The 251,039-nt window shown below is 38.4% G+C and overlaps 4 protein-coding genes and 1 long non-coding RNA gene across 50 annotated transcripts; 3 read left to right on the top strand and 2 right to left on the bottom strand.

Moving 5' to 3' along the window:
• Positions 1–14,522: 14,522 nt before the first annotated feature.
• ZNF565 (zinc finger protein 565) lies at positions 14,523–49,367 on the bottom strand. 11 transcript variants are annotated; one of them, XM_049110316.1, is made up of 10 exons: positions 48,962–49,100; positions 41,888–42,011; positions 36,916–37,104; positions 36,424–36,560; positions 34,409–34,495; positions 32,158–32,207; positions 31,666–31,739; positions 26,089–26,215; positions 25,327–25,422; positions 14,523–18,252 (listed from the first exon to the last, which is right to left on the bottom strand). In XM_049110316.1, the coding sequence occupies exons 7-10, from the start codon at positions 31,672–31,674 to the stop codon at positions 16,985–16,987; spliced, it is 1,500 nt and encodes a 499-aa protein (XP_048966273.1). In that variant the 5' UTR covers positions 31,675–31,739; positions 32,158–32,207; positions 34,409–34,495; positions 36,424–36,560; positions 36,916–37,104; positions 41,888–42,011; positions 48,962–49,100; the 3' UTR covers positions 14,523–16,984. The 11 variants fall into 11 exon arrangements, with proteins under 11 accessions (XP_048966273.1, XP_048966251.1, XP_025277461.1 ...); XM_049110294.1 differs by lacking the exon at positions 32,158–32,207; XM_025421676.3 differs by lacking the exon at positions 36,424–36,560.
• Positions 49,209–71,706, top strand: ZNF146 (zinc finger protein 146). Of its 6 annotated transcripts, none has more exons than XM_035704054.2 (3): positions 49,209–49,348; positions 58,237–58,473; positions 68,625–71,706. In XM_035704054.2, the coding sequence occupies exon 3, from the start codon at positions 69,424–69,426 to the stop codon at positions 70,300–70,302; it is 879 nt and encodes a 292-aa protein (XP_035559947.1). In that variant the 5' UTR covers positions 49,209–49,348; positions 58,237–58,473; positions 68,625–69,423; the 3' UTR covers positions 70,303–71,706. The 6 variants fall into 6 exon arrangements, with proteins under 6 accessions (XP_035559947.1, XP_048966379.1, XP_025277549.1 ...); XM_049110422.1 differs by having other exon boundaries at positions 49,211–49,348; positions 58,382–58,473; XM_025421764.3 differs by lacking the exon at positions 49,209–49,348 and adding an exon at positions 49,389–49,523.
• A 16,731-nt stretch (positions 71,707–88,437) lies between these two features.
• On the top strand, positions 88,438–142,473 carry LOC118351829 (uncharacterized). Of its 2 annotated transcripts, XR_004807970.2 has the most exons (5): positions 88,438–88,919; positions 106,493–106,567; positions 106,950–107,073; positions 127,978–128,204; positions 142,363–142,473. It is a non-coding gene; the product is annotated as an uncharacterized LOC118351829 (long non-coding RNA). The 2 variants fall into 2 exon arrangements; XR_004807969.2 differs by lacking the exon at positions 142,363–142,473 and having other exon boundaries at positions 127,978–137,836.
• Positions 142,474–146,061: 3,588 nt separating this feature from the next.
• On the bottom strand, positions 146,062–174,306 carry ZNF567 (zinc finger protein 567). 16 transcript variants are annotated; one of them, XM_035703649.2, is made up of 7 exons: positions 174,176–174,306; positions 173,536–173,627; positions 172,703–172,800; positions 170,834–170,907; positions 152,923–153,049; positions 152,578–152,664; positions 146,062–148,412 (listed from the first exon to the last, which is right to left on the bottom strand). In XM_035703649.2, the coding sequence occupies exons 4-7, from the start codon at positions 170,840–170,842 to the stop codon at positions 146,692–146,694; spliced, it is 1,944 nt and encodes a 647-aa protein (XP_035559542.1). In that variant the 5' UTR covers positions 170,843–170,907; positions 172,703–172,800; positions 173,536–173,627; positions 174,176–174,306; the 3' UTR covers positions 146,062–146,691. The 16 variants fall into 16 exon arrangements, with proteins under 16 accessions (XP_035559542.1, XP_025277367.1, XP_035559554.1 ...); XM_025421582.3 differs by having other exon boundaries at positions 173,566–173,627; XM_035703661.2 differs by having other exon boundaries at positions 173,570–173,627.
• ZNF461 (zinc finger protein 461) lies at positions 174,289–226,475 on the top strand. Of its 15 annotated transcripts, XM_035703831.2 has the most exons (8): positions 174,289–174,446; positions 176,809–176,900; positions 180,792–180,845; positions 188,366–188,458; positions 191,167–191,683; positions 207,722–207,848; positions 209,037–209,132; positions 224,455–226,475. In XM_035703831.2, exons 5-8 carry the CDS (start codon positions 191,639–191,641, stop codon positions 225,843–225,845), a joined length of 1,659 nt encoding a protein of 552 aa, XP_035559724.1. In that variant the 5' UTR covers positions 174,289–174,446; positions 176,809–176,900; positions 180,792–180,845; positions 188,366–188,458; positions 191,167–191,638; the 3' UTR covers positions 225,846–226,475. The 15 variants fall into 15 exon arrangements, with proteins under 15 accessions (XP_035559724.1, XP_035559731.1, XP_025277441.1 ...); XM_035703838.2 differs by lacking the exons at positions 176,809–176,900; positions 188,366–188,458 and adding an exon at positions 194,599–194,691; XM_025421656.3 differs by lacking the exons at positions 176,809–176,900; positions 188,366–188,458 and adding an exon at positions 194,599–194,691 and having other exon boundaries at positions 207,701–207,848.
• The last annotated feature ends 24,564 nt before the right edge of the window (positions 226,476–251,039 follow it).

Genomic DNA, 251,039 nt, shown 5'->3' with positions numbered 1-251,039 from the left:
GCAGAGACATAGGCAGGAGGAGGAGAAGCAGGCTCCATGCAGGGAGCCTGATGTGGGACTTAATCCTGGGACTCCGGGATCACACCCTGAGCTGAAGGCAGATGGTCAACCACTGAGACACCCAGGTATCCCCTTTTCAATATATTTCAAAGTAAATAGAAGATATCAGTATTCTTCTCCCAAATGTCAGCATGTGTCACTAACTAGACTGCCTGGATATTTCATTATATAAATAATTTGAAATTTTTATATGTGATATGGTTTTGGTGGTTGTATTTTAGAAGTCTATGTTTTAGAAAGACATACTTAGGGGAGCCTGGCTGGCTTGGTTGGTGGAGCATGTGACTCTTGGTCTCAGGGTTATGAATTTGAGCCCCATGCTGTGGTATAGAGAATACTTTAAAAAATATTTTATTTATTTATTTGAGAGAGAGACAAGGATAGCATGAGCAGAGGGAGGGGCAGAGGGGGACAGAGGGAGAAGCAGACTTCCCACTGAGTAGGGAGCCGACCATGGGGCTTGACCCTAGGACCCTGAGATCATGTTCTGAGCTGAAGTCAGACACTTAACTGACTGATCCACCCAAGCGCCCCCCTAAAAAAAAAAAAAATCTTAAAAAAAAAACAGCCCCAACCCCCCCATACTTGATAATTTTTTGGTACGACATCCAGTGTATTAATCACTGCCAATAAACAAATTATCCCAGGGGATCCCTGGGTGGCTCAGCGGTTTGGTGCCTGCCTTTGGCCCAGGGCACGATCCTGGAGTCCCGGGATCAAGTCCCACGTCTGGCTCCCGGCATGGAGCCTGCTTCTCCCTCCTCCTGTGTCTCTGCCTCTCTCTCTCTCTCTCTCTCTCTCTGGCTATCATAAATAAATCAGTCTTTGAAAAAAAACAAAACAAAACAAAAAACAAATTATCCCAAAATGTAGCAGCTTCAAACAACATTTATTATCTTGCACAGATTTTGTGGATCAGGAATCTGGGGATGGTTTAGCCCAGCGACAGTCAACAACTCAGGGTAAAAGTGGGCAGGAAACCACCAGGATTTGCCCGTTGTGTGTGGGGCAGATACACTGATCCAGACAAACCTTCCAGGGTCGGGAACCAAGCTTTGATGTCATTCTGCTGCCATCTTGTGGCAGGCCTGGAACAATCAGTCACCCCTCCCACTGGTACCTTCCCATACTAATCCTGTTTGATAATGTTTTAGGGCTTACTTTTTATTTATTTATTTTAAAGATTGTTTATTTTAGACAGAAAGATAATGAGCAGGAGGGGTCAGAGGGAGAGGAAGAGAACCCTTAAGCCAACTCCTCACTGAGTGTGGAGCTGAACGGTGGGCTCCATCTCAGGACCCCAAGATCATGACCCCAGATGAAATCAAGAGGCCTATGCTCAACTGACTGAACCAACCAGGTGTCCTTAGGGCTTGATTTTTTTTTAAAGATTGTATTTATTTATTTTGAGAGAGAGCAAGCAGAGGAAGGGGCAGAAGGAGAGGGAGAGAATCTCAAGTAGACTGCACGCTAACCTTGCAGCCCGATGCCATGCTCAGTCTCACCACCCTGAGGTCATCACCTGAGCTGAAATCAAGAGTGGGAGGCTCGGGACATCTGCGTGGCTCAATGGTTGAGCATCTGCCTTTGGCTTGGGTTGTGATCCTGAAGTTTTGGGATCAAGTTCCACACCGGGCTCCCTACATGGAGCCTGCTTCTTCCTCTGCCTCTGTCTCTACCTCTCTCTCTCTGTGTCTCTCATGAATAAATAAATAAATCTTTAAAAAAAAAAAAAAGAGTGGGAGGCTCAACCAACTGAGGCAGCCAGGCCCCCCACCCAGGACTTTATTTTTAAAACTTTTAACTTGGGATGCTTGGGTGGCTCTGTGGTTGAGCATCTGCCTTCAGCTGGGGACGTGATCCTGGAGTTTCAAGATCGAGTCCCACATCGGGCCCCTGCAGGGAGCCTGCTTCTCTCTCTGCCTGTGTCTCTGCCTCTCTCTCTAGGTCTCTCATGAATAAATAAATCTTAAAAAAAAATAAAACTTTTAACTTGTGGTTTAGAATTCATAAGAGCGAATAGAGAGAGAAGTCTTATTCCTCTGAAGACTCTGAGTTCCTCTCCAGGGGAGCAATTCCATGTTATTTGTATTTTGTGTATCTTTCCAGGGAAATTTTATGTGTATATAAAACACAAAAACAAAATCCAACACCCCCAAAAAACACAACAATAACACCACCACCAAAGTGTACTCAGCCTTCCAGGTCATAAAAGAATAATTCATTCCTGAAATCAGCAGATTCATTCAACAGTATTGGTCTTGATTTGAACAAACAATATGCATATGTTTTGATCATATAAATATATTCATACATACTTATATATAAATATATTTTTACATAAAATATACAAATATAAAAATGTTTATAGAAATATACATGACTCAATGAGGAAATGTGAACAATGACTGGATATTTTATTGTTTTAACAAATTACTGTTAATTGTTTAGGTGTAATAGGGAGTTATCACTTAAAGATGCAATTTTAAGTATTTATGGCTGAAATGATATGATGCCTTGGTTTGATTTGAAACCCATCATGGGGCAAAAGTGAGTGGGAGTGTAGGTGAAGCAAGTTTGTTGAGGATGGGTCATAGAAATGGGGAAGGGGGGCAGCCTGGGTGGCTCAGCGGTTTCGTGCCTCCTTCAGCCCAGGGCGTGATCCTGGAGACCTGGGACTGAGTCCTGTCGGGTTCCCAGCATGGAGCCTCCTTCTCCCTCTGCCTGTGTCTCTGCCTCTCTCTCTCTCTGTCTCTCACGAATAAATAAATAAATAAAATGTTTTTTAAAAAAGGAGGTGGGGGGGCAGCCCGGGTGGCTCAGTGGTCTAGCGCCGCCTTCAGCCTAGGGCGCGATCCTAGAGACCCAGGATTGAGTCCCATGTCGGGCTCCCTGCATGGAGCTTGCTTCTCTGTCTGCCTGTGTCTCTGCCTCTCTCTCTGTGTGTGTCTTATGAATAAATAAATAAAATCTTAAAAAAAAAAAAAAGAAATGGGGAAGGGGTGTTCATTATTCTGTTTTCCCTACTTTTGTATATATTTGAAATTTTCCATGATTAAAAATTGAAATGTATTTCCTGAGCACCTACTGTGTGTTGGGCACTGTTCTAGGCACTGGCAAACAGCAGTCAAGAAAACAAAAATGAATTCCACATGTTCATGTAGCTTACATTCTGGTGGGATGATAATAGCTAACATTTATTGAGGACTTAACAAACACTAGACCCTGTAAACTTTTTGGAGTACATATCAGCACAGAAATACCCTACTCCTTATATTTCTTTATAAGGCGTATCGTATTCCAGTGCATGGATTTTCCACAGTTCATTTAACCAGTTTGCTAAAGTGAAATGGACAGACAGGACTTTAAACAATATTTGCTATTATATTTCATCCAAATCACCTTACAATTGTTTTTTCAGTATATTGCAATAATGCTCGTGATTACTTTTGTTTTGTCATAATTTCCTTTGGAGTCCTTGAATATATTTCACATGTTGAAACTTATAATTTTCCCCTGTACTTCCAATGCAATCCATTAAGAAAGCCAAGAGTAATGCCAATTTTGTTAAATAGCAGCTTTAAAAATATTGGCCAAATGAAATTACTTTTCAAGTAGGATATATGTGTCTCATTACTGAATTCAGTTTACCTACTTAGTATTGCTCCTCGTGACAATTAAACACATTCAGGATGGTAGCTCCAATATTTGAACAAAATACATTCTTTCAAAATTCAGCTCTTTGGGGTGCCTGGGTTGGTTGGTTGGCCCAGTCTTGATTTCAGCTCAGGTCATGATCTTGGGCTCCTGTGAACAAGCCCTGTGTTGGGTTCTGTGCTCCATGCTTGAGATTCTGTCCCTCTGCCCCTCCCCCTACTCATACTCTCTTTCAATAAAATCTTAAAAAAAAAATCAGTTCTGTGATGAGCTTTAACAATTCCTCTGCATTTTCAAAGCCATTTAATGAGATTCAGAAGAATCTCTTTGAGTGCGCAAACTTTGTTATATGAAGAATTGTTCCTACAATTCTTCCAACAATTTAATAGCTCCGCTGCATCTTCTGGTTATACTCATAGGTCCATCACATGTAATTCCTTTTACAAATTTGCCAGTTTAATGTATACTGATTAACAATGTCTTTTTCTAATCCTATTAGAATATTCGGTCTTGTGAATGTGAAGTTAAATTTAAATACAGTTAAACCTCCATGTAGTTATCTTGCCTGATATGTAACATTAGTGGAAAGTACTGTGCAGCGTGGAGTATTAGTGCTCTAAGGAAATAGATTATCAATTCCATGCCAGACTTAGTTGCCTAAAAAGAATTGTTTATATTCACAGGAATAGGGATGCTGGGTTGTTATCAAATAATAGCCTAGGTTTGATAAAATACAGTCTTATCACTGAGAGATAGGGTTTCTAACTTATCACAGTTGACTTATCCCTGAAAAATTACACACATCATTAACTATATTAGAATAGAATAAAAATATTGACTGATACCTTGCCATGCCAAATGCAAGTAAATACAATAAAAATAAGACTTCTTCATTAACACTCATATAGCACAATTATAATATTGAGTTGAGAACTTTGATCTTTTTCTTTCTCTGGAAAGATTAGAAAGCAGACTCTAAGAGGTCTGCATTCAGGGTGTTTGACAAGTAGTGCTACAGAATCAGCAGAATCTGTCAGGAGAATGTAGGCAGCTACATTCTGGTTGGGGGCAGAAGTCGGGCTGCAAAACAACAGCCACACGCTTTCGTCAACCCCACCAGGAGCACTGGAACTGGGATAGGATGGCCCTACTGAGCTGCCCATGGACAATAGGCTGAGCCTTTGTATCTTTACCCTTGGTAGAGGGTCATTGTTATAGGAAGGGCTAAATGGAAATTCCTGGAACTTCTATTCCATTCGAAGACAATAAATGGCAAATATTACTGCATCCTTGAAGGAATTGCAGAAAGTAATGATGCAGTTAATGACTTGAAAGAAAGAAAAAATAATAAAAAATAAAAATAAAGACTTGAAAGAGGCAGGGGTGATACCTATCACATCTTCATTTAATTCACCAGTTTGGCTGCACTGTTGTGTGTTCTTTTTAAATTCAATTTGCCAACATATAGTATAACACCCGGTGTTGCTCCCATCGAGTGCCCTCCTTAGTGCCCATCACCTAGTCACCCCTTCCCTTTTCCCCACCCACCTCCCCTTCCGTAACCCTTTGTTTCCCAGAGTTAGGAGTCTCTCGTGGTTTGTCTTCCTCTTTAGTTTTTCCCCACTCAGTTTCCCTCCTTTCCCTTATAGTCTCTTTCACTATTTCTTATATTCCTGGTATGAGTGAAACCATATGATGATTGTCCTTCTTCAGTTGACTTATTTCACTCAGCAATATACCCTCCAGTTCCATCCATGTCGAAGCAAATGGTAGGTATGCACTAAACCTAACCTGATGGTGGCTCCAATTGCAGCTCCTGTCCTACATGTAGTATTTCTACTAGAAAAACAAAACAAAACAAAAACAAAACTCAACATATCCCCAGGTACTTGGACTGCAGCCACTGACCTGGCTAATGACTATTCTCTATACCAATTTGGAAGAACTACTAGAAGCGATTTTCTTTTACCTGTATACCTTTACAGTGTTGCCTCAGGGTTATGTCAGCTCTCCTGTTCTTTGACACAAAACAATTTGCAGAAATCTTGATCATCTTGACATTCCACAAAAGATCATCCTGGTGCATTACATTGGTGACATTCTGCTGACTGGATCTGAGAAGCAGGAAGTGGGAAGGGCTTTACATACCTCAGTAAAACATATGCATAAGAGGATAAGAGACAAAGTCCCTGAAATTCAGGGGCCGGAACTTCAGTGAAATGTCTTCAGTTTAGTGGTCTGGAGGATGTTGATATATCTCCTTCAAAGTACACTGCCTACTATGAACAAAGAGACACAAAGTTTGGTAGCCCTCTTTGGATTGTGAGGCAACATAGATGACATTTGAATGTGCTACTACAGCCCATCCTACAGAGTCACACTTAAGACTGCAAGTTTCTAGTGGGGATCAGAACAAGAGAAGGCTCTGTAGAACATTTAGGCTGCAGAACAAGTCATTCAACCACTTGGCCTTATGATCCAGCAGATCGAAAAGTACTTGAGTGGTTATATCCCCAAAATGGGGATGCTGTATGGAGGCTCTAGTAAGCACCAACAGGAGAATCACAAATCAGACCTCTAGAATTTTGGAGCAAATATATGTCATCTTCTGCAGCTAACCGTTCTCCTTTTGAGAAACTGCTTTTGTCTTGTTACTGGGCTTTTGTAGAGACTGAAACTCTAACTATGGGACATGAAGTGACCATTCAGCCTGAGCTTTCCATCATAAGCTGTATGTTGTCTGACCCATTTGGCCATAAGGTTGGGTGTAAGCAGCAGCAATCTATCATCAGATAAGAATGGTACATAAGAGACCAAACTTGGGCACGTCCAAAAAGTACCAATGAGTTGCACAAACAGGTGGCTCAGATCCATATGGCACCAACTCCTATGGCATTGACTCCTCCATGCCTATGGTCACATGGAATGTTCCTTACAATGGGTTGACTGAGAAAGTAAAAGTTCGAACCTGGAAAACAGACCAGTCTGCATGATATACTGGTCCTGCCTGAAAAGTTGATAGCTATGGCATTATAAGCCTACTCAAAGGGACAGTGGTGAAGAATGATTCCTTTCAGTGGGTAGGACTTTGAACATAGTTGTGGTTTTTCTTATTTGTCTGGCTTAGAGAGATAGGCAGAAGAATGAATCTGCATAGTTTTGTGGGCAGTTGCTAGTGTTGGTCAGGGACTTGGAAGTAATAATATTGGAAAATTGGTGACAAGGAATTCTGGAGAAGAGGCATATGGCTTGAGCTCTCTGATGAGCACAGGCTGTCAAGGAGGACTTCCATATGAATGCCCACTAAAGAACATCCACTGCAGAGGAGATTCTTAATAATCAGGTAGACAAAAATGACACATTCTGTGGATGTTTTTCAGCTTTCTTCCCCAGCCATCCAGTGCTTTCTTAATAGGCCCATTAACAAAGTGGTTGATCATGGTGGCATGGATGGAAGTAATACATGGGTTCAATAATGTGGACTTGCCCTCACCAAGGCTGACCTGGTTAATACTAACTACTTAACTGCTAAATGCTTAGTCTGCCAACAGAGGACACCAACATAGTGTCCCTGATAAGGAGTCTTCCCTGTAGGGACCACCAAGTTGGTGGCAAATTGGATGAGCAGAGGTTTATCCTGAGGGGAATAGACACATTCTGGAAAAGGACTTGCCTTTTAAAAGCCCATAATGCTTGTGCTGGTGCCATTATAGGTGGACTCGCAGAATGCCTTAATCAGTGGCACCTGGGTAGTTCAGTTGGTTAAGCGTCTGCCTTTGGCTCAGGGCATGATCCCAGGGTCCTGAGATCTAGCTCCACGTCGGGTTTTCTGCTCAGTTGGGAGTCTGCTTCTCCCACTCACTCTGCCCCTCCCCCCTGCTTGTGCTGTCCCTCACATACATAAATAAAATCTTAAAAAAAAAAAAAAGCCTTATTTACCATCATGGCATTCTTTACAGCATTGAATGTGATTAAGGAAGTAATTTCACAGCAAAGGAAGTGTAGTAATAGTCTCATGCCCATGGAATTACTTGTCTAAATACACACTATCATCTGGCATCAGCTAGCCTAATTGAAAGTTGGAATAACTTACTGAAGACTCAGTTACGGTGCCAGCTGGGAGTCAACAACCTGGAGAGGTTGAGTTCTGTTTTTATAAGATTCAGTGTATGTTTTGACTCAGAGACCAACATATGGTGCTGTCTTCCCCATGGCCAAATACAGGAACCTGGGAATGAAGGAGTGAAAGTGGGAGTGGCCCCTCTCATTGTTATACCCAATAACTGGCAGAATTTTTCCTTACTTTCCTGGAAACTTTGAACTCTGCTGATTTGAAGATCTTTGTCCCCAGAGAGAACGCTTCCACCGGGGACATATGAGGACAGAAAGGAGGAAGTTGACCAAGTAAACAGATGACCTTGACATTCTATCTTAGGAAGCTGAAGATCTTTCCTGTCAGGCAAACAATTACAAAGTCATGATTAATTTTTACACTGAACATTATCTACATAAATGGACTCTAAAATGTTCCTTTATTTTCTAAACATGATCTATTATGTTCATCAACAGTAAAGCAGTTCCTGTCTTTACTTTGGGTACCCAAAGCTAGATCATTATTCTGTACCTCAATGTTTAGTTATTTTTGTGGCTGCAGAGCATCCTTCTCTCTCATTTCAGATGAGATCACAGTGACCTCGTACTCCCACTCTATCGCATCACAGGAAATAGCGTGCTGTGAGGATGAGGTGCAGCGACTTGGATACTTCCAGTGGAAGGGCTAAGAGACAGAGCTAGTGAGCCCAGGTCCAAGATTAAGGGGTCAAGGGGGACTTTGTGCTAAATTAGGGAGCTTGGCCTCTCTTCCTTAAGTGAGGAAAGACTATGGATGTCATGTGCTATTATAGTTATTTATTTATTCATTTATTTTTAATTTTTAAAAAAGATTTATTTATTTGAGAGAGGGGGATGCCTGCGTGTCTCAGTGATTAAGCATCTGCCTTTGGCTCAGGGAGTGATTACAGGGTTCTGGAACTGAGTCCCACATCGGGCTCCCCATGGGGAGCCTGTTTCTCCCTCTGCTTATATCTCTGTCTCTCTCTCTGTGTCTCTCATGAATAAATAAAATCTTTATTTGAGAGAGAGAGACAGAGACAGGGAGAGAGAGCACAAGGCCAGAGGAGAGGGAGAAGCAGGCTCCCCACTGAGCAGGGAGCCCAACATGGGGCTCATAACCTGAGCCAAGGCAGAAGCCCAACTAACTGAGCCACCCAGGTGCCCAGACATGCTTTTATTTAATTTTAGACCCAGCTCTTTGGTGGCAGATAAGAGAGGATGAGGGCTGAATTAAGGCAATTATAAAAAATTGTAATAATAATCAAATATAAATATTGATTATACTGCATATTCAGCATAGTAATTATAAATAGTAACGATGTTATTAATAAGAAACATGCATAATTAATTAAAATAATTATTACATAACGTGGTAATGATAATAAATAGTGATAACTGTCCTTGCACCTCCCTCACATTCTCAATCTCCTTTACCTTGCCCTTTTTTTTTTTACCTTAGGACACACCTTCCAACACACTGCAAAATCTACTATGTGTCTCTCTTTCCCTGTTGGAATACAACCTCCATGAAGGTGGGGCTTTCTGTCTGTTCTATTTACCACTGTATCCTCAGCGCCTAGAATAGTGCCTGGTGCATAGCAGTAGTTGCTCAATAAATAGTGAATTGAGTTGAACCAAAAGGGAATGTACTCAACTTTTACTATGTTTCAGGCATGTCCTAGGCATGTATTATTTACATCATTACAACAAAACACTGCCTAGTTACAAACTATGAAACTAGTTCAAAGTCACAGAGTAAGTAGCAGCCCTTGGATATGAACCCAAGAATTCTGGCTGTAGGGTCTATTATTCTAGAGCACCTCTTAATAAAATCTTTAAAAAAAAATAAAATAAAGTACCTCTTTAAGGTACTCAGGAAAGGAATGTGTGTGTTCCAGATATGTCCTAGTGGAAAAGCAAACTAGATTTCAGAATTACCAGGCAGAGGGAGGCCAAGAATGGTCCCTGGGTACCTGGGGAACCGAGTGGGCAGTGGAGGTTGTTCACTGAGAGGGAGGACAGTTAGAGGAAATTAATTATGGGACTATGAATGGCTCAGTTCAGGTATGCCTGCAATTACTTAAGTAACTTTGAGTGGTTACATAATTTCAAACTTTCCCTTCTGATTTTAGGTTTTCCATGTCCTGGAAACACTGCTAGGTACACCTTCACATTTAAGTGTTTGTAATAACTCCACGAGCTCCAAGCTGAAGCTTAGTGGGGCTAGGCTATCCTCATCTCACTAGTGATAGAATCCAGACCTGATTCTAAAGCTCCTATTTTATTTTTTTTTTTTTTTTTTTTTTTTTTTTTTTTTTTAAACTTTTATTTATTTATGATAGGCACACAGTGAGAGAGAGAGAGGCAGAGACACAGGCAGAGGGAGAAGCAGGCTCCATGCACCGGGAGCCCGACGTGGGATTCGATCCCAGGTCTCCAGGACCGCGCCCTGGGCCAAAGGCAGGCGCCAAACCGCTGCGCCACCCAAGGATCCCTAAAGCTCCTATTTTAAATGTGGAAGATAAGGTACAAGAAGTCTTAGCTGACAGTCTGTTTCTGGCTTGAGAGACCAAGCACACTATTTTTAAACTTTAAATACATCGTTACACAAGATGTATTAGAAATATGGAAGGAAAAGAGGATTTTGGAGCTATATTGTAAAGTGGCGTTATAAATCTGGTTTTAAACATTACACTTGAGCAAGCTGTTGCATCATTAATGTTTCTCATGAATCTAACAAGGGTGAACTATCAAACTTTATTTCCAAAATTAAAATATGTGAGTTCTTTGGAATGACTTATGAAATTCTCTTTCAGCTAGAATTTAAGGTGTAGTGACTTCTAAGTGTGGAATTTCATGTCTCTATCTATCTAAAAAGATTTCTTTCTTGGTAAAGGGAAAGTTTCCCACCTCCATCTTCTCCCCACAAAGATGTTCTATCATTTTCCTAACTTATTAACTCAAATTTACTACCTGTTATTTTCTATTATTTATTCAACAAATACCTAACTGCCTCCTAGGAGCAAAATAGCAGATACAATTCTTAACACATCAAGGATTTAGAATTATGCTAAGATGTGTACCAATTCAGTCAATTTTTTAAAATACAAAATAACAAAGCAACCTTCACATTTCACAATTGTGCCTGAAATTTTCCTTTTTTGAAAAGAAGAGAGAAAACTTTTGGGTAAGAATGTTGTTCATAGGAAAACCTTTCCCTAAATTCCTGATTCTCCTAATACACATAAAACAACTGTCTCTGCAATCACATTGAGAATTGTGTCAACTTAAACTAAATTTAGTAGAAAATTTTATAGTCCTCCCTATTAATTAATAGATTATATATTTCTACTGACATATATGATTTTTAAATTCACTTTTAGAAATAACTACTGAAATATTCAGAGATACAATCATATGACCTAAGTTCTGCTTTCAAAAGAATCTGGAAAGAAAAAAAAAGAATCCAATGAAAGAGGAAGCAGGTGTGGATATAGATAAGTAACACTTGCCATTGCTTGACAGTTTTTATAGCAGGGTGATGAGAATTATGAGAGTTCACTGTACTTTCTACTTTTGTGCCTGTTTGAAGTTTTCCATAATAAAGTATTAAATTTTTAAAAAGATGTACTTATTTTAGAGAGAGAGACAGAGTGTGTGCAAGTAGGGGGAGAGGCAGAGGGAGGGGGAGAGAGAATACTCAAGTAGACACACTGATGAGCACAGAGGCTGCCATGGGGCTCAATCCCAGGACCCTGAGATCATGACCTGAGCTAAAATCAAGAGCCAGATACTTAATTGACTGAGCCATCCAGGCACCCCATAAAGTATGTTTTTTTTTTTTTTTTATTCATGAGAGACACAGAGAGGCAGAGATATAGGTGGAGGGAGAAGCAGGCTCCCTGTAGGGAGCCCAATTTGGGATTCGATCTGAGGACCCCAGGGTCAGGCCCTGAGCCGAAGGCAGAGGCTCAACCGCTGAGTCACCCAGGCATCCCTAAAGTATGAATTCTTCAAAGCCTAGGGACACCCGGGTGGCTCACTGGCTGAGCCTCTGCTTTTGGCTCAGGGCGTGATCCTGGAGTCCCAGGATCGAGTCCCGCATTGGGCTCCCTGCTTGGAGTCTGCCTTTCTCTGTTTGTCTCTCATGAATAAATAAATTAAATCTTTAAAAACAAAACCAAAAGTTAGACACTAGGAGGAAATACGCAAGAATGATAATATGCATGTTTGAGTGAAGATACTAAAAATGTTTTCTCCTTATAGTTTTCTGTACTCTGTATTCTAGTTGAGCATTTTCACTTTTTGTATGTAAAAACAAAAAAAAATTTTTTTAAAAGAGATTCTTACTAAGTTCTTTCATGCCTTTGTTCCTAGCCTTGCCGCTTTCTGTATTAGGACCATGTATTTCATGGATTACCTGAACAAACACGGATTTTTCCTTTTCATGGTCTCACATCTGTAAAGCTGTATATATACATGAAACTGCCATATCTTGATCTTGCCTTTGTAATTTAGGGTTCTCCACTTATGAGGCCTTCGACAAGCTACTTAATCTCTTTGACTCTCTATTCATCTTTTTTTTTTTTTTAAAGATTTTATTTATTCATGAGAGACATACAGAGAGAGGCAGAGATATAAGCAGAGGGAGAAGCAAACTCCTCTCAGGGAGTCCGATGTGGGACTTGATCCTTGGACTCTGGGGATCACACCATGAGCCGAAGGCAGACGCTCAACCTCTGAGCCACCCAGGTGTCCCTCAATTTATCTTTTAAAGTAGAAAAAAATAAGCCAAACCAGAGACATACATGATAATGTATGCAAATAACAAGACAGGGAACACTTGAATTCCAAATACTGTGCTAGGAACTTTATACACATTTATTCCTCTAAAAAATAGCTCTTTTAAGTAAGAAAAATATGACTAGCACAATATTAGTTAGCAAAGGATACGAACATACAATTAATTTATTCAAGTAACAAATAAATATTCATTCAGCAGCTACTATGTTTTAGGCACCAAACTAAAAGCAATACTAATGGTCAATAAGCATGTGGACAAATGGTCATCTATCTTAATCATAGTCAAAGGAATGCAAGTGAAAACAAAAGTAACTTTTCCATTTTTCACTCATCAAATAGTCTACATTTAAAATAAATTTTTTTCTCCAGGATTACATGAATGTAGTGTTTTGGGATCTCTTCTACCATGTGGGCTGATGGATTTATGATCTTCGTAAAGGGACTTAAGCAATGCGTATAAAAAACCTATCTAAAAAATGTCCAACCAGAGAATGAAGCACTCCTAATCATTTGTGGTTTCTATATACTATTTGAGAATGTACCAAAATATCATAAAAAAGATGACTCCTTGGAAAATGGCTACTTCAAGATGGGAGGTAGGAAATGAGCAAGGCGAGCCCTGAACATCTTGTAGCAGACAGCAAGCAAGTGATCAAAGACTAATGGTGTCATATCAAAAGGACAGGGGAGACAGTTGGAAGAGGCTCCGTGTCTGAAACATGGAACAATTTTGGTATCAAGGAGAGTACAACCAGATTGTATTTAAATATATTAAGTATGCTACATACCCCCAATATACTCCTAAACTCATAAGTTATTATGGCAGAATGCAAGGCAACCAACTCATTATTTTGAAAACTAATATAGAGAAAGAAAGAAGCATTTATCCTGCCTTTCCTTACTGTAACATGGATAACCAAATGGTAGTTAAAGGGAAGTTTTTCTTCATAAAAATATTCTGGCTAATAAAGGAAGGTATAATTTGTAATCCTTAATGGATTAATAGATCAACCAAACAATAGTTGCTTACATCATAAAAAGACACCTAAATGTTGTGTCTCAATATTTCAGCAAAAAAACCAAAACCAAAAACAAAAACTCTCAATCTGATAAAGCCTCTAGATACCAAACTATCAATTTATAGGCAATACGAAGGATAGAGAAGTATGTTAAATGATGTCATGGGATGCAGTCAGCAAAAACCAGGCTCTGACAAACTCTACAAGGCAAACAATCTAGTTTCTTCAGAAAATAAATTACTAGGGTAAAAAAAGGATGAGGAAGAATGACTGCATAGATTGAGACTTCAGAGATGTAATAACTGCAATTTGTGGACATAATTTGGATCTCAATGAACTTTTTAAAAAAATCAACATTTATCAAACAATTAGAAATTGAAAGACTGATTATCGGATTTGTAATGACAGTATTGTCTCTTTTTTTGTTTTGTTTTTTAAGAAGACTCCACATCAGCATAGAACCCAACACAGGGCCTAAACCTACGACCTTGAGATCAAGACCAGAGCTGCCATCAAGAGTTGGACACCTAACCAACTGAGCCACTCAGGTGCCCTGCCATTTTCTTTTTTAAAGGATTGAAAATATTTTCTCAAATTGTGATATATTTTAGAGATACAAAATATTTATGGATGAAATTATGTAGCTGGGATTTACTTCAAAGCTGATATGAGCGTGGGGGAATGGCTGGGAATACAGATAAAACAAGAATGGCCATGAGCTGATAATTACTCTAGCTGGTGATGGGGGTACTAGGGGTATATTATAAGATTTTATGTGAACAGAAAGTTTCAGAACCGTATATTCATTTTGACTTAGCACTTCCTTTTCAGGAATTTACCTTAAAGAGATATCACACATATACAAAATAATTTATATGCAAGGATATTTATTATAGGATAATGAAAGCAAAGAATAATGAAAAAAACTAAATAGACAGGATAAATTATGAAACACATACTATGCAGCTGTTAAGGAAGCATAAGGCAACTATTTATGTATTGATATCCAATTTCAAGGTATAAGGATAAGCAAAAATAGCAAGTATAGAAATTTGCTACCATTTATGTAAAAAACTTTTATAAACAGTGTTATGTGCATATCTACACTTAGGCAACCATAAAAATCAGGAAGTATATACAAGAACTTGATATACTGATAGGGACATAGAGTACAGGGTGGGAAGGGGCAGAGATAGTGTGGAGATTGACTTGTGTCTGTCTATCAAATCATAGCTTTAAAATATTTGTCCTGTGCATGTGTTTTAATTATTCAGAGTGAGTTTTTATTTATTTTTAAATATTTTATTTATTCATGAGAGACACAAAGAGAGACAGAGGCAGAGACATAGGCAGAGGGAGAAGCAGGCTCCCTGCAAGGAGCCTGATGCGGGACTCAATCCCAGATCATGGGATCAGGACCTGAGCCAAAGGCAGACGCCCAATCACTGAGCCATTGAGGCGTCCCTCAGAGTGAGTTTTTAGCGTCATAGCTTCAGTGTCATCCTAATCATTAAACCACTTAAGAATGACACACAGAATACTACTTTCTAATCCGGTGTAGGCAGTGACACATGCAGAAAATACAGGTGTCCTAGCGAACACTCAGGATTACTGAGAAGATGGATGGCCTGGGGACACAACAGGCCCTCTACCTCAGACACTTGCCTGGACTGAGGGGATGCTTCTTGACACTCACAAGCTCTGATCGAGGTATCAATGGGGTTGGATCAGGGCTCTTTTTCCCATCATTGTCATCTGGAGTTATATCAAAATTCTGAAAATGCAATTAATCCACAACAGGTGAAATTCTAGATATTACATTTAAAATGAGCTTCGAACTTTAAAGAGACAGGATTCAATTAGCGGGGATTTTATTCATATTTAGTTTCACAAATGGTAATCATCTATAATTTGTTTCTTGGAGCCATTCTTATTGAATTTTTTTAAATCATAATTTTATTTAGCCTTGAAAATAAACTGGCAAGCTTCTCTCAGGGATTATCTATCTGTTCCTTAAAGTATCAGTAGATTAAACAGTTTTCTTTAAAGAGGCAGACTGACTTTTTATAGCCTTCTCCAATCATTGATTTATTCAGGTATTCCATATCTTCTTGAACTTTGATATTTTTATAAAAATCCTCCTTAAATTTCCAAATATATTAAAGTCATGCATAGTAGCTATTTAAAAGAAATATCTACCCCTTCCTTATTCGTAATGCTAAATGTTTTTTTTTCCTAGATCAAGGTTGCCAATTGTCCATCTTATATTGCTAAATAAACAACCTTCATATTAAGCCTACTGTTGTTTTCTATTTTATTATTTTTTGTTTTTAATTATTGTTCTTCCTGTTGATTTGGGTTTATGTGGTAATTGTCCTCTAATTTTTAGAGTTGACCATTCATTCAATGTGCTTAGTATGTAACCGGCAATGCGTAGGAGCTGGAGATCCACATTTGGAGAACAAAAGCCCCCATCTTCAATCCTTAGCTTGACAGGAACATGGCTTTGGCTATACTGAACTGGTTTTGATGTGTAGAATTTTTTTTTATTGCTTTTTAAGTTATATTTGAAGGTCGCTTTAGATTTCTAAATGGGTAGATTTCTTTTGGCTACTCTTCTGTTAATTTCTAATCTTGTGACTTTCTAGCTTTAAATATCATGAAGACCTCATGATAATTATATGTGACTATGGTTTCTAGAATGAAGTTTTATAATAAGTGGTTATGAAGGCTTTTTTGATATTTGATGCATTCATAAGGCCCTCTTCTCACAGGAACTCAACATAAATACTGTTATTAAGAATGGTAACTAAAATTTATTGAACACAGGCTTTATATAAAATATCTGATAGTCATCAGGAAAACTCTATTAGGTAAGTAAAATGGTCACTGCTTAAAAATAAATTGAGGAACAGGAAGACTGTATTATTTGTCTAATGCTCTACAGTCAGTAACTGGTAGAATTGAGATAATGTTAAGTAAGATGTAGGTCATGGTAAAAGGCACATTCACAAAATATCTTAATAAGGTCATTTTCTATTAGGAATTCTCAGAAGTTTAACACATTTTGAGTGGTAATAAAAAGGTTTTCCATATTCATATTAATATTTTTTTTCGGCATAAGTTTTCTGATGCTTAGTAAGTAGTGAGTGTGAGGCAAAAAGAATTCCCACATTTATTGAATTTTCTTCTGGTATGAGTTATCTGATATTCCATAATGGAAGTGACAAGTGAAGGTTTTCACATTAATTACATTACATATACATTATCTAATACTGAGTCAGGTGTGAACTCCATGTAAAGGCTCCTATACCCCTAACATTCAAGGCTTTTTAACCGGTGTGAATTCTGTAGTGTTCGATGAGCTGTGAGCCAAGAATAAAGGCCTGCCCACATTCTCTACATTCGTATGGTTTGATCCCAGGATGAATTCTCTGATGTTCAGTAAGTTGTGAACTACGAATAAAGGCCATTCCACATTCCCTACATTGATAGGGTTTCTCACAAGTATGAATTCGCTGATGATGAGTCAGTTGTGAAACACGAATAAAGGCTTTCCCACATTCCTTACATTCATAGGGTTTGTCACCTGTATGAATCCTTTGATGTTGAATAAGGTATGAACTACGACTAAATGCCTTCCCACAGTCCTTACATTCATAAGGTCTGTCACCTGTATGAACTCTCTGATGTCGTGTAAGCTGTGCGTGTTGTCTAAAGGCCTTCCCACATTCCTTACATTCATAGGGTTTCTCCCCAGAATGAATTCTTTGATGTCGAGTAACTTCTGAACTATGAATGAAGCCCTTCCCACATTCCTTACACTCATAGGGTTTCTCACCAGTATGAATCCTCTGGTGGACAGTAAGCTGTGAATGCTGTCTAAAGGCTTTCCCACAGTCTTTACACTGATAGGGTCTAGCACCTGTATGAATTCTCCGATGAACAGTAAGTTGTGAGCCACGAATAAAAGCCTTCCCACAGTCTTTACATACATAGGGTTTCTCACCTGTGTGAGTTCTTTGATGCAGAATAAGTTGTGAATGCTGTCTAAAGGTCTTCCCACATTCTTTACACTCATAGGGTTTGACACCAGTATGAAGTCTTTGATGCAGAATAAGTTCTGAAGTACGGCCAAAGGCCTTCCCACATTCCTTACAGTCATAAGGCTTCTCACCTGTATGAATTCTCTGATGCTGAACAAGGTGTGAGGCACGACTAAAGGCCTTCCCACATTCCTTACATTCAAAGGGTTTTTCACCAGTATGAGTTTTCTGATGCTGAATCAGGTGTGAGCCACGGCTAAATGCTTTCCCACATTCATTACATTCAATCAGTTTCTCACCAATCTCATTGTTCTGATGTAAAGTGAGAGATGTATGCTCAAAAGTGGGAATGTTTTCATACGTGACTTTTACTTGCTTGAAACAGCATTCCTGAGTTACTCGTTGTCTTTCAAATTGGCCTTTGTATTCCCAGTCATCTCTTAAACCGGAGCCATCAAAATCACAGCGTTTAAGGCTTTCTACTATCTCCCAATTGAATGACTCTACTTCAGAAATATCTTTTTGTGGAAATTTCTCACATCTGGACTCCAGCTCTGAAAAAGAAAAAAGAAATACAAGCAGTTTTATTCTTTTAAGAGAAATAAAAAATTCTATAGCAGACTAGAGAGACAAAATGAAAATCACCTTAAAAATTGAATGGCTTAAAAAAAAAGTGAATGGCTTATTTAAGTCTCAAATGTTGCTGTGCAATTTCTTTTTATTTATTTATTTATTTTTTTTATTTATGATAGTCACAGAGAGAGAGAGAGGGGCACAGACACAGGCAGAGGGAGAAGCAGGCTCCATGCACCGGGAGCCCGATGTGGGATTCGATCCCGGGTCTCTGGGATTGCGCCCTGGGCCAAAGGCAGGCGCCAAACCGCTGTGCCACCCAGGGATCCCTCTTTTTTTTTTTTTTTTTTAAAGATTTATTCATTTATGATAGACAGAGAGAGAGAGGCAGAGACACAGGAGGAGGGAGAAGCAGGCTCCATGCTGGGAGCCCGACGCGGGACTCGATCCCGGGACTCCAGGATCACGCCCTGGGCCAAAGGCAGACGCCAAACCGCTGAGCCACCCAGGGATCCCTGCTGTGCAATTTCTAAAGAGTACATGAAAGCACAAATATGATGAGAGCTCATATGGTGCCAGAAAGGAGCAAGAAAAGAAAAGAAACTAAGCTGGGGTTTCTCAATTTTTATAAAGATTAGAATCATCCGAGAAGACTGTTAATAATATAAATGTCTAGGGATCCCTGGGTGGTGCAGCGGTTTGGTGCCTGCCTTTGGCTCAGGGCGCGATCCTGGAGATCCAGGATCGAATCCCACGTCGGGCTTCCAGTGCATGGAGCCTGCTTCTCCCTCTGCCTGTGTCTCTGCCTCTCTCTCTCTCTGTGACTATCATTAAATAAATAAATAAATAAATAAATAAATAAATAAATAAATAAATAAATGTCTAAGACCACCCTAGACTGAATCAAAATCTAAGGAGTAGGGACAAGGTTGCTTGTCCAAGGTATGCTTGTTCTGCATATGCTTGCCTGTATATACATATCTATATACACTTAGATATATATATTAAATACATATATATTTCTTTCTTTTTTTTTAAAAATTTTTTTTCATTTATTTATGATAGTCACACAGAGAGAGAGAGAGAGGCAGAGACATAGGCAGAGGGAGAAGCAGGCTCCATGCACCGGGAGCCCGACGTGGGATTCGATCCCAGGTCTCCAGGATTGCGCCCTGGGCCGAAGGCAGGCGCTAAACCGCTGCGCCACCCAGGGATCCCCATATATATTTCAATTGAGATAAAATTCATAAAATACAAATCCCCTCCATTTTAAAGACTACAATTTAATAGTTTGTGATACTTCCTAATGTCATGCAACTATTACCACTATCTAGTTCTAGAACATTCTTATCACTCCAAATAGAAACCTTGTGCCCATTAATGAGTCATTCATCACTCTCCATTCCCTCTATCCCCCACCAATCACTAATGGCGGAGAACCATTAACTCTGTCTCTATAAATTTGCCAGTTTCTGGGCACTTCATATAAACAAAGCATCTATTTTTTTTTAAAGATTTATTAATGTTAGAGAGAAAGAGACAGAGAGACAAAATGGAAGGGGCAGAAGGAGAGAATCTCAAAATAGCTGCTCCACTGAGTGCAGAGCCCAATATGGGGCTGGATCCCATGACCCTGATATCATGACCTGAGCCAAAACCAAGAGTTGGACTGAGCCACCCAGGCGCCCCAGCATTTATGTTCTTAAACACTTTCCAGCACATGATGCTAATGCCAATAAAAATGAAAATCCCTGCTTAAAATTTTTCCTAGCCTCATTGCACTTCCAAATTCACTGGAAAAATTCCAATAAATTCCAAAGTCATTGCCATGGTTCATAGGCTCTTGGCAAAGCGAGTCCCTGCCTATCTTTGTTGTTATTCTCTTTTAACCAAGGACAATGCATATTCATATTGAACACTCTCTCCTTTGCTCCTTGTGTATTAAGCCACAAGCTTTCTAAAATAAATGCAGGTCTTTTCCATCCTAGATCTCTCATCAAGGTCTTCCATCTGTCCTGGGCTCTTTGTATGACTGCTTGCTTTTTTTTTTTTTTTTTTTTTTATGACTGCTTTTCTCATCCTTCAAGTCTCAGATTAAAACTCACATTTTTGGAAAAGATTTCAGCCTGATTCTTTTTTTTTTTTTAATTTTTATTTATTTATGATAGTCACACAGAGAGAGAGAGGCAGAGACATAGGCAGAGGGAGAAGCAGGCTCCATGCAGGGAGCCCGACGTGGGACTCGATCCCGGGTCTCTAGGATTGTGCCCTGGGCCAAAGGCAGGCACTAAACCGCTGCGCCATCCAGGGATCCCAGCCTGATCCATCTCTTGCACCTGGTCTTCATAACACTTTTTATCAGTTGTAATTAGATTTTCATCTAGTTATTCATCTGTTGACCTTTTGTCAACAAAAGACTTCTCCTAAGTCTCCCGAAAGGTAGAAATACAGCCTTTCTTTCTTTCCTTTTTTTTTTTTTAAAAGGCTCCATGCCCAGCGTGAAGCCCAATGCAGGGCTCGAACTCACAACCATGAGATCAAGACCTCAGCTGAAATCAAGAGTTGACACTCAAAAAAAAAAAAAAAAAGAGTTGACACTTAACTGACAGCCATCCAGGCATCCCAAAAATATGCCCTTTCTTCCTAGCTATTATAACCAAACCCTAGAATATAAAAAAAAATTTAATAATGGGTTGTTTGATGAATAAATATTGGATCCTAGAAACAGACCAATAGAGCACAAAAGGCCAGGATAGGACTGAAGTTTATATGGAAATTGAATTTATTATAAAGGTGGTATTTCAAAGGAAAAAAGAATAATTTTTGTAAGAAATAATGTTGGGGCAACTGGATACTCATTTGGAAAACGATAAAAATGTAACCATATATTACGGCACTACATACCAGAATAAACTCCAAATAGTTTTAACATTAAGAGAAAATAGAAACCATACAAATACTAGGAGAAAGCCACCCACGGATCCCTGGAGACATTTCTCCAAAGAAGAGATACAGATGGCCAACAAATACATGAAAAGATGCTCAAAATCACTTATCGTTAGGGAAATGCAAATCAAAACTACAATGAGATATCACCTCACACCTGTCAGAATGGCTAAAATAAGAAACACAAGAAACAACAAATATTAGCAAGGATGAGAAGGAAAGGGAACCTTGTGCACTGTTGGTGAGAATACACATTGGTGTAGCCCTTGTGGGGTTGGAGTATGGAAGTTCCTCAAAAAATTAAAAGTGGGGCAGCCCAGGTGGCTCAGCAGCTTAGCGCCGCCTTCAGCCCAGGGTGTGATCCCGGAGACCAGGGATAGAGTCCCACATTGGGCTCCCTGCATGGAGCCTGCTTCTCCCTGTGCCTGTGTCTCTGCCTCTCTCTCTCTCTCATGAATAAATAAATAAAATCTTTAAAAAGAACTCTTTAAAAAAATAAAAAATGTGATTACTCTATGATCCAGGAATCACACTACTGGGTACTTACCCCCAAAACACAAAAATACTAATTCAAAGGGATACATGCACCCTTACATTATTGTAGCATTATTTAGCCAAACTATGGAAGCAACCTAAGTTTCCATTGATAGGTGAATGGATAAATAAGGTATGGTACATATGCACATGGAATATTCAGCCATAAACAAGAATAAAATCTTGGTGTCTGCAACAACATGGATGGAGCTGGAGAATATAATGCTAAGTGAAATAAGTAAGTCAGAGACAAATACTGTATGATCTTGATCTCACTCATGTGTAATTTAAGAAAACAAATGAGCAAAAGAAAAAAAGGGAGAGACAAACTAAGAAACCGACTCTTAATTACAGAGAACAAACTAATGGTTACCAGATGGTGAGGTAGGTGGAGGGATGGGAGAAATAGGGAATGGGGATTAAAGAGTACACTTACCGTGATGGGAAAAAGAAATAAAATGATTTTTTTAAAAGTGGAAAAAAAACCCCACCATCAAACCAAATTGACATACAGAGTGGTAGCTGCTGCCCACCCCTCTCCCCGGCCAAGATGTCCACATCCCAATTGTGGAAACCTGTGAATAGTACACAGCAAAGGGGAATTAAGATTGCTACTCAGCTGACCATGAGATAGGGATTACCTGGGTAGGCTCATTGTAATCACAAGGGTCTTCTAAGTGAAAGAGGGAAGTAGGAGAGTCAGAATCAGAGAGGGAAATTTGAAGATGTTATCCTGCTGACTTTGAAGATGGAAGGGGGGTATGATCCAAGGAATGCAAGCTGGAAAAGGCAAAAAAAAAAAAAAAAAAAGGTTCTCCTTCTAAAGAAAGGAATATAGCCCTGCAGACATCTTGGTTTTAGTTCACTGAGATGTATTTTGAACTTCCAATCTCCAGAACTGCAAAATAATAAATTTATATTGTTGTAAGCCACCAAGTTTGTGGTAATTTGTTACAGAAGCCATAGGAAAGTAATAAACACAGAAAGAAAACTTGAGTACTTTATTGGTGTATCTACCACACCTGATCAATCTTAACCTTGGAGTCCACTCTCCCATGGAAATGTGGGTTAGAGTCAAAGTACAAAGAAAAGTCAGAAGGCTGGTTCTCAGTTTTTGAACTCTGAAGTGCAGATGTCTTGGTGATTTAAAGCTAGTTCAGCTATACCTGAACTAGGAGGTTAGTGTTCTCCAGCATCAAAATTGATGCTGAGTGTTCATCTGTTGGTGCTGATCTGTAATGAGATTTTATGTTTATTTAATCTTTGGAAATGTTTCCTATAGCTATTACTGCCAAATACTAACATCAATCCACACACATAACATTTTAATTGTGTATATGCACCCCTTCGAAGACATTTACAGAATTCGATAGGCTCACAGGCCATATAAAAACAGGCAGCAGGCTGGATGGCCCACCAACCATAGCATGCAGATGACTGGCTTACATCTTTATTGCTAGTGAGGAATAATGCATACTATAAATTTATGAAATATTATAAGAACAATGATGGTATGAAAGTAGAATTCATTAAAACAAAATCAGAGTGGGTTGGGGTGAGGGTGAATCTAGGCAACAGTCAATAAATTTTTTTGTAGAGGACCACATAGTAAATTTTTTGTTCTTTTTTTTTTTTATTTTTTTATTTTTATTTTATTTATGATAGAGAGAGAGAGAGAGAGGCAGAGACATAGGCAGAGGGAGAAGCAGGCTCCATGCACCGGGAGCCCGACGTGGGATTTGATCCCGGGTCTCCAGGATCGCACCCTGGGCCAAAGGCAGGCGCCAAACCGCTGCGCCACCCAGGGATCCCTTGTTCTTTTTTTTTTTAAGATTTTATTCATTTATTCATGAGAGACAGAGAGAGAGAGAGAAAGAGAGAGAGAGAGAGAGAGGCAGAGACACAGGCAGAGGGAGAAGCAGGCTGCATGCAGGGAGCCTGATGTGGGACTCGATCCCAGGTCTCCAGGATCACGCCCCGGGCTGAAGGTGGCGCTAAACCAGTGAGCCACCTGGGTTGCCTGGCAATAATTTTTTAAAAAAGGATAAGCAAAGATGTCATAATTTTTAAGCCAACAAAAAGAGGGCATTTGATGGAATATCAGAAAAAAACAGAATTCAAGGTTAAAAGCACCAAGTGACATAATAAAGAAAGGAGTATACTGATGAAAGTACAGCTTGCAACAAGGATCTAAAATTCATCTTTATAGAAGTGTAAAATGCAGTAACATTACTTATAGTACAAGAAACAGCTCTCAGAATTTCATAGCACCAGCACAGACAAAATTAAAAGGACACAAAGTTCTGAATAATATAATCAAAAGGGTTAGAGGTAAACAGAAAGGCAAGTATATTGCCCAAGGGATACTAGTTTAAAATATATGTGGAGAACATTTAGCGAAATTGGAACAACTTGACTTAGTGACGACATTGGAAGAGAAAAGGCAGTGGTATGATTTGTTCTTGGGGCTCAGAAAATTTACTGCTAATACAGAATTCCATTCTCATTTAAATATCCTACAAGAAAGATAGAAAAAAGACATTTTCATGCAATCAAAACCACAGAATTTGTTGAGCAGACCTACACAAAAGGAAATTTTAAGGGTTTTCTTTAGATAGAGAAAAAATAATCCCAGATGAAAATAAACAACAATAACAGAGAAGTTGCAGAGGGTATTCAAAGTATTCAAAGATTAAGTATTCAAAGATTCCAATATTGTGCAGCACGTGCTAATTAATAACACTTGATAATCTTTACTTAGTGGTCACTACTGCCTGCCATTGTTTTGGGCATTTTCACATTATTAATTCCTATAACAATCACAACAATAACTATATGAGGAAGGCTCCGTTTTTATCTCATTTGCAGAGGAGAAAACTGAAGCACAGAGATTTTAAGCAATTTATCTAAACTCACAAATCTAGTAATTGGCAGACACAAGATTTGAACTCAGTCTGATTCCCAAGTCAGTGCCCTTAGCCACTACACAATCTTCTCTCCCAAACATTTGGGAATTAATGAATTGCTTAATTGGGTAAAGTGAGCTGTTTGATAAAAACAAAACAAGGTTTTTTTTTTTTTAGATTTTATTTATTCACGAGAGTCACAGAGAGAGAGAGAGGCAGAGGGAGAAGCAGGCTCCATTCAGGGAGCCCCACACGGGACTCGAGCCCAGGCCTCCATGATCACGCCCCTGGCTGAAGGCAGCACTAAACCGCTGAGCCACCAGGGCTGCCAGAAAAGTTTCTAAGGGATGAAGTTACTTGCAGGAAAAAGGATCCAAAGTACAAGTAAAAAGGCAGCCGCTGGGGAAGAAGGGAACATGTCCCTTTTTGAAATGGGAGGAAAATATGCAAGAAGAAAGAAGAGGGAGGGACTAATAGGGGGTAAGGGCAAGGGATGCTGATAAGATCTTTACTCTTTTGTGTCTGCATGTCTCAGGCTGTTTGTTCCACAGTTTTCTATATGGCTTGGAGGGAAGCTTCTCAACAATAACTTAAGTTATTGCTATTGGTTTACACACCCACTGGCTATTATTCCCAATGTCCTCCCCCACTGGATCACCCCTCGCTCACCTGGACACCACAGTCCTGTCATATCATTTGTAATCATCCAGGGTTCTCTCCCTTGCTCCAATAAGGAAATGACATCAGGCTTAGAAATGGAAAGTCCTGTTTACAGGAAAAGAAATGGAGCATGATTGTCCTGTTCCAAAATTCAAACCCAGTCCCTTAGTCACCAAGAAAGAGAGACATTATGAAGGAAGGAATGAAGGAGGAGTAAAGTTTGTTCAAAGGACAGGAAGACAGAGGTGACCATGGAACTACCCACTTCTACTTCCATAAAGCACAAACGAGTCTCTTGGGAACAGAGAACAGAAATTCAGCCAGAAACTTCTAAGTGTCCTTAAATATTCATCATGAAGATACCAGAAATTCCAGAAGGCTAGTCTAGAATTATTTAGAGTAGATAACTATGGTGATCATTCTTCATTTGCCCTCTCCTCCCCACTGCCATTCCTCTCTGTTCTTGGTCCTGCTCTGTGCCCTGACAGCTCACCTGACAGGACTGTATTATTCTGGCTCCATGGTTTCTCATTGGGTTTAGCATATGGAAAGAATCAGCAGGAAGCCAGTGGGTAGAATGAGAGAGTTCATGGTATTTATCCCTCTCCCTCCCTCCTCTGACCAAGGAGTTCTGGAAGTTGCTACTATTGCTGCGAGCTGGGCCCTTCTCCATGACTCCAGCTCTCACCATTGTCCAGTGAAGTTTTCTCCCTTTACCAGAGGTGGTAACAACTTCCTTATGTTGTATGCCCTGGGAACCTGCATCCTTACCTAGTGAGACCAAGTTACTGAAGTTCTCCAGAGTCACATCCTTGTACAAGTCTCTCTGTGCAGGTTCCAGGCACTTCCATTCTTCCTGAGAGAACTCTATGGCCACATCCCTGAATGTTACCAATCCCTGAAATAATAAACCCATGCATTACTAGTAAATGAAAGGACTTTAATTTTTTCATTTATTACAAAAAATTTCAAAATACAACAAAGTATTCAGAGTAGGATAATGATCTCCATGAATCCATCACTCTGCTTTGACAATTAACATGATTTTGCAAATCTTGTTTTATTTCTTCTTCTTCTTCTTTTTTTTTTTTTTTTTTTTTTACTACTGGTATATTTTGAGGCAGATCCCACAGACCAAATACCAAACATCATAGTATTTTACCCATAAATATTTTAGTATTTGACAGATCAGCTTTTTTTTTTTTTTTTTTTTTTTTTTAAAGCATAACAGCCAGGGACGCCTGGGTGGCTCAGGGGTTGAGCATCTGTCTTCAGCCCAGGGAGTGATCCTGGAGACCCGGGATCAAGTCCCACGTCAGGCTCCCTGCATGGAGCCTGCTTCTCTCTGTGCCTGTGTCTCTGCCTCTCTCTCTCTGTTTCTCATGAATAAATAAATAAAATATTTTAAAAAAATAAATGAGGTTAAAATTGATGAGCATGTTCAGATGTTAACAACCCGACTCATCCAGGAAAATGTCTGAAAGATCGAAAGAGAGGAGATGGAGAGTGGCGCTGTAGGAAGGAGGTGATCAAGCAAGCTAGGGTGAGGGATCCCTGGGTGGTGCAGTGGTTTAGTGCCTGCCTTTGGCCCGGGGCGTGATCCTGGAGACCCGGGATCGAATCCCACGTCGGGCTCCCGGTGCATGGAGCCTGCTTCTCCCTCTGCCTCTCTCTCTCTCTCTCTCTCTCTCTGTGTGACTATCATAAATAAATAAAAATAATTTAAAAAAAGCAAGCTAGGATGGAATGCCTATGCCATGAAGGTAGTATAATAAGCACTTTTATTTGACTAGAGGCCTACATGCTTTTGAATATTCCTGAAGCTAGAGCTAAAACCTCTTTCATATAGTAGGACTCTTCTTCTATTTTCTACATGGGTCTGGGAATGAGCAAAATCTAGGTAAGTGGGATCGTACAAATAAAATACCATAGACAAAATACAAGAAACAAGAGCCTTTAAAGTAAAGTCTTTAAAAATGAGTCCTTTACCATTTCTCCATGGAGATAATGAAAAAGATAGAATCCAAAATGTCTTATTAAACTCTCTTAAAATATAGGATTTATAGAAGTTTTAAAACTATCCTGAAGACTCAGGTTTATAATTAATTTGAGGATCTCAATCCAGGTTATATCTTCCACTTCAGGCATTTGGGATCATGCAGGATATGGTCTAGTTGTCACAATGTTGAGGGAGGTTGGCTGGGGTTGGGGGCAGTGTGCTGCTGGCATTTAGTGTCTTGCATCAGGAATGTTAAGTGTCCTGATTTATCTGGGCCACATACCCAGGACAGTTCCATACAATAAAGAACTGCTGAGAATGCCGACAGGGTCTCCAATGAAAAGCAGTTGGTTAGATATCATAAGCATATATTCTGTTATGGCAAATTTTATAGGAAACACAGAGATTTTTATCTGTTGTATAACAATGCATCTTATATCCTATTAGATATAATCATTCTCTTATTTAGGAGCATCTACCTTAAACAAGATTTGCAAAATCTTTAATGCTTATTTTATCATTCTTCACTGTCTAATTCTCCTTGTTCCTGAAATAAGAAAGCTGATAGAAGGTGTACCTTAGTCACATAAATTTGACCCACAATCAACACATATTGTTCAACCTCAAAAATGACCATTTTATGGTTGTTTCTCATATATTCCCTTGCAAGACCAAAGAACTTTCTGTAATTTAAGTTCCCAATCACAGTCCCTATCCTGAAGGCCTTATAAAGAAGGAGATGTCACCACACACTGAAACCAAGACCAACCATTCCAGCTCTGACCATGTTTATACTGCAAGGGTGAGGGAGGCTTCTACTGCAAACACCTAGGCATTGGAAAAAAAAAATTTTTTTTAAAAGATTTACTTATTCATTCATTCAGAGAGAGCGAAGAGAGAGGCAGAGACACAGGCAGAGGGAGAAGCAGGCTCCATGCAGGAAGCCCGATGTGGGACTCGATCCCGGGTCTCCAGGATCACACCCCAGGCTGCAGGCGGCGCTAAACCACTGCGCCACCAGGGCTGCCCCATTGGAAAAATTATAACACCTATTTAATGCTTCTCTAAGCTCTCAGGAAGGTAAGGAAAATTAAATCTCAGAGCTAACAACATGAGAAAAATACACATCACACACACATGAAATTGAACACAGAGAGATAAGCAAATATGTTAGCAGGAGCCACTCTAAAGTAAAACATTTTGGAGATTAACCTCAGTATGTGGCCTAAGAAACATACGAAATGGGGTAAGAATCCATGACTCTCACTTTAAAGCTGGGATCCTAGAAGAGGATCCTCTCAGTAAAATGTTGGGCTTGAATGAAAACCTTGTTGGAAAAAAGTAACAAGGAACCTTCTGCCTTCCAGGTGGGAAAAAAGGATTATCATTAATGATATCACTATTACTACTAACAATAATTTCCCTTGCCAATCTACAAACCCTACTCTCAAGGTTTGAGAGTATTCCAAGCCTGGAATTTAAAGTAATATTATTCATGCACTTGGGGGAAATCCCATGTGAAAAATTAGTGTGCCAAGTTTGAGAACACTCATTGGTGCAAAACTGTTCTGAAGAAAGATGCTGCTCAGTTCCCCAAGGACTACCACATATTAAGTTAAGTAAACTAAGACAATTCAATAGGGAAAAATCAGTTTTTAAAACAAAATGGATATTCATATGCAAAGAATGAAGTTGGACTCCACCTCATACATATATAAAAATTAATTCAAAATAGGTGGTAGAACTACATGTAAAGTTATAGAGCTAAAACTACAACTCTTAGAAGAAAATATAGTAGTATAACTTTATGACCTTGGTCAGGCAGTGGTTTCTTATATATGGCATTATATAGGACAAAAAGCTAAAATAAACTTAATCAAAACTAAAAATGTTTGTGCTACAAATAATTCCATTAAGAAAGTAAAAATGCTGGGTGCTTGAGTGGCTCAATTGGTTAAGCATCTGCCTCTTGATTTTAGCTCAGGTCATGATCTCAGGGTTGTGAGATCAAGCTCCATTTTGGGCTTTGTGCTGGGTGGTTTGCTTAAGATTTTTTCCCTCTCCTTCTGTCCTCCCCCACCCCTCTCCCTTAATTAAAAAGAAAGAAAAAAGAATCAAATCACAAAACTGGGAGAAAATATTTGCAAATTTTATATTTGACAAGGAACTTGTGTCCAGAATACATAAAGAACTCTTACAATTCAATAATAAAAAAGACAAAACAATTAAAAACTAAGCAAAGATTTTGAGTAGTGATTTCTCTAAAGATCTACAAATGTACAACAAACATATGAAAAGATGCTCAATACCACTAATAGGGAAATGCAAATCAAACCCATAATAAGAGGCCACTTCACATCCTTTAGGATGACTATTACCAGAAAAACAAAATAACACATGTTTATGAGGATGTAGAGAAATCAGAACCCTCTTACAATGCTCCAGGAATGTAAAATGGGGCAGCCATGTTGGAAAACAGTATTGACAGTTTCTCAAAATGTTAAAAATAGGGGAAGCCTGGGTGGCTCGGCAGTTTAGCGCTGCCTTTGGCCCAGGGCCTGATCCTGGAGACCCAGGATCAAGTCCCACATCAGGCTCCCTGCATGGAGCCTGCTTCTCCCTCTGCCTGTGTCTCTGCCTCTCTCTGTGTGTCTCTCATGAATAAATAAATTAAAAAAAAAAAATTATGTAGGTACAGAGAACTGGAAACTTATGAACCTTGGCATACACTAATGTTCACAGTAGTGTTATTTGTGATATCCTAAAAGCAAAAATAACCCAAATGTCTACAAGTTGATTAATTAAATAATAAAATGTAGAATATACATATCTATGGAATATCATTTGATATAAAAATGAATGAACTACTGATAAATGCTCCAACATGGATTAAGCTTGAAAACATACTATATGAAAAAAGCCAGACACAAAAAATCAAGTATGCTAAGATTCTATTCATATGACACGTCCAGAATAGGCAAATCTGTGAGACAGAAAGTAAATTAGTGGTTGCCAGTGGATGAGGGGAAGAGACTGAGAGACTGCTAATGCAAATGGCACTTCTTTTGGGGGTAATGAAAATGTTCCAAAATAGATTGTGCTGATGGTTGTATAACTCTATAAATATACTAAAAAACACTGAACTTTATACTTACATGTGTGAATTGTATCATATGTAAATTATATATACAATAAATAAAGTTGTTAAAAAATTTTATTGAGGACCTCAAAGAACTTCTGTTAATGCTGGGTATGTTTATTAATAGTTACCACATTAGAAATTACGAGAGAAATATAAAAATATTAATTTACTTAAATAATCAATAATAAACCTGTTATATATTAACATAAATAATATACATCTTAAAAATATTGTCAAAAAATTTAATAGCTTTGTTTTAATATTTTTGCAATCTCTTTAATGACTGGCTGAATAAAAGGTTTTTACATCTACTTCTGCATTCAATCTGTCAGGATAACACATATCATATAGCTTCTAGGAAACTCCACTATACACTCATTGGAGAATGTGATTGAAAAAGGCAAATAACATGTTACTATTATCTCCTGAAAGGATGTCACATGCTTTGAGAATTGCTAATCTAGTGCTACACAATTTAACATGAATGATTTGAAAACACACTGTGTTGAATGAAAAAATATAGTAAAAAACATAGAGTATGATAACTGTACAAAAATTTTAAAACAGAAAACTCAACAGTATAATGCTTAGTATGCATTCGTATATGGTAAAAGTATTATAAAAATCAAAGGACTGATTGACACAAAATTGAAAGCAGCCATTACCATTGGTAGGAACAGTAATGCAATGTGGGAAGTGATATGATTGGGAAGTGAATGCAGGTTGCTTAGATGGTATATTAATCTGGGTAATGAGAACACATTACTCATTTTTTACAGCACATACCTGTTATGGATATGTTTTTGTATATATTCTTTGGTAGTATGAAATGTTTTATGATTTTTAAAGAGGGGGTAACATTTAAAAATAGAAGGAAACCACCTAGATTAATGGAAAAGATCAAACAAAGTTATCTCATCTCTAGCCCTATTTAACTATGGTTTTGATAGAGGGGGGCTCTCATATTTCTCTTAAGAGAATATATTTCTGCTCCCTTGGTAAAAGCACTGTGTCCCTCTGTCTACACTGTTGGAGAAGAGTGAGCCACTAAGGAAAGTGGAGCACCCATCACTCATCTCTGGAATGGAGGAACTAGGAGCAAGAATGGGGCTCAGTGAGACAGGGAAGTTTCAGGATAAAGAACCCAAATGTTTGTATGATTTGAAAGGAAGAGAGATTATTTCAAGGAGAGGGAATTTCAACTTACCTGTGCCATGGCCTTTAGAACTACCTGAGCTGCTCTGATTTCTTTAGATTCTTCTCTTAGACAAGTGCAGAGTCCTGAAAAAGCAGAGTAGGGGGAAAAAGGGAAAATCTCTCATAAACTGAGCTTGCCTAAGCACTCCTAAGTAGAGGACCTTAAAACAACTGTACTTTCAATGTCTCTGCTCTGTTTCCCTTGCCCTCCTCCTTGTTCCACCACCCAACACTAATATCAAGAACTATAGAGGCAACAAAACCCAACCTCTCCCGAAACTCTAGGGAAACTAAAAGATGGAGTCAACAAAGATATGCTCCAGCATTCACAAAGAATCCAACCACCTCAGCAGGAGGGATCCTGGCCTGAACAGTTCCCTATCTTGCTGATGCTAATCTATATTTTATATGGGGCCTAGATGGCTCCCACCTATTCCAAGCTGATCTTCCTCTACAGCTGCTACAAGGAGGATCAAAACTCAGACTTGCTCACTTTACTCACAGAGGATGAGGACAGTATCCACAGGTTAGGAGCATTGCAGCACAGTATACCTGTGGAGGACAAACCTTGAGAAAAAGATATCCCTAAACAAAGTCTTCCAGTTTCTCTGGGCTCAACAGGCAAAAACCTCCTGGGTACTTCTTTGAATCTACTTCCTCCTTCCTTTTTTTTTTTTTTTTTTTTTAAAGATTTTACTTATTTATTTGACAGAGAGAGAAACAGAGAAAGAGAGCACAAGCAGGGGGAGCAGCAGAGGGAGAGGGAGAAGTAGAATCCCCGCTGAGCAGGAAGTCTGATATGAGGTTCGATCCCAGGACCCTGGAATTATGACCTGAGCTGAAGGTAGATGCTTAACCAACTAAGCCACCCAGGTACTACTTCCTCCTTCTAAGTCCAGAAAGGAGCATCACCTACACCAGAGGCTTCATCAAAGACTCAAACCCTGCCTGAACTCACCAGACAGGAGCAAGAAAATCATAGTAAATAGGTATCTTATAAGCATACTTGCATATCCAGAGTATTGAACTGAATGGGAGCTCAATTTCTAGAAGTTTCTTGGGCCAGCACTCCTTATTTTCCATCTAAGCCTTCCCTCCTGTTTTCCTGCAGAACATCACTTCCTTACTGGCTGGTGTTTGTTAAGGCTAGAGTTCTGTGGAAAAGGGCCTATACCTCAAAGTAATGAGAACTCAGGAGTTTTAAGGAGGGTAGCAAGGCTGGTTTTAATCAGAGATGCAAGAAGCTTCCTATGGTTTGTGGGTGGGTGGGTCAGAAGGAAGACTAACTTACTCAATGGCAGTGGTGTCAAGGAAAATGTCCTTTAAGTTATAAAATATGAATTGGGACTTAAAAATCAGAGAATTTTATTAGGCAGGGAAACTACAGGGAAGGATTCTGATCTGTGAAGAACAGTGATAAAAAACAGTAGACCAAAAGTATTTGGTGTATTTGTGGAGCAGAGAGTAAATTGCAATGACTTGAATAGTTTGTGGAAGGGTTTAGACCAATGCTGTCCAATAAATATTTCTGCAACAATGGAAATCTTTGTATCCATACTGTCAATAATGTAGCTATCAGCCACATGCACTAAGCATTTAAAAAGTGCCTAATATGACTGAGGGACTGAATTTTTTTCCTGAATTTTTAATTAAATTAAATTTAATTGGTTCTAGAATCTAGAGGAAGATAATGCTGGAGATGACATTAAGGATTGGAAAATGAAGGTGAATGAATGAAAATAACAATGAGGACAAAGACCAGGTCTCGTCATTGCTGTGACTGGCACTTGCCATCTGGATGAGAAGGGTCCAATGAATACTAACTTCATGTATAAACGTTTGTTTTTCACCCAGTAATGAATGCAAAGCCACTGAAGAATTTACAGAGGGAAGTAATAGGGACAATATGGCCAGATTCTTTTATTGGAGAGGAGTAAAACTGGAGTCAGAGAGATCAATTGACAGGTACTTATACTTCTGTAAGCAAAGAACCTGACCCAGGATAATGAGAGTGGAAATAAAGAGGAAGGGTATAATTTCAAGAGGTAGAGAAGTACAATTAATAGGCTGTGGCATCTGATTAGATATGGAAGCAAAGAAAGAGAAAGGAGTCAAAAATTCTTTGAGATTTATTGAGCTCCTACCTTAACTGGAGCTCAAACAAACAAACAAATAAATAAATAAATAAATGCAGGTTTGGTTAAATAAATTACAGTATATGCACACAATGGAAATACTGTTGCCACAAAATGAACAACGCACATATTTGTTGATGCTAAAATATTAAATAAGATAGCTGATGAAACTGTATGTATAGTGCAATCCTATTTTTATACGAAAAACATACATATGTTCTATACATATAGTGTGTGTATGCACATAAGACAAACCGAAAGGATTTTCAATTACATTTTCAACATTTGTCTCTAGGTGTATATCTATGGAAAGAATCTTTGTTTTTTCTCTATTTTCAAGTTTCCCCCTAAGCATATGGTTTATAATCATAAATAATAGAATTTATATCTTCTTCATTAGGGGGTGAATTATAAAAGGAAATATGAATGGAGTGATTCATGAGTGATAGTGAGTTCCTTTTGGGAACTTATACACTGAAGGAGTTTGATTTCCTCCATTAGTTCTAGAGCCTTTGAGAGGCTTGTTCTCAAACAATAACTTAAAGCTCCTGACTTCCCACAGAAAAAAAGTGAGCTTTCTCATGAAAATGTTCCATTTTCCTTGGTTTCCTCACTCACCTGTGCACAGACCTCTTGTCAACCCTCAATCCAGGATATCCTCCTTGCTCCAAAATGAAATCACACTTAATTTACAGATACAACTTCCTAAACATAGAAAAAGAAATGGGTCTTAGCCAATATGGTAGACATTCATTGAATTACTACTGTTTCACCATTATCCAGTTTTCCTGGATAATAAAAAAATAAGATAAAGGAACTGTACAAAGATTTAATGTGGGACTCTATCTCAGGACTCCAGGATCACGCCCTGGGCTGAAGGCAGCGCTAAACTGCTGAGCCACTCGGACTGCCCAGAAAGAACAAGTTTTTATTTTTTTTATTTTTTAAAAGATTTATTTATTTATTCAGAGAGAGAGAGAGAGAGAGGCAGAGACACAGGCAGAGACAGAAGCAGGCTCCATGCAGGGAGCCGACGTGGGACTCGATCCCGGGTCTCCAGGATCCCACCCCCGGCTGCAGGCAGCGCTAAACCGCTGTGCCACCGGGGCTGCCCAAGAACAAGTTTTTAAAAAGTCAGAGGAAGCTTCAGAAATAACAGAGTCAGAACTGGTTCAATTCCAACTCTATAGACCTAAAAAGGATTTTTCACAAACACGTGATGTGAAACAAAAGGCCCCCCAAAACGCAGATTATAAATTATGGGACATGTTGATCTTGACCTAGCAAAATCACGCTTCTCTAGATTTCTAACATCAAATCTTTGTACAGTTCCTATTTTATTTTTTTAAATTATTTACTTATTTATTCATGAGAGATACAGAGAGAGAGGCAGAGACACAGGCAGAGGGAGAAGCAGGCTCCATGTAGGGAGGTAGAGGCCAGGGGTCCCACATCACACAGGGACTGGGAGAAGTTGCCAGGTCATGAGAACTAGACATACACAGATACTTCCACCTTAATATTAGTAATCTATTCCCAAAAAAAGCCATCATTCTGTGTAAAAACTCTAGCCAGAGCCTTTTTCCCCATTATTTAAAATGTGAAAAATATAACGCATCACATTTTAATACAAAGCCCACAAATAATTTCCTAAAACATAATTAAATACAACAAAATACCTACATATAATAAACTATTGTATTAGGTTGAAAATTTCTTAAAACATCATTTTATCACCAGTTATTAACAACTACTTGTCTTGAGTACCGTGAACACCTGCGTATCCCTTTTGTTAACACACCAATCTATGTACCTGTCAAAATATTTACATGATTGATGTTTTATTAATTGTATTTCTTTTTTTTTTAAGATTTTATTTATTTATTCACGAGAGACATAGAGAGAGGCAGGGACACAGGCAGAGGGAGGAGCAGGCTCCATGCAGGGAGCCCGACCTGGAACTTGATCCCAGGTCTCCAGGGTCACCCCCTGGGCTGAAGACGGCGCTAAACCACTGGGGCTGCCCTATTAATTGTATTTCTGATGTAACTTGAAACTTATCCTATATGTTATATTTTAAATGTTGTGTTGAATTTTATGGATATAAACATACATTTTTCCAGTATAAACATTAACCAAAAATCATTACAATGAGAGAGATATACATTCTTTTTTTTTTTTTTTTTTTTTTTTTTTTTGAGATATACATTCTTAAGCGATATTTAGTATTCTAAGTAAGACAAGAGCAGATAAGGTTAAATAAAAGAAAAATTTCTATAAAACAGTAATTCTAATTACTCACAAATTTAGTAGTAATAGTTAATAACACAAAAATGTTTAAGATATGATTAAACTTAAAAAAGCAGGTTACAAAACAGTTGGGCATCATGTGGTACTATTTGTAAAACATAGTTATATTAATATAGACATTATAGACAAACTAGATGAAAAGTGTTTCGCAAGTTTTATCCTTAAAGATTACTTTGGTTATCTCTGGGTTGTGATCTTCGATGTTCTTAGTTTTACTTAAGTGCATGTTTTTTTCAATAACTGTGTATTAATTTTTAAATTATTATTATTTAAATTTTGTTTAAGTGATCTCTATGCCCAAAATGAGGTTTGAACTTACAAACCTGAAATCAGGGGATCCCTGGGTGGCTCAGTGGTTTAGCGCCTGCCTTTGGCCCAGGGCGCGATCCTGGAGTCCTGGGATCGAGTCCCACGTCGGGCTCCCAGCATGGAGCCTGCCTCTCTCTCTCTCTCTCTATCTCTATCATGAATAAATAAATAAATCTTTAAAAAAAAAAAAACCTGAAATCAAGAGTCATATATTCTCCAAACTGAGCCAGCCAGGCACCCCCAATTTTTTGTTTTAAGATTTTTTTTTTTAATTCATAAGAGACACAGAAAGAGGCAGAGACATAGACAGAGGAAGAAGCAGGCTCCCTGCAAGGAGCCTGATGCAGGACTCAATCCCTGGACCCGGGATCACGCCCTGAGCCAAAGCCAGATGCTCAACCGCTGAGCCACCCAGGCGTCCCCAGGCACCTCAATTTTTAAATTATTTTTAGGTTCTGTTAAATGTTAGCTATTCTCAAATAGTAGATGAAAAATAAAATACTTACTTTAAAAAAATATCTTAAAAAAATTAAAAATATAAAAACACAATCTTCCCCCGAACATGAAATAATAGCTTATGATACTCTAAAAATAGTTGTATTTTCACAGAATGGCTTTTGGTTTTGCTTTGTCAGCTTCCAATAGTTGCAAACTTCTTGATTTGGTAACTATATTCATGTGTGCTGTAGTCCTGCCTGAAAAAGAATGAAAAATCATTAGGGCCATGTTCTATGTATAAGTGGTGCTTCCTTTCAGCTATTCTTGTTAGACGGTCTATTATGTTTCTGCGCTGTTCTCCAAATAGCTACAAGCTCATTTTGCCCTGTTGATCATATTCTGGATTTCTGATGATTAGAATGAAAGCTAATTTACCTCCACAGAGCTCTTATGAGATCAGTTTCACTTAGATATGACATGACAAAAAAAAAAAAAGATATGACATGACATGACAATGACTGCACTGGTCATACAAGTTATCTCCTCCTTATGAATCTTCACAGTATACTATCAGGGTAAATAGTGCTCTTTATCATCTTTTACTTTGAACATTTGTATACTGGTTTTGTTTCACCTATTACATTATTTACACTTTAAAAGTAAATAGGGGGGCACCTGGCTGGCTCAATCGGTTAAGTGTCTGACTCTTGATTTCAGCTCAGGTCATGATGGCAGAGTTGTGACCCTGCTTAAGTCTCTCTTTCTCTTTCTCTCTCTGTCTCTCAAAAAAAAAGGTTGGGCGGCCCGGGGGGGCTCAGTGATTTAGCGCTGCCTTCACAGGGCATGATCCTGGAGACCCGAGATAGTGTCCTGCATCAGGCTCCCTGCATGGAGCCTGCTTCTCCCTCTGCCTGTGTCTCTGCGCCTCTCTCTCTCTCTCTCTCTGTGTGTGTGTGTCTCTCATTAATAAATAAATTAATAAATAAAATAATAAAAATAAATAAAATCTAAAAAAAGGGAAATAGAGACTACAATTTTTATTAAATTTTTTTTCTCCCATATGTAATCTCCACCCCCAACATGGGGCTCGAATTCACAATCCTGAGGTCAAGAATCATATGCTTCACTGACTGGGCCAGCCAAGTGCCCTGAGACTATAAATTTTATTTACTTAATTTTAATTTTAATTTTAATTTTTTTTTAAAGATTTGTTTATTTATTTATGATAGACATAGAGAGAGAGGCAGAGACACAGGAGGAGGGAGAAGCAGACTCCATGCCGGGAGCCCGACGTAGGACTCGATCCCGGGACTCCAGGACAGCGCCCTGGGCCAAAGGCAGGTGCTAAACCGCTGAGCCACACAGGGATCCCCTTATTTTTATTTTTTAAAAAGGATTTTATTTATTCATTTGAGAGAGACAGACAGAGAGCATGAGTGGGGGAGGAGCAGAAGGAGGGAAAGGGATAAGTGGACTCTCAGCTGAGCTCTGAGCCCAATGCGGGGCTTGATCCCAGGACCCTGAGATCATGACCTGAGCTGAAGTTAGATGCTTAACTGACTGAGCCACTCAGGCACCCCTCAAGACTGTAACTTTTAGGGATGCCTGAGTGGCTCAGCGGTTAAACGTCTGCCTTCAGCCCAGGGTGTGATCCTGGAGTTCCAGGATCAAGTCCCACATTAGGCTCCTGCATGGAGCCTGCTTCTCCCTCTGCCTCTCTCTCTCGGTGTCTCTCATGAATAAATAAATAAAATCTTTTTTTTTTTAAAGACTGTAACTTTTATTTTATTTTAAAGATTTTATTTTTTTATTCATAGACACAGAGAGAGGGGCAGAGACACAGACAGAGGGAGAAGCAGGCTCCACGCAGGGAGCCCGATGTGGGACTGTAACTTTTAAAAAGCATTTTGTTTCCCTGAGCTCTAAATTAGGATTTTGCATCTTTGCAAATTCTTAATAAATGTCTAATGTGCCAATGGAATTCATTATAAAAATATATGAAGTGGTATGCACAAAAATACTTTTGGGAATACCTCATAAATAAATTATAGAAATATAAATATTCTTTTTTTTTAAGATGTTATTTACTTATTCATGAGAGACAGAGAGAGAGACAGAAGCAGAAACACAGGCAGAGGGAGAAGCAGGCTCCATGCAAGGAGCCCAATGTGGGACTCAAACCCGGGAACCCAGGATCACGCCCTGAACCAAAGGCAGGCGCTCAACCGCTGAGCCACTCAGGCATCCCATAAATATTCTTTAGTAGACAATAAGATGAATAAATTAAAATTACATCTTAATAAGATACTATATGGTTACTTTAAAATATAGTAGTACCAGGGTGCCTGGGTGGCTCAGTTGATTAAGTGTCTGACTTTGGCTCAGGTCATGATCTCAGTGTCCTAGGATCTAGCCCCGTGACTGGCTCTGCACTCAGCAGGAAGTCTGCTTGCATCTTCCCACTCCCTTTGGCCCTCCCCACTACCTGTGCTCTCTCCTGGTCTCTCTCTCTCTCTCTCAAATGAATAAATAAAATCTTAAATAAAATACAACAGTACTATTGTCAATGCATTATTAAATGAGGCAGGCAGGTTACAGAATTTATATATAAGTGATACCCCTGTATAAAACCCCAAAGGAAAAAAATATTTGAATATATCCATCAAGATACTAAGACTATCTCTGGATGAAGGAACTTTTAGCAAGTTTCTATTTTTTCATTCAGTTTATATTCTTCATAATAAAAATAATAAAATATTGTTTCCATTTAAGAATAATAATCGTAGGGCAGCCCCGGTGGCACAGTGGTTTAGCGCCGCCTGCAGCCCAGGGTGTGATCCTGGAGACCCGGTCGGGCTCCCTGCATGAAGCCTGCTTCTCCCTCTGCCTGTGTCTCTGTCTCTCTGTGTTTCTCATGAATAAATAAATAAAATCTTTAAGAAAAAAAAAAAAAAAAAGGGATCCCTGGGTGGCGCAGCGGTTTGGCGCCTGCCTTTGGCCCAGGGCACGATCCTGGAGACCCAGGATCGAATCCCACGTCGGGCTCCCGGTGCATGGAGCCTGCTTCTCCCTCTGCCTGTGTCTCTGCCTCTCTCTCCCTCTCTCTGTGTGACTATCATAAATAAATAAAAATTAAAAAAAAAAGAAAAAAAAAAGAATTATAATCATAGTTGTAGTTGGTATTTTATTTTCCTGACAGTAGGAAAATTATAAGCAATTGAGACAATGTCTATGACACGAATGGGGGCAAAAAAGGAAATGAGTGTGACTGAAACCAGTAATACTAAAAGTTCTTTAACAGCCCTTTAAAATGTTGACTCATATTCCCTGGTGCATTGATATGGCCTCATTATCAAAAACATTCTGTGAATGACCAATTTTCAAGAGAATTCAAATTACTAAGACAACATATGCAAAGCTGAAAGCATGGTGTCATATACACAGTGAATTTCTTCTCTGTACAATCACTAAACAGAAGATTTTTGGGTGGGGTCTTTGCAAATTTGAGCACTTTTTATCATTTTGTTTATGACATTCTTTTCATTGTTCTGATTGATACTTTGTAAGCATATTTTTTATTAGTTGGATAACATTTCATCATATGAATGTAATAGGTGATGGAACATTCCTCTTCTGTTTCCTTACTGGTAGATGCAAATTTTGGACATCTCAAAGGGCTATTACCAGGTATCACTGTCTTAGATTTTAGACCTGTGGTTCTAAATTTTCAGAAGTCATGAATCTCTTTGAAAATCTTATGTTATCTTAAACCTTCTTCCTAGAAAAAAATCAAATGAATAAATATCTGTAAAAATTGTGCATAAAATTCCATGGAATCCGCAGAGTCCTGATGTCTAAGGGTGGGGACCAAGACCGTATTTAAAATCCTGCTATAATGACTTACTCACAAACATCAAGTACTACTGACGGTATTTTTAAATTTCTCATAATTTATCAAAAGCACAATAAGGATTCGGCTTGAAGCAAATTTAAGACTACCCAAAACCCAAAATGTCCCAAAATCAAATTAGATCTGGTCACTGCAACAAACTTCTATTTTTTTAAGAGAGAGAGAGAGAGGGAGGGAGCACAAACGTAGGGGTGGGGCAGAGGGAGAGGGAGAGAGAGAATCTTAAACAGGCTGCATGTCCAGCACAGAGCCTAATGTTGAGCTTGATCTCACAACCCTGATGCTTAACTGACTGAGCCACTTAGGCACTTCCACTGCAGCAAACTTCCATCCTAGACTTGTAAATTCAGACTTCTGTGAGGTGGCTGTACCAGATATTAAAATATAATACAAAGTCTCTATATTTGAAACAGTGTGGTAGTGGTGCATAAATAGATGAACAGACCAGTGAAGCAGAAGAGAAGGCCTTAAAATAGCATCAAATATATTTGGAAGTTTAGTATATGATGGAGATGGATGGCATCACAAGTGTTTTTATTTTTATTTTTTTTATTTTTTATTTATTTTTATTTTTTACAAGTGTTTTTAAATAAATGGTGTCGGGAAAACTGGGTACCACTTGCAAAATATAAAATTAAATCCAGGGATCCCTGGGTGGCGCAGCGGTTTGGCACCTGCCTTTGGCCCAGGGCGCGATCCTGGAGACCCGGGATCGAATCCCACATCAGGCTCCCGGTGCAAGGAGCCTGCTTCTCCCTCTGCCTATGTCTCTGCCTCTCTCTCTCTCTCTCTCTCTGTGACTATCATAAATAAATAAAAAATTAAAAAAAAAACAAACAAAAAGAGATTTAAAAAAATAAATAAAATTAAATTAAATCCATACCTCATACCACATACAAAATTAAATTCTAAATGTATCAGAAATCTTAATGGAAAAGATGAGACCATACAGGTATTAGAAAACAACATAGGTAAATTCCTCTTTAATCCTAGGGTTGAGAAAGTCTTTCAAAGTCCAGAACTAATAAAAGAAAATATTGGTAAATTTGACTACATAACATTAAAAAGAACTGGACGGGAAAGAAAAACCCACCATAAATAAAGTCAAAAGACAACTGACATGATCTTACTTGTAGAAAATCCTGGAGATCTCCTCCCCCACACAAATCCGAGTAAACAAATTCAGCAAAGTTGCAGGTTACAAAATCAACTCACAAAAATCAGTTGCATTTCCACACAGTAATAATGAACATTCTGAAATGGAAATTAAGAAAACAATTCCATTTATGGTAGTATCAAAAAGAACAAAATACTAGGACTAAGCCAGGAAAGCAAAAGACTTACACAATGTAAGCTACAAAACAGTGCTGAAACAAAAGACCTAAATAAATAATATGATATCTTGTGCCCAACCCAAGGATTAGAAGACAAATTCCTGTATTGAAGGCCTAATATCTAATGTCACTGTATTGAAGACAGGACCATTGTATGAGTAATTACGGTTAAATGCGGTTGTAAGGGTGGGGCCCTAATAACAGTACTATTAGTATCCCCAAAAAATGAGACTGATGTTTGCCTTCTCTCTCTCTCTCTCTTTTCCTGTGAAGATACAGTAAGAATGCAGGCATCTGCAAGCCAGGAAGAGAGATCTAATTAGAAACTGATCATGCTGACACCCTGATCTCAGACTTCCAGTCTGCATAAATGATATACAGACTGAATGCAATCCTTATCGAAACCCAATGTTTTTGTAGAAACAGAAATATTCATCCTAAAATACACACAGAATAGAAGGAACAATCTTGGAAAAGAACAGAGCTGGAACATTGAACACTATTAGAACAAAGAAGACTGATTTCAAAACTTATTATAAAGCTACAGTAATCAAAATTTTGTGGTACTGCCATGAAGTCAGATATCTAGACCTATTGGTCTAGATAATATAGGATGGAAACCCTCACATATGTGGTCAAATAATTTTCAACAGGAATAGAAAAGACCACTCAAAGAGGAAAAGGGCACTCTTTTTAACAAATAACACTGGGAAAACTGGATATCCATATGCAAAAGAATGAAGATGAACCTCTACCTAATACCATATACAAAAATTAACTCAAAACATATCACAAATCCAAATATAAAAACTAAAAGTATAAAACTCTTAGAAGAGGGCAGCCCTGGTGGCGCAGTGGTTTGGTGCCGCCTGCAGCCTGGGGTGGATCCTGGAGACCCGGGATCGAGTCCCACATCGGGTTCCCTGTATGGAGCCTGCTTCTCCCTCTGCCTGTGTCTCCGCCTCCTCGCTCTGTGTGTCAATAAATAAATAAAATCAAAAAAAAAAAAAAAAAAAAACCTCTTAGAAGAAACCATAGGGGAAATTTTTCACAATATTAGATTTAATTAATTGATCTAATAATTTCTTGAATATGACAAAAAGAGAAAGGCAACAAAAAAAATAGATATGTTGTGGACTTTATCAAAATTAAAAAACTTGTGCATCACTACCAACAGAGTAAAGAGACAATCCATGGACCAGGAACAAATATTTGTAAATCATGTATCTAAATAAGAGATTGATACAATATATAGAAAACTTTTACAACTCAGCAACAAAAAAACAACCCAATTAAAAAATGGGCAAAGGACATTTCTCCAAAGATATTCAGATGGCCAACAAGTACCTAAAAAGATCCCCAACATCACTAATCATTAGGGAAATACACATCAAAACCACAATGAGGGGCGCCTAGCTGGCTCAGTTGGCAGAGCATGTAACTCTTGATCTTAGGGTTGTGAGTTTGAGAGCCCCATGTGGGGTGCAGAGATTACTAAAAAAATAAACTTAAAAAAATTCACAATGAGATACCACTTTACACTCATTAGGATAGCTATAATAAACATCTTAAAATATAAATATATATGCATGCATATATATGTATAACATGTATAGGCAAGGATGTAGAGAAATTGGAAACTTCGTGCTTTGCTTTTGGGAATGTAAAATGGTTTAGCATCTGTGGAAAATGGTATAGTGATTCCTCAAAAAATTAAACACAGAATTACTATGTGACCCAGCAATTCCACTTCTGGGTATATACCCCCAAGAAGAGAAAGCAGAACTTGAACAGTTATTTGTTAAATAATGTTCCTACCACTATTATTCACAATAGCCAAAAGGTGGAAGCAACCCAGACATCCAGTGATAGACTGACTAATGATAAATAAAATGTGGTATATATGTACAATGGAATATTTGTTATTCAGTCTTAAAAAGGAAAAGGAAATTCTGACACGTGCTGCAACATGGATGAATCATGAACACATTATGCTAAGGGAAATAAGCCAGTCACAAAAGGACAAATACTGTATGATTCCACTTATATGAGGTATTTAGAATACTCTAATTCATAGAGACAGAAAGCAGAATGGTTTCCAGGGGCTAGAGGGACAGGGAATGGGGAGTTATTGTTTAATGGAAGCAGAGTTTTAGTTTTGGAAGATGAAAAAAGTTTTGGAGATGGATGGTGGTGATGGTCAGTTAAGCATCTGACTCTTGGTTTTGGCTCAGCTGATAATCTCAGGGTCATGATATCAAGCCCTGTCCTGAGTAGGGTTCTGGCTCAGCATGGAGCCGGCTTGGTTTTCTTTCTCCCTCTCCTTCTGCCCCTCCCACCCCACTGCCTGTGTGCTCTCTCTCTTTCTCAAATAAATAAATAAATCTTAAAAAAAAAAAAATAAGGCTTTTAGAACAATGGTAACGTTTCCTGTATTCGAAAATAATTAAAATCAAACAGGATATATTTGTGTGTGTAAATCCAAAATAAAATACAAACAGACACAAATGAACCTACCTACATTACAAATGAGTAACATTATCATATAGGAGGATATAGGGAAAATTTTCACTATATGCAGTAGGACAAAAAATAAAAATAACTGTATAAGGTATGGAAGTATAGGTTGGCAATTGTTAAAAATTTATTATTTTTTAATTTTTTAAAATTTAAAATCAATCAATTAAATAGTCTATTATTAGTTTCAGAGGTAGAGTTTAGTGATTCAGCAGTTGCATTTAACACCCAGTGCTCATTACATCAAGTGCCCCCCTTAATGCCTATCACCCAGTTACCTCATTCTCCACCCAGAGGGGAGCCCAATGTGGGACTCCATCTTGGGACCCTGGGATCATGACCTGAGCCAAAGGCAAACACTCAACCACTGAGCCACCCAAGTTCCCTAGGTTAGCAATTCTTAAACTACTTTCTACTTAAGACTGAACAAATAGATAAATAAATACATTGTGGTTAATAAAAGTCAAAAAAAATTTTTAAGGATTTTATTTATTTATTTGAGGGAGAGCATGAGGAGCAGGGAAGGGCAGATGGAGAGGGAGAAGCAGGCTCTCCACTGAGCAGGGAGCCCATTGCAGCCAGATCCCAGGACACTGGGACCATGACCCAAGCCAAGGCAGACGCTTACCCACACATGTACCCCAAGAGTCAACTTTTTCATTTTCAGAAAAAAGAGTTACGAAAAAAGGAAGCAGAAAAGGCTGGAATAAACCCCCTAGTGTTAAATTGTAATTAGAGATATCTTATGAAACGGTGTATGTATGTATAGATACATATATATTTCATAGCTGAGAGTACCTAGAAGCAATTCAGTATATCTAATTATGGTTTCTAAATATAATTTTCTTTTGTTTTTTTAAGATTTTATTTATTTATTTGACAGAGAGAGAGCACAAGCACAAGCAAAGGGAGAGGCAGAGGAAGAGGGAAAGGGAGAGGGAGAAGCAGACTCCCTCCCAAGCAGGGAGCCTGACGTGGGATTCCATCCCAGGACCCTGGGATCTGACCAGAGTTGAAGGCATACACTTAACCAACTGAGCCACCCAGGTGCCCCAAAATACCATTTTCTACTAAAAGGAGCCAGTGTTCCCTGGGAAATGTACATGTTCCAGAACTGGGGCTGGGAAAGTGTAAGTAGAAAGAGTTAGGGGTCTTTGGGGAAAACAAAACAAAACAAAACAAAACAGACATAGCTTTCTTGATATAAGAAAAGTCATTTTAGGCCTCTGGCCATCTTATGAAAGAATGTAAGAACAAACGGCCGCTATCACGCCAGGAGAGAACCTAACATACTATGGACGACAAATCAGCAGTAAAACCCACAGTGCTGATTCAAAAGTGAAGACTGATGTACATTCTTTTTTTTTTTTTCTGATGTACATTCTTGAATTATATTTGCAGGCTCTAAACCCCTTTGAGCACTCAGATACTAGACCAGTTGGAGCCAGACAACTGATGATGCTGTCCTTTGCCAGCCCTCATGACTTTGACCCGGACTCAGTCATTTTAAGATGACTTCTGCCCCAGTTCCATGCTGTATTCCCCATTGTACAAGCCCCTTTGTTTATATATATGCACCCTGTGCCTAAAACTTCCCCAATTCTGTTGTTCAGGGAGACACTGTTTTAGGGAAGATCCCTGGTGCTCTCCTTTATTTAGTACAAGAAACATTCTTCCTTTTTCTATTCTTTGGCTGGTTTTGTCTTTTGCCTCAACACCAAGTGGTAAATTCAGTTCTGGGTAGTAAAAGTATAATATCAGCTTGGAACATCTCCTTGTGCCAGAAAATATGGCAGTACTAGAAAAAATAATAATAAAGGGGACACACTGAAAGCATACAGGAGTCGACTTAAAGGAGCTCCCAATGGCCAAATCCGGGGTAATCTGAGCAATAAAATAGTGACAGTAATGAATTGTAACCTACAAAACTAAAAAGAAAATCCAATTTATACATACATAAGTAACTTAGTAAATAAATAAGTGGGGGAGAAGGAAAATCTTCTAACAGTAGATCCTATTTAATAAACATAGAAGGATGGAAATTTCAAAATGACCATTTGGCAAATAGCTGGTAATAACATTTTCAGGCAAAAATTATCAATGAATTTGATACCAGATTTGCAGGTGGAAGTTAACATGAGAGGCTTACAGTTATTTCTCCACAAGACACATATTAATGACAATGGGAAAAATGGTGACTTTGCAGTGGAGAAATGGGACAGAGACTGCTAATAATGAGGCAAATTGACCTCTTGGATCTCCTGATATGATGCACTAAGAACACATTACTATTGGGGTATTCTTGTCCCAAAAGCATACTCTTAATTTAGTCACAAGGAAGCATCAGACAACTTCAAATTGGGGAACATTCTACACTGCACAATTTACAAAACAAATGGCCAGTACCCTTTAAAAGTGTGAAGGTCAAGTAAGACAAAGACCCAGGAACTGTGCCAGATCAAAGAAGACTAAGAAGACCTACTAACTAACCATAACACATGATCCTGGATTGGATCCTTGTGCAGAAAAAGGACACTAAGGGACATTGATGAAATTTGAATAAAGTGTGAGACTGTTAGTAGTAGTGTATCAATATTAATCTCCTGGTTTTGATCATGTACTGTGATTATGTGAAATGGTAACATATGGGGAGGCAGGTTGAGTATATGGGAATTCTGGGGCATCTGGCTGGCTCAGTTGGTGGAGTGTGCAACTCTTGATTCTAGGTTTGTGGTTTTGCTGGGTGTGGAGATTACTTAAAAATAAAATCTTAAAAAAAAGTATATGAGAATTCTGTTTTTGCAAGAATTTTAAATCTAAAAGTAATTCAAAATGAAAAGTTAAAAAAATGTTTTAAAAGGTTTTATTTATTTATTTGTGAGAGACAGAGAGAGAGGGGCAGAGACACAGACAGAGGAAGAAGCAGGCTCCATGCAGGGAGCCTGTTGTGGGACTCGATCCGGAACTCCAGGATCATGCCCTGGGCTGAAGGCAGGCGCTAAACCATTGAGCCACTCAGAGATCCTCCCCAAAAATTTTTTGATGAACACTAGGTGTGCAGGAAGCTGGGGCATATGGACTTTTAGTTTACCTCCAGGGCTCTCAATAATTTACTCCAATGGCAAATACTGGAGACCAGGTCACTTTGGGTGAGGAGAAGTTAGGCAAGAAGTTTCAGGAAAAGAAAAGCACATCGTGAAAAACAAGAATGGTCTCAAGGAAAGAAGAAAAACTAAGGCATCCTGAACTTAGCTTCTAGATGTTCAATAACGATTCTTTCCTCTTCTTTTCAACATTTCTCTTGGAGAAGACTTTTTTAAAAAGGAACATTTTGACTTCGACACAGGAGACAGAAGTCAGTGAAGACTGGACATCAAGTCCAATGCCGGTGTCACTGGTAAAGGTTGAGGCTATCACTGTCCAGGGCCCCAATCTATTCTAACTTCACAGGTTCTGCAAGGGTCAGTATACTGGAGTCACAGGTACCTCACACCAGCACACAAGGGTCTGTCACACAAACACAACCACACATCCACTCTTGATACGCACAAGGACACAATCAGACAATCACAGACACCTCCAGGTCCTTATATAGTCACAATCTCATACCCATTAAAAGACATACAGTCACACTACTCACCATCATGACACACGAAGTCACTCTCATATAGTCATAGCCTTTCCAAACCAATACCCACAAATGTCTCACACAATCACAATCACATACCCACTTGGGGGACACACACAATCACTGGCACTCTGGCCCACCCAATATCAACCAGTCATAACTGAACATTCACTCTAGAGACACAGTCACACTCACACAGGGAAAGAAAGACACGTTAAACACACAGCACCACCCACATCAACCGTTTCACAGACACACTCCAAGGGACACAAGAGGGATACACACCCACTGTCACTACACAGTCACAGACACACAATACCACCCACGCCACAACATCGTGCAACCAAAACCATACGCTCACCTTGGAGACGTGTAATCATAACCGCACAGACACCCACACCCGTCTCACAGTCACAACCACACTCATACTCTCAAGAACAAGGCGTACAGTCACCCATACAGAACAGGGACACAAAGCGTTACCACCCCACAATAGTACGGACCCCACATCCCAACACACAGTATCACACATGGTTACACAAACAACCAGACTTGCACCCTGGAGACCGGCGGCCACAACCGTACACTCACAGTCACCCACACCTAGTCATGCAACCACAAAGACTCATTCACAGTCCGGAATCCTCAGCCCGCTCCCGCCAGCGCTCACAGACCAGAGGCTCTGGACACGCCCCGTCCCCGCCCCGGACTCCCAGACCCCTCACCTTCTGCCTCCCCTTGGTCGCGTCCGGGTCCCTGTGGAGCTAACGATCTCGCCACGACGTCAAGAAAGACGTAACGTCGGGCCACTGTGGACTCTGGGAAACGTAGTCCAGAGCCAGAGCAGACATAGATAAGATGGCGTCCTCGTACCTGAAAGCCTGAGTTTGGCCGTTTGACACTGCGCCTGGGGGAGCTTCAAAGACGGAGTCCCTGCTCCAAACCTCCCACCAGGCTTGAGCTGATTTTCTTCTAGAGCAGAACAACTCACCCTGAGAGCCCCATAATCACAGGAGGAGGCAGCCAAATTCGTGTGGGACAGAGTGCTGACCAGCAAAGCCTTAAGGGAAATGTAGTTCAAGGCCGGAAAAACGGCGTAGCTGTGACAGAAGGTAATCAAATACTAGCCTGGGCCTGGCCACGGTGACCGTGCGGGCCGCGTCGCGGAGACTTCTGGGAGTGCTTACTCGCCCTCGGAGTGCGCAGGCGCAGCGCGCCGAGTGGACATTTTGGTCTTTGTCCGCGGGTCAGTCCGGCCCCTGGGTCCACGTGGCGCGAAAGTAGGAGGTGGGATGTGGGCGTCTTGGGCCGTTCGGGTCGGGGAGGTTGAAGGGGAGGAATCTGGATTTGTTGGGGCGCGGCGCGGGGGATGAGGAGTGGGTTTAAGAGCTTCTGGCCTACATGTGGGGTGGGGGTGGGGGTTTCTGAGGCGGGTTCGAGCGTGTGTGACCCTGAGTTTGTCCGTAAGTTTGACTGGATGTTGGGATTATTGAGTGAGAAACTGTGGGTGCAGGATTGTAAATGGCTGCATCTGAGAGGGAGATGTAGGAGACCAGCATTGAGGCGGTAATGTCTGTGCCGCACTTCCCTTGTCGAAAGTGCTGATAATAACGGTGCCATCTTCGTGGAGTGTTTTTTATTTGAATACTCGGAGGAGGGGGGGAAAGGCTAAGAAATAATTTAAAAGTGAATTTTTATATAAAAACGCGTTTACTTTTAATTGGAGTAGAATGCAGATTACCGTGGTTTCTTCTTTTTTTAAGCAAGCAAAGAATATTTCAAAGGCACTTTTTGTTGGCGGGGAAGCTTCACACGATCTCAAATCTCCTGCTCTTCAGGGTATTTTAATAGGGCTGCTGTTAAGTCCTAGATTAAATATCGACGTTGTACTTCGAGTAGCAGCGTCATATAGCACAGAAAGTCCAGGATTAGTCAAGGGTTTGAAGTTCTAGGTTAGGCACGGTTTTCCTCATTCTTTGAAGAAAAATTTAGTTGTTGCAATGTTTATCTATTAGTCTGACCTAGATTCTAGGTGTCCAGACGCCTAAATGAATTGAGGTGTTCCCAGACGAAGGGATTTTGTGAAGTAATAGACCATTAACTGCTGTCTGCAAAGATGCTTTTTCTAAGAAATCCTTAACAGTTATCCTTAACAGAGCTTTAAATAATAAGAGTTAAAGTAACTGGGTACTAATTTAATATCTACAAATCAACAGTCTTCAAATAGCCAGTTGGAAAACCTAATAGAAGAAAACTATTTACAATAGCAATAAAAAATTGAGAAGTAATATGCAAAACTATTAGAAAAGAACTTTAAAAAGTGCTGAGAGGCATAACAAGATATTATTCAAATAGATACACTACGTTTTTCAATAGGAAGACGGCATAAAGAAGCATGTGCTGATTTAAGTAAAGTTATTAATTCAATATGATACTAATAAAAGGATCTACAGTTTTTTTGGGGAGCGGGGGAACTAGATAAGCTGATTCTGCAATTCATATGGAAAAATAAACTAGAATAGCCAGTAAAACTCTGAAGAAGAAAAAAAGCAGTTGGGGTGTGGAGAGGTGGGAGCCCAGCGCTAATATATGTGTATATATATATATATTTTTTAATTTCAATTCCAGCGTAGTTAACATACAATGTTACATGTTTCAGGTGTACCATATAGTGATTTAGCAGTTTATGTATTATTCAGTGCTCATCAAGATAAGTGCTCTTAATCCCTTTCAGTTGTTTCACCCATCCCCCCACCCACCCACCTCCCCTCTGGTAACCATCTGTTTATTCGCTATAGTTAAGCATCTGTTTTTTGATTTGTCTCTTTTTCCTTTGTTCGTTTGTTATTTTTTCCTAAATTCCACACGCGTGAAATCATATGGTATTTGTCTTTCTCTGACTGACTTATTTCGCTTAGCATTATACTCTCTCTCTCCATCCATCTACTGGTAATGTATTTTAAAATATAAATTCTCAGAAATTGAAATCATATTGATGTTAGCACCAAGCAGGCTGGTGGAAGGAAATTTGGCAACATCTATAATTACAAATCTATTTTCTGTTTGGCATGGCTGTTTCCCATCTGGAAATTAATCCTACAAATGTACCTGCATTTGCATGAAATGATACAGATAAGAGGTTGCTCATTGCATCAGTGTTTGGCATAGGAAAAGATTAGCCATCACTAGGAGATTGGTTTGATAAAATTAGGTCCATCTATACAACAGAATAAGGAGGTGTACAAAAGAATGAGGAGGAAGCTTTTTGTATACTGACACTGAAATAACTCTAGAATGTATTGTTCTATGACAAAAGCAAGATGCCAGAAATATATGTTATGCTTCATTTGAAGAAGAGGCAGAAATAAAAATGTATGTTTGTATTTGTTTTGCTTAGAAAACTCAAAAGATAGTCAAGAAACTATTAAAAGTGGCTATCTCTTTTGGTGTAATGGTACTGTATAGGTAGAGCAAAGGCAAATACATTTTTTTCCCTTTTTTTTGGTAAAGATTTTTATAATTTGAGAGGGGTGGGTTCGAGGGGGGGGGTTCAGGGAGAAGCAGGCTACCAACTAAGCACAGTGTGCACATGGGGCTTGATCCCAGGACCCTGGGATCAGGACCTGAGCCAGAGGCAGGCAGACGCTTAATGGCCTGAGCCACCCAGGTGCCCTGGCAAATACTTTTTATATTGTTTTTCTAAGTATATGAATTTAGTATTTCAAAGTTAAGGTTTTTTTCTCATCTACAGAAAATAATAGTATCTGATTCATGAGGTGGTTGGGTTGTGCAGATGGAGTTCTGAGTACTAAAGGATAGTGCCTGCTATGTAATAAGAACTTGATATGTTTTGAATAGCAGTATTATTACTATCTGCAAAATAATAGTTCCTTAGAAACAGTACAGCCATTTGTACTCTTTCTTTCTTTCTTTCTTTCTTTCTTCTTTCTTTCTTTCTTTCTTTCTTTCTTTCTTTCAAGATTTATTTATTCATGAGAGAGAGAGGCGCAGAGGGAGAAGCAGGCTCCCCACAAGGAGCCCAATGGGGGATTTGATCCCCGATCCGAGATCACGCCCTGAGCCAAAGGCGAACGAATGCTCAACTGCTGAGCCACCCAGGCGTCCCATCTGGTAGAAATTTCGAAAGATTCAGATATATATAGATGTTCTTTTTTTTTTTTTTTACCATATTTAAACTTTTTTTTGTTTCCTTTTATAACTGGAATGAGGAAGTTCGATTTCTGTGTTCAAGTTACATTCATCTTTAGAAACCATCATTATCTTTTTTTTTTTTAAAGATTTTCAAAATTGGGCTGCCCCTGTGGCGCAGCGGTTTAGCGCCGCCTGCAGCCTGGAGTGTGATCTTGGGAGGCCTGGAATCGAGTCCCAGGTTAGGCTCCTGCATGGAGCCTGCTTCTTCCCTCTGCCTGTGTCTCTGCCTCTCTCTCTCTCTCTGTGTGTCTCTATGAATAAATAAATAAAAATCTTAAAAAAAGATTTAAAGATGTTCAAAATTTATTCATGAGAGACACACACACAGAGAGGCAGAGACATAGGCAGATGGAGAAGCAGGTTCCATGCTGGGAGCCTGGCGCAGGACTTGATCCCGGGACTCCAGTATCATGCCCTGGGCCAAAGGCAGGCACTAAACCGCTGAGCCACCCCCTTTTTTTTTTTAGATTTTATTTATTTATTCATGAGAGGCACAGAGACTGAAGGAGAAGCAGGCCCCCTGTGGAGAGCCTGATGCAGGACTGTCCCAGGACCCCAGGATCACAACCTGAGCCAAAGGCAGACCTTCAACCACTGAGCCACCCTGGAGTCCCTGGAAACCCATTATTATCTTTTTCATGAGAATGTTCTTTGATTTCTGTGGTGGTTACTTTCTCATGGTTCTAATTCCTAGAACCTCTGATGATTTTTAAGAATCCCAATTGTGACTTACTTTTGGCCAGAGTAAAGCAGAGATGATCTTGAAATGTGTAACATCAGAAGAGGTATATGATATGACTGATCCATCATTAGTGATTATATTTTTCCCTTTTTGACCAAAATGTAATCTGTATGGATTTACTTTGTATCATATGAATGAATATTCACTCCCCATTGATTTAATGGATGGATTTTTTTTTTTTTAAGATTTTATTTATTCATTAGAGAGAGAGAGAGAGAGAGAGGGGCAGAGACACAGGCAGAGGGAGAAGCAGGCTCCATGCAGGGAGCCTGATGGGGACTCCATCCCCGGTCTCCAGGATCAGGCCCTGGGCTGAAGGCGGTGCTAAACTGCTGAGCCCCCCTCCCTCCCCCCGCGGTTGTTCTGTTTCATATTTTTCTGACTTGTAAGCATCATTATAAAGTTGAGTTCTAGCAACTATAACTAGTTTCCTTTCTGATACTCTATTACCACAATTTTAGCTGTGGACATTCCTCCAAACTGACTCCTGGTTCATTTTGACTTGCTGCCATTTAGTTTGAAAACTTTCTTGCACTCCAGGCCCACCTTGTACCTTCCCTCTTGGAATTGGCCATTTCTCCCAAGGAGCTCTCATTCCTTTTATTGGAGAATGGTAATAGAGCCCAAGATCTGGGTGCTGATGTTCTCATTGCTGCACGGGTAATATTGTTTCATGGCATCTTAGTGATAGAGCAAGAAAATTATTTTTAAAAATCACTAGTTCATGTATTTTTATTTATTTATTTAATTTTAGTTCATGTATTTTTAAATCCAAATTTTATGATATTTTTACCTAATAATTAGCTCCTAATTATATCTTATAGTAAAATTTTTGAAACATTAACATGTGCTTATTTTCTTTGTTTTATCTTTCAATATAAGGAAGATGGTTTCAAAATAACATTACTGGTATTAGTAGTAACCATGTACATACTTTGTCACATGAAAAATTTCTTTGTGGCTATTTTGTCCCTAGGATGCATCCCACTAAAGATGTATAGTCAATTCACTGTCTTTGTCAGACTCTTTTGAAATAAATCCATTCTTCTTTTTTTTTTTTTTAAAGATTTATTTATTTATTTATTTATTTATGAGAGAGAGAGAGAGAGAGAGAGAGGCAGAGACACAGGCAGAGGGAGAAGCAGGCTCCATACAGGGAGCCCAATGTGGGACTCGATCCCGGGACTCCGGAATCATGCTCTGGGCCAAAGGCAGATGCTCAACCGCTGAGCCACCCAGGTGCCGCATAATATTGCAGTCTTAAAAAAAAAATTTTTTTTCAGCACAAAATAAGATGTCCAGTAAGATGTCCATTCTTTTTTTTTCTTAAAAAAATATTTTTTTTTGTAATTTCAAATTTTTACTTAAATTCCAGTTACTATATAGTGGAATACTAATTTCAGAAGTAGAATTTAGTGATTCATCGCTTATATATATAGCACTCCATGCTCATTACAATGCATGCCTTCCTTAATACCCATCAGTCATTTAACCCATCCCCCCCACCTGGCTTCCCTCCAGCAACCCTCAGTTTGTTCTCTGTAGTTGAGTCTGTTTTGATCCTTGTGTTCTTTTATGGCTTTGCTTGCTTCTTAAAGTTGTAAAAATTATAAAAATTCATTTTGTTTTTGTTTAATTGCTTTGTGGCAGTATTTTTCATATGCGTTTACTCAGCTGTTGAAAAATCATGCTGTTCACTTTCACTTTTTTTTTTTTTTAAGATTTTATTTATTTATTGGAGACAGAGAGAGGCAGAGACACAGGCAGGGGAGAAGCAGGCTCCATGTAGGGAGCCCGTCGCGGGACTCGAACCTGGGTCTCCATGATCACACCCTGGGCTGAAGGCGGCACTAAACCTCTAAGCCACCGGGGCTGCCCTACTGTTTTTTTTTGTTGTTGTTGTTGTTGTTTTTGTTTTTTTTTTTTTAGTATTTTTGTATGGACACAGACAAATTATTTTGTTTATTCATGTTTGTATGAGAGATTTTCTGAGACCATTACCAGGAAAAAGGAAGCATCATAGTATCCTGTGCTTCAGAGCTCATGTGCCTCTTCTAGCGTTTAAAGCAATGGAGTTCCTCACCTCCTCTGGCTTACTGACCCTAGCCTGTTTGAAGCCAACTTCTATCTCTATCTCCCTGTTTCCCATAATTCTTCATAGTACTTGCCTTCCAGGATGATACATTTACTTTCAGAAGTTGCTAAATCTGGGGACCCCCTATTCCTAAGTACTTTTTTTTTTTAATTTTTTTTTTAAGATTTATTTATTTATGATAGAGAGAGAGAGAGAGAGGCAGAGACACAGGAGGAGGGAGAAGCAGGCTCCACGCCGGGAGCCCGATGCGGGACTCGATCCCCCGACTCCAGGATCGCGCCCTGGGCCAAAGGCAGGCGCTAAACCGCTGAGCCACCCAGGGATTCCCCCTAAGTACTTTTAAAGCCTACTCCTGCTTTCCCTGCAGTCCTTTTCTGTTTAATCTAGGTCTTGCTTTTATTAGTTCCCTCAGGGTGAGGCTTGCTCATTTAGTAAAGAAATATTAGCTGCAGATTTCTGAGCTTTTTAAGTTCTTGGAATCCCTCAAAGCATTCCCAGTTTTTCCTAGGCTTTTTACAACTCACTGTTTAGGCTTCTTCTTTGGGTCTGCTTTTGGTACATGGAATTTGGGAGGAGTTTTTTGGGGTGGGGTGGGGGAGAGTTTTTCTGTTTTTTTGTGGGATTCAATCCCAGGGCCCCAGGATCACGCCCTGAGCCACTCAGCCACTGAGCCACCCAGGCATCCCTGGAGGAGTTTTTTGGTTCCTAGTTTTGTTGTTCATTATTAGACTCAGTTGCAACAGTTCTCAAGTTCTTCCTTGAAGAAGTTCTTACTTGAACTTGTAACTCAAGTTCTTACTGTCATTCTGAGAATAAACATTTGCCAATAATTTCTGAGATCTGTTATTTCAAAGATTCCTTAGCATTTTGTAGTCTTCCTTGCTGTACCTACCATACTGTTTTGGTTCCTGTACCATATCTGCTATTTTGGGTATTTGGGGCTACACTTAATATAATTTAGATTGAACATATTCTCTACTGGTTTTGCAAAAGATAACAGAATGTGGATTGGCTGCCCACCACCCCCATTTTTCTTGATATTTTCTGTAGTTTGCATAAGTACTTGAAAGATTCAAAACTAAGCAGCCACCATGCTTCTTTGAAACCTTTCCTTGCCTCTTTGACTGTTGGGTGTTCCTAGAATTCTGCCCTTGACCCTCTTTTTCATGACCTGTGTATATTCTCTAAGCAGTCATAGCCACATTCCACCTATGTCTTCAGCAGCACTGATATTCTCACAGCTGATAAATTCCCATTTCCTTCCTTGGCCTATTCTGAGCTCCTTATATGTATGTACAGTTGCCTAATGGGTATACTTGTCTGCATGTTGCTTGCAAACCTGACACTCTGGGGCGCCTGGGTGGCTCAGTCTATTAAGCATCTGCCTTCCGCTCAGGTCATGATTGGGGTCCTGGGATTGAGTCCTGCATTGGGCTGCCTGCTCAGTGGGGAGTCTGCTTCTCCCTCTGCCTCTACCCCTGCTTATGCTTTCTTTCTCTTTCTTTTTTTTAAAATTTTTAAATTTCTTTTTTCATGAGAGACACAGACTGAGAGACAGCGCAGAGAAACAGGCAGAGGGAGAAGCAGGCTTCTCTCGGGGAGCCCAACACAAGACTCAATCCCGGATCCCGGGATGACGACCTGAGCCAAAGGCAGGCGCCCAACTACTGAGCCACCCAGGCAGGCGTCCCTCTCTTTCTCAAATTAATAAAATCTTTTTTAAAAAATCATTTCGAAACCTGATACTCCAGAATATCAAACTTGATATCCTTTTCCCTGCAGATTTTCTTCAGCCAACTCACCCTCTCCTATTTCTTCTCTGTGTACATTACTGTCTAAATTATGTTCTAAGCCTTCCATTTCTGCCACACCCCAGTGCAAAAATTGGTGACCAAGCTTTTTAAACATGCATTGTAGATAGTGTATATGTGTATAAGTAGTAACTCAAGTTTTTAGTATTTTACTTTTTTTTAATAGGATTTCAACTTTATAAAAAAGTTGGATTAGTTCAGAAAGTCCTATATGTCTTTTACCCAAATTTACCATTTACATTTTGTCTTTTTGCTTTATTTTTCCTTCTCTGTCCAAATATTGGTGTGTATAATTTTTTTGAACCATTTGAGACTAAGTTGCATGCATGCTTCCTTTATAAGTATTTCAGCGTGAATTTTCTAAGAACAAGGACATTTTTTTTCATAACCATAGTACAGTAACCAAAATTAGAAAGTTTTTAACATCAACACATTGCTATTATATAATACAAAGCCCATATTCAGGGGTACCCAGGTGGCTCAGGTTGTGCTTAGAGTCCTGGGACTGAGTCCTGCGTCAGGCTCCTCACAAAAGCCTGCTCCTCCCTCTGCCTCTGTCTCTGCCTCTCTGTGTCTTTTACCAATAAATAAATAAAATCTTAAAAGTCCATATTCAAGTTTTGTCAGTTGTCCCAATAATGTCCTTGCAAATGTTTTTCAATAAATGAATAAACATATATGGGACATTTAATACAGTTTTAATCAGATTATAATACAAAGTAAATACTAGGATTCCAGGAAAAGCTTTTGTAGCTTAATTCCTGAATACTGTAAGAACAATTTCCTACACATTGTATCCTGGCAACCTAGTTCTGATTGGCATCTACTGCTGTTGTCATAGTTGAATTAAATTCATCTAGGAATAAGGGCCATGGTTAAATCCACTTAGGAACCTATATAGGAATGTGTGGTGCAGAACAGAGGCATCTAGTTATGTAAAGTATGAACAGCTTTCCTATGTAAGTAAAATTCTGAGAAACATTTTTTTTTACCCCATTTCTGAATGTGTGGAAATTTAAATGGTTTGATGAGTATGGCTTTGAAATTCAGGATTCAGATAGTCTTAGTCCTTTTGCTTATTATAATTGTGTGTGCTTTAATCTCTAAGGCAAAAGGTCATTACTTCGTTCTTTTTCACAGGGCCACTTCCTTGCGCATCTCTGGAAACTGCACCTTCCTCATCATTCAGAAGGCCTGGAGGCCCCAGGGCTCAGCCTGAGGTCTAGGATGGTACTTTGGCCTCCAGCATTAATATTCTAGTGCTGTGTCATTTCCCCTAAAACAGGTTGTAAACTGACCAAACTCTATCTGATCCTCTGTTGGAATAAGAAGACACTCTGGATGGTAGAGAACAAAGTGGAAAGGAAATTTGTTCAGGTAAGTGAATGCCAAGCCAGGTTAACAGTTATTCAAACAGCACTGACACCTATGAAATACTCAAAGATGAGGATCTGGTCTGAGTTACTTGGTATGAATTCTTTAGATACCAAAGTTATATTGACAGTTATTTCTTTTCTGCTTCATTACTCTATTATTTAATCAAATTCTAGAGGGCCAGATGCCCCTCTTACCTCTGTTCTGGATGTCATCCAGATCAGTGTATGTCACATCACACTTTATTTATACTGCCTCTGTGTGATTATTTTCTCTTTCATTGATACCCTCAATCTTATACCTCCCAGTGTGTATAGACTTCTTCCCTTATGCATTTTCTTTTATAGGTATATAAATCTTTATATATTGTCTCATGTTTAGGTTGCTTTTTATTACTTGCCACCTTCTTTCAGTCTTTCAGTGGTTAATGCCTCTGAGTTAGGTTTTATGTCTGTAATCATGCTTCCTGTTGCCTTCTTATCCACCTTCACCCCCATTACACATCAGCAAAATCCTGCCTCCCTTTCTTCTATCCCCATATACCTCTTTCAGAATTTGTCGCCTCAGAAATCAGTTCTTTCCCTTTCTGCTGTATGTGTGTGTGCATATAAATGTTATGAGTCTGTATTTGGTTTTTACGTAATAACATGTAAAATTTTTAAAAATAACGTAAAATTTTTTAACTTGAAGGTGTATAGTGAAAAAGTATTACCTCTGACTTTACGTCCTATAGATTTTTTTCAAAGATGCAGTCACTTTTGAGTTTCACATGTATCCTTCTTGAGGTAATCTTTGAATAAACTAGCATATATTATATATCTGTGCTATAAATATGAATATGTATGTAAGCCTTCAGTTTTCATATAAAGGGCTATATGTATTCTGTGTCTATTAGTTGTTTTTGTTTCCTTTTCTAGGAGAGACTATCAACACATAATTTATTTAGTCTGTCTCCTATTTATGAACATTTAGGTTGTTTCTAGACATACACTTTTATTTTATTTATATGTGGGATTCAGTCACAGGCAGAGTGAGAAGCAGGCTCCATGCCGGGAGTGGGACTTGATCCTGGGACTCCAGGATCGCGCCCTGGGCCAAAGGCAGGCGCCAAACTGCTGAGCCACCCAGGGATCCCTAGACATATACTTTTAAGCACACAAGTGTTTACAAGTGTATATATACTTATGTTGTTCGCAGAGTCATGTAGATATAACTAATGATTTATTCCAAACGGAAATGCTAACTCAAAGTTACATTTATTTATAGACTTGACAGAAATAAGCCTGTTCTCAAAAGTAGTAAACCAATTTACATTTCTATCAATATGGTATATTCATACTGTTGAATGATATTATTAGGCACCATTTCAGTTACTAAGGAAATGTCAGTAATCAGACCTTTCAAAAATTCCTCCCTCCTGAGGTAAGACACACTGTGGTAGTTCTCTGGAGAAAAATTAAAGTAAGGAAAACCAGCATAGAGATGGCCAGTTGGCAGTTACAATTTTAAATCAGTTGGTCAGGGAAAGGTCTCACTAAGAGGATGACTTTTGAAAAAAAGATCTGAAGAATGCAAGTGAAGCATGTAGTATTTGATGGAAGAGCGTTCAGCCAGAAGGAACAAAAAGTGTTAAAAGCCCTGAAGCTGGAGCTTGCTGTTTTAGAAATATTGATCAGGGCAGAGTAGGCTGGCTCAGAATGAGCAAAACGGAGTTAAGAATAGGTTTGGTTAGTTAACAGGCCAAATCATAGACTTTGGCCTTTATTCTGAGTGATTTGGGAGACCATTAAGGGTTTTGAGCAGAGAGAGGAGTGATAAGATCAGAATTAGATTTTGGCTGCTGTATAGAATATAAGGTATAGGGGAGGTAAGGCCAGGAGATTAATCAGAGGCAATTGCAGTAATCTAGGTAAGAAAATGATAGTAGTTGAGCTAGTGACAAGTCAGATTCTTCAAGATATTTTAAAGAAATAGCTGACAGGATTAGCTGATAGATTGTGTTGTTTATTTTTATTAATTTTGTTTATTTTAGGTTGTGTTGTTTTTTAAGAGGAAGAGGAATAACACCGATAACTCCAAAGTTTTAACTAGAAGAGAATGAGTTAACATTTCCTGAGATAGGAAGACTTCAGGAATTTTGGGAGATAGATCCAAGAGGTTTATTTTGTTTTGGACTTGTTGATTGTGACATGTCTGTTGATCATCTAAGTGCATATTCATATAGGCAATTAGGTATACCAGTAAGGAATTTAGGGAGTTAGAAAGTTGTGACCTTCTGTTCTGTACTACTAATAAGCTGCTTTATTCACTGATGGGATCTCTGTATTTCCTTGCTCGGTCCCACTTTTCCTACCATTTAGGGATGCTGGTGTGTCCACCAAGTCTTCTTTATCCATCCTACATTCCTGGATTCTGTTGTTAAAAACTAGGAGGTAATGATTTGACGCCTGAGGGCAGTGCCTTATGTTTTCAGAGAGCATTGTGCCTGAGAACTCTTCCTAAAACAGCAGTGGCAACTGCCTGCTAACATCCTTTTCTCCTGAAACATTAGAATTACAGCTACTTCTTACTCTTCTCAACAATGCAGTTTTCCCTTTTTTTCCCGTTTTATCCTTCACAGATGTGAAAAGCGGGCAGAGATGTTCTTATTTTACTATTTTAGCAGAAAGGATCTATTTATGTTATGTGAGTCATCCGGTAGGAATTCTCTTCCATTTCTGCTTGGTTGGTGCCTTGACCTGAGGCATTGCTTTATCTTTCTAAGTGTTTTCTTATTTTTTGCTTTCATTTTTTCCTCTTACTGGATGGAGGTGGCTCCTAGAACGCTGCATTCCACCTTTCCTCCTTTTCTTTATAAATTAAATCCCAGAGAAGACTTTTTCTTTTTGAAGATTGTATTTATATTTATTTATTTGAGAGAGAAAGTGCCCACTTGTGTGCTAATGGGGAGGAGCAGAGGGAGAGGGAGAGCAAAAAAGAATCTGAAGTAGACTCCACGCTCAGTGCCACAGCTGGGGCTCGCTCAATCCTACAACCCATGAGATCACAACTGGAACTGAAACCCAGAGCCAGATGCTTAACTGACCCACCCAGGCATCCCAACACTTAATTATTCTGAAGTTAGAAGTAACTCTGTAGTATCAATTCTTATTTTTCCAGCCTTTCTATCTTGCCCACCATAATTTTACCTATTTACAGGATATAACTGTTAGACTTGTTTCATCTTCTTTTGTCAGATAGTTAAGTTAATACTATAATACCCAAATTGGGGATTTCAGATCATTATTTTTAGGTCTAGAGAGATTACCTAAAATCAATTTCATACTATGTCTAGACCATTTCTCATGATCCTTGAGATATGGTAGCCAAGCCTTTAAAAAGATATACTTTTAATCTTTTTTTTTTTTTTTCCAAAAATTATATTTATTTATTCATGAGAGACAGAGAGAGAGAGAGAGGCAGAAACACAGGCAGAGAGAGAAGCAGGCTCCGTGCAGGAAGCCCGAAGTGGGACTTGATCCCTGGTCTCCAGGATCATGCCCTGGGCTGAAGGTGGAGCTAAACTACCCCGATATACTTTAATCTTATCAAGATAGGACATATTAATTAATCATTAATGTAAATATGAACATACTTTCTTCTCTCTGTAAAATTCTTTGAATCTTGGCTTTTGATTATGAAATGTTCTATCTATTCAGGTCTTATTTATCATTTAAATATGTTCTTTTATTGATCTCCCCTTTGACCATCCTATTTTATATTTTCATGGATATTCAAAAGTCCTGCGTAAATCCTGTCTTATATGTATTTACATTTTGGTATCTGGAGTCTATATTACAATCTGTTGAAAGGAAGGCCCATGTTCTTTCTGTCTCTAGTTTTGAGATACTTGTTAAATAATCTATGAATTACTGTCGGAGGATTCTTACTGATCAGTTCTTCAGTTTTTTATCCATGAACATTTTCAAATATTAAAAACTGAGAGACGAATACAGTATTCTCCCATATACCCACTGTATAGATTTTTTTTTTTTAAGATTTTATTTATTTATTTGTGAGAGAGACACAGAGAGGCAGAGGGAGAAGCAGGCTTGCTACAGGGAGCCTGATGTGTGGGACTTGATCCCAGAACTCCGGGATCACACCCTAAGCCAAAGGTAGATACTCAACTGCTGAGCCACCCCAAGTGTCCCATCCACTGTATAAATTCAGTAATTATTTTGCCATGTCTGTTTTATATGTATGTGCCTCTGTCCCTGTGTATGTTGCTAAAACATCATGACACTTAACCTCTAAAAAATTAAGTATGCATTTTCTGAAAATAATGGCATGACTCTACATAATCACAGTATCATTACTCTTAGATGGATTAGCCATAATATTCTAATATGTAATAATTAGTCCATATTTAATTTCCTCTATCTCCAAAATACTTTTTATATTAAAAAAGTTTTTTCCCTTTTTCTTTTCTTTTTTAAATAGGCTCCATACCTAATGTGGAGTATAGCTTCATCTTTAAAATCTCATTCTTTTTTTCCTCCGATGATATTGCCCCTAGCATTTAAAAATTTTCTACTGTCAGCCCCTCAAAGAATAGAGCAATTAATGGAATCTAGCATCTCAGGTTATACTTAGGATGTTAAGACTTAGCTATATACAAATTTGGTTTAAAAGATACTTAGTATGAATCACTTACTTTAGGAAAAGTGAATCTAATTGTAATTAGAAGTTCAGTGAAAGATGTTCATAAGTAAGAGATAAGACTGGAAAAATCTTTTTAGGAGCATGTTTTTGGACCTGCTCTCAGGAGTTTCTGTAGATTTTAAGATGGTTACAAAATAGGAGGGATCAAGCTAAGCCAAAGAAGAGCATGAGGAACATAATATGCATGATTGTTATTCATTGATTGCATAATTAATATGCTTGGCAGGCTCTTCCTCCAGATATCTGTAAGGATCACTTTCTTTAATATCTTGAATCTTGCTCAGAGGCCACTCTATCTAAAATTAAAGCTCTCCCCTTCTTTGATTTTTTTTTTTCTTTTCTGTAGCAGTTTCAGCTTTTTAACAAACCATCTCTTTATCTGTCCACTAGAATCTTGATGAGGGAGGACAGTGAATTTTATCAGTTTTGGTCAATACTGTTAATCCCTAGAGCTTAGAAGTGTGCCAGATACATAGTAAGGAAAGAAAAAGATATTTGTTAAATAAGTAATGAGAAATGTTTTGAGTAGCAGTTCTCAAACTTACACTTTTGCTTTTTTCTTTTTTTTTGATGACAGCTTTATTGAGATAGAATTCACATAACATAAAATCCATCCTTTTAGAGTGTACAATTCAGCGGTTTTTAGTATATTCACAAGTTGCACGACTATTACCACTAACTCCAGAACACTTTCATCCCCATAAAAGGAAACCTGGTACCCATTAGCAGTCACCTTTACATTCTTTTTTTTTTTTTTTTTTTTTTTAATTTTTAATTTATTTATGATAGGCACACAGTGAGAGAGAGAGAGGCAGAGACACAGGCAGAGGGAGAAGCAGGCTCCATGCACCGGGAGCCTGACGTGGGATTCGATCCCGGGTCTCCAGGATCGCGCCCTGGGCCAAAGGCAGGCGCCAAACCGCTGCGCCACCCAGGGATCCCCTCTTTTTTTTTTTTTTTAAACTATTTATTTATTTTTTTAATTTTTATTTATTTATGATAGTCACACAGAGAGAGAGAGAGAGAGAGGCAGAGACATAGGCAGAGGGAGAAGCAGGCTCCATGCACTGGGAGCCCGACGTGGGATTCGATCCCGGGTCTCCAGGATTGCGCCCTGGGCCAAAGGCAGGCACTAAACCGCTGCGCCACCCAGGGATCCCTCACCTTTACATTCTTAAAAGTTGAGGACCATCTGGATTTTAAAAGTTCTCATAACAAGAAAAAGATCTGCATGTGGTGACGAATGTTAACTAGACTTACTGTAATCATTTTGCAGTATGTACAAATATCGAATCATTATGTTGTATATCTGAACTTAATATACTGTATAATGTTATGTCAATTATACTTCAATTTTAAAAGTTTAAAAAGGGATGCCCAGGTGGCTCAGCGGTTGAGCACCTGCCTACAGCCTAGGGTGTGATCCTGGAGTCCTGGAATCAAGTCCCGCATCAGGCTCCCTGTGTGGAGCCTGCTTCTGTCTCTGCCTGTGTCTCTGCCTCTCTCTCTCTGTCTCTCATGAATAAATAAATAAAATCTTTAAAAGAAAAAAAACAAGTTTAAAAAAATTAGCTAATGGTCACGGTGCCTGGATGGCTGTTGGTTGAGCATCTGCCTTTGGCTCAGGTCATGGTCCCAGGGTCCTAGGTTTGAGTTCAGCAGGGGAGTCTGTCCCTGCTCATGTGTTCTCTCATTCACTCTCCCTTAAATATATAAATAAAATCTTTAAAAAAATAGTTAATTTTTTTAAACACAAAAAAAATTTGTTATGTGGGCCTTCTTTACCACAATAGAATGTATAAACAAACTTGAGGACCTTTTGGTTTATGTGGACTTTAGTGATATTTAGAAGTAAAATTGAGAAGCTTTTTTAAGTGTATTTATTTAAAAAATAATCTCATTTTTTTTATAATCTCATTATTTGTAAATCTGAATTATATTTCTTGGGATGCTTGGGTGGGTTAGTGGTTGAGTGCCTGCCTTTGGCTCAGGTTGTGATCCCGGGGTCCTGGGATCGAGTCCTGCATTAGGCTCCCCACAGGGAGCCTGTTTCTCCTCTGCCCATGTCTCTGCCTCTCTCTGTGTCTCCCATGAATGAGTAAATAAATAAAATCTTTATATGTGTACATATATATATCAGGGTATTTTATGGCCTATTTTTTCTTTTGAAATGTTATGGTGATACGTCTAAGGATGCATCTTTTATTCATTGTGCAAAGCACTGAATGTGCCCTTTAAGTCTAGAGATGCATGGCTTATAAGAGAAGAAGCCTTTTTTTGTTTTTCTTTGAATTATTCCTCTAATCAGTTTTCTCGTTTTGTTTTTCTGGAACTTACTTCACTCAGCTAATACAGTTATCTTGGTTTATGCTCTGAATTTGTTCTTTAAAAAAATGTATTGAGGTATAATTGACCTACAACATTATATTAGTTTTAAATGTATATTTTTTTCCTTTTTTTAAATTTAAGTTTAAGTTAGTTAACATATAGTATATTATCAGTTTCAGGGATAGAATTTAGTGATTCATCAGTTGCAAATAACACCCAGTGCTGATTACATCAAATGCCCTCCTTAATGCCCATCACCTAAATTACCCCATCCCTCCACCAACTACAACATAATTGAAGTTTGTATATATTATGAAATGATCGCAGTAACTCTAGTTAGCATCTGTCAAGACACATAGTTCCAGAACTTTTTTTTCCTTAGGATGAGAACATTTAAGAACTACTTTCTTAGCAACTTTTGAATACACAATACAGTATTATTAACTGGAAATTGTACCTTTGACCCCTTTAACCCATTTTGCCCACACCTCCCTGCCACTTACGGCAGCTCATCAGTTTGTTCGCTATGAGCTTGGTTTGTTGTTTAAGATTCCACATATAAGTGAGAGCATACATTATTTGTCTTTCTCTGACCTTTCACTTAACTGTAATGCCCTCAGATTCCATCCATGTTGTCACAAATGATAAGATTTCATTCTTTTTTTTATGGGTGAATAATAATCCCATTGTATGTATGTACCATATCTACTCATTCATCCAGTGATGGATATTTAGAGTGTTTACATATCTTAGCTGTTGTAAATAATCCTGCAGTGAACATGTTGGCACATAGATCTTTTTGACTTAGTATTTTCATTTTCTTTGGATATATACCCAGAAGTGAAATTGATGTATCATGTGGTTCTATTTTTAATTTTTTGAGTAACTGGCCTTGAATTTGTCATTTTATTTCTTAAGATTGGATTTGTTTGAGAGAGAACAAGCAAGAGAGCAGGGGCAGAGGGAGAGGGAAAGGGAGAAGCAGACTCCTTGGCTGAGCAGGGAGCTTAATGCAGGGCTCATAGGATGCTGACCTGAACCAAAGGTGAATGCTTAATGGACTGAGCCACATTGGCATTTCTAAGACTTTATTTTTAAGTAATGTCTACACCCAGCATGGGGCTTGAACTCACAACCTCAAGATTAAAAGTCTACTTAGCCAGCTAAGTACCTTTGAATATGTTTTCTTAAAGCTTCTTTCAGGAAATACTTGTCATTTGTGCTAATATTTCACTGGCCAAACAGGGTAGCTGGTCATCCCTGAGTTTGCTTGGACCAAGTACTATAATCCTTCTGCAGTAAGATGATTCTGTTACTATTGAATGACAATACAGTCTACCTTCCCAGTCCCCATCTTAATAATTTCAAGGGGACTTTTTGTTTCTTGCTTATAGAGAACCCTGCTACTGTTGCACTGATAAAATATCTTCTCTTTGGTTTTAGGTTTTGTTGCTGTGTACTGTTCCTTACCTTTATTCCTCAGACTTTTTTTTTTTCTCCTTTTGATGTTGATCTCCTTTTGATGTCTTATTAGAAGTCCCTCAAATGTGTGTGAAATATTGGCTGCAGTCATACTTAAAACTGATCCACTAAAAGGTGATCATAAGCTCTTTCATGCCTTGGATGCTTTTAGTCCTCTGGTAGATTTCAGTGACCCAAAAGTAAAATGCCATGGGGTAGGGCACCTGGGTGGTGCCATTGGTTAAGTGTGTGACTCTTGGTTTTGGCTAGGTCATAATTTTAGAGTAGTTAGATCGAGCCCCATGTCAGGCAGCGTGCTCAGCAGAGTCTGCTTGAGATTCCCTGTCCCATCTCCGTTGGCCCCTCCCACTCATTCTCTCTCAAATATTTTTTTAAAAAATGCCATGAGATGCCTGACTGGCTCAGGCAGTGGACTTTTGACCTTGGGAATGTGAGTTCCAGCCCCACGTTGGGTGTAGAGATTATTTAAAAATAAAATCTTAGGGAAAAAAAGAAAAAATGCCTTATGGACCCAGAGTCTCCCTGCAGAATGATTACACTGCTTTACTCACAAACTCTGGTGTGGCCAGGTCCTTGTTTTGGCCAAAAAAAAAAAAAAAGACTATAGGTGACAGATACCATCTTGGAGGAGTATCCTGAGGGTTTTCATGGGCCTTTCAGGTTCTCCAGAGAAGGAGCCATTCATATCCTGCTCACAGGTATATATACCTAATTGCCAACAGTTTTTGGTATGAGCTACAGAATATCTTGGAGGTTTCAGCATAGTATGTATAGATTTAATTCCATTGGTTTCAGTGTAGCACCTTGTCATCTGAGCCCGGTGCTTCTCTGAATAAATTTCTGCAAAGAATAATTTCCATTTCGTACAAAGGGGTGGTCTTACTGGGAGAGATAGTGCTCCAACTGCATTTTATATAATTTTTTTTTCAGCTACCATCCTTTATTCCTTTTCGAGAGGTACCTGATTCCTCCATTTCCTTAGTCTTTCTGATATTTTGTGGCATAAATTGGCTTATTTGACATTGGCATCTTCTGTAGTATCTTTACATAAACTTTATCAGCTCTGCTGTGTTGAAAATCTTTTGTGTGCTCATGTTATTGAAAAATTTTTAATGTTTGTGTGTATTCATGTCTCTAGTCATGTCCTGTTTTCTTGTGAGCTTGTACCATTTTCCTTTTGTTTGTCTTTTTAATGGGATTTTGGGAGGAAGCAGTCGTTAATTCCTTTCCTTTTCTTAGGCATCCAGGGAGACTTTAACAATTTTATGTCTTTTTATCCTACTTGTTAATTCCTCATTGTTACATTCAATTTCCTGAACTAAGAAATGGGAAAGGTTATTTTTCAAGAGTAATCCTTAAGTTTGTGTGCCCATGAACTTTACTTTTCTGTGCATGTATCCCCCACAAGAGTTTCCTTTTCAAAAGTTGTTTGGTGACATTGCTGATGAGGATTTTTTCATACTGTGAGACGGGCTTCCAAAGTACATCCCAAAAGCACAATCCAAAATTTTATAGGAAAATTAATAAATAATGATAACATAAAGCTAACATTATTGAGTGCTTACCATTTGTCAGCCACAGTACTAAACACTTTATATATTAACTCCTTTAAATGATGATTCTTTGTACTCCCATTTTAGAAGAAGCCTGAGAAGATGATGAGCAGATAGAGAGGCAACAAGACTTGGGAATCAAGTTGCATCCATCTCCAGTAAAGAACAGACTGAGAAAAAAACAAACAGTGAATATAAGAAAATTGGAAAAACACTTCCTCTGATCTCAGACATTATATATTTAAGGGGAACACCTCTTTCAGCTTACCTAGAGTTTGAAACACAATTTAGCTTATAGCCATGAAGGAAGTCGTGTAGGAAAGAATCATCAATTTAATTTGGTTCAGAAACCCTGCCACAGTTTATTCTTTATGGTAATAACCCCTTTAATTGTAAATTAGCGTGGAAATGCCTTCAGTTAAAACAGTTTGAACCCCATCTGAAAACAGAGCATTCATACTGGAGAGAAACCCTATGAATTTACTGAATGTGGGAAATTTTTCACTCATATGTCACATACCTCATTAAATGTAGAAGTCAAGCTGGAGAGAAACCCTGTTCTTCTGAGGAATACTGAGGAGCCTTTAGCTAGATGACAAATCTCATTAAGCAGAAGAAAATTTTTACTGGAGAGAAACCAGTGAATATAACAAAACCTCATTGAGCATTAGAAAATTTATACTTGAGGAGAAAGCTTGTAATGTACTGCATATGATAAAAGTTTCCTCTTGAATTTTATCCCTTATTTTACACCTGGAAGGTCATACACAGAGAGCCCTTCAAATGTAAGAAATGTGGAAATACTTTCAGCCAAAAGTAAATTCTCATTCATCAAAAAATTCATAGTGGAGAGAAACCTTGTGAATGTGGGAAAGCTTCCATTCAGATGTCACACCTCAGTCAGCAGAGAATTTGTAGTGGGGAAAACCCCTTTGCTTGTAAGGTATGTGGGAAAGTCTTCAGCCACAAATCAAATCTCACCGAGCATGAGCATTTCCATAATAGAGAGAAACCTTTCGAATGTAATGAATGTGGAAAAGCCTTCAGTCAAAAGCAGTATGTCATTAAACATCAGAACACCCATACTGGAGAGAAGCTTTTTGAATGTAATGAATGTGGAAAATCCTTCAGTCAGAAGGAAAACCTCCTTACCCATCAGAAAATTCACACTGGAGAGAAACCTTTTGAGTGTAAGGATTGTGGGAAAGCTTTCATTCAGAAGTCAAATCTCATCAGACACCAGAGAACTCACACGGGAGAGAAGCCTTTTGTGTGTAAGGAGTGTGGAAAAACCTTCAGTGGCAAATCTAACCTTACTGAGCATGAGAAAATTCATATTGGAGAGAAACCCTTTAAATGTAATGAATGTGGAACAGCTTTTGGCCAGAAGAAGTACCTCATAAAACATCAAAACATTCACACTGGAGAGAAACCCTATGAATGTAATGAATGTGGAAAAGCCTTCTCTCAACGAACATCACTTATTGTACATGTGAGAATTCATTCAGGTGATAAACCCTATGAATGCAATGTATGTGGAAAAGCCTTCTCTCAAAGTTCATCTCTTACTGTACACGTGAGAAGCCATACAGGTGAGAAACCCTATGGTTGTAATGAATGTGGGAAAGCTTTCTCTCAATTCTCAACCCTTGCTCTGCATTTGAGAATACATACAGGTAAGAAGCCTTATCAATGTAGTGAATGTGGGAAAGCTTTTAGCCAGAAGTCACACCACATTAGACATCAGAAAATTCATACTCATTAAAAACCCTGTAAATATCTTAAAAATTGGAAAGCGTTCATCAGGAATTTAAGCCTCATAGTGCATCAGAAATAATCATACTGAAGGAAAATATCACAAATGAGGAAAACAAAAGCAAAAAACTTAACTGGACACCAGGGAATTTATACTGAAGAGAAAAGACATTTGTATGATAATCTACACCTAACAAAAAAGCTGATGGTGCAGGTAATGCTGAAACTTTAGATGCATTTCCACTAAAACTGGGAATGTGAAACATGTTTCTTGTTGCTGTCTGCATAGACCTGGAGATTTTCACCAATGTAATAAGTTGTAAGTATTGGAAAGGAAGAGACTTACATTGATTTAGCAGAACAAGAGATTCTGGAAACACCTATGCATTTATTAGAATTTAGAATATGATAGAAATGGCAATAGGAAGCGAGAAGATAATGGGACTGTGTAAACAATGATTTGGAGGTAATTTGTTCTCCAAGGAAAAAACAGACCATGAACTATATACACCGAGGGAAGATCCAGGAGAATAAAAATAGGAATTATGAAAAAGCTATATACTGAAATGGTTATGACGTTGGAAGTAGGGAAACATTCCTGATAACAAGTTCAAGAATACCTAGCAATTCTGAGTTTGTATGCTTAGGAAATATATACCAGTCTATTTACTGTGGCATGATTTGTAGTAGCCATAAGTTGGAAACAACTTAAATGCCCATTGGGAACAAAATGGAGAATACTTAGGATGAAATACTGTATATCTGTAAAATTTAACAAATGATATCTACATGTATTACAGAGAATGATCTCAAAAATCATGTTGAAGGAAAAATGAAATGCAGAATAACACATATATTAAAATGACACTTTTGTAAATTTTAATTAAAACTTTTCTCACAAAATTCAGTACTATGTATTGGTAATGGATACATATATGTATGTATGTTTTTAAAATGTTTTTGAAATGGATTGGAAGGATACAGACCAAACTCTTGATAGTGGTTGCTTGTGAAGAGTGGAGAAGGGAAGGGGATGAGTGTGGGAGGGACGGGATGGTTTCTGTTTAAAGGGGACTTCAATTTTATATATAAACATCCATTTCTCTTAAAAACTAAAAAGACTGCAAGTAAATATATCAAAATACTGGATAATTCTGGATTGTGGTATATGGATATCTTGTCTTATTTTTTGTACTTTTCTGTATTTTTAAATTTTCTCAAAATTAATAAGAATGGGGGTGAGGATGGGAACACTGTACCTATAGAAATCATGTTCTAATGGATTCATTCCCAATCAAGTACTAAACTTTTTATAGAAAATATTTCTAAAATTTTATCAATGATGAGTGGATGGACTTGCTCTCTATGTAATATGAAATTATCTATTTTATTAAAATTAAAAATGACAGCATAATCCAAATCTCTTATTTTTACATGTTATGAGTGTGCACTGTATATGGTTTTTCTTTACATTTCTAATATTATTTTGCAACGTATCGTTTTAGCTTAGAAATTTTTAAGAACTTTTAGTTAAATAAAGGTACATACACTTCATATAACTTTTCTTTTTCAGATAAACTGATTTTGGAGTATCAGTTTTCTTGTCCTATGCATTTTCATGAGAACAGCTTAAGTTTTGGGGGCACCTGGATGGCTCAGTTTGTTAAGCTTCCAACAATGCTCTCAGTTTATGTCTCTCCCACCCCCTAAAAAATTTATTTATTTTTGCAGGGGGAAGGGCAGAGTAAGAGGGAGTGAATCTTCAAGCAGATTGCGCGTTGAGTGTAGAGTAGAGCCTAATGCAGGGCTCAACCCCAGGGCCCTGAGATCATAACCTGAGCTGAAATTAGGAGCCAGACACTTAACTGGCTAAGCCACCCAAGCACCCCAAATCTTAGACCTTTCTAATATGAAGTCCCCCATCCTTTTTAAAAAAGGATGTTATATACTAAATCTATTCAGGAATTGCACCACCTGGTTTTTTGTTTTTGTTTTTAAGATTTTATTTATTCCTGGGAGACACAAAGAGAAGCAGGTTCCTCACAGGGAGCCCAATGTGGGACTCAATCCCTGGACCAGGATCATGCTCTGAGCCAAAGGTAGAGGCTCAGCCGATGAGCCACCCAGGCGTCCCTGCACCACATGTTTGTATGCCATTAAAAAATGGCCTCCATTTATCACCTGCAGTTAAGAAAAATATTCTATATAAAGATTAGTTCTAAAATATTTTCCTAAAGTATTTTTTTTATCCTTAATCTGTTGTGCTTCACTTAGCTCTTAACTGCCCCTGTGTTTGTGCAGCTTTGGAGTTAAACAGAATAATTCAATCCTGACCCTAAGACAAAACCAGGGGAATGCCTATGTGCCCAACTGGCCATGGCCTAAGATTCCTTCTCCCCACAAAGCAAGACTTGCAACAGAGCAAGACTGGTTGTACTGGCTCATAGAAGAGAATTGAATGAAGTTGAGAATTGTCATATTACTTAGCATGTCACGAGGTGGGTGATCTGAACCCCCTAAGTACTTCATTCTAATTGATAAAATATAGATCTAAGTGACTTGACTGTCCCACACTTGAATCATGAGTTAAGATTTATAAATCTTTGTTAATCCCACATTGCCTGGATACATACTGCTACTTTATATAACACCCAAACCATGTAAGGGCCACAAAACAGTCTCCTTTATTTGCCCCAAGCACAACAAAATTTCTAATATGTCCTAATTTTCAGGCAACCTTGCATCTACATTTTCAGGTATTCCTTAGTTGTGTCTGTTATGTACAAAACACTTTTTTTGCTTTTCTTGATTGCATGTGTATTTCAAATTTAAGGTGTTTGTATAAACCAACACCAGCTTGTGATTGGTTTATAGTATTGTGAAAAAATCGGACTTTGTAAGGTTACTATTTACCACCAATGAATAACAAAGTTAAATGTGACCTTGTCATACAAAGTAATGATCACATAAGCTGGAATTAATTTAGCCTTACCTTTTTTCCCCCAGTGTTTTTATCAAAATCAGTGATTTTTTTTTTAAGAGTTTTTTATTCATGAGAGAGAGAGGCAGAGAGGCAGGCTCCCCATGGGGAGCCGGATATGGGTCTCAATCCCAGGACCCCGGGATCACACCCCAAGCCAAAGGCAGACACTCAACCACGAGCCACCCAGGTGCCCCAGAATCAGTGATTCTTAAACTTCATTATACATTAGAGTCTCCTAAAGGGCTTGTTGCTTCTGATTTACCTCCAGAGCTGCTGATTCAGTAAATCTGGAGTGGGAGCTGAGAATTTGTATTTCTAACAACTTCCAGGTAATGACAATACTGCTGTGCCAGGGACTACACTTTGAGAACTCATGATCATTGAGTAGTATGCATATTTCTCCATATATTAAAAAAAAAGTAAATGACAAGCTTAGTGTTTACATCTACTAAGACTATAAATTAGCAAGTTAAGGTGTATGTTGCAAACTCTTGACAAGTACTTGCCTACCACCTATTATTACATGCTAGACAGATACACAGTATCAAGACAACCTGCTGCTGCCCTTTTGAGATTTTACTAGTACTCTGATGGTTAAAGAGTTGGGGTTGAGGGGGTTACATTTTCAATTTTGTGATAATGCACTAGTAGGAAAGGGGAAAGTGTGGGATGTGGTTGAAGATGTATCAAAGGACATTGTGTGAAGGCTTGGGTTTTATTAAATGCAATGAGAATCAAAGTATTATGATTAACATTTTGACACTTGATGTTTTTGAAGACTCGATTGAAATGGGAACGAGTAGAGCCCGGGTGACCACTTTGGAGTTGAATAATCACTGACACGAGGTGATAGAAGTTAGGACAGATGCTGCAGTGGAGATGGGTAGAAAGGGATAATTCTGGGAATGTTTTTTGGGAGGTGAGCTGACAGGACAATGAGGTGCATGATAACAGGAAGACCTTAAGTACAACACCAGCTTTTTAAAAGGAGACTACTCACTTTGGGATCAAGCTTTATTCATTTATTTAAAAAAAAATTTTTTTAAAGATTTTATTTACTCATGGGGGAGACAGGCAGAGGTTGGCAAAAAGAGAAGCATGCATGCCTCTGAGGAACTTGATATGGGACTGGATCCCAGGACCCTGGGATCACGACCTGAGCCAAAGGCAGATGTTCAACCGCTGAGCCACCCCAGGTGCCCCAAATCATAAGCTTTTAGATAGTGTTAGATGATAGGGTAAGATCACTCAGTGTGTTTGAGTAAACAAAGCTTAGTTTGGAGCCTTGGCACTCTGATGTTTAGGAGCCACATAGAAGAAGAAAAAGTGGCCAGTCTTCTATGCAAGGAAAAAGGAGGATATTTAGATTTGGAGTCTCAGAAGCCAAGAGATCTATGTATGGGAAGATAATCATTCTGTTGATTGCTTCTACAAAATTGAGTAAGATGAGCACAAAATCCTTTATGTTTGGCAATATGTAGGGCATTGTAGACCTTTTGAAAAGCTTGTTTGGTGGGCTGCTGGGATCCTACACCAGATTAGAGCAGTATAGGATGAACTGGTAAGAGTATGGCTCTGCTATCAGCCTGCCTGGTTTTGAAATCTGGTCCTGCCACTGTTTTTGAGGCTTTCTGCAAGTTTTGTAACATTTTTGCCTCAGTTGCCTTACCCTCTAGTGCATCATCATCTCATTCAGTTGTGATTAAGTAATAATTCACATTAAAGGAAATCTCAGTACTCCATACATAATAAATGCTCAATAAATCTTTATCACTATATTTTTTAAAGAGTTCATTTATTTATTCATGAGAAAGAGAGAGAGAGGCAGACACAGAGGGAGAAGCAGGCTCCATGCAGGGAGCCCGATATGGGACTCACTCCTGGGTCTCCAGGATCACACCCTGGGCCAAAGGCGGTGCTAAACTGCTGAGCCACCCAGGCTGCCACTGTTTATCACTATTAGACTGAGTTACATGGTGAACAAAGATAGGAAGAGGTGACAGCAAGTATAGGCTATTCGAAATGTCTTGCTGGAAGTCCAGAATGAGCTTGAGGTAGATAGATTAAGGAAGGGATTTTGGTTCTTTATTTTTGGTTATTAAAGATAGAATATATAGAGTATATTTGTAAACTAATGGCAATGACCCAGTAAGGCAACTTGAGGACAAAATATTTGAGAGGCTAAGAGAAGATGAGCTGTTATATAGAAGACTCAGTTAATGGTTGATAGGAATGTGGCTTATTTTATCTGAACAGGAAGAGAGAACATAAGCATGTGTGCAAGCACATCTGAAAATGTGGAGAGAATAAAAGGAGTTCTTCTCTGATTAATTATATATATATATTCAATGAAATACCAGATAAAGTTTGGTTAAGAATGCTAGAATGTGTACAATTCGAGGAGATAAAAGGAGGTATATTATACTTAAAAAGTTGAAGCATGCTCATAGGTCCCCAATAAAATGAAGGCTCTTAAATTTTTCATTAAAAATCCCCTTTCAAAAAAAAAAATCCCCTTTTCCTTATGAGGCAGTCCTCGTTTCAGACATCCCTAAGATGTGTCCAGTTTGAGCTGCATTGCCCTAGTGGTTTATGGAGTTGACCAAGAACATCCTACTGGTGACTTTTCTCTGTAGTTACAGATGTTATCACATTTGAGAAATTCTGATATCCTGCTAAATGAAAAGGGATTAGAGTTATTGAATTAAAGTTCTATATAGTGAGATTATCCTCCTACAGAACTAAAAAAAAATGCAGATGGTTGGAGGAGTGAACTTTAGGGCAAACCTGCATTAGTTGGTTAGAATTAACATGGAGCCAGGGAGTTTCTGGCAATGTTACATCAGGAATCTTGTAGAAAATAGGTTGTTATGTGAAAACAAGAAAATAGTGGAGACCAGACAAGCTCAGAGTTGGGCTCCCTGCTCAGTAGGGAGTCTGCTTCTCCGTCTCCCTCTGCCTGCTGCCTCCTGCCTTTCCAACCTCTCAAATAAATATTTTAAAAAATTAAGGGGATCCCTGGGTGGCTCAGCGGTTTAGCGCCTGCCTTTGGCCCAGGAGGCGATCCTGGAGTCCTGGAATCGAGTCCCACGTCAGGCTCCCAGCATGGAGCCTGCTTCTCACTCCTCCTGTGTCTCTGCCTCTCTCTCTCTCTGTCTATCATAAATAAATAAATAAATAAATAAATAAATAAATAAATAAATAAATAAATAAATCTTTTTTAAAAAAGATTAAAAGGGGGCACCTGGGGGCTAGACAGTTTAAATGGCTTTTCATTTTGCCTCAGGTCATGATCTTCAGTTGTGAAATTGAGCCCTGTATCAGGCTCTGCTCAGTGTGGAGCCTGCTTGAGATTCTCTCTGTCTCTCCTCCTGCCCCTCATGCTCTCTAAAAGAAACACAATCTTAAAAATAAAATTAAAAGGGCACCAGGATGTCTCAGTTGTTTAAGCATCCAACTCTTGATTTCAGCTCGCATCTTAATTTCAGAGTTGCAAGTTCAAGCCCTGTGTTGGGCTCCATGCTGCGTGTGGTGTCTACTTAAATTTTTTTTTTAAATTTAAAAATAATAAAGTTTTGAGAAGCAAACTTCTGTGAGCAAGTTATTAGGTTAAATCATTCTAAGGTCCTTTCATTTCAAGAGGATGGCATGCATGTTGTCTCTTAAGTGTTCATGTTAAAATAGCCAGGGTTGGGATGCCTGGGTGACTCAGTTGGTTAAGCCTCTGCCTTCAGCTCAGGTATGATCCCTAGGGTTCTGGGATTGAGCCCAGTGTCAGCTTCTCTGCTCAGCAGGAGCTTGCTTCTCCCTCTCCCTCTGCCTTTCCTCCCTGCTCATTCTCTTTCTCTCAAAATAAATGAATAAGATCTTTAAAATAAACAACTGGGGTAACCACAGAGAGACAAAGGCATCAGGGAAAGACCACGAAACTAGAAGAAAATGGAGAAAAGAATCAAAGGCAGGAAACTGAAAAGGAAATCTGAACAAAAAGATACGTAGAAACCACAACAAATACTTGAAACAAATCTAAATGCATCATTAATCTCAGTAAGTGTAAATGGGCTTAACTTTTCAATTAGGATCAAAGATTGTGAAATGATGGGTATTGGGTTTTTTGCTTTTTTGTTTTAAAGCAGCTATAGGCTGGGCAGCCCCAGTGGCGCAGCGGTTTAGCGCCGCCTGCAGCCCGGGGTGTGATCCTGGAGACCTGGGATCGAGTCCCACTTTGGGCTTCCTGCATGGAGCCTGCTTCTCCCTCTGCCTGTGTCTCTGCCTCTCTCTCGCTCTCTCTGAATAAAAAAATCTTTTTAAAAAATAAAAATAAAATAAAGCAGCTATAGGCTATTTACCAGGGTCACATCTAAAAAGATAAGGACACAGGGACACCTGGGTGGCTCAGTGGTCCAGCATCTGCCTTTGGCTCAGGGCGTGATCCTGGAGTCCTAGGATTGCGTCCCACATCGGGTTCCTTGCATGGAGACTGCTTCTCCTGTCTCTGCCTCTCTCTCTGTGTCTCTCATGAATAAGTAAATAAAATCTTTTAAAAATAAAAATATAAGGACACAAAGGTGAAAAATACAGAGAAAGATACACTAGGCACATAGCATACAAGAACAGAATAATCTTTAAGGCAAACACATCGTTAGATATAAAGTCACTAGAGAATGTTGAAAATTTGGATTCAGGAAGGTAAAATGGCTCTAATTTCGTATGGTTTTTTTTTTTCTTTTTAGAGATGGATAGAGTGCAAGCTGGTGGTGTGGAGTGGCAGGGAGGAGAGGCAGAAGGAGAATCCCAAACAGGCTGCATGTCCAGTGCAGAGTCCGATATGGGGGTTGATCTCAAGACCGTGTGATTATGACCTGAGCTGAAATCAAGAATCAGTCCTTTAACTGACTGAGCCATCCAGGTGCTCCTAACATTATATGTTCTTCAAGTAAAAGGAACCAGACAAAGAAACTGATAAATTCACCAGATTTAAATTTTTTTTAATTAAAAAAAATTTTTTTTCACCAGATAATTTTAAAACTCTGGAGCAAAGCCAATTCAGGGTAAACTCATGATTGCTTTTATCATTTTAAAATTCTTCGTTCTTGGGGATCCCTGGGTGGCTCAGTGGTTAGGCGCCTGCCTTTGGCCCAGGGCATGATCCTGGAGTCCCAGGATGGAGTCCCACGTCAGGCTTCCTGCATGGAGCCTGCTTCTCCCTCTGCCTGTGTCTCTGACTCTCTCTCTCTCTCTCTCCCTTTGTGTCTCTCATGAATAAATAAATAAAATATCTTTAAAAAATAATAAAATTATTCGTTCTTGAGTGTCTAAAAAGAGAGGAGATGGAGCTCTTTGGAAGAAATCGTTGACTGACCCAGCTTTTTCTACTGTATTTCTTTCTTTTTTTTTTTCTACTGTATTTCTTCATCAATTATGTATAACCATTCAGGCCTGGCGTTAGAATTGGGTTATGTGTAAGTTGAAAGATTCACTCTGTTTGAGAACCCTTTCACCTAATGTACCTTCAAGCAGGAATATCTCTGTTTCTTTCTCTTAACTCTGGGGAGTGCCAAGACGCATGAATAGAGTGGGGTGGGAAAACCACTTGCACATATTTTTTATTACCTTCAGGTCACTTATTGCACTGCTCTTACAATGTTTTTACAGTGCAATAAAAATGGGCAATTTCCTAGGGTATGGTAGGGAAGCCAATAACACAATATGTAAAATAACGATTTCTATTCAAGGTACACTTTCTGAGCATATTCAGAATAAAATAAGGAAGGATCGTTAGCAAATGTTAAGAGTGATAATCCTGGGGCGCCTGGGTGGCTCAGGTGGTTAAGCATCTGCCTTTGGCTCAGGTCATGATCCCAGGATCCTGGGATCAAGCCCCGCATCAGCTCCCTGCTCAGAGGGGAGTCTGCTTCTCCCTCTCCCTCTGCCCATCCCCCCCCCACCTTGTTCATGCTTGCTCTGTCACTCTCTCAAATAAATAAATAAAATCTTTTAAAAAAGGGCAGCCCTGGTGGCTCAGTGGTTTAGCGCCTACCTGCAGCCCAGGGCCTGATCCTGGAGTCCTGGGATCGAGTCCCACGTTGGGCTCCCTGAGGGGAGCCTGCTTCTTCCTCTGCCTGTGTCTCTGCCTCTCTCTCTCTGTGCCTCTCATGAGTAGATAAAACCTTTAAAAAAAAATCTTTTTTTTTTTTTTTAAAAGAGTGATAATCCTGAGTAGCTGGGATTATAGATGAGTTTGGGTTTTTAAAAACTTTTCCCGCCTTATCTTTTTAAAAATGTACATGTAGGGATCCCTGGGTGGCGCAGTGGTTTAGCGCCTGCCTTTGGCCCAGGGCGCGATCCTGGAGACCCAGGATCGAATCCCACGTCGGGCTCCCGGTGCATGGAGCCTGCTTCTCCCTCTGCCTATGTCTCTGCCTCTCTCTCTCTCTCTCTGTGTGTGCGTGACTATCATAAATAAATAAAAATTTTTAAAAAATGTACATGTATTGTGTAATAAAAGCAAACCACCAAAATCCATTTCTTGAGTTCCTTCAAGAATTCCTGCTTGGCCAACTTGGAGTCCTACTAGAATAAATTTGATAGTTTTTAAGCTTTCAAATCTGATTGCATAATTGAAACTGATTATATAATTTCCCTTTATAACTTAAGTTTGTAATCCACTTGATATGTTCTCATTCATCACTGTTCTTTACTGCTATGAAAATATATGTGAGAAGAAGACTGGCCAGTCAAGTAAGTTTTCCATGCAGATGATGATGATCTAAAGATAGAGAAAATTTAAAAATGAATGTAAAGTTTTTTGGTGAATGAAGAGTGTTTGTATTCTAGAGCTGCTATCGCAAATTACCACAAAACTTAAAATAAGCCATCAAGTATAATATAAGTATTATAAAATAAGCCACCAAGTTTGTGGTACTTTGCTATTCTCTCTCCATTCTGGAGGCTAGAAGTCCAAAACCAGTAGATATGATTTGGGCCATGCTCCCTCTAGAGGCTGTGGGGAAGATGCTTCCTTGCTTCTTGTCCCAGGCATTCCTGGTTTCGTAGCTGCATGGTCCCCTTCCCCTTGTCTCCTTTGTGTCTGTCTGCAAACCTTTTTCTCTCTGTCTTTTTTAAAGATTTAATTTATTCATGAGGGACACAGAGAGAGGCAGAGACATAGGCAGAGGGAGAAGCAGGCTCCCTGCAGCGAGACCGATGTGGGACTCGATTCCAAGGACCCCGTGATCACAACCTGAGCTGAAGGCAGACACTCAACCACTGAGCCACCCAGGGGTCCCACAAACCTCTCTTTTTATGAGAGCATGAATTATTGGTTTTAGGGCTTACCCTGATACAGTATGATCTCGACTTTATTATATCTGTAAAAACCCTGTTTTCAAACAAAGTCACATTCATGGATGTTAGGGTTAGGACTTAAACATATCTTTTTGGAGACATAATCCAACCGTAACCTGGAAATCAGTAAACCTGAGTGAAAGAGCAGTTTCTGTGAAAATAAGCTTAGGTACATAAGTCCTTAAAATTGCCAGCATGAGTGAGCAAATCTAGCTGGAATGCATCAGTTTCTTTTCTAAAAAAATATTTATATCTATGAGTTTTTCTCAAATCTAAATTCCCAGAATGAGGTTTTTTTAAAAAATATTTTATTTATTTATTCATGATAGAGAGAGAGAGAGAGAGAGGCAGAGACACAGGCAGAGGGAGAAGAAGGCTCCATGCTGGGAACCCGACACAGGACTTGATCCCCGGACTCCAGGATGGCGCCCTGGGCCAAAGGCAGGCGCTAAACCACTGAGCCACCCAGGGATCCCCTAGAATGAGTTTTGAACATGTTATAATATATTTTTTAAAGATTTTATTTATTTATTCATGAGAATACACAGGGAGGAGAGAGAGAGAGAGGCAGAGACACAGGCAGAGGGAGAAGCAGACTCCCTATTGGGAGCCTGGCATGGAGTTGATCCCAAGACTCCAAGATCACGCCCTGAGCCAAAGGCAGTCGCTCGACCACTGAGCCCAAGGCATCCCTAACTGAGTCTTCAATATTTGTCAAACATTGCTCTAAAAACTTATAATGTATCAAGTCTATGAAGTGTGGTCACTCATTTCCATTTTACAAATGAGGAAATAGAAATTTACATAGCTAGTAATTAACCATTAGTTTTTAAGCCATTATGCAATAGAGCATCTTTAGAGATGAAAGAGAAGCTCAAGACTATTCCAACCCCTTTATTTTATTTTTTCCAACCCCTTTATTTTACAGTGAACAGAGACCAATAAAATTAAGCAATTTGACTGAAGAGCTGTAATTAGCATAATTTATAGGCAGAGTACCAAATCAATCTTAACAGCTTGATAAGTTATCACAAGACCAAGAAAAGTGACAGATTGAAATTATGAAAGTGAAAAATATAAAGATAGATCTAGAATATCCTCTAAATGTACAATAGACATTTAAAAGGACAAGAAAAGGGATGCCTGGGTGGCTCAGCAGTTGAGTGTCTGCCTTCAGCTCAGGTCATGATCCTGGGGTCCTAGGATCAAGTCCCACATCAGACTCCCTGAATAGAGTCTGCTTTTCCCTCTGCCTATGTCTCTGCCTCTCTCTCTCTCTCTCTGAGAGATGAATATTCATTATTCTCATGAATAAATAAATCTTTGAAAAAAGGGGGCAAGAAAAGGACAGATGTACAAGATGGAAGGAATAATTTAAGCAAAAATGGAAGATTCCCTGCCTCAGGGAGGATTGGGTAGAAGTACTTTTCCCTATTTTTTCTAGGTACAAATAAAAACCCTGGGTGATTATAGAAAAGAAACATAAGATTTTGAAAGTGGAAAGAAGAAGACAGATAGCACTGGGAACATGGCACCTAAGGAATAACATGGTGGTAAGATCCTTGGGAATTCTTTGCCTCATACGTCTCACACTTGGAGCGAAGAAGCTGGCAACCCTGAAATGCTTGTTGGTGTAAGACAGGAGGAGAAAAGCACCAACAAAAGCCTGCTCTCTAACAGAAGAGCGAGCAAAGGGGCAGCTTAGTAAGAAAGGAAACTTTTACCCAGTAATTGCTCTAGTCCAAGAAAACACCATAGAAAAAGATGGGCTCTGTCCATGCCAGCAAGGACTTCATGGGGAATGTAGATACACACTTGCCAGGCTATAAAAAAAGGTGCTCCAAACCTATTTTCCCTTCACAGAGGTGGTGTCAGTAAAGGACAACCACCCACACTGGGTGTGAGACAGTATCCCTCCCTTCTGTGGTATTGGTGTAAATCATTTGGAGAGGTGAGACTTCTACCTTCTACTCAGCAGTAGTGAGGTACCCAAAATCAGCCTCCCTACTGGGTCGTGTCAGAGAGACCTACAGGGAAGTCAGAGTTTCACCGTTGCCCAGTGTTAGTGAGGCCACACACACCCCTACAGTGTCAGTAGAGACCACCTGGGAACTAATAATAATACAGCCCAATTCATCCCAGCCAGGGAGGTTACAGTGGAGGCCTAATGGAGAGCTGTAACTTTTAACCCTGTCCAGCAATAACTAGGAGGCCTTCCCCATCTCAGGTGTCAAAGAAGCTGAGTAGAAAACCAAATCAATATTTTTTTTTTCAAATCAATCTTACGGGAATCCCTGGGTGGCTCAGTGGTTTAGCACCTGCCTTTGGCCCAGGGCGTGATCCTGGAGTCCTGGGATCAAGTCCCACATCGGGCTCCCTGCATGGAGCCTGTTTCTCCCTCTGCCTGTGTCTCTGCCTCTCTCTCTCTGTGTGTCTTTCATGAATAAATAAATAAAATCTTTAAAAAAAATTCAATCTTACTTAGACTTCTACCCACATTTGGAAGAGACAAGGTGGTATCTCTGCTCTCTCAGCCATAATGTCAGAAGAAGCCAGCTAAAACTGAAGGTTTAGATAAGATATAGTTTCATAACATAATGCCCCAAATGCCTACGTTTCAGTAAAAAAATCATACCCAAACCAGGAGAATCTCAACTTGAATTAAAAAAAAAAATAGTTCTGTCATAAGTCTAAAACTCCTCTAAAAAATAGTCTACTAACAGAGGAGCACCTGGGTAGCTCAGTTGGTTGGGCCTCTGACTCTTGATTTCAGCTCAGATCATGATCTCAGGGATTGTGAGATTGAGCCCCCTCCAGGCTCCAAGATGGTCTTACAGCCTGCTTAAGATTCTCTCTCTCCCTCTCTCACTGCCCCTCCACCACTACACACTCGCTTGCTCTCTAAAAATAAACCTTAAAAATTTAACAAAAAAATATTAATGTGTGTCAACACAAATGACAGTGGTCTTACAAAGATCTGACAAAGCTTTTAAAGCAGCCATTACTGGGGCACTTGAGTGGCTCAGTTGGTTAAGCAGCTGACTTTGGCTCAGGTCATGATCCTGAAGTCCTGTGATTGAGCCCTGAGTCAGACTCCCTCAGCAGGGCGTCTGCTTCTTCCTCTCCCTCTGCCCCTCTCCCCATTCATGTGCTCTCTCTTTCTCTCTCTCAAATAAATCAATAAAATATTAAAAAAAAAAACAGACATTAACATGCATTGATTAGCAATTGAAAAAAAAACACTTGAAACAAATGAAAAATAGAAAGTAAATTTCAGCAAGAAATAGAAGACAAAGAGAACCAAATGGAAATTTTAGAATTGAAGTATACAATAACTGGTATTTAAAAAAGGGAAAACTTGGGCAGCCCCGGTGGCTCAGCGGTTTAGCGCCGCCTACAGCTCAGGGCGTGATCCTGGAGTCCTGGGATCAAGTCCCACATCAGGCTCCCTGCATGGAGCCTGCTTCTCCCTCTGCCTGTGTCTCTGCCTCTCTCTCTCTCTCTCTCCTCTCTGTGTATTCTTATGAATAAATAAATAAAATCTTAAAAAAAAAAAGAAAACTTAATGGATGGGCTCAACAGCAGAATGGAAGGTACAGAGGAAAGATTCATTAAATTTTCTTTAAGATTCATTAAACTCGGAGATCCCTGAGTGACTCAGTGGTTTAGCGCCTGCCTTTGGTCGGGGGCATGATCCTGGGGTCCCCAGGGTTGAGTCCCGCACCGGGCTCCCTGCATGGAGCCTGCTTCTCGCTGTGCCTGTGTCTCTGCCTCTCTCTCTCTCTGTGTCTCTCATGAATAAATAAATAAAACCTTTAAAAAAAAAGATTCATTAAACTTGAAGAGAGACAATAGAGATTATTCAGTCTGACAGCAGAGAGAAACTAGATTGAAAACACACACACACACACACACACACACACACACACACAAAGAAAACAAAAACAGAAAAAAAGGGATCCCTGGGTGGCGCAGCGGTTTGGCGCCTGCCTTTGGCCCAGGGCGCGATCCTGGAGATCCGGGATCGAATCCCACGTCAGGCTCCCGGTGCATGGAGCCTGCTTCTCCCTCTGCCTGTGTCTCTGCCTCTCTCTCTCACTGTGTGCCTATCATGAATAAATAAAAATTAAAAAAAAAAAAAAAAACCCAAAACAGAGACTCAGATAAAACAAAGAAGTAAATGAAATAGAGCCTTAGAGGGCTGTGAGAGTATAAGAAAAATATAATATTCCTGTCACAGGAGCCCCCAGAGGAAGAGAAAAGGAGGGCAGGGCTAAATAAATAGTTGAAGAAATAATGATTGAAAAATGTCCCAAATATGGCAAAAAATATACATCTATAGCCTACAGATTCAAGAAGCTGAGCAAAGCCCAAATGGGGAAAAAAAAAAAAACCCAAAGAAATCCAAGTCAAGATACATTATAATCAAATTTCTGGAAACTAAATATAAAGGAAAAAGTCTTAAGAGCAGTGAGGGAAATGATACCTTACTTACAGAAGGAAAACAATTTGAATAACAGCAGATATCTCACCAGAAATCCTGGAGAAAGTGGCACATTTTTCAAATTCATCATTTGAAAAAACTGTTCAACTCAGAGTTTCTTGGACTGTGTATGTTAGATTTTAGCAGCAGCAACGAGCCACAGATCCCAGGTGGCCACACAATCATGAGGGTAAAGAACCATTTTCACTTAGAACCATTCTATTTCTATGCAAACATTGTTTTTCACTCTCACTACAGTATTCAATAAATTATGAGATATTCAATGCTTTGTTATAAAATAGGCTTGTGTTCGTTGATTTTACCCAACTGTAAGTGTTCTGAACATCTTTAAGGTAGGCTAGTCAAAGCTATGATGTTTAATAGTTTTAGTGTATTAAAAGCATTTTTGCCTTCTGATGTTTTCAATTTATGATGAGACTATCTGGATGTAAACCCATCACAAGGAAGATCTATATACATAATCTAAGTTCTCCTAGTCCATATAGAGTTGATATTTTATACTTTAAGCAAAATGTAAGCCTCAAAACCATAAAGTCCTTTTTAAATCTTCTCTATGTTTATTGTTATATCTATATACACTGACAACCCTTCAAGGGATGAATAACGTTTTTATATTTATCCAGATATGTGCCACTCTTGTTGGTCATCCTTTATTTCTTAAGTCCCAAGTTTCCCATTTATTTTTCTTCACCCTACTTTCTTCCTTCAAAGTAGGAATATTGACAATGAATTCTCTCCCTTTTCCTTCCAAGAAGAAAATTCATCAAGGTATTCACCAAAGGTATTCTCCAAGAACACCTTTATTTCACCTTAATTTCTAAAGGATATTCTCAATTATTGAGAATTGTTGATTGGCAGGTTTTTTGTTTTTTTTAAAGATTTATTTATTTTAGAGAAAAAGTGAGAGAGAGCGGGTAGGGAGTGGCAAAGGGAGTGGGAGAGAGAGAATCTCAAGTAGATTCCCTGCTGAGTGCAGAGCTTGAAGCAGGGCTTGATCCCAGGACCCATGAGGTCATGACCCATGAGATCATGACCTGAGCTGAAATCACCAGTTGGTTATTTAAGTGACTGAGCCACCAAGGTGCCCCAATTAGTAGTAGATTCTCTGTGGCTCAAGGAGCCTGACCCAGGGCTTGATCCTGGGACCCTGAGATCCTGACCTGAGCCGAAGGCAGATTCTTGACTGATTGAGCCTTCCAAGCACACCCCCCCCACACACTTTTTTTTTTTAAGTTTTTGTTTATTCGAGAGAGAAAACCAGCAGTTGGGAGGGGCAGAGGGAGAGAGAGAGAAGCAGACACTCTGCTGAGGGGGAAGCCCAAAGGCGAGGCTTGTCCTGGGACCTGGAGATCATTACCTGAGCTGAAGGCAGACTTTTAACTAACTGAACCATCCAGGCACCCCGTGGTGGTTCTTTTTTAATATTCTTTCAGAATATTGTTTCTTTGCCTTCAGGGCTCTATTTTTTTTTTTTTCTTATGAGAAGGCCACAACCATTTGATTCATTGCTCCCCTACATGTATTGTGCTATTTTTGTCCGACTGCTTTCAGTTTTTTCAAAACCTTTATTTTTTTTAGCAGTCTGATTATGATGTGGCTGGGTTTAATTTTCTTTTAGTTTAGTCGTTTGTCAAGAAAATTGATCATGTAATTTATGTCTTTCACCAAATTTGGGAAATATTTAGGCTATTATTTCTTCAAAAAATTTTTTTCGGTACACGTATTCTGCTCCTTTCCTTCCGGAATCCCAGTGACATGAATATTGGACTTTTTGATATCCCATAAGTCCTTGAGGTATCTATAAATTATTTTCAAAAATTTTCACTATTACATATACCCAGTAATTTTCCTTGTTCTGAAATCAATGAAGCCTGATATTAATGTGCATATTACAGGTTAAATTTTAGTAGTGTTGATACAGCATATCTTTTCCCATCCCTTTACCCTTAACCTAGCTATTTCATTGTATTTCTGATGGGTTTATTTAGACACTAAATAGTTGGGCAATTTTTTTTCCAATATAATTAGAGAAATAATCTGTCTTTTATTTGGTGTGTTAGGACCCTTTACATTCAATGTAATTATTTTTTTAAAGATTTTATTCATTCATTCATGAGAGACACACACAGAAAGAGGCAGAGGGAGAAGCAGGCTCCTTGCCTGATGTGGGACTTGATCCCAGGACCCCAGGATCACGACCTGAGCCAAAGGCAGACGCTCAACCACTGAGCCACCCAGGCATCCCATTCAATGTAATTATTGATAAGGTTAGATTTAGGTCTATCTTTTTTTTAAGATTTAATTTATTTATTCATGAGAGACACACAGAGAGAGGCAGAGAGAAGCAGACTTCCTGTGGGGAGCCCAATGTGGGGTTCGATCCCAGGACCCTGGGGACCTGAGCCAAAGGTAGATGCTCAACCGCTGAGCCTCCTAGGCGCCCCTAGGTCTATCATTTTGTTTTATGTTGGCCCCTCTGTGGTTTTTCTATTCCTTCTATCCTGTTTTCTTTGGATTATGTGAATTGTGAGATAGTAAGAAATATCTATTTGGTCTCTGTCTCTAGTTCCTAACAGTGAGCTCCTAAAACCCCTGTAATTTCTTGAGTGACCGGGGTGCTAGAAGCATATTTTCTCCTGATGAGGTGACTCTTGGTGGGCTTCTAGATAGCTTCGGAATAGGGGCTGGTTACCAGGAAGATCAAACCATGATTAGAATCTTGGAACTTCCGGGTGGCCCTGGTGGCGCAGTGGCTTAGCGCCGCCTGCAGCCCAGGGTCTGCTCCTGGAGTCCTGAGTCTTGGGATCCAGTCCTGCATCCAACTCCCTGCATGGAGCCTGCTTCTCCCTCTGCCTGTGTCTCTGCCTCTCTCTCTTTCTCTGTGTCTCTCATGAATAAATAAAGTCTTAAGAAAAACAAAAACCAATGCTCCCTAAAGCTCTCTCACCGTTTTACGGATGCCTGACGTAAGGCTTAGAGGTTAACTGGAGATACACAGGTACAAGCCTGGCCTCCCGAACAGGTGACCCGTAATCACATATACACAACATCCAGCCACACCTGCCACCGCAACGCGGCGTCTCCGCGCAGGTCTCCGCCGGCCGTCTTCTTCACCTGAGGGCATCCCTCGGGCGCGTCCCCCTCTCCCCTCCAGGACCGTGATTCTTTCCCTGTCGCCGCCGCCACTCGGTCCCGAAAGAGACGACCAGGTGCCCCCTTCACCCTCACCCTCAGCGCTGAGCCGACCGACAGACATGAAGTGTCATCCGCTTGCCCGCAGAGGGCGAACTAGAACCTCCAGAAGTGTCTCTGGCGCCGCCGGGCGGATCCCGACGCTCGCATTCCGCCTGACTGGCGGCTTTTCTGGCTGGGGCTACGTTTCTCACAGACGCCGCGGCTCGAGGCCGCGTTCGCCGCGGAGCGGGCGTCTGGTGCGCGGCCTGTGGCGACCCTCGAGCTGCCCGGGCTGAGGCAGCTGGAGTCCTGGCGGTTGCCTCCCGCCCGCGGCTCCGCGTACCAGCCGCTCGGCGTCGGGCCTCGCGGTTCTGTTTGGCGCCGGGAAGCGGTAGAGCAGCACGAGCCCGGCTTCCGCGCTGAGGGGACGCGGGAGGCCGGCGGTCCGCTCCCGGGCCGCATTTCCCGGAGGGCTCTGCGGGCGGACGCTGCGCTCCTCGGGTTCGGCCGCTTTGCGGGAAGGCGGCACCTTAGCTGCTGCGGGGCCTTTGGAGTCTGGTGCAACTTGGCCCGTTTGGACCAGACCGGAACCTGGGAAGGACTGGGGTGAGGGGTTCAGGTAGGAGCATTTCGTGTCCGGAGCCGCTGAAGAGATCGTGTGTGTGTGTGTGTGTGTGTGTGTGTGTGTGTGTGTGTGAGAGAGAGAGAGATGAGAAAGAGAGGGAGAGAGATTGTGATATTAACCGTGTGTATTCGTGGTGTGTGATTGTGACTTTATGTGGTGATAACTCTGCGTGATGGAGTAGAGTGCTTGGGACGGTGCCAGTTCCCAGGATGGAGTATGTGACTGTGACTGCATGACTGCGCCATTGTGCACAGGGATGTAGAGGGCCCACGTGATTGTGCAGTTGGGACTGTCCCGCCGTGAGGGGGCTGTGTGATTTTGGGAAACGTGTGCAGCACTGCTGCGTGTGTGTGTGTGTGTGTGTGAGTTCGTCTGTGACTGTGTGGTGTTAGGTGCCTGTGGCTGTGCAGGTGTGACTAGTGTAACCCCCTTGGGGTGTTTGTGTGAGATTGTTTATTTATGATAGTCACACACACACACAGAGAGGCAGAGACACAGGCAGAGGGAGAAGCAGGCTCCATGCACCGGGAGCCCGACGTGGGATTCGATCCCGGGTCTCCAGGATCGCGCCCTGGGCCAAAGGCAGGCGCCAAACCGCTGCGCCACCCAGGGATCCCGTGTGTGAGATTGTGATTGCCTGGCTGTGGGGCTGTAGGTACGTGGGTGTGGGGAGGCTGTGTGATTGGGTCTTTGTCCCCTCGGTGTGTATGTGGGATTATATGTGAATGACCTGGTACAGCACCATGTTTGCACAAGGAGTGGAGGGTTTTGTAATTGTGCAGGTGTGACTCTATCCAGGAGACATCTGTGAGCTCAGGACAGATTCCAGCCTTTCCCTGTAACTGCATTAGGCTGGACTCTCTCTCCCTCTCATTCTCTCCCTCTCTCTCTCTAGATATAGATATAAGTATAGATATATAGATAATAGTCTTTCCTGATTTTCCTTTTACGTGTGTGAGGACAGTGAGGGACTGGAGAAAGTTTGTGTTTTAACCTGGTCAATTGGAATTCCAGGAAAAGCTGGTGTCTCATCAATTTCTTCTTTCTACAGTTACTATTGCTAAGAGAAAGAGTAAAGAATGATTATTGAGTATCTGGAGGCCAAGATCAAAATACTTTGGCATTTTTTTCTTTCTCCCCTTAAATAGTTTTTACTATTAACAGGGCCTTGTTTTTCAGAGCCTAATTTTTTCACCTCTTCTGACAGTTTCTGATTACCAAAAGCCCATTCAACAAACCTTGTCCATAGTATTTCCCATTTGGATATGGGGTCTTGGAGTTAGATCCAAAACTGAGTTTTTTCATCTTTCCCCTCCCTCTTAGTATTTTTTTTAAAATTTTATTTATTTATGATAGTCACAGAGAGAGAGAGAGAGAGAGAGAGAGGCAGAGACACAGGCAGAGGGAGAAGCAGGCTCCATGCACCGGGAGCCCGATGTGGGATTCGATCCTGGGTCTCCAGGATCACGCCCTAGGCCAAAGGCAGGCGCCAAACTGCTGCGCCACCTAGGGATCCCCTTCCCTCTTAGTATTAATATGGCAGTTTCTTCTCTGTGTCCAACCTTTGCTAAGATCTCTTCTGGTCTAGAGAGGCAAATACAAGAGCCTTTATCATAAGTGAATTGTTGGAAATAAGATTAGCAGCATGTATGTAACATCGCACACTACAGTCCTGGTATTGAAAGCCATGGAATTTATGGGATGGTGTTGGTTAGTCTCATTCCAAGTAAGTGACAAGATCTTTCACTTTGGCAATATATTTGGAGTAGAAATGAGATTGGGGGCTTGATCAAAGAATTCTATACCAATAGGGCCAGGATTTAACAGGTAATCTGTGAGTAAACACTTGGACCAGTTTCCAAATCTGTTTTGACTTAAATGCTCAAATGGTCCCCATTGGAGTACTCAACCTGGAATCCATAATGATACTTACTAAGGATTACAAAAAAGATGGATAGATCTACAAACAACACCTTGAGACAACATTTGAGATAATAATAGCCAAAATGAGTTTCATAAATAAGGAAATTTTAAGTGATTTCTGCTCTAAGGTGTCATTTTATGAAGTTAATTAAAACTGTGTTTGAAATAGAGCATATGCATTTTCAACATTATGACTAACACCAATGCCCAGGTGAGAGGGGAATTCAGAAGTTGGAAGAGTTTGCAGTTAAAGTTCAGCTGATCCACATCTAGGCCACAGTGTTCACTCATTTGATCTGTGGAATAGCCTATTAACTGGTCTCTACTTCCTCCATTGCCTGCCTTAAATTACTTCTTAACACAATAGCCAGGGTGATTCTTCTGAAATGTAGGTCAGATTACTTCACTTCTTGACTTAAAGCTTTCTGTTGATTTCCTATCTCAGAATAAAAACCAAAGTCTCTGGGGGCGGCTGGGTGGCTCAGTTGGTTAAGTGGCTGCCCTCAGCTCAGGTCATGATCCGGGGTCTTGGAATCGAGTCCTGTTTCAGGCTCCCTGCTCAGCGGGGAGTCTGCTTCTCCCTCTGCCCCTCTACCTGCTCATGTTCTCTCTCACTCATGCTCTCTCTCAAATACATAAAATCTTAAAAAAATTAAAACCAAAGTCTCTACAGTTGTTTATGTAGCCCTGTGTGATCTGGCTCTCTGTTCCTGATTTTAACTCTGTAATTTTTTTTGTAACTTAATTCTTCCCCCTCTGCATATGTTTGCTGATTCCCCTGCCTGGAATTTTCTTACTCCTGATATTGGCAATCACTCCTTCATTTTCTTCAAGATTTAACTCACATGTCACCAAATTGGAAAAATCATCCTTGACCACCCTGTATCAACCAATGCACTTCCTATCACCTTGTCCTATATAATTTTTCCCTGTAGCTCTTTTTCTTTTTATTGAGACATAATTGATATATAACATTAATTTCAGGTGTGTAATATGATTCAATATATATTTTTTTGTGAAATGATCTCAAAAGTCTAGTTAACATCCATCATCATACACAATTACAATTTTTTTCTTGTGATGAGCACTTTTAAGATCTATTCTCTTAGCAACTTTCAAATACTGTGTACAATAAGACTTTATTAACTATAGTCAATATGCTGTACATTCATCCATAGGAATTACTCATTTTATAATTGGAAGTTTGTACCTTTTGGCCACTCTCACCTATTTTGCCTTCCCAGCTTCCCACTTCTGGAAACACCAGTCTATTCTCTGTATCTCGAGTTCAGTTTTTTTATTTTTTTAAGATTTCCTCATATAGTGAGACTATACAGTCTCTTTCTCTGACTTATTCCATTTAGCCTAATACCCTCAATGTTCATCCATTCTGTTTCAAATGGCAGTATTTCCTTCTTTTTTTTTTTAATCCATCTTGCCATTTGCAATGATGTGGATGGAACTAGAGGATATTCAGCAAAATAAGTCAATCAGAAAGACAATTATCATATGATCTCACTTATATGTGTAATTTAAGAAACAAAACCAGAAGATCATAAAGGAAGAAAGGAAAAAAATAAAACAAGACAAAATCAGAGAGGGAGACAAATTATAAGAAACTTTTTTTTTTTTTAAGATTTATTTATTTGTTTATTCAGAGAGAGTGAGAGAGAGGCAGAGACACAGGCAGAGGGAGAAGCAGGCTCCATGCAGGAAGCCTGAGGTAGGACTCGATCCTGGATCTACCAGGATCACACCCCGGGCTGCAGGCGGCGCTAAACCGCTGCGCCACAGGGGCTGTCCAAGAAGCTCTTAATTACAGGAAGCAAACAGGGCCTTTGGAGGAAAGAAGTGTGGGGGGATGGGTAACTGGGTGATGGACATTAAGGAGGGCATGTGATGTCATGAGCACTAGGTATCATATAAGACTGATGAATCACTGACCTCTACCTTTAAAAGCAGTAACACGTTATATAGTAATTAATTGAATTTAAATAAAAAAATACAAGATGTATATGACAAAGGAAAACAGATTCCAGTATAATTAACATTTAATGTTAACTACTTTCAGGTATACAATATAGTGATTCATCAATTCTTTACATTATTTGGTGCTCATCAAAATAAGTGCTCTTAATCCTTTCAACTATTTCACCCAACCCTTCATCCACCTCCTGTCTGGTAACTATCTGTTTGTTCTTGTAGTTAAGAATCTGTTTTTTGGTTTGTTTCTGTTTTCCTTTGCTCATTTGTTTTGTTTCTTAAATTTCACAAATAAGTGAAATCCTAGAGTATTTGTCTTTCTCTGACTGACTTATTTCACTTAACTTTATACCCTCTAGATCTGTCCATATTGTTGCAAATGGAAAGATTTCATTCTTTTTATGGCTGAGTAATATGCCATTTTGTGTGTGTGTGTGTGTGTGTGTGTATACATGTATCATATTTTCTTTATCAATGGACACTTCCATAATTTGGCCATTGTAAATAGTGCTGCAGTAAACATGGGGGTGCATATATGTTTTTAAATTAGTGTTTTTGTATTCTTTGGGTAAATACCCACAGTAGAATTATGGAATCATATGGTAAATCTAATTTTTAAAAAAAATTTTATTTATTTACATGAGAGAGAGTGACCAAGAGAAGGAGCAGGGGAGGGGTGGAGGGAGAGGGAGAAGCAGACTCTCTGCTTAGCAGGAAGCCTGACACGGGTTTCCATCCCAGGACTCTGGGATCATACCTGAGCTGAAGGCAGAAACTTAACCTACTGAGCTCACCTGGCATCCCCTATTTCTAATTTTTATTTTTATTTATTTTTTTAAAGGATTTTTTTTTAAAGATTTCATTTATTTATTCATGAGAAAAAGAGAGAGAGGCACAGACACAGGTAGAGGGAGAAGCATGCTCCATGCAGGGAGCCTGATGTGGGACTCGATCCCGGGTCTCCAGGATCATGCACTGAGCCGAAGGCAGATGCTCAACCTCTGAGCCACCCAGGCATCCCTATTTCTAATTTTTAAAAAAGGACTTATTTATTTATGAGAGAGAATGAGCATACAAGCAGGGGGAAGAGCAGAGGGAGAGAATCCCCAGCAGACTCCCTGCTGAGGGTGGAGTCCAATGCAGGGGTCAACCTTCCGACCCTGAGGTCATGACCCAGACCAAAATCAAGAGTCACATTCCCACCCAACTGAACCCAGGTGCCTCTCTATTTCAAATTTTTTTCAATTTAAGATTTTATTTGTTTATTTGACAGAGAAAGCACAAGCAAGGGGAGCAGCAGGCAGTGGGAAAGGGAGAGGGAGAAGCAGGGAGCCCAATGCAGGGCTTGATACCAGCACTCTAGGATCATGACCCAAGCCAAAGGCAGATGCTTAACTGAGCCACCCAGGTGCCCCTCTTTCTAATTTTTTGAAGAAACCTCATGCTGTTAACCACAGTGGCTGCACCAACATACATTCTAGCCAACACCCACAAGAGTTCCTTGGTCTCCACATCCTCATCAACACTTGTTTCTTGTGTTTTTCATTTTAGCCATTCTGACAGGTGTGAGGTGATATCTCATTGTCTTTTTGGTTTGCATTTCTCTGATGATCAGTGATGTTGAGCATCTTTTCATGTATTTGTTGGCCATCTGTATGTCTTTGGAGAAATGTCTCTTCATGTCTTCTGCCCTTTTTAAAATTGGATTATTTGTTTTTGGGGTATTAGTTATATCAGTTCTTTATATATTTTGGGTACTAACCCTTTATCGGATATGTCATTGCAAATATAACATGTATTGTGTTTTAATTTTGTTGTTTCCTGTGCTGTGTATAAGTTTTTACTTTGGTATAGTCACAATAAATTGTTATATTTTTTAAAGATTTTATTTTTAATCGATCTCCATACCCAATGTGGAGCTCAAATTCACAACCCTGAGATCAAGAGTCACATGGTCCATTGACTGAGACAGCCAGCCACCCCAGTCACAATACATTATTCTTGTTTCTGTTTCATTTGCCTCAGGAGCCTTATCTAGGAAAATGTTGCTATGGCCAATGTCAGAGAAATTACTGTTCTTCTCTTTTAGGAGTTTTGTGGTTTCAGGTGTCATATTTAGGTCTTTCATCCATTTTGAATTTATTTTTGTATATGGTGTAAGAAAGTGGGTCAGCTTCATTTTGTTGCATGTAGCTGTGCAGTTTTCCCAATACCATTTGTTGAAGAGACCCTTTTTCCCATTGTATATTCTTGCCTCATTTGTTGAATATTAACTGACCATATAATGATGGGTTTATTTCTGGGTTTGCTATTCTGTTCTATTGATCTATCTGTGTTTCTGTTTTTGTGCCAGTACCATACCGTTTGGATTACCACAATGTTGTAGTATATCCTCAAATCTGAGATTGTGATTCTTGCAGCTTTGTCCTTTTTCAAGATTGGTTTCGCTATTTGGGTTCTTTTGTGGTTCCGTATGTATTTTAGGATTATTTGTTCTAGTTCTATGAAGAATGCTCTTGGTATTTTGATCACGATTGCATTAAATTTGTAGATTGCTTTGGGTAGCGTAGACATTTTAATAGTATTTGTTCTTTCAATTCACGAGCATGGAATATCTTTCCATTTGTTTGTGTCATCTTCAGTTTCTTTCATCAGTGTTTTAAAGTTTTCGGAGTATACATCTTTTACCTCCTTGGTTAAGTTTATTCCTAGGTATTTTATTATTTTTGGTGTAATTATAAATGGGACCATTTAAAAAATTTCTCTTTCTGCTGTTTCATTATTAGTGTATGGAAATACAGATTTTTGTGTATTGATTTTGTATCCTGTCACCTTACTGAATTCATTTAGTTCTAATAGTTTTTTGGTGCCGTCTTTCAGGTTTTCTATATAGAAATAGTGAAAAATTTACTTCTTACTTACTGACTTGGATGCCTTTTATTATTATTTTTTGTTGTTGTCTGATTGCTGTGGCTAGGACTTCCAGTACTAAGTTGAATAAAAATGTTGAGAGTGGACATCCTTGTCTTGTTCCTGATCTTAGATGAAAAACTCAAGTTTTTCCCCCATTGAGGATGATGTTAGCTGGGTTTCTCATATATGACCCTTATTATGTTGAAGTATTTTCTCTCTAAACCTACTTTTTTTGAGGGTTTTTATCATGAATGGATGTTGTACTTTGTCAAATGCTTTTTCTGTATCTATTGAAATGATCATAGAGTTTTTATCCTTTCTCTTGCTGATGTGATTTATCATGTTGATTGATTTACAAATATTAAATACTTGCATCCCAGGATTAGATCTCACTTGATAGTGGTATATGATTTTTTTAATGTATTGTTGGATTGTTTGCTAATATTTTATTAAGCATTTTTGCATCAGAAATATTGGCCTGTAGTTCTCTTTTTTTGTAGTTCTTTATCTGGTTTTGGTATCAAGATAATGCTGGCTTCATAGAATGAATTTGGAAGCTTTCCTTCCTGTTCAATTTCTTGGAATAGTTTGAGAAGAATAGATATTAATTCTTCTTTAAATGTTTGGTAGAATTTACCAGTGAAACTGTCTGGTCCTGGACTTTGTTGGGAGTTTTTTGATTACTGATTCAATTTCATTGCTAATAATTAGTTGATTCAAATTTTCTGTTTCTTCCTGATTCAGTTTTGGGAGATTATGTTTCTAGGAATTTATCCATTTCTTTTAGGTTTTCCAATTTGTTGGCATATAATTTTTCACAATATTTTCTTACAATCTTTTTTTTTTCTTCTTACAATCTTTTGTTATTTTTGTGGTATCATTGTTACTTCTCCTCTTTCATTTCTAATTTTATTTGAATCCTCTATCTTTTTAAAAAATTTTTATTTATTTATGATAGTCACACACACAGAGAGAGAGAGAGAGAGAGAGAGAGAGAGAGAGAGAGAGAGAGAAAGGCAGAGACATAGGCAGAGGGAGAAGCAGGCTTCATGGACTGGGAGCCCGACGTGGGATTCGATCTCGGGTCTCCAGGATCGCGCCCTGGGCCAAAGGCAGGCGCCAAACCGCTGCGCCACCCAGGGATCCCTGAATCCTCTATCTTTTTTAAAAAAATTCATGAGTCTGGCTAAAGGCTTATCAATTTTGATAATATTTTCAGTGAACCAGCTCCTGGTTTCAAAGATCTGTTCTATTGTTTCTTTTAGTTTTTATTTTATTTCTGATCTAATCTTCATTATATTTCTTTCCTTCTACTGGCTTTGGGTTTTGTTTATTCTTTTTCCGGGGGATCCCTGGGTGGCGCAGCGGTTTGGCGCCTGTCTGGCCCAGGGCGCGATCCTGGAGACCGGGGATCGAATCCCACGTCGGGCTCCTGGTGCATGGAGCCTGCTTCTCCCTCTGCCTGTGTCTCTGCCTCTCTCTCTCTCTCTCTCTCTCTCTGTGTGTGACTGTCATAAATAAATAAAAATTAAAAAAAATATATTCTTTTTCCAGCTCCCAAAGGTGTATGGTGTCATTGTTTATTTTTTGTTTCTTGAGAGGCTTCTATTGCTGTAAACTTCCATCTTATTTTAAAATTTATTTTTATTTTTTAAAAGACTTTATTTATTTGACAGAGAGCATAAGTAGGGGGAGCAGGAGGAGAAGCAGGTTCCCCACTGAGCAGGGAGCCAGGTGTGGGGCTCAATCCCAGGAACCTGGGATCATGACCTGAGCCAAAGGCAGACACTTAACTGCCTGAGCCACCTAGGTGCCACTCTTTTTTTTTTTTAAGATTTTATTTATTTATTTATTCATGAGAGACACAGAGGGGTGGGAGACATAGGCAGAGGGAGAAGCAGGCTCCCTGTGAGGAGTCAAACATGAGACTCAATCCCCAGACATGCCCTGTGCTGAAGGCAGATGCTCAACTGCCGAGCTACCCAGGTACCCCTCTTTTTTTTAATTAAAAAAAATTTTTTAAAAGTAGGCTCCACAACAATCATGGAGCCCAATGTGGGGCTTGAACTCAAGACTCTGAGATCAAGACCTGAGCTGACATCAAGAGTTGGACCATTAACTGACTGAGCCACCTGGATGACACTAAACCTCCCTCTTAGAACAGCTTTTGCTGCACCCCAAAGATTTTTAAACCATTGTGTTTTCATTTTCATTTTTGTCTATATATTTTTTTAATTTCCTATTTGATTTCTTGGTTGACCCATTCATTGTTTAGAGCATTTACAAAAAAGATTTATTATGTATTTACTTTAGAGAGAGAGAGTGAGCACAAGCACTGGTGAAAAGACTGTGGGAGAGGGAGAGAGAAAGGGAAGCAGACTCCCTACTGAGTGTAGAGCCCCATGCAGGGCTGGATCTCATAGCCCTGAAATCATGAGCTGAGCCGAAATCATGAGCTGAGCCGAAATCAAGAGTCAGTTCAACCAACTGAGCCATCCGGGTGCCCCCAGTAGCATGTTTTTATTTTTATTTTTATTATTTTTATTTTAAAAAATTTTTTAACCTCAGTGTATTTGTGTTCTTTCCAGGTTTTTTCTTGTGGTTGATTTCCTTTTTTTTTTTTTTTTTTTTAATTTAAGTAGGCTCCATGCTCAGTATGGGGCTTCAACTCTTGATCCTGAGATCAAGACCTGAGCTGAGATCAAGAGTTGAATGCTCAACCAGCTGAGCCACCCAGTTGGTTGATTTCTAGTTTCATAACATTGTAGTCAGAAAAGATGTATGGTATGACTTTGATCTTTTTGAATTTGTTAAGACTTGTTTTGTGGCCTAATATGTGATCTATTGTGGAGAATGTTCCACATGCACTTGAAAAGAATGTATATTCTGCTGTTTTAGGTGAAATGTTCTGAATATATATCTGTTAGATCCATTTGGTCCAATGTGTCATTGAAAACCTACTTCCTTGTTGATTTTCTGTTTAGATTATCTGCCATTGATGTAAGTGGGGTGTTAAAATTCCATACTATTAATGTATCACTATCACTAACCTACTTTATGTTTGTTATTAGCTGCTTTATATATTTGGGTGCTCCCATGTTGGGTGCATGAATATTTACAATTGCTGTATCTTCTTGTTGGATTTCCCTTTAAGATTATATAATATCCTACTTTGTCTCTTGTTACAGTCTTTGGTGTTTTTTTTTTTTTTTTTTTTTTTTCAGTCTTTAAGTCTGTTCTGTCTAGTATAAGTATTGTTACTCCAGCTTTTTTTTCCACTTGCATTTGCATGATAGATGCTTTTGTATCCCCTTTATCTCTCTTTCTTTCTTTCTTTTTTTCTTTCTTTCTTTCTTTCTTTCTTTCTTTCTTTCTCTTTCTTTCTTCTTTTTCTTTCTTTCTTTCTTTCTTTTTTTTTTCTTTTCTTTTCTTTTCTTTTCTTTTCTTTTCTTTTCTTTTCTTTTCTTTTCTTTTCTTTTCTTTTCTTTCTTTCTTCTTAGATTTATTTATTTGAGAGAGAGAGAGAGAGAAGCAGGCTCTACACAGGGAGCCTGATGTGAGACTTGATCCCAGGACCCCAGATCATGCCCTGAGCCAAAGGCAAATGCTCAACTGCTGAGCCACCCAGGCGTCTTAACAGATATGTATTTATTGCCATTTTGTTACTTATTTTATCACTTTTTTGTAGTTCTTCTCTGTCCCTTTCTTTTATTGCCCTCTACTCTCATGGTTTGTTGTCTTTCTTTAGTGACATGCTTAGATTTCTGTTTCTTTGTATATTTTGCATATCTATTACCAGTTTTTAATTTGTGATTGCCATTGGGTTTATATGTAGCATCTTATGCATATAGCAGTCTGTATTGAGTTGATCACTTAAGTTTGAATCCATTCTAAAAAACTAAGTTTTTACTCCTTTCTCCTCGTTTTATTTTATTTTTTAACTTTAAAAGAGATTTCATTTATTTATTTGAGAGAGAGAGCACAAGTGGGGGTGCAGAGGGAGAGGGAGAGACAGGCTCCTTGCTGAGCAGGGAGCCCAAAATGGGGCTCAATTTCAGAGCCCTGAGATCATGACCTAAGCCAAAAGGAGACACTTAACTGACTGAGCCACCCAGGTGCCCCACCTCCCTTCACATTTTAAATATATGGTGTCATACTTTACATCCTTTTATTTTGTGAATTCCTTGATGATTTTTATAGATATACTTAATTTTACTGTTTCTGTGCTTTCTACTTTTCTTTTTTTTTTAAGCTTTTATTTATTTATTCATGATAGACGTAGAGGGAGAGAGAGGCAGAGACACAGGCAGAGGGAGAAGCAGGCTCCATGCCAGGAGCCCGACGCGGGACTCGATCCCGGGACTCCAGGATCACACCCTGGGCCAAAGGCAGGCGCTAAACCTCTGCCTTCTACTTTTCTTATTCCTGCTTATGATATTCCCTTTCCACTCAAGGAATCCCTTTAAACATGTAGGGGCTAGTTTAGTGGTGATGAATTCCTTTAACTTTTGTTTCTTTGGGGAACTTTTACCTCTCTTTTCTGAGTGATAGCCTTGCTGGATAGAGTATCCTTGGTTGCAGATATTTTTTCTTTCAGCACTGTGAATATTATGACACTCCTTTCTGGTCTGCAAAGTTTTTGCTGAAAATCAGCAGAAAGACTTATGGGGCTTCCCTTATATGTAACTCTATTCTTTTCTCTAGCTTCTTTTAAAATTCTTTCTTTGCCACTACCTTTTGCCATTTTAATTACTATGTATCTTGGTGTGGACCCCCTTGGGTTTTTTGTTAGGGGCTCTCTGTGCCTCCTGGATCTGGATTTCTGTTTCCTTCCCTAGATTCAGGAAGTTTTTATTTTATTTTATTTTTTAAAAAAAGATTTTATTTATTTATTCATGAAAGACAGAGAGAGAGAGAGAGAGAGAGAGAGAGGCAGAGGGAGAAGCAGGCTCCATGCAAGGAGCCTAATGTGGGACTCGATCCCCGGTCTCCAGGATCACGGCCTGAGCCAAAGACAGGCACCAAACTGCTGAGCCACCCAGGGATCCCCTAGATTCAGGAAGTTTAGAGCAATTATTTCTTCAGATAAATTAACCCCCTTTTCTCTCTATTCTCCTTCTGGGATTCCTATAATGTGAATGTTACTATGCTTGAAGGTGTTGCTGAGTTCTTCTATTTTCATTTTTTATTATTCTTTTTTCTTTCTCTGTTCAGCTTAATTGCTTTTATGTTTTCTATGTCTTTATAAGGGTCTCGTTGAGGTGTTCCACTCTTCTCAAGTCCAGTGATTATCTCTATGACCATTACTTAAAATTCTCTATCAGGCATATTACCTCTGTTTTGCTTAGGTTTCTTGCTGTGACTTTGTCCTGTTCTTTCTTTTGGGACCTATTCCTCTCATTTTGTCTAACTTTCTGTGTTCATTTCTATGTGTTAGGAAAATCAGCTACATTTCCTGCTCTTGAATGTAGTGACCTTATTTTATTTTTATTCCAATATAGTTAACATATAGTGTTAAATTAGTTTCAGGTGTACAATATAGTGTATCAGTTATTCTGTATATTACTCAGTGTAGTGGCCTTATGAAGATGAGGTATTGTAGTGCCCTGAAGTATAGTATACTTGTTTACCAGATCCTGGCAGTTCAGGAGTGTCTTTATGTGTGTTTTAAAACTGCTGCTTCTGTGGTATATCTCACTGGGGCTGTTGTGCTAGCTCTTTAAGCGGGGGTGGGGACTCAATTTCCTATCACCCTCCAGGTTTCTCAGAGCTAAGCATGCTAATTTTTTTTAAAAGTTCTGGGTGTTGGGACCCCTGGGTAGTTCAGTGGTTAAGCATCTGCCTTTGGGTCAGGGCATGATCCTGGAGTCTCAGGATGGAGTCCCACATCGGGCTCCCTGCATGGAGCCTCCTTCTCCCTCTGCCTGTGTCTCTGCCTCTTCTCTCTCTGTGTCTCTCATGAATACATAAATAAGATCTTTTGAAAAAAAGTTTTGGGTGTTAAGCCCCGCTGGTTGTAAGAACTTGTGAAGTTGGGCTCCTCTCATTTTCAAAGCCTGTTATGGAGATTGGACTTCCCTGTGCAGATTCCCTGTGTATGGGGTATCTGGTGCTGGGTCCACTCCTCTCCCTTCTACTTCTGCACCCTCTCTCCCTCCCAAGGACAGCCCTGTGAGTCTCCTTGGCTTCCCACCATGTTTCTACCCTTTCTACCCTCTTTAAAGTGGCCCCTTTTCTACATTTAACTGTGGAGAATCTGTTTGGCTCGTTTTGGGGTCATTTTCTGGATTATTTACACTGATGTGTGTTATTCAGCTCTATCTGTTGGACAAGGTGAGCCTAGGATACTCCTCCACCATCTTCTCCAGAAGTTGGATTTCCTTCCTTTTCATAACTGAATAGCATTCAATTATTTGCATTTATCTGTCTGTCTCACAGTTTCTTTATCTGTTTATCCGCCAGTGGACATTTAGGTTGCTTCCATGTCTTGGGTATTGTAAATAATACTTCCACAAACGTGGAGGTACAGATATTTTTTTGATTTATTGTTCTCATTTTCTTTGGATAAATACCCCAAAATAGAACTGCTGGATTATATGGTGGTTGTTTTTAACTTTGAGGAACCTCCATACTGTTTTCCATAGTGGCTGCACCAATTTACATTCCCACTAGCACTGCAGAGGGTTTAGATTTTTCCACTCCTTGCCAATATTTGTTATTTTTTTGTCTTATTATTAGTAGCCATTCTAATTGGTGTGAGGTAATATCTCATTGTGATTTTAATTTGCATACCATTTTATATGTTTGTCACCTCCATCTACAATAAAATCTAAAGTATATCTCCGTGCTGTTCCAAGCACTGTGAGGGCGTGGATAGGGAATTTAGTATTGTGTATTACTGCAGCAGTGGTAGACTAGTCTGGACCATCCTGCATTAATGCCCAAATATCAGTGTTTTAACATGACGGGTTTATTTGTCATTCAAACTGTATATTTACCATGATACGTGTCTATATTCTTGTTTTGCTTCTTATCTAGTTTGTGTGGCCAGATACTCAAAGCTTTGTGGTCTCTGGCATGGGTTGGGCAGCCCCTTCTTAGATTTGGTGGCTCAATACATATAGCTGGGGAAGCTAAGAAATCTTATATCTTGATCCTGGTTTGTACTAAAAGCTTCTGGAAGTCTTTGTCTAGGTGTTGAACATGTGCAAGCATACCAGGTTTCTGGCTCAAGGGCTTCCATCCTTGATTTAGGCTATAACTTGGGTAATTCTGCTTGAGGAAACTCTTGGCTGCACCTGCAGAGGGGGATCTGTATGGGGCCATGGTATTGCATTCATCTAAGTCCATATCAGCATCTTGATTAGGGTAATGATACGCCTGAATCCTTCCTGCATGGACCTCTCAGAGTTGGAGCATATCTGGCCTGAATCATCCTGCTGTTCTGGGCTTCCATAAGTTTAGGGAAGGGTTGGAATGTGTATACGCTCCTTTTAGTTCCCATCAGAGAAAGAGAAAGAAAAAGAGAAAGAGAGGGGTGGAGAGAGAACGAACTGGGATGGCTGAAAGTGGGGGTAGGGAGCGTAGAAGGAGATTGAAAGGGGAATGTGGCGTTACCTGGGGCATACCTGGGAATTATTTATTCCTTCTCCACAGCTGTTTTTTTGAGATGCTGTACTTTTTCAAGAGAGGGATCCAGAGAAATACAACTGAGGTTTACAATCTTAAAAGCCATGCTCCAGATCAGTTATTTCTTTTTTCTTTAAATACAGTGTCTGTATTTTAAACTTTTTTAAAACTGTTTTTTTAAACTGAGGTATAATTGACATATAGTTTCAGGAACATAATGATTTGGTATTTGTATATATTGTTAAATGATCACCACAATAAGACTAGTTAACATCCATTACCACACAGTTACAATTTTTTTTCTGGTGATGAGAACTTTTAGGATGTACTCTCTTAGCAACTTTCAAATATGCAATACAATATTATTAACATGCTGTATATTACATTCCTATAACTTATTTATTTTACTGAAATGTGGTGTGTTGGATTTTTTTCATTTGTATGAACATTTATTTTTGTTATTTAGAAACTTCCTTGCTCAGCTACGTTCCTTCCATGAACCTATCCCAGATCCTCCCATTCTGTCAGAGAGTGAGTAATGGTGCCCAGCAGCGTAGTCTTGTCTCTTTTTTTAATTTTTTTTAAATTTTTAATTTTTTATTTTTTTCGTAGTCTTGTCTCTTAATGTCCCATTCTTCTTTAATATTGTTTACATTTAGGGTCTATGATAAAGCCTAAATACATTTCATTGAGGGAAGTATTAGAAACTTCCTTATCAGAATTATAGTTTAATGAAGTGTAAATGATTGTTGAATGGGAAAACTGATCTGCCCAAGCCTATATATCCTTAATTTTTGAGTTCCCCCTTTAAAAATGTTATAAAGCATTTCAAACTATAAAAGAACACTCATGTACCTAACAAGAGTCAGAATAGGAAAGACTATTGAAGACCCTTTTGTACCCTGCCCTCCCTTTTAAAGGGTAACCTGTAAAGAAAACTTGTAGTCATCATTTTCTTGTCTTTTTAAAAAAGAATTAATTACTTTATTTATGAAGTACAAATAGGGGGAGGGGCAGAGAGAGAGGGATAGAGAGAATCTCAAGCTGACTCTGCACTGAGTGCTGAGCTGATATGGGGCTCAGTCTCATGACCCTGAGATCATGATCTGAGCCAAAATCAAGAATCAAATCCTTAACCAGCTGATCCTTCCAGGCACCCCCTCTTGCTTTTCATAATTATTTTACTGTATATTCCCTAAACAATATACTATTAAATTTTCTATAGTTTTGAATTTTTAAATGAGATTAGTAGATGTGTTTTTGAGAATTATAGACTTTTTTCTTTTTTGTGCATTTTTATTTATTTATTTTTAAAGGTTTATTTATTTATTCATGAGAGACCCACATAGAGAGAGAGAGAGGCAGAGACATAGGTAGAGGGAGAAGCAGGCTCCATGCAGGGAGCCCGACTCAGAACTCGATCCCGGGTCTCCAGGATAATGCCCTGGGCTGAAAGTGGCGCTAAACCGCTGGGCCACCTGGGCTGCCCTGTGCATTTTTATTTAAATTCTAGTTAGCATACAGTGTAGTACTAGTTTTAGGCATATAATATGATTCAACACTTCACTACAACACCTTGTGCTTATCACAAATGTCCTCTTTATTTATTTTTTAAATTTTTATTTATTTATGATAGTCTCACAGAGAGAGAGAGAGAGAGAGAGAGAGAGAGGGAGGCAGAGACATAGGCAGAGGGAGAAGCAGGCTCCATGCACCGGGAGCCCGACGTGGGATTCGATCCCGGGTCTCCAGGATCGCGCCCTGGGCCAAAGGCAGGCGCCAAACCGCTGCGCCACCCAGGGATCCCACAAATGTCCTCTTTAATACCATCCCCTATTTAACCCATGCTTCCCCCCCTCACTTCCTGTCTGGTAACTTTATTTATAGTTCTTTATAGTTGATAGTCAGCTTCTAGGTTTGCCTCTCTCTTTTGTTTACCTTTGCTCATTTGTTTTTTAAATTACACATGAGTGAAATCATATGGTATTTCTTTTTGTGACTGATTTATTTCACTTAGCATACTATTCTCTAGCTCCATCCTTCTGAAATGGCAAATGTCAAGATTTCAAAAATTTTAGACTTTCAAAGCTGTAAAGGAAAGATATTGTTCAATCTAAATATCCAAAGCAATGGAATGGTTATGTTCTTGTTCCTAAGATGAAAGATACAACAGTTAAAGTTTAATAAACAGAAAAGTTTATTAAATAACTTGCATTTTGGGGTCCCTAGCTGGCTCAGTCAGAAGACCATGTGGGGTTGTTAGTTTGAGCACCATGTTGGGTATAGAGATTGCTTAAATAAAACTTAAAAAAATAAATAACCTGTTTGTTTATTTATAAAAGATTTTATTTATTCATGAGAGACAGAGAGAGAGGCAGAGACATTAGGGAGAGGGAGAAGCAAGCTCCTCGTGGGGAGCCCGATGTGGGACTCAATCCCAGGACCCTGGGATCATGACCTGAGCCAAAAGCAGATGCTCAACCACTGAGCCACCCAGGTGTCCCTAACTTGTATTTTCAAAAAAGATTTATTTATTTTATTTTAGAGAGAGAGAACACATGAGCAGGGAGAGGCACAAAGGGATAGAGAATTTGCAAGCTGACTCCCTGCTTTGTGTGGAGCCAGACAAGCCAATCCCAGGACCCTGAGATCATGATCTGAGCCAAAATCAAGAGTCAGGTGTTTAACCAACTGAGCCACCCAGGCATCCCTAAATAACTTGTATTATAAGGAAAAGTGCATGTGATTTTGTCTAACAGTGAAGATCCTTAGTATTTAGTGTACATTTTCATCATATGAAAGTTCTATTATGTGTAATAGAGGTTTTTTTATTCAGTAAATATTTTAGAAAGATTATTCTTTAAGAAATAAGAAAAGAAAGGGAAGGGAGGGACTCTTTTCTGAGTTTATTGTAGGTAGTAATTAGCATACCAGATGTTCACTATAAAATTCAACTTTGGTGTATGTTTGAAAATTTCCACAATAGAAATACTGGTAAGTTGTGGATGGTCATTGAAGTAAATAGTAATTTGCCAGGTCTACAGGTTGTTGTGTGTTTTTCTACTTCTATTCATTTATTTTGGAAACTACAAATAAATATGCATTTTATTCATTCCTAGCCCTAGCCGTGGGATAATGGGACGGTCTCACTGAATGAAGGTTTGTTTGCAGCAACAGGAATATTCAAGATGAAGGTACTTTGTTTTAATTATGCTAATTTTTTACTCTGCTCCCTGCTTTGCCTAGCCCATTTGCTCTACGTATTTTCTTTTTTTAAAAAAAGACTTTATTTGAGAGAAACAGAGATAGCAAGAGAGCACAAGCAGGGAGGAGAGAGGGAGGAGAAGGAGAAGAGAGAGAAGTAGGCTCCCTACTGAGCAGGGAGCCCAACGCAGGGCTCGATCTCAGGACCCTGGGATTATGACCTGAGCCAAAGACAGATGCCTAACCAACTGAGTGACCTAGGCACCCATGCTCAAAGTATTTTCACTATCCCTGTGTCCTCTTCCATTTCTTCTTTCATCTTAAAAACATTTCCTTTAGTTTCAACAGTATTATATGGTATTGTCATTTCAGGGATTGGTGATGTTCAGGGATGTGGCTGGTAGACTTCTCTCAGGGGAAGTGGGAATGCCTGGACCCTGCTCAGAGGGATTTACACAAAGATGTGATGGAGAACTATAGCAACCTAATCTTACTGGTGAGGATGTTTGTCCCCAAATAATTTGTGAATTTTGTATGTACTTTACTGTGTAGATTTCTATTTATTTCTTAGGTAATTATTTTATGTTTTGTGGATTAGAAGACGGGTAGCTCTGTGGGTATCTCTATCTTCTCTATGCTTTAGATCTTTACACATTCTCTGGTCCATCATGTAGTTGCTTGTTTACTTGAGGACTAGGTTTGAATTGAGGAATAGCATGAGTATATCTTACTATTTTTTCATATAAACAGAACTCTATTCCTAAGCCTGATGCAATTTTCTTATTGGAACAAGGTTAGGAGCCCTGGATGGTTTTGAGGAACATGGGAGGATGGTGTCCAGGTGAGTAAGGATTGAAGAGATGGGAAAAGGCACTGCAGTTAACTCAGCTGTTGTGGGAGGCAGTTCCTTAAAGTGATTGATTGAGGAAACTCTCCTTTGAAGGCCCATCCAAGTGTTATGGAGAAAAGGCCTAAGACACATGAAGAAAATTAAGTCTTTTTATTTGCACCTATACTCTTTGTGTTACTCTTTTGTCATAAGTCCTCCTATTTTATTTTATTTTTTATTATTTTTAAAAGATTTTATTTATTCATAGAGACACACACGTTGGGGGGGGGGGGGGCAGGCAGAGACGCAGGCAGAGGGAGAAGCAGGCTCCATGCAGGGAGCCCAATGCAGGACTCATCCCAGATCACGCCCCAGACTGAAGGCAGCGCTAAACCACTGAGCCACCTGGGCTGCCCAAGTACTCCCATTTTAAAGTGCTTTTTCTTCATGAGCCATCTATTTCACGTAACTTGAATCTACTTTCCCTTTTTTTTTTCTTAAAGATTTTATTTATTTATGAGAGAATGAGAGAGAGAGAGGCAGAGACACAGGCAGAGGGAGAAGCAGGCTCCATGCAGGGAGCCCAGCGAGGGACTCGATCCCGGGTCTCCAGGATCATGCCCTTGGCCGAAGGTGGTGCTAAACCGCTGAGCCACCCGGGCTGCCCCACTTCTTTACCTTTTAAGTCTAAACTTGTGTGTTTTTCAAAAGCTTCTTTAAGAAAGAAAAGATTTTATTTATTTATTCATGAGAGACACACAGAGAGAGGCAAAGACATAGGCAGGCTCCCTCTGGGGAGCCCAATGTGGTACTTGTTCTCCAGACCTGGGATCACACCCTAAGCAGAAAGCAGATGCTCAACTGCTGAGCCAGCTAGGTGTCCCTCAAAAGCTTCCTAAAATACATTTTAAGTGCTTCTGTTCATTTTTCCTGCCGATCTTTGACTTCTTTTTTTCTAACTAGTTTTGCTTTGATGCAGCAATTCCATGTATTAATGAATATTCATTCACTTTAAAAAAAGATTTAAAAATTATTTTAAAAAGATTGTATTTATTTATGAGAGACACAGAGAGAGAGGTAGACATAGGCGAGGGAGAAGCAGGTCCCCTGCGGGGAGCCCGATGTGGGACTGGGTCTCCTGACTTGGGATCATGCCTTAAGCTGAAAGCAGACGCTCAACGACTGAGCCACCAGGAGTCCCTAAAAAAAATTTTTTTTTTAAATTTTTTATTTATTATTTATGATAGTCACACAGAGAGAGAGAGAGAGAGAGAGAGGCAGAGACACAGGCAGAGGGAGAAGCAGGCTCCATGCACCGGGAGCCCGACGTGGGATTCGATCCTGGGTCTCCAGGATCGCGCTCTGGGCCAAAGGCAGGCGCCAAATCGCTTCGCCACCCAGGGATCCCAAAAAAATTTTTTTAAAGCAATCTCTACACCTAACATGGGGCTAGAACTCATAATCCAAGATCAAGAGGCACATGTGCCACTGACTAAATCAGCCAGGTGCTCCTTATTCACTTGTCAGCATTTATTGACTTAAAAAGATTTATTCATCCTTCTTTTCTTGTGCGTGGAAGTTTAAGAAGCATATAAGCTGTTAAGATCCAGCCTAACAAAACAACAACAACAAAAAGATCCAGTCTAACAAAGGGTCTACTACATGTCCGTAAAGTAGAAACCGTAAGACTTTTAATATGGTGCTTAGAAGAAAAATCTGAAGATATAATTATGGGGAGAATGCTGGGAGAAAAAGATATGCCTGCTTTTAGGAGGAAATGGTTGTGGATAAAAGAGAATAATAAGTAAATTGTAGAAGAATTAGATGTCAAGGAAAAGTGAGAGATCCATTTTCAAGTAAGTTGCTGAGGTTCTTAATGTGGACAAAAATTAAGCTGTAAGTAGCATAGACTGAGGGATTTTTCTTTTAAAATAGAAAAGATAAGGCTTTTTATTTTTTTAATGTGCTGTTAAGTAGTGGAAACACTATCTGTTTCTAAAAGTATTTTAATGATAGGATATAGATTTTTTTGAAAGATTTAAAAAAATTTTTAAAGTAATCTCTACACGCCGATGTGACATTTGAACTCACAACCTTGAGGTAAGAGTCTCATGCTCCACTGACTGAGCCAGCCAGGTGCCCTGGATATAGATTTTTTTAAAACAGGATATAGATTTTATTTAGGTCTTTTCACAGAGTAAGTGGAAATTTATAAATGTCTTTTTAAAAAGTTTTATTATGAAATTTTCAGATCTACACAAAGATAGTGTAATGTACATCCATCCCATGGATCCATTTCCTAACTTTAGTAATTATCAGTATGTTTCCAATTTTATTTCATCTGTCTCTACTGATCTCTGCACCCCCTTCCCCTGAAGTATTTCATTTTACTTTTTCTTCCAAGTTTTTATATAAATTCCAGTTAACATAGAGTGTAATATCAGTTTCAGGTGGCCCCTGAAATATTTTAGAGCAAGTTCTAGGTATCATATGTTTAAAAACTGTTAAACATAGGTTCCTTTTCACAATTTCTCCTATTTAAGATTACTACTATGACACAACTTTATTTATGTGGGTATTTTCACATTTTATTCTCAGATGAGAAATTCCTGGGTCAAAAAGCTTAAATTTTTGATGCTCCTGATATTCTAACATAGAAATGCATGATACAGTGAAGCTGTGTTAATCCACTTCACACGAGTACTAGTAGTTGGTTAAATAATTTAAAAAGTTAAAGTTAAAAAGTATGCTAAGCCACAACCATTTTATTGTAGTTGAAAACATTTATAGTTTTTTTGTTTGTTTGTTTGTTTTTTTACCCATTTTCTGATGTCAGGGCCAGATGTTTTCTTTGAATACAGGTTCCCTATTTTTAGTTCTGCCTTATTTTTCATACATACTAAACCTATAGGGTATGAATTGTAATTTAAGCTTTCAGATTTTTAAAAATGTTTTAATTAATTAATTAATTAATTAATTAAAGTAGGCTCCATGCCTAGCATGGAGCCCAGCCCAAGGCTTGAACTCATGACCCTGAGGTCAAGACCTGAGCTGAGATCAAGGGTTGATGCTTAACCAGCTGAGCCAACCAGGGGCCCCAGGTTTTAGTTATTTACATGAAAGAACAACATATAGATTCTTGTAATCCAGGGTGACTAGAAGATCCTCAAGATGCCTGGGTTCTATTTTTCTATACTTTCTTTGATTTACTTAAAAAAATACGCCCAACAACAACAACAAAAAAATACGCCCAACATAGGGCTCGAATTTACAACCCAGAGATCAAGCATGGCATTCTCTCCGAACTGAGCCAGCCAGGACCCCCTCCAGAACTTTTTATTTATTATTTATTTATTTATTTATTTATTTATTTATTTATTGTTTTAATTTTTATTTTTTTTCCTCCAGAACTTTTTAGTTGTAGCTCATAATTTTCTTGATTTATTGATTTGTAGTTTCATTTCATTGTGATTGGAAATGACACTATAATTTCAGTGGTTCAAATCTATCCACACTTGTTTTGTGGCTAAAAGTTCAAATACGTGAATAATTATAATAAATGAAATGGCTAAAGAAAAGAAAAACTTCAACCCTGTTAAGAGAAATCAACTAAATACATGAAGACACAAAGTTGAGCCATCTTATTCTGTGCTCTTTGTCTTACTTTTGCTGTTTTAATTTTGTTTTGTTTTATTTTGCATTGTCTTGGATTGATTTATATTTGAAATTTAAAAAATAAAATTTTGGGATGCCTGGGTGGCTCAGTGGTTGAGTGTCTGCCTTTGGCTCAGGGCGTGATCCTGGGATCCAGGATCAAGTCCCACATGGGGCTCCTTACAGGGAGCCTGCTTCTCTCTCTGCCTGTGTCTCTGCCTCTCTCTCTCTCTCTCTCTCTCTCTGTCTCTCATGAATGAATAAATACAATCTTTAAAAAAATAAAAAAATAAAAAATAAAATTTAGGGGCACCTGGATGACTCAGTGGATTGAGCATCTGACTCTTGATTTCAGCTCAGGTTATGATCTCATGGTCCTGGAATTGAGTCCTTCATCAGGCTCCATGCTCAGTGGGGAGTCTGCTTGAGGATTCTCTCCCTCTTCCTCTTCCTCTGCCCCTGCCCCTGTCCCTGCTTGTGTTCTCTATCTCTAAAATAAAAAATACAATTTATTCCAGTGTTTATTTTTACTTTGCTGGTTTGGAAGTTGAAAGCACCAACTCTGGAGCCAGACTGTCTGGATTCAAATCCTGGCTCTGCCTGGATTTTTTTTTTTTTTTTAATGACATTTTTTTTTTTTTTAAAGATTTTATTTATTTCTTCATGAGAGACACACAGAGAGAGGCAGAGACAGAGGCAGAGGGAGAAGCAGGCTCCCTACAGGGAGTCCGATGTGGGACTCAATCCCAGAACTCCGGGATCATGCCCTGAGCCAAAGGCAGATGCTCAACCGCTGAGCCACCCAGGCGTCCTTTTTTTTTTTTTTAAATTAGCAATATATTTTGGATCCTTTCTAGGACAATGCATATAAATATATCTATTTTTATTGAAGTAGAATTGATATATACAAAATTATATTAGTTTCAGGTATATAATTTGATTCAGTATTTGTATATATTACAAAATAATCACCACAACAAGTCTAGTTAACATAGGTCACTTTACATAGTTATGGGGTTTTTTTGAGAACCTTTAAGATTTATTCTCTTAGCAATTTTCAAATATTATTTGAATATAGTTGCCATGCTGTACATTACAACCTTATGACTTACTTTATAAATGAAAATTTGTACTTTTTGACCCCCTTCACCCATTTCATCTACCACTTCATCCTCTGCTTCTGGCAACATCAGTCTATTTTCTCTATATTCATGATCTTGGCAGTTTGTTTTGTGTGTGTTTTAAGATTCTACATATAAATGAGATCATTTATATGTCTTTCTTTCTTTTTTTTTTTTTTTAAAGATTTTATTTATTTATTCATGATAGTCACAGAGAGAGAGAGAGAGGCAGAGACACAGGCAGAGGGAGAAGCAGGCTCCATGCACCGGGAGCCCGATGTGGGATTCGATCCCGGGTCTCCAGGATCGCGCCCTGGGCCAAAGGCAGGCGCCAAACCGCTGCGCCACCCAGGGATCCCTATATGTCTTTCTATGACTTATTTCACTTAGCATATCTGACTTCTTTCACTTAGCATAATGCTCTCAAAGTCCACACATATTGATGCAAATGGCTACATGTATTTTTAATGGCTGAATAATATTCCTCTCTGTGTTTGTGTGTCACATTTTCTTTGTCCATTCATCCATCTATGGACACTTAGGTTGTTTCTATATCTTGGCTTTTGCAAATAATGCTACAGTGAATATGTGGGTACAGATATGTTTTTTTGAGTTAGTGTTTTCATTTTCTTCAGCTAAATACCCAGAGTAGAATTGTGAATCATATGGTAGTTATACTTTTATTTTTTTTAGGAATCTCCGTATTCTATAGTGGCTGAAAGTGATCAAAGATTAAATAAAGATATTTTTCAGATCAAAGGTAAAAAAAAGATGTTTTCAAATGAACAGAATCTTCTAAGGATGTACTTTGGAAAAAAATGAAAAATGAAGTACACAAAAAATCGATCAGTTCTGAATAAATTTTAGCTCTTACATTTTTGAATATAGTTTCATCTTCTTCTTTTCTGGAAGACCAGTAAGATCTTTGTCTTTTCTTCTTGACTCTTAACCTTGCTTTCATATTTCCACTCTCATTTTCTCTATATATTGCATGCTATACAATTTCTTCAGAGCAATCATATGGTCGCTGATTCTCTCATGAGTTCTACCTGATTTGCTATTTAACTGTTCCAGTATTTTTTTTTTAAGATTTTATTTATTTATTCATGAGAGACACAGGGAGAGAGAGGCAGAGACAGGCAGAGGGAGAAGCAGGCTTCATGCAGGGAGCCCGACCGGGACTCGATCCCTGGTCTCCAGGATCATGCCCTGGGCTGAAGGCAGGCACTAAACCGCTGAGCCACCCAGGTGTCCCTCCAGTATGGTTTTGTTATTGACTCCTTTCACTCTCTTTTTCTCCTTGTAATTTATATGTTAAACTGGATTATCTCTTCTATTATTTAACGTAAACCTCCTTTTATTTGTTTATTGCCTTATTTCCCATAAGTAAGCTAAATTAGTATTGTATGTTTCATTAGGAAGCATATAATGTCTATTTGGTTCTCTTACTGTTATGTCATCAGCCATTCTTGATTACATCCTTTAAAAATCACTAAAGAATTTAAAAATTATCATTATGGGGGCACTTTGGTGGCTAGTTCGTTAAGTGTTCAACTCTTTTTTTTTTTTTAAGATTTTATTTATTTATTCATGATAGACATAGAGAGAGAGAGGCAGAGACACAGGCAGAGGGAGAAGCAGGCTCCATGCCGGAAGCCTGGCGTGGGACTCCATCCCGGGACTCCAGGATCACACCCTGGGCCAAAGGCAGGCGCTAAACCGCTGAGCCACCCAGGGATCTCTAAGTGTTCAACTCTTGATCTCAGCTCAGGTCTTGAGCTCAGGGTCATGAGTTCAAACCCTGCATTGGGCTCCACAGTGGGCATGGAACCTACCTTAAAAAATAGTAAATTAATAAAAATTATTATGAACTCATAGGTCTTAAAAAATTTTTCATCAGTACATTAATTATCATTACAGTTACTATTCTTAAATTTATGTTGAAATTGCCCCATGTTTTACCAGTGGGAGCCTCTTCAGATTGTTTTCTGTGTCTTTTTTGACATGACTGGGAGTCTTTAATAGCTTCTTTGCTCTAGGCTCATAGTATATAGTTGAGCCTCGAACAACATGAGCGGTGAGGGGTGCCAATCCTCTACCCCTCACAGTTTAAAATCTTTTTTGACTTTTTACTTCCCTCAGAACTTACCTACTGGTAGCCTACTGTTGACCAGAAGGCTTACTAATAATGTAAATAGTCAATTAATATATTTTTATGTTGTATGTATTATATACCATAGTCTCTCAATGAAGTAAGCTAGAGAAAGGAATATGTTATTAAGAAAATCATAAGGAAGATAAAATGAATTTATACTACTGTACTGTATTTATTGATATTCCGAGTTTACATTGTTTATAAGATGAATTGTCTGTAAGTACCTACATCAATATTGTCTTATATGATCCAAAACACTATAGATATTATATATTTTACTAACACTGAACATCAAAAATGAAAAGGTAATCTGAAAAAGAAATTAATATTTATTTACAAGTTTAACGATTCATGCATTAATAACAAGCAGCAATATGATTGCTTTATGGTAGCCTAGTGTAATTGATGTGATTCCATCACAGTAACCTAGCCTATACTCTACTGAATGAAGCATTACATTCTGGCATGTATTATTACAGTCATATTTCATAATATAGTATTGGAAACATTGTTACATTTTAAAAACCACTTACCGGTTTCTCCAATTATGAGAGAGAGGCAATGCAAAACAACAGTTATAATGATGGATTGGAATTTAAGCTAGGTAAGGCCATCAGGGATATAGTAGACAGTGAAAATTAACATTACAAATGACTGGGGAGGGGCTCAGTGGTTTAGCGCTGCCTTCAGCCCAGAGCCTGATCTTGGAGATCCAGGATGGAGTCCCACGTCGGGCTCCCTGCATGAAGCCTGCTTCTCTCTCTGCCTCTCTCTCTCTCTCTCTCTCTCTGTCTCTCATGAATAAATAAATAAAATCTTTAAAAAAAAATGACTGGGGACATGAACAAGAGGGTGATTCTAGAATAATTGCCACTTCTCTGCTTGAATTTTGGAAGTCTCTTGTTTAGTTTTGTTTAATTTAGTTTTGTCTTTATGCCTCACTCCTTTCACATTTATCTCCTTTCTGGTAGATTGTTTTATGAAAAGCACTTAGTTCAGGTGTAGGACAACTTAATATAATTTTCCTTGCTAAGTTCCCTCCCCCCTTTGTCCCTGAATCTTCTCCCATAGTTATAAGAATGTTAGGAACAACCACTTCTTTATGCCAGTCCTTTTGCATATATTACTCCCAGTCTTCACAAGCCAATGGAATAGATATTTCTGCTTCTATTTTTATATGAAGAAATGGTGATTCAAATAGGTAAAAGTAATTCATTTGCACAGAAAGATAACCAGCAACAGAGATGGGGTTTAAAATGCTGCTGTGTCTGAATTCTGTGTTTTTACTAATTTCATTACTACCCCTTCTTTGTTTTGCAACAGTTTCTCAGCTTTTGCTGTCAAATCATTCATTGCTAGAGACTTTGCCTGAGTTCTCTTCTGTATTGTTTCAAGGACAACCTTCATAGCATCTTCACCAAAAGATAGTTTTAGTTTTGTTGGATCCACAAATCATGCCATACTGTAGTCACAGGAGAATTTGTTTGTAATAATTGTACTTACTCAGCATAGTAGAATATTCTCAATCTTTTCCATTATCTAGATTGCCATCCTCCATTATCTCCTCCAGCTTATATTCAATATACCTTTTGTTGTAGAGTTCCTAATGCTCCAGTCTTCCCAGACTCCTTCAATCCTAACCTCCCAATATTCTCAAGTCCTTTTGCTTAACATTATGTAACATTTTCTGGAAAGTACAAATATAGTAGTCTTGGACAGAAAAGAGTGGAAAGGAGGTCCTGAGAAAGGGCCTGGAGGAACAAAATAGGTTATTTGATGGAAAGAAGGCACCTCAGTATGGTGGTTGAAATAGGGAAACAGAAAAGATAGTCATGTCTATACATAATGGCAATGAGCATTGGCAGAGATAAATGTGTACAGGAAAAATGTGTGGTTAAGTATATATATTATATTTTTCCATTTACATCAGTTAATAATCTAACTTTGGTTATAATTCCTTTTAGTCTCTGAGGGAAGTGATGAAGTAAAGACATATTATCATTTAAGTGGTATGGTAGAGATTAAAATCAGAGACTAAATAAATAAAATCAGAGACAGATGTTTAGAATCTATCACTAGAAGCACAAATGATTATTATAATTCTTAAATATTTCACTTAGTTCCTAATCTGTATATTTCCTTTTAACCGTATAATAATCCTATTCCACTTATCTCTGGAACACTTTTTATGAGTAAGATGTTGGCTATTCTGTGTTGAGTGAAGTGGCCATTGATTGTTTTTGCCCCTTAAGAGCTTTAACAGTAAGAAAATATTACATATGAATAAATTAATGATTGTATAATTCTAAAATACAGAAAAATGCAACGAGAGAGAAAATACTATGATAGGCTAGAAAAGGAAGAAGTGAATTTAAGGTTGTGTAGCTCAACCTTCCTAAGGAGGTGACTTTTCAGTTGGAACTTTGTAGTATGATATGAAGCCAGCCATGCAAAGAGCCAGAGTTTCTAACAGATTGAACAGTCTGGAAAACTTTGGAAAGGTAAAGGGTTTGGCTTATTTCAGATGCTTAGCAGTGATGAATACTTGGCACATAATGAAAAGTGGGGAAAGTGGGTCAAGAAGATGTTGGATAGGACTTTGGGATATGTCAAAGAAAAGATTATGGAAAATCACATAAGCTGTGGTGAAGAGTTTGGATTTTATTCTAAATGCAGTTGGAAACCATTGAAATATTCTAGGTAGGATTCTTAAATTTTTACAATATCAAAATTGGCTGGTTGAGTGTATTAAAAATAGGAAACCCAAGACTTATTGCTGTAAATTCTTATTTACTTGATATGAGTCAATACATTGACATTTAATTTTTAAATAGACTGACTATTCAGGTGATTCTGCTCTATATCTAAATTTAGATACTACTGACTTAACCTGTTTACCTAATAACCACCCTCATCTTTCTTAAATCTTTATGCTCTTGACTTCTTTTTAAAATTGAAAGCCATGTGGGGCATCTGGGTGGCTCAGTGGTTCAGCGTCTGCCTTTGGCTCGGGTGGTGGTCCAGGGTCCTGGGATTGAGTCCCACATCAGGCTCGCCACAGGGAGCCTGCTTCTCCCCCTATTTCTCTGCCTCTCTCTCTATGTCTCTCATGAATAAGTAAATAAAATATTTTTTAAAAATTGAAAGCCAGGGCAGCCCTGGTGGCCCAGCAGTTTAACGCTGCCTGCAGCCCAGGGTGTGATTCTGGAGACCCGGGATCGAGTCCCACGTCGGGCTCCCTGCGTGGAGCCTGCTTCTCGCTCTGCGTGTGTCTCTGCCTCTCTCTCTCTCTCTGTCTCTCATGAATGAATGAATAAAATCTTTTAAAAAAATTGAAAGCCATGTATACCATCTTCACTTCTTATGGATTTTATTTTCAGTCTCCCCCCCCCTCTTTTACCATAGAAGTTTAATTTCTCCCCAATGAGGAAACACCATATATTTACTTTCTGGTTATCTTTAACACCTGGAATTCAGATGTAAGACCAAAACATTGTTTCTGCAAAGAGAAATCTATGGAGTAACATCATCCCAATGGATGATAATGGAAAAAAGTCATAGCCTTGTGGGCTCCAGTATCAGAGATGACTGGGAATGCAAAGGCCAGTTTGAGAAGGAAGAAATAAGTCAGGAGGGATATTTGGAGCAAGCATTAATGACTTATGAAAAAACACCAACTTTCAGCTTGCAGACATCTCTTACTCTACATCAGAGAATTTATCCTGGAAATAAACTCTAAATTCACAGAATGTGTGAAGGCCTTTATTTATGGCTCAGGACTTATGCTACAGCAAGGAATTATTGGTGAGAAACCCTATAAATGTAGGGGATATGGGAAGGTCTTTAGTAATTTTTCCTTACTGAACATCAAGAGTGCTACTCTTACTGGTGAGAAACACTATGAATGTAAGGAATGTGGACAAGCTTTTATTCGTGGCTAACATCTTATTCAACATCAGAGAATTCATTCAGATGAGAAATCCTATGGTTGTAAGGAATGCAGGAAGGCCTTTAGAGTACATTCACAACTTGGTCAACATCAGTGACTTCATACTGGTGAGAAAACCTTATCAATGTAGGGAGTGTGGGAAGGCCTTTCTTCGTGGCTGACAACTTACTGAACACCATAGAATTTATCATGGTATGAAACACTGTGAATGTAAAGAAATGTGGGAAGGCCTTTATTTGTGGTTCCCAACCTTTTCAACATCACCAGATTCATACTGGTGAGAAATCCAATGACGTGCACACTGTGGGAACGCCTTTATTTGTGCCTTACAACTTAGCATCAGCAAATTCATACTGTGAAAAAAACCTTATAAATGCAAGGAATGTGGGAAGGCCTTTAGACAGTCTGCACACCTTACTCAACATCAGAGAATTCATAATCTGACATAATTAATGTAGAAGCCCTTTACTTATCATTTATTTGCCATAGATCATTACATTTAATTCTATAGTAAAATACAGTGGATGTGGTGATTCCTTTTACCTGATACTCAGTTTATTCAGCATCAGAATTTAATACTGAAAAAATAATGAATGTAAAAGGGTTTTCTATCATGACTCAAACCTTATTGAAATTATACAGATTCATACTAGAGAATGTGGTGAATGAGAAAGGCACTCTTTGCTTTTCATGTATTATTCATGTGACACTGGGCAAATTATTTAACTTCTCTGTGCTTAAATTTACTAATTGGTAAACTGTTGGTAGTGATGATATATTTGTAATAGAGAGTTTTGATGTTTGACCATGGACGACTTCTTTTTTTGTTTTAAAGATTTTATTTATTTATTTATTTATAAGAGAGACACACACACAGAGGCAGAGACATAGGCAGAGGGAGAAGCAGGCTCCCTGCAGGGAGCCTGATGTGGGACTCAATCCCTGATCCCTACTCCAGGATCACGCCCTGAGCTGGAGGCAGACACTCAACTGCTGAGCCACCCAGGGGTCCCGACCACTGACTTCTTTTAAGCTTCATCTTCCCTACCTACTTTGGCCCCATATCTGGAAGGCTGATAAGAAAGCCTGTATGCACCTCTTCTTTTGAGCCAGTGGGAAGGAAGTTTAAATTTTGCAAATTCCAGCTTACATCCAGTTCCACCTCATTTATTATAAAAGCCACCCTATTCTTTCTGCTTTGCTCAAGCTACTGCAGACCTGCTTGTGCAGGCCCTGCTCTGCCCAGGAGTCTCTTGTGAGTAACAAACTCTCAAAATCTCTTTGTGTATACAGTGACCATGAATTAATTTGTGCAGCTGGCAGGACAATCCCTAGGCTATAACTACTACTCCTTTGAGTTCTTTCTTCTCTTACTCTTAGCTGACTAAATAGTACACACTAAATGGTGTGGGAGAGGACTCTGCTGCTTGCTGGCAAGGTTGTGCTTTGAGCTGTGCTGCTCTGCTGCATTAACTCAGTCCTCCAGAGCTTCTATTATATAGATTTAATCAACCCAAGTCAGAAGTTTTGATAATTGGTGTTTAGGGTTGGACTTACAGCATTGGGGCCCTCCTTAAAGTAGTTCTGGGTTGTTGTCTTGGCCTGGAAAATCTGTTTGTATATTAGAATTGTGTGTCTTAGTTCCATCATAAACTGTAGGTCAGAGGAATGACTCAGCCTGTGACTGCAGGTTGTGTGTCTCAGCCAGGCGTTGGCCCCAGTTTTATAGAAAAGCTCAAAGAAAAAACTGATAACCTCTTCAATATATGCATCCATCAGCTGGTTGCTTGTGAAAGAGCAGTCATTAGTGAAAAGGCAGTCCTGTGGTTTGCTGAAGTCGGTACTCTTAAGAGCAGATGGCTGACCAAGACTTTTTAAATATTTCCTCTGCTGCTGCCCATGCCTCTATCACAACAAAGATCCTGATCCTCAGGATTATATGGGAAAACACCTATGGTGTCCTCTTGGCACAGACACTTATTAACGGATCCTACTATTGAAGTAAGTCCCCATTTCAGGAGTTTCCAGGACTGTCCTCTACAACTGCAGAACCCTCACCAAAAGGCCTAGTATTGGTAACACTGTAATCTGGTCTTTTCCAATTATCTCACCTCAGTAAGACCCCCAAGGAGTTCCAGATTCTTCTGTAACAAACTTACGGAGCATCCAATCTCTTTGCCCCAACTCAGTTTCCTCAGGTGTAGGACCCTCTGCCCCATTCCCTAACCCCATTGACCTAACCCTAAGGCAACCACCCTAACCTTATAGGGATATAGCATGCCTCTGGGACCTCAGTCATCACCCACTGACAATCGACCCTGTACAACCATGGTGGTCCATTGGTCATCACATAGTGTGTTACCATTTTTAGCTTTTTTTTCATTTATAGCCTTGTTTTGGATGTTTCCAAATCATAGGGATCCCCAGAAACTTCAAGTTTCATGGAGGAACACGCTGTGTTCTTTGAGGCATTACTAGACATAAGATTAAAGGCAAAGAAGTTGGGCAGCCCGGGTGGCTCAGCGGTTTAGCACCTGCCTTCCGCCCAGGGCATGATTCTGGAGACCTGGGATCGAGTCCCACATCGGGCTCCCTGCAGGGAGCCTGCTTCTCCCTCTGCCTGTGTCTCTGCCTCTCTCTCTCTCTCTCTCTCTCTCTCTGTTCTCTTTCATGAATAAATAAATAAAATCTTAAAAAAAAAAAAGGCAAAGAAGTCCACCTTACCTTATTGGCACCATAACTTTGGCTAATTTTCCAGTGGTCATATTTCACACCTCCTTTGGATTTTCCATTATTGGGATATATGCTCTAACCAGTCTTGTGGGCCATTAGAATAAAACTAAAACTTTTAGGGACACCTGGGTGGCTCAGTAGTTGGGTATCTGCCTTCAGATCAGGGCATGATCCCAGGTCTGGGGATCTAGTCCCGCATCGGGCTCCCTGCAAGCCTGTTTCTCCCTCTATGTCTCTGCCTCTCTCTGTGTGTCTATCAGGAATAAATAAATCTTTAAAAAAAACTAAAACTTTTGCCTTAGTGTTCGCCTTCCCAAATGGGATCTTGTGAATCTGCCTCAAGCCATTAAAATGACTGATATAGCCCAATATAAATTGAAATGGGGCCTTTATGGATTGAGATCCATTGTACAAGATCTATTAAGAGAAAAAGTAATTATTCCCACTGTCTTTCCATTTTGTTTTATTGAGAATTTTTCCATCCATGCTTATCAGGGATATTGGCTTGTAATTCTCCTTTTTAGTGGGGACTTTGGTTTTGCAATCAAGGTAATGCTGGCTTAGTAGAATAAGTTTGGAAGTTTTCCTTCCATTTCTATTTTCTGGAACAGTTTGAGAAGAACAGCTATTAATTCTTCTTTAAATGTTTGGTAGAACTCCCCTGGGAAGCCATTGGGCCCTGAACTTTTGTTTGTTGGGAGATTTTTTGATTACTGATTCAGTTCTTTGCTGGTTATGGGCCTGTTCAAATTTTTGGTTTCTTCCTATAGAACCACTTAGTTTTTAAATTGATTTTCTCTATACCTCTACTTTTCTCTTAATTTCCACTCTTTATTATTTTATCTGCTTTGGGTTTAATATGCACTTTTTAAACGGTTTCTTTCTTAGATCATTGATTTTGGCAACTTTTAAAATTTTATAACAGGAATTTGAAGCTAGAAATCTCTATTTCTATTTATAATTTTATTCAGTTGCCTCTCATAAATTTTAGTAGGCCATACTTTCTTTAATGGGTCAAAAGTTTTAATTTTAACTCATGATTTCTTCTTTAACCTATGGATTCTTCAGAAATATACTATTTGTATATCAGTCATTTTGGAGATTTTTCAAATGTTTTTATTACAGATTTCTGACTTAATTATTATTTATAGTAACTATTTTTGACATCTTTGCTGTTTCTATACTCTGTTTCTGCCTCTTGCATCTGTTTCTATGAACTGATATTTTTCTGGTTTATGGCTCATGTTTTTCTGCTTCAGATATCTAATTTTTTAAAGTGTTTATTTATTCATGAGAGGCACACAGAGGCAGAGACATAGGTAGAGGGAGAAGCAGGCTCACTGCAGGGAGCCTGATGCAGGACTTGATCCCAGGACCCCAAGATCACAACCTAAGAATTTACTTGTTTATTTATTTTTTTAATCTAATATATGTGATTGAATTGGGGTGCCTGGGTGGCTCAGTCGGTTGAGCATCTGACTTGGGCTCAGGTTGTGATCTCCTGGTCCTAGGATCAACCCTCGCTTTGGGCTCCGTGCTCAGCAGGGAGTCTGCTCTTCCCCCAGCCATGCTCTCTCTTTTTCAAATAAATATTTTAGGGGATCCCTGGGTGGCTCAGCGGTTTAGTGCCTGCCTTTGGCCCAAGGCGCGATCCTGGAGTCCCAGGATCGAGTCCCGTGTCGGGCTCCCGGCATGGAGCCTGTTTCTCCCTCCTCCTGTGTCTCTGCCTCTTTCTCTCTCTCTCTCTATGTCTATCATAAATAAATAAATAAATCTTTAAAATAAATAAATAAATAAATAAATAAATAAATAAATAAATATTTTATAAAATGAAAGAAGAAAAGGCTTAGTAAACTTATGAAAAAATACATGTGATTGAATTTAATATACCATTGATTGTAATTCTACCATTAATTAATTTATTATTAATTTATATTTATTATTAATTAATAATACCATTAATTAATTTATTTAATTAAAATAAAAATCAATCAATCGGTCCCAGAGGGGGTTGGTTAAGTGTCTGCCTTTAGTTCGTGTCATAATCCCAGGGTCCTGGGATTGAGCTCCTGCATTAGCTTCCCTGCTTAGCAGGGAGCCTACTTCTACCTCTCCTCCTGGGTCATGCTCTTTCTCGCTATCTCTGTCACTCTATCGCTCTCTAATAAATAAGTAAACTCTTAAAAAAATAACTAAATCACTAATTAAACTAGGCTATGTCATTATTTGTGAAACTCAATTTCAGAGATGTTAAAATTCAAACAAATGTGCAACTCAAAATTAGAGATACGGTATTTTCCTTCTGACCATATGATGGGTCTAATTTAATCTGAGCATTTTGGTCCTTCATTAATTTTAGAAACTTCCTTTTTTATGAGGGGGAGAACATAGTCTTCTCCCTATTTTTTCTATTAACATTAAAATCTATTAAATGGATATTGTTATCCTGGAGATGTGATCCTTTGACAAACTTTGGGACTTCAGTGCCCATAACCACACATATGTGTCTAAGTGTGTACATTTTTCTGAGTAAGGGGTTATAGTGAATATGGTCTTAAATAGATATATGACCTCCAAAAAATTAAAAACTGCTGAATGTCAGATTTTATTCTACATCGTTTGGTGTCTGTACTTTCTGCTGCATTCTGGTGCTGTTTCTCTATTTTATTGTGGCTTGACTTGCCTTTTCTGCTGTGCACTTCTTCTTGCAATTCAGGCCAGCTACTGAACTTTTGTTTCAGTGATATAAATTAAAATTTATATATCTAAGTGATTCCATTTTCTAGATTTGTTAATTCCTTATATCTACTGAGGGTACTATTTAAGCATATTCTAAAATTCTGGTCTTAATCCTGTAACAATTTTTTTTTTTTTTTTTTTTTTTTATGATAGTCACCGAGAGAGAGGGAGAGAGGCAGAGACACAGGCAGAGGGAGAAGCAGGCTCCATGCACCGGGAGCCCGACGTGGGATTCGATCCCGGGTCTCCAGGATCGTGCCCTGGGCCAAAGGCAGGCGCCAAACCGCTACGCCACCCAGGGATCCCTGTAACAATTTTTTAGAAATCAGTTTGATTTCTTTGTAGTCTGATTGGAAAAATGAACTTGAAGCTGACCTGTTTTTGTGAGATACAGGGGAGAAGTATGGTTGTGGATGTGGGTGTTCCCCTTTCTTTCTAGGTCATTCCCAGCAACTGACCTGTGAATCACATCTAAGTTCCCACACCACTTGCTTTCCCCTGAACATAAACACTCTAGTCTCTAGGACATGATGTATACATTCAGTCCATATGCTGCTTTTGGCTTTATACCCTTTCCCCACCCAAATAAACACCAGTTGTTTATTATGTCTTCTTTACTATTTCTTATTCTTTAAAAAAAAAAAAAGATTTTATTTATTTATTCATGAGAGACACAGAAAGAGGGAAAGAGGCAGAGACATAGGCCGAGGGAGAAGCAGGTTCCATGCAAGGAGCTGGATGTGGGACTTGATCCCAGATCCCAGAATCATGCCCTGAGCCAAAGGCAGATGCTCAACCACTGAGCCACCCAGGAGTCCCTCTATTACTTATTCTGACAAACTTTGAGCTTGGAACACCAGGGGTGAGTCCCCTTTTGCTGTAGCACTCTTTCATGTTTTGGCTTGTAGTTTTCTTAGTTTTCTGTTCTTGTGGTTGTGTTTTATTTTTTTAAGTTTATTTCTTTAAGTAATCTCTACACCCAACATGGGGCTCAAACTTACAGCCCTGAGATCAAGAGTCACACACTCTTCTGACTGAGCTAGCCAGGTACCCTGTGTGTTTGTTTTAAATACCACATATTTAAAAATCTTTGTCCTAATGAACTGATGTGACATGTTAATATACATTAGACTTCTGTAAAACAATATCTGCAGGGACGCTTGGGTGGCTCATGGTTAAGTGCGTGCCTTCAGCCCAGGGCGTGATCCTGGAGTCCCTGGATCAAGTCCCATTGGGCTTGGGCTTCCTGCATAGAGCCTGCTTCTCCCTCTGCCTGTGTCTTTGCCCCCCCCCCCCCCCCCCAGTGTCTCTCGTGAATAAATAAATAAAATCTTAAAAAAAAAGAAAAAGAAAAAACAATAAAAAAATGAGTGAAATTATTGTATTTGCCTTTCTCTGGTTTACTTCACTTAGCATTATACTCTTTAGATCCATCTATGTCGTTGTAAATGGCAAGATTTCATTCTTTTTATTGCTGAATAATATTCCATTGTACATATATATCACATCTTTATCTGTTCATCAATCAGTGAACACTTGGGCTGCTCCCATATATTGGCTATCGTAAATGATACTGTTCAAAAGGTTCCTGATTTTTAGACTACAATATATCTATATAACAATTCCTACTTTATGGAATTTAAAAAATATATATTAGGTTTTGAATTTCTTTTATTTTTTTTTTTAATTTTTATTTATTTATGATAGTCACACAGAGAGAGAGAGAGGCAGAGACATAGGCAGAGGGAGAAGCAGGCTCCATGCACCGGGAGCCCGATGTGGGATTCGATCCCGGGTCTCCAGGATCGCGCCCTGGGCAAAAGGAAGGCGCCAAACCACTGCGCCACCCAGGGATCCCTAGGTTTTGAATTTCTTACATGCTTTTTGAACATTTAGCAAAGAATTGTGATTCTTCAGTTAATCATATAAACCATCCTTTTATTTCAAAAAAATCCAACTGGGACACACCATAGAATAATGGCCCAAAACGTTCACGTCCTAATCCCCAGAACCTCACAGGCAGAGAGACTCTGTAGATGTGATTAAGTTAAGGATTTTGGGGTAATCTCCCGGTGGCTCAGCAGTTTAGCGCTGCCTTCAGCCCAGGGTGTGATCCTGGAGACGCAGGATCGAGTCCCATGTTGGGCTCCCTGCATGGAGCCTGCTTCTCTCTCTGCCTGTGTCTCTGCCTCTCTCTCTCTCTTTCTGTGTCTCTCATGAATAAATAAATAAAATCTTAAAAAAAAAAAGTTAAGGATTTTAATGTGGGGAAATTATCCTAGGTTATCCAGGTAGGCCCAAAGGATTCTTAGAAAGAGGAAGGCAAGAGAGTCAGAGGAGATGTGATAATGGAAGCATGGTAGAGAGATTTCAAGATGCTATGCTGCTGGCATTGAAGAAGGAGGAAGGGTCATGAGCCAGAGAATGAAGGCAACCATAAAAACCTAGAAAAGAGAAGGAAATAGATTGTTCCCTACTACTTCCAGAAAGAACATAGCCTTTGATTTTAGCATGGCAAGACCTACTTTGGATATACCTACTATATTACCTATTACAGTACGTGAATAATCATTAAGATACTTTGCTGGGAAATACAGTACTGGTTAGCTTTGACTATGAAGAAATAGATGAAAGCACCTGACCAAAAGTTCCACTGAACAAAAAAGACTGGTCATCTTTGGGTAGATGTGTAATACTAAAAGTGAATATGAAGGTAAACATCCTATTGCCTTATTGAAATAGGGGACAAAGAGGAGCAGCCATAGGAGGGAATGGTCAACAGTGTAGAGGTACCTTTATACTTAAGGGTAAAGACAATAGAAGACCACAGTCACCTTTTCTATTTGTACATTTAACTGTGTTTGTTTGGATCAACCTCATTTCCATCTGAAAGGAAAGTGATGCCAGAAAACATGTATTTAATCACTGCAGGAAAAAGATGAGCCAGTTATAATGGAAGATGTGAGAGATTATAGGCAATGAGCCGCACATAGTAACTACTGCATGATTACTTTAAAGAGTATTTTAATAAGCATCAAAATAACTTCCTCAATGTAATCTTTGTATTATCTACCTTTATCCTTATTTTTCTTTCTTAAATCTAGTGGTTAAGTTATTCTATAGTTAAACAATTATGTATCCTCAGCCAGCCGTCCATCTATCTATCTATCTATCTATCTATCTATCTATCTATCTATCTTTCTTTCTTTCTTTCTCTCTCTCTCTTTTCTTTCTTTCTTTCTTTCTTTCTTTCTTTCTTTCTTTCTTTCTTTTTCTTTTTCTTTCTTTTTTAAAGATTTTATTTTATTTTATTTTATTTTTAAAGATTTTATTTTTAAGTAATCTCTAAACTCAATGTGGGGCTCGAACTCACAACCTGGAGATCAAGAACTGCATGTTCCACTAACTGAGCCAGCTAGCCACCCCACCCCTTGTTTCTTAGTTGTGAATAAAGTGGAATTAGATTTAATCATAGTAAGTTTGAGGTTACAGAAATCAACGAAAATAAGTGGAGGGGCACCTAACAGGCTCAGTCATTTAAGCATCAACTCTTGATTTTGGCTCAGGTCTTGATCTCAAGGTCCTGAGTTTGGGGCCTCTCATTGGGCTCCACTCTGGGCCTGGAGCCTAAATGAAAAAATAAATAAATAAGAAAGAAAGAAAAACAAAATAAATGGATTAACAAATTAGGAAAGTAATGAATATGTAATGGAAATACATATAAGATCAAAGCAAATAAGTTCAAAGTGAAATAAGATTAAAGCAAAAGATACTAGAATAGAGAATAATGGACTTGGAATTAGGTAGGTTCTGATCATACAGCTTTTCTGAAGAAATGACTTTTAATCTTGAATCCTGGAGAATGAGAGGGAGCCCAGTCCTACAAAGAGCTGTATCAGAGGGTCACAGAGATGAAACACCTTATGGGAAATTCCAAGAAGTAGGAAATGATGTATCATGATTTAGAGCCTTAAAGGGATTTGTAAGGTTAAAAGGATACTGGCTTGAGATAAGCTCAGTGCTGAGTGCAGAACTTGATGTAGGGATCGATTTCACAACTCTGAGATCATGACCTGAGCCAAAATCAAGAGTCAGACGTTTAACTGACTGAGGCACCCTGGCACCCCTACAGTTTTACTTTTTTACAGTTTATATCACTTATCTCCTCACTGGAATGGGAGAACAACATTTGTTTGTTTTCTCGTTCTTTTTCTTTTCAGGTTTGGAGGCCAGGTGTGATACAAAGACATTATCTCCAGAAGAGAACATTTTTGAAATAAACTTATACAAACAGAAGATAAAGAAGTAAAATGCCTGATATTGAAGGTTCCATTATCTAAAGTAGCAGAAGAACAAAATCAAGATTGAGAAACAAGAGCCTCAAGAAGATTTCAGCCAATTGAAAATCATCCATGAATATATATCTACTCACAGAAATATTATGAATGTAAGGAATGTAGAAATATCTTTAATTAGGGCTCAGACCTAATCAAACATTAGAGAATTCACACTGGTGAGAAGACTTATACATCTAAGGAATGTGGGAAGGCCTTTAGGCTTCAGGGACAACTCAACATCTGAAAATTTATAAATATCTAGAATGTGGGAAGGCTTTCAGTTTTGGCAGAGATCTTAGAATACTGGTGAGAAATCCTATGAATGAAAGACTTTTAGTTTGGGCAGGTATGTAAGAGTCCACCAAAAAAATACTGGCAAAAAACCCTATGAGTGTAAGGAATGTTGGAAGGCCTTTAGAATACATTAGCATCTTACTCAACATCAAAAACTCATAGAACTGTGAAACCCTATAAAAGTAAAGAATGTAGGAAAGCTTTTAGTTTTGTCAAAGACCTTAAAATATACCAGAATACTCATTTTGGTGGGAAACCCTATAAATGTCAGGACTGTGGGAAGACCTTCAGTTCTTTGAGATACTTTAGAGTATACCAGAAAATTCGTATTTATGAAAAGCCCTATGAATGTAAGGAATGTGAAAAATCATTTATATTGCATGAACAGCTTAGTTGACATAAAAAATTCATAAAGATGAGAAATCTTATGAATGTAAGGAATGTAGAAAAGCCTTTAGATTGCATTCACACCTTAAAAGTCATCACAGTATTCATACTGGTAAGAAGCCCTAGGAATGTAAGAAATGTGGCAGGCCTTTAGACAGAATTCAACTTAACCAACATCAGAGCATACACACTAAAGAGAAACCCTACAAATAAATGTAAGGAATGTGAGAATGCCTGTAGATGGAGTTCAACATTTAATCAACATCAAAAATGCATACTAAGGAGAAATTCTGAATTGAAAGTATATGGAAAGGCCTTTCAATTTCATCAAATTCTTACAGAGCATCAGATATTTCACAATGCTAAGAAACCAGTCCTATGAAGTGAGGAGTGATGTGAGAAGGCCTTTAGATAAAATGAACATCAGTGAATATAAAGAGAAACTCTGAATGTAAAGAATGTGGGCATGCCTTTAGATTTTGTTTATACCTTATTGAGCATCAGAGAATTTATAATGGTGAAAAACTCTCAAAAGGTAAGAAATGTATGAAGCCCAATATTCTGCCACTATCAAATCTGAGAACTCATAGCCTTACGGAGTTATTATAAAAGTGTTTTTTTTTTTAATTTTTATTTATTTGTGATAGTCACAGAGAGAGAGAGAGAGAGAGAGAGAGAGAGAGAGAGAGAGGCACAGGCACAGGCAGAGGGAGAAGCAGGCTCCATGCACCGGGAGCCCGACGTGGGATTCGATCCCAGGTCTCCAGGATCGCGCCCTGGGCCAAAGGCAGGCACCAAACCGCTGTGCCACCCAGGGATCCCTAAAAGTGTTTTAAAAAAACAGTACTTTTTCTTTTACTCCACTCTTCATAGAATATCAATACTAGGGGAAAATGTTTAGGAAACCCTTTTCTGGGGGGGTCATTCTTACAACTTATTTGGCATAAAAGATTTCATACCAGGTGTCTTAATCTATTGAATATATAAGACTTCTAAAATCACTCAGTTCCTGTTGAATGTTAGCAGATTCACACAGAATTTCTTACTCTATTGGTTGTACAACTGAAGGAAAGCCTTTAGTCACAGCACATACTTAGCCTATCATCATCTTCAAGATATTCAACAATATACTTATTAGCTTTGTGCCTCAGTTGTAAAATGGTGAAGTTAATACCTATCTAACAGTGTTTTTGTAAGGATTAATACTTGTAAACCCTTGGGTTTTTGTTTTTTTTTTAAGATTTTATTTATTTATTCAACACAAAGAAAGAGGCAGAGACATAGGGAGAGGCAGGTTCCCTGTGAGGAGCCCGATTCAGGACTTGATCCCAGGACCACAGGATCACGACCTGAGCCAAAGGCAGATGCCCAACCACTGAGTTACCCAGGTGCCCCTACCTGTAAACCCTTGCAAGATTATTTGGCAACTAAAGATTAGCTACTGTTCTTCTAGTGATAATAGTATAACTGTTAGTGAATTCTTATGAAAGAATCTATATTGGTAGTCAACTTAGCATCCAATCACCACCCATCTACTATTGAACTTCACATAGCTGATTCTGAATAAATTATCATAGAATATAAGGAATATGGGGGTGCCTGGCTGGCTCAGTCAGGAGAGAACACAGCTCTTGATCTTGGGGTCATGAATTCAAGCCCCACATTGGGTGTAGAGATTACCAAATAAACCAAAAAAATAAAGAACATGTGAGACAACTTCATTACTAAGTTGCATCAGGAAATTAGTGCTGGAATATTCTGGAATTAGTGTAAATATATATTGAGAATATAGCTAGTTGCTGAAGAAGTAGAAAAGGGTATGATGCAGTTTGCAGTTACATCCAAATATCAGGTATTCTGTAATATACCCTATCTTCTTAGAATTCAACATTTCCTAGAAATTATCAAAGGAGATCCCTGGGTGGCTCAGCGGTTTAGTGCCTGCATTCAGCCCGGGGCGTGATCCTGGAGTCCCGGGATCGAGTTCTGCATCGTGCTTCCTGCATGGAGCCTGCTTCTCCCTCTGCCTGTGTCTCTGCCTTTCTCTCAGTCTGTGTCTCTCATGAATAAATAAATAAAATCTTTTAAAAAAATTATCAAAAGGGTAAGAGAGAGAAAACCTTCCCACTAAACTTCTCCATCCTGTCATTATGAAAACTTCTAAACATTCAAGAAAATTGAAAAGGAGAATGAACATGCATTTACCAACTCTCACCCAGTTTAAAAGCTAACAGTTTTTCATATTTGCTTTATCTTCCTATAAATAAACATAATATAATCACACCTTCTAAAATATGTCATGTGATGCATGTTCGAATTTTCCCAGTTGTCTCAAGATTGACTTTAATAGCTATTTTTCTTTTTATCTAGAATCAACTCTAGCTTCATAAATTACATTTAGTTGATAATGTCTCTCTTTTTTTTTTTTTTAAATATAGAGAAACATATTCGGGTTTCTTTTTTTTTTTTAATTTTTTTTTTAAAATTTATTTATGATAGTCACACAGAGAGAGAGGCAGAGACACAGGCAGAGGGAGAAGCAGGCTCCATGCACCGGGAGCCCAACGTGGGATTTGATCCAGGGTCTCCCGGATCACGCCCCGGGCCAAAGGCAGGCGCCAAACCGCTGCGCCACCCAGGGATCCCGATAATGTCTCTTTTGGTCTAGTTTAGTTCTCTACCTTTATTTATGGAAGGCTTTTTCTTCTTAGAGGCCATGCAGTTGTCTTGTGGGGTGTTTCATATTTTGGATTGTTGTGCTTGTTTCCTAATATTATCCTTTAACTTATTCTGCCATCTACATTGGAAATTAAGTAGAGAGAAGATTGGGTTTGGGTTAAATAATTTTGCAAAAATATTTCATAAATGATATTAAATATTTTATATTGTCATATATCAAGAGGCACATATTGATACCATGAGGCTAAATTTGATCATATGGTTAAAGTGATGACTGTCAAATTTCTCATTTTATTTCTTAAAAAATATATTTTATTTATTTGAGAGAGAGAAAAGAGAGAGCATGAGTGGGGAGGAGAGGGAGAATCAGGCTCCTCATGAGCAGGGAGCCCAACATGGGGCTCGCTCTCAGAGCCGTGGATCATGACCTGAGCCAAAGGCAGACGCTTAACCAACTGAGCCACTCAGGTTCCCCAAAATTTCTCATTTTCAAGGTCCTTTTATATCCTTACAATTAGAAAGTAATCTGTGAAGTGATTCTAACCTCTTCTTGGAGATATATATTTTGTTTGATTCAAAGGGAAGACCAGAGTTGGAATAGGATACCATTCAGATAAGAGTGATAATGAGTTGCTATAAATCAAAACCTATAGGTGATCATTCATTTTTGGAAAGTCATCTTGTGGGAAATTAGTACTCTTTAATAAATGCAGAGAATGAAGATCTAGGGCCATAATTTTGGTTTGCTTAACAGTCACCATCTAACAATTGATTACTGCTCCACATAATTACACTTATAATCCTAGTTCTAATACAGTGTCTGTCACATAGTGGAGAGTTGATAAGCTGTCAAAGCAATCCAAACTTAAGAAACTATGAAAAGAATAGATTAACCTAAATCCAGCAGAAGGAAACCATTTATACAGTTAGAATTTAATGAAGAAGAATAAAACACATTTCATTTATTTTCTTTGGGGAAAAAAACACCAAACTAAACTACTTATAAATTTGATCAATGTAAAGATGAGAACTACAATGGCATTAATAAGGTGGCATACATATATTTATGGAGACTTTAAAATTTTTTTAAATCTATTTATTATTTTTCTTTTTAAATATTTTACTTATTTATTCATGAGAGACACACAGAGAGAGAGGCAGAGACACAGGCAGAGAGAGAAGCAGGCTCCATGCAGGGAGCCCAAGGTGGGACTCGAAACCGGGACTCCAGGATCATGAGCTGAGCCGAAGGCATATGCTCAACCACTGAGCCACCCAGGCATCCCTATGGAGACTTTTTAACGTGTTTTTATATATGTGTATGTATATATATTTATATAAAAAATATATTTGAAAAATTATATAATTATATAAATAATATGGTAGTATATTTGAATAAATTGTATATAATATATAGTTTTTTTTCAAATTGACTCAAAGTAGAAATTGCCCTGGTCTAATAAATGTGGTGGGAAAATGAAAATTTGGTTCAAAATCTCTTTAAATATTTTAAAAAATATTTAAATGAGTCACCAGATAAAATTACAGAGAAAATCTGTAAAAGAATTTTATAAGCTAATTCTAGAAGGCTACCAGTCTGAAATAATACTGGATGAGGATTGTTTCCAAAAAAAAATCTAGATTAATTTATGAATATGAATAAAAATACTCTAAGGAAGACATTAGCAATGAAATGAAGTATTGAGGAAATCATGATTTGAGAGCCAGAATTTTGTTTGCCTATCAGTCACCATTTAAAAATTTATATAATTTATATGATTGCACTCTATTTACAAAAAAGAAAGAGGCTAAAAGGATGATAAGAAGAAAAGACTTCTACATTCAACATGAAGTGTAAAATAGTAATTCAGGTATACTATGGATCATTTATTATATATATTATAATTCCCTGAAAAATTACTAAGGATTATAATCAGAGAAATAGTAAAAAAACAAAACAGATAAATTAAAACAATAATAAAATATAATCAAATGAAACTAAAGAAGGCAAGAAAGGGAGAGAGGAATTAAAAATAGGGGGAAGAAGTGCTCCTGGGTAGTTTAGACGGTTAAGTGTGCCTTTGGCTCAGGTCCTAATACCAGGGTCCTGAGGTCAAATCTGCATTGGGCTCTATGCTCATCCCTCTCTCTCTCTGCCCTTTCTTCACCCCTCCCCCTCGTGTTCTCTGTTGCTTGCTCTGCTCTCTCAGAGAGAGAGCAAATAAATAAATTATTATTTATTATTTAAATAAATAAAAAACCTTCAAAGAAATGGCGAAGGGGGGGGGGGAGAAACAAAAGAGCTAAAACCAAATTTATAATATATAAACTAAATGTAAATAGTTTAAAATCAATCATTAAAAGATCATCAGATCGGATTTTTTAAAACTCCAACTATATGCTGTGTATAATAAACTGGTTTTAATATAATGATATAGGTAGATGAAAAGTAAAAGGATGGAAAATGATAGGCATACAAATATTAACCAAAGATTGAGTGACTAGGGGCACCTGGGTGGCTCACTGGTTGAGCGGCTGCCTTTGGCTCAGATTGTGCCCTCAGGTTCCCCTCAGGGAGCTTGCCTCTCCCTCTGCCTGTGTCTCATGAATAAATAAGATCTTAAAAAAAAAAAAAAGATTGAGTGGCTATAAAGTACAGATAAAATATACTTCAAAAAGAATGAAAATGCCAAGATAAAGGGATATTCTATAATAATAAACAGAGAAAACTCACCCAGAAGATCTAATCATAATACATGTGTATATACTTAACAATATGCTTTAAAATACATGAAGCAAAAGCAAAAGTTTTCTACTTCAAAGTAGAAAACTCAATAGTAAAAAATGGGCAAAGGACCTGAATAAACACCTTTCCGAAGAAGACATACAGATAGCCAACATGTACATGAAAAGGTACTCAACATTACTAATCATCAGGAAAATGCAAATCAAAATCACTATTAGATATCGCCACATAACGGTTAGAATAGTATTATCAAAAAGGCAAGACTTAACAAGTGTTGGTGAGGATATGGAGAAAGAGATTCCTTGTACACCATTGGTGGGAATGTAAATTAGTACAGCCACTATGGAAAACAGTAGGGAAATTCATTAAAAAAGTAAAGAATAGTATTATATGATCCAGCAGTTTCATTTCAGGTTATATATCCAAAGAAAATAGAATCAGGATCTCAAAGAGATATCTGCACTGCCATGTTCATTGCAGCATTAGTCACAATAGCCAAGATACGGTAACAATCTAAGTATCCATCAATAGATGAATGGATCAAGATGATGTGGTGTATGTATATAATCATAAGTATAATGGAGTAGTATTTAGCCATGAGAAAGAAAGAAATCCTACTATTTGTGACATGGATGGTCCTTAAGTGCATTATGCAAGTAAAATAAGAAAGATGAATACTGTACGATTGCACTTATATGTAGAAGCTAAAAAAGTCAAACTCAGAAATAGTAAAAATGGTTGTTGCCAGAATCCTAGGGATGGGAAAAGTGGGAAGATACTGGTCAAAGGATACAAACTTCTAGTTATAAGTTCTGGGTATCTAATGTACAGCATGATGACTATAGTTAATATTGAATTATGTAATTGATAGTTGCTAAGAAAGTAACTGTTTTCACCACAAAAAGATAATTAATTATATGGAATGATGGAGGTGTTATCTAACCCTTTGTGGTAATCATTCACAATATATACATGTATCAAATAATTACATTGTGCACCTTAACTCACACAATGTTATATGTCAGTTATACCTTGGTAAAGGTAGAGGATATATATGTGTATATATAAAATAAATGCACAAAGCAAAACCTGATAAACTGAAAGAAGTAGATAAATCCACACTTAATGTAGGAGACTTCAACATTTATCTCTTACCTATTGGATAGATCAGCAGACAAGAAATCAAGGTACAGAAGAATTCTATGCCCCCTAAACAACATCTATAGATTGACAGCAGAGTATGTGTTCTTTTCAGTTGCATGTGGAATATTCACCAAGATAAATTATATTCTGAGTCATAAATGACTACATAAATGTAAAAGAACTGAAATCATGTCAAGCATTTTCTTTACCAAAATGGAATTAGAAAAAAAATAACAAAGATATTTGGCAAAAAAAAAAAAAAAAAAAAAGATATTTGGCAAGTCCACAAATACTTGGAAATTGAAAACTGACATATAATCAACCCATGAGCCAAACAAGTCTCAAATGAAATTAGAGAATATTTTCAACTGAACAAAAGTGGAAATACAGTATATTAATTTACAAGAGATAGCCACAGCAGTAGCAAGAGGGAAATTTTTAGCAACCAAATGGGTTGGTATCAGAGTAAGTGTAATATAAAGTCAAGATCTTCACCATCACTCAGGCTAACTAGGTCGTTCTTTTCTATGGTAAATATGAAAGGCAAATGAAGGCACTAAAGAGGCTTTTCTACCTCTCTCAGCCAGAGAGGTATAAAAAGGAGGGTGGAAAGGTGCCAGAACTCCCACATGCACATAATATGAGGACTCCTTCACCCTGTCAATGGAGGCTGAGAAACCTGTATTTCTATCTTCCATCTGCTATAACAAGATGGCATATCCCCTTCCCATGTAAGTGGAGTCAGAGAATGCCAGCTTAAGGTTTAAATGAGATCTAGAATCTCAGCATAATACACAAAATGCTCACATTTCAAAGGACAATCCATCAACATAACAAGAACCAGGAAAATCTAAACTGAATGAAAAAAGAGATTACGGAAATGACAAAGATGTTAGAATTATCTCATAAACACATAAAACTTCATAAAAATGCCTGAGACAAATATGCTTGAAACAAGAAAAAGCCTCAGCAAAGAAACATGAAGTCCAGAGAAGAAAAAAGATTTATAAAAAAGAAATGAAGGAAAATTAACTGAAAAGTGTGATAATGGAAATAAACCCAATAGATATGCTAACAACATAAATGGAGGAGACACAGGAAGGAATCAGAACAATAGAAATTATCCAATCTAAACAACAGGAAATAGACTGAAAAAAGTGAAAAACAACTCAGGAACCTCTGAGACTAGACACAAGATCTAACATTCCTAACACTGAAGTCTCAGAAGGAAAAAAATAAGAGGACTGAAGAGTATTCAAATAAATGACTGAAAATGTCCCCAATTTGCCAAAAAAAAAAAAAAAGTCATAAATTCAAGATGCTGAGTGACAAGCCACCCCTTCCCGACAACATCAACATCATGTCACATCATGGGCAAACCTTTTTTTTTCTTTTTTAAAGATTTTATCTATCTATTCATGAGACACACAAAGGGAGAGACAGAGGCAGAGGGAGAAGCAGGCTCCATACAGGGAGCCTGACGCAGAACTCGATCTCAGGACCCCAGGATCACACCCTGAGCCAAAGGCAGACGCTCAACCGCTGAGCTACCCTATGGTCAAACTTCTAAAAACTAAGGACAAAATAAAAATCTTGAAAGCAAGGGGGAGCCTGGGTGGCTCAGTGGTTGAGCATCTGTCTTGGGCTTGGATCATGATCCTGGGGTCTTGGGATGGAGTCCTGTATTAGGCTCCCTGCAGGAAGCCTGCTTCTCCCTCTGCCTATTCTCTACCTCTTTCTATGTCTCTCATGAATAAATAAGATCTTTATTTTTTTTTAATTTTTTTTTTTTATTTATGATAGTCACACAGAGAGAGAGAGAGAGAGGCAGAGACACAGGCAGAGGGAGAAGCAGGCTCCATGCACCGGGAGCCCGACGTGGGATTCGATCCCGGGTCTCCAGGATCGCGCCCAGGGCCAAAGGCAGGCGCCAAACCACTGCACCACCCAGGGATCCCTAAATAAGATCTTTAAAATAATTATTGAAAGCAAGAAAAACACCGCTTTACATTTAGAGGAGGAAATTCAAACAAAAGCAGATTTCTCATGAGAAACCTAGAGGCCAGAAGTACATTTTAAAGCACTGAAAGAATTCCAAATCTTACATTCAGCCAAAACCAAAAACATATATATACATATATACATGCATCTCATTCAAGAATAAAGGGAACCAATATTATCAGTCATTAATAAAATACAAATCAAACCCACGAGATACCACTTTACAATTACTGAGATGGCTATAATTAAAGAAAAAAAAAAAGGAAAATAATAAGTGATGGCAAGGATGTGGAAAAACCCTTGTGGTGAAGCTGCTATAGAAAACATTATGGCAGGGATGCCTGGGTGGCTCAGTGGTTGAGTGTCTGTCTGCCTTTGGCTCAGGTTGTCATCCCTGGGTCCTGGGATCCAGTCCCACATCAGGTGGGGAGCCTGCTTCTCTCTCTGCCTATGTCTCTGCCTCTCTGTGTCTCTCATGAATAAATAAATAAATAAAATCTTAAAAAAAAAAAAGAATGCTATAAAAAAAAACCCATTATGGCAGTTCCTCAAAAAAATTAAATATATAATTATCACACACCAATTCCAAATGAATTGAAAGTAGGGAACTGGACCAGATATTTGTATACCAGTGTTCACAGCAGCATTATTTACAATAACTAAAAAGTAGAAGTTGGAGCAGCCTGGGTGGCTCAGTGGTTTAGCGCCGCCTTCAGCTCAGGGTGTGATCCTGGAGATGGAGGATCAAGTCCCACGTCGGGCTCCCTGCATGGAGCCTGCTTCTCCCTCTGCCTGTGTCTCTGCATCTCTCTCTCTCTCTGTCTTTCATGAACAAATAAATAAAATCTTTAAAAAAATAAAAAGTAGAAGTAACCCAAATGTCCATTATTGGATGAATGGAAAAATAAAATGTAGTATGAACATGAAATAGAAATGTGTTATTTGGCCTTTAGTAGGAATTAAGTTCTGACACATGCAACAACATGGATGAAGCTTGAAGATATGCTAGGTGAAAGAAGGCAGACACAAAGGGACAAATATATAATTCCATAATATGAGGTACCTGGAATAGTTAAGTTCATAGAGACAGAAAGTAGACTAGTAGTTACCACTGGCTTGGAGGAAGTGGTAATAGGGAGTTAAAGTTTGATGGGTACCAAGTTTCAGTTAGGAATGATAAATATTGGGGATGGATAGTGGTGATGGTTGCAAAATAGTGTGAATGTACTTAATGCCACTGAATTATACTCTTAAAAATTAAGTGGTAAATTTTACATTAAGTATATTTTGCCACAATTAAAACATTTAGAAATATGCTATCTCCAAGAAATGCACTTCAGATACAAAGATACAGGCAAGTTGAAAGTAATAGAAAGGATATATCATGCAAACAGTAATCAAAGAAAACCAGGAATAGCTATATTAATATAAAGTGGTCTTCAGACCAAGGAAAATTACTAGGGACAGGGAAATTATATAATTTTAAAGTGCTCAATTTAAAAGTCTTCAAATTAAAGTGCATATATTAAAAAAGAGGAAAATTCTCAAATTATTAATCTAGCTTCCCAAAACAGGCCCTAGCAAAGAAAACCAAAATAATGGAAAACAAACAGAAAAAAGAACAAATCAAGGTAAGAACAGAAATCAATAAAATTGAAAACACAAAACAATAGGAAAAATCATCAAGATAATAAAGAGCTGGTTCTTTGGGAAAATCAATAAAATTCACAAACCTCTGGAAAGACCACCACCACCAACAAAAACCCCACAAGACACAGATTACTGATACCCATATGAAATAGGGGATATCACTACTTTGCAGACATGAAAAGGATAATAAGGGAATATTACGAACAATTCTACACATATAAATTTGACAACTTAGATGAAATGAAAACGTACTTGAATCACAACTACCGCAACACACTCAGTATGAAATAATGTGAATAGCCAAAATACTATTAAGGAAATTTAATCTATATAATGTATTTTCCAAAAAGAAACCTCTAGGGTCAGTTAATTTCATTTGAGAATTTTACCAAATTTTTAAAGAACACAATCTCTTTCAGAAAATAAAATACTAGTATTACCTTGACACCGAAGACAATATAAAAGAAGTAATACACAATCCACCATACGTTATGAATACAGACACAAAAAAATCCTTAAAAAAAAACATTAACAAAGATAATTCAATAATATGTAAAAAGAATTTTACATGGCCAAGTGGGGTTTATTCCAGGGATTCAATGCTAGCTCAATATTTGGAAATCAATCAAAGTAATCTACCATTTCAACTAACTAAAGAAGGAAAAATGTCAACACAATGAAATCAACTGATACAGAACAAACATTTGAACAACTTCAACTTTGATTCATGATAAAACCTCAGAGTAACAGGAATAGAGGGAAAATTCTTCAAACTGATAAAAAAGTATCTACAAAAAAACTTACAGCTAATATTATACTTAATGCTGTAATACTAAATCGTTTTTCTTGAAGATCAAGAAGCAAGAATTTCTGTTCTAACTATTCTTGACGTAATCTAAGTTTTTGCAGATGCAAGAGGGGAAAAAATGCAATAAAAGGCTTATAGAGGGATCCCTGGGTGGCACAGCGGTTTAGCACCTGTCCTTGGCCCAGGGCGCGATCCTGGAGATCCGGGATCGAATCCCACGTCGGGCTCTCGGTGCATGGAGCCTGCTTCTCCCTCTGCCTGTGTCTCTGCCTCTCTCTCTCACTGTGTGTGCCTATCATAAATAAATTTAAAAAAAATTTTTTTTAAAAGGCTTATAGAGGGATCCCTGGGTGGCGCAGCGGTTTGGCGCCTGCCTTTGGTCCAGAGCGCGATCCTGGAGACCCGGGATCGAATCCCACATCGGGGTCCCGGTGCATGGAGCCTGCTTCTCCCTCTGCCTATGTCTCTGCCTCTCTCTCTCTCTCTGTGTGACTATCATAAATAAATAAATAAAAATTAAAAAAAAAAGGCTTATAGATAGTAAGTAAAAGTGTTATTATCTATGTAGAAAAACTCAACGAGTCATTAAATTTCTAGAACCAATGACTGAGTTCAGAAAAGTCACAAAGCATAATACAAACATACAATAATCAGTTGCATTTCTATATATTATCAAGGGACACACGGACACGAAATTAAAAAATATATACTATTTATAATCACTCAAAAATACATGGTGTAAAACAAAGCACATATAGGACTTTTATGCTGAAAATTATGCATACTTATGAAAGAAATAAAAGACCAAAATATATATAAACACCAGTGTGTTCATGGATAGGAAGGACAAGCACAGTAAAGATGTCAGTTTACTCCAAATTGATATACAGGTTTAAATGCAATTCCTATCCAAATCCCAGAAGAATTTTTGTAAATGTGTTATTGCTGCTGTAACAAATGACTTAAAACCCAAATTTATTATTTTATAGTTTTATATATTAGAAGTCCAACATGAGTCTCAATGGGCTAAAAGCAAACTGAGGGTAGTTTGCACTCCTTTATGACCTTTTGGAGGCTCAGGTGGAAACTTCTAGCTTTTCCTCCATCTTCCTCCTCTTTATAATTATTCCTCCTCCTCCTCCTCCTCCTCCTCCTCTCCTTCTTTCTTCTTCTCCTTTTCTTTTCTTCTTCTTCTTTCTTCTTTCCAGCTTCTAGATGGCTCATAGCCATCTTGGTCTTCATCTTCCAAGCAGGCAACAAGAAGTAGAGTCCTCAAAATGCATCATTCTGACTTCCTCTTCAGTCTCTCTTTTCCATCTTTAAAAAGATCTCTGTGATTACATCATACCCATGTGAATAATCCAGAATGATGTATTTAAATCATTGGTTAGCAACCTTGATTTCATCTGCAATCTTAAATCTCCTTGCTATGTGACCTGGAAATTCACAAGTTCCAGGAATTAACATGTGGATATATTTGTGAGGTCATATCTTTGTCTATCATAGTAAATATAAACCAGGTTATTCTTTCTTTTAAGATCAGATTATTCTGGGGGATCCCTGGGTGGTTCAGTGGTTTAGCGCCTGCCTTCAGCCCAGGGAGTGATCCTGGAGTCCCAGGATTGAGTCCCACATCAGGCTCCCTGCACGGAGCCTGCTTCTCCCTCTGCCTGTGTCTCTGCCTCTCTCTCTGTGTCTCTTACGAATAAATAAAATCTTAAAAAAAAATCAGATTATTCCAAACTTTATATAAAAAAAAATCCTCTAAGTCTTACACATTATAACTCAATAATATCATATATGATCACAATCACATAACACAGATTGACTCAAAATGAATTGCAGACTTAAACATATAAAACTATAAAACTTGCAAGAAAAAACAAAGAAAAAACTGGGGGAATTCAGAGCTAGGCAAGGAGATGTTAGAGTTGATACCAAAAGCATAATTCATAAGAGAAATTTGATAAATTAGTCTCATCAAAATTAAAATCTTTTGCTATGTGAAAGACTTTGCTAAGAGGACGAGAAGACAACCTACCCTCTAAAGGAAAATCTTTGTAAATCATATATTTCATGAAGTAATAATATCTCATATATATAAGGAACTCTCAAAACTCAACAGTAAAGATTCCCACATAACCCAATTAGAAAACAGACAAAATAAACAGACATTCCACCAAAGTAACTATATGGATGGTGAATAAACACACAAAAAGTCCTGGTCCCAACAAAGTTCAAAATCCAGTGGACCAAATTCCATTAGTTTTCAAGGCCTGATAGAAATCCCCTCCACTATGTCCTGAGACTCTACCCTCCAGGTTGGATCTCTCTGCCTTTAAGGTCCATGGCTCTACGGTCTTTCTTCCTCTTTTCTTGAAGGGTAACACATGCTTATGTTGAGTATCAGCCTATTTCCTGCCTGTAGAATTTTGGAAATCTGATAGCCTTCTGTTATTTCATCCTGTTTCTGTTTGTGTCAGTCCAAGCTAGCAGTGTTTCTGCTGATAAGAAATTTGCAAAGACACTGTGGGGTGTGGGCCTCCTCTGTTTGTCACAGGAATCCACACAATCAGACAAGAGGGAGGACAAACTGCCCACACTGGAAAGAAAAGAAAGGAAAGATAGGAAAGAAAGGAAGAAAGAATGTGAAAAAAAGAAAGAAAGAAAGAAAGAAAGAAAGAGAAGAAAGAGAAAGAAAGAAAGAAAGAAAGAAAGAAAGAAAGAAAGAAAGAAAAAAAGAAGAAAGAGAAAAAAGAGAAAGAAAGAAAGAAAGAAAAAAGAAAGAAAGAAAGAAAGAAAGAAAGAAAGAAAGAAAGAAAGAAGAAAGAAAGAAAGAAAGAAAGAAAGAAAAAAGAAAAAGAAAGAGAAAGAAAGAAGACATCACTCTTGGGCAACCATCTCTATTCATTTCTATTGAGATGGTTGATTGGATCCATGCGTCACATACCTAATCTCTTCAGCTAAGGTTATCCAGGTACATCCTCTCTCTAGAGCAAGCTTTCTCCAGCAAATATCCTAATTTCAACATCCTTTGCAGTTTGGCTAGGATGAGAATTTTCCCCAAATAATCAGACCTTGGTTCCTTTTTGCATAGTACTTCCTTCTTCAATTTTTCTTTTCTTTCATATTTTACTATAAGCGGTAAGAATACATCAGTTTCTGCCTTCAACAATTACCTTGGAAATTTCTTTAGCCAAGTATTCAAATTTATCACTTATAAGTTTGCTTTTCACACAGCTAAAAAACACAATTCAGCCAAGTTTTCTGCCACTATGTAATACAAATCATCTTTCCACTAGTTTCCAGTACTAGTTTTCTCATTTCCTTTTGAGCTCTCACCAGAAGTACTATTAAATGTTAATATTTGTAATAACATTCTGTTCATGAGGATGTATGTATCCTATAAGAAAATAGCTTTCTTAACCTTACTTTTTTCTTCCTGAGCCTACACCTTACATCCTTCAGCCTTACAGTCTATTGAAAGCAATCTAGAGGGCAGCCTGGGTGGCTCAGGGGTTTAGCGCCACCTTCAGCCCAGGGCCTGATCCTGGAGACCTGGGATTGAGTCCCATGTCGGGCTTCCTGAATGGAGCCTGCTTCTCCCTCTTCCTGTGTCTCTGCCTCTGTGTGTGTGTGTATGTGTGTGTGTGTGTGTGTCTCATGAATAAATAAAATCTTTAAAGCAATCTAGGGTTTTCTATCATGTGGCTTAAAATTCTTCCAGCCTCTATTCACTACCCAAACCCACTTCCTTATTTTTAGGTGTTTTAGTAAAGCCCCATTTCCTGGTACCAAAATCTGTATTAATGTCCTGGAGCTGCCATAAAAATCACCACAAATTTGGTGGTTAAAACAAGAAAACTGTAGTGTATTTATAAAATTAAATTGAGTGGACTTGATTTTAAATGGAAAAGTTAAACATTATAAATTTAAAGAGAAAAATCATATAGAAAACTTCACATCAGCCATTTCTTTGAATTTTGGCAGGGACACTTCAAGTAGGGTAAGTTTTTATGACCAAACATTTGCATAATATCTTTTTTGCCCCTTCCCTCTTCAGCCAACTGAGATACATTACATTGCTGAGACTTGAATGAGGAGGGCTTACTATAGGATTGGCAATCAAGGAAATAATGTGAAATATAGGTTTAGGATATTTGGTTTGTCCTAGGATACCAAAGGAGTCTGGGACTGGCCTACCTGTTTTTAAAGTTTTCATTACAATGAATACTGTTGCAATGTGTCTCTTCTAATAACATCCCATTCCATCCCCTCCTATAAGTGATATATAGTTTGGTGGGCGTATGAATTAATTATGATAGGAGAATAGAAATTGGGGAGATCTTGGGAAATAGCTAAGAGCATAAATATGTAGAGATTCTCAATGATTACTATAAAAATACTTTTTTATACTTAAAAAAAAAAGATTTTACTTATTTATTCATGAAAGACACAGAGAAAGAGAGAGGCAGGCAGAGATACAGGGAGAGGGAGAAGCAGGCTTCATTCAAGGAGCCCAATGTGGGACTCGATCCCAGGACTCCAGGATCATGCCCTGGGCCGAAGGCAGGGGCTAAAACTGCTGAGCCACCCAAGGATCCCCCCCCCCTTTTTTTTGAAGATCTTACTTATAAAAATACTTTTGATTTGTTTATATAACCTCCTATATTGGAAGTTCTCTTAGGTGAAAAAACAACCTAGTCATCTGTGAGTTTATAACTGTACTTTTAAGTTTAGCTGTTTAAAACACTGTCCATTAGTCCAGATTTTCTAGTACCTTATACACAAGATGTATAAAACATAAATACTATGTATATGTGTAACAGTAAGTATGCTTACTTACACACAATGCTCTATTGCAAACAAAACAAGACTATTTCATGATATAATCAGTAAATCAGGAGGCAGGATAGCACACGGAGGGATGCCAGATAATTTCTATTTTTTTGAAATGTATAGGAGAAGAAACATAGGAGAGTAGACTATCCAAGAAAAAGTGACCTACACATTCCCAACATCTTTGGTTGGTTGAGGTTAGAACAGATTGTTATAACACACCTCCCCACTCACTACATACACAGGCTTGCACCCTCAATTGTGAATATAATTGTCAGTTGCCATTGTTAGCATATACTATTTACTTATATAGATATAGGTTTATTCAAATGAAACTTACTAGATTCTCATAGTTATGAATATAGACTCTGTAATCTTACCTATTTATTTTATTCTAGTATGTTCAAACTGCCGACATGCAAACAAACAAACAAACAAACAAACACAACCCAACACCTAGAAAACCCTCAAATCCCTCTAAGCATAGATAATTATTACTAAAGGCTAAATTTCATAATATTCTGGTCAGACAAGGCATATTTTCTATGACCCTCTCAAGTCTGAATTTTTATCATGTCTGATTTTTCCTTATCCCTCACATTTTTTTTTTCCTTCCAAATTATCTGCAAGCCCTGGACAAGCATGTTTCCATTTATTATCCACTGGCAATTGCTATCCCCTTCTGTAAGACAGAGGACCTAAATTATATGTGTGTGTGTGTGTGTGTGTGTGTGTAAGCTTATTCAAATTTCCACTGCATTTTATTTTATTTTATTTATTTATTTTTTTAAAATTTTTATTTATTTATGATAGTCACAGAGAGAGAGAGAGAGAGGCAGAGACATAAGCAGAGGGAGAAGCAGGCTCCATGCACCGGGAGCCCGACGTGGGATTCGATCCTAGGTCTCCAGGATCGCGCCCTGGGCCAAAGGCAGGCGCCAAACCGCTGCGCCACCCAGGGATCCCTCCACTGCATTTTATTATAAATAGTAACAACGTATGTAGTAAATATATGTTATAAATAATTAAGGGCCTTCAGTAACACTGTTCAAAGTTCTGCTGAACTATTTTCACGTAGGATTCCTTCCCATATGATTTCTCTGGTTTTGTGTAAAATATAAGGCACAGATAAAGAGTCTTTTAAAATGTATTACGTTCATAATTCATGGCTAACAGTCTTCTTCCAATTTTATTATATGGATATTTTAGTAGAATTCTCTAGTTGAATGACTGCTAAAGACCTTTCTCCAAACTACTTATAATCAGAGCTGTTATCTCCAAAATGAATCATCTCATAGTAAGAAAGGTCTGGGATGTTTGGCAGTTACCTACCATAGCTGAAAAAACTTACATACACCTTGGACTGAGTAGTTCATCTTAATGTAAGATTAACAGAAATACACACATACATACAAGAATATTTATAGCATTTACAGCAGTATTTTTATTATAGCACAAAATTATAAAAAATACAAAAATCCATCCAGAGGATAAATAGTGGTATATTTTTAAAATGGAAGAGTAAACAATGAAAATGAACACATTACTGCCATATGCAATAATGTATGAATCTTAAAAATGTTGAGTGAAACAAGACACAAAAGAATTCATGATACATGATAAAACATACATAAAGTTTAAAGACATGCAAAGACATTACAAGTCAGGTACATGGTGAATTTGGGGAAGTAACAACTATTCTTTATTCCAAAGCATAAAAAGAAATATATTTCATATTTTCTTTTACAGAGACTGATGTTATACCATTTTGTATCTTGTGTCTGCATGTATTATGTTAAGTACTTTTTAAAAAAATAAATGGAATCAGCAGAACTTGAAAACTTAAAAATTAGCTTCATTTCTGATAGAGTTCAATAACAATGATCATATCTGTTATATATGCTAGTAAACAGTAGTTATGTAATTGGTACTTTAAGTTAACTATTACATTTGTGATTAAAATTACTTATTAAAATGTTTTAGCATGCTTTTTTTTTTAAACTAAAGTTTTACAATAACTTGGAAAGGCTTTACAAAGAAGTCACATCATTTATTGCATTTCTATGTTTTCTCCCTTGTGAGTTCTCTGATGGACAATGAGGTTTCTCTTATAACTGAAGGATTTACCGCACTCATTACAAATATAGGGTTTCTCCCCTGTGTGAGTTCTTTGATGTACAATGAGATTTGTCTTCTGGCGGAAGCACTTCCCACATTCATTACATTTATATGGTTTCTCTCCTGTATGAGTTCTTTGATGATGAATGAGATACGACTTCCTGCTAAAAGCTTTCCCACACTGAGGGCATTCATAGGATTTCTGTCCTGTATGTATTTTCTGATGTACAGTGAGAGTTGCTTTCTGGCGAAAGGACTTCCCACATTCATTACAAATATAGGGTTTTTCCCCTGTGTGAATTCTCTGGTGTAGATTCAGATTTGTCTTCTGACTGAAGGATTTCCCACATTCATTACATTCATATGGTTTCTCTCCTGTGTGAGTTCTGTGATGATCAATGAGGTATGACTTCATTCTAAAGGCCTTCCCACAATGAGGACATTCATAGGATTTTTCCCCTGTATGTGTTCTCTGATGTGCCACAAGGGTTGTCTTCTGGCGGAAGGACTTCCCACATTCATTACAAATGTAGGGTTTCTCCTCATTATGAGTTTTCTCATGAAGAGCAAGGGTTGTCTTTTGAGAGAAAGATTTTCCACATTCATTACAAATATAGGGTTTTTCCCCTGTATGAGTCCTTTGGTGTACAGTAAGGTTTGCCTTCTGGTGAAAGGACTTTCCACATTCTTTACAAATATAGGGTTTTTCTCCTGTATGAATTCTCTGATGTAGAGAGAGTGTGGTTTTCTGGCGGAAGGACTTCCCACAGTCATTACACTCGTATGGTTTCTCTCCTGTATGAGTTCTCTGATGCCGAATGAGATGTGATTTCAGTCTGAAGGCATTCCTACACTGTGGACATTCATATGATTTCTCCCCTGTATGTGTTCTCTGATGATCAGTGAGGGCGGTCTTTAGGCGGAAGGACTTACCACATTCATTACAAACAAAGGGTTTCTCTCCTGTGTGAGTTCTCTGATGGTCAATGAGATAGGACTTCCTTCTAAATGAATTTCCGCATTGATGACACTGATAGGGCTTTTCCTCTGTGTGAATTCCCTGATGAAGAATCAGTACTGACTTCCTACAGAAGGACTTCCCACATTCAGTGCATGTATGTTTCTTTTCAATATTGGTCGCTCTTCTCCTTTTATTATATTCAGATGGGTTTTCCCTTCTGTAAACTCTACTATGTGTCATTAAGCCTCCCTTTTTAAGGAAGGCTTTCTCACAGTCATTATATACAAATGACTGTGCTGGAGTTTCCACTTTATGATATTGCATAAGTACTTCATTATGACCGACAGCCCTGCCATGGTGATTATGGGATTTGACTCCAGATTGAGCTGTCTCTGCTTTAGTATTGAGAAGTGATTTCCCATATCCATTATACTCACCAAGTCGTTTTCTTGCAGGACTTAGATTACTGATGATTAATTCTGAAACATTTTTAAAAATCTTTCCATGGGTGTCATATTCAGGAGGTAGATTTTTTGAATGAATAAGATTTTTGCTTAAAGTAAATGTCTTTTCATATGCATTACTGTTCTCCTTAATCAGTTTTTTGTGATTGATGAATACAACTGATCTAGAAAACTTATCTTGGTGTTCCTTGAATTTCACTAAAAAGTCTTCCTCTTTCCAATTTTCTTCTACAAAAGAATATAATTAATAACAATTTGTGAATCTTCACATATTTGCTATGGAAAGAAGTTGTACTAGTGTCTACCACATGAGATCAAAAAAAGACCCAGATCAAATTACTCCCTGGCTGGGAAAAAATACAAAACCTAAAAACTGCCTCAGTGTGGCAAAGGATAAGAAAATTAAGCAATGAGCACTAGTAATTTCTGCACTTTGTACTAGGACTTCATATGGAAAGTGAAACAATTACACCAAGCAGTGAGAAGACGAAGAACAGTGAGAGACTGATATTTGGATAGGTGGATTCAGAAGTAATGAAGTGAACCTATCAAGAATAGTAAACTTTGGGGATCCCTGGGTGGCGCAGCGGTTTAGCGCCTGCCTTTGCCCCAGGGCGCGATCCTGGAGACCCGGGATCGAATCCCACGTCGGGCTCCCGGTGCATGGAGCCTGCTTCTCCCTCTGCCTGTGTCTCTGCCTCTCTCTCTCTCTCTCTGTGTGTGACTATCATAAATAAATAATAAAAAAAAAAAAAAAATTAAAAAAAAAAAAAAAAAAAAAAAAAAAAAAAAAAGAATAGTAAACTTTAAGTAGAATGGACAAGAAAAATTAGTAGAAAACTTGTTCAAGAAAAAAATTAGAGGAAGGATTAGTTTCGGAGAACACAGATCAGGGCATATATTTTAACACATTCATCTCTAGACTGTGAGGCAAAACAATAAATAATTGTTCCACTACCCTCTTCCATGTAGCTATCAGTGACTAATTTACCTTTCAAAGTACCAATTTCCTAGTGTTCAGAGACACCTTTTTTAAAAAAATATTTATTTTAGAGAGAAAGAGGGCACACACATGAGTTGGGGGAGAGGGAAAGAATCCTCAAGGAGCCTCCCCATTGATTGCAGAGCCTGATGCAGGGCTTGATCAAAGGACCCTGAAATCATGACCTGGGCCAAAATCAAGAGTTGGACATTCAACTGACTGAGCCAGCCAGGCACCCTTAGAAAGAGAATCTAGAGTCCAGGTTCTAATCCTCCCTATACTGGGAATCATTTTCTTTTGTGAGAAAAGAGCTAAGAAAACACTTCCAACAAGAACTTTAAAACTGACTAGAGATAGATTTGCTGGCATATTCATATTGCTATTTTAATCCTTTTAGGACTGTTCATTAACAAAAATCTCATGACCATCAATTATAACTATTCTTCTTTGCAGACTTATTTTTTTCAGGTTTAAAGAAAGACTGCTGCAAGTCTTTCCCAAATATAGTAACCTTTTTAAACTCTAGTATTCCAATATGGTGAACAAAATTAGATTGCTCATTCTCACTCTAAATCATTAACTTTAACCTTCATTTCTCCTTATAATTTTATAGCTGTATTTAATTTGTTACTTTGCAATCATCCACTTTCAGTAGAACAATGTTAAATCTAGATTCAAAAATCCAGGTTTCTTCCTTCAGTCCATTAAACTCAATACCAACATAAAAGGAACTTCCCCTGTAAGCAAGACTTTAAATCACCTAGATTCACTTTTTATATTCAAATTTTCAGAGTTGTTCTCATATCTGACAAATCTCACAGATAATAACAGTAAAGCCTCATATTTATTGCCTTATAAATATCTCACTTACTCCTAATCACACACTTTATGTTTTTTTAATCACTTGGCTTGCCTTCCAGTCTTAGAGAATCTTCAAGAAAATACTACCATTCCATGATATCAAAAACCCTTCACTTATTTCCCACCACTTTAAGCACTATTTCTTTATAACTTGAAAGTGATTATGGTCTAAGAAAATCATTTTATAACAAATCTTTTTACAAGCCTAATCAAGTCATAAATATTTAATGAAAAATGTAGCTTTTGATAGTAATCCTTTTTCATAGAAAGTAATACTTTATTGGCTATCTCCTTTGAATTCCTCTAAGTGTATATAAACAATGTGTGTCCAACCTAGATAGGTACTGTTTGGTAGAATTCAATCATTTCAATCAGAATCTATACGGCCCTGGCCTGAGCAGATACATCTGAAAGGAACTTACCAGTATAACCTTTCTGAATGGAGGAAAAACCTATTTCCCCTGTATAGCTCCACAGTTAATGAAGCAACTATAACAAAAAAGACTTGAGCAGAGGATCTTACCTTTGAGGGAGAGAATCCCTAAGCATAAACCACATATAATCGGGTATCAAATTACATAACCATATATAAAAGTTGTGTTTTAGTTAGTAGGTAGCATGGGAATTCAGAAAAAGGATATGGAGTAGTTAAGGAATAATTTATGGAAAAGAAATCTCAAGACTTAACTTAAAAGATATATAGTATATGAAAAGGAGAACACAATACAATGAAAAGTACAGACATTATGACAAATCACAGATGTGTGGAGAACACTGAGACTGGAACAAATGGTAATTACCAAGTTTTCCACAAGGGAGAGAAATAAAGTTGAAAAGACAGGATGAAGGCTTATTTTAGTAGTCCTTGAATGAAGAACTTCAATTTCATATAATAAATAATAGGGAAGGGATCCCTGGGTGGCGCAGCAGTTTGGCGCCTGCCTTCGGCCCAGGGCGCGATCCTGGAGACCCGGGATCGAATCCCACATCGGGCTTCCGGTGCATGGAGCCTGCTTCTCCCTCTGCCTATGTCTCTGCCTCTCTCTCTTTCTCTCTCTGTGACTATCATAAATAAATAAAAATTAAAAAAAAAAAATAAATAATAGGGAACAATAAATTGAAAGAGGACAAAATTACATCAAAGCCAAATGTTATTGTAGTCAAGACATGAAATAACGTAACATCATTTTGAATGACATCAGTGAAAAACGAAAATATGGGAAGACATAAATTTATCTCACAGGCTGATAAACATAATACAAATTGTGAAGAGATTCACAAGAGATGACAGAGATAGAAAAAGCTGCTACCATATGGTAAAAATAATATAATTTGAAAATAAACAATGGGGAAGAATTTAAAAGCTAGGGAAGTTCATGACTTTCATTTCTTTTTTTTTTTTTTTTTAAGATTTTATTTATTTATTCATGAGAGACACATAGACATGGAGAGACATAGGCAGAGGGAGAAGCAGGCTCCTCACAGGGAGCCTGTTGCAGGACTCAATCCCAGGACCCTGGGATTACAAACTGAGCTAAAAGCAGATGCTCAACCACTGAGCCATGCAGGCATCCCTTGACTTTCATTTCTAATATATTATCACAAAATAGGTGAAATGTTAGTGTGCAGAACTCCTGAAGTACTATAGTGAAGGTGGGAGAAATATGCTGAGTATGTTGTGTTAGAGACATCTACATAAAGAGTTTCAGTCCGCAGAATAGATGAGACTACTGTAATTTAAAGGTAGATCCCTTAAGGTCAAATCAGAGAAATAAGACTGAGAGTTTAGGGAAACAATATACATTAAAAAATATATGTATTAGTAACTATTACATGCCAGGTATTGTTCCAGACAATATGGCCAGTAATGAAGAAAACAGACTAAGTTGGAAATAATCACTAAAGGAATCAGGATAAGAATAAGTTAATGTTTTAACCCACACCAAGGGTTGATTTCAGGAACGATGATCAGTCATATAAAATGAACCACAAAAAGTTTGCTGGAAGAAAATGATAACTGTGGAAATATCAATCTGGACCAAGACCAGTGAGTTTTAAGATTAGCGGTTAGATTTGTGGTGAGAAGGGGAGCTTATTAGACTTAGCACAGAAAAAAAATCTGAGGTAATAGAAAGAAAGAAAAATAAAAAAAATGGAAAGTAACCGAGAAGAAAAATATTAACCAAGAATATTCTCTTCTTTAAAAATAGATTTAAGAATCCCTAAAAGAAATATATAAAATGGCAAGAAGATAAGAGACTGAGAAGGCTAGAAAAAGACACAAATCAAGAAAAAAGATCTGAAAGAAGAAAGGCTTATAGTAAATTCTGATTAAGAGTGGCAACTATCTTTGATAACATCAAGCAAACTAGAAAAGAATATATCAGGAGAGTGATATTTAAAAGTTTAAGTTTTTGTAGGCATGATGACCATTTCAAAGGTTAGAAGCCTTTAAAAAGACAAAATATTTCAAAGGTGCCACTCATCATGTGACCATTTTAAAATTTATTCTCCACTAGATTTCATCCACCTAAAGAGTCAGAAACTCACCTAGGCAGGTATGACCTGTAAATGATGTCCATGGCTCTTCTCCTCGTTCTAACTTGAGGATCACATCAGGTTTGGTCATGTGACACCCTGATCAAGAAAAATGTGAATTAAGTTGCTTAGGCTTTGATATTTTTGAAAAATTAGTAAACTATATTTTCAATACCACAAATTAAGATATTTCTTCATGTAAGAGTAAACTTAACACTCTGCTCTAGGTAAAGTACACAACTATCCTTTCTGTTAACAAATAATTCATCACCTCCTAAGCCTTAACTTCAAGGCATAATTCAGGCACTCTGAAAAGAAATGTATACTACTGAAAGTTTTGAAGGGAGTTTTTCTTACCCACAGAGATGAGATGGCAATAGTTTTCCAACATCACATCCATGTAGAGAGTCTTCTGAGCAGGATCCAGGTGTTGCCACTCCTCCTGAGTGAAGTCCACAGTTACATCTTTGAATGACACTGATGCCTGCAATGGATTGGAACTATGATCAGAATAAACTGACTAGATATTATAGACTACTTTTGATCCTGTTCCTTTGGGGCATTCATATGAATATAAAGAAAGCCAATCATTTTTGTTTTGTGATTTACATATAAGGGAAACAAAAGTGAAAGTAGAAGTACCTATCACTTAATTTATTTAATAATTAATTCTAAAAATATTTACATAAAGCCACTGTGTACCCCAAAACTGCATTAGTTTACTGGAGTTCCAAGATATACAAAACACTATTCCTGCATAGCCTCAAAGCAAGGAACACATACCTTCAAGAAAGTATGTATAAACATAAACCTGCTAGAAGGTGTTACAGGTACTACAACAGAAGAATATACAAGACGAAGTATATTACAAGGCCAGCACAATTAAGGAAGTAAAATTCTTCCCTGTCAAGATTAATGTGTTATGCAGGGAGAATATGGTTTTAAAATGCGTGGGAACAACTTCTGGCATCCAAAAAGAATATAGTGAATTGGTCAAGAAAATGATCCCTCAGATAATAATTATTTATAATTAACACAATACATACATCTGAACACAATAATGACAGATGGTACTGGAAAACAATCAAAGCACGCAAAAATTGAAGAAATTTTTATTTTTTATTTTTATTTATTTATTTATTAAAATTTTATTTATTTATGTATGATAGTCACAGAGAGAGAGAGAGAGAGAGAGAGGCAGAGACATAGGCAGAGGGAGAAGCAGGCTCCATGCACTGGGAGCCCAATGTGGGATTCGATCCCGGGTCTCCAGGATCGCGCCCTGGGCCAAAGGCAGGTGCTAAATCGCTGCGCCACCCTGGGATCCCCAAGAATTTATTTTTAATGGACAGCAACCACAATGAGTAAGAACTGTTCAATTCATGACTTTTTTTGCATAAAGGTACCAGAAATCCCACAGCTCTTGAGGCAGAATTGAGAGCTGGCAGATGAGCTAAAGATTTAGAAATAAATTCTTTAAAAAAAAAAAATTATTTCTAAAGTAAGCTCCATGCACAGTGTGTGGAGCCCAACACAGAGCTTGAATTTAAAACCCTGAAATCAGGGCAGCCCGGGTGGCTCAGTGGTTTAGCGCCGCCTTCAGTCCAGGGCCTGATCCTGGAGACCCGAGATCGAGCCTGCTTCTCCCTCTGCCTGTGTCTCTGCCTCTCTCTCTCTGTGTGTCTCTCATGAATAAGTAAAATCTTAAAAACAAAACAACCTGAAATCAACACTTGAACTGAGATCAAGGAATGCCTGGCTGACTGAGCTACCAAGGCACTCCTGGAAATAAATTCTTGAAGTGAGAGAACTACAGAAAGGATGAGAACCTGAGTATAAATGCTTCAAAAACTCCTGGGTGAGAGTTAAACTAAGCAATTGTTGGAGAAATCACAGAGGACTTGGGAAAAAGCAGACAAAAAGGAGTTTTGAAAAATTTCACTACACTTAGTGAGATTCTGAGATTTCTGCATTTTTGATAAATAGTATTACATAACCTGCTCATAGCTCAAGCAGAAGAAAACTGAAATCTTACTGGATGGAGGTGTCAGAAGTTGCAGCAAGAAATATAAGTGGTGGGCAGCCCCGGTGGCGCAACGGTTTGGCACCGCCTGGGGTGTGATCCTGGGGTCCCAGGATCGAGTCCCACATCAGGCTCCCTGCATGGAGCCTGCTTCTCCCTCTGCCTGTGTCTCTGCCTCTTTCTCTCTGTGTCAATGAATAAATAAATAAAATCTTTAAAAAAAAAAAAAAGAAATATAAGTGGTGAAACACTGGAAGAAAGAGACCTACAGAAAGTACGCCCTAAAATATAAGTGTAAACACTTACTAATTCCTTAATAAAGAGCTAAACTACATGAACACAAGGAAAACCTACATCCTTTCCCCAAGGAGGCTAAGGTCAAAAGCAGCAGGGGGAAGCTTAAAGAACTGAGCTGAAAAAAAAAAAAAAAAAAAAAAGAACTGAGCTGATATATTAGCTGCTTTACACTTGGAGGTGAGGGCAGAATTAAAGTTCGATGTCAAGCAAGTTAGTTGTCTGATAGAACCAATAATCCTCAGAAAAAAAGACATAACAGAATCAGATTACTATATTATTCATGACATCCAGGTTTCTAACAAAAATTACTAAACATACAAGCAAAACAAAAGAAGAGGAAGGGGAATATGGCCTATATTAAGAAAAGGCCAGGTATAGAAAGTAATCCCTAATGGGCCCCAATGTTGTTGTGCCAAAAAAAAAAAAAAAAAAAACAAAAAAACAACCCACCAAAAACGGCTTCAAAGCAGTTATTCTTAATGTGTTCAAAGAAGTAATGAAAAACCTGGGCATGGAAAAAGATATACCTAAAAAGTCAATACATGAATGAAAATTAACTATTAAAATGTATTTGATTGACACAAAATACAATGAATATAAAAACAGATGAATAAAAACAGCTTGGGGTGCCTGACTGTCTCAGTTAAGCATCTGACTCTTGATTTCAGCTTAGGTCATGATCTCAGGGTTGTGGGATCAAGTGGGGAGTCCATCTGAGATTCTCTCCCTCTCTACCACCCTTGCCTTCCCTAAAACTAAAAAAAAAAAAAAAAAAAAAAAAAAAAAAAAAAAGATTTTTTTTTTTAAAGCAGGTTAGGAGGAACTTGAAATGCACATAAGAAGTCAATTACAAAAGGCTGTTAATTCCAACTATGTGACATTCTGGAAAGGCAAAACTATGGAGACAGTTAAAAAAAAAAAGGATAAATAGGTTTAGCGCAGAGGATTTTTTAGAGCAATGAAACTATTCTGTCTAATAGTATAATGGCGGACATATCACTATATATTTGTCAAAATCCGCTGAATATATAAGACCAAGAGTGAACCTTAATGTAAACTACAGACTTTAGGAGGTAATGATATATTAATAATGTAGGTTCACTAACGAATGTACCACTTTGTTGCAGGATGTTGATAATGGGGAGGCTACTCATGTGTGGGGACGACGAGTAAATGGAAACTCTACCTTTTTTTTTTTTTTTTTTGAGAGACAGAGACATAGGCAGAGGGAGAAGCAGGCTCCCTGCAGGAAGCCTGATGCAGGACTCGATCCCAGGACCCCAGGATCATGCCCTGGGCCAAAGGCAGACGCTCAACCGCTGAGCCACCCAGGCATCTTTTTTTTTTTAAGATTTTACTTTTAAGTAGTCTATCCCTAATGTGGGGCTTGACCCCAATCTTGGATTAAGAGTCACATGCTCCAAGGACGGAGCCAGCCATGTACTCTAAAACTCTGTACTTTCTATACAATTTTGCCATGAACCTAAAACTGTCTTAAAATATATTTAAAATGATTAAAAAACAGGTTAGTTAAAGATACACAGATTGAAAGTGAGGGAATGTAGAACCATTTATCATGCTAATGGACATCAAAAGAAAGCTAGAGTAGCCAATTTTCAGGTAAACTCGATCTTTTTAAAAAATATTTAATTTATTTATTCATGAGAGAGAGAGAGAGGCAGAGACACAGGCAGAGACACAGGCAGAGACACAGACTCCTCACAGGAGCCTGATGGCGGCACTCGATCCCAGGACCCCAGGATCACAACCTGGGCCAAAGGCAGATGCTCAACCACTGAGCCACCCAGATGCCCCTCAGGTAACTAGATTTTAAACCAAAGATTGTAATAGGAGATGAAGAAGGCATTATTTCATAATAAAGAGGCCTATCCAACAAGATCTAGCAAGTGTAAATATTTATGTTCCCAATTTGGGACCACCCAAATATATAAATCAATTAATAACAAACATAAAGAAATTCACTGATAAAAATACAATAATAGTAGGAGATTTCTAACATGACTTACAGCAATAGAGAGATCATCTAGGCAGAGGATCAACAAGGAAACAATGGCTTTGAATGACACACTAAACCAGATGGACTTAACAGATATATTCAGAACATTTCATCCTAAAGCAAAATACATTTTTCCCAGTGCACATGGAACATTCTCCAGAATAGATCACATACATACTGAGTCACATATCCAGCTTCAACAAGAACAAAATAACTGAGAACATACCGTGCATATTTTCTGACTACAACACTATGAAACTTGAAGTCAACCACAAGAAAAAATTTGGGAAGAACATAAATACATGGAGGTTAAAGAACATCCTATTAAAGAATGAATGGGTTAACAAGGAAATTAAAGAAATTAAAAAAAAAAAAAAACAGACACATGGAAACAAATGAAAGTGAAACCTTTGGGATGTAGCAAAAGTGGTCTTAGGTGGGAAGTGCACAGCAAAAGTGGTTTTAAGTGGGAAGTGCATAGCAGTACAGGCCTATCTCAAGAAGCAAAACTCTCAAATACACAACCTAATCTTACACCTAAAGGAGCTAGAAAAGAACAGGAAATAAAGCCTAAAGCCAGCAGAAGAAAGGAAATAATAAAGATTAGAGCAGAAATAAATGATAGACAAAAAAACCTCAGACCAGATCAATGAAACTAGGAGCTGGTTCTTTGAAAGAATTAATAAAACTGATAAACACCTAGCCAGACTTATCAAAAAGAAAAGAGAAGACTCATCAATAAAATTACAAATAAGAGAGATCACAACCAACACCAAAGAAATACAAACAATTAAAAGAGAACATTATTAAAAATTACATGCCAAAAAAACTAGGCAATCTGGAAGAAATGGGTAAATTCCTATAAACATATAAACTACCAAATCTGAAATAAGAATAGAAATTTTGAACAGACCCATAACCAGTAAAGAAATTGAATCAGGAATCAAAAATCTTCCAAAAAACAAAAGTCCAGGGCCAGATGGCTTCCTAGGGGAATTCTACCAAACATTTATTTTTTTATTATTTTTTTTTTTTAATTTTTATTTATTTATGATAGTCACAGAGAGAGAGAGGCAGAGACACAGGCAGAGGGAGAAGCAGGCTCCATGCACCGGGAGCCCGATGTGGGATTCGATCCCGGGTCTCCAGGATCGCGCCCTGGGCCAAAGGCAGGCGCCAAACCGCTGCGCCACCCAGGGATCCCTACCAAACATTTAAAGAAGAGTTAATACCTATTTTTCTCAAACTGTTCCAAAAAATAGTACTGGAATGAAAACTTCCAAACTCACTCTACAAGGCCAGCATTACCTTTATTCCAAAACCAGACAAACACCCCACTAAAAAGGAGAAATATAGGCCAATATCCTTTTTTTTTTTTTTTAAGATTTCATTTATTTATTCATGAAAGACACAGAGAGAGGCAGAGACACAGAGACATGGGCAGAGGGAGAAGCAGGCTCTCCGAGGAGATCCCGATGTGAGACTTGATCTCAGGATCATAGGATCATGACCTGAGCCAAAGGCAGATGCTCAACCAGTCAGCCACCCAGGTGTCCCCTATGCCAATATCCTTGATGAATATGGACACAAAAATTCTCAACAAGATACTAGCAAACCAAATCTAACAGTACGTTAAAAGGATTATTCACCACGATCAAGTGGGATTTATTCCTGGGCTGCAAGAGTGGTTCGGTATTGCAAATCGATCAATGTGACACACTATGTTAATAAAAGAAAGGATAAGAACCACATGATCCTGTCAAAAGATGCAGAAAAAGCATTTGACAAAATACAGTATCCATTCTTGACAAAAAAAAAAAAAAAAAAAAAAAACCCTCAACAAAAGAGGGATAGATGGAACATCAAAAAAGACCAAATACAAAGGACCCACAGCTAGTATCATCCACAATGGGGAAAAAACTGAGAGTTTTTCCTCTAAGGTCAGCAACAAGACAGGGATGTCTACTCTCACCATTGTTATTTAACATAGTACTGGAAGTCCTAGCCTCAGCAATCAGACAACAAAAAGAAATAAAAGGCAACTAAATTAGCAAGGAAGAAGCCAAACTTTCACTATTTACAGATAACATGATACTCTAGGTAGAAAACCTAAAAGACTCATATATGAATTCAGCAAAGTCGTAGGATACAAAATCATCATGAAGAAATTGTCGTACCAATAATGAAGCAGCAGAAAGAAAAATCAGGGAATCAAATCCTATTTACAGTTGCACCAACAACCAAAAGATACCTAAGAATAAACCTAACCAGAGTAAAAGATCTGTACTCTGAAAACTATAGAACACTTATGAAAGAAATTGAGGATGACATAGAGAAATGGAAGAATACTGTTAAAATGCCTTTATTATCCAAAACTACACATTTAATGTGATCCCTATCAAAATACCACCAGCATTTTTCACAGAGCTAGAATAAACAATCCTAAAATTTGTAGGGAACCACAAAAGACCCCAGATAGCCAAAGCAATCTTGAAAAAGCAAAACAAAGCTGGAGGCATCACAATTCCAGATTTCAAGTTATATGGCAAAGCTGTAGTCATCAAGATAGTATGGTACTGTCACAATATCAATGGAACAGAATAAAGAACCCAGAAGTAGACCTTCAACTCTATGGCCAACGAATCTTTAACAAAGCAGGAAAGAATGTCCGATGGGAAAAAGACAGTATCTTCAACAAATTGTGTCAGGAAAACTGGATAGCAACATGCAAAAGAATGAAACTGGACCACTTTCTTACACCATACACAAAAGTAAATTCAAAATTGATTAAAGACCATTTTGTGGTGAGAAGGAAACCATCAAAATCCTAGAGGAAAACACAGGCAGAAACCTCTTTGACATCAGCCATAGCAACCTTACTTGACAAGTCTCCAAAGGAAAGGGAAACAAAAGCAAAAATGAACTATTGAGACTTCATCAAGATAAAAAGCTTCTGCACAGTGAAAGAAACAATTAACAAAACTAAAAGGAAATGGACAGCATAGGAGAAAATATTTGCAAATGGCATACCTGATATAGGGTTAGTTTACAAAAACTGTAAAGAATTTATCAAACTCAACCCCCCCCCCAAAAAAATAATCCAGTTAAGAAATGGGTAGAAGACATGAAGAGACATTTTTCCAAAGAAGATGTCCAGATGGCTAACAGACACATGAAAAGATGCTCAACATCACTCATGAGGGAAATACAAATCAAAACCATGATACTGCCTCATGCCTGTCAAAATGGCTAAAATTAACAACACATTAAACAATGATGTTGGTGAGGATGCAGAGAAAGGGGAACTCTCTTACACTGTTGGTAGGAATGCAAACTGGTGGAGCCACTATGGAAAAGAGTATGGAAGTTTCTCAAAAAACTAAAAATAGAACTACTCTAAGACCCAGCAAATACACTACTAAGGCTAATGCACTAATGAAAATACAGATTCAAAGGGGTACATGCACTCTGATGTTTATAGCAGTATTTTCAACAATAGCCAAATTATGGAAAGAGTCCAGACGTCCATCAACTGATGCAGGGACAAAGATGTGGTGTGTTTATATATAACACACATGTGGTGTGTGTGTGTGTATATAATGGAATATTTCTTGCCATTCACAATGACACAGAGTGTATTATACTAAGCTAAATAAGTCAGAGAAAAACAAATACCATATGATTTCACTCATGTGGAATTTAAGAAACAAAACAGATGAACATAGGAGAAAGGAAAAAAAGAAAAGGAGTGGAGGGTAAATCATAGAGTCTTAGTTATAGAGAACAAACAGGGTTGCTGGAGGGGAAGTCAGTGGGGGATGGGCTAAATGGGTGATGGGTATTAAGGAGGGCACATGTTGTGATAAGCATTGGTTATATTTAAGTGATAAGTCACTAAATTCTACTCCTGAAACCAATATTTCATTATATGTTAACTAGTAAGAATTTAAATAAAAACTTAAAACAGGTTAGGCATTTGGAAAACAAACAGCAAAATGGTAGCCCTATATCCATATACCTCTAATTTTATTAAATATAAAAGGGCTAAATACTCCAATAAAATGGCCAGGATTATTAGAATGCACGAAAAAGCAAGACTCAAATATAACTGTCTATAAGAGAGATATTTTAAATATTGTAGACAAAATAGGCTGAAAGTTATGGATGGAAAATTACACACAAACACTAGAAAGTTGAGGATTACAGAGGGGCATTTTATGATACAAAAGTAAATACACCAGAAAAATGAAACAATTACAAATGTATATGTACTTAAATAAAAAAAAGTTTCAAAATACATTAGGCAAAAATTGACAAAAGTAACATGAGACTTAAACGAGTCCAAAACATTGTTGATGATAATATCTGTCAGTAAATGAAAGAACTAGATCAAAAGGGGTGAAAATATGGACAGATTTAGAATCTCTAAAGAATACTGACAACAATCTAACTCATTCCATATTAGCGGAGCACCATTTTTTTTAAAAAAGATTTTATTGTTTTTAAAGAATTTATTTATTAGAGAGGAGAGAGAGAGAGAGAGCATGAGTGAGGAGGGGAGGGGCAGAGGAAGAGTGAGGAGCAGACTCTGCTAAGCAGGGAGCCTAATGTGGGGCTTGATCCCAGGACCCTGAGATCATGACCTGAGCTGAAGGCAGATGCTTTAACCAACTGAGCCACCAAGGTGCCCCTTAAAGATTTTAAGTATGGCTATCCAATGTGCACCTCAAACTCACAACCCTGAGGTCAAGAGTCACATGTTCCATTAACTAAGCCAGCCAGGTGCCACTTACAGTACCACTTTAATAATAATCTCGTAACACATGGTTTGATTTTTTTAAAGATTTTATTTATTTATTTGTTTGTTTGTTTATTTATTTATTTATTTGAGAGAGAGAGAGGTCATGCAATTGTATGAGCATGCAAATGGGGGAAGAGTCAGAGATAATCCCTGCTAAATGCGAGCCCGATGCAGGGCTTGATCTCATCACCCGTGAGATCACGACCTGAGCCAAAACCAAGAGTTGAATGATTAACTGACGGAGTCACCCAGGTACCTCTTAGTAGACTGATTTAGAGATTGATAAGTTGATTTTAAAATTTACCTGGAAATGTAAAATACCTAGCATCTAAACAAGTTTTAAAAAGTCAGTGTTGGAAGATTCACAGTACCTGATTTTGTGACCTAACAGAATAATCAAGACCGTGTATGTTGGTGAAGGGGTAAAAATACAGATCAATAAAACAGACTATGGAAAGACTCCTACACATACATGTATGGTTAACTGTTAACAGAGGTTCCATGATAATTCAGTAGAGAAGGGATATCTTTTCACTACTCTGGAAAAACTGAATATTCATTTAAAAAATTTTAAAAAGGAACCTCAACTCTTATAGCATACGAAAGAATTATATTGAAATAGATCATTCACTTAAAAAAAAAAAGAGAGAGAAAATATAAAACCAAAATACTTGGGACGCCTGGGTGGCTCAGTGGTTAAGTGTCTGCCTTCAGCTAAGGGTGTGATCCTGGAGTCTTGGGATCGAGTCCCACTTGGGCTCCCTGCTTCTCTCTCTGCCCGTGTCTCTGCCTCTTTCTGTGTGTTTCTCATGAATAAACAAGTAAAATCTTAAAAAAAATAAAAATAAAACCATAATACTCATATAGTAAACAAAAAAATTAAATATGCACAACCGTGGAGTGTGCAAAGACTCTTAAGACACAGAAAGCACACATCATAAAATTAAAAACCCCGATGGACTGGATTTTGTCAAAATTTTAAAAAAAACTTCAGTTCTGAGAGACACCTGGGTGGCTCAATGGTTAAGCATCTGCTTTCGGCTCAGGGCGTGATCCTGCAGTCCCGGGATCGAGGTCTGCATCGGGCTCTCTGCATGGAGCCTGCTTCTCCCTCTACCTATGTCTCTGCCTCTCTCTCTGTGTCTCTCATGAATAAAGAAATAAAATCTTAGAAAAAAAAAATTAAAAAAAAAAAAAAAACCAGCTCTGAAAGAGACCTTTAAGAAAATAAAAAATTGAAACACAGACTGGTAAAAGATTATTCACAGTACCTTTATCTGACAAAAGATTTCTGTCTAGAATATATAAAGAACTCTCACAGCATAAAAATAAGAAATCAACGTATTAAAAATTGGCAAAAGTTCTTAACAAGTTCAGAAGACTACATAAACATCAACTAAGCAAAATTAAAAATGCTATTTTTACTTACACTAGGAAAATGAAAATTAAAATAATGAAATACCATTGCACACTCTCATGGATAACTAAAAATAAAAAGTGACCATACCAAGTGTTGGTGAGGATATGGAACTACTCTAAGTCTTATACATTGTTGGTGGGATTGTAGAATGGCACAACCACTCTCCATAAATCTGGCAGTTTCTTATAATAATTAAACGTATGTTTTTCATATAACCCACTGATTCCACATCTAGGTATTTATCCCAAAGAAATGAAAATATAGTCCAACAGACTTCTAGGCAAATGTTCATAGGAACATTGAGGACAAATAGCATGGCTACAAATGTAGCCATCAAAAAGTAGGAGGGAAAAAACCATGGGGTGCTTAGGTGACTCAGCTGGTTAAGCATCAGCTTTCGGCTCAGGTCATGATCTCGGGGTCCTGTGATCCAGCCCCCTGTCAGTCTCCCTGCTGAAAAGAAGCCTGCTTTTCCCTCTCCCTTGGTCTCTCCCACCCCCGCTTGTGTGTGCTCTCTTTCAAATAAATACAATCTTAAAAAAAATCTTAAGTCTGATATTATATAAATTATTTATTTTTAAGATTTTATTTATTTATTCATGAGAGATACAGAAAGAAGCAGAGACATAGGCAGAGGGAGAGAGCAGGCTCCCTGCGGGGAGCCTGATGCGGGACTCGATCCCAGGACCCCAGGATCATGACCTGAGCCAAAGGCAGACAGACACTCAACCCCTGAGCCACTCAAGTGCCCCTGGATTAGTTTTCTTTTTTGACTCTCTCACTACAAGTTAAGTTCCAAAGCTCATGTACTCTATACTTAAATGTGTGCTTTTATTGTATATAAACTACACTGCAATAAAATTAATTAAAAAGTGATAGTGGGTTTGGGGTTCTGCTTCAAGAATGGCAGAATATGTCTTATTTGACTGTTACTGTAGATAACAACTATAAACTCCAGATTAAAAAAATACATAGGGGCTCCTGGGTGGCTCAGTTGGTTAAGCAGCTGCGGCTTAGGTCATTATCCCAGAGTTCTGGGATAGAACCCTGCATCAGGCTCCCTGCTCAGGGGGGAGTCTGGTTCTCCCTCTCCCCCACTTGTACACACACTCTCTCTCAAATAAATAAATAAAATCCTATATAAATATATATATACATACATAGATATATAGCGTATACACTTACATACGTATATATACAGTGCATACATTTACATACACATATATATAGTGTATACACTTTGCACTGCAAAGTGACCCAAACAGACAGAAACTGGAGAGGAGGGTTTACATTTGGAAGGACAGAAGAGCAAAGGGGGAACTGCCAATTTATACAACTTGTAGCCTGAGGGCAAGTCCCAAGAAGAGATTGTGAGTGGCAAATAAAATTGAGGTGGAAACCCATGGTCTTACTGGCTTGAAGAACCAAAAGACAGAGTTTAGGGCAACAGCAGCATCTAGAAAGGAAGTAGGGAAATCCCACAGAAAGGAAAGACAGAAGGGAGCCCCAAGGAGCTTGAAAAAAACTTTGTTCATATTCTTGGCTAATAACTGAATTAGGCATGAGTGGGCCAGAATCTAAGCACTCTGGTTAAACATAAAATAAATAAAGCAGGGATTCAAGCTGCCACCAATCAATTAGAGAGTCAGAAGTCTGAGGTTTGAGTTGAGCTAAATTAACTGTCCAATAAAACAAATCGGTACTTCACACTATCATTCCCATGGGAATTAACTGCTATAAGAAATTCTCCTCTACCATAAACAACTAAAAGATTATAAAAATATATTAAACATCTGTTTTCAAGTACTGCACAACTGACAGGACAAAACAGTAATCCTGCAAAAAGGGAAGCAAAGTAAGCTCTATAACTGCCCCAGCCTACCACCTAAAAACAGTTTCTAGGTCAGGAACTTGGAGAGAATACACAGAGCCCAACAGTATCCCTGAGTTGTAGAAACAGATCAGAGTTCGGAGGGTCTAAGATGGCTAGAACTACCAGGCAAAATAATTAAGAGTAGAGAACAGCAGAGACAGAGACAGACACACAGACATATGCATATACCAAGACCACTCCAGACATCTGTAGAATGATTCCCTTGAATCTATGACTGAATACTAGTCTGCAAAATCCATGGGAGTAAAACTCTGTGGAGTTGGGTAAAGAAAAAGAAAGTAATATGGTGAACAATTCCCAGAGCTCAAATAGGTATGAGAACGGTCTGTATTCTCACTAGCCAGAACAGAGGGAGCTGATAATACACAGACTTTGGGCAGAGCAGGAGTTGGCAAGGTTTCTGTGTAAGGGCCAGACCTGTGGGCCATATGGTCTCTGTTACACTACTCTATGGTTGTAGTGCAAAAGTAATCATAGACAATATGAAAAAAAAAAATTAGTATAGCTGTGTTCCAATACGATTTTATTCACAAAAACAGGCAGTAGGCTAGATTTCGCTGTAAACTATCAGTTGTTAACCTTAGTAATTAGGGACTAAACTGGCCCTAGACTAAATGCTGCTCTACAGTGACAAAAGATTAACCCTCAAAAGGGTCACGACCTGAAGTAACTTAACTCTTTAAAGGAATGTAACAAAATACAGCATTCAGCAATTTGAAAATTCAAATATAAAAATTCCAGGTATAGGACACCTGGGTGGCTCAGCAGTTGAGCATCTGCCATTGGCTCAGGTCGTGATCCTGGGTTGGGGATCAAGTCCCACATCGGGTTCCCTGAGAGGAGCCTGCTTCTCCCTCTGCCCATATCTCTGCCTCTCTCTGTGTGTCTCTCATGAATAAATAAATAATTTTTAAAAAATTCCAGGCATGTAAAGAAGCAGGAAAATAGGACCTATATTCAGAAGGAAAATAAAACAAAAACCAGAAACAGATGATAGATTTTATAAATAAGGATGTTAAAGCAGATATTTTAAACATGCTCCATAAGCTCAAGAATGTAGAAGATGAATATGAGAGAAAACGGAGATATAAAAAAGGATCAAAAAGAACTTCTGGACAAGAAAAATATATAACATGAAAAAAACAATGGATGGGAGTACAACAGATTAGACACCGAAGAAGGAAAGAGGAGTAAAATTGAAGAGAAAGCAACATAAGCTTTCCAAACTTTATTTACAAAACCAGGTGGTCTGCCTGATTTAGTCCTCAGGCAATAGTTTGCTAATCCTTGGCCTAGAATAACCACCAAAAAATCCAAAAAAACAAAAAAGTACTTGTAATATGTGACTATTATAGGAAAAAATTGAATCTTAAAAAAATTTCTCAATCCAAAAGAAAATAAGAATAGAAAAAGGAACAATAACAGTAAAATAACAATAGGGAGAAATGGAAAAAATGACAATATGGTATATTTAAACTTAAGTTACCAATAATCACATTAAATGAAAATGGACTAAAAACTCCAATTAAAAAGTAGGATCAGACTAGAGAAAAAAGTCAGAACAAATTATATACTATCTGTAAGAAACTCATTATAGGGGCACCTGGGTGGCTTAGTTAAGCATTCAACTCTTGGTTTCAGCTCAGTTCATGGTCCCAGGGTCATGAGACTGAGGCTGACATCAGGCTCTGGTCTCAGCATTGAGTCTGTTTGTCCCTCTCCCTCTGCTCCTCCTCCTGCTCGTACTCTCTCTCTCTCAAATCAATCAATCAATCAATCAATCAATCAATCAAATCTTTGAAAAAGGAGCTCACTAAAAATGTGAAAACACAGGAAAGTTAAAGTAAAGAGCATGGAGGGGTGCCTGGGCAGCTCAGTAGGTTCAGCATCCAACTCTTGGTTTTGGCGTAGGTTATGATCTAAGGGTTCTGGAATTGAACCCTGCATCAGGCTCTGCACTCAGTGGGGAGTTTGCTTGAAGATTCTCTCTCCATCTGCCCTTCCCCCTGCTCACATTCTCTCTCTAAAATAAATAAATCTTTTTTAAAAGGAGGGAAAATATGTACACTGTATAACTACTACTCATAAGAAAGCCAAAATGGCTATAATATCAAACAATATAGGTTTCAGAACAAAAAATATTATTAGGGATTAAATGAGGCATTTCATAATAAAAGAGTGGGTCGGGCAGCCCAGGTGGCTCCATGGCTTAGCGCTGCCTTCAGTCCCGGGCGTGATCCCAGAGACCTGGGATCGAGTCCCATGTCAGGCTCCCTGCATGGAGCCTGCTTCTCCCTTTGCCTGTGTCTCTGCCTCTCTCTCTCTCTGTGTCTTATGGATAAATAAATAAATCTTAAAAAAAAAAAAAAGAAAGAGTGGGTCAATTCATGAGAGAATGTAACAATTCTAAAAGTGAATGCAGGGGATCCCTGGGTGGCTCAGCGGTTTAGCGCCTACCTTTGGCCCAGGGTGTTAACCTGGAGTCCCGGGACCGAATCCCACATCGGGCTCCCTGCATGGGGCCTGCTTCTCCCTCTGCCTGTGTCTCTGCCCACCCCCCCCGTGTCTATCATGAATAAATAAATAAAATCTTTAAAAGTATATTAAAAAATAAAAATAAAAGTGAATGTACTTAAAAACAGAACTTCAAAATACATTAAGCAAAAACTGATAGAACAGAAAAGGAAAAATAGACAAAACCAAAATCATAATTGAAGATTTCAACTTTCCTCTCAGTCAAGACTGGAAATCAGTAAGGAAACCGAAATTTTTATCATCATAATCAAGCAATCTGACCTGATTATTTAGAGAATACTTTAACTAGTAACACCAGAATATTCTTTTTTTTTTTCCAGAATAAATATTCTTTACACATGGACATAGAACAGTCATCAACTTAAACTATAATCCTGCCACAAAAAACGGCTCCATTGGGACACCGGGGTGGCTCAGCAGTTGGGCGCCTGCCTTCGGCCCAGGGCATGATCCTGGAGTCCCAGGACTGAATCCCACATCGGGCTCCCTGCACGGAACCTGCTTCTCTCTCTGCCTATGTCTCTGCCTCTCTCTCACTGTGTCTCTCATGAATAAATAAAATATTTTTTTTAAAAAAGCTCCATAAACTTAAGAAGACTGAAATTATATAGAGTATGTTCCCTGACTGCAAAAGAATTAAACTAGAAATCAACAACAGAAAGCTATCTGGAAAATCTCCAATATTTGGAAATTAAATACATTTCTTCTAAACAACCAATAGGTCAAAAAAGAAATCACAAGAGAAATTAGAAAATATTTTCAACTGAATCAAAATGAAAATACAACATGTTCAAATATCTTTTTTTTTTTTTATGTTCAAATTTCTTGAAGACCACTTAAACAGTACTTAGAGGGAAATTTATAGCATTAAATGCTTCTATCAGAAAAAAGGTCTCATGTTAGTAATAGAAATTTCCATCTGCAAAACTAGAACATGATTTAATTAAACCCAAAGTATTAGAGGGGGAAAAAAACAATGGAATAAACCAATAAAACCAAAAGCTGGTACTTTGAAATGATCAATGTAATTGATAAACTGGCCAACTGACCAAGGAAAAGAATAAGACACAAATTACCAATAACAGAAATGAAAGAGGGGCATTGCTACAGATTGTACAAACATCAAAAGGTTAAAAAAGTACATCATATTCAATATTGTACTAAAGGTTCTAGATAATGTAGTAAATAAATAACATTGAAAAGAAGGAAAACAGTCATTATTCACATATAACATGACTATTTATGTAGAAAATCCTACATAATATACAAAAAAAACTTAGAAAGTGACTTTAGAAAGACTGTTAGTCAATATAAAAAAATCAACTGCATTTTCATGTATCAGCAATAAACAGTGAGAATTTGAAATAAAAATGAATAGCATTTACAATAACATACAAAAATAAATACCTAGGGATTAATATATCAAAATGTGCAAGACTATACACTGAAAACAATAAAACATTACTGAATTTAAAGTTCTAAATAAAGATATACATCATATTCATGAATTAGAAAATCATATTATTTTTAATGATGACAGTCTTGATTTTAAACTGTTAATAAGCATTTTGACATTTTCTGCTCCCCTAATGGGCTGTCTTTACACATTCTTCTAATGTGCTTTAGGTCTGATGCTGTAAAAAGTAGAAGATAACAGTTCATTGGTTAATGTAAGTACAGAGTTTCTGTCTGGGATGATAAAAAAATTATAGAAATACATAGTGGTACTGGTTACACAACATCGTGAACGTACTTAATGGGACTAAACTATAAATTTAACAATGGCTAAAATGGTGAAATTTTATATTATGTATATTTTAACACACACACACACACACACACACATGCACAGGGTTAGACAGAAAAACACAGAACACAAAGATCCCTCAGTGAGAATTGGGGTGAGCACTTGGAGGACTGGAAAAGGAGCAAAGGTGTTAAATGGGACAAGTGACCATGATATGACAGAGGTACTCAAAGATATCAGTGGGGATGAAGGAACTGTTTTATAAGGAATAAGATTAACCACTAAATTGTGCAGTGGAAGAGAAACATTTATTTAACTGAAGACAGCTGTATTAGCAGGTGGGTATGGGACAAGGGTCAAAGCAGATTGAAAACAAAACCAGGAAGAATAGGATGGGCAGGAGATAATGAGATAAATCTTGGGGATGAAGTATCTGTGGAACATGCAGGTGGTGATACATAGTTGGAGACTGAATATGGTTTTGACAGAGGTTTAGGTTAAAAATTATGTGAGCATCATTAGAATAGTGGTAGATTGTGAATAGGAATAGGAGACTGTAAAGAGAAGAGAACGAATAAAGAATCTGGAGGATACTAGCATTTAAGAGGTCCAGATATAAAGATGAATTTTCTTTCTTTTTTAAAAAATATTTTATTTAGAGAGAGAGAGTGAGAGAGCATGTGCGCACGAGTGGAGGGAAGGCATAGAGGGAGAGGGAGAATAGCTGACTCAGAGGAGGGGCTCAATCCCATAACCCTGAGATCATGACCTGAGCTGACACCAAGAGTCAGACACTTAACCAACTGAGACATCCAGATGCTGCTAAAGATGAATTTTCTGAAAACCAAAAGAGTAACATCTTTGAAACCAAGGGCAGAATATTTCAAGAGTTACACTTGTAATTCAATATGGTCATCTAAGCATATTCATTTACTTCCCCTGCACCCAAATATAAAATTATAAGAAATTTAAACATAGGAACACCATTAGCATAACAGAGGAATGTTACTGGCAGGCCACAGATTTTCAGGAACTGTTAGCAGCTATGAGCAAAACTGAAGAATCAGACCGGAGAAAAGCAAGGTTCTCAGTTCTTTGTACAATTTGCCCAGCATAGCTCTATTCTCAAAGCCTCAAGACAAGATTCTTTGCCACTTACTAAAAGCAATCTATTAGTTCCATCTCCATCTTGACTGTTTTTATCTAAACAAGACAAGTTCATGCAGTAATATCCTCTCATTCGAGGAAATGCATTTTTTTGTCCCAGCTCTGCTCCTAGGAGAAGACTGAGAAAGATGTTCAATGATATACCAATTTAACATGTGAACACTAGCTAAAATTAGAAGGAGCAGTCTGTGGAAGGAAAAGGCTTATCTGGCCAATAAGGGAAGAAATGAGTACCACTTCCCTGAAGGGGAAGATAGGCAGGAGGATTTAGTACAAGAAAGGCAAATGCTCAAATATCCTTTAAAAAAAAAAAAAAAACAACAAAATAAAAACAACACAATTTTGGAGAGAGAAACCATTACCTCACCTGTGCCATGGTTTTGAGATATGCAAGAGGTGACCAGTCTTCCTTTGGGTTCCTCTTTGGAAAAGAGGCAGTTCCTATGAAGGCAAAGCCAAGATGAAAAGAAGCCACATGACACTATATATGCCTTACAGCTCTCTTACAACTTAAGACTCAATTGAAATTGCTTCCATTTCCCTTGCTTTGGCCCTTGACCACTCCGCATATTCCACATAATCTTGGGGAGAGAATGACCTAGACATCCTTATCCCCAAATCCAGAGAAATAAGCTCTTGGGCAACAGGTTAGATTTTGGGGAAGTTCCCCTCCTTTCTCTCTTAGCAGCTTACCTCCAAGCTGCTCACCATAATGTTCTTTTATACTATCACCAGAAGTGTATGTGAATACTTATCACCTCATGCCCTGACAAATGCTACTAATATAATCTCCTTGATGCCGGCGTATCCAATAGGTAGAAAATTGTGGTTCTAGGTTTTATTTTTCTTATTATGACAGAAAATAAGATTCTTTTCAGAAGTTTAAAAAAATATCCTTAGTTTATCTGTAAATGACCTCTTATAATTCTTTCACTTCTCTATCATATTTTTATTTTCTAGATTGGTTATTAGATCTTTTTTAAAGGAAGGAAATATTATATTCACTTAATTTTTTATGGTTTCTCAATTGATGTGTTTTTCCTATGCAAAACAACTTATATTATTTACCATTTGGTTTAGTACTGTCAGGTGTTCAATAACCTATTACTTCCTCTCTTCATCAAAACTGCCATCTTTATTTCCTTTATATATTTGAGTAGATCTGGATTTTTTATTTAGGTTTAATGATCTGTTCATTTGATTGTCTCGATGACTCTGCAGTCATTACAGTTTTAAAACACATTTTAGTATCAGGTTAGGGCTACTTCCCTGTTTATTTCTTTTAGAATTTTTGGCTTGTTCATTTTCTCCTAAGAACTTCAGAAAGTTCAAAAATTTTACTGAATTTTAATGGGACTGCATGAAATGTTAGGGAGTTGACACTTTATCACAATTCTTCCTGTTCTTTTATTCAAGTCTTACTTTTTGAGTCCCTTAGAAACATTAATTCTTTTTTCACAGGCTACAAAATCCTTTGTATCTCATATTTTCGATGGCCCCTAGCCATTTTCCATAGTTTTATGATACATATATATACACACAAGCACACATATGAAGCCTATTGATTTGTCAATGTTTTTTCCCAGCAAACTTCTGAGTTTTCTAATTGTTGTATTGCTTTTAATAGCATGGTAACTTAAAATTTTTCTCTCAGTCTCAGCAGATGTCCCAAAGATGGTGAGCAAAACAAGCTTCTAAGCGTCTGTCATTCTAAAATAAAGTCTTAAAAAAAAAAAAAAGGAAGTTTTTTTTTAGGTTTTGCTACTATTAATTTAACCCTACTTAGGCTGAGAGAAGGAAATGTCTAAGAGAGTAAAAATTATTTATAGGGTATAGTTTTCTGGGGGGAGAAAAGTGGGTGTTTTCTTATAATAAACAAAGGGCCTCTGAGATGCTGATGTCACTGGGAACCAAAGTGGTATGAGAATTTTGGGGAAATGTACATATTTCCAGTATGTAAGAGGGCAAAGTGACTGAGGGGGTTAATTCTCACCTGAGCTCTAGATGGGCAACCCATGGATGGAGCCTGCCTGGGTTGGCTTGGATCCTCTTGTCCAAGAGGACTCACTGGAGAGACAAGACCCACCAGAGCAGGTGGACCAGAGCAGGTGGACTACTGCATGCCCAGAGGAAACACTGAGGAGACAGCTGGAGAAGTGGCTGTACCCATGAGAAGGGAAGTGTGTCTGGAAGTTCCCAGCAGTGGGTTCTCTCAGAACGTTAAGACATGACTTACACTAAATTATAATGGTACCAATCATGTTAGCCTCTTCTTGTCCCTGACTTGTCTCCTGTTTTCCAGCTCCCAATCCATTCCAGCTAGAGACTACCCACCTAGAGGGGTTAAAGAGGAGACAAAATTGAAGTTGAAGAATTAGAAAAGAAACTGATCATGTACTCCCCTTGACCCGCATCCCCACAGGCTTCCAGCAGGAGGGAGAGTTTCTACGTTTAAAACAAATTTGAAGTATTGATTTCTATAGTGAATATCTTATTTATCTAAATAGCTATTATAAAATGAGACTGATCTTGTATTTGAATGTTCAACAGATTCAATCTTCAGAATGACTAAAGAAATTACTAAATCTGTCTAGGAATGCATCCAGCAGCAGGGAAAAGAAGAGATTCACCCGAACAGAAAATTTGAGTGGTAATTATGGGAGAAAATTTTTGTATGTGTCCTCCCAAATGCTGTTCTACTCATTTTAACCATACCAGTTATTAGACAGTGTGGGGTTTCCCAATACATAATTCTAGCATCTGAAAATTATTTTTATTTTACTTTCTCTCCATTAAAAAAAAATCAATTTCACTTGTCTAACTGCCACAGAGTCAAATTCTACAAGCGTATAAAAAGGCCAATATTCAGATAATCTAAACAATACATATTTAACTGGTCATGCAACCAATTTCTCAAGCGCTCTCAGTCACAATAAACATTCATGAATTACCACATATTGTGCACACAAAACACTAAAAATTAGACAAAGACACAGTTATATCACCCAAGACACAATCCCAATCCCATAGGCACACGTCATGTATAATCTCACAGAGCCCATAACATACCTCTACACAAAGTAGCAAAATTTTACTCACAAACCCCTTACTGTCGTCTCTCCAAAGTCGCATGCAGTCTCAAACATAAATCGACTCGCAACCTATTTGAAAAATTAGACACAGACCTTATCACTTTCACAAACAGCCGGCTCCACAACGTCACACGAAGTAACACATGCCCGAACTACGCAAGGACAGCCACAAAAAGCTCCACGAACTGAACGCCCGAGTGCGCCAGGCCGCACTCCCAGAGTTGGGGTTTCCTCATGGGGGTAACAAAACAAAACAAAACAGACAAAATTCCTGCCCTCCCCAACCTCACACCCGCCACAGGCTTCCAGTTCTCTCTTCGGCGCTGTCCAGCTTGGACTACCGGTTGCCTCTAGGGCGCTCCCCGGGCCGGGCTCCCTATTTCTTCCTCGGCATTTCCCGGCCCCGGCTCCTGGTTCCTTCTTCTGCTTAGGTTCTCGCTTCCCTCCTCGCTCTCTGTAGGGCCCAGACTCTCGCCTTCCTCCCTGGCCTTCTTGGCCCAGGCTCCCTCTTCCTTCCTTGCTTTTCCCGGCCCAGGTTGCCGCCTCCCTCCTCGGCATTCCCCCCGGGTCCCGCCATCACCCGCCTCCTCTGCCTCCGTAGGACCCACCAGCCTCACCTTCGACCACTGGCCGGCCGTCTGCGCCTGCGTACTCCCGCGCGGCCCGTACCTCCCAAGGGTCTCCGCGGCTGGGTCTTTGAGGCCGCAGCCTCCGTGCGGGTGCGCGCCCGCTCGCGCGCCTTTTCGTCATACGGGCTTTTCCGGCCTTGAACTACATTTCCCACAGCCCCTGTGCAGCTTTCGAAAAGAACTTCCATCCCGGGTCGTCTCTGGTTATCGCCCGAAACGCTGAAAGTCGTCGCGCTCCAGGTGGCAACCGTCGCGCACGGTGAGGAAGCCCGTCGCCCCCACGGTGCAGACAGGGCGTGTGGAGCCCGGGGCTCAAGCCTGTGTATGCGCGTTTGTGGCCAAATGTGCGGTGACGTACCCTTGACAGGTGTGTCGTGTGCCTGTGTGACCCTGATCGGATGCAGTAGATATTGTGAGTGACCAGTTGGCTGCGATGCGAGGCACGTGACACTGTGGGGTAGAACCTAGTTGTTACCTATTGTGATCGAAGAGGCTTTTAATTCTCTGACCGGTACGTGTTTGGTTGTGTATTGAGACAGAGCTTCATTTCTTCAGTTCTGGGCCTAACGTCGAGACTGAGGGGGTCTGTTGAAGATCTCGGAGAGTATATCCGTGCTTGTGAAGACTGCAATGCCTGTGTTAACCAGAGTTCCCCTGCACTGAAGCATGGCCTGAGCTGCCTTGTCAGTGCACACCCCCCCCCTCCCACGCCAGCGCCTAGTTTCGTGCTTAATACAGTGGGGGTATCAGTGAAGATGGTGTTGCCTACCTAGGGACCAATTTTAGGTTCTATCCTACCCACCCCAGCTGCAGAGAAATGGTCACCAATAGGAAGTCAGATATTTGAGTTACATACAAGCAAAAAAGCACAAATTCATTCATTTGGAATGAATTTTAGAATTGGAAGAATCGCTTTGGCAGAGTCCTGGGAAGACCTTTGGAGATACATTAGGAGTAGGATTCCTTCCTCAGAGTATCTCCCTTGGGAGCTGGGGTCAAGTTCCACATTTCAGAACCACATCAACCCCAAAGCTGTCTTCCCAGGAAACTTGCTGTGAACTTAGAGAAAGTTTCAGCCCTGGAGGTCAGTGACCCTGGTATTCCCTTTGACACTAAAAAGAAGTAGCAGTACTTCTCATCTCCCTTTCACTTCTGAGTATGTGTGTGGTATATAGCAAGAGGCCGTGTGGTGTTGAAGAATTTCTTCCAATTTTAGTAGTCTGTGCTCTAAGAAGGTCTGGTGTCTGATGATTCCCTCCCCTTCCCCTTGTAGTGCTCTTCCCTGAGAGAAGGGCCCTGAATAAAGGACAACATTACAGGGCATATCTGAAACCAAGCTCAAGGTCAGGGGTTTTGTTGGTGTTCTCTTTTTGTTTTTCAGAAAAGGGAGTAATTATTCTTTTCCTGAAATAGTTAGGTTACAATTAGTCAGGGCCTTGTGATGTACTTTGACTAATAGCATGTTGTGGATGTGACCTAGTGAGACTTTCCAAACAAAGCCTTAGGAGGTCTTGCAGCTTTTGCTCTTTTCCTCTTCCTGCCCTGAGAGCATCAAGCTGAAGGTTATGACTAGCTTGCCTGAAGACAAAAGATCATTTGGAGCCAGAAGCCCCGCTGACTTTCAGCAACAACTGCCAGATATTTCTTCTTAGACCATCCACCCCCTACCAAGCCACTGGCTGCTGTCAGATGAGTGGCATCATTAGAACCTCTCAGCCAAGCCAAGCCCAAATTGCCAACCCCAGAATAATGAGCTAATGAATGTTTTTTTTGCGTTAAGCCACAAACTTTTGGGGTGATTACATAGTGGTAGATAACTGAAACACATTTTTTCACTTTCTAGACTTTTAATCTATCACTCCGTATTGATATAATGGTATTGATCAACCTGTTTTGTAAAGTGATTTCTCTACTGGTATTGTATCTTGAATTTTTTCTATATTCTTTTCTATTTTCTTATTTTCTACAGCTTTGCATTTGTTTATCTTGGTATTCCTTTACATGGATATTTTATAATTTATTATAATTATATTAATGTATTATATTAAATTATTATAATATATATTATTATATTATATTATAATATAAATTATATTAACTTTGCTGTGCAATTCCTTCTTACTGTTCAGATTCCTATGTCTTCACCAACTTTACATTTCCTTCCAGAAACTTATCAGGACATGGGTTCCTGTCATTTCAGGGATATGTAGACTTGGGAATGTGGTAATGACTTCTGCTGAGTGGAGTACAGATGACTCACCCCACTCAGAGAAATTTGTTCAAGGGTGTGATATAGGATCTATATACATTTATTAAACTAATCAACTGGGACTCCGTGATTACAAAACTCTTTTCCATTTTCCAATTCAAAATCTGCATTCTGAAGCCATCTTACTTTCTTCACTGTGACTCTTTAGGGTACTTAGCTAATTTTCTGAAGGACTGATATTAATTTTCCTGGAGGTAGAAATGGGCATCTCTGCTGTGTTTTCTAAACTGTCATCATCCTGATCCTTCAGATTACTTTCTCAACTTCCTTTTCTGCCTCATCATCAAAGGAATGGTCTGAATTTCTGCATAGCCACATCAGGCCTAAATCCCATTTCTTCTCCTACTTGCAGGGTTTAGTATTAATTAATTTCCAAGGCAGATGTGATTTCCTTGTTGGAGAAACGACTGGTGGAGAGACTGGCACTAAGAGATCTTAGCCGAGGTGAGGGGCAACCAGCAAGAGGAATCTTGTGTACCAAAATCTTAGGTTTCAAGATTTAAGATTGTTAAAGTAGTAGAATCTGAAAGGTTTATATCTATGAAGAAACTTCGGGCCACTTAAAGCTAGAATTCAAACACTACAGCACTATACTCTATGTTTCAATCTCCTTCTATTATTTCTTCTGCTTTCAAAGAGGGAGGGATTAGTTCTATTATTTTTCTTACTGTAAAATTACTGTAAAATTCTTAATTCAGAAATTCAGAAAATACAGAAAAGCTTAAAGTTCATTTAGTAAGAGCTATTTTATTTTATTTTATTTTATTTAAATTTTTATTTATTTATGATAGTCACACAGAGAGAGAGAGAGGCAGAGACATAGGCAGAGGGAGAAGCAGGCTCCATGCACTGGCAGCCCAATGTGGGATTCAATCCCAGGTCTCCAGGATCGCGCTCTGGGCCAAAGGCAGGCGCGAAACCGCTGTGCCACCCAGGGATCCCTTTTTTATTTTTTAAAGATTTATTTATTTATTTACTCATGAGAGACACACAGAGAGAGAGAGAGGCAGAGACACAGGCAGAGGGAGAAGCAGGCTCCAAGGAAGGAGCCTGACGTGGGAACGGATCCTGGGTCTCTAGGACCACACCCTGGGCTAAAGGCAGTGCTAAACCGCTGGGCCACCCGGCTGCCCATAAAGTTCATTTAGAAACAGCTTCTTTGGGGCCCCTGGGTGGCTCAGCTGGTTAAGCGCCTTCTGCTCAGGCCCTGCTGAGTGGAGAGTCTACTTTTCCCTCACCTTCAGCCCCTCCCCCTGCTTATGCACACGTGAGTGCACGCAAATGTGCTCTTTCTCAAATAAAATCTTAAAAAAGCTTCTTTGAACATTTTATTCCAAATCATTTCATCTGTTTCTCTGTAAATTAACACATGGATATAGGCATATAGCATTTTTTCATTCAAAACAGTCATACTACAATACAATACTATTTTGTAATCTACCTTCATCTAACAAAATATAATGAACAGCTTTTCATGTCATCAAATTACAAACTGTCATAATGTTTTGACTACATTGTCTGGATATACTATCCAGACATTTCCCTATTGAAGGATGTTTAACTTCTTTCTAGCTTTTCCCCATTATTGTATAGCAAGCATTTCATTGCACGCTCCTTTTTGTGAACATGTGTAATTATATCTTAAAGTCTTAAACATTGTTGAGAATAAGACTTTCAAAGTTAAAACTGACTTATATACCTTCATCAATTGCCCTGCTTAAAGTTTCACCAATATACCATAAAGAGTGTCTATTCATTAAAAAAAAAAAAAAGAGTGTCTATTCTAATATCAACAGTTCTTGAAATCTACCAATTTAGTGGAAGTTGTGTTTGTTTAAATGAATTACCTATGCTGAGGTTTCATTTAATGTAATAAAATCTGGGCTTCTGGGACAAAAAACAGAATTGAAAGAACTGGTTTTGTAGTTAGAGAAATATGGATTCAAAACATAGACTCGCTTGGGAATCCTTGGGTGGCTCAGTGGTTTAGCGCCACCTTTAGGCCAGAGCCTGATCCTGGAAACCCGGGATCGAGTCCCACGTTGGGCTCCCAGCATGGAACCTGCTTCTCCCTCTGCCTGTGTCTCTGCCTGTCTCTCTCTGTCTCTCATGAATAAAATAAAAATCTCAGCCTTTTGCTGAATATGTACGATTTCGCCTCCATTTTATTTTTTTTTAAGATTTTATAAATAAAATCTTCAGCCTTTTGCTGAATATGTACAATTTCTCCTCCATTTTTTTAAGATTTTATAAATAAAATCTTCAGCCTTTTGCTGAATATGTATGATTTCTCCTCCATTTTAGTTTTTTTAAGATTTTATTTATTTATTCATGAGAGACACAGAGACAGAGAGAGAGAGGCAGAGACACAGGCAGAGGGAGAAGCAGGCTCCATGCTTCCAGGATCAGGCTCTGGGCTAAAGGTGGCGCTAAACCACTGAGCCACTGGGGCTGCCCCTCTCCTCCATTTTAAAAAAGACTTTAGTACAATGTAGGACACAGGTCTAAAATCATAGCTTAATGATTTGTTTTATAAACCCATACAATCACCATTTGATAAAGGTCAAATCTCAGAAGGCTCCTTAGCACAGAAGGCTCATGTCTCTTCCTAATCAGTATACCTCAAAGTTAACCATTATTTTGACCTCCATCACATTGAACTTTATAGAACTGGAATCATACAGTATGTACTTTTGTGTCTGGCCTCTTTTATCCAACATTGTATCCATAACAGTCATCCATGCTGTACACAGCAGTAGTTTGTAACTTAACATAGTACTGTACAGTATTATATTGTCTGAATGTACCATAACTTATTTATCCATTCTCTTGTTGCTGGAGTATTTGAGTTTCCAATTTGGGGCTATTATGAGTAAAGCTACTATGAACATTCTTGTCTCAGTCTTTGGCATGCATATGAAATCAACTGTTTGGGGTATGTACACAAAAATAGAATTGCTTGGTTAGAAAATACACATTTAGGTTTAATAAATATTGCAATAGTGTTTGAAAGTGAATGTTCCATTTTATGCTCCCATGTGCAGTGTATGAGAATTCATTGCCTCACCTGATCAATATTATTGTCAGTCTTTTGACTTTTAGACATTCTCATGAGTGTGTAGTGGTACATTTATATTTAATTTGCATTCCCCTTATGACCAATGATGCTGCAAACATAAATTCCTATGGATAATAATTCCCTGATCCACAGAACAGGGAGTGAACAAAAATTGAAATGAAGTTTCACGATAAAAAAATTGCATAGCTTACCATACAACCCAGCCAAATGTGATCTTGGCCATTTATCTCAGAGAAATGAAAACATGGGTTTACAAAAACACCTGTACATGAATGCTCATAGCAGCTTTATTTGTAATAACCAAAACCTGGAAATAAACCAAATGTCTTTTAACAGGTAAATGGTTAAACAAACTAGGGTGTATCTCTACCATGGAAAAACACTGGCAATAAAAAGGAATGGACCATTGAAATACACAATTTGGGTGGGTCTCAAAAGAATTATGCTAACTGAAAAAGAACCAATTTCATAAAAGTCATAATCTGTATGAATACATTATATAACATTCTTAAAATGCAAAACTATAGAGAAGGAGAACAGGTTAGAGGATACCAGGGATTGGGTGGAGAGATGGCTGTGAATATAAAAGGGTAGCACAAGGGATCATTGGGTTAAAACTGTTCTTAATCATGATGGTAGTGGTTGTGACATGACTCTAAACATGATAAAAATGCATAGAACTAAATATACACATAGATACACAAATGGGTGCATGTAAAACTGGCAAAATATATGAATAAGTTCTGTAGATTATATCAATATCATTACCTTGGTCATGATATTGTACTGTAATTTTACAAGAAATGGTCATTGAGGGAAGCTGGGAAGGTTATGTGAGATCTCTGTATTATTTCTTACAACTGCATGTAAATCTACAATGATCTCAAAATAAAAAATTAAAAATATAAGCACATAATTGGAACAAGTTTCCTGCTTTGCCATTTGCAAAAATTAAATAAAAACTTCCCATACCTTACATTATCATACTACAAGAATAAACTCCAAAAGGTTAGGAGTGTAAATATAAGAAATGAAACCATATGGATCCTAGAAGAAAGCATCAGTGAATCCCTCTTTAACCTGGATGTAAGAAAGAACTTTCTAATTCAGAAAACATACAATAAAAGAAAATGTTCAAAGATTTGACTACATTAGAAAAAAAACAGAAAATCAAAAGACAACTTACAAATTAGGAAACAAATATTCACAAGATTCATCACAAATAAAGGGCTGATATTCCTGTATTTGTTTTCTAGGGCTTTCATAACAAAATACCACCAATTGTGTAGAAGCTGAAGTCCAAAATGAAGGTATTGGCAAATTACTTTCTCCTGAGGTCTCTTCTGCTTGGCCTGAAGATGGCTGTCTTCTCACTGTGTCCTCATGTGGTCTTTTCTCTGTGTGTATGCATCCCTGGTATGTCTCTCTGCATACCCTAATCTCCTCTTCGTATATGGACACTAGTTAGATTGAATTAGGATCTACCCTAACAGCCTCATTTTAACTTTTTAAAGGTCCTATCTCCAAATAAAGTCACATTCTAAAGTATGGTGCAAGGGATTAGGGCCTCAACGTTATGAATTCGGGTGGGGACAAAATTCAGTCCATAAGAATTCCTAATATTAAAAAAACCTCTTCATTTCACAGTATATACAAATATTGAATCATTATGTTGTACATCTGAAACTTACGTTAAATGTCAATTATACACCTCAATTTAAAAAGAACTCTTAAAATTGAAATACCAAAAAATTTGACAGAAAAAATGGCTAAAAGGAACAAACAATTCACAAAAAAATAAGTAAAAGTAACACTTAAATATATGAAAAGAGAAATGGAAATTAAAATGATAAGCCCATTTTTCACCTATCAGAATGGAAAAATTTTAAATTTTAACAATATTCTGTTAAGTAAGACAGGGCATAATGGGCTGCATGATGACTTCCAAAAAAGATATGTCTAGGTCCTAATCTCTGGAATTTATGAATGCTAACTTGGAAATTAATAATTAGTTAAATTAGATATAATTAAGGACCTTGAGATGAAGAGTTTATGTTGGATTGTCTGGGTGGACCCCAAATCCAATGACAAGTATCTTTGTAGGGGTGAGGCAGAGAAAGATTTGACAGTGGAAGAGGAGGCAATGTGACCATGGATGCAGAAATTGGAGTGATGGGTCCAAACAGGTCAAGCGATACCTACAGCCACCAGAACGTGGGAGCAAAAAACCAGATTCTTCCCTAGAGTCTTTAGAGGGAATCTGGCCCTGATGACTTTTTGATTTTGGACTTCTGGCCCCAGAACAATGAGAGAAAATAATTAGTTTGTGGTGATTTTTTACAACAGCCGCAGAAAATTAATACATAGGGGGTTAGGCAGTATCATATATTGCTAGGACAAGCCTTACACTGGGGCATATGACAATATATTTAAAAACTACATTAAAAAAAAAAAACAACTATCTATATTCAACCCTGAACAACACAGAGGTTATGGACACTTATCTTCTGTGCAGTTGAAAATCATGTATAACTTTTGACTCCCCCCAAAACTTAATACTAATTAATAGCCTGTTGGCCAGAATCCTTACCAATAATAAAAGTTACTGCCTTTAATTGGACCTGCACAGTTCAAACTGCTGTTCAAGTATATATTTACCTGACATCCAATATTAGGAATTTACTCTGAAGATACACTTCCATCTTTTAAAAAAATCGAAGTTTTTTACATTACAGTGGATGTTCTAGACCTTTACTTGTTGACACAGAAAAACATTCACTACTGTTAGGTAAGAAAAGTAGCTTTCAGAATAGCTTCATGTAGCCAATTTTATTTTTGAAAGGAAAGTCTATGTATACAAGGAGGGAATTTACAATAAATGTTCTTAGTGGGCTATTGTTATTTTAGGATTCCTTGTTTTCTGAATTTTAATGCTTTGTATATATTTCTTTTATATTAACAAAATCTATAAAGCTAATTTCTCTCAGGGATTTATAGAAGTAGCTACAAACACAGTGACAGAATGGAGATGATGGTGATGTGTCTTTGGGAATTCAGGTTAAAGAAAGCTTCTCACACCTCTTAAGTTCTAGCTCTTCATACCAGCTGGGCTTTTTACAGGCAATGCCTTTCCTCTTTCTGGAGCCTATTTACTCACTGGTTTTTCCACCATTCAGGGCTGTCTCCTTTCTTCTAATAAGGAAATCACATCTGGCTTAGACATATACAATCCTATATATAGGAAATGAAATGAAACTTGGGTCTGCTGAGGTGCTGCCAATCAGGGAAGAATAGAAGGGTTATGGGAAGATCAAGTCACCTTACGTTTCAAGTAAATGAAGCCCCAGTAACAACAAAATGCAGTTGTTTGTTTCCAATTATACAAATGCCAAATCAGTTCTTCAGAGGCTCTCCTGAGATTCCTACTGAAGGAAGATACTTCCAATAGGCAGACTATAAATAATGAGGAAAATATTCTTAATGGGCAAAACCAGGCTCCAACATCTCACCCTTGTAGTTACATCCTTCTGAAGAGGGTTCAGGCACTCGCTCTTCACCTGGGAGAACCTGATGGACATCTTTGGAAGTGACAGTCCTGCAAATGACAAAACATTCCAACTCCACAAACCCTAGCCCCATATGACCCTGGAAGAAAGGGGAAGGTGGGCCAGATGTGGGAGCAAGGCAGAACATAGAAGAATTTCTCTGGCACGGATCAGCTTGCTGAGTCCAGCAAGAATATACAAATTCAATAGATATCAGAACTCCCTCACAATAAGGTATTAAGTGGTCACTAAAAATTAAATTGTAGACTAATCAAAAAATATAGAAAAATTCATAATACACTGACAGTAGCTAAAGCAGGTTACTATACAACATGTACAACCATTCCATTTACTGAAAGGTACATATATATCATTATGGATAAAATGCCAAACATCAGCAATAGAAAGAAAAATATATGGGTTTATACCTCTAAATGTTAACATTGTTGAATTCTAGTCTGTTATACTGATTTTTTGTCCTATGTATACTTCCATAATTTATATAAATTTATTTTAATAATTACACTTCCCATTCTTTATAAGAACCAAGAATGTCTTGAGTTTAGATTATGTTTTAAGAAATTTTATTAAAGGGAAGTTCTTCAAAAAAATAGCTGAAAAAACCCTCTGTTGTGGGTCTTTATGTTAGATTTATAGTTCAGCATATTCTAAATATAGTGGACTTTGAATGATTTCTCTTATGTTCCCTTCTAACAAACTACTTGTTTCCAAGCATACCTATGGGTGTTCTGCCTAGAAAAGAGCTAAGAGTCTCCAACACTGTTCTAGTTGTTTTTATGTCTTTTGATGGAAGACTGTTTTTTTAATTCAATTTGCCAGCATATAGTATAACACCCAGTGCTCATCTCATCATGTGCCCTCCTTAATGTCCTGTCATCCAGTTACCCTATTCCCCCATTCACCTCCCCTTCTGCAACCCTTTGTTTGGAAGAATTTATTTTACTTCTGAAACTTTAGCAATAATGCCCTGTGGTAATCAGTGAGAGAATTACTGTGCTCATAGTTTCCCTTTAGATCCAACATCAAGAGAATCAAAACTATAGGGCATAAACTTGACTAAGGAAAATTCACACTCAAAGAGTTCCCGTGAATTCATAAAAGTTGGACATATTGCTATAGTTAGAATTCTTTCTTGTCAACTCCCATGGTTTATCATCTGTACTTCTCCAGAGGTTTTTGTCATGCTCTGCCATTGACCTACTTTTATTTCCCCGGTTGGATTATGAACATCATAAAGGTAGCAGTTATATCTTAATTCATCTGTGTTTCTTCCAAGTACATAGGCACAGTTTCTTACATACTGTAGGCATGTGCAATGTCTTATACAGAAATCCCATTTCTAGGATACTTTGTCTTAGGAAACAAGGATGTTCACTGAACAGTTCCTGATAATAACGGCGCCTGGGTGGCTTCAGTTGGTTAAGCATCTGCCTGCAGTTCAGGTCATGAATTCAGGGTCCTGGGATTAAGCCCTGCATTTGACTCCCTGCTCAGCAGGGAGGGAGTCTGCTTCTCTCTCTCTCCCCCTGCTCCTGTGTGCGCTCACATACTCTCTCTCTGTCAGATAAGTAATTAAAAAAAAGAATTCCTGATAATAATGGGTAAAAAAAATGTTTTGGAATAGACAATGTGTTAAATAAGATATGACAGACCACACTATTATCGTTATGATTTGGGCCTCAATTTAATTGTCAAAGAGAGATACTCATCTGGAATGGCTTAGTAAAATACACCAGAAGATATAGAGTTAGAAAATAGTAGAATCTGGTAGTTAGTTAAAGATTAAGGGCTTTGGAATTCAAGTTCTAGTTCCATCTCTCAGGAAATCTGTGACATTTCACAACTTATTTCAGCCCTTGATACCTCGCTTGCCTACATAGTTTACTGGGAATGGTAATACCTTCCTCACAGTTCTCCTGAGGATTAAATTAGTACATACATTGTATTAGAGTTCTCCAGAGAAACAAAAACAACAGGATGTGTGTGTGTGTGTGTGTGTGTGTGTGTGTGTGTGTGTGTGTGTGTTGAGAGAGAGAGAGAGAGAGAGAAGAGAGGTTAAGAAAGAGATTTTAAGGAATTGGCTCATGAGATTGTGCAAGTCTGTTAAATCTAAAATCTGTAGGTCAGGTCAGTATGTCACCCTGGGAACAGTTGCAGTTTGAGCCAAAAGCTCTGCTGCCAGAGTTCCTTTCTATCCTAGGAGAAGAAGGAGAAGGCGGCCTTTAGTCTATCAAGGCCTTCAACTGATATTTCAGTTGAAGAGAAGGAGAAGGCGGCCTTTAGTCTATCAAGGCCTTCAACTGACTGGATGAGGTTTACCCACATTCTGGAGGGTAATCTGCTCTAATTTAAATTAAATGTTAATCTCATTTAATAAACACCTTCACAGGGGACACCTGGGTTGCTCAGGGGTTGAGCGCCTGCCTTCAGCTCAGGGCATGATCCTGGAACCAGGGATCGAGTCCCACATCAGGCTCGCCACAGGGAGCCTGCTTCTCTCTCTGCCTGTGTCTTTGCCTCTCTCTCTGTCTCTCATGAATAAATAAATAAAATCTTAAAAAAAAAAACAAAAAACCTTCACAGAAACATTCAGAACGATATTTGGCTAAATATTTGACCATAGTGGCCCAGCCAAGTTACATAAAATTAGGCATTATAAGTCCATCCCTTGTCTCCTTGGCACCTATATTCATCTCCCTAAACCATACTTAATATCTGAATAAAAACAATAACAAGGTCCTATTTCCACTTAACATGACACAACTATTCTGCATAAAACAAAAAAATACATGAATCCTTTCCCCAGAGGAGGATGCAAAGTCTTGCATATTTACTTTTCTCCCTTATATCCCACAAATTAAATATTATGATGTAAAGTTAATAGTACATACTGTAAATTCAATACATCATATTACATAACAGTATAAAAAAGGAGCAAAGATATTTATATACATACAAACACAAGCAAAACAAACACAACAAAATAAAGAAACATTCATGACAATTATAGTCCTAATTTCTGAACCTGATCACATGGTTGTTGTGGGCATTTATAACTACCTTCTTCTACCACCCATTCCATATTTCCTTTGCCCTCGGCAAGCTCCTAACTGGTCATGGTTATTTGGTGGGGTCACCCAAACATTCATTCTTGGGTGTCTGGCCCATGAATAATCCCACCTTTATAGTTTGTAGTTTGCCATTCTCTTTAATCATAGGGTATGGTAATATTAAGAGACATTTTAAAGGATCTCCTATACTCTCTATATACTCTTCCTTATCTCTGTTTTGGGGTAGCAGTCCAACTTCTCCTTGATAGTCAAAATCAATAAACCCAGCCAGCATACTTACTCCCTTCTTTGCGTTTTGATTCAGAGAGATGAGAAACCCAAAGCAATTGGGTAGCAGGCTTAATTTATGGTTAAATGGAATCATTGTATCTCTTGGTGGAAGCATTCCTCCCTTTGGAACTAAGACCTCTGTGCAGCAGAGCACAGGCTGTGGGGAGGGGAAGCAAGTATTTTGCTATTAGGTCACCAGGGGTAGTAGTGAGCGGTGTCACTCCCATTTCTACCTCTTGATTCCTAGCCTTATGAATCCTGACTGGGAGAAACAGCACCAGAAAGTGGATGCTGATACCAGAGCATACACAGCCTTCTGTAGAACCATGCCCTAGCCCGGCAAGATACTGCTACCTACATGGCATTGAGACTGAGTCTTCAAAACATCATTCCATTCTGCCAAGCCTGCTGCTTCAAAATGGTGGGGAACTTGTTAAGACCAGTGAATTCCATGAGGATTGAACCACCGCTGTGCTTCAATTACTGTGATAGGAGTTCCTTGATCAGAAGTAATGCTGTTTAGAATACCATGATAGTGGATAAGGCATTCTGTAAATCCACTGATGGTAATTTTGGCAGATGCATTATGTACAGTATAGTCAAATCTGTATCCAGAGTGTCTGTTCTGATAAGGAAAAGAAAATATTGCTCCTTCCGTAATGGAAGCAGTCCAATGTAATCAACCTGCCACCAAAGAATGGTGCTATATCGGAGACTCAGTGTTGGTTTCTACTGCTGACAGATTGGGGATTCAGCAGTGACTGTAACTAGGTTGGCCTTAATGAGTGGACACTCATGTTGCAGAACCCATGGATAACTGCTATCCCTGCCACCACGGCCACTTTGTTCAAGAACCCATTGGGTTATGACAAGGGTGGCTAAGGAAAGAAATCATGTAGTGTCACAGACGGGATCATTCTATACACCTTCTTAAAATCCTCCTCTGCTGAGCATTTAACATGGGACACAAATAGCTTCACTTTTACACATTAAGAGAGCTCTGTACCTCTTTTCTAGATTTCCTTCACATGAATTTGCCAATCACGTTCAAGTTCCTGACCACCCAGCCAAGCCATTGGCCACAGCCTGTGGATCAGTATGTAATTGCACATCTGATCATTTTTTCTTCCAAGCAACAACAACAACCAGGTGCACTGCTCAAAGCTCTGACCAGTAGGATTACTTGTGCCTTCAGGGCGTACTTGGCTCAATCACTTATATACCACTTCGATTTTATGAGTGCTGCTCTATACACCCTACACACACCAAAGCCTTCTCTTGTTCTGGGCCCTATTAATGGTTTGTTGGGTCAGATTACACCCAGTTTATGATGGTAACTTGGTGGCCCATGGTTTAGTGTTTAGTCTCTAAGACCCAGTAGCAGGCCAAAACTGTTTCTCAAAAAGTGAGAACTACAGAGAATGGCAAGACTGCTTCAAAAGCCTAAGGGCCTGAACTGTGACCCATGTATAGGGTCCTGTCAAAGGCTCCAGGCAGCATCACTATCTGCCTCTGATATTTTTAAGATTTGGAAGAGAGAAAGAGATAGGGAGAGAGAGCACACAGGGAAGAGAGGGAGAAGCAGGCTCCCTACTGAGCAGGGATGCCAATGCAGGGGCTCAATCCAGGACCCTCACATCATGACCTGAGTCCAAGGCAGATGTTTAACCAACTGAGCCACCCAGGTGCCCCTGCCTCTGATATTTCAAACAACCTTGGATACAGGGCTTTATGGCCCAAGAGGCAAAGTGCTTGTATTTTTTGGATCTGCGGCAGAGTCAGAGCCTTCTCTTGTTCTGGGCCCTACTCAAAACTAGCAGCTTTTCACATCACTTGGTAAATGGGCTGAAGTAACACACCCAAATGAAGAATAGATTGCCTCCAAAATCCAGAGGTTCATTAGGCTTTGTGCCTCTTTTTTAGTTGTGGGAGCCAGATGCAATGACTTATCCTTCATCCTTAGAAGGGATATCATGACATGCCACACACCACTGGACTCCTAGAAATTTCACTGAGGTAGGTAGGCCTCTAACTTTTTGTTGGATTTATTTTCCAAACCTGACACACAGAGGTCTTATCAGCAAATCTAGAGTGGTTGCCATTTCTTGCTCACTAGGCCCAATGGCATAGTGTCATCAATGTATCTGACCAATGTGACATCTTGTGGAAGGGAAAGACAATTAAGATCCCTGTGAACTAAATTATTATCACTGCAAACTAAATTATAGGGCTGAAGAGCTGATGTACCCCTGAGATAGAACACAGAAGGTATATTGTTCTTGCCAAGTGAAAACAGTTGTTTCTGGTTGTCTTTATTAACAGGGATGGAGGGGGAAAATTGCCAGATCAGTAATCATATAGGAGGTACCAGGGAATGTGTTAATTTGCTTAACTGATGAAATCATATCTGGTAAAACAGCTGCAGTTGGAGTCAACAACCAGCTTATGATAACCCATTGTCATTCACCAAGATTTCTCTATCTGCAGAGGCCAAATAGGCAAGTTGAATGGGGATATGGTGGGAGTCACCACCCCTGCATCTTTAAAGTTCTTTTAAATTTTTTAAAAGATTTTATTTATTCATTCATGAGAGACACAGAAAGAGGCAGAGACAGAGGCAGAGGGAGATGCAGACTTCCTGCAGGAAGCCTGATGTGGGACTCGATCCCAGGACCCCAGGATCACAACCTGAGCCAAAGGCAGACGCTCAATCACTGAGCCACCTAAGAGCCCCTCTTCAAAATTCTTAATAGTGGCACTAATCTCTGTAGTCCCTCCAGGAATGCAGTATTCTTCGGTCTATTATTTTATTTTTTTTAGATAGAGGCAGTTTTAGTAGTTTGCAGTTGTCCTTTCCTCACTCAACAGGCCAGAGAGACAGTTGCTGAGTATGTCTGTTGCAATTATCCATTCTAGAACTGGAGGAGAAACCACAGGATGGGTTCAGGCACCTATTGGATCTGCTGTGAGATGGACCTTAGCTAAAACAACACTGATCACCGGACCTCCTTAAGTCCCTACCCTGACTGGTAGACCAGTAAGGTTCTGGGTCTCCTGGAATTAGTGTCAGCTCAAAGCCAGTGTCTAAGGTCTAATTATTTCCTTTTCCTCAATGTATGGTCACCCTGGTAAAAGCTGTGGGTTTTTGGGGAAAGCATGCGGGAAAATTATCAGCATAAATTTTTGGCAGTGTAACCTTTTCACTCAAGAGGTTCTGGGTCTGCATACTGGGTCATGTCTGAGAATTGATTGACAGTCCATGACCTTTTATTATTCAAGTTAGGCTTTTGTTCACTTGACTGGAACTCTTTCACTTATACAGAGTAAGAATTAAGACTTCCCATCTAGGGATCCCTGGGTGGCGCAGCGGTTTGGTGCCTTCCTTTGGCCCAGGGCGCGATCCTGGAGACCCGGGATCAAATCACACGTCGGGCTCCCGGTGCATGGAGCCTGCTTCTCCCTCTGCCTGTGTCTCTGCCTCTCTCTCTCTCTCTCACTGCGTGCCTATCATAAAAAAAAAAAAAAAAAAAAAGACTTCCCATCTATTTCACTTCCACCAAAGAATAACCATATTCCCAATTACCCTATAACAGAGATTTAAAAAATTCTTTCATGATCATTTTGCATTCATAATAATTTCATATTTTAAAAATCCATGTTTCAAGTTACTTAGATTGTTAAAAATTTCTATTGGAAACTTAATTTTCAAGTAAAATCTATGCTTCAGGAAGCTTAACGATCATCTTGTTGAGGTAGGTAAAGAAGGTTAGAGTAGGTATCACCTCATACTCAATCTCACACATAATATTTCAGTCTCTTATATAGTTACTATATTCAGATCTCAACCAAATACATTATCTTCCAAAATCCAGATTTTCAGTTGCATTCAAACACACAAAAACAAATTTACCAGATCTCACGTGATCTCCCAATCGTACTCCTTAAAACCGACACGTTATCAACCTTAGAGTCACAATGTTTAATCACCTGCCCTTGCACTATCATACAATTCATTTAGAGATGAGTACAATCACAAACCACTTTCCCATACTTGTACATTTCACTCAACACCTTTGACAATACCAAGTGCAACCAACGCATACATGTGACCAAGGATCAGACCCAGGAACACAACCACTTGTTCTCACCGATACATTTCTTCACATGGCACTTTGAGATAGGGTTTCTGGACTTAAGGTTAAAAAAAATCTTTAGATTTGCCCCTTCTAGCAGATAATCTGTACTGGCTTCCACCCTCTCAGTCAACTCTGGTTTCTCACACACACACAGAGCTCACAGTGTCGCTTCATGCCTCTCCCACGCATGAGTGTAAGGATCAGGGTCAGCTCTGCCTGGCCCAGGGATCGGTTTCATCCATCAGGGTTCACACAGACAAACACACACACATCCCGGTCTCAGGGAGACCAACCTCCTCCCTTCTCGCGACAGACACCCACCGCAGCCAACCGCTCCTAGTCATAGGTGGACCCAACACAGCCTCCCACAGAACGTTACAAGCTCACTGCCCGCAGAGTCGCGCCGCCCATAGGCACGTGTAATCAATCACACAGTCCCCTCACTCCTAAACCACGTTAGATCACAGCACTACACAATCCCTGCACGTGGCCGAGTTCACCGCGTGAACCCACACGGGTAAACAGCACAACCACTCCACTATTTCCAACGGCCTCAAGAACGTTTCACGAACCAATATCCTCACTCAGGCACCCTGAGACTCCTCACCCTCTTCGGACTCAAAACAAATCTCGCACCGCCACCTTACAGACGAAGGCCGGATCCCTCCGCATCAGACAACAATTCTCTCAAACTACAGCACGTGCGCGTCCACCTTGAAGGGGGTAGGGACAGCCACAGTGCCAGGCTCGAAATCCTCCATCAGAGGAATCCAAGGTCCCAAATTCAGACCCAAAATTCGGCACTGAGCCTTGGAAACGAAGAGGTTGTAGCGTCACTCCAGGACTGCGTGAAACTGAGCAGGTGCATCCCGAAACCTGGCGGAAGGTTTACCTCTTTCAGCGCCTGCGCTCTTTCCTTTCGGACTACGTTTCCCAGAGGACACAGCGGTGCAAAGCTACTTCCGGTAGGAACGTCTGTGGAATGGTCGGCGGCTGAGGCAGGTGAGGACTTTACCCGACCAGCAGAGCGTGCAAGGCTAGGCGCGCGGCCTCGCCTGGAATGCGAATCCGAGTTTGGACCAGCGCCCTTCCTGAGGATGCTAAGGTAAGGAATCCTGGAGCTCCAGGCCTGGGTAAGAGGAGTATCTGGAGTGTTAGGCCTCCAAAGTGCGGGAGCTGCTTAGGGAGGATAGGTTGGGTTGTTTTGAGTGCGTGAAGGAAACTATGAGTTTGTCTCTGGACTGAGTGTATTTGGTTCTGGTGATAGCGACTGGGTTCGGGATCGTGCTTTTGTGGCAGTTTGTCTGCGTGACCATTTGTGTGAATGGAGTTTGTATGTGATGGTGACCATGACTGCGGGTGGCTATTTGTGTAAGCTTCATATACTTGCATAAAAGGAAAAAAGCACAATTACACAAGCCGTTACACTCAGGCTCACGGAGTCAGGCAATAAGGGAGACTTTCCAATATTCACCTGTAGATTCACACAACCAAAGACAAAAAGACAATCCAACCCACGTTAATCATCATCACACAACCTCAGACACAGCCACATATATATTATATAGTAAAACAAACCGAACAGTCACTCCCCAACCACAAACTGACTTTATGCCCACTTAGCCCTCATCCCCAACACTTATCTGAAGAACTCAAGCATATCACCAAATGTTAAAGAGTCATAATTACCATGGTCACAGACACTGTCGCACTCCACATCACCCACAAGGTCACACAATGTTGAGCTTCAAGAAAGTCTTGGTTAGGGGCACCTGGCTGACTTAGTTAAGAGCTTGGGATTCTTGATCTTGGGGTGACTTCAGCTCCACTTTGGGTTTGGAGATTACTTAGGAAAGGCCTCGTGTCTCGTAGTTCTTTTTTTTTTTTTTTTTTTTTTAAGATTTTATTTATTTATTCATGAGAGACACAGAGAGAGGCAGAGACAGGCAGAGGGAGAATCAGGCTCCCTATGGGGAGCCCGATGTGGGACTTGATGCCAGGACTCCGGGATCATGCCCTGAGCCGAAGGCAGATGCTCAACCACTGAGCCACTCAGATGTCCTTCATACTTCTATACCTCACTACTTCTGCCATTCTCCTTAGAAACACCTTAGAGTAGGAGGAAAGAATGGTACTCTTGCTCATCCAAAATCAGTCTAATGATTAGGAGCTGCTTCTTACCTGAAACGTTCATAAAAACTTTTATAATTCCTTGTTATATTACTTAATTTAAAGTAAAAGTTGTCTATGATTCTTCAGCCACTCAAAGCATTTTTAAAAATTATTTATTTATTTATTTATTTATTTATTTATTTATTTATTTGACAGAGAGAGAGAAAAAGGGAACAGTGAGCAGGGGGAGGAGCAGAGGGAGAGGGCCAAGCCATCCCACATGGGGTTTGATCCCACAGAGATCATGCAGGAGCTAAAACCAAGAGTGAGACGTACAACCACCTGAGCCACCCAGGCACCCTCACTTTGAATATCTTATTACAAATACTTTCACCTTCTTTATATGCATACATATATGCCTACATATGTATGTATTTTTCCCTAAAAGATTAGACACATTCGGGGATCCCTGGGTGGCTCAGCGGTTTGGCGCCTGCCTTTGGCCCAGGGCGCGATCCCGGAGTCCCGGGATCGAGTCCCACGTCAGGCTCCTGGCATGGAGCCTGCTTCTCCCTCCTCCTGTGTCTCTGCCTCTCTCTCTCTCTCTCTCTGTCTATCATAAATAAATAAGTAAATCTTAAAAAAAAAAAAAGATTAGACACATTGGTTTTGTAATTCTTTATTACAGGATTTTTAGGTCTTTTGTCTGTATTCAGGAATAAATTTCAGAAGATTTTCCAGGATGCTTCCAGGTGTACTTTTTAAAATTCTCACCAGTACTCCAAACTAAAGTCTCAAGTATTCATTTGGTCTGGAATTATATATATATATTTATATATATATAGAGAGAGATCACATGTGCACATGTGTGGGGGAGCTGAGTGGGGAGGGAGGTGAGAGGGAGAATCTTTTTTTTTTTTTTAAGATTTTTTATTTATTCATAGAGACACAGATGGAGAGAGAGAGAGAGAGAGAGAGAGGCAGAGACACAAGCAGAGGGAGAAGCAGGCTCCATGCAGGGAGCCCGACGTGGGACTCGATCCCGGGTCCCCAGGATCACACCCCAGGCTGCAGGCGGCTCTAAACCGCTGCGCCACGGGGGCTGCCCGAGAGAGAGAATCTTAAGCAGGCTCTAGGCTCAGCCCAGAGCCCAATGTAGGCTGATTCTTTTTTTTTTTTTTTTTTAAGATTTTATTTATTTATTCATGAGAGACACAGAATATGAGAGAGAGGCAGAGACACAGACAGAGGGAGAAGCAGGCCCCATGCAGGGAGCCCGATGTGGGACTAGTTTCCGGGTCTCCAGGATCACAACCTGGGCTGCAGGCGGCGCTAAACTGCTGAGCCACTCAGGCTGCCCTGTAGGCTGATGCTTGTGACCTCAGCCAAAATCAAGACTCTATCGCTTAATTGACTGTGCCACTCAGGCGCCCTGGTCAGGAAATTTTTGTTCTATTTATTTCTTCTTTTTTGTCTGTGTTCCATCAGTCTCTATTTTTGAAATTCCTATGAGTTATTCAGTAGGTCTTTTAGATCGTTTTCTTTTTCCTTAATCTTTTTGTAATGACCATTTCCTTTTCCTCTTAAACTCATTGAGGATCTTGTCAGTAGACGTCTGAATAGGTTGGTTGGGACCTTTTTGTTATAGGGACACTGGTCTGCCTCTCTAAATCTGTCCTGCTGAAAAGCCTGGACCCAGTCTTTCTTGAATCCATCCCATTATCCCTGGCTTCCTTCCTGTTTTGAGTAAGGTTGGGATTTGTCCAATATCCCTCTTACTTTTTATGTGTATGGGGACTGGGCATAGGAGATATGAAGAGGGAAGAAAAATGTCATTCTATATTAGCACTTCAGGATCTAAGAAGCAAGATCATCTCATGTCTTTTTTTTTAAACCCCTCTCATCCAGCAACATTTTCTTTGGACTTGGACTGTGAATTTCTTCTAAAGTGAAACTAAGAAGAGGACTAATACATTGAATTCTTAAAAAGCCATGGCCAGTGTAAGTTGATTTTTTTGGTTCCTAATTGATGTCCTTTTTTTCCATAGTCATATGAATATTTGCATTCTTTATCCTGATATTGTTGCCTAAGTGAATACCCTACAATAAGTTACAAGTGAGTAAGTGTTGGTTTCAAAACTTCAAGGTCTTCCTTTTTTGCTCCTCTCCTTTCTAACCAGTGTTCTTATGCTTATTCAATACATCATTTTTCATTTCCCATATGCTCAGACTTTTGCCAGGGGAAGAGAACAGAAATAGTATTCTTTTGAGGGAAATATTGATGATTCTCTTGTCAGAACTTTGGTTTGATGAGGTGATTTAACAAATATTTTTGAGTACCTACTATGTGACAAGCATACTTCTAGGTAACTATGAATAAATTGGTGGGGGAAAAAAATCAGACACATACAAATCATCCCTTTTAGAACTTAACTTGTAGTGAGAGAGACAAAAATAACTTAAGTACTACCAGACTTAAGAATTTTTTAAAAGATTCTATTTATTTATTTGAGAGAGTGAGGGAACACAAGTGGGGGTTAGAGGGAGAGAGGGGGAGGAAGAAGCAGATTCCCTGTCTAGCAGGGAGCCTGACATGGGCTCGATCCTCAGGACCCTGAGATCATGAGCTGAAGACAGACGCTTTAACTGAGTGAGCCACCGTGGCACCCCAAGACTTAAGATTTAAGACACAGATACATACACACACACATATATGAACAAATGAACAAAACAATTACAAGATAAAGCTAAGACCAAAAAACAAATCTATGTCCTATCAATAAATGTATATGAATTTTAACTCACAAAAGAAAAAGGCTTTTAGGTTGAGTCTCAAAGGAAAACTCAACTCTTTGCACTCAGAGACTCTGAGATACTTAAGTGACTCAGAAAGTTTAATGAAAGGATGGATAAATTATGCCAGACAAATGGAAACTAAAAACAGACAAAAATTCAGGCCACATAACACCATTAAACATGGCAAAGGGTAGTATGTAATTCTAAGGCATACATTTCAAAATGAAGATAACATAGTTGTAAATACACATATATCAAATATTATAGCATCAAATTTCCTTGAGCAAATAGGAAAGCAGATAGAAGAAGGAAGTAGTAGAGGACACTAATTAACCCTTTCAGTCAAAGTCAAGCCAAGTAGACAAATTTAGTAAGGATGAAACACTCCATCAAATCTACCTAATTGATATATATTCAATTCTGTATCCTAGTAATAACAAATATATGTACTTTTCAAGTGTCCATAGACCAATCAGGAAAAATGACATAATATTAGGCTATAATAAGGTCCAAGTAACAAGAAATGATATACCATATTCTCTGAACACAATGAAATATAGCTAGGATTTAATAACAAAATCAGGATCCCTGGGTGGCTCAGCAGTTTAGCGCTTGCCTTTGGCCCAGAGCGTGATCCTGAAGTCCCAGGATCAAGTCCCACATCGGGCTCCCTCCATGGAGCCCTCTGCCTGTGTCTTTGCCTCTCTCTCTCTCTCTCTCTCTGTCTCTCATGAATAAATAAATAAAATCTTTTAAAAAAATCAGAAAAATAAAGTTACTCTTACCAACAATTTATAAAATCTGTCTCAATTCCTGGATCAAAGATGAAATACAATCCAAAAGTAAAGAATTTGGGGGCAGCCCTGGTGGCGCAGCGGTTTAGTGCCGCCTGCAGCCCGGGGTGTGATCTTGGAGACCCGGGATCAAGTCCCACATCAGGCTTCCTGCGTGGAGCCTGCTTCTCCCTCTGCCTGTGTTTCTGCCTCTCTCTCTCTCTGAATAAATAAATAAATCTTAAAAAAAAAAAAAAAGTAAAGAATTTTGGGATCCCTGGGTGGCTTAGGGGTTTAGCGCCTGCCTTTGGCCCAGGGCATGATCCTGGGGTCCCAGGATTGAGTTCCATATCGAGCTCCCTGCATGGAGCCTGCTTCTCCCTCTGCTTGTGTCTCTGCCTTTCTCTCTTTCTCTGTGTCTCTCATGAATAAATAAATAAAATCTTAAAAAAAATAAAAATAAAAAAATAAAAGTAAAGAATTTCTGGTACTCTGTGATAACACTACATTTTGGAACCCATGGGATTTAGTTAAAGTAAGACTTTAAGGGCAAAGTTACAGTTTTAATGCTTCTAATAAAATAATGAAAATATATAAATTGAAAAGAAGTAGAAGGAATTATGGAAGGAATTTATAAAGATAAAAATTTTATGTGTTAGAAAACAGGAAAAACTTACAATCAATGAGATAATAATACAAATCTTAAATTAGGAAAGAAAGAGAAAGCATAATATAAAAATTTAAAAAGCAGAAAATCCACAGAAACAAAGGAATTAAAAAGAATCTGGAAAAAGTACATTATTGGATTATTTGCAAATACATTTTATTTATCCACATATATACCATTTTTAATTGCTCTTGCTTCTTGAGATCTGAATTTCTATTTGGTGTCATTTCTTTTTAACTTGAAGATCTTCCTTCTGCATCTACAGTTTGCGTCTTCTCATGATAAATACTCTCAGCTTTCTTTATTTGAAAATGTCTTTATTCCACCTTAATTTATAAAATAAGTCAGGAAATGCATCCTCTTCTCTTTTCTGGAAGAATTTACTGAATTGTATTATTTCTTCCTCTATTGTCTGATAGAATTCAACAACAAAGGCATCTGTAGTAAGCAGAATAATGACCCCCAGAGATGTCTACATGCTAATCCTGGAACCTGTGAATATGGTGCCTTATGTGGCAAAAGGGAATTTGCAGATGTTATTAAGTTAATGATTTTGAGGTAGGGAGATTATTTTTGATTATCTGAAGAATCAGGATCAGAGGGAGATGTGAGAATGGAATGTGCATACTCCTGTTAGTGAAATGAAATGTTACTGGCTTTGAAAATGGAGGAAGGGGGCAGCCCCGGTGGCCCAGCAGTTTAGCGCGGCCTTCAGCCTAGGGCATGATCCTGGAGACCCAGAATCGAGTCCCACGTTGGGCTCCCTGCATGGAGCTTGCTTCTCCCTCTGCCCTTTCTCTCTCTCTCTCTCTGTCATGAATAAATAAATAAAATCTTAAAAAAAAAAAAAAAGGAAAATGGAGGAAGGGGGCCATGAACCATGTAAGAGGCCTCTAGAAGCTAGAAAATGCAAGAAAATAGACTCTTTCCTAAAGCCACCAGAAAGGTACACAGCCCTGCTGACATCTTGATTTAGTCTAGTGAAACCCTTGTTGGACTTCTAACATATATATCTGTCAGATAATAAATTTGTTGTTTTAAGTTACTATATTTGTTACAGCAGCAGTAGTAAGTAAATGCACCATCTGAATTTGGAGTTTTCTTCATGGGGAGGCTTTAATTTCTTTAATTGATCTAGGGCTTTTGGGGGTTTCATTTCTTTTTGAATCAGTTTAGTAATTTGTGTCTTTCAAGAAATTCATTTATTTCCATTTAGATGTCAAATTTATTAGCATAAAGTTGTTTATAATATTCCCTTATTATCCTTTTAATGCCTGTCAGATCTATAGTAATGCCCTCTTCTTAATTCCTGATGTCAATAATTTATGTCTTTTTTCTTGATTGTATATGTATTCTAAAATACATTAGTATTTTATTGGTGTTTTCAAAGACTAGCTTTTAGTTTTATTAATTTTTCTCTACAGTTTGCCTTTGCCTTGATTGTTATTTCATTAATTACTGATCTGATTCTTTCCTTTTTAATGTGTATTTTGGGTTTAATTTTCTCTTCTTTTTTGAGTTCAAATTCCCTTTTTTCTTTTACCCGTGCGCTATTTTGAAGAGTGTTCTTTAACTTAAAAATTTAGGGGGACTTTTTCAGATCCTTCTGAGAATTCATTTTTAACTTAATTCATAATTTAATTCTGTTGTGGTCAGAGAACATACTCTGTGATATCAGTCCTTTTAAATTTATTGAAACTTATGACCTGAAATGTGCACTATCTTGGTGACTGCTCAATGTGCATTTGAAAGAAAAAGGGTGGGGATCCCTGGGTGGCGCAGCGCTTTGGCGCCTGCCTTTGGCCCAGGGCGTGATCCTGGAGACCCGGGATCGAATCCCATGTCGGGCTCCCGGTGCATGGAGCCTGCTTCTCCCTCTGCCTGTGTCTCTGCCTCTCTCTCTCTCTCTCTCTGTGACTATCATAAATAAATAAAAATTAAAAAAAAAAAAGTTGAAAGAAAAAGGGTGTTATACTATTGTTGGATAGAGTGATTATCAGTTAGGTTAAGTGTTTCGTAAGAGTGCTCAACTCTTCTGTATCTTTTTTTTTTTTGGTCACTTAGTCTATCAATTACTGAGAGAGGACTGTTGAAGATTATAGATACAGCTGTCGATTTGTTACAGTTCTGTCAGTTTTGATAGCTGTTTCCATAGTGTAGCAGTTATCACGTTCGCCACACAATTCTGTCAGTTTTGCTTTATGTGTCTTGAAATCCTGTTAGTAGATGCATGTATATTTAGGATTACTATGTCCTTGTTTTCCTTAAGTTTGTTTGGTTATTTATTTATTTTTAATGATCTCTACACCCTGTGTGAGGCTTGAACTCACAACCTGAAATCAAGAATTGCATGCTAAAAAAAAAAAAAAAAAAAAAAAGTTGAATGGTTTTCCAACTGAGCCAGCCAGGTACTCCAAGATTCCTATATCTTCTTGCTGAATTGACACTCCTTTATTATGAAATGTCCTTTTGGTAATATTCTTTTTTTTTTTCTTTGCATTCTATTTATTAATATAACTGCTTCAGCTTTCTTTTATTGTTACTTTGTGGCATATCTTTTTCCATCTTTTATTTTAACTTATTTTAAGTGTATCTCATATAACAGCATATAGTTCAGTCCTATTTTTTTTTTTTTTAAGATTTTATTTATTCATGAGAGACACAGAGAGAGAGGCAGAGACACAGGCAGAAGGAGAAGCAGGCTCCATGCAGGGAGCCCAATGTGGGACTCGATCCCGAGTCCCCAGGATCATGCCCTGGGCCAAAGGCAGAAGCTCGACCTCTGAGCCACCGGCTGCCCTCAGTTCTATTTTTTTATCTAATCTGATAATCTCTGCCTTTGAGTATCTAAATCAGGAGTTAGCAATCTGTGGCATGCTGGCCAAATCCAGCCCACAGCCTCAAGCTAAGAATGATTTTGCATTGCTGAAAGGTTACAAATAAAGAATAATATGTGATAGGGACTGTATATGATTCATAGAGCCTAAAATGTTTACTGTCTGAATCTTTTCAGAAAGTTTGCTGACTTCTCCATGGACTGTTTATATTGAATGTAATTATTAGATTTTAATCTATTACCTTGTCATCTATTCTTCCTTTTCCCCCCTATTTTCCTGCCTTCTCTTGGACAAGTTTTATATTTTTTTAGTATTCCATGTATCTTCACTGCTTTTTAGAATTCCATTTATCTCCATTATAGGATTATTAGCTATACTATTTTTACTGTTTTATTGTTTTTGGGGTTGTTCTAAGATTTCCAATATGCTTTTAAAAGAGTTTATTACAGTCTTCCAGTAATTATGCAATTTCACAAATAATGCTAAAATCTTACAGCTAGATACTTCCATTTTCCCTTTACATCTTTTTTCTATTGTTGTCATATATTTTATTTCTACATGCATTAAAACCACAAAGCTTTTTCTTCTTTAAATGATTAGTTATCTTTTAAAGAAATTATTAAATGAAAATATCTTTATTTACCTCCAAATTTATTTATTTATAGTACTCTTCATTCCTCTGTGGTTAGAAGTTTTTGCCTAGTATCAATTTTTTGTCCCCCTAAAGAACTTGCTTTAACTTTTTTTTTGCTTTAACCTTTTTTTGTAGCCCAAGTCTTTTGGTGAAGAATCCTCACAGCTTTTGTTTCTCTTGAAAGACAAAACAAAACAAAAAACAGACCCAAAGCTTTATTTCCCCATAATTCTGAAAGATTTTAGTTGGGTATAGAATTATAGACTGACAGCTTTCTTTCAGATTTTAAAGAAACTGTTTTGTTGTCCTGCCTCCATTGTTATTAATGGGGAGTAATCTCTGATTCTCATTGTTGTTTCCCTCTGTATAATGTGCCTTTTGTGGGGAAGAGAATCTGGTTGCTTTTAAGATTTTTTTTTCCTTATAGTTGGTCTTCAGCAGGTTGGTTATAATGATTATAAGTATAGTATTCTTTGTTTTTAACGTTTTATTTATGTAAGTAATCTCTACACACAGTGTGGGGTTTGAACTCATAACTCTTGAGATTAAGAGTCCCACGTTTTTCCAAGTGAGCCAGCCAGGTGCCCCTAGCCTTCTGTTTTTATGTTACTTGGGTAACATAGTTCATTGAACTTCATGAATCTGTGGGTTTGTTTGTTTGTTTTTTTTTTAATGAAATTTGGAAAATATTTTGCTCAATGACTCTAAGAATTTTTTTTTAAAAGATTTTATTTATTTATTCATTGAGACACACACAGAGAGAGAGGCAGAGACACAGACAGAGGGAGAAGCGGACTCCATGCAGGGAGCCCGACATGGGACTTGATCCTGGGTCTCCAGGATCACACCCCAGGCTGCAGGTGGCGCTAAACTGCTGCGCCACCAGGGCTGCCCTCTAAGTAATTTTTTTGCCTTGTTTTTCTCTTCTGACTCTCCAATTACATGTATGTTGGACTGATAATGTCTCATAGATCATTATGGCTCTGTTTACCTTTTTTTTTCTCCAGTCTTTTTTCTCTCTGGACCCTCAGTGGGTGATTCCTGTTGACTTGTCCTGTACTGATCTTTTCTTCTATTGTGTTAATCTGCTGTAGATCCTTCTAGTGAATTTTTTATTTCTTGATTTCATGATTTGCCTTTGATTATTTTTTAAAGTACCTAAATTTCTCAAATCTTTGCCTGCTAATTTCAACACCTGAATCATTTGTTGGTGTTTCTAGTAAGTGAGTTTCTCTCATCTTTTTTTTTTTTTTTTTTGCATTTCTAATAATCTTTTACTAGTAATTATTTCTAATAATTTTAATTGTATACTCAACATTATATATTATATTTTGTTAACTATGACTCTGGATCTTGTTAATCTCTTCTTAGAGAAGAAGTTAGCTCTACTCGATAATTCATATAATTATACATAATATAAAGTATGGCACTTAAAACATCATGGTACTGGTATATAAATAGATCAAGGGAACGGAATTGAAAAATTTAGAAATATACCTTCATATGATAATTTAACATTGATAAAAGTGGTATCTTAAAAGAGCAGGCTAAAGATAGACTTTTTTTATTGAGATAATTGGCATGTAACATTGTTAGTTTTGGGTGCACAAAATAGTGGTTTAGTATATGTTACAAAATGATCACCACATTAAGTCTAGTTAATATCCATTATCACATATAGTTACAAGGTTTCTTTCTTGTGATGAAAACTTTCCAGATCTAGTCTTTTAGCAATTTTTGAATATACAATACAGTATTAATAGCTATAGTCACCACATTGTATGTTGTGTATCCCCAGGGCTTATTAATTTTATAACTGGAGGATTATACCTTTTGACCAGCTTCATCCATTTCACCACCACCTCCCCTGCCTCTGACAACCAACAATATGTTCTCTGTATCTATGAGTTTGATTTTTATTTTCTGTTTTTAGATATCACATACAAGTGAGATCATATGGTATTTGTCTTTCTCAGTCTGACTTATTTCACTTATTATAATGCCATCAGAGTCCATCCAAATTGTTGGAAATGGTAGGATTTCCTTTTTTTAAAAGGTTTTATTTATTTTTATTTATTTAAGAGACAGAGCATGAGCAGGGGGAGGGGCACAAGGAAAGGGAGAAAGACAAGCAGACTCCCCACTGAGTGAGGAGACCAATGCAGGGCTTGATCCCAGGATCCTGAGATCATGACATGAGCCAAAGGCAGATTCTTAACTGACTGAGTCACCCAGGTACCCCCCCCCCCCCACCTTTTAAGTAGGCTTTACATCCAGTGTGGAGCCCAATGCAGGGTTTGAATTCAGGCCCCTGAGATCAACACCTAAGCTGGGATCAAGAGTCAGACACTTAGCTGACTTAGCCATCCATGTGCCCCTCCTTTATTTTTTTTTATTAATGGCTGAATAGTATTCCTGTATATGTGTGTGTGTATCACATTTTCTGTATCTGTTCATCCATTGGAGGATACTTAATTTGTGTCTATGTGTTGCCTATTTTAAATGATGCCTCAGTGAACATGGAGGTCCCAATATATTTCCAAATAGATATTTTAATTTCTTTTGATTAAATGCCCAGAAGTGGAATAGCTGGATCACATGGTAGTTCTGTTTTTGTTTTGTTTTTTTGAGGAAGTTTCATACTATTTTCTGTAGTAAGTTCACCAATTTGTATTTCTCACTAACAGTGGACAAGAGTTCCCTTTTCACCACATTGTTGCTAACACTTGTTATGTTTTGTGTTTTTGATAATAGCCATTCTAACAGATGTGAGGCAATATCTCATTAGGTTTTAATTTGCATTTCCCTGATGATCAGTGATTTTGAACATGTTTTCATGTACCTGTTTTCCATTTTTATGTCTTTTTTGGAGAAATGTCTACTCTCAGATCCTTTACTTATTTTTAATTCAGATTATTTGGGGGTTTTTTGCTATTGAGTTGTAGGAGTTCTTTATATTTTGGTTATTAAACCCTTATCAGATACATGATTTACAAAAATTTCCTCCATGTAGGTTCCCTTTTATTTTTGTTGATGGTTTCCTTTGCTGTGCAGATTTTTAATTTGATGTAGTCCCATATGTTTATTTTTGCTTTTCTTGCCTTTGCTTTTTTTTTTTTTTTTTTTAATTTTTATTTATTTATGATAGTCACAGAGAGAGAAAGAGAGAGAGGCAGAGGGAGAAGCAGGCTCCATGCACCGGGAGCCTGATGTGGGATTCGATCCCGGGTCTCCAGGATCGCGCCCTGGGCCAAAGGCAGGCACCAAACCGCTGCGCCACCCAGGGATCCCGCCTTTGCTCTTTTGGTATCAAATCCAAAAAGTTATTGCCAAGTATCTTTAGCACTTATGATTTCCTCTAGAAGTTTTGTAATTTCAGAATTTATATTCGTCTTTAATCCATTTTGAGTTTATTTTTATGTATGATATAAGATAGTGGTACAATTTGATTCTTTTCCATGTGGCTGTTCAGTGTTCCCAACATCATTTATTGAAGAGACTCTCCTTTATAGTATATTTTTGGCTCTTTTGTCATAAGTTAATTGACCATGTATGTGTGGGCCCCTATTCTGTTTTTCTGATCTATGTGCCATTTTTATGGCAATATCCTACTGTTTTGATTACTATAGCTTTGTAATGTGGTTTGGAATGAGGACATGTAATGTGTCCAGCTTTGTTTCTTTTTTTTTTTTTTTAAGATTTTTATTTATTTATTCACGAAAGACACACACAGAGAGAGGCAGGAACACAGGCAGAGGCAGAAGATGGAGTCCTATGTGGGACTCCATCCCAGGTCTCCAGGATCATGCCCTGGGCTGAACGCAGCGCTAAACCGCTGAGACAGCCGGGCCTGCCCACCAGCTTTGTTTCTTTTTCTCAAAATTGCTCTAGCTATTTGAGGTCTTTTTGATGGTTTCATTACAAATTTTAGGATTATTTGTTATATTTCTCTGAAAAATTCCATTGGGATTCAAAGGATTACATTGAATCTGTTGATTGCTTTGAGTAGTATGGACATTTTACCAATGTTAATTCTTCCATTCCTTAAGCATGGAATATCTTTTCATTTTTTGTGTCTTAAGTTTCTTTCATCAGCATATTACAATTTTCGTATACAATTCTTTTCTCTCCTTGGTTAAAGATAGACTATTGATAAATAGTGTTGGATATCTAGGTAGCCATTTTGGAAAAGATAAAGCCCAATCTATATCTCATCTACCATATAGGGTAAACCCCAATTAAATTGAATGATTTAAGTTTTAAAAATGCAATCATAACATTACTGGACTAAAACATGGGAGTACTTCTTCATAACTTTGATGTGAGGAAGGACTTTCTAACTAGGACTCAAAATTGTAGGAACTAAAGAGAAAGTATTTAATGATTTGATTATATAAAAATAAAAAGCTTCTGCATGACAAGAAACTAGTAAGCAAAGTCAGAAGAGAAATGTCGAAATGTAGAAAGTATTTCAATTCATATAGAGGCACTGAACTTATCAGATTTATAAAGACTAAGAAATTTAAGAAGGAGACTGATGGCCCAGTAGGAAAAGAGTCAAGGTACCTGAACAGAAATTTCTAAGAAAAATAAATATAAAAGACCCTAAAAAAGAATAATACTCAACTCATAATTCAGGAAATACCAATTAAAATTCTGACATATGATTTCTTTATCATATTAAATTGATAGAAACAAAATGTTTTAACAAAATGCCTTAGGGGATCCCTGGGTGGCCCAGTGGTTTAGCGCCTGCCTTCAGCCCAGGGCGCGATCCTGGAGTCCTGGGATCGAGTCCCACATCGAGCTCCCTGCGTGGAGCCTGCTTCTCCCTCTGCCTGTGTCTCTGCCTCTCTCTCTCTCTCTCAAATAAATACATACATACATACATACATACATAAATAAATAAGTAAAATCTTTTTAAAAAATGCTTTGCTGCCTTGGCTGTGAGGAAATGGATACTCTCATATATTGCTGCACCTGACAAAATGGTCCAGTTGCTGTAGAGGGCAGCTTGACACCATCTACTAAAATGACCAATGCATTTTCCATTCTGACCTAACAATCTGATTTCTGAGACTTTCTATTACAGATATGCCTTTATGTATACAAAATAACGTATTTACAAGAGTATTCATTGCACCATTGTTTGTTAGAGCAGAAGATTGTAAACAACCAAGTGTCTGTGTATAGACATCTAGTTAAATAAGCTATGATAAATTTTTAAAAATTTTTTAAAATTATTTTTAAAAAATAATATGTACCTATAGAAAAATAAGGAAACCATTAATCTTAGAATTTAAAAATCAAATACAGAACAGTGTATATATTATAGTATGTTATCTTTTGTATAAAGGTTTTTTTTTTTTTTTGTATAAAGGTTTTTTTTTTAATTTTTATTTATTTATGATAGTCACACAGAGAGAGAGAGAGAGGGAGAGAGAGGCAGAGACACAGGCAGAGGGAGAAGCAGGCTCCATGCACCGGGACCCCGACATGGGACTCGATCCCGGGTCTCCAGGATCGCGCCCTGGGCCAAAGGCAGGCGCTAAACCGCTGCACCACCCAGGGATCCCTTGTATAAGGGTTTTAAAAAATAATACGTATGTGTATTTGTATTTGCTTAAAAACATTGCAAAGCCATACAAAGGAACTTATAAAATTGCTTATCTAAAACAGGTGAGGAGGTGGGAGACAAAATGGAAAGGACAAAGGTAGCAGTAAGACATCTGAATGTTTCTCTTTTTTGTTCTGAGCCATTTAAGAAAGGAAAATAAAATATAAAAATAAAAAATTGTCATTAAGGTTAGTGATTTTCTCTAGTCCTATTTGGCTACATAGATACTGTAATAGAGGAGGAAGAGAGATTTATCTAAGATTCAAGCTTTCCTAAGCAAGTGTGAAAAGGAAGTTCACATTAGGAGCCATTATGAAGTTGGATGATTAGTTGATACAGAGTTTAAATTGGGAGAAGAGGTATGAATGTGGTAAGTGACAATGTAAAAGTGACCAGAGAAGGATATTTTGGAGATGTTGAAGTTACTATTGATGACAAGGTATAGGGTAGTGATATAAAGAGTGAACTGGAGTGAAAGACATATCATCACTGACAATTAAGATAGAAGTCATATTGGAGATAGTGGCACTGAGCCAGGAGCTAAAATTCCTGAGGGGGAAAAATCTGGATGTTACTACATCACTGCAGTAGGTAAAGATAATCACGTATAGTCTGATGAAATGATGACATTAGATTTTAGATAAGAAGGGACAGTTGTTGGCACCTGCAATGAGAAGAGAGGACACAATGAAATTGCGGACAGAGTAAGGTTATAGGAGAAAAACCAGCCATCCAGTTGAGATGTCCTCACAGGAAATGGTGTTGTTAGGGAAAAATGGGTAATTGAATCATACACGGGAAATCTTTGAACTTTTCCACAATTTTAATCTTTCTAAATAGACGTTTTGGGAATTGATGTAGGGTATTCTCACTGGGTGGAGAGGCATTTTTATAATCGCTTCAGAAGTCACATAGTCATTTCTGCTATACTTTATAAGTTGGGTAAGTCACAACTGTTTTCCCAAGATCAGGTTCAAGGGCAGAGGACATAGACCTTACAACAATGGTATGAGAGCATGTCAAGGTTACACTGAAGAAGAAAATATGGGATGGGAGTTGTTCTATCTATCCTTGGAAAATACAATCTGCACTGGATATTGACTAAATAATTTGCATGAGAAGTAAAAATGCATATGATGAAGAAAAATCTTTGAGTCCTTTTTCTCAAGACGGAGGTTTTCATAAGACATTCTGGAAACATTAAAAAAATTTCCAACTAGTTAATTGGGAGCCTCTACTTAATTTTTTAAATTTCTAGATGACTGATTAACAGTTTTCCGTCCTATGCCAGAGGATGTGTCTGCAAAAATTGAATTTTTAAAAAAGATTTTATTTATTTATTCATGAGAAACACAGAGAGGAGAGAGAGAAAGAGGCAGAGACAGGCAGAGGGAGAAGCAGGCTCCATGCAGGGAGCCCGATGTGGGACTCAATCCCGGGTCTCCAGGATCACGCCCTCGGCCGAAGGCAGCGCTAAACTGCTGAGCCACCCGGGCTGCCCCAAAAATTGAATTTTTGAGAGCATGTAGGCACTCTGCTTCATTTCCATTAAATTGCTTTTAGTCACAAGCTTCCAACCTTTGCCTGTATACTCACTATATACTATATATACTATCCTTTTCCTGCATGCTTTCTTTTAGCACCTCTTCTTCCTTTTGAAAAATATTCTTATAATTTCAAAAATAGTACTGTGATTTATCATTTTAGGGGTTGGTGATGTTCAAAGATGTGGCTATAGATGTCTCTCAGGAAGAATGGGAATGCTTGAACCCTACGCAGAGGAATTTGTACAAAGATGTGATGCTGGAGAACTATAGCAACTTGGTTTCACTGGGTAAAGTTATCTGCCTCGTATAGTTTGGAATCTGTTTCTTTGAATTTCTGCTTTCTTTACCATGAATTTTAGGACTGCCTTTCAAATAACTAGATGAGTTTTTCTTTGTGTAGAAATGAGCACACCTAGATGGGGGTGCATTTTCATTTTCCCTATTTTTTTTTAAGATTTTATTTATTTATTCATGAGAGACAGAGAGAGAGAGGCAGAGACACAGGCAGAGGGAGAAGCAGGCTCCATACAGGGAGCCTGACGTGGGACTTGACCCCGGGTCTCCAGGATCACGCCCTGGGCTGAAGGCAGCACTAACACTGAGCCACCAGGGCTGCCCACCTCTGGTCCTTATCATTGATGTTCTTTCTTGAAGATTAAAGAACAGAACTGGAATTCCCTGCCATGAAAGCTTATGCTTAATAACTTAATTATTTAATACTAATGTTAATTTTTAAGTTATCAGTTAGTTAATGATGAAAGAAACCACTTTATCTTTTGTTTCATTTGTGCTCTGCTAAACCTGCAGGTGCACTAGTGTAGGTTCAAACTAAACACGTGGATCCTGGGTGTGAAACTTTTTAGCTTTCCCAATGTAATGATGGCCTGGATCAAGAAATATCACTATTTAGTGCTCAAATGAACACTATTCTATTTCCTATAACAAATGTGCTCTTTTAAACAATTTGAGAGTTACATTCTAAGAACTTTTCATTTAACATTGAAAAATTTCTGAAATAGGGATCCCTGGGTGGTGCAGCGGTTTGGCGCCTGCCTTTGGCCCAGGGCGCGATCCTGGAGACCCGGGATCGAATCCCACATCGGGCTCCCGGTGCATGGAGCCTACTTCTCCCTCTGCCTGTGTCTCTGCCTCTCTCTCTCTCTCACTATCATAAATAAATAAAAGTTTAAAAAAAAAAAGAAAAATATCTGAAATAAGTATACTCAGGAAGTTGTTTTTTCCTTATAGCAAAGTAGGGACAGAAAACTTATCTGATTTAAATAGTATTTTATAACCTATTTATTTGCTTTGTTTTTTATCATGAATTTACCTAAATATGAGTGTTTAATTTTTTTTTCTTCTTTAGATTTTATCAAATACCATTTTGTGCTGTAGTTTATTATTTTATCAATTCTGAATCACAGCATTTGGGTACTTTGATTTCCACTTGTCTCCATTTCTTTTCCTACAACCAGGACTTTCTATATCTAAGCCAGCTGTGATCTCTTCATTAGAGCAAGGGAAGGAGCCCTGGATGGTTGAGAGGGAAGTGACAGGAGGATGGTGCACAGGTGAGTGAGTAATGATCAGGAAGCAGGAAGCTATTTCAAGGAGTAGGCCAATTGGCCAGAATGTTGAGCAGTAAGGCTATTTTAGACAAATGAGGGAAAACCTAATTTCAAAACTAATTACCTATAATCAAACATAAAGACAGACATATAGATTAGAGGAATAGAATAAAGGCGCCTAAATGACTCAGTCAGTTAAATGTCTGACTCTTGATTTCAGCTCAGGTCATGATCTCAGGGTTGTGAGATCAAGCCCCATATGGAGCTCCATGCTCAGCATGACATGTGATTGAGATTCTTTCTCTCTTTCTCTCCCTCTGCCCTTCCCCTCACTTGCATACTCTTTCTCTCTCTAAATAAATAAATAAAATCTTAAGAAAAAAAGTGGAATAGAGTAGAAAGTCTGGAAATAAACCCTCAGATATATGACCAAATGATTTTAGATAAGGGTTCCAAGACCATTCAGTGGGGCAAAGTACTGTATCCTTAACAAATGGTGTAGGGAAAACTGGATATCCATATGTAAAAGAATAAAGTTAGATCCTTACTTATACCATATACAAAAATTAACTCAAAACAGATTAAAGAACTAAATTTAAAACCTAAAACTAGAAGAAAACAGGGAAAAAATATCAGGACATTAGATTTGGCAGTGATTTCTCAGATATGACACCAAGCAAGGTACAGGTAACCAAAGCAAAAATAGACAAATGGGAGTACACTAAACTTAAAATCTTCAATTCATCAAAGGACACAATCAAAAGAGTGTTTATTAATCTTTAAAAAAATTCCCACAAAGTTCTTTACTAGCTGACAGGAATACCTTTTTTTAAGTGTTATAGTAGTAGATCAAGAACATATGTTCTAATGGTGTAGTATAATAGTTGCCAGACTACTCAGATGACCTATTTCATATTGGCTGAGTTTTGGTAGTTTCAGATTTTCAAGGAGTTGGGTCCATTTCTTCTAAGTTTTAGGGGTTATGAACGTAAAGTTATATGCGGTTTCTTATTATCCTTATAATTCATTATATATATATCCATATATATAAAGGATATATACATGTCCTCATAATCCTTACAAATTTTTTCTTGTTATTGAGACTTTCTCTTTCACCCATGAATTATTTAGAAGTGTGTTATTTGGAGATGTCTAGGGATTTTCCTATTGCCTTTCTTTTATTGATTTATAATTTGATTCCATTATGGCCCATGTAAAAGAGGGAACAGTCCACAGTCTTCTCTTATTTTTTACCCAATAACAGTTTCAGAGATTCCCAAGAACATCCTTAGATAATTCACTAAAGGACTCATAGAGCTTACTGTGAAAGCTGTCATCCTTACGGTTATAGTTTATTACAGCAAAAGGATACAGATTAAAATCAGCCAAGAGAAGAAACACATGGGCAGACCCCAGAAGGTTTCCAGACATGGAGCTTCCAGTTGGACTCACCCAGTGGAGTCATGGACAGTGCTAATTTTTCCTATCAACTGTGTGTAACTATATGCATGTAGTATTGCCAAATAAGAAAACTAATCTGAATCTTGGTGTCCAGAACAAAAGTTGGGCTCTGGGTTGGCTTGCCCATGTGGTTGGCCTTTAGTTTCCAGCTTCTCAGGAGGTGAAGCTGACACCTTTGGATTCCTGTCTTTCTGGAGGAGAATTGGTACCATGTGGCTCAAAGTCTATATCATAAATCCCATTGTTAGTTGTGGTCGTAAACAAAGACATTATTTGTGGAGATTTTCTCCCTGGAGATGAAGACAAAGCCAGATCTCTCTTTGGGCAAGCTTAAATTCTTTACTACACATCATACACTGTAATTTTGATTCTTTTATTTCTTTTTCATTTTTCATTTTTTTTAAATTTTGATTCTTCTATATTTAAGATTTGCTTCATGACTTAGAATGTGGTCTGTCTTGGGGAATGTTCATTGTATGCTTGAAAACATTGTGTATTCTGCTGTCGTTGGGTGACATGTTCCATAAATGTTGATTACATCCTATTATTGATAGTCTTGTTCAGTTCTTCTATGTCCTTGCTGATTTTCTGTCTGGTAGTTCTATCAGTTGCTGAAGGTAAGGTATTTGAATCCCCAGGTATAAAAGTGCTTTGTTTCTTTCTCCTTGTAGCTATCCCAGTGTTTGCTTATGTATTTTGAAGTTCTGTCAATGGTGGTTATTAGTTTTCTTTATTCTGAAGTTTATTTTACCTAATATTAATATAGCTATTTCTACTTTCTTTTTTAAATTTCTGCTTTTTTTTTTAAAGATTTTTATTTATTTATTTGTTCATAGAGACAGAGAGAGAGAGAGAGAGAGAGAGAGAGGCAGAGACACAGGCAGAGGGAGAAGCAGGCATCATACAGACAGCCTGATGTAGGACTCAATCCAGGGTCTCCAGGATCACGCCCTGGGCTGCAGGCGGCGCTAAACCGCAGCGCCACCAGGGCTGCCCAATTTCTGCTCTTTTGATTAATGTGTACATGCTATGTATTTTTCCACTCCTGCTTTAAACCCTCTATGTCGTGTTTGAAATGAGATTTTTATAGTCACCATGTTGGACCATGTTATTTGTCCATTGTGCCAATGTCTGTCTTTTAATTGTGATTTATACCATTTACCTCTAAAATAATTATTGAAAAAAATTAGTGATATGTTAAGGCTTCAATGTGCCATTTTGTTATTTTCTTCTGTTTCTTGTTCTTCTGTTTGTTTTTTCTTGCCTACCTGTGGGTTACTTAAACATTATTAGAGTGCCATTTTGATTTATGTTTTTTAATACGTTGCTTTTGTATTTTTATATTTATTGTTTGCTCTAAGTATTAGCATATATGTACATACTTATCACAGCCTGTTGGTTTTTATTTTTTACCACTTCAAGTAAAATGTAGAAACTTTACATCCATTTAGATCGCTTTACTCTCCCCACTTTTTTGGTATATTTGTTTCAAGTATTTCTTCTACATACATTGAAGATCACTACAAGAGATAGTGTTAAAATTTTTGCTTTACCATTAAATAGGACTAAAGAAACTCATGGTGTAAAAGATAGCATCATATGTTTTCTTCTATTTTGTTCATTCTATTATTCTTTCCTATCTGAAGGTCTAAGCCTTCTAATGTTATTTTCTTTGTGTGGGGCGAGCTTCCTTTACCCATGCTTTAAGGGCATGTGTGCAACAATAAATTCTCTTAGTTTTCCTTTGTCCTTTATTTCTGCTTCATTCCTTAAGAACAGTTTCAATGGAGGAGTGGCTGGGTGGTACAGTCAATTGAGTGTTTGACTCTTGGTTTCAGCTCAGATTGATCTTGGGGTTGTGAGATTGAGCCCCACATCAAGCTCCAAGCTCAGCTCAGAGTCTGCTTGAGTTTTTCTCTCCCTCTCCCTCTGCCTCTCCCCCACCCCACGCACTCTCTCCTTCTCTAAAATAAGTAAGTAAATCTTTTAAAAATCAGAATAGTTTCAATGGGTATAGAATTTGAGGTTCACAGTTCTTTTATTTATTTTTTATTTATTTATTTTTTTAGTTCTTTTCTTTTAGAACTTGAAGACTGTTGTGCTGTTTCATTTTGGTCTCCATAGTTTCAAATGAGAAATCCAGTCTTTTGAATTGGTGTTTATCATCAATATATAATGTATGTTTCTATTTAAAAATGTTTTTCTTTGTCTAGTTTTTAGAAATGGGTGTCTTTGTTTTGTTTGTTTGTTTTTGGATTTTTCTTAATAGCTATTTGCTAAGTTTCTTGAATTTATAGATTTGTGTGCAATTTTGGAAGTTCAACTGTTACCTCTTTGAATACTTTTTTCAGCCCCACAGTCTTTTTCCTGTCCTTCTGGGAATTGGATAATATGAATGTTGGATCTTTTGTTATTATCCCACAAGGAATGAGACTATTTTTTTCTTTAAGCCTTCTTATCTTTGTTTTTCAGATTATATAAATTGTCTTTAAGTTCACTGATTTCCAGCTTCTGTTATGTCTACTCTGGCTACCATTTAGCGTGTCTTTTATCACAGCCATTATATTTTTTCAATTCATTTCCTTCTTTTTGATAAGTACTATTTTTTTACGAAATATTCTGTTTTTGTGGACGCCTGGGTGGCTCAGTGGTTGAGCGCCTCCCTTTGGCCCAAGGTGTGATCCTAGAGTCCCAGGACTCCCCTACATGGAGCCTGCTTCTCCATCTGCCTGTGTCTCTGCCCCTTTCTTTGTCTCTCATGAATAAATAAAGTCTTTTTTTTTTTAAAGAAATATTCTGGTTTTTTATTTGTTTAAAGAGTTTGTAATTGTCATTTTTTATGAAGACTACTTTAAAAGCCTTGTCAGCTAGACCTTGGTATTGGTCTTAGTTGATTGTCTTTTCTCCTTTGGATATTGGTTTCCCTTACTCTTGGTATGACAAGTGATTTGTTGTATCCTCAACATTTTCATTTTTATGTGAAGTGAGTTTTGATTCTATTTAAATCGATTTTAGTAGGGAGTCATGCTGTTTGTTTTAGCGTATAGATCTGGTGTACTTTAATAAGTCTTGGTTCTAATGGAAGCTTAGTTTTCAGAGCCCTTTCAATGCTCTTCTGATATGCTTTAAATCTCTAGTACTGCTGGAAGTCCTGCTCAATCTCTGATAGTGTTTTCTGCAAGGACAGAAAGCTTCTGTGGATCCCCAGTGTAGCTATGCTATCTTCTGTGGGATGAGGGAGGCAGAGGTCATTGAGATACATTTAGCTTCACTGAGATCAGAAGGCACTGGTCATGGATTTCCTTATGCCACTGGGCAGAGGTCAGGGAGATGCAAGACTCTATAATGGTTCCTTTCTGGGTGAATTGATCTGTCAGCCAGTGCTCTGGTTGTGAACTGGGGGCTTGAACATCAAAAGACTTCCTCTTGCTGCAGCTACTGATACATCAGTTACAGAATTCTTGCTCCAACTGCAGCTGGCTGATGAAACTGTTACTATGGTCTAGGTTGTGCAGCAGGTACTGGGGATCCCACTAAGTCTGTTGGGCTTCCCTGATCCTGGTCTTTTGGCTGGAGAAAGTAGATTTCTCTTGGCTTGTGTGTGTGCACCTCTAAATGGTTCCAGGTTGCAGGGCTGCTGTCCAGTGCCCATTATGAGGGTATATAAGAAATAAAAAGAAAACCCAGGGGAAAACTTTCTGGAAAGATGGTGGAGTAAGAGTATCCTAAGCTTATCTCATCCCTTAGATACACCTAGATAACACATCAATGTGAATAATTCAGAAAATGACTCGAAGACTGCCAAAACAGTCTAGCTTGCTAACAGCATACCCTGTCCCCATGCTCTCCTATGGACCCTCCTTCAGCAGTTCTTCAGAGTGGCTACAGGTTCTCTCCCACTGCAGACCAGTGCAAACCTTGCTAACACTACACGCCTTCCCCTTTGTTCTCCTGTGGACCTCACTTCTCCAACTTGGCCTGGCAGGAGTTCTCCAAAGTAGTACCACAAGTATGACTGTGTGCAGACACTTCCAACAGGGGCCAGCACCACTCCAAAGTATCCTGCCATGTGGACAGAGGAAGATAACCACATCAGTTTGAGGCTTTAGCAGTGGGCTGGGGGCAGACATCTGCTCTGACTGCAGGCCCTGTTCATCAATGACAGCTTCTCAGAAAAAACACAAGGAGAGCACCCTGAAGTTCAGTGCTACTGCATCTCTGGCAAGCACTTGCTCTGGGCCAACCTAAGCCCAAAGCAGCCTCTTACTGGCTCAGTAACAACACAAGGACTAAACTCAGCTCACAACAGACAAAGAGAACTTTTTCAGATGACTAGAGTGAAGGCAAATGCAGCTCAGCCACAACAGTAGGGCACATGCAACATACATAGGAGACACCCCTGAAGTGCCAAGTTCTGATGAATGGAGGACACTTCACTGCAGGGTACTAGAGGACCTCTTTTTCACGTGGCCACCACTTTCATGAGCAAGAGGCATGGCTGACTTTCCTAACACATAGAAATAGACACAGAGAGTTAGATAAAAGGAGGAGACAGGAATATGTCCCAGATGAAAGAGTAGGACAGAATGACAATGACAGACCTAAGTGAAACAGAGATAAGTAATACAACTGATAGAGAATTTAAAGTAATGGTCATAAAAATACTAACTAAAATTGTGAAAAGAGTGGAGGACCTCAGTGAAACCCTCAACAAAGAGGTATAAAAATGAACGAATCTGAGATGAAGAACTCAACTGAAATTTAAGAAACATTACATGGAATAAGTAGAGGACTAGAGGAAGTAGAAGAATGGATCAGTGACATGGAGGACAGAATAATGGAAACCAATTAAGCTGAACAGGAGAAAAAAATAATAAATGAAAATAGTTTAAGGGAACACAGCAACACCATCAAGCACAATAATATTCACATTGTAGGGATCCCAGAAAGAGAAGAGAGAGAGAAGGGCAGAAAATTTATCTGAAGAAACAATAGCTGATTTCAAGATATACTACAAAGCTGTAGTAATTAAAACAGTAGGTACTGGCATAAAATTAGACACATAGTTCAATGGAGAAGAATAGAAAACTCAGAAATAAACCCATGATTTATATGGTCAATTAATCTCAGACAAAGGAGGGAAGAATATCCAATGGGAAAAAGATAGTCTCTTCAACAACTAATGTTGGGGAAACTGCACAGCCATATGCAAAAGAATGAAACTGGACCACTTTCTTACCCCATACACAAAAATAAACTCAAAATGGATTAAAGCCTACAAAATGAGACCTGAAACCATGAAAATCCTAAAAGAGAGCATAGGTAATAATTTCCTTGACATTGGCTGTACCAATATTTTTCTAGATATGTCTCCTGAGAAAAGGGAAACAAAAGTAAAAATAAAATAAACTCTTGGAACTACATTAAAGTAAAACACTTCTACACAGCAAAGGAAATAATCAACAAAACTAAAAGAAAATCTACCAAATGGGAGAATACATTTGCAAATGACATTCCTGATAAAGGCTAGTATCCAAAATATATAAAGAACTGATACAATTCAACACCCAAAATACAAATAATCCAATTAAAAATTGGACAGAAGACATGAACAGACATTTCTCCAAAGAAGACATATAGATGCCAACAGACACATGAAAAGATGTGCAGCGTCACAGATCATCAGGGAAATGCAAATTAAAACCACAATGAGGTATCTATTACATCTTTCCTGTCAGAATGGCTAAATCAAAGGCACAAAAACAATAAAAGTGTGAGCAAGGATGTGGAGACAAGGAACTCTCATGCATGTTTGGTTAGAAAGCACACTGGTGCAGCCACTGTGGAAAACAGTATGAAGTTTCCTCAGAAAGCTAGAAATAGAATTACCATGTAATCCAGTAATTCCACTACTGGGTAATTACAGAAAGAATGTGGAAGTACTAATTTGGATAGATATATGCAGCATTTTTATAGCAGCATTATTTACAATAGCATGGATATGGAAGCATGCAAGTGCCCATCAATAGATGAATGGATGAAGATGTAATATATATGTATACATATATTAATATATATATATAATGGAATATTATTCAGCCATAAAAAAAATGAAATCTTGCCATTTGTAACAACATGGATGAATCTAGAAGGTATAATGCTAAGTGAAAGTAGTCAGAGAAAAACAAATATATGATTTTACTTGTGTAAAGAATGAAACAAAAAAACAAAAAACACTCTTAAATATAGAGAACAAACTGATGGTTACCAGAGGTGGCTGGGGCAACGGGTGAAATAGGTGAAGGAGATTAAGAGTACCCTTAAATGTGATGAGCACTGAATAACGTATAGAATTGTTGAATCACTATATTGTATATGCAAAACTAATTTAACATTCTGTATTAATTATAGTGGATTTAAACAATAAAAAAACAGGCAAGAAAAGAAAACCCAGGGAACTCACCGTGTGGTAGTTCCTCAAGTCCACGGAGTCCAAATCAATTAACCTTCTTCCAGCTTTCAAAGTTACTGTTGTATGAAAGGTAATTTTGAGGGTTTTTGGTTTTATCTAGGATAGAAGCAGGGAAGAGGGATTCTACACAATCTTTGTTATTGAGATTTTAAATTTTCCTTTAAAAATGAACTTTAGGGGTCCTTGGGTGGCTCAGTTGGTTAAGTGTCGACTCTTGGTTTTGGCTCAGGTCATCATCTCCAGGTTGTGAGGTCAGGCCCCTCATCAGGCTCTGTGTTCAGCACAGAGTCTGCTTGAGATTCTCTTCCTCTCCATCTCCTTCTGCTCCTCCCTCCACTTGTGCACTCGCACACTCTTTCTAAAATAAATATTTTTTAAATAAAAATAAAATGAACTTTAGAATGTTCATTTTGTGTGATATTTGCTTTGATTTTTTTAAAGAAGGGGAAGATCATAAAGACTGTGTGTGTGGAGTACTTCATTTTTATGTCACCACCACCAGTCTTTTTCTTGTAGCGTTTTTTTTTCCCTTTTCTTAAATGATTGCCATTATGTGATCTTTCCAAAACAGTTTAGTGAAACAACCAGGTTTCATATTCATTTCATCTCTTGGTATATATAGGGAGGGGAACAAACACAGCTGATTTCTGGCAGGCATACAACTTGACCATTGGGATCATCTTGGATACTTGTAGCCAACTAACTAGTACCACTGATCTTGCTGGATCCTGACACAGTGTATTCCAAAGAGAATGGGATGTTTTATTTAATCTGAGGAGTCTATCTGGTGAATTATTTAGGAATTGGTATGTTACCAATGCAATGCAAGCTACCTATATGCTTTTCCCTGGTCCCTTCCCTGCTACATCTCTAAAGGTAACTATTATCTTGAATTTTATTATGATTATTCTGTTTTTAAAAATAGCTCATGACATTTGCATATGCCCTTAAATACTATTTGTTCTGTTTTGCTTATTTTTAAGTTTTACAAAGATGATACTGAGATGTGTTTTTTGTGATTTAGTTATTTCATACCACATGGTTTATAATAATTTCCCCATATTGTTTTATGCCTGAGTTCATTTTCACAGCTGTATAATGTTTCATTTTACAAATTTCTGGCTGTTACAATTTGGGCTCATAAGTTTTTGCTAGTATGCCCAATGGTGCAATGAACATTCTTACATGTCTCCTGAATCAAATAATACAAGATTCTCTCCAGGCTATATTTACTATTGGAATTGCTGGATCATAGAACATGTTCATCTTCCACTTTATGTTATACCAAATTGTTTTCCTGCGTGTTGGCACTAATTTACATTACCACTGCAATGTTTAATAATTTTGGTTCAACATCTTAACAATGAGTAAAATTCTTAGATATTTTAAGTTTTACCAATCTAATGAGTATAAAATGATACCTCATTATATTTTAATTTGAATGTCCTTAATTCCTAATGAGTTTGAGCATCTTTGCATGATTGTTAGTGTTTCCTCTTCTGTGAAATGCCTAAACATATATTTTGCCAATTTTTCTTTTAGGTTATCTTTTTTCTAGTTAGCCAGTTTGTGTCTTGTTTGAGAAATCCATTCTACCTTTAGGTATGCTCTTAATATATATGCACATTTTTTCCCATAAGCTTTACAACTTTTCCTTTAACTTGTAGGTCTTTAATCCACCTAGAGTTTATGTATTTATAATATATGGTAGGGAACCTGAGTGATTTTTTTTTTATAGCTGTAGCTAGTTCTAATATCATTTATTAAATTAGTCTTTCATCACTGATCTCTAATGCTTCCTATGTGGGTCTGCTTCTTGTCTTTCCTTGGCTCAGTGCCTGTCTGAATACCACATTTTCTTAATTTTTAAGTCTTTATGATGTCTTTATCATAGGCAGGATGAATTATCTGACTTTGATCTTCAGTAGTATTTTGGCTGTTCTTAAATGTTTGTTCTTCCAAATATATTTTTGAATATATTTTTTTTTTTTTTTTAAATTTTTTTTTTTTTTTTTTTTTTTTTTTTTTTTTTTATTTTATGATAGTCACAGAGAGAGAGAGAGAGAGGCAGAGACACAGGCAGAGGGAGAAGCAGGCTCCATGCACCGGGAGCCCGACGTGGGATTCGATCCCGGGTCTCCAGGATCGCGCCCTGGGCCAAAGGCAGGCGCCAAACCGCTGCGCCACCCAGGGATCCCTATTTTTGAATATATTTTTTAAGTTCCTTAAGCAATACTGTAGAGATTTTTGTTAGATTTGTATTGAATACAAGATAAAAGCTAAAAGTATATACATAAAAGAATACAATCAATAAAGTAAAAAGGCAACCTCTTGAATGGAGAAAACATTTATAAATCATATCTGACAAGGGGTTAATATCCAGGACATATAAAGAAATCTTACAGGGGACACCTGGGTGGCTTAGTGGTTGAGCGTCTGCCTTCAGCTCTGGGCATGGCCCTGGGGTCCTGGGATCGAGTCCCACATAGGGGTCCCTGCATGGAGCCTGCTTCTCCCTCTACCTCTCTCTGTGTGTCTCTCATGAATAAATAAATGGAATTTTTAAAAAGAAAGAAAGAAAGAAATCTTAAAACTCAACATCAAAGAAACCAAGCAACTCAATTTAAAAAGGGAAAAGGATTTTAATAGACGTTTCTCCAAAGAAGATATACAAGTGTCCAGTAAGCACATAAGAAGATGCTTAACATTACTAGCCGTTAGGAAAATGCAAATCAAAACCACAATGAAATATCACTTCACATCCATTAGGATGGTTACTATAGAAAACCAAGGAGCGCCTGGGTGACTCAGTCAGTTAGGCATCTGCCTTCACCTCAGGTCATGATCCCAGGGTCCTGGGATTGAGCCCCACACTGGGCTCAGCGGGAAGCCTGCTTCTCCCTCTCACTCTGTTGCTCCCCCTCCCTCTGCTGCTCCCCTTATGTGTGCATGCTCTGTCTCTCTCAAACAAACAAATAAATAAATAAATAAATTTTTTTTTTTAATGACAAATATTGGTGAAGATGTGGAGAAATTGGAACCTTTGTGTTGGTAGGCGTTTAAATGCCACCATTGTGGGAAACAATATAATGATTCCTCAAAAAGTTAAAAAGAGAATTATCATATGATTTAGCAATTCTACTTCTGGATATATACCCAAAAGAATTGAAAACAGCAACTTCAAAAGATATTTGCACCCCATGTTCTTAGCAGCATCATGCACAAGAGCCAAAGTTTGGAAGCATCCTAGGTCTCCCATCATCAGGTGAGTGGATAAGGAAAATGTGGTGTGTGTCAAATAGAAGTAGAATGGTGGATGTCAGGAACTAGGGGAGGAAGAAATGGGGGGGGCAGTTATTAATGAGTGCAGAATTTCAGTTGAAAAAGTTACGCAGATTGTGCAACAATGTGAACATTCCTAACACTACTGAATTATACACTTAAAATGGTTAAAATGGTAAATTTTATGTTATGTATATTTTGCCACAATTTAAAATAAAGTCAGAGTTATCAATTTAGGACTTAGGAGTTTATGACTGGAATTTAAGTCAGACCTGTTATAGGAAAGAGTAGATATTGACAGCTACCCAGAGCCTGGGTTCCGCAACATTCCAATATATAGAGGTCAGGTAGTAGAAGAGGATACATTAAGGGGAACTGAGTACAAGTAAAAAGGTAGGGGGACGCGTGGGTGGCTCAGTGGTTGAGCATCTGCCTTTAGCTCAGGGCGTGATCCTGGAGTCCTAGGATCGAGGTGCTCATCGGGCTTCCTGTGGGGAGTCTGCTTCCCCCTCTGACTATGTCTCTGTATCTCTCTCTCTGTCTCTCATGAGTGAATGAATAAAATATTTAAAAAGAAAAAAGTAGGGCAGTCCCGGTGACTCAGCGGTTTAGCGCCGCCTTCAGCCCAGGGCGTGATCCTGGAGACCCGGGATTGAATCCCACGTCGGGCTCCCTGCATGGAGCTTGCTTCTCTCTTTGCCTATGTCTCTGCCTCTCTTTCTCTCTGTGTTTCTCATGAATAAATAAATAAAACATTTAAAAAATAAGTAAAAAGAAAAAAAGAAAAAAGTAGAAAGGTAGGATAATCAGGAGAATATGGTATATAGGAAGCAAAGGGACTGGTCATTTGTGTCAAATGCTGCTAATGAGTCAAGTAGAGTGATGATGAGCACTAGAGCACTGATTCTGGCAAAGTGATTTTGTTATTGACTTTAGCTAGAAATGTTTTAACAGGTATGGGAGTTGAAATATTTTGGAATGAATTACAGAGAAAGGCAGAGGATGGTCTTTTCAATCAATAGTGGTACATAACTACATCAGAAGCTAGATATCTTGAGTCCTATCTCACATCATAAAATCTAATCTGGGTAGATTATAGGTCTAAATATGAAAAGCAAAATAGTAAAAGCTTCAAGAAAACAATATGAGTATATTCTCATGACCTTGGGATTACACTGCCTTAAAATTAAAAACTTCTATTCATCAAAACATAGTATTGTGAGAGAGTAAAAGCGCCAGCCCCAGAGTGTGAGAAGATATTTGCAATATGTTGGTTATATTCAGAATATATATTAAGAATTCCTACAAAGAACAGGGATCCCTGGGTGGCGCAGCGGTTTGGCGCCTGCCTTTGGCCCAGGGCGTGATCCTGGAGACCCGGGATCGAATCCCACGTCAGGCTCCCGGTGCATGGAGCCTGCTTCTCCCTCTGCCTATGTCTCTGCCTCTCTCTCTCTCTCCCTGTGTGACTATCATAAATAAAAAAAAAAAAAAAAAAAAGAATTCCTACAAAGAACAATATAGCCCAGAAACTATCCAAATGACACTTGAATGAAATGAATTCATCACTTGATGAAATGGATAAACAATAAATGTTACATCTGTACAATTGAATATTACTCAGCCATTGAAAAAGGAATGAAGTACTAATACATTTTACAACATGGTTGATCCTTGAAAACATTATAGTGAATGAAAAAAGACACAAAAGGTTACATATTGTATGATTCCATTTGTATGAAATTTCCAGAAAAAACAAATTCATAGAGACACAAAGCAGACTAGTGGTTGCCAAGGGGCTGGGAGTAAGAAGGGAAGAGGAAATGACTGGATGTGGGGTTTCTTTTTGGCATGATGAGAATGTTCTGGAATTAGTGATCTGATGGTAGCACAACATTGAGGATGTATTCAAAGTTACTGAATTATACACTTCAAAATGGTTAAACTGGCAGATTTTATATGAATTTATCCACACACACAAAATTTTGTCCACAATTGGACAAAATATCTGAGTTGGCAGTTTATTAAAGAAGATACCCAGTTGGCCAATAAACATATGAAAAATGATCAGCCTCACTTGTCATCAGGGAAATTGCAAATTAAACCACAGTAGAATATCATAACATATCTGCCAGTTTGCCTGAATGTAAAATAGACATTAACAGGGGATCCCTGGGTGGCGCAGCGTTTTGGCGCCTGCCTTTGGCCCAGGGCATGATCCTGGAGACCCGGGAACGAATCCCACGTCGGGCTCCCGGTGCATGGAGCCTGCTTCTCCCTCTGCCTGTGTCTCTGCCTCTCTCTCTCTCTCTCCCCCCCTCTCTCTCTGTGACTATCATAAATAAATTAATTAATTAAAAAAAAAGATAGACATTAACAAGTGTTGGTAAGGATGTGAGGAACTGGAACTCTTTTACAGTGTGATAAGAAAATGAAACTATTGGATACTGTCAACTCTGAACAAATGTATATCCCATAATACAACAGTTTCATTCCTAAATGTATATATTTAGCAGAAAGTCCTATTTCCACCTAAAGAAATCATAGCAGTACTAATCATAATAGCCAACAATGGAAAACAACCCAAAGGCTGATCATTAGGAAAATGGGGGGAAAATGTGTTAGAGTAGAATGCTTTATACAGCTATCAGTCTTAAGCTTTTTCTTCTGAAACAGCCTCTGAAAAGCTCCAAGAAAGACTTTGGGATATCCTAATTGTTGAAAGGAGGTTAGTGTTGTTGTAGCACATGAATAAAATGGAATGGACTCAAAATGAGGTCATATAAGTAAAAAGAGGGCCGTGTGTTCTCATGATAAAGAATTGGATTTTTACATTTCAGTTCAATGGAAGCTACTTTAGTTTGGTTATAGGTTTGGTTGCATGTGACAGAGAATAATGACTTAAATGATATAGCAGATTAATTTTCTCTTGTATTAAAGTCCAAGCTGGGGATCCCTGGGTGGTGCAGAGGTTTAGCACCTGCCTTTGGCCCAGGGTGCGATCCTGGAGACCCAGCATGGAGCCTGCTTCTCCCTCTGCCTATGTCTCTGCCTCTCTCTCTCTCTATGATGACTATCATAAATAAATAAAAATTAAAAAAAAATAAAGTCCAAGCTGGTTTGGAAGCTCTTCTCTGCAAAACCATAATGTGACACGATACCACATCCACATTGCAGTCTGAGGAAATGGAAAAATAAAGGATATAGGGCATGGATCACCTGGCTTTTAACATTTCAGAAACTACTATATAATACACATATTTTTAGGCAGAATCCAGTTATATTGCATATTCTTCTGCAAAAGAAATGCAGTGTTTATATTGGGTAGCCTTTTTCTCAATTAAAAACCATAGGTTCAATCAATATACGATATACATTTGGGAGCAATTAGCAGTCTCCATATCAAAATCTTTTGGCTTGGTGTAAAGTGTTAAACATATACTCTTGTACATTCTGATTCAGTTGATCTCATTTTTTTTTAAGATTTTGTTTATTCATAGAAACACACACACAGAGAGAGAGAGAGGCAGAGACACAGGCAGAGGGAGAAGCAGGCTCCATACAGGAAGCCCAACGTGGGACTCAATCCTGGGTCTCCAGGATCACACCCCAGGCTGCAGGCGGCGCTAAACCGCTGCACCACTGGGGCTGCCCAGTTGATCTCATTTTAAAACTGACTCTGGTAGATACTGTTTCATTTTATCTAGAATGTTTCCTAAACACCCATAATTGCAACAAACTCTGAGATAGATCAAAATGTCAGAACCATTGGTGCACCTGGCTGGCTCAGTCAGTGGTGTGTGTGACTCTTGGTCTTGGGGTTGTGGGTTTGAGTCCCATGTTGGGTGTAGAGATCGCTTAAAAATAAAATATTTTTTTAAAAGTTTCAGAACTACTGACTTGTTAACTCCTTCACTTTGTCCTATGAACTCTCATTTATCTGTGTTCATACCCTTTTTTTCATTTAGTTGCATGATGGTATTTAAGAGCTCTCCAAGCTTTTCATTTCTTATGTGACTTATTTTTCAGTTACCTCTCTTTTCTACCATAGATATTTTATTTCTTTTGTAACACAAAGCTAGCAATTTAAATGTGTTTCTTATCTTTCAGACTTGGTGTCCAGGTATGAGGCCAAGAAGTTATCTCCAAAAAGAGACATTTATGAGACAGAGCCATCCCGATGGACTATCATGGAACAATTTAAAAGTCATAATCCTGAGAAGTCCATTTTCAGAGATATCTGGGAATGCAGTAGTCAGTTTGAGACACAACAGGAACAGGAAGACTATTTCAGGCAATTTGTTATCAACCACAAACACTTGCCTATATTTAACCAACATACTTTACTCACTCAGGAATTTTATAATAGAGAAAAAATCTTTGAATGTAAAGAATGTAGGAAAAACTTCAGTTACCATTTATTTTTTAGTCATCACAAAAGAACTCATTCTAAAGAAAAACGTTCTGAATGTAAGGAATGTGCAGAAACTGTTAATACATCATATCTTACTAAACAGAGAATTCAAGATAGTAGCAAGTGCAGTGAATATAAGGAATGTTGGAGGGCATTTATTCATTGTTCACAACTTAAACAACACCTGAGAATCCACAATGGTGAAAAACGCTATGAATGTAAAGAATGTGGAAAGGCCTTTAATTACGGCTCAGAACTTAATCTGCATCAGAGAATTCACACTGGTGAAAAACCCTATGAATGTAAGGAATGTGGGAAGGCCTTTAGGCAGCGATCACAGCTTACTCAACATCAGAGACTTCATACTGGTGAAAAACCTTATGAATGTAAGCAGTGTGGGAAGGCTTTTATTCGTGGCTTTCAGCTTACTGAACATCAACGACTTCATACAGGTGAGAAACCCTATGAATGTAAAGAATGTGGAAAGACTTTCAGGCATCGCTCACACCTTACTATACATCAGAGAATTCATACTGGTGAGAAACCCTATGAATGTAGAGAATGTGGAAAGACTTTTAGCTATCACTCAAGCTTCTCTCACCATCAGAAAATTCATTCTGGCAAAAAACCTTATGAATGTAGTGAATGTGGAAAGGCCTTTTGTGATGGCTTACAACTTACTCTACATCGGAGGATTCATACTGGTGAGAAACCCTATGAGTGCAAGGAATGTGGGAAGACTTTTAGACAGTGCTCACACCTCAAAAGACATCAGAGAATTCATACTGGTGAGAAACCTCATGAATGTCTGATATGTGGTAAGGCCTTTAGACTTCATTCACACCTTATTCAACATCAGAGAATACATACTGGTGAGAAGCCCTATGAATGTAAAGAATGTGGGAAGGCCTTTAGCTATCATTCAAGCTTCTCACACCATCAGAGAATTCATTCTGGGAAGAAACCTTATGAGTGTGGAAAGGCCTTTAATCATGGCTTGCAGTTTAATCTACATAAGGCACTTCATACCGTTAAGGTGCCAGTAAGGCTTCCTTTCCTCTCTGCTCACCCAAGTCTAACATCATGATATTATTTTTAGAAATACAGGTTTTCTTTTTTTTTTCTTCAAGGTAAAAGTTGGTAAAATACTGAATTTCATTAGTATTGATTTATTTCAGTAATTCTTGAAAAAAAAACCTTCAAGCAGGAAAATGGAAAAGTAATTAACAGGTAAAAAACTGAAATTGCTCTGGTTTCAGTGCAGTTTCTGAGTTATAATAACCAGTATTGAAAATAAATTTTATGAAAGTGTTTTTAATGAAACCAGTAAAACATGGCAGAAATAAAATGAAAACAATTTCTTCCCCTCACACAAATCCTTGAGATCGCCAATATGTGTGTGTTGCTCCTTCCTGTTCAAACATACCTGCAAATATGAAGTGTTTATTGTATATGTGTGGAAGGTCATACCACCTGTAGTGGCATAGCAATTTGTTTTTGCATTTGAATAATTGTGGACATTTTCCCAGGTGACTACATATGGATCTAATTCATTATTTTTAAAGCTTCAGAATATTTCTAGCTCATTGTTTTTAAAGCTTTAGGATTTTCTAATATGGGATATATGTCTGTATTTTAAGCCATTTCCTACTGTAGATATTCAGTCATTTCTGTTTTTCATCACAAATGATCATATAATAAACATTCTACCTTGTCATTCTTTTATTTCCATTGATTAGATTACCAGCCATGTTTTGATGTTACGTTGACTTTTTAATTTAAAAAAATGTTTTAGGTAATAAAAGTACATGCTACAAAGTTCAAAAGTTATCAAACAGTAAAAAGTAAAGCTTCCTTAATATCTGGTTCTATAGCTACCTGCTTTACCTACATGAGGTCAACAATAGCTGTCAATTCTTTTGTATTCTTCCAGGGATTAATTTTTTTTAATTATTTGGATAAAAGTGGAGTAATCATAGTTTCATGATCTTTTACTCATGAAATTCTCGTTATTCAAAATTTAGCCCTCTTTAATTTATTTTCTGTATTTCCCAGGGATTTACAGACATTGTACCATCATTTTATTTTCTTTCTGTTCCAACTCTTTTCATTGCCTGCTCTGCAATATTGGAACACTCTTCTTTTGTGTATAATATTGTTTGAACCCTCTCTCTGTTTTTTTCAACTTGGTCTTTTCAAAAACACCAAGTCTTAGTTTTATTGATCTTTTCTACTATCTTTTTAAAAGTCTCTTTTGGGACGCCTGGGTGGCTCAGCGGTTGGGTGGCAGCCTTCAGCTCAGGTCGTGATCCCGGGATCCGGGATGGAGTCCCGCATTGGGCTCCTGTGAAGAGCCTGCTTCTCCTTCTGCCTGTGTCTCTGCTTCTCTCTCTGTCTCTCATGAATAAATAAAATTTTAAAATAAAATTTTAAAAAGTCTCTTTCAGTTATATCTGATCATAAGTGTTTATCATTTCCTTCTTTATTGCAAACTTACAACTTAGTTATTTTTTTCTAGTTCCTTGAGGTATGAAATTACATACTTAAGTTTTTTTTTTCTTAATGTAGGCTTTTAACCCTGTAAGCTCCCCTCTTAGAATTGTATTTGTTTTATCCCATACATTTGTTTCCATTTTCATTTGTCTTAAGATACTTTTTGATTTCTGTTTTGATCATTGTTTTTTCAGGAGTGTATACTCTTGAAAATATGTGATTTTCACATATTTGTGAATTTTCCAGTTTTCCTCCTGTTAGTAGTTTCAGGTGTTTTTTTTTTTTTTTTTTTTTTTTTTTTTTTTTTTTTTTTTTTTTTTTTAGATTTTGTTTATTTATTCATGAGAGGCACAGAGAGATCAGCAGAGACCTATGTAGAGGGAGAAGCAGGCTCCTTGTGAGGAGCCTGATGCAGGACTCGATCCCAGGACCCTGTGATCATGACCTGAGCCAAAGGCAGATGCTCAACCACTGAGCCACCCAGGTGCCTCTGTTAGTAGTTTCAAACCATTGTAGTCAAAAAAGTTACTTGATATGATTTCAGTCTTAAATGTGGTAAAACTTGTCTTAATGGTTGTATCCTGGAGAATGTTGTGTGTGTTCTTAAGAAGAATGTGTATTCTGCTGCTGTTGAATGGAATGTTCTGTGTATGTCCATTAGTTCCATTTGGTCTAAAGTGTTATTCAAGTGTTATTCACTTTTTCCTTATTGATTTTCTGTCTGAAAGAGCTTATTGTTGAAAGTGGGGTATTAAACTTCTCTACTATCTTTGTAATGCTGTCTACTTCTCCCTTCATATCTGTCAGTTTTGCTTTATATGTTTAAATGCTCTGATGTTGGATGCACATATATCTATAATTGTTATATTCTTTTTATGAATTGACCACTTAATGTGACCCTTGTGACAGATTTTGACTAAAAGTCAATTTTTAGATAGAAGTATAACCACTCCTGCTCTGTTTTGATTATCATTTGCACAGAATATCTTTTTCTATCCTTTCCCTTTCAGCCTATGTGTATCCTAGAGCTAAAGTGATTCTCTTGTAGGCAACATTATTTGGGATCTTCTTTTCTTCTTTTTGGTCTGATCAGCTACTCCATGGCCTTGATTGGAGAATTTAATTCTTTATAGTTAAGTTAATTAATGATTGATAAGATCTTTTATTGCCATTTCATTCATTGTTTTCTTACTGTATTGTAGGTCTTTTGTTCTTTTCTTCCTCTCCTGCTATCGTCCTTTGTAATTTGATGCTTTTTAATTTTTTTTCAAATTTTTAATTTTTTAAATAGGCTCTACCCACAGAATGGGGATTGAACTCATAACCCCAGGATTAAGAGTTGCATGCCCCACCAAAAGTGCCAGACAGGTGCCCCTGGTGATTTTTTTTAAATAGAGATATACTTTGATTCCTTTCTCTATCTCATATCTACTATATATTTTTTTTCTTTGTGGTTACTGTGAGGCTTATGTAAAACATAAGTTTAAGCTATAACAACTTCAGTTGCATAAAAATGCCCTCCTTTTACCTCTGCTCTCCCCTCCCCTCAAGTTTTATGATATTGATGATACATTTTACATCTTTTTATATCACATATTAAATTGTCATAGCTAGTTATTTTAAAATATTTTTTGTTTTTTAACTTTTACACTCAAATGTGATTTATGCGCCCTCTTAGCAATATCTGAGTATTCTGAATTTGACTGTTTACCTTTTCCATTCAGTTTATACTTTCCTAAGATTTTGTGTCATTACTTAGTGTCCTGTTATTTCAACTTGAATTCCCTTTAGCATTTCCTTTAAGGCAGTTCTAGACTGGTGATGAACTCCCACAGTTTTTGTGTGTTGGAGAATCTCTTAATCTCACCTCTGTAGCTTTTTTTTTTTTTAAAGACTTTTATTTATTTACTCATGAGAGACACAGAGAGAAGACAGAGACATAGGCAGAGGGAGAAGCAGGCTCCTCACAGGGAGCCTTATGTAGGACTTGATCCTGGAACTCCAGGACCATGCCCTGAGTCGAAGGTAGATGCTCAACTGCTGAGCCACCCAGGTGCCCCTCACCTCTGTAGCCTGCCATATACATCTTAAGTTATCAAAATCTACCTGTGGATTAATGTAGTTCCAGTTTAGAATATAGAGATATAGAAATGTTACCCATTACTTCTATTTCATCTTCTCCATTTTGTGTTATTTTATATATTATATATATATATGGGTTCATGAACCCAAACTTTATATTTGTGTCAATTAAGATGCTGAGTAAAGGGCAGCCCCGGTGGCCCAGCGGTTTAGCTCCTGCCTTGGCCCAGGGCGTGATCCTGGGGACCCGGGATCGAGTCCCACATCGGGCTCTTCATGACGAGTCTGCTTCTCTCTCTCTGCCTGTGTCTCTGCCTCTCTCTCTCTATGTCTCTCATGAATAAATAAGTAAAATCTTAAAAAAAGATGCTGAGTAAAGAAGATGCAAAGTATATAGTATAGAGCTTATTATATTAACCTTATTTACCATTTTTATTACTCTTTGTTTATAGTGGATTCAAGTTAATATCTAGAGTCATTTCTTTATTCTAATACAAGTTTGCTCCCACTTACCTTCGTGCTGTTATTATTTAATATAGTACATTTCAGTATGTTCTCTGCCTACCAATACAGTTATATTGTATACAATTGTATAAATATTGTATAGTATAAGCCCTGGCAGTTTTTCTTTAATAATGCAAGTGCCTGGGGATCCCTGGGTGGCTCAGAGGTTTGGTGCCTGTATTTGGCCCAGGGCGCGATCCTGGAGTCCCAGGATCGAGTCCCGCGTCGGGCTCCCTGCATGGAGCCTGCTTCTCCCTCCTCCTGTGTCTCTGCCTCTCTTTCTCTATGTCTATCATAAATAAATAAATATTTTAAAAATAATAATAATAAAGTCATTAAAAAAATAAATAATGCAAGTGCCTGACTTAAACCAAGGCATCCATTTCAAAGAGGCATCCACTGCAAGATGGCTATTTTGAACACATTGCCAGCCACTTCCCCTCTCCCAAGGCTTTTTTGTTTTAGATATCTTTCTTGGTTGATTTCAATAACTAACCATTTGGGCTACTTGTTTTGTTTTGTTTTTTCTTCCTGAGCTTTAAATTCCTGCTCTTATGTTCTAATTTCATCAATAAAAAGTATGCCCACAAAACCCTAGGCCCCCCACCCACAACCCCAATAAAAGTAGAACCCTTCACCCTCTGTCTCTCCTTGCAACCTTACTGTGTGGCTCCAGGGGTGTCATGTAACTTTTAGGTCTTGCAAGTAATATTTTCTTTTAAAGTTTCCTGATGTTTATTATTAAGGGTATAATCATAATAAGAATCACAAGGGCCAGTCTACAACATTGGTTATCAATAGGTTGGGACTGACACAAAATACTGTTTTCTATATATAATTGCTTTTTGGATCAGTTAAGAGAAGAAATATGCTCTTGTGCTGTCTTTTTCTAGTTACATCATTACCTTTACCAGTGCTTTTTTTGGTACAATCTCAGGTACTTGCTTTCATTCTGAAGAACTTTCTTTAGTGTCTGCTATAAACATATTCCTTCAGTTTTGGTTTGATTGCAATGTATTTCACCATTTAAAATTTTTATTAATTGATTCATTCATTCAGTTATTAAAGACTTTATTTATTTTAGAGAGAAAAAGAGAGTGAGCATAGTGAAGGGCAGAGGGAGAGGGAAAGAATCTCAGACTCCATGCTGAGTGCAGAGCCTGATGTAGGGCTTGATCCCATGACCTCAAGATCATGACCTAAGCTGAAACCAAGAGTCAGATGCTTAGCTGACTGAGCAACCCTGGCACCCCTCACCATCTTTTTTTTTTTTTTTTTTTTTTAAGATTTTATTTCTTTTTTCATGAGAGACAGAGACATAGGTAGAGGGAGAAGCAGGCTCAATCTGAGATAGAGATTTGGGTAAAGACACATGACCCAGGGCTACTTTAAGGAAGGCCTCAATCTCACTCCTGTAAAAGCTCATTATCAAAACTTCTGATTTAGGTCAGTTAAATCTATAATAGAGGTTTGGTAGGACTCAGAAAATACAGTGCAAAGTGGCAAAGCTCAAAGCACAAACTCTCCAGACAGCAGCACAGATCAAACAACATGCTTTCCAGTTGGCAACAACTGAAAATGCATAGTTGCCAAAAGGCGACAGAGCTTGATAGCAAACCAAAGCATGAGAAGAAAGACCCCTGATAATAGTAGCTATTGCTTAGACATTCTGCCCACTGCTCTAATTTTTGCAGCCACCCTACAGATGTGGGATAGACTGTCAACTCAGAATTCGGTTTGGGTGTCAAAATTGATAGTAGCACATTTGCACCAACAGGATATAGAAAGGCTTATTACATAGTGAGATTTCTCTGGGGAGAATAAGGCAGGATTCCAAGTAGGTCTCAGAATGGATTGAGCACTAAGGGAGGGGAGAGTGGCTTGGGTTTTTATTGTGCTTAGGGATGGGGCTCTGTAAGGGTTCCCATGAAGAGGTTGGGGTTTGCATAGTTTGAACTTTCCTACCTTCACTAAAGCAAGCCATACACAGCAGTCAAATGTCAAAAATGGAATCATACCCCTTATTACACTGTATTATCTATTACTTTGTAACAAGCTACCACAAATTTAGCAGCTTAGAGCAACACATAGTCTTTATCTCACAGTTTCTGAGGTTCATGAGATTAAGCACAACCTTGCTGGGGCCTCTACTTCAAGGTCTAACATAAGGCTATAATCAAGTGGTGCCTGGCTGGCTCAGTTGGAAGAGCATATGACACTTGATCTCAGAGTTGTGAGTGGAGCCCTGTGATGGATGTAGAGATTACTTAAATAAAACTTAAAAAAAAAAAGGTTACAGTTAAGATATGGGCCAAATTTTACCTGAAGGAACAACTGGGAAAGGATCACTTCCAAGCTCACATAGTTACTTGCAGGATCTAGTTCCTTATAGGCTATTAGACTAAGGACATCAGTTTCATGCTGGTTGTTGGCCCGGGTCCAATTTCAGTTCATTGCTGAATGGGCTTCTCCAGTATGGCATCTGACTTCATCAAAGCAAGCAAGACAGTCAATAAAGAGTCTTCCAACAAAAAGAAGTTCTCTTTTGTAATCATGGAAGTAGCTTCCTATGACCTTTGCCATATTCTATTGGTTAGAAATAATTTGCTAAGTTAGGCCACTCTCAAGAGAAGGGGATTATACAAAGACTGCCTATCAGAATTCAGAGATCATTGAGGAAGATCTTAGTCTTTCTGTCACAGGGACCTATGACCATTTACTTGAGCAACTGTACATTAGAAAAAGGAAATTACCCAGACATCTTGAAGTCTCCCACACAAGGGCCTGAGTTAACAATGATATCCAGAGACCTAAAAGCATTCTCATGGTCCACATATTAAAAGTCATATGCGGGGGTCAGGTAATAAGTGGATTCCTGACCAATGTCTATCTTACAATGGATCTACTGGGTTCACAGACCAACTGGTGGTAATTTTGTATATCCCTTAATTTACAATAAGTATTGACATACTTTGGAGTTGGAGTTACTCTGATGTGCAATTGTTGGCCTGTAAGTGTTGAGCTATCGTAGAAAAGACCAAATGGAAATCTCTGAGATTACCTCCATCCCCTCAAAGGACAATGGTGAATTAAAAACTATGTCACAAAAAAAAAAAAAAAAAAAAACCAACTATGTCACATTGCAGAGAGATAGTAGAGATTAGCCCCACCCTAAAGATCAAAGTATGTAAAGTTGGTAGTCACTATATCTCATGATCATATGTTTATTTTATACACTAGTCTGTGAATGTAACAGGAAGATGACTGTAGGCTATTGCAAGCCCTACCAATTAGTAGCCTCTGGAATTGGTATTTTTGTTATAGCAAGTATATAGTATACAGTACGTTATTTGAATGACTATTCTTTTCTATCTCAATTACAAAAGAAAACCAAAGACCATTTGCAAGTGGCAGACAAAATGTGTATTTATGATTTTGTAACCTCTGTCAAAATATACAATGAGGAGATCTGGACCGTCACAGCAAATAATTTTATCGATGACATCAATTTGATAATACAGCATAGAGAAAGGATGTCATGCAACCTTAACGGGAAGCCTTCTTAAGACACATGTTTCCCAGAGAATGAAAGAAAAACCTACAAAGATTCAGAGACATTCCACTTAGTAAAGTAAAAGAGAAATTGCTCTATTTGTATCCTCTACTGTTGAGAAGAAAGTGCACTTTCAGGCAAACTTCTTTGTGCTATGAAAGCAACACATTTGACATTTTAGAAACTCCATATACAGAGTGACAAAGAATGTTGCCAGTAAAGTAGCATGTCCCAGCTGAGGTGCAAATAGTGCTTCTACTTGAGCTATATGATCTGAAGTACTGTATACTATTGGAAATATGAGTGATGGAAAATGATGTGGTGTGGAGTTCATGGCAAGCCTAATCAGAGCAGAATGACTGAGGACATGTCATCTATCACAGATAATTACACAGTTTTTGAAAATAAGCTCCTGGTGTGCTACTGGGCTCTGTGAGGACAGAATGCTTGACCATGTGAAACCAAGTCACCATGCACCCTGAATTGCCTGCTGTGAGTACAATCTTTGAAAAAACTGGATTGAGCACAAGAAGTACTAAGGGCACACAATCTACATGAGCATGTCACCCATCACTTCCACTAGTGTCAGATCACTGATATAGACATTTGGGAGCCCCATATAACCACATGAGGAAGAAAGAAAAAGGCTGAGCTTGGCTTAGTTTGTTGGCTTTATATGTGAATGTTAAACTGAAATGGAAAGCAGTGGTGTTATACAGAAGCTTCACACAGGGGTGGCTCTGAAAGAAATTTTTCCTAGTGGGTGGAACTTCAGGTATTGCATTTTGGTCATCCACTTCATGTGGAAGGAGAAATGGACCAAGAGAAGAATAATCATACTCCTTGGGTAAATGGCCTAGTCAGAGGCCTGAAAGAATAAAGGTTGCAAGATTGTCACATCAGTCAATATTTAACCAGAAAACAGAAACAGTATATATGAAGGTTTATTGCAGTGAATCTGCTTATGTGATTTTGGGGGCTTCCTAGGCAAGTCTGAAATCAGGAAGGGCAGGCTAGAATTCTTGGACATGAAATGAAATTGCTATCCGTGGGTAGGGAATTCCTCAGCTCTGCTCTTAATGCCCTCCTAGATTAACTAGGGTGATCTCTTATTATGGACTTTAGTCACATCTACAAAATACCTTCACAGCAACACCTAGATTAGTGTTTTTTTTTTCTTCAATTTTTATTTATTTATGATAGTCACAGAGAGAGAGAGAGAGAGAGAGGCAGAGACACAGGCAGAGGGAGAAGCAGGCTCCATGCACCGGGAGCCCGACATGGGATTCGATCCCAGGTCTCCAGGATCGCGCCCTGGGCCAAAGGCAGGCGCTAAACCGCTGCGCCACCCAGGGATCCCTAGATTAGTGTTTGATTGAATAACTGTAGTCTAGCCAAGTTGACACATAAAAATGACTTTAACTGCTCGCTGCTTATCAGCTTGGCACCCATACACATTTCCTTTAATCACATTCTTCAAATGAAGACAATAAGTCATACTTCCAACTAACATGAAATACTATCCTGTATACAGCTGAAAACACATTAACTCTTTCCTCAAGAGAGGGAGGACACAAAGTCCTTGGGTGAAGTTCACTCTTATATTCTGTAACTTAAATACTTTGGCATAAAGTTAACTGTTACTAATAAATCTTATGTTTGACAGTAAGAGGATAACAGAGGGAAGGAAACATAAATATTTGGTTAATATATATACAAACAACAAAATGAAGAATTATGCATGCTATTACTGTTCTCATTTTTACAACTGGTCATGTGGTCATAGTATTTATAACTACCTTCTTCCACTACACATTCCATATCTACTTTGCCCTCAGCAAGCATCTCAGCTGATTTTGATTCTTTCCTGTCAGGATAAACCAAATATTCCTGAAGTGTTTCAGCCCTTAGCAATCCTGCCTGAATCCACTTGTAGTTTTCTATTAACATTAATCACAGGATGTGGTAGTACTGACATGCTTAGGGATTGCCTTTATTTCAGACATAAGATTATTTGCATCCACTAGATATTAGTAACCCAATTTCCTCTTGGTAATCAGGACCAATAACTCCTTGAGTACAGTAACCTCCTTCTTTGCCTGTTGATTCAGAAGCATGAGGTGCCCAAAGTGGCCTCAACCCAAGGTGGCAGCTTCAAATTTCAGTTTAATGGAACAATTATTGTTTTCTGGTGGAAGCATTCCTCTCTTTGCAACTAAGACTTCTAGTCCAGTGGAGCCTAAGTTTGTAGGGATGGACAGCAAAAATTTTGGTAGTTAATCACTATGGGTTGAATAATGAATGGAACCACTCCCATTTGCACTCTTTGATTCCTGGACTCTGGGAGAAACAGCACCATATTGGATGCTGATTTGAAGCATTTACAGCATCCTCAAAGATATTTCCCTAGTCCCACAAGATACGGCTAGCTTAGTGGCATAGAAATTGAGGCTTCAGAAGGCCATTCTAACATTCTATCAAGACAAATTTTCTGGGGGAAAAATGCTTCTTTAGGATGATGGAAAACATAGTAAAACCATGTGAGTAGTATGAATATGGACACATTGCCACAATTCATTTGCTATGAAATGAGCCCTTTGATCAGAAGCAAATGTTATTTGAAATACCACAGTGAAAAAAAAAAAAAGAAATACCACAATGATGCATAAGGTGCTCTGTAAGTCCACAAATGGTAGTTCAGTGGAAGCATTGAATGTGGGGGGAAAAAAGCCCTGTCACTCAGGGAATGTTGCATTTTGGTGACTCAGTGTGGGTCGGCTAGTGGCTGACTGGGCCCTCAGCAGTAGCTGTAACCAGGACATTATTGGTGAGTTTAAGTCCATATTGCTGAGCCCATGTATAATCTCCATCCCTGGGACCTTGCCATTTTGTTTCATCACCATGAACCCACTGAGCAATGATACAAGTGGCTGAGAAAAGAGGCTGACTGATTTCCACAGAGTATATCCTATACATGTATTAAGATCCTCCTCTGCTGAGATGAACATTCATATGGGACACAGGTATCTTCACATCATTTCCCATTCAGAGAGCTTTGGCCACATACCATTCCCCCAGACCTCCTTATCATACATTTTCTAGTCCTGTTCCTTCTAAGTCCCTGACCATCCAGCCAAACTATTGGCCACAACCTATGAACATAGATTCTTGCTTTGGACCATTTCTCCTTCCAGGCAAAAATTAACCAGATGCCCTCCTCACATTTCTTCCACTGGGAATATTTCATCATTGTCCTTCAAGGAGGTCCCAGAAGGGGGCTGTAGTGCTGCAGTTGTTCCTTATTTGGGTGGTACTTGCATGTCATACAGAACCATCTGTAAACCATGTTCACATTTTTCTCTCCCTCAGCCAGCTGGTTGTAAGTACTCCCCATGAGATCATAGGGAGGGTGCTGGGAATGGCAATATCTTATGAGTAGGGGTCATGTGCATTTATTTAGTCATTGTCATTATCATCTTCTTTTGAGAGACAGAGTGTGTGTGTGGAGGGGGAGGGGCAAAGAGAGAGGAAGGGAGAGGAAGAGAGAGAATCTTAAGCAGGTTCCACACACTGCACAGAGCCTGACAAACGGCTCAATCTCATGACCCTGAGATCATGACCTGATCTGAAATCAAGAGTTGTATGCTAAACCGACTGGGCCCCTTTAGTCCACTTCATGCAACTTTGGCTTCAGGGCCTGCTTGAGCCAAATCTACTATATACAACCCCATTTGATAACTTTGTGGCCTGGTGGGCAGCTCAGATATCATGATACCTGATGGCCTATAATTAATTGAGTCTACAAAATCTCAGTATCAAATCAAATGCTATTTCTCAAAAGAAGAGTAGCTGTAGAGGATGGTGGGACTTTGCCCCAAAGTCTGAAAGGTCTACACTGTGATTCATCTATAGGGGCCTGCCAAAGGCTCAAAATGGCATCTCTATCTACCACTAATAATACATCAAGACTATTAAGTATTCTGAGTCACATGGACCAAGTAGAAAAGCAGGTTGCCTGGCAGCCTGGACCTGCAGAAGAGTTTTCTCTCATTCTGGGCCCCACTCAAAACTAGCAGTTTTTCAGTTCATTTAGTAAATGGGAAATTATGGCATTTCCAAATTACTTTTTTTTTTAAATGTTGTGTCTAAAATCCAAAGAGTCCCAGGGTGCCTGAGTGGCTCAGTCAGTTAAGCATCTATCTTCTGCTCAGGTCATGATCCCAGGGTCCTGGGATCAAGCCTCACATCAGGCCCCTTGCTCAGCGAGGAGCCTGCTTATCCCTCTCCCTCTGCCTACCATTCCCCCTACTTTTGCTCTCTCTCTGTCAAATAAATAAAATATTTTTTAAAAATCCAAGAGTCCACTATGTGTCATGGCTTTATTTTTATTCTAGGAGGGGCCAGATGCAACAACTTATTCTTTACTTTAGAAAGGATATCTCAATATGCACCACATTGACTTCACAGAAATTCCACTAATGTGGAAGGCCCCTGAATTTTTGCTGAAGTTATCTCCCTCTCTGATGTACAAATATCTTGCCAATATGTCTAGAATCCTGATTAATGTAATGCACTAGCATGATGACTTGTGCAAGGGAAACATTAGTGAGGTGTAGATGAACTAAATTATGACCTAAAGCTGGAGAGTTGATATACCTTTGTGATGGTTAATTTAATATGTCTATTCCAATTGTGCATTTGGAATTGGGGAAATAACCACAAGATGAGCTGGGAAACCAATGGGCTCACTGTGAGACAGCCTTGAGCTAAAACATTGATCACCTGACCTTCCTAATCCCCTACTATAACAGATGGACCACAATAACATCTTGGGTTTCCAGAAATTTGCATCAATTCAACCCAATGTTCAGTGATTCCTAAAAAGTATGATTATTTCTTTTTCCCCAGTGCAACTACCTTGGTAAATGGCCAAAGTTTCCTTTGGAGAAGGATAGGAGAAAGGTTAACAACATAAATTTTTGGCAGTGTAGCAGTATCCTTTCGCAAAGAGACCTAGACCTCCCTCTTTATTCAAGGGGCCTTTGGGTCTGTAAAGTGGCTCAGGTTTTGGAATTAAAGGGTTATGAATCACTGTGGTAATTCAAGTCAGACTTCTGTTCACTCATCCTAGATGTCTTCTGCTTATTTAAATCAATTAAGAATTTAGTAGTCTAGCCATCTTTGTCTTTTCTAGATATACTGTGATCAATTAGCAAACACCATAGGTCTCTGTGAGTCAGACTACGTTATTTACTGCTTTAGCTTTGCTCTCCATTACATAACCACACCTGCCTTCTTTTGTGATTAAGTGTCACAATCTGGCCCCTGCTACACCAGTATCTCATTATTCCCATTGTATTTTGAGATTGAAGTTCATTGGCAACAGTTTCTGTTTTTTTCATGTTTTTATTTAAATTCTAGCTAGTTAACATTATATGGTAAAATTGGTTTCAGGTGTAGAATTTAACGATTCATCAATTACATATAATACCCAGTGCTCATCACAAGTACCCTCCTTTTTTTTTTTAATTTTTATTTATTTATGATAGTCAGAGAGAGAGAGGCAGAGACATAGGCAGAGGGAAAAGCAGGCTCCATGCACCGGGAGCCCGACGTGGGATTCGATCCCGGGTCTCCAGGATCGCGCCCTGGGCCAAGGGCAGGCACTAAACTGCTGCACCACCCAGGGTTCCCACAAGTACCCTCCTTAATACCCATCACTCATTTAACCCATCCTCCACCCACCTCCCTCCATCAACTCTCAGTTTGTTCTCTTTTGCTAAGTTTCTTATGGTTTGCTTCACTCTTTTTTTTTTCTCCTTCTATGTTCATCTCTTCTGTTTCTTAAATTCCACATATGAGTGAAATCATATGGCATTTGATTTCTCTGACTTATTTCAGTCAGCATAATACACTCTAACTCCTTCCTCCAAAATGACAAGATTTTGTTCTTTTTTTTTTTTAGATTTTTATTTATTTATTCATGAGAGACACAGAGAGAGAGAGGCAGAGACACAGGCAGAGGGAGAAGCAGGCTCCATGCAGCGAGCCTGATGTGGGACTCGATCCCAGGTCTCCAGGATCAGGCCCTCGGCTGAAGGTGGCACTTAAACCGCTGAGCCCCCCGGGCTGTCCCGATTTTGTTCTTTTTGATAGATGAGTGATATTCTATTTTATATATGTATATGTATATATATACACACATACATATATCTGTTATATATCTATTATATGTGATATCTATATCTATACACACACATATGTATCTTACCTCTTCTTTATGCATTTGTCAGTTGGTGGACATTTGGGCTCTTTGCATAGTTTGGCTCTTGTGGATAATGCTGCTTTTAAACATCATGGTGTGTGTGCCCCTTCAAATCTATATCCTTTGGGCAAATACCTAGTTGTGCAATTGCTGGGTCATAGAGAAATTCTATTTTTAACTTTTTGAGGAAACTCCATACTGTTTTCCAGAGTGGATGCACCAGTTTGGCAACAGTGTCCACCATAATTTCCAATGTACAGAGAAAACAGAGTTCTTCAGTTTGCTGAGATTCCTCCTCACATTTATAGTGAAAGGTTTGTCCTCTAGATTTGCTGGAGTAAGTTAGCAGGTCTTATGTCTAGTCTAACATTCCAGTCTCCCTAAGCCTTTGGATACCTCACTCTACAGATATTAAGGCAGATCCAGCGTTATAACTTCATTTAGTGGAGGCCACCTTTGGGTCCATGTCTCAGCCAGCCAACCAAACAATTAGAGTCTTTCCTAACTTATCAAGACTCCAGAATCTCTGGGCCCGTATCAGTAAAGTCTGCCTGATAACTTATATTCTTTCCATCATAATCACACTCTTTAAGATCCATTTCCAAACACAACCCACAGATTTATATTTGCATAAATTAGAAAAATCAAAGCACAACTCTTCTGGTACATGTTGTACCTAATTAAGTTTTTGGGTGCGCTGGAACTTGAGTCTAGTTATTGGTCTAGAAGCAAAGAGATATGAAAGGAGTAGTCTTTTTTTTTTAAAGATTTTATTTATTTATTCATAGAGACAGAGAGAGAGAGAGAGGCAGAGACACAGGCAGAAGGAGAAGCAGGCATCATACAGAGAGCCTGATCCAGGGTCTCCAGGATCACGCCCTGGGCCGCAGGCGGCGCTAAACCGCTGCGCCACTGGGGCTGCTGAAAGGAGTAGTCTTGACAGGGATTGCACCGAATCTGTAGATTGCTTTGAGTAGTATAGTCTTTTTAACATTCTTCCAATCCATGAACATGGGAGACCTTTCCATTTACTGGTGTCCTCTTCAATTCATCAATATCTTATAATTATCAGCATAAAAATCCTCACTTCTTTGGTTAAGTTTATTTCCAGATATTTTCTATTTTTTAAAGATTTTATTTATTTATTCATCACACACACACACACACACACACACACAGAGAGAGAGAGAGAGAGAGAGAGAGAGAATGGCAGAGACACAAGCAGAGGGAGAAGTAGGCTCCATGCAGGGAGCCCGATGTGGGACTGGATCCTGGATCACGCCCTGGGCTGAAGGCGGTGCTAAACTGCTGAGCCACTGGGCTGCCCTATTTTATTCTTTTTGATGCAATTATAAGTAGGGGTGATTTCTTAAAATTTTAAAATGATTCATTGTTAGTATATAAAAATGAACCGATTTTTATATGTTGATTATGTACCCAGCATATTTACTTTTTATTACTTCTGTGTGTGTGTGTGTGTGTGTGTGTGTGTGTGGTCTTTAGGGCTTCTTCCTATATAAGATTAGTCCTCAGCAGTGACAATTTTACTTCTACCTTTCCATTTTGAGTGCCTTTTATTCCTCTTTCTTGTCTAATAACTCTGGGTAGAACTTCTAGTACTATATTGAATAGCTGTGGTGATTGGGCATCCTTGTTTTTTGTTCCTGATCTTAGAGGAAACACTTTTAGCTTTTGACCATTTAGTGTGATGTTAGCTGTGTTCTTGTCACATGGAGCCTTTATTTTGTTGAGGTACATTCATTGTACACCCAATATATTTCAGTCTTTATCATGAAAAGATGTTGACTTTTTCTAAATACTTTTTTTGTATCTATTGAGATAATATAATTTTTATATTTCATTCTATTAATGTGGCTATCACACATTATCACATTTACTGATTTGTATATGTTCAACCATCTTTGTTTCTCTGGGAGAAATCCCACTTGACCATGGTGTAGAATTCCTTTAATGAGCTCTTGAATTTGGTTTGATAGTATTTTGCTGAAGACTTTTTGCATCTGTGTTCATCAGGGATGTTAGCCTATAAGTTTCTTTCCTTGTAGTCTTTGTCTGGTTTTACTCTGGGGTTAATTTTAGCCTTATAAAGTGAGTTTGGAAGTGATTCCTTCTCTTGAATATGGAAGTGTTTGAGAAGTATGTGTATGAATTCTTCTTTAAATGTTTGGTAGAATTCACCAGTGAAGCCATCTGGTCCTGGAATTTTTTTGTTAGGGGATTAGTTATTATTGATTTAGTCTCCTTACTCATTATTGGTCTGTACAGATGTTTCCTCATGACTCAGTTTTGTAGACTGTGTTTCTAGAAATGTATCCATTTATTCTGGATTATCAAATGTATTGTCATAATTATTTATAATAGTATCAGGATCTTTTGTATATCTGTGGTATCATTTGTAAGGCCTCCTTTTTCATTAATAATTTTATTTCAGTCTTCTCTTTTTTAACTTATTTTTTTTTAATTTTTTTTTTATTGGTGTTCAATTTACTAACATACAGAATAACACCCGGTGCCCGTCACCCATTCACTCCCACCCCCCGCCCTCCTCCCCTTCTACCACCCCTAGTTCGTTTCCCAGAGTTAGCAGTCTTTATGTTCTGTCTCCCTCTCTTTTTTAACTTAATCTAGCTAAAGGATTTTTTTCAAAAGGCCAACTCTTAGTTTTACTGAACTTTTCATTGTTTTTCTAGTCTGTATTCATTTATACCTGCTTTAATGTTTACATTTCCTTTTCTTCTGACTTTGGTCCTCATAGTTCTTTTTTCTAGTTCTTTGAGGTGTAACCTTGGGTTGTTTGAGATCTTTCATAGAACTTCTCTTGCCACACACCATGTTGCATTTTATTTCATTTGTCTCAAGATGTTTTTTATTTCCCTTTGATTTCATCTTTGATCCATTGGTTCTTTAGGAGTATGTTGCTTAATCTACACATATTTGTGAATTTTCAAGTTTTCTTACTGTCACAGATTTCTAGTTTCATACCATTGTGGTTACAAAAGACACTAGATACAGTATTGATCTTAAATGTGGTAAGACTTGTTTTGTGGCCAATGTTCTGTATGTGTTTGAGAAGAATGTGGATCCTTCTGTTGTTGGATGGAATGTTCTGGGTATATCTGTTAGGTCCATTTGATCTGTAGGATTGTTAAGTACACTCTTACCCATTTTCTGTCAGATGAGCATTCTCTTGTTGAAATGGGGTATTTAAGTTCCCTATTCTCAAATTGCTATTTATTCCTTTGGTTCTGTTAATATTTGCCATATATATTTAGGTGCTCTGATGTTGGGTGTACCTATATTTATAATTGTTATATCCTTTTTATGAATTGACCACTTAATATCATAGTGACCTTCTTTGTCTTTTGTGACAGATTTTGACTGAAAGTCTATTTTATTGACATATGTATAGCTACCTCAGCTCTCTTTTAGTTGTCATTTGCATGGAATATTTTTCTCCATCCTTTCATTTTTAAAGTAGTAAGTCCCCTCTAGTAGCATATAGTTAGATTGTTTTTCAATCCCTTCAGCTACTTGACATCTTTTGATTTAATAATTTACTCCATTTACATTTAAAGTAATTTTTGATAGATAGGATCTTTTTATTGCCATTTTGTTGTTTTCTGTTTTGTGGTTCCTTTCTTCTATTCTTCCTCTCTTGCTGTGATTTGATGCTATTTTATAATAATATGCATTGATCTCTTTCACTCTCTTTTAGAGAGAGAGAGATCATGAGCCAGGGAGAGGGGCAGAGGGAGAGAGAAAGGAAGAGAATCTCCAGCAGACTCCTTGCTGAGCATGGAATCCTATGTGGGGTTTGATCCCATGACCCAGAGACCATGGCCTGAGCCAAAGTCAGACACCTCCCAGGTGCCCCTGATCTCTCTTTCTCTTTATCTTTTGCATATCTACTCTAGGTTTTTGCTTTGTGGTTTACCATGAGGCTCACAAAAAAACATCTCTTAGACATAAAGCTAAATGTAAGCTGATAGCAACTTAGCTTTGGCCATATATAAAATCTCTACACTTTAACTTCTCCACCGACATTTTTGTTATCAGTGTCACGATTTACATTTTTATATGTGGTTTTTCCATTAACACATTATTGTAGCTGTATTTGAAATACTTTTGTCCTTCAACTTTTATACTAGAGTTATTAAGGCAACATCACATTGTAGTATTAAGGTATTCTGATTTGACTATTTTACCAATGAGTTTTATACTTTTATATTACTTAGCATCCTTTCATTTCAAGTTGAAGAACTCCTTTTAGTATTTCTTGTATGGTGGTGGCCCAGTGGTGATGAACCCTCTTGGCATATGTTTGTATGGGAATGTCTTTTTCTTTCCTTCATTTCTGAAGGACAGCTTTGCTGGGTGTAGTGTTATTGACTGGTAAGATTTTCTTCCTTTCTTTTAGCACTTTGAATATATCATGCCACTCTCTCCTGACCTGCAAGGTTTCTGTGAGAAATCTGCTAGAAGTCTTATAGGAGCTCCCTTATATGTGACAAGTCACTTTCTCGCTGACTTCAAAATTCTCTTTGTCTTTGACTGCTGAGAATTGATTATAATGTGCCTCAGTGAAGATCTCTTTATGTTTAATCTATTTGGGTTGTATAGGCTGCATATATGTGGAAGTTCATTTTCTTCTCCAGATTAGGGATATTTTCTGTCACTCATTCTTTTTTTTTAGTATTTTTTTTTTTTATTTATTCACGAGAGACACACAGAGACAGGGGGAGACATAGGCAGAAGGAGAAGCAGGCTCCTCACAGGGAGCCCGATGTGGGGCTCAATTCCCAGACTGGGGATCATGCCCTGAGCCAAACGCAGATGCTCAACGGCTGAGCCACCCAGGTGTCCCTTATTATTTCTTTAAATAATATTTCTTTTTTATTTTAAGTTTTTATTTTAATTCCAGTTAGTTAACATACAGTGTTATATTAATTTCAGGTGTACAATGTAGTAATTAAACAGTTCCATGTATCACCCTGTGCTCATTACAACAATGCCCATCACCTATTTAACCCATCCTCCCACCCTCTTCCCCTCTGGTAACCATCAGTTTGTTCTCTATAATTAAAAGTATGATTCTTGATTTGTTTCTCTCTTTTTTTCTCTGCCTCCTCTGGGACTCCCATAATGCATATATAGATACTTTTGATGACACCCCACAATATCTGGAAGTTTTCTTTACTCTTTTGACTGGGTAGTTTCAACTGAACAGTAAGTTTCAAAGCTTACTGATTTTTTCTTCTGCCTGAGCAAGTGTCCTTCTGAAACTACCTGGAATTTTTCCATTTAGTTATTGTGTTTTTTAGGTCCAGAGTTTCTGTTTGATTTTTTAAGTGGTTTCTAGCTCTTTCTTCTATTTCATTTTGTTCATATATCGTTTTCCTCATTTTTAGTTGTCTGTTTTTTCTTGTAGCTGATTGAGTTTCTTTAAGATAATTATTTTGAATTTTTCATCAGAATTTGCAGATCTGTTTATTTTGTGTTGGTTACTGTTACTTTGTTACTCCAGTAGTGTCATATTCATCTGGTTGTTTGTGATCCTTGTGGCTTTCTGTTTGGTATCTGCACATTTGAATTGGCACCTCTTCCAGTCTTATAGAATGCTTCAGTTGTGAAACCCCCTCACAAGTGTCTTTCCAGAGATTCTTGGTATGTCGGCTAGTGGGGTTCATGGATAGGCTTGTTTCTAGTGTCTGGGTCAATGAATTGGTGAGTTTGACACCTGGGTACATGGGGTGGGCCTGGTACCTGCCTGAGACTGCAAGGACAGGACTGGAGCTTGGATTCATGATGGCAAATCTGGCACTGGGGTCTACTGGGCTGGGCCTGTTGATTGGGTCTGTGCAGCCAGCCTGGAGTCTGGGACTGCAGGGGTTGGCCTGGTGCTAGGGTTCACTGGTCTTAGCCTGGTGACTGGGTCTGTGGAGATGGGCCTAGAGCTTGGGTTCATGGGAGTTGACTATTTTTGTGGCAGGCTTTAAACCTCAGTATGCAGGAGCCATCCTTGGTACTTGAGTTGGCCTGGTGTCTGAATTCATTGGGATGGGCCTAGTTATGAGTTCCTGGGGGCCAGCTTGGTGCTTGGGTGCATTAAGGTGAACCTGGTGGCTGAGACTATGGGTGCTGGCCTGGTGCTAGGACAAGCCTAGAGCCTGGGTCCATGGGTGCAGCCTGATGTCTGGATCTACAGGAACTAGCATTGTGCTGGAGTAGCATGGGAACTTGAGTCATGGGGCTGGACTGGAGCCTGGTATCTGGCTCCACAGGGGTAGGCCTGGATTCTGAGTCACAGTGGTGGACCTGGAGTCTGGGTCCTAGGAGCTAGCCTAGTACTGTGCAGACCTGGAGCTTGGGCCTGTAAGGGCTTACATAGAACCTGGGTTCACTAGGGAGCCTGGTGCTGGGGTCCATGGCAAAGATGGGTGCTCACTTCACACTCCTTCCACTATAGTTTATTTCTCCACAGTTCACTGAGGGTGTGGGAAAGGAGTGAGGCAGATAGTATGAAATTGTCCCTTTTATCCCTTTTGGTGCATCTCTTATTTCTGTGTTCCTCCCAAATGCTATAATTGGTAATCTGGATTTCTTAGTTCTTGTGAAGATGAAAATATTTCAAGTGTAGATGGTTGTTTAATATTTCTATATGAAGACATGTGCTGGAAACTCCTATTCCACAATCTGTCTTCATCACTGCTTCAATTCACTATTAGTGTGTGTGTGTGTGTGTGTGTGTGTACAGTTCTATGATATTTTTACACATGCTTAGATTTTAAAATATTCATTATATTTATTTCCCACAAACAGTATATAAAGTAATTCCAACATTTCAAAGAATTCCTTGTGCATCTCCTTCCCATCCACCCCTAACCTCTGTCAGCCACTGGTATACTCTTTCTCCTTATAGTTTTACCTTTTCCAGTATGTAACTTTTTGACTTTCTTCTTATTTTTTTTTTCTTCTTATTTTTTAAAAATATTTAATTTATTTATGAGAGGCACACACACACACACAGAGGGAGAGAGAGAGACAGACAGAGACAGAGACAGAGACACAGGCAGTGAGAGAAGCAGGCTCTATGCAGGGAGCCTGATGTGGGACTCGATCCCGGGTCTCCAGGATCACACCCTGGGCTGAAGACAGGTGCTAAACCACTGAGCCACCAAGGGATCCCAACTTTCTTCTTTTTTAAAAAAGATTTGAGAGCAGTTAAGAACAGGGGGAGGAGCAGAGGGAGAGGTAGAGTCTTAAGCAGGCTCAATCTCATGATCTGGGATGAAATAGAGTCGACTAATTGAGCCACCCAGGCGTCCCAACTTTCTGACTTTTTTTAAACTTCTTTCCTTTAACATAATTTATTTGGAGTTCATCCATATTGCTTTGTGTATCAGTAATCCATTTTTGTTTACTTTTCCTGTTGCATGTATCAGTAATGTATTTTTATTGTTTACTATTCCACCATAGGGTATCCATTTTTTCCACTGAAGAATATTTGGATTGTTTACAGTTTTTGGTGATTATAAAGATACTGTAGACACTCGTGTAGGTTTTTGTGTAAACATAAATTTTCATTTCTTTAGTGTAAATATCTATAGGTGGGATTGCTAGGTCATATGGGAAGTAGATGTTTAACTTTTTAAGAAACTGCCAAATTGTTTTTCCAGAGTGGTTTCACCATTTTTCATTCCTTTTAGCAACGTATGAGAGGTCCAGTTGTTCCACATTCTCATCAGTGCTTGGTATTGTCACACATCTAGGGTTTTGAAAAGTTTCAGATTATAAACTGATGAATATGTCAAATGGTAGAACATCGCAGATGAATGTTAGACAAGAGTATCGATGCCTGTGTTTTTTGCTATTGCATATTACTTCTGGCAAGCCAGGTTCTCTTGCTGGGCCTCAAATTGACTGGAGAGAGTCAAGTATTACCTGGCAAGAAAGTCTCAAATTTTGTATGCCCTGTGCATAATCTGATACTAGGGGACAGGAAGGAAGGTAACAAGCTTGTTTACATATACACATTGCCAGAAAATTCATGGGAAATGAATGTTTGTAGGAGGAGGTCATTTACGGTTGGAAAAACTCTAACATTATCCTCATGCTGCTTGGATGTCTGGCATTGACTCATAATTGAGATAAGGACAGAGATATGTGAGGTGCTATTTAAAGTTAAAATTCCCCTGTACACCCCTAGAACTAATTTGTTTAATCAAGTAAATGATTAGAAAGCCTATCTTGACTATGTAATGAGTGAACAGAGGGGCATAAAAAGCCCTTGCAGGGAACTTCTGCCTTGAGCACTCCCAAAGTAAAGATTTACACAGATTTTAGTGGTTCAATCTGGAGATAGAATGCAGTCTGTATATGCATAAGGACACTGGATAGCTTGCACCTGGATAGTTCTGGCTCCCTAATTGCTTACCTATCTTTTTGTTCTCTTAGTGAGCCACATCCTTTGGTTTTATTTATTATTACTTGTTTTTTAAAGTAGGCTCCACAATGTGAGGCTTGAACTCACAACCCTGAGATCAAGACCTGAGCTGAGATCATGAGTCAGATGCTTAACTGAGTCACCCAGCTACCCCCTTTTGCTTTTAAATGAAAGCATTACATGGATATGCTCTGTGGGGTCCTGTCTACCAAACGACTGATAGAATCTTTGCACGTTAGCTCTCTTTTGTCTCATGACCTTGCAGTTAGGTCTACAGAATATGAATTTGTGAATTAATTCCTATTCTGTTATATATATTTAGGAGTAAGTGGACTTGCATTCCAAAATCATGTTCACTCCTAAGAGGTGCCCAAATCATTTAGCTGAAAAGTCATTTCATATATTTATCAATTCATAAAATATTCATAAAAATTAATGAAGAAGAACATGCCCAACTCCTTCAAAAGATATCTTTATACAGGAGTATGGAACTTAGCCCAATCCTATTTCACACCAAAACCTAAATATTGGACCTGCTTTTTCTAAGAAGTAGCTTATATATTGTTAGTTGTAAGAAAGCAAAAATTCATTTATACTTTCTTCAGAGCATTCAAAGTACCTTCTACAAGGACATGGCTGTACTTATCTCCGTATCTTGATTTCCCTCTGCATCTTAGTTCATGGAGCATCAGGGAAATGACTCTGCACAGGATCTTTCAAAGATAAACTTGTTTCCGGCTGCATTATCCACAGTAGGTATTTCAGGGCTATTTTCTTTCTTTTCTTTCTTTCTTTCTTTCTTTCTTTCTTTCTTTCTTTCTTTCTTTCTTTCTTTCTTTTTCTTTCTTTCTTTCTTTCTTTCTTTCCTTTTTTTCTTTCTTTTCTTTTTTTTTTTTGCAAAATTGTGAGGAATGCATTTGCATAGCTAAACTAACCAAGTTGTTAAGTATAATTTAATGTCAGAGAATGAGAAAGATACCATTATGAACCCTTCATTGAGTTATTTATGTAATTGCAAATAAAAAATACAGCCAATCTTCAACTGTTTCAAGATCAGTTTTATTTCATGCCAAAAATCTCTAGTAGTCACCATGCTTTTGCTCATTGACTCTGAATCCAAATGTTTATATCATTATTATTTTTTTAAGATTTTATTTATTTATTCATGAGAGACACAGAGAGAGGCAGAGACACAGGCAGAAGGAGAAGCAGGCTCCATGCAGGGAGCCTGACATGGGACTTGATCCCAGGACTCCAGAATCATGCCCTGGGCCAAAGGCCAAAGGCAGGTGCCAAACCGCTGAGCCACCCAAGGATCCCCTATATCATTATTTTTTAAATGTTCATATCACTCAGATTATTTTTCCTTTCTTTTAATCAATCCAATTTAATTTTTAAGATGTAACCTTTGGGAACCTCGGTGCCTCAGTCAGTTAAGCATCTGCCTTTAACTTAGGTCATGATCCCAGGGTCCTAGGATCAAACTCTACATAGGGTCCCTGTTCAATGGGGAGTCTGCTTCTCCCTTTGCCCTCCCCCACTCCCGCTCATTAAATCTTTTAAAAGATAAAATGTAATCATTCTGTTTGTCAGGAATTTGAGAAGGCTTTAGCTGAGCAGTTCTTGCTTGGGGTCTTTCAGGTGGTTCCAAGTGGGTGTTAGCAGGGGCTATGGTCACTGGAAGACTTGATTGGGTGTCCCAGAAGGCTCACTTATATAGTTGACAGATGGTACTGAATAATGGCTTAGAGCTTAGCTGAGGCTATTACCCAGGTGCCTACACATAGACTCTCTAGCATTACAATCTCAGTATGGCTAGACTTCTTTCACCCAAGCAGCTTTCCCCAGAGTTAGAAGTTCCAAGCCTCAGCTGTCCACCTCCCCCCTTTTAAGGATTTATTTATTCACGACACACACACACACACACACACACACACACACACACACAGGCAGAGACACAGGCAGAGAGGGAGAAGCAGGCTCCACGCAGGGAGCCCACTGTGGGACCCTATCCCGGGTCTCCAGGATCAGGCCCTGGACTGAAGGTGGTGCCAAACTGCTGAGCCACTCGGGCTGCCCCAGCTGTTCCCTTTTTATTTTTTTTTTATTTTTTTTTCCCTTTTTAATTTCCCTTTCTTTAGTATAAATTTTTTGGTGCTGGGGATCTCTGGGTGGCTCGGTTTAGCGCCCACCTTCAGCCCAGGATGTGATCCTGGAGCCCGGGATCAAGTCCCACATCAGGCTCCCTGCATGGAGCCTGCTTCTCCCTCTGCCTGTGTCTCTGCCTCTCTCTCTCTCACGAATAAATGAAATCTTTAAAAACATTAAAAAATAATTATTTTGGTATTGTATAATGAGTGAGTTATGGCTAAAGTCATTCTTATTTTTTTTTTTTTTAAGAGAGAGAGCATGTGTGTTGGGGTGTGGAGGGAGGGATAGAGAGAAAGGGAGAGAGAAATCCAAAGCAGTCTTCACCCTCAGCAAGGACCCGGACACAGGGCTTGATCTCATGACCCTGAGATCATGACCTGAGCCAAAATCAAGAGTAAGACACTCAACTAACTGAGCCACCCAGGCACTCCTATGATCACTTCTAAATGTTATGGAGACAAGCCACCTTAGCTCACTCCCAATTAATTTTTTTCAAGATTTTATTATTTATTCATGAGAGACACAGAGAGAGAGGCAGAGACATAGGCAGAGAGAGAAGCTGATGCGGGACTTGATCCTAAGACCCGGGATCATGCCCTGAACTGAAGGCAGATGCTCAACCACTGAGCCACCCAGGTGCCCCTAATCATTTCATTTAAAGAGTTCCCATCCAATGTAAATATCATGGTGGTGTGTACCATTTGAATTATGACTACAAGCTTTTCCATATTCATCATTTTTATACATCCAGCAAGATATAGGCCATAGG

This window comes from Canis lupus, chromosome 1, assembly GCF_003254725.2.
Source record: "Canis lupus dingo isolate Sandy chromosome 1, ASM325472v2, whole genome shotgun sequence".
Lineage (NCBI taxonomy): Eukaryota > Metazoa > Chordata > Mammalia > Carnivora > Canidae > Canis > Canis lupus.
Note: the sequence above shows the minus strand (reverse complement) of the source record. Positions and strands in the feature narration are given on the sequence as shown.

Bases quoted from the DNA above. Each gene is read 5' to 3' on its own strand.
- ZNF565 (XM_025421678.3), bottom strand. The intron at 25,423-26,088 runs GTAAGGATGCAG...TCCTGTAAACAG, and splicing joins CAGTAACTTGGTCTCACTAG to GACTTTCCATTTCTAAGCCT. The intron at 18,253-25,326 runs GTGAGCGAGGGG...TTTCTTTTTCAG, and splicing joins GACAGGACTGTGGTGTCCAG to AGCTGGAGTCCAGATGTGAG.
- ZNF461 (XM_035703836.2), top strand. From the start codon at position 191,639: ATGCGAATCCGAGTTTGGACCAGCGCCCTTCCTGAGGATGCTAAG. The intron at 207,849-209,036 runs GTAAAGTTATCT...TCCTACAACCAG, and splicing joins TAGCAACTTGGTTTCACTGG to GACTTTCTATATCTAAGCCA. The intron at 209,133-224,454 runs GTGAGTGAGTAA...CTTATCTTTCAG, and splicing joins GACAGGAGGATGGTGCACAG to ACTTGGTGTCCAGGTATGAG.
- ZNF146 (XM_035704054.2), top strand. From the start codon at position 69,424: ATGTCACACCTCAGTCAGCAGAGAATTTGTAGTGGGGAAAACCCCTTT.
- ZNF567 (XM_035703649.2), bottom strand. The intron at 152,665-152,922 runs GTAAGAAAAACT...TTTCTTGATCAG, and splicing joins TTGCCATCTCATCTCTGTGG to GGTGTCACATGACCAAACCT. The intron at 148,413-152,577 runs GTGAGTTTCTGA...ATTCTTTTGTAG, and splicing joins TACAGGTCATACCTGCCTAG to AAGAAAATTGGAAAGAGGAA.